At 34.2% G+C, this 288358-nt stretch overlaps 11 protein-coding genes, 1 long non-coding RNA gene and 1 pseudogene across 20 annotated transcripts; 9 read left to right on the top strand and 4 right to left on the bottom strand.

Annotated features, from left to right (window-relative positions):
• Positions 1 to 24619: 24619 nt before the first annotated feature.
• On the top strand, positions 24620 to 48030 carry fz2 (frizzled 2). Its single transcript, XM_085959498.1, has 2 exons — positions 24620 to 24931; positions 43647 to 48030. Exon 2 carries the CDS (start codon positions 43781 to 43783, stop codon positions 45590 to 45592), a length of 1812 nt encoding a protein of 603 aa, XP_085815624.1. The 5' UTR covers positions 24620 to 24931; positions 43647 to 43780; the 3' UTR covers positions 45593 to 48030.
• Positions 48031 to 92420: 44390 nt separating this feature from the next.
• lola (longitudinals lacking) lies at positions 92421 to 128586 on the top strand. 8 transcript variants are annotated; one of them, XM_085959489.1, is made up of 7 exons: positions 92421 to 92489; positions 93123 to 93302; positions 100462 to 100701; positions 104939 to 105485; positions 106005 to 106076; positions 125843 to 125941; positions 126093 to 126866. In XM_085959489.1, exons 2-7 carry the CDS (start codon positions 93129 to 93131, stop codon positions 126506 to 126508), a joined length of 1548 nt encoding a protein of 515 aa, XP_085815615.1. In that variant the 5' UTR covers positions 92421 to 92489; positions 93123 to 93128; the 3' UTR covers positions 126509 to 126866. The 8 variants fall into 8 exon arrangements, with proteins under 8 accessions (XP_085815615.1, XP_085815613.1, XP_085815610.1 ...); XM_085959487.1 differs by having other exon boundaries at positions 92421 to 92610; XM_085959488.1 differs by lacking the exon at positions 92421 to 92489 and adding an exon at positions 92835 to 93032.
• On the bottom strand, positions 96049 to 97714 carry LOC147063224 (uncharacterized). The gene is made up of 3 exons (XR_015072063.1): positions 97674 to 97714; positions 97211 to 97436; positions 96049 to 96907 (listed from the first exon to the last, which is right to left on the bottom strand). It is a non-coding gene; the product is annotated as an uncharacterized LOC147063224 (long non-coding RNA).
• On the top strand, positions 128391 to 134021 carry LOC147063222 (longitudinals lacking protein, isoforms A/B/D/L pseudogene; annotated as a pseudogene). The gene is made up of 2 exons (XR_015072062.1): positions 128391 to 128912; positions 130585 to 134021. The product of XR_015072062.1 is annotated as a longitudinals lacking protein, isoforms A/B/D/L pseudogene (transcript).
• Positions 134022 to 143098: 9077 nt separating this feature from the next.
• Cox11 (Cytochrome c oxidase copper chaperone COX11) lies at positions 143099 to 151006 on the top strand. Its single transcript, XM_085959495.1, has 4 exons — positions 143099 to 143441; positions 146228 to 146383; positions 148559 to 148726; positions 149993 to 151006. Exons 1-4 carry the CDS (start codon positions 143220 to 143222, stop codon positions 150122 to 150124), a joined length of 678 nt encoding a protein of 225 aa, XP_085815621.1. The 5' UTR covers positions 143099 to 143219; the 3' UTR covers positions 150125 to 151006.
• On the bottom strand, positions 150964 to 169573 carry LOC147063220 (tektin-3-like). The gene is made up of 10 exons (XM_085959493.1): positions 169498 to 169573; positions 162898 to 163037; positions 161254 to 161493; positions 159340 to 159430; positions 158668 to 158809; positions 158276 to 158373; positions 155124 to 155376; positions 153545 to 153675; positions 151688 to 151842; positions 150964 to 151387 (listed from the first exon to the last, which is right to left on the bottom strand). The coding sequence occupies exons 1-10, from the start codon at positions 169540 to 169542 to the stop codon at positions 151177 to 151179; spliced, it is 1506 nt and encodes a 501-aa protein (XP_085815619.1). The 5' UTR covers positions 169543 to 169573; the 3' UTR covers positions 150964 to 151176.
• On the top strand, positions 163484 to 182530 carry Nubp1 (NUBP iron-sulfur cluster assembly factor 1). The gene is made up of 9 exons (XM_085959494.1): positions 163484 to 163765; positions 166345 to 166425; positions 167363 to 167523; positions 172367 to 172468; positions 173063 to 173153; positions 174278 to 174349; positions 175886 to 176088; positions 176928 to 177102; positions 181742 to 182530. Exons 1-9 carry the CDS (start codon positions 163738 to 163740, stop codon positions 181765 to 181767), a joined length of 939 nt encoding a protein of 312 aa, XP_085815620.1. The 5' UTR covers positions 163484 to 163737; the 3' UTR covers positions 181768 to 182530.
• Positions 182531 to 183060: 530 nt separating this feature from the next.
• Positions 183061 to 184068, bottom strand: ppl (glycine cleavage system H protein, mitochondrial). The gene is made up of 2 exons (XM_085959496.1): positions 183892 to 184068; positions 183061 to 183800 (listed from the first exon to the last, which is right to left on the bottom strand). Exon 2 carries the CDS (start codon positions 183755 to 183757, stop codon positions 183254 to 183256), a length of 504 nt encoding a protein of 167 aa, XP_085815622.1. The 5' UTR covers positions 183758 to 183800; positions 183892 to 184068; the 3' UTR covers positions 183061 to 183253.
• Positions 184069 to 186801: 2733 nt separating this feature from the next.
• LOC147063217 (uncharacterized) lies at positions 186802 to 190675 on the top strand. Its single transcript, XM_085959483.1, has 3 exons — positions 186802 to 186947; positions 188141 to 188249; positions 189318 to 190675. Exons 2-3 carry the CDS (start codon positions 188142 to 188144, stop codon positions 189552 to 189554), a joined length of 345 nt encoding a protein of 114 aa, XP_085815609.1. The 5' UTR covers positions 186802 to 186947; position 188141; the 3' UTR covers positions 189555 to 190675.
• A 9574-nt stretch (positions 190676 to 200249) lies between these two features.
• LOC147063216 (uncharacterized) lies at positions 200250 to 215454 on the top strand. The gene is made up of 10 exons (XM_085959481.1): positions 200250 to 200330; positions 200452 to 200586; positions 201621 to 201734; positions 203109 to 203261; positions 203948 to 204151; positions 204711 to 204902; positions 205471 to 205629; positions 206821 to 206966; positions 209034 to 209094; positions 215235 to 215454. Exons 1-10 carry the CDS (start codon positions 200325 to 200327, stop codon positions 215364 to 215366), a joined length of 1302 nt encoding a protein of 433 aa, XP_085815607.1. The 5' UTR covers positions 200250 to 200324; the 3' UTR covers positions 215367 to 215454.
• Positions 215455 to 217540: 2086 nt separating this feature from the next.
• LOC147063215 (uncharacterized) lies at positions 217541 to 221160 on the top strand. The gene is made up of 3 exons (XM_085959482.1): positions 217541 to 217677; positions 220486 to 220628; positions 220856 to 221160. Exons 1-3 carry the CDS (start codon positions 217618 to 217620, stop codon positions 220956 to 220958), a joined length of 306 nt encoding a protein of 101 aa, XP_085815608.1. The 5' UTR covers positions 217541 to 217617; the 3' UTR covers positions 220959 to 221160.
• On the bottom strand, positions 220962 to 231428 carry LOC147063214 (glomulin-like). Its single transcript, XM_085960015.1, has 8 exons — positions 231290 to 231428; positions 228582 to 230382; positions 225941 to 225975; positions 225157 to 225503; positions 224577 to 224662; positions 224166 to 224286; positions 222621 to 222785; positions 220962 to 221121 (listed from the first exon to the last, which is right to left on the bottom strand). Exons 2-8 carry the CDS (start codon positions 230333 to 230335, stop codon positions 221086 to 221088), a joined length of 2544 nt encoding a protein of 847 aa, XP_085816141.1. The 5' UTR covers positions 230336 to 230382; positions 231290 to 231428; the 3' UTR covers positions 220962 to 221085.
• Positions 231429 to 235743: 4315 nt separating this feature from the next.
• Positions 235744 to 280024, top strand: LRR (capping protein regulator and myosin 1 linker 1 leucine rich repeat protein). The gene is made up of 28 exons (XM_085959556.1): positions 235744 to 235952; positions 236103 to 236206; positions 241166 to 241216; positions 241314 to 241422; positions 243235 to 243341; positions 243646 to 243779; positions 246559 to 246648; positions 247775 to 248025; positions 248555 to 248742; positions 250222 to 250299; positions 252741 to 252925; positions 255432 to 255580; positions 255929 to 256044; positions 257203 to 257274; positions 258775 to 258946; positions 259066 to 259240; positions 260174 to 260288; positions 261839 to 261984; positions 264247 to 264397; positions 268407 to 268563; positions 268686 to 268760; positions 269175 to 269289; positions 270188 to 270240; positions 270950 to 271150; positions 272336 to 272401; positions 277301 to 277360; positions 279219 to 279251; positions 279868 to 280024. The coding sequence occupies exons 1-28, from the start codon at positions 235916 to 235918 to the stop codon at positions 279879 to 279881; spliced, it is 3204 nt and encodes a 1067-aa protein (XP_085815682.1). The 5' UTR covers positions 235744 to 235915; the 3' UTR covers positions 279882 to 280024.
• Positions 280025 to 288358: the final 8334 nt, after the last annotated feature.

The following is a 288358-nucleotide window of genomic DNA, read 5'->3' as shown; positions in this document are numbered from 1 at the left end:
TGCGTTCTTGGAATAGTGAACCTAAGGGTGGCTGCAACGTAAAACAGACAGAGCAAGTCGTCATGCGCTGACTATTAGTTAGAGTAAGATGCAAGCTAGACCGGGCTTACTCAGTAAGTTTTAACAAAGGCCGAGTCGCTGAAAATCGGGCGTCATTTTAAGAAGCATATGATTCATCCAGTAGTATATCAATGTTAGGATCCAACATGAATAGTGCATACTAAACATTGTCAGTCAAACGTATTTGTTTTCATTGTGTGGATAGTGTTTGTTAGATTTTAATGTTCAATTAAACCTTGCCTAATTCAAGCCATAGTGGATAATAGTAAATAAATATTCGTTTATCTATAAAATATCTAAAAGTATGCCATTAAACCATACATTATCTTAAATATTTTACAGATTAAATAATATTTTTTATCGATTATGGGTTGGCGGGGCAAGGTTTAATGAATTAAAAAAAAACTATCCAACACCATAATAATATGTACCTATTCTTAATTCAATGAAAACCAATAAGTAATATTACTAAAAAAGTGTGCACGATTTTGTCGGATCGCCCATTGCATACCTAAAGTATTAGGTATGGTTTGGTTTAGGCAGGGTTTTATCTAACTTTAAAAACTAACAAGCACCATCTGCAAATTGTATTCTTAGTTAAATGAAAACAAATGATTATGACTGACAAAATTTAGTGTGCACTATTTATGTCGGATCTGAACAGCCTACCTCCACCCTTCGCCACTGCTGCCCAGAAAGAAGCAGAGGACCATTTCGATCACTGAAAATATCGTCGCATTTCAGAGGGATCATGATCCTCAATCTAGAAAAAGAAAAATATTATTATATCATACAAATGTATAGGTAGATACTAGTAAGAAATATCAAGTTATATAAATAAAGCTTTGATTGTTTTTCAGTGGTACCAATATCCAAATAAAAAATATACTCTAATGAATTTAGCTATTTTTTCAGAAAACGAAAAAATAATCTCTCCCAATTTATGGCAACATTTTTACGAGGCAATTTTTTGTCGACGGATTAAAGTGTCACAGGATAAACAAGACAAAACAATAAAACTCATCTATTCTGAATCATCAGGCTTAGTGTCAAGTCTGTGGATAGATTAATCCTTAGTGAATAAAACGAATTAACCGGTGTCTCATAATGTCGCATTTCCCTTTGTTAGCCTTTTCAATATAAAGTGTTGCTAATCACCTGAAACTACTGTACATTGTTCGCACAACGTCCACACTGACTCATATTGTTGAGATAAAATACACAATAGTCCAACGTTTCTCAAACTCCACTGCACGCCGACTGGAAGAACACGAGACACACAATAACTCTTATAAGTAGACCAATGAATGCAGAACTATTCCAACTCACATTTTAAATATATCAGAAGGTAGTTCTTTTAAGTATCTATTTGTATAGATAAATATATACAATATACATCATATTTTAGTAGGAATATTAATGAAAACAATTATGCATAAATGTGTATGTATAAATAATAAATAACTTAAATATGTAGGTGATTCAAAAAACACTCCTGTAAAATATTTCAAATGTGAGTTAGAATAGTTCTGCAGTCAGCAGCTGCATTCAGAAGAACAATGATTGTTCTACCCGAATAGCATTAAAATTAAACGTCAGGAATCAAGATCATATTCTCCTTCTACGATGGCAATATAGACCGAATCGACCCGTGGCCTCCTCCTCCATCCTATTCTTGACATTTGATCCTCCACCACTCTCATCCAGTTATCCCCACACTGATAGCTCCCTGATGACTCTCCATATATACCTCGGTATTCTCACGAGTCTCTTCCCTACAGAGAATCCACCAAGCATCTTCTCTGGAATGCATGGGTCCAGTGACGTCCCGTCAGGGTAGGCAGGCCATGCGTTGCTTAGGGGCGGCACATTATAAAGGGAGACAAATAAAAGAATGAATACGAGTACAAATATTTCAACTTTTGAGAGCAGTAGTGGTTTACCATTAAACAGTCGATGCAGTCGATTCGTTAGAAAGTGCCGGTAACTTAGTTTAAAAAATAATTCGCCACCCCTATGCCACGCATGACCTGCCTATCATCATCGGACGTCACTGATTCTTGTTTCAATGTTAGTAAACAACTGCAAATCGCTTTTGCCGTACTCATGGTGCCACCGTAAAATTATTACGGTTAAGTACTGTTAAGTACTGTCCTACCACAACATCTCGGCGATAACAGGAAGTCGCTGGAGTTGCGAGCAGAAGATTTCTCAGTGTTGTCATTTTTTGAGAAAATAAATTCGGCGAAATTAGGTTTTTAATTTACTAATACTATATATAATATACATTAATATCAATTACCTATTGTATTCCCAGTGATTATCTTAGAAGTCTAATTATTATTCGATAATTAGCTCATTCAGTGCTGGAGTCGTTGGCCATTAGATATAATTAAGGTGTTATTTAAATGTGGTAATTAAAAGGTTAGCAGTGATTGTGCTACAATAGAAAAATAAATTCAAATACTATCACCTCAAATAGTTAGGTGAATTAATACTGTTTTAATACGGTAATTATTGAGTTTTGAAGTAAATAAATCATTAAACCCACATTATTAACTGATAATATTGCTGCAGGTATTTATTTATTAATTAAATAATTAGGAGAACATAAATTATGACTAAATAAGTAGAATTGAAAAGTATACGTCATGTTAAATACAACTTTAACGCGTAGACAATAGGATAGGATAGGATGGGTTCTTGTTCGAGTCTTGGGGTATTATCTTTTCCCGATTTTTATCACACGATTATGTATCTATAGTCTAAGATACGATTACATCTCTCGATTAACATCTTTGTAAAAACGTGCATTGGCAAAGCGCAATGATAAAGCTTTGAAAGCGCTGGCAAATATGGTGCATTCTGTTCCTACTGAGTTCACCGAAAACCACATACCTACTTTAAGGGCCCGCTGAAGAGCCCGCCGTTCAAATATAATTTAGTATAAAAAGGACCTCGGCGTCGTAACTACGTCAATTTAAATCGATCTTTTCGCAAAAATCACTAATCATCGGAGATTTTATTTCAAGAAATATTATTATTATTACTGATAATTTCTGCCGCGCGGAGAATTATTATTATTTTATGAACACCTGCGACATGAAGCCGATCAGAAAACAGGGCTGTCAAAATAATATTAAGCATTCATATTTTTTAAATGTTAATTTCATCATGGTTTTTAATCAAACCTGTGCAAGTACGTACTGATAACTTGGGTGGATTTTGTAGCAAACATACTATTGATATATATACGGGTATATTATTATTATAACCCAATTCAAATTGAACATAGGTTGATACTCAAATACTATTATAGTATGTTTATGATTTCGAGAAAATAATACGATGGTATAATTAATCCATATCAATTATTTGAAAACATTACATTCGCACTTTGCACAAAATTACAAACACATTCGAAGTTTGCCGCACACGTACAGACCACGTGATATTTGTTTACGCAAAATCGTCGCTTTTCAAAATGGCGAATTTGATTACCAGATTTTACTGCGATGAATCAGTATGTTCCTTTTTGTCTTTTTTTATTCGTAGGTTTGTTTACTATGTACACCGAGAAATTTCCATTTATAAACTCGGAAACGATTTTTACAGAAGAGTTTTGGAATATAATGCAACCAAAACTGGAAAAAATTCTATCATGGGTGTTGACTTCCTGAATTAGCTAACCCCAGGTCCATGCCACTACGTGAACCACAGTGGATATTAAGCCATTTCCACACTGGCAACAAGTTGCTGGCAACCTCATTAAATTTTACGATACTTACCATAATTGCTTAAGAAATTTTACAATAATTATCGTAAAATCTAACGAGGTTGCCAGCAAATTAACTTGTTGCCAGTGTGGACCCGGCATTAGATGCACAAAACTTAAATAATATATATTATAAATAAAAATTTAAAACTATAAATATATATTATGATTTATGTCTTCGACAGCCCTGATGAAATAAATGTGAAATATGAGTCGGATCAGTCACAGAGCAAATTTATTAACACAAACAACTTTGACACGACCTTTTTATATTAACTAGTAGACCAGATATTATGGACCACATGTTAAAAAATCATATTTTCGATTCTCAAGGCCATTTCTGTAGAACGTCCTCTTAATGGTTTCGCTAGCGAGCAAAAGCTCATCCATATAATACTAGAATCTAGATAGATCGTAACGTGATTCGTGAAACAACAAATATATTACTGTTTTATATTTTCTGAAGACATAATTTAATAAGGAAACATATACATTTTTTCCCGCTTTTTAAGCAAAAATTGATTGTCATTGGACAGCTAATTCGCGATTATTCAACAAAACAATAAGACGTTTAGGTTCAGCTAATTTAATTTATTTTAAGCATGCCGACATCTAATTGCTATACCGAACGAGTATTTTCTGAGATGAATTTAAAAATGTCAGATGCAACAAACAGGAATAATGCTGATGTTCTATTGAGTTGATAAAATCGGAATAACTCAACATGATACTTATACCTACTCATGTGCTGAATTTTACCAACTCATTACGCTGAGAGTGAAAGGATGACGTTGGACCTGGCTCGGCCACGTGCTGCGGATGCCAGAAGAGAACCTCAAACTGGCTTGCCTGCTCTTCAAACCGACTGGATTCCGGCATCCTGGAAAGCCGGTAAATACTATAAGTATATAGAGCAGTGGCGAAGGGTGGAGGTAGGCTGTTAAGATTCGCTATAAATAGTGCACACTAAGCTATGTTAGTCATATTTATTTGTTTTTATTGAATTAAGACTACAATTTACAGATGGTGTTAGTTAGTTTTTAAAAATCAATTAAACCCTGCCTAAACGAAACCATAATAGATTTGGTCTAATTTGGGCAATACGACAAAATTGTGCACAATTTTTCACTCATAGTTATTTGTTTTCGTTGGATTAAAACTACATATTACACATATTGTTGGTTCATTTTTTTAATTCATTAAGTCCTGCGTAAATCAAACTATAATAAATAAAAAATATTATTCTATCTATAAAATGCTCAAAGTTATGTATGATTTAATTGCATAATTTTAGATATTTTATTGATAGACGTGTATTTTTTGACTATTATCTATTATGGCTTGGTTTTTCAGGGTTTAATTGATTTTTTAAAATCTAACCAACATTATCTGTAAATTGTAGTCTTATTTCAATGAAAACAAATATGTATGTCTGAAAAAGTTTAATGTGCACTATTTATGGCGGATCTTAACAGCCTACCTCCACCCTTCGCCACTGATATAGAGTGTATACTGCGGAGCTACGGGATGCTGGTTTGACCTGGAATGAAGCAAGAAAACTGGCAAGGGACAGGGATTCTTGGAGGCGCCGTGCGGTGTCCATATGCTCCGACTGAGGGGCGGATATAGCCGAAGAAAAAGAAGAAGATACGGCCATATATTTCCAATACAATAGCTTACGGCAACGCCGACTATATTCAGGACGTGGCACTGAATAGCAAATTACGGCGGTAGTGCTAGACGGAGATGTCAATATTTAGAAGGCGCACAATAGTTATTGATTATCTTCGAATGCGATGCGGTAACCTGTCCACAATAAATGAAGATTTTCGATTGCATATTTCGCTAAAATTATTACCAATTAAGTACGTCAATATGCAACAGTCGTCATTTTCTACAAACAGTTTACCATATTCCATTTTAAATATGAGCAATAACTAGCCCTACCATCGAAGTCTACTGTTTCGTGTCACGGCCTGACTATTTTGTGGGCATTGGCTCGCGGTGAATTGTGATAGTATAAATATGCGGACACGATAATTGACAGGTAATACAATTAAAATTGTCATAATATTATGTATAACCACCAAAATACAATTTTAGCACTATTTAAATAACTCGGAATAAATAAATCCGATCATAATACAATTATGTAGGTTGGTATTTGGATAGAATACCGAATGAGATATCAACATAATAACTCAACTAAACGTTAATTTAGTTTAAATCATTGAAAACAAGTTTTCCAAGTAACCATCGAATATGTTAATCAGTATAGAATGATATAAGGCTAGAGACAATGTAAAATGACATAAATTATTCAACGATATTAATATTAATTTAATAACTTTTAGCTACCTACCCATGTAGAGTTTCTATATACAAACAATGTTATAGTTACGTATTTTATGGTAAATCAGTATTTTAATTTTATAATAATATGCATAGTTTAATAAAGTGTTTACAAGGTATGTCGAAGGATAAATGGATGAATGATTCCGGAAATGAAATGAAGACATCCTTCAGCAAAATTTTTAATATATTACAGTGAGACAATATGTCAAATGACTTTATGTACAATGTACAACATTTATAGCACTTGTGGAAACAGATGTTCTATATTATCTCGTTCACAATTCGAACATCTATAAATAATAAAATACTGTAGGTAATTTTAAATAATATTGTATCTTTTTTTTCATGTCCATAAATGTTACGTCAAATAATCCGTGGAGGGAAAGCGACAATGATGTCGTGTTTGCAATTCCGGGATTAGTATTCTCCGCCATGATCATTCCGGGATTTGTGAAAACACGAAATTTGACCAGTTTTTTTGTTAACAGAAACGTATCTCGTGACATAGCTACCTATTTAAAATATATTTATATAAAATATAAGTACTTAGTTAAATCAAAAAAATAATACTTATCCACTTTTTCCCCATGCCATTCATTTTGTGGAATTTGATGCCTTGAGCGCGTAGTTATTAGTGATTGAATAATAGCCAGATCAATGGCAAGACCACTGACAGACATTGAATGATGTTATTATGAATTCGAATCCCATTCAATCCAAATGGTTTTTCTACGATTTTTTAAATTGCAGAATTTAACATTCTTAAATCTTACATAATATATTCAGAACTGAATAAAAAATCCCCTTGAATATTACATTAAACTCGTTAAGGCTTATACCTCAGTTGAGGCATGGTCTAAAAAGATCGTGGCTAGGCGATGCGCGGATTGCGGGTCGCGTGTGCAAATGACGCATGCCGAACGAAATATAATTTGTCATATAAATCCAACATGCGTCCATTGTTTATTGTTCTATTAGTAACAATAATAATGTATTCATTGACATGTTTTCTTTTTCAAGTAAATGGGTAACGTTTTTAGTAATCTTTACATGATTTAAGAATTAATACCACCGTCGCCACCACGAAACACATTGACGTGTTCCCAGCTCGACGTTCTCTCTCCGAATGCCAGCGAGTCCAAAATTTCGTCGCGCCTATAGTTGAAAATTATTTGCCGTTTCACTGATGTATCGTCTTAAGGTTTCTGGAATCGCAAATCCTTCTAGGCTTCTAGGCATATTATAATATTATTATCTACTATGTTCATGTTCCTGCTCTCCATTTCTATACTACGTATACGTATAATATGGTGGCTAGTGATTACCAATAATGAATTTAAGTGAAACCGGCCCAAGCCGTAAAAGAGTCACTATAAAATGGCCACGCGTCGTATTGGAAGCAGGCGATGGTTAAACCAAATTGAATGTTTATTTTGCTGAACGACTCCGGAGTCTCAGGGTATGCACAAGTGTTCTGTTTAATTGATAAATAAACATTTCCTTACATTTTTTGTTCATAAAATAAAGAATAGCTGTTGTAATATTCGAAGTAAAAAGATGTCAATTGAATACGACGGGTAGAATAGGTACAGTAAATTACAATCGTTGGTCAAAACCACAAAACAGATAATAATATAATAATTTCTGAGTTCCCTGGTCAAAACAGCCAATAGCATGTTTTTGACGAAGGACACAAACTAATATTACATTAATAATTCACTCTTATATTGTATTTTTGACTTTTACATATTCATCGCGTATAAAAAATATAATATTTGTAACAGGTGTGTCGCTCACAGACAGAAAACAGGGGGACCAAGATCTGAACAAAAACGAACCATAAGTGCGAGTGAGAAAGCATTCGACACGCTTATATCTCCGCAATTTGCGTTAGACTCTTCTAACGCTGTTAGAGTAAGATAAAATATCTACGGCTGAATTAAATATTTTTTGTACACGTCGCCGGTAAATATTGATTTGGATGACTACAATCATCTATAGTCTAAGCTACAGTCATTTAAAGACTGCGAACACGTTATACAATTTATTGTTTTGTGTTAAATATAAAGTTATTGCTAATTACTTTTTGTTATTTTAGTAGAACATAATATGGTTATGTTGTGTTTAAATTTGGTAGCCGTACTGAGAAGCAACATGTTGGTATAACGTTTCATAGTTAAGTTAATAATAATAAAATCGAGGTTCTACTACATTTACTATACTATTACGAGAAAAAATCCTCTGATGTTTGGATAAGTAATAAATATAATTATGTTGTGACTCGAAAGAATCATGGACATTTTGTCTTATTCATAAAATACCTATCTGTTGTGAAAAATAGTGTCTATAAAACCTGTGTTGTGTGTTTTTGCGACAGGATTTGTCTAATAATATTCTTAAAATGATCCTCAGAATTTATTATAGAAAATAATTTGTTATTTAGTCGTAAATATTTGACATTTTAACTTCTGTATTTTCAGTGAATTTCATAACACAATCAGTCCCTGCATAATAGGTATAATAAATCATTATGTGTCGTTATGATAACAAAGCTACCTAATTTGTATGTTTTGTATAAAATTACCTTATCACAAGAAACATTTCTCGGTAACTTGAAAGGCTGTTGATTGTGTGTTACTAATTTGTATAGAATAAATTCTAAAATAACAAAATACCGGTTTCCAACCGATTTAATTACGCATTTTCGAATTTAGTGTAATCAAAATTAAATTAATACTATTCAATATATACATCATAAATTAACACGAACCTGGCCAATATTATAAATATTACTAATTGTCACTTACACGAGCAGTCGCTATGCTGAGACTTGCTGAATCAACTTTATAGGTGACAATTAATCCGATCGTAATTTAATGGGTGGTGGCGCTTTTTGAAGTGGCCTGTATAATTTTGAAGGTGATTGTGGATGATGGATCTAGGGGCGGGGGCGATTTAACAGGATGCTAGACACTGACCTTTTATGATGTTGATGATGGCTCCGTGGTCTGGTTGCACCATCACTCGCGCGGTAGTGTTCGTTTGGGTTACCCAGTATGCGTCACTTGACGTTACACTGTGGATGGGTGATAATAAGGATGATGAATGATGATGATTGGTTATATGAATGATGAGAGCCGGTATCACGGCTTGGCAGGTATTCAGAAGTATCGCTTGGACGACGATCACACTATATCATGCTGACCCATTCGAGGCCCACGAACAATTTCTGAACCAGTCTGTATAATATTTGTAATAATCAATAAACTGTGACAGGTTAAAACTCACATCAGTTGTCTTGAGCTAACTCTTGAATCACTCTATTCTAACACAGACTCGTTTGTATCGTATCAGATATAGCTCGAAAGCTTTAGAAAGCCTACGTGTTCGGCGGTTTTGAAGTAACTGCAAGTTGCTCGCAAATCGCAATTAGGGTCTTCTTATGACCCGTAATTGCTCATCGTCCGGTCTTGTGACAATACTGAATTAGGGATTTGAGTAGGGGGGGACTAAGGATGAATGAGACCACAATTTGGCCCAACCAATGGGAATGTAACGATTTAGAATCACCGACTAGACGGGACAACTAGATTATGAATAACTGGGCACGTACTATACGCACGTAATAAATGTACATAGGCAAGCAAATATACCTAATACTTATAAAATTTCTACCCGTAACAAATCTAGGTTTATGCCTATCATAAATACTAAACGTATGTCAGTAGTGTACTTTCTCACTCTGTGATGCAGTGAACTGCATAGTTATTTACAACAATATTTACAAATTTGTCGAAATTCCGTAAATTGCGCAATATTTATGTCATCGAATTTTTGATTGGTACAATAATCTACTATGCAAAACTTCAATATGTCGACTGTCAACGATCAATCAGATTAATGTCAAACAGGAACTTCTTGTCCACGTGTTAAAACTGTGAACTAACGATCCCATCCAGTGTAGCTAATCCCACTTCCGTTTTCAAATGAGGAACGCCCCCAAATGTATCATTTCATTTTATGCTCCCGTGGTGTACGGGTCTATCAATATACGTAATTTGAAGCTTTGTTTACGAAAAATAATATATGTCTAAAACGATCAGGAGTGACGATAGAATTATTATTAGTAAACTTTTGGTTCATTGCGAAGAAGAAAAAGAGTTGCATATAAATGGAGAGCCGATACATTATTTAAACACGCCTATAGCACGCGTTACCGCCATGACAGAAACGACACTGAGAAGTCTTCTATATACGACTACAGCGACTTCCTGTTATCGTCGATTTCTTGTTGTCGGACAATAGATAGTAACATTCAATTAATTTTATTAACAGTATTGTGCAATATTTTGCCGCGGATTAATAACACGTCCAAGAAACATTTAGTGTGGAGGGGGGGTTGTTTTTAGGCTTTTTGTGTTGTATAATCTCCTTGTGTAGGTACTCGCGGCTTTAAGCAATCAGCGAATCTGCCGATTAAGTTGGGCTAAAATAGATGTATTCTGTCCATGATTAAAGAAACCGACTGACAACTTACTTAGATTTTGACAACATACTTAAGTACCTACCTCATTTTCCAACTCACATCTTTCACTGTATGTGTGAGTGCTCGTATCATTTGAGCTATTGACTCATGCGAAATAATTATAATATTACATTTAAGTGTTGAATTTATTTAACTATTAAGTTTAATGTTTGTAATATTTTCGACAACCCTGCTGGGAACTGCAGCACATGGCTGTCTCCTGGACAGGAATAGCACGGTCCCTCTTCCCTCTCTGTTCACTGGTGCAACTCTTTCGCTCGCTCTTCCTCCCAAATCGTAAGCATGGTGATGTGAATGCACCACACCTCTATTTTTCACGTCATTTATTGCGAGCAATGCCAAAAATGTTTTCAGCCAATTAATAATACAACTTATTAAAAGAACGATTTCCCTAATTGCATACAATTAAATTTAGATTTAAAAAACGGAACTGAATGACTGAGTGCCATGAAACATTTATATTTTGGAATTTAGACTAAATAAATAAAATAATATGTAAGTGAGAATATCTTTTACATGTGAACATTTCACTGTGTCGACATGGTTTTCTCCAGGAGCATACTATTATTTACTTTTAGTGTTTATTATGGAGAGAGTGACGAGTGAAAAGATCTGTCCGTCTTCTCACGTATGCATGTGAAACGGTTACAATATGTAAATTGTACGTAAAACATTTCACCGTGGCACATTTCGCCGTGAGCTTTTTTATCGGAAAGAGATGACCGTATACTATACGGTCTCCGATTTTATTAGATTCAATGTGAACATTAATTCAATTTTCATAGCTAATTTTGATAAAATTCACGATTTCAAGAATGAAAGCATAACCTAACTTAATAAATTATCCAGTATACCGGCTATTTTCAAAAATTGTTTTCTGCTGGCTTCCTGTGAAGTGTAAACCTTCTGTAAACCGACAAGAACCGTGTTTTATTTAGACCAGTGCTCCGCAACCTTTTCTCAGCCACGGTCTTCAGGTCTTCCCAGAATTCCGCGGCACACCACACGTAAAACAATGTATACACCAAAACATTGACCCCAGGCCAGAATATTCGGCGCCCCCCTACCTATCGCTAGGGTTAAAGACAGTGTGATACTTTAAAATAGCGTTTTTTTCAAATGATGTTCGATGTAAAATTAATCGTATTGATTCTATGTTTAGCGACTTTTTGTATTTATTAATACATCCACTTGAATTACGGTTAGTTGTCGTTTTAACAATAATTATATGTCGAGTATTGACACAATAATAATAAATTGTATCCCACAATCGTATCTGCTAAAATAGTAACGATAGTAAAGTAAAACAGCGCCGTAGGCGACTTTTTTTGCTATTAGAGCAAAGTGTTTATCTCACTTATCTACTTGACCTGCCACGCCACCCCCCTGAGTTTGGGCCCCACGATACCCACATATTCCCATGTATTTGTATTAGCAATAGAATAATTAATTAATATGATACCTGAGTTTGTTTCAATGAACGTAAAAGTTTTTAGCCTTACTTACTTAGTTTGGTAGCCTTGTCAAAAATACGAGAATATTCTTTATTAACCGAAATCCAGAAAATAGCATAAGCGCTTCTATAGAATTTTCGGCATTGGTTGCAAAAGGGTTTCGAATCCAGTCGTATTGATTGGATGAAAGTAATGATGAAATTTCTTTTAAAGCAAAGTTAAATGTTTTGGAGACGGATCCAAAATTAATTGCTTGTTTTCATTGGTGGTCTGGTAAGTCCTTTGGTACATTATTTGTAGAGATCCTTGTCTTAAATCCTTCTAATTTGTCAGATCACGTCAATATATTTTCATTCTGACCTTGCATTGTTTTATTAAGTTTATACAGGTGCTCAAATTTATTTATTACCCAGCCATGTACGCAATTTTGGCTATCAAGTAATTATTGTATAATATACAAAATCATTTGTGTTTTTTAAGCAATGCTCCGCGGCACACCTAGCATTGTCTCGCGGCACACCGGTTGCGGAGCACTGATTTAGACAATATGAATTGAATGTCAGTACCTACCTACTATACGACCCAAAGAGGTTGGACGGTCTTTAATATACGGCCATATATTTCCGATACAACATTTCTTCTTCCATGGTTTTCACTCTTCATCCAGCAGACTGCAGATGATCGATCCCTGCTGACGATGATGATGATTATTGAATATTTATCCACAAAATGGCAGTTTGCCAGTACGAAATTTTATAATATTATTAATACAATAATATTTTTATTTAACCTCTCAAGAGTGGGTGCGGAAAGTATATTTTCTTTCTGCATTCATAAAAAATGATAAATCCTTCTTGATATTATTTCTGCCCTCGGGTCCATTGTTGAGCATTTTTACCTGTCACTGGCGATAAGATCTCACGAAGAATGGTCACCACAGCGTCGTCTTGCCATAATGGATTAGTATTGTATTGTTTATCTTCACTGAAATATGACGTTTTACATTTTGAGTGGATTTAAATGCAGGTATAGCTCAACCTGTAGGTAGGTACATTCTTTTGTTAGGCGTCTGCAGGCACGACATTTTTTTAACTCACAAAAAATGCACAAAACTCTCCAAGTCGAAGCTTATTAATTTTTACAAATAGTTTATCTCTGTAATTTAGTGTTGTGGTGACTCAAATAGATATCCAACTCAATATACTTACTTAGTTTCTATTTTAATTTTATAAAATAGAATTCCACCAAAGGGTAAGTACATACCTACCTAAATTCTAAGTCAATTAATTTAATTAAAAATGAATGTACTCATACGTACCATTTGCAGTTGAAAAGAATAACTTTTAGAATTAGGTAGGTACCTAGGCTATGGGGATCATAGTGTATATTATTATATTTAGAAGTACCTATATCAGGTAGGTACCAACCACCTACATACTTGTCAGTCATACTTACGAGAATAACGTCAAACAACCCTAATGTGAACGTAGATTTAAAAAATAGGATGGTGTTAGTTTTTAAAACTCAATTAAATCCTGAAAAAAACCTAATATTATACCATTAAACATACAAAACTTGAAAAAATACTATGCTCGAAGGGATTTTAACACGTATATCCACTGGTATCGCGCCAATATGCTTTAGCCAATTAAGCTACGATCCTCCAACATAATTGCGATAATTTAAACTAGTAGGCCATACATGAAATGCTTATCAAATTGCTTTATTATTGATTATCGGTGTTTGTGTTTTAATTTAAATCAAGGATTATTAATTACCTTAATTACAAACCGACATGCGGCTCTCGCCAAAGTATTGTATGGTATGGTGATTATTGGTGGTAAATATAGATACTATAATAATATTACGTATCAATGACTCCGTTATTGTCGGTTAGGTACTGTTATAATTTTATGATAAACCACTTATTTTTATTATTATAAGTCAGTATTTCCCAACATTTTATGTTTGGCGGAACCCTTGAGACATTTTAAAATCTCGCGGAACCCCTTGACTGACAGACATTAACATCCATGCTCCATGGTGATCAATTACAAAGTGGTCGACAGTAACGTACCAGTTATGAAAATTTACCACCTACTCTAATTTCCACGTTGTTGTATTAAAATCTTTAAAATTCTGATTTACACATTTTCAAATACTTGGAAATTAGTTCCGCAGGCGAAAATTTTGAAATCTTCGCGTAATCTACCATCAAAATTTGTATTATTCGTAATCTGCAGCCCTCTAGAATGTCTTCCCCTAAGCAACGCACGATCTGCCCACCGGCACGGTATGTCATTGCCGGTAGGGTTAGTAAACAATAATTAGTAATACATAATATTACATATAAAAGTTTTTAATACTTATAACTAAATTCTTCAATATTTGTTCTATAATTGCTCACTGCTATGCTACACTATTTCTAAAATTGTCTTTCTAAGTAATTCTACTTAGATGTGATAACATCTAAACCAAAACATGCTCAACTTTCTAGATAGGCATACTTAAACGCTGGTTTGGATTAATTATTACTTTTAGTATATTATTATATTAAAGGTTTTCAAAATTTACCTACCTTTTGGTTAGATAGGTTCTACTAAATAGTCTAAATAAATGAATAGTACAGAGAATTCGCCCCTATATTATACGGTTCATTTATCATGCAGTTCAACTCATACTTGTCTTCATAGATTTAATTAATTGTATATTTATTATATAAAATAGTAAGTACCTATACTGAGACAAATTATTCTTTCAATTCTATGACACAGGTACAAACCTATGTCACAATAGATTTCCGTGGAATTAATTTTAATTTACCACGCCAGAACAAAAACATAGCTAGGTTGTTGTTCGACCGAATGGGAAATCCTATCATATATCTACAATAAAATATAACCAATGTGGAAACATTCTGGCTATTTTTTGCGATACTATGAACTATGAAATAATATAAATACCTACCTACTACCTTCGTTCAAGTAATAGCATAGCATTCACGAAACATAGCGTGCACCCCGCTTATTATAAAGAAACATTATTTACAGCACGATTTTGTCAAACTAACTTTAGGTCTTAATGCTTTTTTCATATAAGGAAATTTTCAACCAAAATAATTTGTAACTAGCTATTATAAAATATATAGAAAATAATTTAAAAATCGAACATTCTCTTTATTTGTAGTTATTATTAACTGAATAGTGACTTCATGAATCAATAAACTCAGCGTATCGTAATAGATTTTTGGGTTTCCACCGTGTGTCCTTCTTCCTTCTTCACTCGACGTTGGTAGAGGAGGCCATTGGTATATTGGAGGACGATAAAAGAGGACATTGGTAAAGGAGGCCATTAAAATCCATAGAAACCCTGAAAATATTAATAGGGATGATGGATTACGGTTAAAAACGCGTGGCTTCCGGCACGGCACTATCAGCAAAATCCAATACTCGAGCCGGTATCCCTGGTCGTAACGATTGACAGATTACTCTGAGCAACGTTTGCTCTTAGCTAATCGGATTCCTTTTGACATTCTTAGACATCCACTACATTCATATACATCCACTACAGCCCGAAATGTCGAGTGAAGAAGGAAGAAGGACATACGGTGGAAACCCAAAAATCTACCACGATAAAAGACAACCGTGAAAGCCTCGAACATTATATAAACTCAGTGTAAATCATAGATGAATTTATTATCTAGTTTAGTAGGTACGTTAATTAACCAATGGTGGTAACTAAATAAATCAGAGAAAGAAGTAATCATAGTTTTTGCTCCAATATGAATATTCTTTACGAGAAGTGGCTATTCAGGCTATTGAACATTCACTCAATCCATTGGTCCCATGTTCTGTTAGTGTTGGGTTTAGGAACGTAAAAAATACCGACACACTGACCGATTATGAGATCCCCTCGATAAAAAATACGTTAAAAAGAACAAATCCAAAATTAACTATTATTGAGGATGAATGTATAAGTAGGTACGTATCTGTTTGAGTAGTTATGTTATGGGCCAATTTGATGTTAATTGCTCTGGGCAACATTTTTATACTCAATTTGTGAGAAATACGCAAATTATTTTTAATATCTCCGTATGATGTAATAATAATAAAATTGTAAGTATGAATGTTTTGACTGTTTCTATCTAAACTGTTAAATCTTCCGATGACTCAATTGCGTTATTTGCGTAAAGGAAAATCGACCCTAGCTCTGTATAACATAGGTACCGATCAGGGAACTCAGAAATAATGGGAACTGAAATACCTAACCTAACGGGTTAAGGAGCCGATCTCGAGTAAGGAATAAACCGGGATAAACTTAAACACGTGTCAAGAATACTTCATACGTCAAATACTGACAACTTTTCTCGGTTTATGCATTGACGCTCATTTAATATTGGTGTATTATACACACTATTGCACGTGCATAATGCGTATTTCATTTTCCTAGGACACTCATACATTCAAAACCCTGTATCAAAATGTAGTGTATTGTAAGAATTATATTTATTATCTATTCTGAGGTACTAATTTTTAATATTTTTGTATTGTTCTAGATACCTTTATGGATACCTCGCAGAATTTTAGCACGCAAACAAATCTGCTTGATGAAATTCAAAGGAAATTTGTCCCAGCTGAGAAAAATGCTTTATTTAAAACAATAATTCGTATATCCGCATCGGGTATTGCTGATTTGGATTCGGCCGTGGCCTATGAAACATACAATACTAGACATAGGTACAACATTTGTATACTAACTGTTTCTAATAATAATTCGCATCGTCAGACATTTTTATTCTCTGGTGACATCATGACACTGCAAGTCCGCAGTTTCCGTTATCAGCTTCCGGCATCGTCTTACCCCGCTGCGAGAAACTTTTAATGTCACGAGTTTCGAGGGTAGCGATCCCATTTTATTAACCACCACCTACCTGCGAAAGCCATTTGGGCCACCCGTAGAAGAAGTCGTGTGGAAATCGGTCAATTAAAAGAAGGCTTTTGATTATTCGGCCATTTCTCCTTGCTCACTTGCTGTTAGAATAACGAGCTTTTAAATGGTAATATGCAGGAGCAATGCTTATCAATGTTCATTATCAAACAGAATGTATAAAGTCCTCCTATTTATTCCAGCCAAAGAAGCGGTCGTATATACAAACTCTTCTTTATATTATGACGTGTTCACACTATTAAGAATTATTTAACACTACGCTTGTTTTATTCATATAACGTACGACTTCTGGATGCGACAGGTAGCAGCGACTTGTAGTTGAGCAATAATGACTTGCGGTGACTTTTGCTTGTAGGGATTCTGTTGAAAAAAACATGTATTGGGTATTGATATATTCCACTTGCGTGAGGATTAGTTTAGGTGGACGCTATTTTATAAATTCTTAAAATAGGGTCTCCTTAGCAAACTCGGTGTACTTCTTTGAACTTCTATAGATGTATAATTGTATTTTCACTGCTTTTTTATGTTTATAATAATATTATGTTCCCTTTTTATATTTTCATTTTTAGCTTTTTTATTACTTTTTTTTATAATAATGTTTCATGTCATGTTGTGAACATCTTAAACTTATAATTTTTAATTTCTACAATATGTTTAAAAATTAATTGAAATTAAATACATTTTGACGAACAGCCGATCAACTTGTTATATGGTATTGCCATACTCTAAAAAACATAATAATATAGAGCCGTATTGCAAAGAAAAAATTACTACAGCATTGCACCATACATACTTACACAATATATTATTATTATTACAATATATAACTATATCGATTTTTGGAGATGATAATCATCCACAGCACATAATATAGGTATATTACATTACAGTATTGATATATTATATCAATACTGTGCGCCTTCTACATATTGACAATGTTGTACGTGCCTAGGTATATAGCACTTTTAGCTTCAACGGCATATTATGCAAAAATGTTAAAATTCGTTCGCTGTGAAGGTCTAGCTCTAACAGCTAGACCCTCACAGCCTAGCCTAACCTAACCTAACCTAGCTAAGCATACTGAAACCTCTCCTGTAAATTTACTACCTACCTATAATAATGGTCTTGAAGTGATATTATAGAGGTAGGTATACCTAAAATCTGTTATCTCTATGTTCGATATCCGCCAATTAGCAGTTGCAAGTTGCAATAGGGATCAAAACCGGGATAGGGAAAAATAAAACAAAATTATGATTAATTTTAAATCTATGCAAATGAATATTGCGTGAATGAATTTAATATCTCGAGATAAATCTTGTGGCAGACGATTTATTGAAACAGCACAACATGGCGTCATTTATTATAAACTTCAGATTTGGTGATTATCAAACGGCATGCGAAATATTTTATTTTACATGTCGACTACTCGGACAAGAATCGCGCCATTTTAAAAACATGATCAAAACGTTGGCACAATGGCTTTCTCCAAAAGATGAACGTCATACGTATTGCGTACCTACTTATACAGAATATTTTTTAATTAATTTGATAAGTTTTGATATATTTTAAGAATTCACACCTGGATTTCACCTTTCGGAATCACATACCTGATATACCTTGTCAAATAAACACATATTATATCTGCGTTGGTAGGTACTGTCACACTAGGATTTATGTCAGTTAAAGGTGAATGACAGACAACTCGACATAACTTCGATTCTAGGCGTAGGATAATGAATAATAGATACCTACTTCATTTACATTTACGGTCAGATCCGACCAGACAGATTTATTTCGGTACTAATTTACAGATTTGCCAAAGCACATTTGTAAAATTGATTTTTAAACATATTGAAAGGGGCTCGACATTGCAACACATTTATTCGCCCCAAAAAAAAACAAGCCTGGGGAAACAACATTACCGCTTTTACCGGCGAGCGTCTTGCTAAAAAGGCGCGAATTTCAAACAAAAATGAAACTAGCTCTGCTTTGGTCAATCAATAACGATAACAATAAAATCGATTCACACGTGTTAACGATATAATATACATTATTATAATGGTAACAGTACCTACTTACCCTAACTGTCAGCTAGAAAATAAATATACTTAGCATATTTTAAATTGCTAAGCCAAAAGGTTTTCAGTGACAATCTGTAACACATTTTAAATGTTTTTATACAAATCCCAATGTGTTATTTTATATTCCACCGCGGATGGAAAAGCGTGCAAATGCACTGACAAACAAGCATGTGTGGTCATGTTTGCGGGATTTTTACTGTTTCATCGCGTGGTCTCGTAGAGTGTTGCGTGATGAAATCCCACCAGTTTGTACGATGTGGACTGTCCAAACTACATTTAATTTGATAACAATATATTTTGCAGGTGTGGAGTTGAGATTTAAACAAATATGTATCCACGTACATTTATGTAGCGGCAAATGTTTACAAACAATGGTGTATATTAGTCAGCACGTCTATGTATAAATATTCGTCTGAATTATCGTTCTCCTCTTGCGACTCGGAACTCTTATAAAGGGTGATTATTTATTCAAATGTTTGGACGCATGCTGCTATGAAAACCTCAGCTGCTCACACAAAGTCTGTAGCACTCCGGGTCCTGGCCTTCGATACCTCAACAGATAAGAAACATGGCGGAGAATGCAAGAAACTGCACATCATGACTGAATGTTCTCATGTACAGATCCTCTCTCGAACTACAACGACTCCGTATTAGGTATATTTTGTTGAATTTATCTGATGAAGTGACATTATTATTATTGGCTCTACCATCTAAACTCGTCTCGCCCGCGACGTGTCGAATACGTCGATATGACGTCATCCTTATTCACAAAACTCACGTTATCTTGTGGACCTTCGTACACTGCTGGAATAAAACATTTTAGTTTGAAAAAACCATCTGGAGGCACATCCAACTATTTTCACCCGACGGCCGACATACAGCGCAGGTAATTTATAATCCCGAAATGTCGCACTTCGGCATTCACTTTGGCTTCCCGAGTGACTTCGCTGTCCTCGCACGGCCTTGCTATACGCACATAAGAAAGTTGCATGTTGCGCTCAGTTTTGATTTATGACTATTATACCAGTCGAGACGATTTTCAATATGCGAATAGGTATCCTATTCACCTAAATAATTTGTATTTTTTTCTTTCCTTCTGGACCCGAAAACCTCCACTCGTGGTCGCCCCTGATTTTTATACAAAACTATAAAATTACTTTAACGCGATTGGCGCAATCACTTTTAATAATAATGTTTTGAATATTCTTGCAATAAACAGGACGTCTACTAATCTTCTTATCATACATCCGTGGTTCGTTGTGGTTTTTTGCACAATCTCACTCTACTAACTAACGTAATCACCATCATTTCAATGAATACCAGGTCAAAAGCCACTAACCACAAATTCACCTATCTATTTTCCTGCAGATAAGTGAAAACATGTGGTCACATTACATTAGGTACCTACCTATATGGCTATATGTAATAAATGTTATTCACATATTATTGTTATGTACGCATACACGCTATTTTACCTGACAATCATAATGTCGCAGAAACTTTACTAATATACTTAATAATTAACAAATTATATGACATATTGTATTGACTCATTTTGTAAAATCTCATGGAACCCTACATGGCTGACCAGTGACGTCCCGTGGGGGTAGGCAGATTGAGCGTCGCTTGGGGGTGGCAGTTACTCGAAGGGCGGCAAATCGAGGAGAATCATTTGGAATATATAGAAATAGCTACCTAAACTTAGTAATTACGAAAATATCTTTCCATTAAAAAATTCAGTTCACTGGTTTACTTCCGTTGTCCTTCGACGTCCTTGGTGTTCAGAAACGACACGTGCAGATTTGTGAATAATTAGTCTGATATTTCGTTAGTAATGTATCCATACAACACATTTCTTAGATATTGGACTCATGAAAGAATGATAAAAATACTGTATAAAAAAAATAAGGCGGCATTTTGGCGCTGCCTAGGGGCGGCATTTTATCTAGGTACGTCAGTGTAGCTAACACCACATAGGTCCAGCGCATCTATTCTATACAGTATACCTACACAATACTACTTTCGGCCGCTAAAACAGCTGTATATGGTCGGAAAGCATCAAAATATTAACACTTATTGTGACAATTACAATACTTTAGTTGTAATTGTTACAATAACCGCTATGTTTTAACAGCACCTCTCTTGGCTGTGTAAAATTTTAGAACGAGATACACTTTTGACTGTTTAGACGGCTAACTTATTGTAATTGTTACAATAAGTGCTAATGCTTCCATACAAACCTACCCTAAATAGCTGCCGTAGCGGCCGATAGCAGTCGTGTGATTAGAATAGATGCGCAGGAGGGTAAAGCTAAAGTGATATAATACCTATGTATTGACAATTTTCCACTCTCCCGGTTTGGTCGGGATAGTCCCGGAATTGAACCCCTTCTCCAGGATCCCGGTCGGACCTTGCCCGGGATGCACAGTATCCCGGATTTGTACGTAATCGACCAATAAACGGGAATGATTTAATTTCCTAGAAAAAATCGACTCTCATCGTGGACGTAGGCTACGTTTAAGTCTTAAACATCCATTAAAAATATTTTGTTCTTGTATCATTTTGACCGGAATTTTCAGAAAAAAGAGTTGGCAACCCTAGTCACCGCACACAAGGCAAGTATTTATGATATATGTACATAATATATGTAGGCCATGATGGCCGCGCGGCTAAAGCGTTGGACTATAACGCCGTGGGTCCCAGATTAAAATCCTGGGTCTGGCAAGTACACATATTGTTTTTCAATTTGTGTCTGTCAGGGTATGGACCTAATAGGTTGAGCAAGTGGCTGAGATCCATTTCTGATTTCTCGTAAAAAACAAAATCTGATAATATAAACCTCTACTCTGTGGAGTCCTTTAGGATCAGACATGGTCGAAAGAAAGAAGAAAAGAAGGTATTATATTAAAATCTTGTTGGCTTAATTTCTATTGTAAATAGTATCGAATTCAACACTTTCACGTTTCAAATCGCCACCGATATGGGTTGTGTGAAAGGTAATTTGTCAGTCAATTTATGTATCACTTGGTTCTTATAGGTGTAAGGCATAAAGTCCACTAACGCGGGCTTGCGGGGCGCTCGCGCATATTCTATGTGAATCATCGAAAATACAACGTAATGAAATACGCCAGCGCACACTGGATTTGACGACGCATCGTGCCCGCCCGCCCCATGAGTCACCGTTGTGTGGCTTCTCAGCGGCACGAATTAACGAAAATACAACGTAGTCCATTCATTGAACACGGCAAACAAAATCACGCTTCTGGAAGCGTCGTCGATAGACGGGCGAGAAGGCATTATTTAATAACAGTGAACTCTTTGTTTAGTTATTGCGTGTCCGATATTTCGCTGGTAGAATGATGTCATCGTGAATATTAATTACAAGCCCCGAGAAATTTAATAATATTTGTATTGCTTTGTTATGAGAGACGCTGATAATAATAATTATTTTGTGCTCCTTGAGTCCCTTATTACATAGGTGAAGGGTAATGCGCGGGTGGGAGGGGGCCTACTTCGTAGAGAGCCCACCGAGCGCCGCTTTGGTGGGCTTTATGCCTAAGTGTATCATGATATTTTAAATTGTTTACCTATACTATGTGTTAGTAAATATCCAAAACATACAATAAAAATAGCACCACAATCTTCATATTATTAAGTTACATCGTCATGTGGTGTTATGCCTAATCTAGTCCGAGATACTTACATAATATTATTACGTGCATGAACATTGTATAAAAACAGTTTATGAACATCTATCAACATGCTTTTTCTATTTCAGACGAAAAACATTGTTCACATACAGATCTTCTTGGTCTGGACTAATCACTAGATATAAGCGGAGTGTTTTTTGGCCTTACTAAAAAGTGGCACACTTCAACCTCTGGGAAACTTTCCCCGACATACCAAAAAGCGATATGATACTCGTAGTAATTACACACGACACCCTCTATTATAGTAGTCTATACTTTTGTAATTCATAATAATTATTAACAATATGACATGTAATCTGTATATAAGCTGTCAAACAATCATTTAGTTTAGTTGCTTTATCAAATTTAGCGGCACTCTAGGACAGCGGTCTCCAACCGGTGGTCCGTGAGAGAATTTTGGTGGTTCGCAGCAATGACATTATTAATGGACAACGCACTCAATACAGTAGCTAGCAATTAAATTCACGCACAGCGACATTTGCACATGTATAGGTAGACGTCACGCAATTTCCATTATGCGATATCACGCATCGGGAATTTATAGCAATATCACCTTTATTGTAATGGCGTTAGAATAGTGTTTCTAGTGTCAATGTTCATTTGAGCGAACCCGTTCGAACCGAACCGTTCGGCAGACCCGACTAAAAGCATCGGAAATGTATAGTAATATCACCTTTATTCTAATGGCGTTAGAACAGATTATGCCATTCGGCAGACCCGAAAAAAAAGTGAGTGTCATTTTTATTCCCAGATGATTCGTCCATATTAATGTCATTGGTTCGCAGAGTAATTTGAATATATTTGCAATTTTCGTATTTATTAAAAAAACCAACAGCTTGTTTCAAAGAAGCAGCAACAAAGGTCATACTGATTACCTTACTGTTACTTGTAATTAATCTTTTATGCACCTCTATGTCGACGTCGAATTCATTTTAATTTAATAATCGTATTGATTCTTTTTTAATAAAATAAAATTTAAAATGTTTTTTTTTTGCATTTTTCGTATGAATATATGTTTATTAATTATAATTCTTTTATCATTTTTTGACATATCGAATTTTTAACAAGTGTGGAAAAAATACGTGGTAGTGGTCCGCGATGTCCAAAAGGTTGGGGACCGCTGCTCTAGGAGACTAGCGACACACCGGTTGAAAAACACTGTATTAGTGAATAAATGTATAGTACTAATAATTGTATTGTCATTATTTTTACGTACAAAATATCATTTATGTAATAATTGTAAACGAAAAGGTTTATTATCATAGACTATGGATACATCTTTATTATTCATTTTTCAATAAATTCACTTATCAAAAAAAAATGCAGTTTAGTTGGACGCTTTGATTTTTCACACAGCTATTTCTGTGAAAAGATAACCGATGTGTATAAGTACGATTTTCAAACAATGAACGCTACAATATTCAAATAAAATAAATTTACATTGGTATTTTATGAGTTTTACAAATGACTTCAAGGTAAAATATCACGAATTAATACTGAAAAATATTATTTTTTCCCATTGATCCGTTTTCTTTGCGATAGATTGTTATTTAATTTTTGTATTCTTCATTATGACAGCACTCATTGTTATTGTACCAACGTGCGTGTCCGCTTCGTAAGTTTACGTTGAATTTCGTGTAACTTCGGCAACGCTGGAAGCTCCGACTCGAGAGTGCAAAGGAAAAACGATCAGTGCTTCGCGCTCGTTCAGAGAGAGCGGTTCATTTTTGTGTTTGTTAGTGAATATCGATGTAAACAATTCATTTTTACACAACTGTGATTGTAAATTTCATGTGTAACAAGTTTTAACTTTCTATCTACTACAGACGCATTGTCAAAATGTTAAACTGTGAAAGAATTATTGTTTAAAGTGCTGTTCTTAGAAGTGTATCGCTATTTTCGTGTGTTTTAGTGTTACAATGTAGTTTATCCAAAACTGGAGATGGAATTGTCGAACGAGCAAAGTTGTCGGTACCATGTACCCGTACCGCTAACTGTCAGAGGTAAAAATGCATTTTAGTTTCGGATTCGATCCGCGGCAAGGAGTGGTAATACGTTACCGATAACAACATTTTTATCTCCCGCCTGATAAAAATGACGTTTGATTGACATGCTCGAATTCTTGCCGTGGCTACTACATTATAATCATTTTCACCAGAGGCTAGATTCTATCTCTCTCTTGTAATATTTATTTTAATATGTATAAAATGATAACAAATATTATATTATCTGAATTGCAATAGATTATATTATTGGCATTAAACTTGATAGATATTATATTACATATCCAACAAACTACCGAAAACAAAAGTTCACATTGTAGTACGGATGTACTTACCTATTTATTTATTTTATCGTAAATAAAGCATAGTCCATACTCCAGACCAAAACATATGTGTAATTATTGTAATAATAATAATATGAACAATGTTTTCCATCCCCGTCGGAAAACAGAAATACATCTGTAGCTGTATATTTTAAATGTTCGGAAACAAGTTTCAAACAGTTTGTATTTGCACCTGATTATTTCGCAAACCATGCATAATTCTTGTACACTGTACATATCTATTATTTTGTCACTAGTACTTATGCATTGATGTAGTTCGTAGGATGTAAGTAGAAAATTATTATAATATTTTCAATATGGTTACTGTGAAACTACTAATTTTCACAACCAGTATCTTATTATACTTATTTATGCGGCGTTTATCCATGAAACCAAGACATTTATTTTTTTACAATGCGACTTGAAATAATATGGAACGCATAAGGAAATCAATCATTGTGAAAAATGTATTTTTAATTAATAATTTAATGATGGTTTTTCGACATTTTCTCGAGGTGGGCTCAAAACCTGTCGGCGCCTCATTCATATACTTACTAATCTAAAACTATCACTGTTAATGGAGCTCTACAACCGGCAGCTCAATAATAATTGATGTAATAAAGTTCTCATAGAAAGATATAATATTTTAAGAAGTTCCTGCGCTTCTATTATATACACAAGACTGCTATCGGCGGCTATTGAGGGTAGTTTATCATAGTTATGTCTATTTATGTAATAAGTTAGTCGTCTAAACTGTCAAAACTGTCTGTCTGTCGCTCTAAAAGTTAACACAGCCAAGAGAAGTGCTGTTAAAACATGTCACTTATTGTAACAATTACAACTAACTTATTGTAACATTAACTTCCTCAATACATAAATGTGCTAAACTACCCTCGATAGCAGCCTTGTGGATAAAATAGATGCGTTGGAAGTCATCATTATACCTTGTAACGAGACCTTTATTAATCATAAGGCTTAAATTCGAAGGGGGACTGGGGCTTAAAGATAAATAAATTATTGTCATATACCTACTAAACACACAAACGCAATTTGTCAATATCAATCATGTCCACTTTCCTTAAACATCCTTAATGATTTTTCGAACGTGTATTTATTATTAGGCCATCGGTCATTTAAGAGTAAATTCGGCCCTGCTCGTCACTACTTAAAGTTAAATCATTATTACTATTGAATTTACTTAGCCTACTTACTTCTTTGAGAGATTTCACTTCACTCAATTCTGCGTTGTCCACATAATAATAATTTACTTTTCCGTAGGTACATACAGTTTACGGTAAGTAAGTATAGGTATACTTACCAACAAGTTACTAAAAAGTAACTTTTGGCAAGTGATTTTAATGCCTACTTGTCGACCATATTTCTGGGACACACATTGATGTCGTTAATGACAATATAAAATCCGTTATCAGACATTTTTTAGCTATTTTCTTCTGTCTTGTCGTTGCTCTTCAAACAGAGATGGAAGTGCAGCTGCGCTCAAAAATTTGCTTTCCTTCTGGATGCTTTCCTTCTGCCAGGGTTTCGCTTGCCGGAAATCTTCCCTTGAATAATAAGATGCAGAAGTTGATATCTGATCGCGATTCGTGATGCCGCATGGTGTGGCTCAAGTAACTTTATATTTCCAGCTGATACAGAGCATGCGTCATCTACTTTTCGAAAGCTTCAAATTTTCTGAGCGTTTCTGTGAGTGTTCACACCTCCACTTCTTATAGCAGTGGCGAAGGGTGGAGGTAGGCTATTAAAATCCGACGTAAATAAAATAGTTCACATTAAACTTTGTCAGTCATTCATATTTATTTTTATTGAACTAAGACTATAATTTACAGATAGTGTTGGTTAGTTTTAAAAAAATAATTAAACCATATCTAATAGTTTTTGTAGGTATGTTATGGGCGATTCGACAAAGTAGTGCACACTTTTTCATTCATACTTATTTGTTTTCATTGGATTAAGAATACATATTACACGTCATATTGTTGGTTCATTTTTTTTAAATTCATTAAACCCTGCCTAACCAAACTATAATAGATAAAAAATATTATTCTTATTTTATTTTATTCTAGATTTTTTATATATATAAGAATATTTTTGACTATCGTCTAGTATGGCTTGGTTTCGCAGGGTGTAATTTAATTTTAAAAACTAACCAACACCATCTGTAAATAAATTGTAAACTTGGTTCAATAAAACCTAATACGTATGACGCGTATGACTGACAAAGTTCACTGTAAACTACTATTTATGTCGGATCTTAACAGCCTACCTCCACCCTTCGCCACCGATAGGTAGTAGGATAGAAAATATATTAGTATAGCTATATCATCGCAATTACCCACTCTCTCTCGAGTTGTTCAAAGGTATTCTGTGTCATAATCAGGGATCACAACATTCACGATTGGTAATATTTAAGTTATATATATTATTGGCATTCTTAATTACTTAATATAATTTGAAATATTTCGCTGTGCTATCTTGTAAATAATGTAAATCAATGTCCATCATTGCTGACTCAAGTAGATCTAAGTAATCTTTTTAATCCATATTGTGAACTGTGAACTCAACGAACTGTACCTACACACATTTTGATGTACATTATATTTATATAGCTTCGTAACCGCAAAACCCTATAATTACGGGAAAATTCATTGGAGAACTTTAAAAACCCACAAAGCGATTATTTACCTACCAGAAAATTATTATTGCCACGAAGTATTCAACCAAATTTCAATAATAATTATTAAATATTTAAATATTTTCAATATTGAATAGTCATAGGTCATACCTAGGTAGGTACCTAGGTATGACCTATGACTATTCAATCTTATCTTTCACACAATATGCCCCAACGTTATGTTATGGTTATGACGAGTGTTTTGACCATGACGTTATTATGACAAAGTGACTAAACAACAAAAAATGGCATGGTCAGGAAGTCAGGATACACTGCTACTACACACCTACCGCTATATAATATAATTAAGTATTTATAGAATAATGTTTTCTCAAACATATTTCCTTAACAATAATTTAATTGAGCTCTACCCGAACCAAAACCACCACTATCTTCAACCCACCAAAACGGGGGTGCCTTCTTTTATCGAAACCTGGGGACAAAATCTTTACAACACCTATGCAATGTACCATCCACAACGACTCTAATTCCAACATCTTGAATATTCTGCAAACTTTTCAAATTGAAAAGACACAAATAATATCTATCTACCTTCAACAATACACCCTTAGCTTTTTACCATTTAGTTAGTTATTGAAACCAAAGTGAATGTTGGCTTTTTTAATTGGGTCCAATCCGGTGTAAGAGAAATCCAAAAATGACGTCTGGAGCAACGTGAAACGGAAATGTGCGTGTTGGGCATAACGCAGAAGTCCCTTATTATCTGCTTTGTATCCCTAATCAGTACCTATTATGACTGACAAATACCTACCTATGATCCCCGTAGCCTACCTATTTCCAAAAGTCACTCTTCGCCAGGCGCGCACACAAAGGGAGGGAGGAGTGTTTCCGATCTGGACCCCCACTGCAGGAACGAAAAATAGACAAATTACGTAGGGCTACGAAGTGTACCGTCTTCGTCAGGAGCTCGTGACTTGAGGATCGTGACCCGGATGACTAGCTTGTGGAATTCTGCGACATACAAAACGTGTGTCGGTGGAACTCATGAATTGGTGCAACCAAATGAGGAATCCAACGTTTGCTATAATATTCGGATGGAGCATGTTTACAGACAATATAGCGCGGACGATACAAACGGACACTAACGATCGTAATTTCCACTCGATAACCACTCGTGGATGCTACCGGTCGCAATGACTCGTATATGAGAACCCGTATTTATAACTGTCAATAGACCAACTGTCCATCTCTAGACTCAAAGTGAGTGTAGTGTGTCCACGGTTGAAGCGACGAGAAGTTATACGTAGAAGGCGGGGTGAATTTGAAAGTCAGTGCCTCCATAAAAAGAATACTAGTTGTAGAGAAAACATTGATGAGTAGGTACTATGTATTTGGTGTATTATAATATAATATTATTTAATTCGAATAACAACCGCATACGCGTGCTCGTAAATTCGTTGCATGTGGATGCCTTATTCGCCCTATTGTTTATGACCTTTCTCTCAGGGGCCACGTAAAACTTGCGATTTGGTGAATTTATGGCATACGTTCATTAACTAATTTTGTTTTAATGTCCCGGTAACGTGGCCTTTGAGTGCATTTTTAGGGAAATATCCTGATATATCACAGGCTCTTTTCGTCGGCGGTTTTATAATACTCCATAATATAGATAACTGCCTGATTATGTGTCCTAGTTGGTGTTAACGCAAAACTTACTTTTTCTGTAAAATACTTACCAATTCATTCATACAGGTCCGGTCTTAGACCGAATGAACTGATTTAACATACCGATGGACAATAAAAATATTTATTTTCTGATTTAAGAGGACGTTCTACAGAAATGGCCTTGAGAATTGAAAATATGATTTTTTAACATGTGGTCCATAATATCTGGTCTACTAGTTAATATAAAAAGGTCGTGTCAAAGTTGTTTGTGTTAATAAATTTGCTCTGTGACTGATCCGACTCATATTTCACATTTATTTCATCAGGGCTGTCGAAGACACAAATCATAATATATATTTATAATTTAAAATTTTTATTTATAATATATATTATTTAAGTTTTGTGCATCTAATGCCGGGTCCACACTGGCAACAAGTTAATTTGCTGGCAACCTCGTTAGATTTTACGATAATTATTGTAAAATTTCTTAAGCAATTATGGTAAGTATCGTAAAATTTAATGAGGTTGCCAGCAACTTGTTGCCAGTGTGGAAATGGCTTAATATCCACTGTGGTTCACGTAGTGGCATGGGCCTGGGGTTAGCTAATTCAGGAAGTCAACACCCATGATAGAATTTTTTCCAGTTTTGGTTGCATTATATTCCAAAACTCTTCTGTAAAAATCGTTTCCGAGTTTATAAATGGAAATTTCTCGGTGTACATAGTAAACAAACCTACGAATAAAAAAAGACATAAAGGAACATACTGATTCATCGCAGTAAAATCTGGTAATCAAATTCGCCATTTTGAAAAGCGACGATTTTGCGTAAACAAATATCACGTGGTCTGTACGTGTGCGGCAAACTTCGAATGTGTTTGTAATTTTGTGCAAAGTGCGAATGTAATGTTTTCAAATAATTGATATGGATTAATTATACCATCGTATTATTTTCTCGAAATCATAAACATACTATAATAGTATTTGAGTATCAACCTATGTTCAATTTGAATTGGGTTATAATAATAATATACCCGTATATATATCAATAGTATGTTTGCTACAAAATCCACCCAAGTTATCAGTACGTACTTGCACAGGTTTGATTAAAAACCATGATGAAATTAACATTTAAAAAATATGAATGCTTAATATTATTTTGACAGCCCTGTTTTCTGATCGGCTTCATCTCGCAGGTGTTCATAAAATAATAATAATTCTCCGCGCGGCAGAAATTATCAGTAATAATAATAATATTTCTTGAAATAAAATCTCCGATGATTAGTGATTTTTGCGAAAAGATCGATTTAAATTGACGTAGTTACAACGCCGAGGTCCTTTTTATACTGAATTATATTTGAACGGCGGGCTCTTCAGCGGGCCCTTAAACTTACCATTGAACGTTCGCTTTAAGAGGACGTTCTACAGAATTGGCCTTGAGAATTGAAAATATGATTTTTTAACATGTGGTCCATAATATCTGGTCTACTAGTTAATATAAAAAGGTCGTGTCAAAGTTGTTTGTGTTAATAAATTTGCTCTGTGACTGATCCGACTCATATTTCACATTTATTTCATCAGGGCTGTCGAAGACATAAATCATAATATATGTTTATAATTTTAAATTTTTATTTATAATATATATTATTTAAGTTTTGTGCATCTAATGCCGGGTCCACACTGGCAACAAGTTAATTTGCTGGCAACCTCGTTAGATTTTACGATAATTATTGTAAAATTTCTTAAGCAATTATGGTAAGTATCGTAAAATTTAATGAGGTTGCCAGCAACTTGTTGCCAGTGTGGAAATGGCTTAATATCCACTGTGGTTCACGTAGTGGCATGGACCTGGGGTTAGCTAATTCAGGAAGTTAACACCCATGATAGAATTTTTTTCCAGTTTTGGTTGCATTATATTCCAAAACTCTTCTGTAAAAATCGTTTCCGAGTTTATAAATGGAAATTTCTCGGTGTACATAGTAAACAAACCTACGAATAAAAAAAGACAAAAAGGAACATACTGATTCATCGCAGTAAAATCTGGTAATCAAATTCGCCATTTTGAAAAGCGACGATTTTGCGTAAACAAATATCACGTGGTCTGTACGTGTGCGGCAAACTTCGAATGTGTTTGTAATTTTGTGCAAAGTGCGAATGTAATGTTTTCAAATAATTGATATGGATTAATTATACCATCGTATTATTTTCTCGAAATCATAAACATACTATAATAGTATTTGAGTATCAACCTATGTTCAATTTGAATTGGGTTATAATAATAATATACCCGTATATATATCAATAGTATGTTTGCTACAAAATCCACCCAAGTTATCAGTACGTACTTGCACAGGTTTGATTAAAAACCATGATGAAATTAACATTTAAAAAATATGAATGCTTAATATTATTTTGACAGCCCTGTTTTCTGATCGGCTTTACGTCTGGCAGGTGTTCATTAAAAAAAAAATAATGCCCCGCGGCAGAAATTATCAGTAATAATAATAATATTTCTTGAAATAAAATCTCCGATGATTAGTGATTTTTGCGAAAAGATCGATTTAAATTGACGTAGTTACGACGCCGAGGTCCTTTTTATACTGAATTATATTTGAACGGCGGGCTCTTCAGCGGGCCCTTATCTTAAATGATCAGCTGATCTAACTCAGGTTTTGTAGTATAAAAAATTACCAAAGAATACGATCGATAATTGGTAATTCTTACATTGCTGTCATTTTCTGCCGTACATTTAAGAATCAAAATGACAATGAGGCACCGTTATAATTATTGTTTAGCAGGTTCTTGATGAGGCGGTGGCGAAGGGTGGAGGTAGGCTGTTAAGATCCGACATACATAGTCTCAATAAACTTTGTCAGTCATAGGTTTAATTGATATTTAAAAACTAAACAACACCATCTGTAAATTGTAGTCTTAGTTCATAAAACCAAATACGAATGACTGACAAAGTTTAATATGCACTATTTAGGGCGAATCTTAACAGCCTACCTCCACCCTTCACCACTTTGAGGCGGCTGGGACCCTTTACAGGTTGTTGAGTCACAAATATTATAATATGTAGTATGTACTCGCGTCATACAAAAAAAAACATCATTTTGGTTACGCGTATTTTTACTACCTACTTAAATATTTTTTATCGAAAAATCTGAATTTAATTAAAACGTCACTTCATCATATTATTGAGCAAAGAAGTGACTCGTATCTATGACAGTTAAGTGATTTTACCAAAGATGCGTTAAGTATGTAATATAAATTTAATCAACCACATTGATTCAATAAGCAATAATTACAAGATAAAAAGAACTTTTTATATACCTACCTACAACGTTTTTAAATTTTCTGTTGAATCATATAAATTTGACTTGACTAGCTTAAACGATCAAAAAAATTTGTACTTGATAGAAATACTGAATAATGAAAAGTCATTTAATATATTTCCATAGTAACGCACGTATATATTAATAATTTAGTTGCTAGGCCTAAGTAGCAACCAATAATGGTATCGAAATAACTTTTCATACAAAACAGGATTAACTGAAAATGAATTAAATTCTACTTAAAGATGGCTAAAAGTATTTAAAAACATGCATTGGCATCGTGTTCTGATATATTCTAAAAGTTTCAAATGTCTAGCTAGTCGGGAAGTTAGTTAAAAATCGATTGCAAGATTTGTACCGGACAAATAAGAATACGAGCTACGAAAAACGTTGAAAAAAAATACTCATATTACAACTATATTAATTAATCCTTAGGCGTAAAACCCACTTAACGCAGCAAGTGGGGCTCTCGCGCAAAATTTCACAAGTGGCGCGTAATCAAACACGCCAGCGCACACTGGATTTGACGACGCATTGTGCCCGCCTGACCCATGAGTCAGCGATACGAATTAACGAAAATACAACGTAGTCCATTCATTAAACACGGCTAGCAAAATCACGCTCCTGGCAGCGTTGTCGATAGACGGGCGAGAAGCCATTATTTAATAACAGTGAACTCTTTGTTTAGTTATTGCGTGTCCGATATTTCGCTGGTATAATAATGTCATCGTGAATATTAATTACAAGCCCCGAGAAATTTAATAATATTTTTATTGCTTTGTTATGAGAGACGCTGATAATAATAATTATTTTGTGCTCCTTGAGCCCCTTATTACATAGGTGAAGGGTAATGCGCGGGTGGGAGGGGGCCTACTTCGTAGAGAGCGCACCGAGCGCCGCGTTGGTGGGCTTTATGCCTTAGGTACGTTTCATAAAATAAACATATTGTTCAATCTCATAAATAGTCATAATACTATGTAAAAGCTTTTACCTATGCCTTATCTCCATTATGCTTAATAATAATCATAACAAGTAGGTACTTAGATACATAATGTCCATTATGTTAATTTCTATGGTTACCGGTTATTCCCGCAGTGAAGATTATAAGACTTGGTTTTTAATCTACCATTGGAATAAGTAGTTACGTCATATTTTTATAAAACATCTTGTTTTTAACATACAATATAATAATTAGAATAGCGATTTCCAAACTGGACTGGACGGTTGTGTTGCAAAGGGAGGCGCGAAAATTTCAACAAAATAATTAATTTAGCCACAGGTTTGCAGTTTGCAAATGCTATTTTATAAAACGGCAGCTAATTATAAACTACACAAAAAAAAACAGTCATATAAAAGGTTGTTTGAAACCTGTCTGAAAATATGGGGACTAATTATATACCTCACTTACTACTACGATACTATTGTGAAGCGCGCTGCCTATCTCGTGAAAAAATGAAATGAAAGGGTCAAATCATAAAGTTGAAATTTGAGTAAAACTTGTTTAGGAACGATAATTTTGTTGGTAAACTTGTCTATTTGGTTGAAATTTTTAAAAAAAATGTGAATAAATCAATGCAAATACCACTAATGCATGCACTGATTTAAAAAGACAAAGTGAAGGCATTCATAAAAAATGGAGCTTTGGAAATCAAGATTGCAAAAAAAAAAATAAGTTCGCCATGTCTCCACTTTTAAATGATTTCTACGCCAGATATATTGAAGCAAACAAAAATCTATTTACTGAGTTCTTGGTTAGTTTGATAATGCACTTTTCACATTATTTTATTAATAGTAAAAAAATCTAAAAAAGGCACTGCTTTGTTTCGGGACTATTAAATATTTTAAATATGTGCTTGAAAGATCCTGGGGGCCCGCTTCAGGATGTGGGGCATATGATAGAATCCATTTATCAATGAACAATGATGAATTTGGATTGACTACTATTGAAATTGATTGTGCTAATAAACAAGCACATTCGTCGTATGAAAAACAAATTAATTTAAAAATGAATATAATAGAAGTAGATAGTAAAACCTAGTTTATTTTTATATTTCTTTTTTCATTTTTGTATTAAGTAGTACATTGTTGTCTTTAAAAAGTGTCTATATTATTTAATGAAATAATGGGGGGAGGCGCCAAGATTAGATTTTTTGAAAAGGGAGGCGTAGTAACATACAGTTTGGAAACCACTGATATAGAACAATTCATTAAAACTGCCTTATTAGGTACACTTTTTACATTTCTTTGTATCATAATAGTACTTACGTATATTTATTTCAAATGTTTCACAATAATTATAAAAAAATGCCAGATTAGTTTAGGAATTTAAATTTGTAATGTGGATAAAAGTTGGATTTACATTTTGAGCACCAATTATCGTTAAATAGTTTTGAATATAATCTCAATTTGTATCTACTTGAATAATAATTAAGTACCTACTTATTATGCTCACAAAAAAACTATCACTATAGAATATAGACCAACTTCAAGTCTTCTACGTCACAGTGCTCCATGCACTGATTTTTTTACGTCATGTGCTCTTTGCGTGTCATAACAAATACTCTATCTCTGGCAATATTGAGAGGAATTAAAAGCTTTCTTTTATGTTTCTGCTCCTCACAATACTTTTACGTTCGAAATAATGCTCTTCGTAATAAACTCCACGCGATATCGAACTCACATTAAATTACAGGCGCGTGGAATTTAGTAGCGCGAAAGTATTTATGTGGAGAGAGGTTTTTAGTTCCAGAAATGACCGTGATAACGTAGAAGGCTCGATATTATGAAAGTCGCACTGTAAATGCATATTTTGGCAATGTTTGTATAGGTACGTAAAACACTAGTCTTCTATAAATTATACACTCCAGTTGGCTTACTTTGGTAATTTTTAATACTTTGCATCATGACTACTTTAGTTAGCGTATTAGTCAAAAATTATCATTTTTAGTTAAGTTATAGTGCAGTTTTATTCAGTTTTATTTGTTGGTTTATTTATTGCTTTAACATAGTACCTAACTCAAATAAAATTGTAAATGCGTTGTAATTGAGTTACTTCTCTAAAGTTTTTTCAAAATATTTTAAGAAATTGACTGCTTTACTATTATAATACCTAATATGAGTCGCATAGTATCAAAAGTAGATCTGTGCGTTATTCATCATTTCGAGAAAATGACGAAAAACGTTTTGTTGGGTTTTTTAGTGTTATAATAGCATGAAATATGTTTCTACATTTAGAAACTAGAAATTCAATTCAGTTCTACATTGTTTCCAAAGTATTGAACAGTTCTAATTCTGATACCAAGCCCTATTTTTCATCACAATTTTATACCACACAGATATGATTTTGATTCGAATATTATATTACTAGGTAGTCGTACTTACGTTATGGTCAGAAGAATAATTTGGCACACTTAGTTAAATTTTGATGTATTTGCGACAGTTCTACTTTTGATACCTACTATACGACGAATATGGTAATGCATCAATATTTTGATGCAATATTGTATTAATTTATAAATATTTTCAAAATATTCAGTCTGGTACTTAATATTAAAGTTGATTAGTGATAAATGTGTCTCGCGTCTTAGTATAATATAGTGTAAAATGCATATTTTGAAAATAATTACTAGGCATAATAGGTAGGTATTATAAAAAATAATGGTATCTTTGCTTTTATATTAGAATAAATATAATAAAATTGAATTATCTACAATGCTTAAGGAATGTCCAGGATTATGCTCTGAAAATACCATAAAATCTCCACGTGGGCCCTTAAATCAAAAACAATAAGAAATAATGCAAAAACAATGAGAAATTATGCAAAGACCATTTATTTTATATTTTTGCGTGTAGGACAGGACAACCCAGATCCCTGTGATATACAAAAAATTCTAAAACAATTTCAACGCTGATATCACAAAACTATACTTTTGGATTTAATACACTATACTTGACTATACCTACTGATGGTGCAACTTAATTTATTAATAATTATATTAAAATACATTGTGTGTGATTTGCACATTACGGACGTATTATTATATTTATTGGGCGTGTATTTTTGAAGGAAGTATAAATAGACAATTTTGAAATGTTTTAAAATGCCAAGTGTCAGAATTTTTAATCATTGGTAAGTATTTATTTCGAAGTGTCAGAATAAGGACGCCAGTTTTAGTGTGGAGGGTAAAATAATGTTTGAGGAAGTAATAATATTAAAAAATCGGTTGTAAAACTAAATAATCATTATTTAAATTACGCGTGTCAGTAGATAAAACATATATCCATTATTATTATGATAATTTGACCAGTAAACAATTTTATATGGGACGCATAGCAATTTAGGGTTACCATCTCGCACGTAAGGGATATTTGTCTATGCTCTCACGCCAAATTCATGAATATTCGGTACAAATAACCATTATTGTGATTATTAAAAGTAGACCAACTAAGAAGTAATCGAAGGTGCACCCAAAAGAGCGATAATTATATGAGCACATCAACAGATTACAGAAGATAACCTCAATTCCGATAACTTTAAACCCAAATTATAATAATTTAGTGGTATTTGACGGTTTATAAACATTATGGAAATTAAAAATATACCTATTAAACTATTATTATCTAATTGAAATAACATGTTTCATAAATTAATTCTAATGAAACGATTATGAATAATTTGTCTTCAATTGAAATTACGTGCAAAATAACTAATTAGCTTAAAGTTAAGTGATAGTTAATAGACTATTTCAACCTATATCTAATATACTTAAATATTTTTATAGAAAGTAATAATGAAAAATAATACCTCATTTTAAGGTTACATTTGATTAAAAATGTTATATTGTGAAATATTATTCATTCAACCAAATTTTTCATACATTTTGAATGAGATTAAAATACCTAATATGATTGATCGAACTAATAAATCGACAATCGAATGAGTTTATGTGATATTAGTATCAATTCAAATAAAATAGCTACCTACTTTCTGGTTTGCATGTCGATTATAAAACAATATTTAGATTAGTATAAATCTTTTAGATAACGAACCTTTTAATGTCGAGACAATTGAAACATACCTATTACTTATTCCATATATCAAAATTACGGATATCGATAAATTATACTAAATAATTTTATTTATAAAATAAAAGGAATGTTCATTGATCGACAATGGCTAGGCATTTTTTGCTGTGGGGAAAATATTGATATATTTTTATAAAATTTACAATAACCTGGTCACACCGTTCACCGTTGACATGACAAGCCAAGCGACCCTTCAAGTTGCCATGTATTTTGTTTTGTAAAGAACTGAAGTCTGCCTTATTCTTAATTTTTATGTCAAAAATATACCTATAATAGACACATCTGGTGTACCTACCTACCTGTCTTCTTATTTTTTTAAATGTTAAAAATATATGATAATACACACTAGGCATACAACATAATTCTATAATGGAGCATGTATTTTCAATGCCCAGTGTAGATACCTACTGAAAACAGTTTCTAATAAACATTAATAATTGATTACAAACTAATTCTGTTGTACCCAAAGCATAGAACCAACAGTTACAGCTGATGGCTAGAACGAATTTCTTAAGAAACCTGCTCAGAAGATCCACATTGAATTGTGGAGCCATTTTTTTTAGATACATTCATTATAATAGAAAGAAAAAATACTATTCTAGATTTCTAGTGCTGAGGAAGTCAACTGTCATCTGTCAAGGCACAGCATAACCATAGACGATTATGGTATTAGTCTATGATACAACTAACTCGAATATTAGTCTATGTTATAACCCTGGTTGGAATGACAGAGAATGATACTATCCTAGAAAATTTAAAAAAGCGGCCAATTAAATTATTTCTGCCCAAATTTTTATCTATTCTGACACACAAATATTTATACTTGACATTAAACATTTTAATAATTCCCTGTGCTTATTTAAATACTTTCTCATATATTATTTGAATACTTACAATTGAGCATTTTTTACTTCCTGCTGGTTTAAAATTATTCCCAAAGATTAATAAAATACTTTTATTAAGATACTTCCTAGTTTTGAATATTTATACTTACCGAAAAATTAGAAGCCTATTTATTGGTCTGAGTTGCCGACCTTTGAACGTATCCGTAACAGATTTTATTATTTCCCATACTATTCCACATAAATTGTCAATAAGATGGTACTTTTATAACTATTTGGGTACCTGCGTGAAGATAAACATTCCTTTTGGGCAATAGTAATTTACGACGGTAAAAAGACGTGTTATTTAATAAAAATAACAGCTGGTTTTCTGCTATGATTTTTGCTACAACTCATTTTGAAAGACAGAGACAGCGTCAAGCATTTTTATTTGGGTAGTCAAGTTATAAATCACTTTAGCGTCGTCTTTAGCTAGTCTTGATTTATTGCCCTGACATTTTAAATGTGCTAGCATAAAATTTAAGACGAATCTGTACCCTTACAATAATAAAGGTACAATTTCATGTTGTTTCATTATTAAAAAATAGGGTGAAAATTATTGTCAGGTAATCAGACTATTACATACTTACCAAAAACAATATATTATGTAATACGTTTTTTCCTAATTTGGTAGGTAGATTATTTTGTTTTCTTACGCAACTGTTTGCATAACTAATTTCTTTCTCGCAGTTACCGGAATGATTTGATGTTTGGGCCGAATTATATGAAATCGCTCTTTCTAAATGATTTAATCTCCTGGTGAGGACAAGCTTGTTAATTCGACAATCATTAATTTTGTCCTGGATTTGTTAATTATTCTAAGGCTCATTTTTTTCAGCGCTTGTTTTTTCAATCTGCCCTGTGATTGGAGATTTTATTGCCGTCAATCAACCTTCATTCCCAGCCATCTAGGGTGATATACCTACTTTACGTTTACATAGATATTGAAAAGTACCGGGGAGACAATGCACCCTTGTCGAACTCCCTTTAAACGTTAAAGGGATCTGAAATTTTATCATCAAATCTACTTATAACTGAACTTTCCTCATACATACAGCGACTTATTAGGTAGGTACATAATAATCGACACTTTTTCCTTATCAACCTAGGTATATATTTATCCAATTTGTTCACGCGTATATAGATAGGTATCTTTTCTTTTGAAGACATAATTAGAATTTAAAGCCAATTAATTCCTGAATAGCACAGCAACCGTGAAGTTGAAAAATACTAGGTACCTACACATATAATCGTGGGGGGGATGTTTATATATATAAAAAAAAAAAAAACAATGACATGCATAATAATATTATGTAGTACTTACCTACATTTATGTTCTTCTGAAATAAAATGGTTACTAATTACATTTAATTCAATATGCCTATTTAAAACATATTATTATGTAAGACGATATTCTTTTATTTATTTATAATATGCATATTACGTTTATATTTTTAAAACATGTCGATAACTTTGCCTATAGAAATATTATGTGCCACTAATTTTCAGAAAATATTTTTAATGTCAAAATCACATGCACTTGATATATTATGACAAGCTGAAAATCGTTTCAGCTATTTTGATAAAAAAAAAACTGAAGAAGGCTCCATTTTATATTATAATTGCAACATATTTGGTTTTTATCCACCCCATCAGGTTTCGAATCCGCTGTCATATGGTGCTCTAGCGCGACGCGTTAACCTCGATTCGCACATTTATGTGTAAACACTTTAGAATCTAAAATACAAAAGGTTCTATACCAATTTCTATAAGTAAAATTATCACTTAAACTTTCTGTAAATCCCCGTGAAACAGTATGTTTGTATTATCGAAATCCTTTGTCGAAAATAATATGTTGCTAAAAGGTTTGGGAAAATCCTACACCTGGTGACCTGAGTTTTATTTTTTGTTAAAAGTTGTAATGAATCAATTGTAATCATAGTGATACTACCCAGCTATTTTCGCTTACTATAAGGTAATCTGTAATTCAGTAAAATTAGTTTAATTACCCTATTAGATCATCGGTTCCCGATATTCTTCGTATCACTACCCAATTTTATAATAGGATGAAATGTCTTTTTCTCTTTTTAAGGCAGTAGTGATGTCATTCAATAAATAATATGAATTCAAAGTGCCATTTGATAAAAAATTGCATTCAAAGTCAACATGAAATTAAACTGAATTTTATAGAATAATATTTCCTAATAATGTATTTTAGAAGACATGATAAATCAATAAAACTCTAACTCAAGCTGACATCTCATTTTAGCCAGAAGTGTTCCACGTTCCAAAATTGATTTTTTTTCTTTACCCAGAATATAACTGACAATCTAAAACTAATATAGGTAATGTAAATCGACATTTTTAATATTTCGATACATAACAGCTGTGCAAGTAATCTGTGGAATTATTTCACAGTTAACAAGAGTGAAACTTCAGTGAAACGGCAAATAATTTTCAACTATAGGTGCGACGAAATTTTGGACTCGCTGGCAATCGTAGAGCGAAAGTCGAGCTGTGAGCACGTCAATTTTTTTCGTGTTGGCGACGGGGGTATTAATTCTTAAATCGTGTAAAGATGACTAAAAAACGTTACCCATTTACTTGAAAAAGAAAACATGTCAAAGAATATATTATTATTGTTACTAATAGAACAATAAACAGAACATTAAATGGACGCATGTTGAATTTTTATGACAAATTATGTTTTGTTCTGCACCCGTCGTTTGCACAATCTCCGCGTCGCGTAGTCACGATCGTTTTAGACCGTGCCCCATCTGAAGTATATATAGCCTTAACGTTTTATTATGATGGTTGTTTTATTTCGAAACTAAGTTTTTTAAATCAAAAAAATACACTAAGAAATTAATTGTTGAGATAAATATTGAATTGTCCCAGGGGGAGGTGCTAAAAAATATTTTTAAAAAGTGGGAAGTCAACAAAGTACTTCGTACATTAAAATTGATCGTCAACTATTGCCCTTACAGGGTGGTGGATTGATGAATTAATTAGCATCACGGTGTTATGTTATTATAAAATAAAACATTGCATTATATTTTTATAAATCAATTGAAATTTTTAAGAATAATTTTAATAATTAAAGGTTTGTCTTTAACGTGTTCCAGTTAACATTCAAATACCTACTTACGAAATACAATAATATTTTAATAACGAATTCGTAAAAGTTGATTTTTATAAGGTACCTACTTAATTTAACAAGGTATGCAATTTACATCATTTTAATATCAGGTATTTACCAGCTCTTGCTAGATAATATTTCGTGTTTCCGTGAAAATTATATGATTTTATGCATTCTGACAAAAATGTATCTCAATGATGGATGCCAGAAAGTCAGAATTCATTAGCCCCAATATAAATAAACTGTTTTCACTGCCAAATGTGCTGTTTTTTTAGAAAACGTGTTTTCAGCTGCATGTTTAAATGAATAATAAAAAACACAACTATTTTTAGATTATTACTTACCTACCACAAAATATACGCATATATTATGTTAATTGATTTTTTATGTGCAGGGTTTATTGGGAAATCTTTTATTTGAAGGGGGTACATTTACCCCCTTAATCTTCTAAATCACATTTGAAATATTTTACCGAGGTGTTTTTTGAAACAACCTACGTAAGTTATTTATTACTTATACTTATATAAAGAATTTAATTTTATACAAATAAACAGTTATACTAAATTATGATGTGTACATTTATTTATAAGTAATAAATATCCTAAATAAAAAATCAAATGTGAGTTAGAGTAGTTCTGCATTCAGCATTGCCATTATGGCAGTAGCGGGCTTAGCTTATTTGCAAGGATTTTTTTATGCTTTTGGTACTTAATATTTTATACTACATTTTTGAGAAGTTTTAAGATTTAAAAAAATACAATTTATTATTCGTATGACAGGTTTGAACTGTTTCGAGGCCCCCTTTATATTTTTTGTGGAATAAATTGTGTCATCTACGTTAAGGAAACTCGCCGATGGTCAATGGCCATATTTAATTACGTATCTACTTGCGTCGTATATCGTAGGACGTAGATCCTTTATCCGCAAATTACGTGGACCGTTATCATTTATGGGACTACAACCCTTGGTGGGTCTTGGACTTCTGCAAACTTTTTTTATCTGGTCGATCCAACGTCAATGCTTTCCAGTTGTTTTGGCTGAGCATTCTTAAATCACCCTTGGCGCAGTCTAGCCATCTCAATTTCGACCGTCCAGGTCTTCCCTTGCCCTCAGGGGTTATGTATATAACTATACCTTGCACATTTTCATTTACCACGTGATCCTTTCGCCCCCATAAAGCGTGTACAGCTCTTCATTATACCTTGACCTCCAAATAAAAAACATCCCCAAAGATTCTTTTCAGAACTATACTTTCAAAAATATCTTTCTGTTATCATATTTGCCCAGCGTGCCAGGAGAGTTGTTTTGGTTTTCTTTGAAAGTGCCATGTCTTTCAAATAATAAATCGAAAATAGCACCTGATGGCGAGGTTGATCTGGAGATTTATTTCGTCGCTTGTATTTGTGTTTGTAAAAGAGGACCCTAGATTAAAAAAAATTGCCCCACAGTTTCAAAAGCATAGCAGCCAACGATAATGCTGCTATTCTCATTTAATGATGCACTGTGAAGAACTAACATATATTTTGTTTTTACATGTAGGTACATGTACTTCTCTTTATATTCACTTTTTAGGAGGCAATTTATTTTAAGATTGATTGGTAACAAGGAATTCTAATTGTTTTTCTCTCTCTTTTCAGATGTTAAACGGGAAGCGCCGTCAATAATCTCGAGCGCCGGGGAGTGAGCTGGAAACCGAAAGGAACCTGACCGACTGAGGGTACTGCCGCAGCTGGAATGATTTAAAGTGCGGTGCGTCCACCTCGCGAACAAAATGAATTTCATGAGAACAGTGATGATAGTGATGGCGGGGTTCGCGGGCCGAACATTCAGTGACGGCGGGGGAGGCGGACCCGGAAACGGAAACGCTCTGGGCTCCGGCGCGATCGGGGGCTCCTCGACCGGCTCCCGCTGCGTCGAGATCACCATCCCGATGTGTCGAGGCATCGGATACAACCTCACCTCCCTGCCCAACGACTTCAACCACGAAACGCAGGACGAGGCCGGCCTCGAAGTGCACCAGTACTGGCCGCTGGTCGAAATCAAGTGCTCACCAGATCTCAAGTTCTTCCTGTGTTCGATCTACACCCCCATATGCATAGAGGACTACGCCAAGCCCCTGCCCGCGTGCCGCAGCGTCTGCGAGCGAGCCCGCGCCGGCTGCGCGCCTCTCATGCAAAAGTACGGCTTCCAGTGGCCCGAGCGAATGTCTTGCGACCGGCTGCCCGTCTACGGAGACAAGGACAACCTGTGCATGGAGGAGAGCGGTCGCGCCGAGTCCGGCGCCGCCGAGCGTCCGGCCGCGAAGCCGACGAGGCGACCTCACCAGTCGCACCAGCCGACGGCCGTGAAACCGCTTTGCAGAGGAAAAATTTCAAAAAACTGCCGCGAGCCTCCAGGGGAAAGGGCCGCCGGCGGGGAGTGCGGCTGCAAGTGCCGGCCCCCGCTGGTGCCCCTGGCGGGCAACCGATCGGGCGCCCGAATCGCGGGAGTCGCCGACTGTGCGTTCCCGTGCAGAGGAGCGTTCTTCAGCCCCGAAGAACGGGAGTTCGCCGCCGTGTGGGTGGCGCTGTGGAGCGGCCTCTGCGCCGCGTCGACGCTGATGACCCTGACCACCTTCCTCATAGACACGCAGAGGTTTAAGTACCCCGAGCGGCCTATCGTATTCCTCTCAGCCTGCTATTTCGCCGTGTCCGTCGGCTACCTCACGCGGATCTTCCTCGGGCACGAGGAGGTCGCGTGCGACGGTCCGGCCGTGCGGGACGCCGCGTCCGGCCCGGCCGCCTGCACGCTCGTCTTCCTTCTGGTGTACTTCTTCGGCATGGCCTCCTCCGTGTGGTGGGTGGTCCTGTCGTTTACGTGGTTCCTTGCGGCGGGCCTCAAGTGGGGCAACGAGGCGATCGCGGGCTACTCGCACTACTTTCACCTGGCGGCGTGGCTGGTACCGGCGGCGCAGAGCGTCGCCGCGCTCCTCAGCTCGGCGGTGGACGGCGACCCCGTCGCCGGCGTTTGCTACGCTGGCAACCTGAACCCCGAGAACCTCAAGCGCTTCGTGATCGCGCCCCTGCTGGTATACTTAGCGGCGGGGACGAGCTTCCTGCTGGCCGGCTTCGTGTCGCTGTTCCGGATCCGTTCGGTGATCAAGCGGCAGGGCGGCGCAGGCGCCGGTTCCAAAGCCGACAAGCTAGAGAAGCTGATGATCCGTATCGGCATCTTCAGCGTGCTGTACACTGTGCCGGCGGCGTCGGTCCTGGGTTGCCACCTGTACGAGGCGGCCATGCACGGTGCGTGGCTGCGCCGCCTGGCCTGCTCCTGCCCGTCCGCCGCCGGCTCCCCCGCGCCGCCCGCCTCGCGCCCTCTCTACGCCCTGCTCATGCTCAAATACTTCATGGCGCTGGCTGTGGGCATCACGTCGGGCGTATGGATCTGGTCCGGAAAGACGCTCGAATCATGGCGGCGCTTCTGGCGAAGGAGCCCGTCGGGAGCGGCCCCCGGAGCGGCCGGGGCCGCGCTCATCAAGCCTCGCGGCCAGAAGCCGCTCGGGCCTATCGCCCCTCGCCCGCCGCCCCCACGCTCGCACGTGTGACGGCCCGCCGATTCCGCTCTTTCCAGGACGGACGCCAATCAAAGCTCTCTAGTCTGCACTTAGGTATATGCGTTTCGCGGCCGGGTGATCCGGGGTCTCTCCAGAAGGAAGAGTTAGCCTTTTAAGTATACCGATGTCAGTAGCGAACGGGACTATATGTGATCGTATGATAAAGATTAGTGTCGGTGTCGAAATTGCCGTAATTTATATGAGTGTTCTAATTAAATTCTCGTGCATCCAAAATACGTAATTTGTTTTATAAGTACGTTTAGCCCTAAGTAATAATTATATTGTAGCATATTGACGTCGATGACCGTCGAGCGTTTGTACATTTGCCATATTAAATTTATCAAATGCCGGGCGAGCGACGCGGCCTCCGAGCCAGAACTGATTCTTTTATTTTGACGAAGCCCGCTTTTCTTCAAATAATTATTTTGAAAGCTGTAAATATCGAGAAGCTTGCTACCGATAATACTTCCGCAGTCGTATCACCATCACCATCGCCCCGCTAGCCGTACAATTTCATATACATATTTTTTAAATGCTGAAGTCCTCTTCACCCGAAGTAGGAAGGAAAATCTTATCCGATCAGAAGCGGGCTTAGCAGACAGGCATTCATTATTTTTACACCGGGTCCAGAGGAGGAATGGTATAAATAAAGACAAAGTATAATAAGATCAGTCATTTATTATTTTCTAATTAATGGTAGCCGCGGAAAGGGGCAACGGTCCGTTGCTCCAGCGTTCACTCGCTCTTTGTACATAAAATCAAATAATTGTAAATTATATTTATAAACACCAAACGATTTATCTCCTGTAAAACCCCATATCTCATAGTTTGGTTAATGTTTTTTGTAATGTTAAACATTTCTCGATAGATATAAAATTATATACTTATACGAAATCATAATGTATTAAAAATACAGACGATGATATCTAAAATGCACTTATTGCTTAGTATTATGAAATCATTTTTTTTTATTTCCATGGGATAATAAAACCCAGAAAGGTACATTAAAAATATGTCTTAAATATCTCAGCTTAACTATTTACGTATATGTTGAAAATCATTTTTTAAACGTAATGACTAAATGACTAGTGTAAAATTCTCATTACAAGAGTTTCGGTATATAATATTATATAATATGGTGTAAAATCATTTTTATTCAAAGTAGATTAAAATATGTCAGTCAAAATTTTAATACTCTAATAAAATCTCGATTGTTTGTCTTAAATATTTGCAAGTAATTGCAGATAGGTAGGCAGGGTGTACAAAATAACAATAATAATTAAATGTATACATAATATTGTGATTATCGATAAGAACTGTAAAATAAACTCATTTTATGTGTTTTGTTCACTGCCAACATTTTTGTTTTTCAATCAAACACCAAACCCATTCCAAAAAATCCCTACATGACACCCATATGAATTCATTCAATTAAACTGAACATATACAGTTTCATTCATTTACGTTCATGATCAATGACCAATACACATTATCGTTACAACATATTGAAAGATTCTATCGCTTTCATTAAATTTTATATCATTACAGAGTAACGGTTTCCAAAAACCAAATAAGAGCGCTAGCTTTGTCAAAAAATATGAACAACTACTTAAAAAGATGCATACTTTTCGTTGAGTATCTGATTGTAATCAATCAAAGGATAAAACATCCTGGCAACATTTTTGCTGTATTTGTAACATTTAACACCTGTCAGCCACTGGCTAGGACATATGAGATCTTTAGTCAATCTATGATAAATGCAAAACATATCTTTCATTCGAAGACTTTGAACCTTAATACCTCTCGATAAAACTGCGATGGTATATTTTATAATACCCAAACATCAAATACTATCATCATTTCAATAATATGGATTTACACAAATGAAAGAGTTTACGAGTCTCGCTACAACTGTATGTACCTACATACATATTTGGATATATCATAAAATGACCACAGACTTAAATTTCACATAAAGTTAATTATGACTCCCATGGCATCTTTTTAATTTTAATTTAATTAATTAATTGAACTTGCCTTTTGTAATGTAATTCCCATTACAAGGCTTTGAAATAATATCAGCAAGAAAATTAGGGTACATAATTTGGAAACACCTCAGAAACATACCTATTCGAAAAAATATCAACTTGAACATACATTCATCAGATTCTTGCCAATGTTTACTGTAAGATTTATTTTTAATGCTTTCGCAAAACAAAGATGATAATGTAAATCTACATAAACATGGAGTCTCTTTTAGATCCTTCAACATTGGAGAGAAGTCATCTTGGTAAGTATTCAAAAAGTAAAACAAAAGAACTTCAATAAATCTAATAGCAGTACTTAAACACTACGAACATATTCATATGAATATGAATATAATTGATGTAAAAAGATAATAAAATACCATGGGTTCATAAAATAACATTACTTACATAAATAAAAAAAAAATATGAGAAATCCAGTAATATAATTAATCAATGACATTTTTATACACTAACCATCTTGAAAATCATTAATTACATAGATAAAAATGTAATGAATACAAGATAATTCAATAAACCATGCCATCTCTGGGTGTGTGTTTTAAATATTTAACAAAATTAGCCATTGAACCAATGGATTATCCTAACTGCATTTTCTACCTTCAGAATCAAAATTCAGACAGCCTTACAGATTACACAAAATTTCATAATTTTACAAATTTATTATACAATAAAATTAATAAATTATCATCCTTTTATGTACTAATAAAATGATAATTATTGTTACTTTGTTAGTAGCCCAAAGTATTTTAAGCCACAGTTAATATATTGTTATGGATTCAATACCACGCATGAGTTACCAGGGTGAATCACGTACATCATGACAATAAGCGTCAAAACGATGATGTCTGACCACCTATACACATAACCTATTTCTATAGGTTAGGTTATTCCTAGTTTACAGTAGATTATGATTACAGTAGATGTTTTGTCTCAAAATAACTACATGGGATAAAAACTGTACTTATGTCAAATTAATAACGGCTCGATAACTGCGTATTACATTGTAATAACGTCCCGTATATGAGGTTACTATTTGCAAATACGGTTCATTCTAATATTGAAAGAGTTTTTAGACAGTAATCTCAAACCCGGCTTTATTACATACAAAATACAATCATTTAGTTTCAAAGACGGCGTTTCACGTTAGGGTCATCTGACTAACATTTTAATGGTATATCATTGGTTGCACACTTCCATAGGTGGTTAATTCAAATTTTTAAGTTGCAAAAACGTCTTAATCCAACTTTCGCTTTCAAACTTGAGACGAACATTAAATATAAATATTTTTTTTATAAATATTGAATTGAATAAATTTCCATTCGTTTTATATTTTAAATGTACTACACTGCAAATTAACTAAGAAATCAAACAAATTAGTCTGTGAAACAGTTTATTGCTTTTTGCCGCAAATTATGTTTTTGGGAATGAGCCTTATTTACAAATAGTAGCCTCATATCAATGCAAAGGTCTCATTAAATGATGTGTTGGGCTATTTAACATGTAACAAATAATTTAATCATTTTAATTTAGAAGCTGGAGTGTTTTAAACATGTAGGGCCATCTCAATTTTGTACCTTCTAAATCCTTTCTATTATTCATAATATAATAATTATGTATAGTTTTACATACTTAAATTTCTAAAACACGTTCACATTGCACTACTTCCCAGCCTATTTGCAACAGATTTCATTTTTTTATTTTAAGTAAACAAAATAATTACAATATTTGAAAATTATATCACATTTTATTAACATACAAGCAATTTAAGTAGATGGCAATACCTAAATGATAAATTTAAGTTTTCATCATGGAAAGATTCAAAACGTTATTCACAAAATAAATATTTCTAATTATAAACCTACATACAAGTCATATTACACATAATGGGTACAATCATCAGTGTCCTACCAAATTGCGAATAAGTATTGAAAATATCTCGTGGAAATTTGACCTGGATAAGTTATTCATTGCCAAATTTCTAATATAAAAACATCAGATTAATTATTATTCAATTTCAATACGAAACTATAGGCTTCATGAGCCATGAATTTCATGGCTGAGGACATCTTAGCGGCAATCTGCGGAACTAAAAATCCCACTGCTCTTTCACAAAGGTACATAATATATACAGCACTATAAAATTGCAGCCATGATACTTTGGTTGTAGAATAGCTAAATACATAAATTTAAAAACAATTATATTGCAATTCAATTAATATTTGCTATAATTTTAAAGGCTCTGACAGACATGCAAGCCAAGATTCGCAGGCAGAGTCGAATCAAGACAGTTATCAAAAAAATACAAATTGTTTTGTATGCATACTTCATAATATGTATTCTATTGTCTATCTATGACAATTCCAACTTTAAAACACCATACTATTGTTTATGACAATTTCAATGTTACTTTGATGCGGACAGCGCAGCAGTTCTAGTCTTCAGGCAGATGCAATAAAACGGTAAGTTGAAGTATTAGAAACCTACAGGTAAAGTAATCCTTCATTTGCGTTAATGCAATAGAAAAATAATGTATAGATTTAGCCTCATTTTGGAAAAAAAAATGTTATCAAAGATGTTGAAGAAAATCCTTGTTCAATGAAAATGGAGAAATTTATATATCGTCACCCTGCAGGTGAACAAACCTATTCCACACAAATGACCAAACAACTCTTAAAATAGCAAATTTTATGTTGGTAAAATGGCAAATGAACATGGTTTTATCAAACTTGCTGAACGATTTAATATAAGTACAAAAATGTATGTCTATGTAGCAAGACTTAAAATTTTCAATTGCCTATATTTCTGAAATATTCAGATATGTATTAGGTCTGTTCACTTCTGATGCGCCGGCTAGACAGTATTAACTTTTACAGTGCTTTTCGGTTTGCGCGCGTTTCCGTTTTCCTGTCCATACGCACAGATTTCCCGATACAAACCAGTTTGTGCAGGTAAGCTTGTCGTAAAGCATGAGCGTCTAGGTAGCTTGCGCTGACAATGATATTATGATAATGAATTTGATAATAAAACCAATGACTAAATTGGCTGGAAGTCATAAAACTTAAATCTTTCAAAATGTAGGTGGGCGCATGCTAGATGCTGAAGAAACGAAAGGGAATAAGACCAAAAAAATATAAACTTGGAATACTTTGCCCACAAAAGAGATAACAACATCTCCATTTTGTTATTCAAGGAAGGATTTCCAGTAAGTATGGCTCTAACATAAGAAGAACATCCTAGGTCTAGAATTTCAGACTAGTTGAAACTCAACAATCCAACCCCTGTTTAGAGCAGGGAAAAGATAGCCAAAATGTCCGATAACATATTATATTGACAAAAATTTTAGATTCACTTTAATAATTATATGCTTATTCTCAATAGAAAAAGATTTAGTTCAACGTTTATGTTGATATCATAAAAATATATAAGTATAAAAGTCCTATTTCTATTGAAAATTGTCTATGGCAGTTTAAATTAACATGTAATAAACTAGGTACATCTTCTGACCAATTATGTTTATATTTGCTTCATAATATTATTATTACCTATATCTATGGCTACCATATAGATAAAATTCCATTGTGTATACAGCACTTCTAGCGGTTTTCGCACAGAAAATACTTCTAAAACGTTCGCTAGCACTAGATTTGGATGAGGCCATCAAAATTAATAGATACAATTTAAAGCCTCATTGAGTTTTTAAGGAAGCGCGACCGATAAACAATATGATTGCTTATTAAAATGACATGAGCTACGGCCTCATCTCGATGAATTTATCTAATTAGTTGAAAAACATCCAAAATACTAACGACTTAATTCAGTAAACTGGCAGTTTTTTTAAACCTGCAAGAAGTATTATTTAATATGAGAATTACCCTTAGTTCATTTGTACTAGAATATTACATTATTTGTCATTTATTTACTGACAATATTAAAACTATTTTGGCATCCGATTTTAATTACATAAGATCTTATATTATTAGAGATCACATAATATTACTCTATTATTAAAGACAATTCCTACAGATAGATCATTTTGGAAGTCTCTTATGAGCGATTGTTTATTGCTAACGTGAATGTTCATTCTTCGACCTCTTGGCATTATATTCATACGACTAAAATATATTCCACGGTGGCACAAAAGTTACATCATTTCGGTTTTGAACACCTTGATTCATTATGAAAACTAGTAAAGCAAGTAGGTACGTATATTTTTAGGCTACACAAAATGTTGATTTTACAACATCGTGCATTAATTCGTATATTATTAATATATTACAAATGGTATGTTTACCAATTACGTACATGGGATTCACGGACACATGGAACAGACCAAAATAGGAAACCATTAAACCATCACAACACAAAATGGACTTTTTTTTATGGACGTTTATACAATTAATTTTTGATTTATTAGAGTAGATGGAAAGATGCAAGAGTTAGCCGGCTTGCATATCAGAACTCGTCTCGCCTAAAAACGTGTCGAATACGTCGATGTGACGTCATCGTTATTTAACGAAACAACAAATCACATGTTGCCAAATGGAGCTCCGCAGATTGATCGAATGCAACTGTCTCGTCTGAAAAAAACATCTGGCTGTTGCAATCGACATGTTGCATCCTTCTCGGGCTCCGAGTCGGAGGGTCGAAGTCCCTATGAATTGATCATTCCTATACCGGCTCGCTGATCACCGCATTAAAATATCAATACGTTTCGAAGGCTACGCGTGACTGTCGCTAGATAGATGTGCGAGGTTGTGTCATGCAATACTGGCCGGCTGGTCTCGGAAGTTTTAATTTATGGCTGTCAGGCACACGAGGCGAGTTGTGATGTGGGAGCCGGCTTACAGCCATCTGTGTGTGAAAAACTGTCACCATATGTCATATTTTTTTTTTTGACCATGTCCGATCCTAATAAGATCATATGGGCCTCCACAGGGTGGGGGTTTGTATTAACAGATTTGTTTTTATGAGAAATGGATGTTAGCCACTTGTCCAACCTATTAGGTCCATACTCTGACTCGATACAAACCTGGGACCCACGACGCTATAGGCCGGCGCGGGTGTAGAAATAGTTAAAATTAAATTAATAAAAAAACTTGTGAATCCAAAGCGTGCTTTACACGCTCAGACATTTTATTACAGTACATATACATAGACTGAGGATGCATGGAGTGGCTACCTAATCATTAATTATACCCATATTTTAATAAAGGTCAAAATATGTGTAAATTGTCTCTACAAAGTCAGGAAATTTAATTATGATGATTTATTTGGGAGAGGAAATGATGAATGAATAAAAATTTAAGAATTGCACATTCCTTCTTTGTCAAAGCGTTTAAAATATGTACCTTAACGTTGCAGATACAGCAAAGTATTGATTTATATTACAAGAGTAAGATAATTCGTGCACTTATCCGAAGTGTGGGAAATAAATATTTTATTCAACCGTAAGTATGTAGTTATTATCATTCATTTACTACTAACTGCTAGTGACATCTAGTGGTAGGCAGCTTACTTAGAGCAGCACATTGTAAAGGGACATTAAATTAAATGCGAATAATACAACATTTAAGAATAGATTCTATAAAGATGACGGCATGATGGCCAAGCGACTTACGCGTCCGCTTATAATATCGGGCAAATACACATATTGTTTTTCAATTTGTGTTTGAAGTCAGAGTATGGACTTAATAGGTTGATCAAGTGGCTAACATCCATTTCTCGTAAAAACAAAAATCTTCTAATACAAACCTCCACTCTGTGGAAGCCCATGTGATCTTTTTAGGATCGGACATGGTCACATAATAATAAATAAAAATATTTCTCCTGCAACACTAACATTCTTTTAATATGTCTGGATTTGTACCTATATCTGTATTTTTAAGAATTCATTTGCATGTATCCGTTTAAGATAGTCATGCATACATTTATTTGAATAATATGGTTGCAATGAATAAGACCGTTTACGACTTTACTCTGATTGCAAATTTTCAATCGTTCCAATTTAGCTTCGTTCCATGGGGTACCGTTTTTTTATTAAATTTAACACCCTAATAAAAGTAGTAAGCATATGTAACTAACTTTTAATATTTGGGAATATTATCATTAGACAGAAACACTCTTTCGCTCAAAAAGGGACCATAAACAAAATGAACATAAACGAAATCATAAATGTCTTAAATCAGTGGTGTAGTGGCTAAATAAGAAAAATAATCTCGAAATGTTGATTAACTTTAATATTCCAAATATTTTTAGAATCACAGAGAAGAATTTTCTGCTATTCGATCAAGATCAGTCAAGAAAAAGAAAGAATAATGACCCATTAAACATTTAAGGGTCAAATTCAAATAACTTCAGAAAGCACCCATGAGAGATGTAAATGATCAAGTAGATAAAGCGATCGACAGAAAAAAATGGCTATAAATTAGCCGATTATGACCCTACCGTATGGAAACAAACTGATGCATCATTACCCTCAATTTTCATGTAACATGTGAATAAATAAATAAATATTCATAGGTTATTTACATATACATTATGTATAAATTGACACTTATTGCATGAAAAAAATATTTTGGATCCACAAGTAGTTGTACTCTGCACTATACGCATTGCCCCCACTACACCACTGCCCATCATGTACTGGCAGTGGCGAAGGGTGGAGGTAGGCTGCCTAAACCAAACCATAATAGATAATAGTCAATTTTAAGTTCTTAATTTTGTAGTTCAATGAAGACAAATAAGTATGACTGACAAAGTTTAGTGTGCACTATTTATGTCAGATCTTAACAGCCTTCCTCCACTATTCGCCACTGTGTACGGTACTGTTGGGTCGTACATAAGAATGTCCTGGGAACGTTTTGAGCTCAGCACTCCATTCCTATTTAGAGTAGCGACAGACATGACAAAAATGACCAAATTCATCGCCGACACCTGATAACGGATATTGCATAAAAAGAATTAGAAAATTAATAAACACCTATGGACGACTCCTATAACCAAATAACCAAAGATTATTATGATACTACACAAGAATTGCTTAAATATTGGATGAGGAAGCGCCATCATGTGATAAAATCATTTCCACTTCAGAGAGAACGAGTTCAGTGAAGTTTTGTTACCTAGCACCACGTTTGAAATAGAAAATCGGTGTCACGGTTAAGCACTCGAGGACTTATGACGACACTATGGCACTGTTAAGCTAAATACTTTACATTAAGGCCAAAATACAAAACTATGGACTCTAACAAATTAATATTGCTATTTTAACACTACCCTAATTTATTTTAATATCACTACATTTCGAATACTAGAAAAACTTAAATGAAACAGTCCGGATGACTTTTTTAATTCACGAAATTCTTGTATCAATTTTAATATCCCTCGATCAATATTACCAATAGAGACTAAGAAAAACACAAGAAAGGACTAGATAACAGCTTCACCAGTTCAGCAGATGTCACCATTTTGTTAAAAGACAATCATTATTATCAATTTTTTGATCATAATGTCAAATTTTCTACTGAGCTTGACTTCTAAAAGTATCAAAAATATTAACAATAGTGTTTCTAAGTAATGTTACTGTATTCCTGACCTATTCTAATCCGTGAGCCTGTACAGTAAGTTGGTAGTAATAATTATATATTGTTCCAGATATGCCAGGCCACTCTTGTGGTTCATGGATTGTACCACATTAAAACCAGGCAGGCGAAGGTATCGATCCAAAACTTGTATGAATGTCTCTACATAATATATAGTGACGTGACATCAAGCTCAGTGGTATTTGTTTCGTTTATAGTAAGTTGTCAATTAATAGTGATTCAGTCACTTTTACACTATCTTGAAGAAAAAATGTATCTTCCAAGCATGATTAAAACAAACCGATATGTACTAATCACATTTACCTTCTAAATGGCGCTTTTTAATGTTTATTTTTTCCATTATTTTTTTGTTTGTTGGTTAAGCGTGTCTTCATATTTCATTAATATCATCGATATCCCTAAAACTATTATTAAGTTCTAAAATATTTTTGGCATAAGAGGATTTTTGGCTAAATTCGAAAACAGATTGTCTATTGAAAAAGTTACATGATTTATTGATTTTATACAATAAAAATAAGATTAAAAAAACTACCAATTATAAAATTAGCCAATATGTATCAGTTTGTTTTACTCATGATTGAAAGATAAACACTTTCTTAATGACCGTGAACAAACAAAAGAAGTCCACTTAAAAAAAATATCTAAAATATCTTCAAATTTAAAAAAAAAATTAGATTCTCACTCTATACAAGCTGATTATTTAACTACTCACAGCTATTATTAAATTTATCATAATAATATTCGTCATTCATGGAAAAGAAGAGTACCTAAATGCGGCTTCCAAAAACCGATAAATCCACCTATGTTCAAAGTTGAATAAAAAATGTACACATATTCTAAACATAATTTCACACCATATATTATTGTAATGAACACAATATGTATATTATGTAACTTCCAAAACTCATCAAAATCGAAAAAAATATTGGAAAACTAAATTTTTTTTCCGATCATGTCTGATCCTAATAAGATCCATGTCCAGAAATTTGTACGTATGCAGTTCACCGTGAAATTTTGTATCGGAAATATATTATGGCCATATAATAAAGACCGTCCCACCTCTTTGGGTCGTGTGGTACTGACATAAAATTCATGTCTAAATAAAACACGCTTCTTGTCGGCTTACACTTTACAAGAAGTCAGCAGCAAACAAATTTTGAAAGTAGCCGATATACTGGATTATTTTTATTAGGTTAGGTTTTCATTCTTGAATTCATGAATTTTGCCAAAATCAATTATGAAAATTGTATTTATTCATATTGAATCTGATAACATTGAAGACTGTATAGTATATGGTCATCTCTTTCCGATAAGAAAGCTCACGGCGAACTGTGCCACGGTAAAATGTTTTACATACAATTTATATGTAACCAATAAATTAGCCTCTACAGAGTGAAGGTTTGTATTAGCAGATTTAGTTTATACGAGAAATGGATGTCAGCCACTTGCTCATATTACAAACAAATACCAATATATTATTATAACACATCTAATTTTATTTGTTTGTATTTATTGCAATCAAAGGTTGATTGGCAAATTAAAATTGGCATATTATTTAAAACCAAACGCTTAACATTGAAAGACAACAACACTGTGTACAGCAAATTAATATTGAATTATGGGCATATCGGTATTTGGAAATAGTCGCCTCAAATGATAATTAAATATATCGACAGGACAACCAGCAATTGCCGGCTATTCTGCTAAATGTTTAACACATAATAATAAATGTTATTCACATGTGTAAAGTAATAATTATTTGAAGATTCAATATTTTGTGACGGATTAGGAAAGTATACTATTTTAGACTGGCAACATTACATGACTAAAATCAATATTTGTTATTATTTATCAGCAACAAAGAACTTGACTTGGATGGTATGGAATACTTTGTTTAACTTCTCTCAACACCGTTTATACATTATTCAATGACACAACGTTTAATCATTGTACATATTTTTTTGATGGCGATACCAAGACAGTACATGTCATATTCCAGTTTCACTAAAAGGTAGACATGTATTGCCTGTCGGTATCTCAACTTATCGGGATGCAGTCTTGATTGCTGTGGCTGATGATAGTCGGGTCTGCGTGCTCGTGTATCGATACGGGTATTGGGTTGTGGTACACCGAATACAGATGCCGCTGTTGGGCATCTTGGTTGGGAGCATGGTCTTGAATGTGCACACTGTGATGTCCTAAGCCTGGTTGCTGCACCATCTGTTGATATAAAATTGATAGAATCCATTAACCAATTAAAAACCGGGAGGCATTAACATGGCGGACCACGAATTTTCATGAAAAATGAAACTATAAACATAATATCGCTTTAAAACTATATCATACAGACTTGTATTTTGGCTAAATAATTCACAATGATTCCAAGAGAAGGCAGTGTGTGTACAATATATTAAATTATTTAAAACAATCGACCGGGGCTAGTATAATAAGTGTAAAGTACATCATGATACACTCTCTTTTCTATAGCCGGAATTGTGCATACGAAATTGTATAGCATGTGTGGCATAAATCCACTTAAAATTAAGAGTATAAAGATTAAATATCATAGATATATCCAAAAATAACACAAGAACCTTCACCCTCCTGTTTCTTAATATAGGATGTCATAATTGGGTTGAAGAGAAGCCTCCAAGAAGCGTTTACTACAAAGGTACTTCAAATAAAAGATAATAAAATTCGTATCTGTTCCCCACAAGGCTACTTTATTGTTGGCCCAAAAACAAAATACATTATAAAATAACCGTGAATATCTCAACCAGTTTAATTTGTACGAAGGTTGTTGAAAAAGTATCTGACCTTTATTTTCCTTGTCTGCAGAAAATAAGTAGTTTACTCAGCGCCTGTCGGATTTTCATTTAAAATGAAATGACGGAACAACTGAGCACTGTTATTTTAGAAGATTCAGCAGACTTTCAGCGACGATTTCGTCGGCATCACACAAATTAAGTGTGGTACAACCAGTTCAAAAAGTGCCGAACGTCGGTGGAAAGCGACTCACGTTACAGTAGGCCCTCAACAAGACGGAATGACTAGGTCATTGACCATGTGGAGATGTCACACTACAAGACTAAAACATTACCAAAGGGTAACTACTATGTACCCGGAGGTCAAAAATTTTCCCGGCATAAAATTGGATAACTTTTGAACAGACGTCATATGTGACTTGATGCTTGATGACTGAATGCTATAAAGATATGAATGCTAATTTGCAATATGCACTCTTATTGCGATCTGCAATATAGGTAGAGTTTAGAGATATTTATGCCTGTTAAATTTATTTGAACATAGTTTAAGCCTTATATTTATGGGCAATGACAACGAGTCTCTTTTATTTTTAAGATTCTAATATGTCAATACTAAAGAACATTTTTTTATTTAGAGAATTCCTGTCAATCACAAACATAAATGGCGTCCTTACCTGATGAGAATTGTGGTGATCCTGTAATGGATGCGACTGCAGAGGAGGCTCTCCCCCGCCCGTAATGTCTCCCTCGTATTTACATCTTTTGAAACGGCCGTACAGAGATGAGTACGGCAAATTATAATGTATGGCAGCTTGGTTAATTGACATCTGTCCTATTCTGAAAATTTTATTCAACCTTATTTTAATATCTCTTGGAAAAAGAAGTAATTCTAACTATGTGGATGCAAGGAAGTGTCAACAACTATTTCATTAGGCGTTTGTTTCATGAATTATTGTTCTTAGCAAAAGGGAAATAATAATAAATATGTTTAAGTGACTATTTTTCAGGATAGCAAAAATAAGATTCTATGTGAATTACTGTTTCTGTATGAAATTTTCTAATTCAGAGGGATGATTTGGTTGGTCTGTTTTCTCTTCTATGCATTATGGTTAATTTGACAACTCAATTAAAATTTATTACACATTGAATTATTGCGACTCTGATTAAGTGGATTTTAACCACCTGCATAGAAACACAGGATAAAACCTCATTGAATAAGGTTTACGGGATATCTAAAGTTGAAACTGCCCCTTAATTCAGCAGTGGTCTTCATGAGTGGTTCATTCGTAAACCGTAATCAGTTTGTATGCAAAAATGAGTGGGGAGTCATAAAAGATTACTTTATTTTTAAGACAATAATTGCCTGTCATCGTTTTGGCATACTTGATTTTGGAAAACGATACTTAATGTGATATATATACAGTAGACTTCCTATTATCCGTGTGCAGGTTATCCGGTTCGCGGACTATCTGTGCATGATATCGTGTATACAACAATAGCTCTTTTTAAAATTCAAAGAATTCGAACAAGAAAATTCAAACTGATATTAAAGAATCATTAAAAGATTCCTGCAAACAAACCAAAATCACAGATTTTCTTAATAAATAATAGTAAGTGTTAAACATATTAAAATAATTGTCTGCTTTAGGAATGTATAATAATGTAGTATTTTAAAAAGAATTGTCCGTGTTTTTCCTTTATCCTTGCAGCCTCTCCCCACCATTAGCCAGGATAATCAGGAGTCTACTGTGTATTTATTATGACGCCAGTCTAAATATATCAAATAATAAAATTTTTGATAGTGAGCAATGTTATGATTGGTAAATTACGATTAATTGATTAACTACTGTTTTCAGAATAACCTCAGTCTACGAAGACGTGAGTTGAACTAACATAGTAAGTACAGTTCCCTATAACATAAAAGGTTTGGTCATCCATATAAAATGTAGTAGTATAATAGGAATGTTGAACAAAATGACAAAAATACCTAACAGCTTCTAAAGCCTCTCCCATGGCGTCCTCCGACCAAGGTGTTGGATTTGATCGTGACAGCTCAATGCCCTCTCGCTTACATCTGCCGTACAATGTCCCTGTTGATTAAATAAAAATAAATTAATATCTTTTTGTTAGATACCTACAGAATTAATAATTACACTCGGTGCAGGCCAGCATGATTGACCGTTTTTGGTTGCATTATTAAAATTTTAAATATTAAAAACTTTAGTCTGAAATATGAAAAGAATACACGTCATACTAAGCCGGTTCGCACATCTAAACTCATCTTGTCTGCAACATGTTGAATACGTCGATGTGACGTTATCTTATAGACCTTTGCACACTGCTGGATTGAAACATTTTAGTTTGAAAAAAAGAAGCTGGTGTCGCTAACAACAAATTTCACGCAACTCAGCCTATAGGTCGCTCGCCATCTGTGTTGCGATTACGCATGCGCACACACTACGAGTCGACCATTTCTATTCAGACGTCAACCTCGTCAATTGCCGTATCTCATACATATCCATGTCCAAAATGGCAGATGGCCGCAAGAACATTTACTACATTCAGAAATATCTATGTAGGTATATATGACTAAACTGATGTGCCTAATTGATGGATGAACCCAATATTTTCTCCTTCTTCTTAAATTTTTGCAGTACCAAAACATAATAATCGCTGTGTCGGTGTCTGGTGGCATTTTTGGCGCTTGGCGACTTTCACGTTTCGTGAGGTTACGAGCGTTGCTATTGCTAGGCGCCTATGTGCATGGTCGAATATGTAACATGCATGTGACATTCCTACAAGATTTGATTTATGATTGTACCGCAGACGAGACGAGTTTAGATATGTGTGCTGGCTTAGTCTTTCACACCAGAAAATTATGTACTGCTTTGTAAAAGCTTAGTGAGTAAATCCATTAAAAACTGATGTGAGACAGTAGGAAAACAATAGTAACCTGAGAATATTAACTCATTTAGTGCTGACAACGCGACTGGCACGTTTGCATTAGTTTGTTCGTGTTAATTTATTTGTATATTATTATAATATATTTTAATATTAAGTGACCGTGTTTCTTTAAAATAACTTAAATTATGGAAATTTTTACCTAATGGTTGCATTTTGACCGCTTAAAAATACTATATAATGTAAAAAAATAGAAAAATATATTTTAATTCTGAGCGTCTAGTGCAAGCACTTTGGGCGAGCACTAGCGAAATGATCTATGGTCTCGAACATTTGTATACGAATACGTTCGCTCGCCCACAATCCAAACGCACGGCACGCAGCTTCATTTAGCAATGCAATGGGTGGCGTCTAGATCTATCTATAGTCTAAGAATAAAACACAATGCAGTGGAATTTCAAAATTCAACAGTTTCAATATTATTTGGAATATGTTGACGATTTGCAATAAAAATGTTTAGCAAAATATGTTGTATTTGAGACTCGATAGCCTACGGGCAATGACATTATTAATGGACAACGCACTCAATACAGTAGCTAGCAAGTAAATTCGCACATGTATAGGTAGACGTCACGCAATTTCCGTTATGCCATATCACGCATCGGGAATTTATAGCAATATCACCTTTATTGTAATGGCGTTAGAACGGATTATGCCATTCGGCAGACCCGACAAAAAAAGTGAGTGTCATTTTTTTTTCCAGATGCTTCGTCCATATTGTTATGGGTTGGAATTATTAAAAGATATTATTATTGTATTTAATGTTGTCCTTTTATTTCCGATTTATAACACAAAATCACATAACATATTTTTACTGGTATACTAATATAAGGTTGAATATTACTAGGTACAATGTGTGTTTCTTGTTAGAAGTCCGGCTGAAGAGTGTTTTATATACAGGAATACTACTAGAAAGGAACAATAAAAATGATGCAACAAACTTAAGAAATGAAACAAGATTTAACATGTAAAAATAATAATGAACTCATTGTTTCAGCCAGTCGAATCCACTGGCTGACTCACTAACAGTTACAATTCGAATGGCACATAACATCTCCCTTCAAAAGAATAAACTTATGGTACACAATTTATACCATGAGTTTGGTTAAAAGAAATTATAATCATATGAGGGGTGTAGTTTCAAAAACAACTTATTCCACTTTTACAAATTGTTGGCAAACAACAAAAAACTGTTTACGGTGTTGATTTTACATATTTTTTGTTATTTCTGTTGAAAATTGTAGTTTACACTTTGAAATGGATATCTCAATGCTAAAAACTATGAAAATGTTATTAAAAGTAGGTTTTTTCTAATATTATATTTGGAGTAAGTTACTTTTGTTTCTGAAACTTGGAATAAGTAATATTTGAAACTAACACATTTGGAATAAATTGCGTTTGTAAAAACCACTAAAAAAACTGTCATGTTAAATGTTGCAGGAAAAGTCGTGAATATTCGTACCCATTCAAAATAATTATTCTGGGTTACTAATTTTAAAATATTTGAAATTAGGTAAATAAAATTGGTCATTCAAATTATTTCATTGTTTTGTGACACTTAGGCATAGGGATATCCTATTAAAATGGTTTTCATACAAAATAATATTTTTGAAGTTATACTTCTTTTGGCGCGTTTAGTAGAGGGTACAATAATTGAGAGCTGCGCGCGCACACCGTTACGAAAGTGCGACATAATCACGTGATCGGGGTACTATCACCATAGCGACAAGATAATTTTAAACCAGCGGTACTCCAATAAGGGGCCCTTTTTCTCGAGTGTGTAATTTAATAAGATAATTAAAATAGTAATATTGAATAATATTAATAATTACAGAATAACGCAATAAAATAATTTTAAACCAGCGGCACTTCAATAAGTGGCCCGTTTTTTCGAGTGTTTAATTTAACAAGATAATTAAAACCTTAATAATAAATATATATATAAAATATATATAGAAAGTAATATGAATAAGAAATTTAATGTCCAAGAGATAATTGTACTCTAAACTTAGGGGATTAAAATGAAGATTTAATTTATAAAGTGTACCATGTGTTTATTATTACTTACTTTACTTCAAACTTTCGAAATATTCAATTTCAACTTCCTACCAATAAGACAAACAGACAATTTGGATAGTTCGATGAACCAAAGAAAAACTTTTATTTATTTTATGAACCTGATTCTAAATCACCACGTTTTGTTTTGTTACGCAAAATAAGTATAACTTCTAATGCACACGCGCGTAATAAGTACACGCACCGATTTTGTATTATTATAACGAAAACAACAAACGTTAGTTAGAAATTAGTAATCAAACAATAAAATACCTTATATTTTTATTAAGTATACTAATATAAAGAAAGTGTAATTTTACAATGAAAATTAGGTAAGTAAATAATACCTAATTGATAATAATATTATATAAAAAAATATATGAGTAGTGATATAAACCTAACCCGTGATACTCAAATTACGAAATAACATAAAATTGCTAAGACACTAATGAATACGTGTATTAAATAAGGCTCTAAGTACCACAAAGTAGTATTGCCTGTAGTTACAAAATACCGAGTCATTGCAGTAAAATTTCATGAAGCAGACCTTTTGAAAAATGTAGTTTTACAGTGTGAAGCAATCACGGCAGCTTCTATAATTTTAGGTATTAAGAACTCGCAAGTGTCAACACACCATCGTCAGCTATTTTATATTGAATGCCGTTGACCACTGCAGTGGTACTTACACCATTATAAATAAAACACGCCAACGGACTTACAACGTCGACAGGTTTAATTATTTTGCTGTATTTTTTTGACTTGCTTGAGGCACTTAGACTATAGTTGAAGTTATTGGCGTTGGTATGTAGAACATTTTTCTATAAAAATGACAGTTTTATTTTTTTGGCACTTAGCGCCTTAATTAATACACGTATTCACTTGTCACCGAAGCAAGCTTCTGTTGACTTTTATTTAAACAACAAACAATATTACTTATCCTCATTTGAGAATAAATTTTACGGCCCTCGGACGGGAAATAATTAAAATATCAATAAATTAACACGACATGCAATTAATGTTGATGCATAGGAATTCGTGAAGACGCCCGAAATATTTTCAAACATACGATTGTTAAAAATCGCATTACGAAAGTCTTAGTAGTTAGTACCATTAATAATATTATCTATTTATGATGAACGGATTCTTTAAATAAAAATATTGTGACTTCCTTCGCTGTGCATATACATATAGTAAAAATGCCAATTATTACAGAATAAGGAATTATCACAACAAAACAAAGTATAAGTGGTTAATCAAATTTAAATAGTTATAGATAGACTAAAAATACTTATCCTATATACTTAGTAAACTGCAAGCATTAATAATTTAGTGCCACGGTACCAATGATAGTTTTTTCGCTTGAAAATAATACTTAAATAATTATAATAATATCTATGTACTTCCAAAAATAACACGAAAACTTGGCCAAATCAGCATTAAAATTCTCCAAAGTGGATAATTTTGTTCTGTACCTACCCGTGTTATATAAAAACTTTTCATCAAACCCCAAAATATTCCATACAATTCAACAATAATTCGTTCACTTTCTGGAAATTATGTGTTTTCTCTCACTTATTCAATTAGAGTACATTGACAGTAACATAAGGAACTTACTGTCGAATTTTGACGATATTTCTTTTTCATTTTTCCGTGTGACGTATTCGTTTTCTGGCATTTTCGGGTATTACAGGTGAAGCTTGCACATCCATGATGATATTAAACAACTAATAATTATATTAATTGGCTTGTAACACTGTTTTTTCATCTAAAATTTGGTGAGCAAATTTGTACGGTGTTTACTGTTTAACTGGAAGACGCCATTGCAAATGCAGTCTTCCTATTGGTCAATTTTGGAATAAGTGAAAATGGTTTGCGACACTCCTGGAATAAGTTTCTTTTGTAACCAATAGCGATTTAGAAAGTGATTTTTCTACTAGATTGAATGCTATTAGGTCGTTATATACAAAAAATACTTGTTCAAAAACTTCTCCTTTAGATTTTGGCATTCATAACTCATTTTCGTCAAGTAGTGGAGTAAGTTGTTTTTGAAACTACACGCCTCATATTAGTACTTTGGTTTTCGAAAATAGATTTTGTTGTGAACAATAGATTGTGATGTGTGACAAATAGATTTAGAACGCCTGAAGTCATATTACATATATATATATATATATATATAGATATATATTTTTTACATTTAGAAAAACAATAAAATTCTTAATATTAGTACATAATATAATAATGGAAATAATAACATAATCCTTTGAATGAGATTATTGTGAGGGATCTAAATTAGGTTGCTTAATTCTATTTGTGTGAACCTTAACTAACTTATTCTGAACTTTAATTGTAACATTTAACGGACTGTTAACCTTGACAATTTCGTAAGGTCCTTGGAAATTAGGAGATAATTTTTTTGATTTATTTATTTTAGAGGCGTTATTGGTTAAATATATTTTATCGCCGATTTTAACTGTTCTTGAAGTCTGTTTAAGGTTCTGTCGAGAGATTTTATTTTTCTGACAAGATTCACATTGTTTAATGTAATCTTTGATGTCTTTTTTCATATTCGTCCATTTGTATTTTAGACGTACGCGATTTAAGGTTCTGTGATATCCGGAATTTTCGTTTATGGGAAACTCATGATATTCTTTAAGTATTTGTGGAATTTCATTGTGATTAGGGCTAGTTATCGTACTTATTTCTGAAGCTATTTCCTTGGACATTGATTTATCATTTGAAATACAGTGCGCAATTGATTGTTTTTGATTTAGAAGGGATTCGTCGATTTCATTCAAGTTGACATTGAAATGTTCATTTTGTTTCTCGATGAAGTCATTGTATGAATACAAAGGATTACACGCTGAAGAATTATTTATGAGAACAGTACTTTGATTGTCAATTTGAGACAAAGCGTTAGTATTAGAGTTTGTAAAAACAAAGAAACTTTCGTGTTCGTTAAATGGTTCCAGAGTTATTTGATTTGATAAGATATTGACTGACTTAATACTGTTGTTGACGATTGTGGCATATACTTTATTTCCTGGAAGTACTTTTGCAAGAGTACGTGATAAGTATATGTCTGGAAGTATTTGGATATTCCGTATTACACCTTCGTTAATTTCAGGATTTCATACAACTAATTCTATAAGGGTTTTAGATCTAGGCCTTAAAGTATAAATAGGATTGATTTTATTGAATATAGGAATAATTTCATCATATATACATAATGTATTTGTTTCGTAGTCAATCTTTGCATTATTATTGACGAAAAAGTCATGACCTAGTAATCCGTCGAAAGGAATATTAGTGACATGGTTTGAAATTACGTGGATAGTATAATGAAGTTGCTTACATTTTAAAGGAAATGTTAAATTAACTGTTCCGATAGTTTTTACTGGATTCGGAGAGTTATCGATACCTTTGAGAGTGACAAGTTCAGTTTCATTAACTAGTTCGTTTCCATCTAGGGAACTTATTTTTACTAATGAAATGTCGGCGCCTGTATCAATCAACAGTTTTAGATTTTTTTTCTCTGTATATGGAAATTCGACATACGCTGTATTTGGTTCTAATGAAAATATTCTGCCTGAATGCTTTGCACGTACCGGGAGGAGGCAGGTCTCCTGGAGTGCTGAGAGTTGATAATTTTGTAAATTTTGCGAATTTTGAGAATTTTGTGGAGATTGATGGAAAGAAACATTTGGATTTGTTTGATTAGTTTGAAGCTGAGAAGGATTTGAAATACTTTGAAAACGGTTATTGTACTGTCGTTTTCTGCACTCTTCGATTACGTGTCCTGATTTTTTGCAATATCTGCATACTTTATTTACTGAAGTTTTGAACTGATTTATGTTTTGATTATTGTAATTGAAATGATGTGACTGATTATGATAATTATTTTTAGAGTTTATGTGCATTCCTTTGAAATCTTTTAAAATCTTATCCTCGTCTATAGCCACGTTTGCTGCTTCTGTTAATGTTGTTGGTTTAGACAATCGAACTACCATAGACATTTGAGGATGGATTCCTAGCATGAAGGTATTAGGAGCGCTATCCTCGATTTGTTTAATGCGACCTTTTAACTCATCGTCATCCTGATGTATAAGTCTAATTGCGTTGATGAGGTTATTTCTGCAATTTTATACACGCTGAATAAATTTGATAATAGGTTCTTTATAATTCTGTTTGCAATTTCTGAGTTCTAATTCTAATTGAGATGTATGTTTATTTTCACCGTAAGTAGTGTTTAGGAAAGATTTGAAATTTTCATAAGATTCAAATTTATAATTTGAAATTGTATATTTGGCGTTACCTACTACGCAGTGAATCATGAATTTTAACAGGACAGGTTTTAATTCATTCGGACATATCTCAATAGCCGTATCACAGTCATTGAGAAATGGATAAAGATTTTTCTTTTCTCCATCGAAGGTTGAAATAAATTTCATCAGGGTATCTAAACTTAGTGACGACATAGTATTATTGTAGTGATTGATAATTTTCATATAAATTAATGAATAATTAATTTACCGTTCTGTTGTGGAGAATAAATACCTACACTTTACACTGTCACTGTTACAGACACTAAGCACTTGACTCTCGGAGATTATGTCTTGAAGATATTGGAGATTTGAAGACTTGGAGACTTGGAGACTTGGAGACTTGAAGATCTGATGGACGCTTGAAGAATATGAAGCTGTATCTTGAAGAATATGAAGCTGTAACTTGAGAATATGAAGCTAGAGCTTGAAGAATTTGAAGTTGGAGCTTGTAGAATTGGAGATTATTCGTCGAATTCAGGAATTTGAAGATATTTGAAGACTCTTAGAGACAGGAGTTTGTTGGACTTCTCTTGTAGATTTGAAGATATAGAAGATTCTTGATTTAATGATTTTGAAGATTTTGGAGAATATACAACTTTATATTATTAATTAGATTTTTAATTTCCGTTCGTTTTTCACAACGATGTACTTTAAAAAAAACAATTAGTTTATACTTAAGTAATATTATTATGTGTTTTATTTTTAGGATTCTTGCTATTTTTAAAGAATTTGAATTCACCGTTAATTTATTTCACGTTGTTTAGCTTTATCCACACTTCCTGACACCAATTTTATGTTATGGGTTCGAATTATTAAAAGATATTATTATTGTATTTAATGTTGTCCTTTTATTTCCGATTTATAACACAAAATCACATAACATATTTTTACTGGTATACTAATATAAGGTTGAATATTACTAGGTACAAGGTGTGTTTCTTATTAGAAGTCCGGCTGAAGAGTGTTTTATATACAGGAATACTACTAGAAAAGAACAATAAAGATGATGCAAGAAACTTAAAAAATGAAACAAGATTTAATATGTAAAAATAATAATGAACTCATTGTTTCAGCCAGTCCAATCTACTGGCTGACTCACTAACAGTTACAATTCGAATGGCACATAACAATATTAATGTCATTGCCTACGGGGATTTCTCCCGGTGCCCTACGAGTCAATCAGTGGGAGACAGTTAATCAAATAGCATAAGTATGTTTACCGACTAGCATAACTTAACGGAACCCGGATTCAAGTCCAATCTTCTGACATATCTTCATATTATATAAAAGATCCATAGACCAATGTTTTTTCTTCTACATCTCAGGATGTAGACTGTGTGGTGGTTACATATAAATTGTAAGGTGAGTTAGGGTAAGTGCGTCTACGGGGTAAGAGCGTCTATAGTCAATAACTTTTTAGTGTTTTAAATATAAATTGTGACATCTGTGAGTATCTATTACACATGTAAATACACACACACCATCCAAAGATGGCAGTATAATAGCATTGTTTAAGGTCAGTATGACATTTCAAATATTGTCAGTTATTTGAAGTCGACGGCTGAGATCGACATGTTTTTTTAATCGATCTGTATCTCGACAATCTTTCGTCCTAAACAAGTGATTTTTGGTAAGTACCTTTATCTTAAATGATATTTTGTTGTCTAAATTTAATATTTGCAATTATTGCCAATGATTATATTTGAATACGTGTATTAATTAAGGCGCTAAGTACCAAAAAGTAGTTTTGCTTGTGGCTACAAAATACTGATTTGTCAAATAAAATTGTATGAAGCAGACATTTTGAAAAATGTAGTTTCACAGTATGAAGCAATCTCGGCAGCTTCTATAATTTTAAAACTTAAATTTATTTTCAATTTCCACAGTACATAACTTTGAAATTGACATTTCCGGTCACGGTGTAAGTACCACGCAAAGAATCTTATTTTAGGGTCTAAGTACCAGCTCAGGGACGCTAGTGGGATCTAAGTACACACTGATGACATTTTCAATAGAGATGGGTACAATATTATAAATTAAAAAAATAAGGTTTTTCGATACTTTTGTTTTATCAATTCAATTATGTATTTACCTAGTCCTAACACAATCATTCTGCGTTTTATTTCAGCGATGTGCATATGACCCTAGAGACTATAGATCAGTGGTTTCCACGTTTCCGCGATGAATGTGCTTGTTTAGTGGTCAATCCAAATTTATCATGTTCATTGACAAATGGATTCTATCATGGGCCCCACATCCTGAAGCGGGCCCCGAGATCAAGATCTTTCAACCACAATTTTTACAATTAGTAGAATAATGTTAAAAGTGGATTATCAAACTATTCTAGAATAGATTTTTGTTTGTTTCAATATATATCTGGCATAGAAATAATTTAAATGTGGATACATGGCGAACTTTTTTTTTGTAATTTTGATTTCCAAAGCTCCAAATTTTTATGAATGCCTTCACTTTGTCTTTTAAAATCAGTGAATGCATTTGTAGTCCTTGCATTGATTTATTCACCTGCTTATTTTAATTTCAACCAAATACAACAAAATCGTATTTATCGTAATCGTATTATCGTTCCTAAGCAAACTTGCGTCAAATTTCAACATTATGATTTGATCTTTTATTCAGACTTCATTTTTTCACGTGATAGCCAGCGCGCTACACAATAGTGTAGAAGTGACGTATTATAAAGTTTGTCAATCAGGTTTGCAAACAACCTTTTATAGGACTGTTTTTTTTGTATGGTTTATAACTAGCGACCGTTTTATAAACTATGCATTTGCAAACTTCATACTTGTGGCTACATTATTTTTTTCTTAAATTTTAAATAAATTCAACATCTACATATTCAAATAAATATTTGTCACGTCACTTTCACTGTATGACAATATGGATTCTGGTTTTAAGTGAATTGTGTTAAACTTTTCGCGCCTCCCTTAGCAACACCCCGCGCCTCCCAGTTTGGAAATCGCTGCTATAGAGTATCATAAATCAAGTACGTACAACTTTACTCAAATGTCCGCCTTTCTCCTTAAGTGGTATAAGGCATAAAGCCCACCAAAAAAGCGTTCGGTGCGCTCACTACTGAGTAGGCCCCCTCCCACCCGCGCATTACCCTTCACCTATGTTATAAGGGGCTCAAGGAGCACAAAATAATTATTATTATCAGCGTCTCTCATAATAAAGCGATAAAAATATTATTAAAATTCTCGGGGCATGCAATTAATATCGGACACGCAATAACTAAACAAAGAGTTCATTGTTCTTAAATAATGGCTTCTCGCCCGTCTTATCGACGACGCTTCGAGGGGCGTGATTTTGCTTGCCGTGTTCAATGAATGGACTACGTTGTATTTTCGTTAAATCGTATCGCTGAGAAGCCAAAAAACGATGACTCATGGGGCAGGCGGGCACAAGGCGTCGTCAAATCCAGTGTGCGCTGGCGTATTTGATTACGTTGTATTTTCGATTATTTACACGCCACTTGTGAAATTTTGCGCGAGAGCCCCACTCGCTCCGTTAAGTGGGTTTTACGCCTAAGAGATAACATTATTATTATTATAATATAGTGCAGGATCCCATAGACTTTTCGTAAACATAAAATGCGGAAAGCATTCTGACAATTGGGATAGGGTTACAAAGATATATAATGTAATGTTATTCACGTACCTACCTATATGTGCAACCTGAACCTACACTGTTTCTGGATTGACCATTATACCTACTAAAACTAATGCCATATGCATATATATGGTAAAGAAACCAATCTGGGTGATTCTATACAAAAATATTACTAAATAAAATAGTTTAAGCCAAGGAGAATCCTAAGAATCGATGATTTTGAACACATTGCACTACCCGCTATTTTTATTTTTTCAAATGGGACGAACCGTTCTACCACCATGCCGATGGCATGGTACAATTATTGCATTTGCAATCAATCTCTGATTCGGTCTTGGTTTTATTGAAGAATTCAGAACAATTTTTGGTGGGTTATAGGAAAAAAAAATTAAAACCACAATAAAAAAAAAAATACTTGGAATATCGCCTGGCAACATCGATATTATATATCTTTTTGACCCCCAGAACCTATCCCAATTGTCAGAACGCGTTCCGCATATTATGTATACGAAACGTCTATGGAATCCTGGACTAATAGTAAAAATAAGACAAACACGGCTTTGTCTAAGTCTGCATTAAATAGGCCGGCCATAATAAAATACTTGTTATGTTATGTCGTTATGTATGCAGTGATTCCCATTATCCTTTACCTGTAAACAATACCCAGCCTGTGTCCATATTATAAACATCTACTGGTGATAAAACTGATAAATTATCAATAATTATTTTGAACTTTGTTTTGTATTAAGTAGGTACATATGTGAGTCAGTCAATATCATACTTTGAAATGTTTTAATTTAAATAGTAGTACACATTTTTTTATTTGATACCATACAACTTAGCAATCATGAAATAATTAATATAAAATATGTTCTTAATTATTTATAGGATGTGTATTTCCCATTTAATTCAATAAGGCATTATTAATTATTATTATTATATTCTATATATGTGTTTTATATATATATAACTAGCTGAAGTAGCCGGCTTCGCACAGGGTCGCTTCGTGGTTCTAGTTATCTTAGATATTTAAAAAATAATAAGAGGTAATTTTTTTTATATTAAAATATCTGTCTAATACAATATGGCAATATGAAAATAATTCTAATAGGAGTAAAGGTCAAACAAAAGAACACTAAATTAAAATCAAATCCAAAATATGAAAACGTTATTAATGTTAATAATATGTAGTAAAAAAAAAAATCAAAATTGGATGGAACAAACAAACAACAAACTTTGTATTTTATTTAATACTAATTTAGAAACCTTCGCAGGTGTGCCCACAGCAACTGACAAAAGTTTCATTGCAATCGGGTGAATGGTATAGGAACACATACGAATAGAAGAAGATGATGATTTTCTAATTCAGAAACCTTTGCGGGCGTGAGAACAACACTTGATCGTAATTTCATTGCAATGGATGAATGGTATAGGAACGCATACGAATAGAAGAAGAAGAAGATGGTTGTACTAATTCAGAAACCATACGAATAAAAGAAGGTATAATGAAGAAGAAGAAGAAGAAGAAGAAGAAGAATAACAGACAGACAGACAGACATTAATTTGTATATATAAGATATAGCCTATACTCTTCGCGCAAGTGCAAGCAATAAGTTGACAAAGTTTTATCGCATTCGGATGAACGGTATGGCAGCGCATAATATACGAACAAACAAACAAACACATATTGATTTTTATACATTAGATATACTTAATATTCTGAATTTCAAACCAAGAAGAAAAATGTTTTAAAAAAAAAAGTTGCTTAATATCGATATTATAACATTATAACGATACGCATTGAACATCACTAGCGCTTTCTTGACAAATTAGCAGATTGTGTAAAACAATTATAAAAATGTACTTACCTCATAATTTCGAGGTTTTATGGCTGGAATCGCTTTACTATTAATTGTGGAGTACTCCTGGCCACTAGTTTTTAGTTTTTTTTTTACATTTTAGACACTTCCATCATCTTTTTGGCGACGTTTTTTAACAGAAGTCGTGAGTGTCAACACACCGTTTTCAGCCATTTCATATGGAATGCCGTTGAACGCTGCAGTGGTACTTACACCCTTACATATAAAACTCGCCAATGGACTTACATCGTCGCCAGATTTAAATATTTTATTGTATTTTTTTGACTTGCTTAAGGCACTTAGATCATAGTTAATAGTATTGGCGTTGGTATGTAGAACTGTTTTCTATAAAAATGTCAGTTTTGAAAATGTTGGTACTTAGCGCCTTAATTAATACACGTATTCATTTTATTAGACTAGACACACTTCCCCCGCCAAAAAATATCATTGGGGTAAGAGCGTCCGACGCTCTTCCCCCATGCACTGTTATATTTTTGTATGGATAAGTTTTAGCTAGTGATGTGCCATGCAATCATAAAATATTAATTTTTGTAACTAATGTGTAGCATTTTTTCACAACTTCTAATTTGAGGCGTAGAGTTACTAAACCCGCTCCAGAGACTTTTTTGAGTTTTAAGTAAATCACGAAAAACTTTGGGGATATTATGATAATTTAAGTGTAATTTTAAATGTTATATTTCTTCCGTTACATACGGTATAAGTATAATAAAATGTCAAATCCAATGTATAAGCCGTATTTATTTAAATAAATGCATTTTAATTATCCCAAGAGCGGTCTTTGTCAGTCGCTACCTGACCTGAATTTTTAAAAAAGAGCGCTGTTTGGTGCACAGTGGTACATTGTCGACAGGAGATGATAGTTCAGTAGAGGTCCGTATTTATTTTAATTACGTATGTAATATATTTTAGAATTTACTTTATCTAGAAAATATTTTGTAGCCATCCTTACCTACTGGCAGCTGTATAATTTTCGCATTGCACCTACATATTTAGCTGTTGTATTGGTACGTAATATTTTTTAAAAATAGTGGTAGGTATGTACTTGTCTTGGAAATAAAATGCTTTGTGTTGATATAAAGCATTATTATTTATTTAGAATAACAATAACACATTTAATAATATCAATAGCATAAATGAAAAAACCCAGCGGAATTAAGTACCTGCCTTTAAATAATTAATCACCCCATTACATGTCACTCAAATTTCATGATTGTGGGAAACCTACCTTACCTACCAACCTATTTATTAAATGTAAAAATAAAAAGATAATATTTTTAAGCAATAATATTTATAATCTACTTAGGTATATTAGTTATTTTATAGTATTAAATTCATAAAACCATATCCGACAAATAAAAGTCTACTTTTTATATACAAATAGGTAATAGTGGGATTTTTTAAATTTATTGTAAAAACGTATTATAAATATAACGGAATTTCTACAAGATAGCACAGCATTGTTAACTATGTATCGTTATTACAGCTAAGCTAATCTACAAGTACGATATATTAATAAACATAGGTAATTGAATTAAAATTCATTGTCATTCATATTAACGAATGATACAATTTCAAAACTATTTATTAATAACTATTAGCCCAGAGCGGGTTTTGTAACTCTACGCCTCATTTTATTTAGTACTTATTATTTATTTCAAATTCTAGCCTATACCTACGTACAATACTATAAGTAATAATGTACATAACCGATTTCAGTGGGTATATACCTACAATTTTTTTATTTTGTGGGGCGGAGATATTTTTTATCACATTGATTTCCTCGACATGTAATAAATGAATTTAATTTCGCATATAGTCACTATATTTTATTATGACAAATTCACTTTTATCAATATTTTAGTTAAATTGGAGAATAATTTGTTTCAGATTCCAAATTCCCAGGAAATTATGTTCGGAAGACAAAAGGGGGTGCTTCTTATACAAAGGACGAACTCTTTGAAGCAGTTAAAGAAGTAAAAAGTGGTCGTCTAAATGGTTACCAAGCTTCCAAACAATATAAAATACCGAGGATGACCATTATGTCTCACATAATTGGGAGGCGAGGTGCAAAGTCAAAAACTATGGGACGAACATCAGCTCTATCACATGAAATTGAAGGAAAAATTGCAGAGAATTTACACGTTATGGAGAAATATGGATTTGCTTTAACGAAAAAAGAAGTTATTGAACTAGTTTCGCAATATGTTGTAAAAAAATAATTTGAAAACACCATTCAAAAATGGAATTCCCGAAAAAAACCTCAAGCCGTCGAATATGCAAGGAAGAAAATTTGTGATCCCTTTATTATCAACGAATACTATGATCTACTTGAAGGTATACTTACAAACCTGTGCCTTCAAAATAGACCAGAAAATATATATAATATTGATGAAACTACTTTTTCAAAAGACCCAAGTAGAACCAAAGTTCTGGGTGAAATTGGATTTCCTTCCACAAGGACGATCAGTTCTGCAGGAAAAGAGAATACGACAGTATTATTAGGACGCAATGCGAAAGGGGATAAAATTTCACCCCTGATCGTATTTAAGGGGAAGTATGTATGGGATGAATGGACTGATAAAACCCAAACCCAAGATTTTTCAAAACTATTTTTATCGATTATGGTAAATTTTATATGTGTTCCAATTACAATTAATGAATAAGTAACTGTTAACGATTTTACGTTGTATGTAACTTATTCAAATCTTTGACATGTGATTTTTCAAAACTCTTTTTATCGATTTTGGTAAATTTTATAAGAAGTGTTTTCATATTACAATTAAAGAATAATCAACTTATAAGGATTTTATGTTGTACCTACACATACAACTTTCCGGCAAATAAAATATCAAAAAAATATTTGTTCTTTTTATTTTACCACAGTCACATCCCTAGTACTAAGTATGCCGCACTTACCCAACTTTTTTGATTTCATTAAATATATTCTATTTCTTAATGAAATTTACATGCATGAACTATCAAAATATTGTACTTCAAACATTCGATAATACTTATGTTGTCATATTTCGTTTATTGACAATATTTTGAGAGATAATGCAACTAGACACTCTTACCCCAACTGGGGGGGTAAGAGCGTCTATTCGCCTTGTTACATTAAAACGTTTGAATTATGATTAACCATTAAATATTTTAATGTAATGATTACAGTGATTGAAAAAGGGATAAATTGTTTAGAAGTCAACAAAAATTTCAAAGAGATATTACAATCCGTTAAGAATCACCATCCACTTAAAGTTCATCTAATCGATTTTTATGCCGCACTTACCCTAACTCACCTTACATAAAACATTTCACCGTGGCACAGTTCGCTGTGAGCTTTCTATCGGAAAGAGATGACCGTACCTATAGTATACGGTTTCAAATTTTATTAGATTCAATATGAACATTGATTCAATTTTCATAGCTGATTTAGGAAAAATTCATGAATTCAAGAATGAAAACCTAACGTAACCTAACAAATAATCCAGATATCGGCTATTTTCAAAATTCGTTTGCCGCTGGCTTCCTGTAAAGTGTCAACCGATAAGAACCGTGTTTTATTAAGACATGAATTTTAATCAATACTTAAGTAATCAATATTTAAGTCAATACTATACGACCCAAAGAGGTTGGACGGTCTTTAATATACGGCCATATATTTCCGACACAACATTTCACGGTGAAGTGTGACGGCGAACTGCATATGTACGGAAACGTAAACGAGACTGTGTACCATAGTTGATACAATGGAACATAAAATTGTTCACCTGTTGGAATACCAAATTCGGTAGAAGCCCGCTGCACAGAAGAATGTCCCGAGCGAATGGAATGGAGAGCTCTCTCCAGGTCACCGGGCCGCCATGCCGTGGGAGCAGCATTGAACGGAGCTGCCAGTCGTATTCCCTCCCTCCGAGCTATCTTGTACAATGTGCTACTCGGTATACCTGAAAACATCAATTTACTATTATGAATATCAAGAACACAAAGTCTTTTTGCGCCACAAAGACCAATCTTCTGAGGTGCCTTGACTTGAAGTGATTTTGAAGTAGCATACCTACTTCACAATGGCCGAGCGATAGCATATAATGTCGTGGGTCCTTGGTTCGTATCATGGGTATGGCAAAAATTCACATGTTATTTTTCAATGTGTATTTGGACCTAGAGTATGATTCTAATAGGTGAAAAAATGTCTTAACATCTATTTCTCGTAAAAACAAATCCGTTAATACAACCTTTACTTTGTGGAGACCCATATAATAATATGATCTTCTTAAGATCGGAGATGGTTAAAAAAAATTATTGACTTTACATTACACAGATTTTTATTTCCTGGTTGGTATCATTTTCACGCGTAACCAGTGGTGTAGTACAACTGGAGCATGCCATGCCATTCGTCCTTAGAGTTCTCATAAATATTATTTTAGGCACGCACAATAATTTTGAATCATATAGAAAATTATGTCATAAATTCCTAATAAACTGGATTACGAATGAATTGTGAGAAAATATATAACCAACTTTACTTAACACAGTGAAATTCGATATTTAGCTATATATCACTTCAATTTTTTGTTTATTAATCCATTCGCTGCGGAACTTCTAATTAATATTTAATTACCACATTTAAATAACATGATAATAATATCTAATGGCCACCTGATGGGCAACGCACCAGTTGCGTTGGACGCAGCAAATGGGTTAATTAACATTGTTATTGCTGTTACGAAATTGTTGCCTCCTATGTGTTGAAATATCGAAAAAAGTCTTTTCGAAAAGGTGTGGGGGGGGTATTTATTTGGATTTTTTGAAATAGCGACCCGCCATTATTTCAATTAACACATTTAGTATACCTCAGCACAAATCTTTCTACTGTTGTACTGTGTACTTCCAAGAGAGGTACTGTGATAACATAGCACTTATTGTAACAACTACAACTAACTTATTGTAATTGTTACAATACGTGCCAATACTTCGATATAAACCTACCCTAGATAGCTGTCGTAGCAGCCGAAAGCAGTCTTGTGTATAGAATAGATGCGCTGAAGGAAAACTGACTGCACAAGACGAGTTTGGTGGCTTGAATCCAACTTATAGAATCCACTTTATAGCGCCTGGAAATGCCAATATGACCAATTGTCAGATATGTCTTCTCACCGTATGCTTTGCTAGCTTTATTTGCTGAGATGGTGCCAGTCCTCAAAGCCTGCAGAGCGCTGTGCAGATTACCCTCGCTCCACGACTTTGAAGGCCCTTCTTTTTTTGGGGTGTCAATTCCTAATCTGTGAGCCCTTTGCCATAAAGTTGTTGATGGGATGCCATAAGTCGATGATGCCTGAAAATAGATAAATCCACTTTGAGTTTCCATTACAATTAGGTAGAATTACACTGCCTTAAATTAATCACTTTGTGAAATGAATTTTTATTTAAACTTTGTGTGTGTGTGAAGAGAAGAAATATTATTAAGATAGTAATTGTAAATAACAAAAAGACATGTATAGTAACTAAATTTAATAAAATTGAAGAAAAATTTATTTGACACCATACAGGAAAGTAGAATTAATGATAAATGCACGAGTTTCATTTCACTAAAGTGGTGATTTTAGTTATGTGATCATTGCACCTGAATTCTACATACAATACAAATACAGATATATATATATATATATATATATATATACAAATATAGCAAAGTGATCATCGCATTGGTCGATTTTGCTTATGCGATGATAGCCAATGCTGATTATAGTCAGGCCATGGCACAGAATTGCAAAATACGATGGTTGTGTTAGTTAGATAATCTGTTCGCAATAAATGAAGATTTTTGATTGCATATTTCGTTAAAGTTCGCTCAAATGAACATTGACACTAGAAACACTGTTCTAAAACCATTACAATAAAGGTGATATTGCTATAAATTCCCGATGCTTTTTGTCGGGTCTGCCGAATGGCACAATTCATATTTTAATACCAATATCGTTCGCTCAAATGAACATTGACACTAGAAACAGTGTTCTAACGCCATTACAATAAAGGTGATATTGCTATAAATTCCCGATGCGTGATATCGCATAATGGAAAATGCAAAATTCTGTCACGTGATGTCTACCTATACATGTGTGAATGTCGTTATGCACGAATTTACTTGCTAGCTACTGTACTGAGTGTGTTGTCCATTAATAATGTTGATACCAGATGGAAATCTCCCACAGGAGACTACCTCAAAGGGCGGACCGAACCATCATATTTCCCAAAATACCACAGCCTACGTCCACTCTTCGCGGTGATCGCAACCCTCGGCCGAGCGGAACCCGTCTCCTTGAAATTCAAATTCGTCAGAATCCCGCCAAAACAGACGCGGCCTACCGATAGCGCCGCCACCGGTCAATTTGTCGGTAAAACAGGGAGGTTCGCGACCGAGAGCGGGATGACGCCGAATCTGACGGTTGAACACGCGCGAAAAGCTCCTTCTTCGATTGGCCGCCGGACAGCGAGCATCATCTCTGCTCGCCTCGGACGCGAAGCCAAGATACATATCCCGCCAAAAGGACCGCGTCGGCAGACTTCTTAAGCATCTCCAGGAAATAAAGGACCACATCGGCAGCACGCCAAGCCGCAAGCCCCGATCCTATCTCCCATCGGACAGCGAGCATCGCCTCCGATGCCAAGCATCAGCAGCTAGGACGCAAAGAAGCCACGTTTGCAGCCCGCCAATTACCGACCGACCGCCATGACAATAACATGTAACGACTTACAATAAACCAGCCTTGACCAAATACCCCGTGCGTTTCTGTCCCCCACCCCCGCTTTGACCTTGAAGTTATCACGGCCTGCCATCTCCGCTTCAGAGCGCGCAGAAGGCCGGTGATAATGTCATTGGCAACAATCATCATTTTCTACAAACAGTTTATCAAATAACATTCCAATAACTAGCACTATGTTACAAAGTTTACAGTTTCAGAGCCTTGCAATCAAAAAAGTATAGATGTGGGCCCATGGTGATTTTCAAATGTTCTACTGTGCCCCTCCTAAGGGGAAAAGATTGCGACCTCTGACTTACAGTAATTCTATTTACACCGTTTTAGTTAATAAATATTTCATACAATCTATTATTAATTAGCTCCATTTATTTTTGAGTTTCTCTAGAATCTAGATGACCAATTACTAGAGATATACAAAACTGTGAAAAAAATGTGTCACCTGATAATAACCACAATCTCTACTTGGAATATCACAGAATACATAAGATTCTTACTTTAGTGAGACTCATGTTATGATTTCTTAAAGCATCGAGAGCATTCTCCATATCTTGCTGGGACCATGTCTTGGGGCCACTGGCGAGGCCGTGCATCAGTCCTCTCGAAGAGTGGAGCATGCCATCACTGGACAAGTCATTTGAGTCATCATTCAATTGCATATCTGCATCAAAACAAAAAATATTTATATATTATATTGACTTCACATGCTGACATTGCAATAGTAAATACGGCTTGCCATCGGATACATGCAGACCATTGACGTCTCGTCCACATCTAGAGTTGGCTACAGTATCCAGAACGATTACAGTTATGACTCGCTAATGAGTACCCAGCTTTAGAGTCCATCTAGTATTTTTTTTAATATAAGGATTATAAAAATTATGTTTTTTCAAAAATATATTTTTATTCTATAGCAAGAGGGACTGCAATTTTTTAAGTAGTTATTCTTTATTTAGAGACCACAGAAAAAATTATATTCGGCAATTTGGCACATTGAAGGATGGCGGCTATAAGCTATGAACTAGGATTACTGTCGTTACAGAATTAAATTAGGATTAATCAAAATAACTTTGTCTCAAAACCATAATAAGTTACTGTTTTAATATTTCAGTTATATTATGTACATATGATTTGTGTGATTTTTCATCTACGTATTCTAATTAATAATGATGGTGCCTATTTGCCATTCGCAGTCTGTCATGTTACAGGTAGTTACATTAAATTAATTGTATTATAATACGGTACAAGTTGACCATTATTCATGTTTAAATGATCAATATGTCTAATTAATAATATAAAACACAATCCATTCATAACAAAATGGGGTTTCAGAGTTTATATTGAATTCTGCTCATTTAGTAGGTAACACAAGGAATTGACTGTGAAGAGTCAATTTCAAAATTGTGTTGAATAATGCTAGCAGCTTTTGATAGATAAGGGTGATAATAATGTGCAGTTTGCTACAAAATAATCTGCTATTTAGTCATTTTGTCAGCTTCACTTTCATATATTTTATTTAGGCTCTGTCTTCTAGAGAAGGTTTTCTACAACATCTCTGTCAAATACTGATGCAATGTAATTCATTACGATGGAAGCGAATAGGTACTAATCTTCCACATTAGGTATTAGAATTAGATATTTGATAGTTTACCTTCATTACTGCCGTCATGTTCTCCGGGTATCAATCCCAGCAATTCGGATGTGATCATCATGGAAGGATGCGAATCGATTGATGTGATGGAGTTCCTCCCCTGCTGACTCATGTGGGTGTCCATATCGAGGGTAATCTTTTGATCTCTGGATCGCAGCGTTTCGAATTTTACTTTGATGTCCGCCGTGGAGTCGTTCCCGCACGCGGCGTCCTGGTGCGCCAGCGACGAATCATTGGGGTCCATTGATATGGACGAAACTTGAACGGGTGTGGCGGCCGGAGCCATAGGAACGGGTAATGCGTAGTCCGTCTCTATACAACTCACGTTCACGCTGCTGTTGTCAATATTCTGGTTACAATATAACAATAATTATACTCAATATTATTCTCTAAAAATAAGTTCTTATTTATTCTGTATTAATAAAATTAAAGCAGTTATTAAAATAATAATTAAATTATTTTTTATTCTAGACTGAATATTATGCACAAAATTTGAAATGTAAAGTTCTTTTTATTGATTCATTCACTCAAATGGCGGCAGGCTGTAAACGACAAGTCTGAGATATTTTTTTCAACCATCCATAATTTAGAAAAGCCTCTGAAACATACCCATTGCAAGAATTCTAAAAAAAATGTACCGGAAGGGATTTGAACTCACATCATTACTTTTCGAGTGATGGATCTAATTAATCTAACTATTGAGCAACCAATCCAACCGTCATTCTTGCAAATAATTGCTAATAACTTCACTATCTAAGCATCCAAGCCTTATAGAGCCTAAACATGTGCATGGATTTACTGGCACTAATATTGAGTAAATTCAACTATCTCGATAATAACTGTTTACATGTAAAAGTGCTGACTGTCTCGCCAATTTCATTCAAGAAGTGTAAGCGAGACATGTTGTTGTCATTTTATGGTGCTATTTGACTGGTTTAAATGTCAAAATACTTGCGTGGTGTAGTTCGTATTTTATATAGTGCAGTGATACCGGATGAAGGTCTCCCACAAGAGACCACCTCAAAGGACGGACCGAACATCAACTTTCCCATAACACCACAGCCTACGTCCACTCTTCGCGGTTCTCGCAACCCTCGGCCGAGCAGAGCCGCCTCCTCAAAAATTCGAATTCATCCACGCTCCCGCCAAAACGCAGACGTGGCCTGTCGAAAACGGCCGAGCATCAGCGAGCGCGAGGACACCGGCAATCTGACAGTTGGACGCGCGCGAAATTCTCTCTCTTGCCCCTGACGCCGAACGAACAGCATCGACTGCCAAAATCACTCTCACACCTGACGCCGAACAGCAAGCATCGCCTTGGACGCGAAGCAAAAAGCATCTCCAGCCCAGCCAGCATTTCCCGCCAAAAAGACTGCATCGCCAAGCCGCATGCACTGACTCTCGCCTCGTATGCCAAGCATCAGCAGCCCAGCCGCGACACCACGTTTGCAGCCCGCCAAATCGCCAATTACCAACCGACCGCCAACGACAATACCCTGTATCAACAACTTAAAATATACCAGCCTCAACACCATACACCATGCGTTTTCTGTTCCCCACCCCCGCTTCTTTGGCCATGAGATTATCACGGTCTGCCATCTATGCCTAAGCGCTAAGAAGGCCGGTGATAGCAGTAATCGCACAAATTCCAACTGTCGCGTGAAAATTCAGAAACTTCTGAACTTTTTTGATCCATACATGCAATCTTGTAACTTGTACGATAATAAGTGTTTATATGTGCATTTTCTTGTTATGACCGCAATAATACGTATTGTCAGCAGTAAATCCATGCACGTACGTGTAAACAGGGCATTAGATCCTAAGGTATATTATAAAAAAGTCTAGGTCTAAAGTCTAGTCTAAAAAAGGTTTTTTTAAATTATGTAATATAATTTAACAGTGGGAAAGACTAAATAAAGGCTTAACGGTTATTTAACATTTTTCTATCGAACATGTCCGATCCTAATAAAATCATATGGGTCTCCACAGAGTAGAGGTTTGTATTAACAGATTTTGTTTTTACGAGAAATGGATTTCAGCCACTTGTTCAACCTATTAGGTCCATACTCTGACTCATACACAAATTGAAAAACAATATGTTTACTTGGCAGACCCAGGATTCGAACCTGGGACCCACGACCTTATAGGCCGACGCTTAAGCTGCGCACACTGTTTTACATAACATTTACCTCGACTTAAATGAAAATAATTCAAATACATACGAGAATTTGATATAACATAAATATTAATACAATCCATTCCAATCCACATAATTGATTTATTGTTACATAAGTACTTAAGTAATGAAATTACAATGTTAGAACGTAGACAATGACATCTGCAATTGTAATTAATTATTAGTATAAAAATAGCTTGCACCACACTTTGGAGAATTAAGAAATTTGCATTTTTGTATAGCACTAATTGCGAAATTCTCATAATTAAATGATATCTTTACTAGGTAGTCAAGGTAGACGTTTAATGTTAAATAATAGTTTAATATTATTTCTTCTCCACAGGTATGCACTAAAATATCACCTAGTAAAGACTCTTCTCCACAGGTTAAGTATAAGACATTATTATTTCAATATGCATATTATGAGTTGCTTACTTGTAAATGATGTAATATCGGTTGATGAGGGGATTGAGCCAAGGCGAGCGTGTGCATTGCATCTGTGTTTTCTAGTTCCCTCTCCGGACTGCCGGTAGTGCATCCCGCTGCATCCTCGCCGGGGGATTGGGGTGGGGAGTCTGGGTGGCCCGTCATTACCTCAAACTCTTACTTCAACTGGAATGCATACAGTCATATTATAATACAAGTCGAAGACCACAAGCAAATATATTCCAAGTCCATTTTTTGTATAAAATGAACTGTTAATGCCATCTTTTGGAGAATTTCTTAACATATTTTTCTGTGTAACAACATAATTCGGAAAAATAAATCTGTGTCCTATAAAAACGTGTTTCTAATAAAGGTGGTCAGGGAAAGATCATTCCATGTGCATGAATACTGGGTAATAGATATGTATTGTATTTTTGTCAATTGAGTAACATTTTCAAATAAATGGTTGTGTTTATTAATCATATTTTTATGTTAAATAATTATAAAACCCGTTTAAAAATCATAGTGAAAGATTAATATTGTAACAATTATTCAGAGTTTAACCGATTTACTCAAAATGGTACAGATTTGACATAGAATGAATGATATTTGCTTGTGGTCTTCGTGTTTAGTTTTACAGTCTGACATCCATATTTTAGCCAATATATCAGAGTGTAAATGAAAAGAAGTGCATGAGGGATTGTTAGTTCCTTAGTAAAAATAAATGTTAGGTTATTCAGCTGTTGAATTAAAAATCTAGCAAGGGGCATTGCGTTGTATAGTATTTTTGAATACACTGAATTGATTGAATGTCCCAATGCATTATGGCTATACTCTTTTTTAATCTCATTTGGTTGGTCGGTTGGTTTATAAATTCATTACAAAGTTTTATGCTTTTCATATATTTTTTACTTTTATGGTGTTAGTCATTAATTAAATAATATTAAAATTGTAACTCTTTTTCTACTCCATTTTTTATTTTTAACAATAATAAGGCCATCTGATATTTTCAATAGTTGATTGTTATAGGCACATTTTCAAAATTTAATTTAATTTAACTGAAGATGGATGACACCAATATTTTATTTTTATTTATTAGGCAATGTGAAAAAAACATTTTTTATATCTAGATGATAATAAACATAAATAATGCTTGTAAAATGTGAATAATAATCATTAAAAAGCATGCACAGAAAGGGGAGGGTTCTGGTCCAGAATCACTATCTAAATCACTTTATTTTATGAATATCAAAATAACATCATAATCAAAATAAAATTAATTTATAAACCCCTCCATATAAAAATCAATAATAAATTGATTATTCTATTATGGATATTTTTTTCGAAATGGAACCCCTTCAGTATAATTTTGTGTGTAATAAAAAATACTAATAATAAAAATGTCAAGAAAAACTAATATGTTAATTATTACACAGCATATTTCAAATGAACTCAGTTGGTATCCAATTAGAAATTACCCCCCATTGAGGTACTGCACTCCAAAGCTTACAAAACCTGAGTTTATTATAATATAATTATATTTTTTACGTACCTACTACCTAATTCATCATTTTTATAAATTAAGTAGGCACCTACCTACTGTATGTAGGTAAGAAGTATCTTTGCTGTCATTGAATGCATATTTTAATTAATTACACATGTTATTATTAACTATCCATCTATTAATAATTATCCCACTCATAACAATACTAAAATTAAAATAATCAATACGCTAGGTAGGTACCTAGGTACCTACAGTGAAAAGGTTAAATCATGATAATTATTTTCACTGTATTCCATGTAGTTATTAAATAATTTAAAGATAAGCAATAAATAATTATTATACCTATACAATATCACCAAATTAATTGCTGGATTATTATGATTTAATATTATGACTTCCAGATATACCTACTAAATAATATAATGAGGAATTATTTATGGTTGAATTATTTATTATTGTATTTTATTAATATCCAATCTACCTTAAAAAGCTCGATATAAAAGTCCAGTGCAGCTGCATTTCCTAACCGCAACTCAAGTAAAAAAAATAGTGGTAGGCATACGCCTGCGTATAATTACGATTATTTTTCCTTTCAAAAAATCTAATTTCAGTAAGAAACATCGTATAAAAAGGCACTTTTATCATAGAGTTGTAAATAGTGAAATAATAAAATATCACATCATTATACTATTATAGATAATATTTATCACATCGGAATCTAGTTAGATTCTTATTCTAGTTAGGTTTTTAGTACAAATGATTAGGTTGGCACTGCGATAAGTTGTAATGTTGACATTTGGGTAAATAGTTGCAAAATAGTACGTAGTGTTTTGTTATTTCCGGCACTAGTGCTACGCATGTAAAGATTCACTTTCACTATGCTGCCGCGACAGATAGAGAGCGTATGAGGACGAGGGGAGGGGGGAGGGTGTGAAGTGTGAAGTAGGCGGAGGTAGTGCCGGCGACCTACGAACGGCAGAACTAGAGGACGTCGATAAACAAGCGGAAAATGGAATAAACGGACGATAAGCGCGTCAAACACACTCACCTACGGGCACATTACACATGTGCTGCTCGCATTAACATCTCGCCGTCGGGTCCGCGCCCTCGCCCGCACTCGCGCCGCCAGTGAAAGCGTTCCTGTAAGGGCGGTGACCTTCGGGGGAGGATGAGATGTCGCAAGTGAAAGTGAATTTTAGCACACACCCAGACAAAGACTGCGTCGATGCGGGGCGCATGATTCGACGGGAAGGGTGGCGCGTGATTTTTCGTTTTTTTATCGTACAGGGAAGCTTTCAAAGCTCAGACTAAACGCAATATAACTCATCGTTTTAACATCGTTAGATGGGTGCCTACACTGCCTACGATACACATCGGACCCAACGCAGGAATCGGTTTTCGCTTTCACAATTCATCGAAATAGCCTAAAGTTGTAAAACATTTTTTTCTTATTCTGGTGCCGTCTTCTATCGAAGATTGGCGACCAATAATAATTGGCAGTGAGTATATTACAATATTTGGATACTTTTTGATTTGGTTTCAATATACCAGGCACAAAAATCAAGAAGATAAATATACCTACCAACAAATGGAGGAGATGTCATTAGATACCTAGAGACCGACAAGTTTAACGTGAGGCTCTGCTACATAGCGCGCACTATGCAGCGGAGCCTTATGTTAAAATTGTCGGTCTCTACCTATATTATTTGAAATATAGAACATTATAAATCAATGCATCAAAACGCCACAAAATCGTAGACCTCCTTGAATAGTATGTTCACCTAATCCTTATCAGAATAATAATAGTAAATGCGTAACTTTTTCTCAGTTCCGCTAAGTACCTATATTATAGACCTATAGAGTATGGCTATGCCCTTAAGTGTGTAGTCAATTGAGTCTTTAGTGCCCTTACATTTCCTTGAATTATTATGAGCTTGAGTAAATCGTATTTCTCATTTTGCCGCCTTTCTGTTCTTTATTGCAGGGTAGTTCTCTAGACGTATTGGCTCTAATTGGTAGGTAATGTGATTAGCCTAAGAAATCCTCATCGTACGTCGGTACATCCATATTACAAAGTGTAATACATACTAAAATGCTTGGGAGCTTCCTTACCAAATTCGTAGATATTTTTATTTAAAAAAAATCCTAGGAAAGCACATGAGCATTCTTGAATTTCTTTGAATTTTTATTTCTGGGTAATTTAATTGCCTACTACTTAGGTACGATATTTCTAAAATAAATGCCCAACTATGTGCATATTAATTTCCTAATTAAACATTCACTCGAATGGGAAAGTAAGATAGTAGTGTTCTCTTACTAATTATTGTTCTAAAATAATTACTGGGTATAATGTGAAATATTCACTAAGTATAATATAAGTACCTAACCACCTATTAGAATTTCTAACGGGTAAAATTTCGATAGATAGTTTGGGTATTTGATGAGTTTGTCCATTTTATTCAAATTAAGGATTTCTGTAAATTGGAGGTTTATTATTTTATTCAATTAAATTTGTGTACAAATTTTAATTAAAAATGCATCACATAATAATATTATCATGTCCGCCTCTGACCACTTAAATATAAGAATCCCCTTGCCTATGGAAATTAAGTTTAATTAAGTAGTTTCTAACTATGCATTTTAATAGTAGAATAATTAAGTTTTAATTATTATTCATTTACAATAGTAATATTCCGACCAGAATATAGCTGTGATTCAAATTGCAGAACGACACTGGTTTCTACGATTGATTTTTATTGCTAAGCCGACGGGCGCGTGTTACAGCCTTCTTACGTTTTACGAATCATCTGCACATTTTATTTATCTTGGCTTTGCGTATTATATAAGTACATACTATTTTATGTATACAGATATTTTATTCCTACGTTGCTTTCCTACTTAAAGTTGAAAGAACTACCTTCAAGGTAAGCGCACATCGTTTGCGCATTTTCCAATGCAAACGCTCGCAAACGCCCACATTAAAATATTTCCGCGTATTCAAATAATAATAATAATATCATTGTTTTGTTTGTTTTCATGGAAATTATTACATTAATTATAATATCCGTCGGTTAAATTTAGGATCTCTCGATTATTTATTAGGTACTATTTCGTTCGTGTTTTAGCACCAAAAAATCTTGTGAGTGAGAAAGCGAAATCCTAATACAAAATATAATAAATACCTACTACACTCCTAACTCATGTTATTGATGAGAGAAAAAATACATAGTAAACTTGCATAATAAAAAGGAAAGAATACAAAAATTTTATGTTTTATATTGAATAAAGCTCTTGCTCTAGCTCAGCGATACTCAACCTGCGGCCCTTTAAGCTTTTATGTGCGGCCCGAAACACATTTATTATCAGGAATTTCGTATATCTTGAGAGATTCGTTTTGGCTTTGATGCACAGATAGTGACACCCGAAGAGGATTGTCATTATGGTCCACATCAGATCTGAGGGGGGGGGGGGGGTCAGAAAAATGTGACATCTCAAACACACAAAAATATAAAAGGATCTGAAAACACAATATAAGGGGTCGGGGATTTAAGGATAATATAAAAAAAGCAATATTTCTGTTTTTTGACGTTTAGGGGGTCGTCAAAAATGTGACATAATATAGACAGTGTAGTAAAAGGTTATGTGATGATGTGGGGGGGGGGGGTGGGTTAAAAATAAATCGTGTGACGCCATAATATGTGGCAAGCCCCTTATGTCCTACACTTGCATGCCATTAAAGCTTAAAGACAGTTACTCCATTTGACCATGTGAGCTTGGCATAATATACTTTTACATTATAATACATACAACTATATAATGGAAAAATATCAAGCGCTTCTGTTTGTAAAACCTTTCAGGGATCCAGGGACACTTTTGGTTGTGAATGTTTTGGCGAGAAAGAAGACTGTCCCGTTATTTGATAAATCTAAATGACATACGTACCTATACAACATTGTTATTATGCTAAAGATTAAAGATAAGATTTAAAAAATATTATTAAAATCAACTAGGTACATAAAGAAAAAGTTTATATAAATTGAACATGGCCCCCACAAAGGGGGCTGACAGAGCTCTAGCCAGGGGGCCCGGACTTAGGGGGGGGGAGCGTGGCAAGTCGACCTGTTAAGTGAGAAAAACATACACCACAAATTTACTCTAATAATAAAAAAAAGTCATTTTCCTTAATAATTATTAACATTAAAAAATATGCGGCTGTGCAATGTAATTGATGTGATACTTATGGTGATTGATATAATTAAATGATAATTCACAATAAGAATTTTATTTTTTAATTATTTTAAGTGTTTCCTGACTAAGACTTACAAAATGGCCTTTATCCAATATGGCGAAGGGTTCCATGTTACTTGGGCACCACAAAAGAAGGTCTCGATCAATGAATGCTTCATAATGCCGACAACTCAATAAATCGCTAAAAAATACACGGAATCAGTGACGTCCGGTGGGGGTAGGGAGATTGAGCGTCGCTTGGGGGCGGCAGTTACCCGAAGGGTGGCAAATCGAGGAGAATCATTAGGTATACCTATAAGTGTATAAATAGCTGCCTAAACTTAGTAATAACGGAAATATCTTTCCACTAAAAAAAATCAGCTCAGTGGTTGGAAACAAAGTGTATTAATTACTATAACAGGTTTAACAGGACTATAATAATTGTTTGTCGGGTTCGCAATGTCTAGTTTACTTCCGTTGTCCTTGGATGTCGCGTCATGCGCCATGCGTAGATTTGCGAATTAGATTTGAATTATAGGTAGGTACATAGTGTTACCAAATATCATAATGCCTAAATCCCCCATCAACAATCCTCCAATCGACAGAGTTGAGAATATAATGATAATATTATTGTAACTGTAAATGAGTCAAGGCTAAACGATGATGCACAGCGAAACAAACAAAAAGTACGTTACCGTTATCTGTTTCTAGGCAAACGAGGGATCGAGGGTAGGTACGGCCAGTCGGCTACCTACCCCCGTTGAGCCCTTATGTCGCCTCTAAATACGATTCGCTACCTTTTTCGCACCACAGCGCGCCTTTACAAATGTTATTAACAATTAATTGTTTTTCGTCAAGCGAAATATACTTACTTAATGTCCCTGAATCGGTGTTTTTAATAAGTGGAAAAGTGTAAATCAACACCCTCCGCAAACCCATACCTATCAATAGGTACTTACCTAATTAAAAATTTATCCAAATATTTTTGCCGGTCACTCGCGAGTTTTGGAAGTTGTTACAATATGTATTTTAAAATGTACCTACCTACCTATCTGAAACCGTGGACTCGCAATATTTGTCTATTGAAGCAGAGACGGCATTTAAATTAGATTTAGTGGTATAAGTCTTGTTAGTAATGTATCCATACAACATAATTTATTAGATATTGGTGTCATGAAAGGATGATAAAAAATACGGTATAAAAAATGGGGCAGCCTTTTGGCGTTGCCATGGGGCGGCATTTTGTCTTGGGACGTCACTGCACGGAATACCCTTACGCCTGGGGTTCCGTGGAAACCACTTGGAGAACACTACTGTAGTAAATCACACTGTAGGATTAGCGATAGGTAGGGGGGCCCGCCATAGATCCTGGCCTGGGGGCCCGCTTCAGGATGTGGGGGCCATGAAATTGAATCATATTGAAAGTCTAAATTGGATCTTCCCCCCCCATCGCTGATTTATCTTAAATTTTATCTTTAGATTTATCTAAAAATATTCTATTCACGTTACAATAAGTTATATAAGTTTGTAATTCAGGATGTTATATTTTAATAGGTTATTATAGGAAAAATAATTATTTCAACTTCAATATGTTACCATTTAAAAAATATATTCATATGATTGGGGAGAGGGGTGCAATAGGGGTCAAGACCAAAACATAATATTCTTTTAAAACACGCGTAAATATTTTATCTATTTGTTTTGCTTCGTATAAACTATTTGGTTTAAGTACATATATTATTATCATTTTTAATCTATAAGTTTTGTTCCATATTGATCACCATGGTTTACATATTGTACCTACTTATATAGTTTCATCTGCGCAATGTCATTTTCAATTATTAATATGATATTGTCGACATTATAATTTAAAAACAGTGATGGATTATGAATTAGGGTCCTTCCACATATGACGTCAACTCTAGGAGGCGTCTGATATTACCTATAATGTGATGATTTGTGAAGAAGGGGGGAAAGGGGTGGTCACAGAAAATGTGAGGTCACAAAGTAAAGCAAAAATTTAAGGGGATTTAAGGATAAATTAAAAAAACTTTTTTTTTTCTGTTTTCTGTCAAAAATTTGACTTGGTTCAAATAGACTATATGACGATCGGGCACATATATGCTAAGAGCGTTTTAGTGTCTATGATCAAATCTATGCCATTCAGACATATTATACCTACATACATATTGTATGACAGCTATGACATACTATTTACACTCTGTGACACCCTATGACACAGGACGCCAACATAAGAAACGGGTTTTTCGACATTATGATCGATCGTCATAGAGTGTATTTGAAGCAAATATTTATAGACAGGGGGCAAAAGGTTGTGTGACTAAATGTGACGATACCGATTATTGTCGCTATATTGACGTAATGGGCATAGCACCCCCATCTATAGTGATGACATAATTTTATTTACGATGGGTTTTTGATTGTTATACATTTACAATGCTGACACACTATGCAAACAAATCTATTTTGTGGACATATTAAAATTATAAGTCTTCAATCTTTTTGGTAATAGTGTATACCTATGTATAGATTTGACATTATCGCCGTTTGTGTTAATATTGTTGTAAGTAATAATACAAATTTATACTTATTTCGATTTTATTAATTTATTCACTGTTGAATCAAAATTATATTCATCCAAATAGAAATTAAAAATATTATTTTAATTTATTGAGTAAGTAATTTATACTTACTACCATAATTTTAGCACTGGCAATAAATTTAATTTGTCGTTGGCAGCACAGTCCTGCGCAGTAAGCTTTTGTTGAGTTATTGCGCCGCTTCTTGGTAATTTGGTGACGGGCTTGGCCCATTTCCTTCATGTACATGTACACGAATAGCGATAGTTTTGTGTTTTTGTTAGGTGAGGTGGTTCAAATACAAATGTTTTGTTTATGTTTTTTCAATATTTCATCCCCGTGTACGTTCCCGATGTAATAATATTGACGCAACTGACCAGTTAATGTAACATTTAAGTGACAAACGTAAGTGATGACATGGTTTTTCCGAAATTATTGTTAACTTGTTATTTTATCGTTATTGTTGTGGGCGTATCGCGAAAGCTTAATTGTTTTTCTTCTTGTCTTATTATTTGCAGCTTTTATGACGAATCTCTGACAAAGAGTTTTCAAGTAGTTGTTTTGATTTTCCTCAGTGCATTGTTGGGGTGAACTTTTATTGGAATTTTCGTCGCCATTTTATTATTGTCGTGTTGGAAAAGCGGCCATTTTCTCGGGTGCCGCGTTGCCTTTCAGCTTTCTGAAAATTTAAAATAATTAATCATTTTGCCAAATGTACTAAATTTCTAATGTTCCGATCGATCATCATTAGTATAATGGTGTAATTTGAAAGTTGCGATTGCACGTAAGCAGAAAGCACTTTCCTATTTCCCGTTATGCGATAAGAAGTAGGTGGACAAATTCAGTTGTGTAGAAAGCTTAGATGAGTCAAGACGGAGCTTTTGTGTTTATTTTCTTGTTTTTCTCGTATATTTCAGATTAAAATGGACGATGACCAACAGTTCTGTTTGCGATGGAACAATCATCAATCCACTCTCATATCAGTATTTGACACACTCTTGGAGAAAGGAATCCATGTGGACTGCACATTAGCGGCCGAAGGGCAAACGCTGAAGGCTCATAAAGTTGTTCTCTCAGCCTGCAGTCCCTATTTCGAGGTATTTACTTTTCGATAACTATTCATTTCACATGTTTTTTTTTTGACAACTTTGACAACACAACAAAAATCACCACCAAAAAAATAACCTACTTTTGTGATTAACTTTTACATTGTATGTAGGTGGACTTTTATTTGACTACATGTGTATTGGTAATATGTTTTGAGAATGCTTTCTATTTTGTTTTACTATCAAACTGCAGGATTCTTGTAAATTAAACAAAATTACAGGAAATAATTAATTGGTTCTATACATTTATCCTGGATACAGCGGCAAACACATTTTGAAAATAGCCGATATACTGGATTATTTTTAGTTTGTGTTAGGTTAAGTTAGATTAGGTTAGGTTATCCTAACAAATAATCCAGTATATCAGCTATTTTCAAATAATTTGTTTACCTACATGCCTGTCATAATAATATACTTACCTACATATAAATCATAGCTGTCATACTGTGGATTGTGGTAAAATCAATAGGTACTACCTACTTTGATAATTTTATTATTTTCCCCATTGCTAATGAACATTACATCTCTTTATTTGTCAAATGAAAGAAGGTCAATCTACAGATGATTTTGATTTGGTTTGCATTACTTGCTTTTCAACAAGAGCAGCTGACTGCCAGATATCATTTTCCTGGTCAGAATAGAATCATTCAGGCACTTCCATACACTGTGGGTCCCTGTCATTAATAGCACCTGTACACGTGCATGGATTTATTTGCACCGATAGTGTGTATTTTAAACTATCACGATAATAACTGTTAACATGTAAAAGTGCTGACTTTGTCATTGTATGGTGCTAATTGGTAAACGTCAAAATGCTCTGTGCTGTGTAGTTCGTATTTTTTGCTCAGGCGCATATATTACACAAATTCTAACTGGTTACATGTAAATTGTACGTAAAACATTTCACTGTAGCATAGTTTGCCGTGAGCTTTCTTATCGGAAAGAGATGACCGTATGCTATACGGTCTCCAATTTTATTAGATTCAATATGAACAATTAATTCAATTTTCATGGCTGATTTTGGCAAAATTAATGAATTCAAGAATGAAAACCTAACCTAACAAATAATCCAGTATATCAGCTATTTTCAATATTTGTTTGCTGTTGGCTTCCTGTAAAGTGTAAACCGACAAGAACCGTGTGTTATGTCAGCAGGTAATATACGACTCATAGAGGTTAGACGACCTTATATTTCCGATACAACATTTCACGATGAAGTGTGATACGGCGAACTGCGTATGTACTAGGTTCCGGACACTGTTCTAACTATCTGGTGAAAATTCAGAAGCCACTCAACTTTTTTGATATTGCAACTTACACAATAATACGTGTTTACATGTGCATTTTTCTTGTTATGGTTGCGATAATACATAACGTCAGCAGTAAGTCCATGCACCTGTGAACGGGCTATATGACTAACCTGGACATTGACAGAAATATGGACAACTGAACTTGCGCAGATATTGCGCAAAAGCCATACATTTGAAATAATTAAATTTACAATTACCAGCGAAAACGAACATGTTTCATCAAGTAATTCAGATATTTTTACTATTACAACAAAATAAAATAACAATAATTCATACATTATATTTAGAATAACGTAATTTTGAAAATCCAAAATCATATATAATATTGGAAAAATTCTAAGGCTGATTTTCCAGTGACGCTGAACGTTGGCGCTGTCGATGATCGCGTAGCTGCTCGGTACTGATTGTCAGCCCAGACTCATTTTTGTCTCGTGCCGATCGCCGCAAAGTCTATAAATCACGACTCATTTTGACTGTACTCATTGTGACGCATTTTCAGCGTGACACTGTAACTCTCACTGGCAGTGAAGGCGCTTCAGTGCCGCGTATGGTCGTGCATGATCGGCGCCGAAGCTTCTCAGCCCTGAGCAATCGGTTTTATTAGAAAATGCTAGATTGTGATTTCGCCGATCAGCGCCGACGTTCAGCGTCACTGGAAAATCAGCCTAAGGGAAAAATAGTTGACTGAAACTCACTATTTTCATTTTCTGGGGAGTGCTCTCGCCTTTAACGCTTTCGCTGCTGAATAGATAATGAGATTTTAATTGCCCCCTTTAAAATGCACGTTAATTACATCGATCGGCCGCCTGGTCATTACGCACCGTGTGCGTCTTCCACGTCCAAAGTATTAAGCTATTGATCTATCTGTCATTCATGCAAATTATTTTTCATTTGTTTCAACTTTATGAGACTGCAAGAACCTCGATAATAAAAAATTTGCTAGTGCTCAGCATGTCCATTACAATTAAGTTAGGAATGTCATTTACTACAATTCATCCCAAAGCCGATTCCTGATGGCGGAATTTGTAGTCCCTTGTGTCGGTAGTGTGCCATTGACATAATTAGTAAAATGACAATACCTTCTTCACATTCATTATTCATAAATGTGTACATACTATCATGGGATGGGGTTCCTGTCAAAAGTTGGTAAGTCTCTAAATCATGTTATGGAGTAATTTCAATTTGAAGTTTGACATGCCTTTATGTGCATGTTCAATAACCTCTTGAGACCCGAGATAGAACCAGTCATGAGAAAAAATATTTGTGCATTTTTCTGTTCAATAAATATTATTAAGATCACAAAAAAAAATTAAAAATATTTTTTTTACTATATATTAACTAAAATCCACTACGTGCACGTGAGTGCATCTCAGGTCACAATAGAGTACAATATTGGATACAGTACAAACAATGAAATGAAAGAAAAACAATGTGATATCCATATAATGATACAATTTTATTAGAAAAATAATACAATAATCATAATAATATAATGGTGATTGGATAATTATATTTATTTAGATTAAAAATATAGTACAATAACGGTCAAAACCCTAAAATACTACACATTAATTAGCGCGCACTTCAGGGAATAGGTTTAGGGACAACCATTCTTTGCTTTAGAAGTAGATCTGTGTTTACTCGGTGTGTTATGGAAGCTAATGGTGAAGAGTTTCTTGGATGACCTTGTATCGATGATGATAATGATGGCTAAATGACTTTCATACCAAATCGTAGGATTTGCAAGTCTGATTTTCCATGACTATGAAGTATTCCAATCACAGTGAATATTTTCTTGCCTATAAGTTTGCATGTACAATGAGCAAACAATTTCATGTCCATGTCCAACAAGTCCATGTCCACAGTGGTCAAAGATCCTCACAGTTTACATGCTTGATGTCCTGTGAAAGCAAACACACCACTGTGAAGATTAATGCGGCTCATTGACTTGTAATCAGTATTTTACAATAGCTGACTGAGTGATGCATATCGTTCTTCGTCTTCTTTGAATCATAACACGTATTGGCCTGAAATAACGAATCGGTGAGATTGAAGCTGGTAAAAAAGTCATATGTGTAGACGTACAAGGGCAGTTGTTGGGAAGACAAAGTAACATCACAGCGCTAGCATTGAGATTGTATCGTATCTTCATCAGATAGGTAGGATTCACTTCCCCACAAGGAGAATAATTTATAGAGCAATTGGAGTCCAGCACCCAATAAACCATATATGGCCATGAACTGAACTCTTCAGCTCAGCATCATTCGTCTTATTAGGCTCAGCGTACTGAAACAATAGAAAATACAATACTATGAATTAATCGATACATTTATTCCTATTTATTAAGTATTCAACACCAGGAATATAAATACTAATGGCCAATAGTATTAATCACTAGGCATATTAAGTATATTAATTATTCTGTCCATGGAATCCTCAATATGGAGATCACAAAGCCCTTTCAAGCTGTATCAATTTAATTGGTACCTACTTAATTGATTTTTTGGCAGTGCATGCACTTGCCTAATAAAATGATAAGTTTGATATTTATGACTAAATGATAAATTAATATAATATGAGCATTGATACCTTATGGTTTCATAAGCCAGGATAGGATCCTGGATTGTGATTTTAGAGGATGTATCTCAGCCTCTAGCAGTGGGTAAAGTTCACTGCTTCTCCAGGATAAAGTCATCATCTGGCCCCAGGAGATGAATGTGAACATCATTACTATCGTCAGGGTTATATCCTCCACCAACTTCGACATCATTATCATTCAAAATATCACCAATATGCTGGCTATTCAAGGATTCGTCTAAATGTAAACAAAAAACATAACCTCAATAAATCAGATATACTAATGTCAAAATATATCACTCTAGACCTGGGTTACACATGTGTGTACCGAATTTTGAAACTATGATTATAATATTTTACTAAAGTGTAAAAATAATTTAAAGTATACGGAATATTACTATGATTCATTGTGAAAGTAAATACATCATTGGTTTTTAATAGAAATAAATATTAATATTTAATTATAAGCACTTACTTGTCAGAGTTGACTTTTTAGCCGCCATTTTCGTCTTGTGCAAATATCCATAACTTCAAAGTCAAAATAACAATTTATTTTAAAACTACATAGGCTAGTGTTTTGCTCTAGTGGTAGAAAAATATACTATCTATACCACTGTAGTCAAATGTGGTTCAAGTATCCATTCAAATCATTGCTAAAAAATATTTAAATAACGTCCACATATGTGTACCTCAGGACGCAAGAGGATAAATCGGGATGACCTTGACCTTTTTTTCTAGCATACATTTGTTGCATATATTTGTTAACTCTAAATACCTAAATTATTGATTTACCAACTTTTGGCAGCAACCCCGCAGTATGTACATGCAAATTATTAATTCCATGGGGCTTTTTGGGTTGAGGTTGTTTGCGTTGATAATTGATACTTAATTCATTCAGATTCCACTGAAACTCATAAAAGGCATTTAATTGAAGTGTTGATAAAATAATAATTTTATTTGATTTCTGCCAACAAAGTGTATGTACAACAAAGTGTGGGTGTCTTTTTGTTTCGATTTCACCAGTATGGATTATTAAACTACCTGACTCATTATGTGTTGTGTGTCCATGAAATCAGATACATAACGCCAAAACCCACTTGCATAAGCGACAGCTTGCATTGTTTTGAAACATCGCTCAATATTGTGAATCACATTTTTTTTTATAGGTTCTTAATATTATTGTCTTAGCCATAAACTGATATCCCCATATTGCCAATAGGGGCAGTAGCACAACAAATTTTACTGTATTATTATACATGATTTGTGCCCTGGCAATATAATTATTTAGTTTACTTAAAATTAACCTACAACTATTTTAAAATTATGGAAACCTTGTCAATCGTTTTCACCATGTTTTTGTTTCTGAATATCATGCGCCAATCATAAGTGTATGATCTCATATTGTTCCGAGTACAGAGCTATAATGACTTATTATATTTTACTCTTCACCCATTGAAATAATGTTAAGTGTCACCCTGTAAAAACAAACAATAGAATTGAATATGTTCTAATTTTAAAATGGATAATTTTCACATGTATGGATTTACTGTTGACAGTATGTATTATTGCGGCCCCCAAAAAATTTAATCAAAAAAATCACTTACCGCCACTGCATGTATTACAACTTACTTTTTAATTTAGAAGAAATCTTTATTTAGCTATGTATTTTTTTCGACTTATACGAGGTATAAATGAGAACTCTGCCATTCTGGGCAGTGTTGACCTGTGTGTCCCTGATAACTATCTTAGAAATAGAGAACATCAGTTGTTTATTCTCCCAAGGTGCAGAACCAACCTGCCACTGGTAATGCCAATTGGGAGGGCGATAACTATGTTCAACGAAATTGCTTCGGGTGTTGATATATTCCACCTACGTGAGATGAGTATAGGTGGACGTTATTTTATAAATTTTTAAAATAGGGTCTGCTTAACTCATCCGGTGTATTTCCATGTACCTATATAATTAATATTTTTGTATGTACATATTTGTTTAATAACATACTATCTATCTCTTTTTTATGTCATGTTGTGAACGTCTTAAACTTATAATTTGTAATGTCCACAATATGTAAAAATAAATAAATTGAATTGAATTACTATAGTTAGAATGATTGTTGGATGAAAAAAATATGGAAACAGATTGTTGTAGAGTTTTTTATCATTAGAACATATCGTCGCTGTTCTGGCAGAACACACTAACTGGTGAATACTAGTTGAAATCTTCTAGTTCTAGTGGAAATCATGTTATATTTTAAAATACCAAACAAACACATTGGAGAGAGTTTGTATTTCCAAGATTTCATTGGAAAAAATAAGACTATTCCACAACCAACATAACATGGCGTCTTAAGCTTCGATTTTTTAGCGCTGTATGTGCAATAGGGAGAGCAGCGCATCTATTCTATACACAAGACTGCTTTCGGCCGCTATCTAGGGTAGGAAAGTATCCAAGTGTTAGCATTTATTGTAACAATTACAATAAGTTGGTTGTAATTGTTACAATAAGTGCTATGTTTTAACAGCACCTCTCTTGGCTGTGACAAATTTTACAGTGAGATAGATAGTTTTGACAGTTCAGACGGCTAACTTATTGTAATTGTTACAATAAGTGTTAATATTTCGATAGTTTCCTACCCTAGTTAGCTGCCGTAAAGGCCGAAAGCAGTCTTGGGTATAGAATGGATGTGCAGGGTTTGAAAAGTATAAATATATACCAGAAAACGCCGGGAATTTTCAACGCAGATCCTCACTAATACTCCCGCAGCCATGATATAATGGCACGACTATAACGATCTAAGACTTTCAATGTAAAAAAAAAATAACATTGTTCTCGGAGGTGTTTTGGAATTGTTTGCATGAAAAATGAGTGGGGAGGTATTTATTTATTTTATTGAAAGAAAATTCATCTTCAAGTTATTGTTTTCACTTTTATCAATGAATCATACTTAAAATGATCGCAGGTATAGATATACCATCATAAATCGTCTGGTGTTCGAATTTTGAACTAAGCTCAACACAGTAAAAAGTATTGAATGATATGTCAAATGTTAGCATGTGGCACCCTCACTTAGCGGACAATTTATATTGGTGGATCTATAGAGAATAGTATTATACACCGTATCATGAAGATTAAAAATGTTAAACAAGTACACGCACACGCCGAGAAGAAGATATACATTTTTCGTTCACTAGCTCAAGTCGAAAAGTTAAAGGAGAAATTAAAATAATAATTAATGTTTGCTAACATCAAATATTATTTTCAGTCGGTCCTGAGCCAACAATATGACAAGCACCCCATCATAATACTCAAGGATGTGAAGTTCGCCGAGCTGAGAGCCATGATGGACTACATGTACCGAGGAGAGGTGAACATCTCCCAGGACCAGCTGGGTGCTCTGCTCAAGGCCGCAGAGTCACTACAGATCAAGGGGCTCTCCGACAGCAAGCCCCCGCCCGCCCCCTCCAACCCGCCTCACCCTCGCCCTGTTACTCCACCCCCTAAGGTAACTTTTTATCTTATGTTGCACATGGATGTTAAAATTTGTTTTTATTTATTTTCGACCTGACATGGTTTTATGTCATTAAGATTAAGAAGCGTCAATTAGTTGAAAACTCACTAAATTTTATCATGCCATTGACATGTTGACAGTTGGTCCTTTTAAAAAATCACTGAATTAACTATAATAGATTTTTGTAATTGGCCCTTTCTTGGGAAAAGAATTAGTAGTATAGTGGAACTTTCGATTTCTCGTGTCCGGAATTAATGTTTCCTGTCATTTGCGTGCAGTTACTGCAGTAGAGTAAACCGAGCTTTCTCTGTGATAGTTGGCACTTTATCTTAAAAGCGTAGGAAGGAAGTTACAATATTTCTATTTAAAGAATCCATCCAAGAAATAAATAATCTTATTAACCCTTTGATTAGTGAGTTAAATATTTAGAATTTACATCTCGGGAGTGAGTTAATTTTGAAGATTTTCTTTTATTAAGTATTTTATTTTGGGTTAATTTACAAGTTTTTAGAATATTTTTTTATTATGTACCTACTATTACTATTTTTATTTCACAATACATTATAGCAGTGCTTCCCAACCAGTGCAGCAACAGCACAGTATAGTAAAAGCAAGGTCAGTTGTTCTCAACATTTTATAAAAATATATATTTTTATAAAACTATATTACTACTTGGATAGTAAATTATAGTCAAATAAATTCAGTGGCTCTCAACATTTCATAAAAAGTTTTTTTTCTAAAAAATTTTACCTTAGACTTTCCTCGAATGATTATTATTGCACCTTTTATAATTATTTTGATTGCATAATAAATTCAATTTTTTATAATTCTAAATTTGGTTGGATAGTAAAATATTGTAAAATAAATTCAGTGGTTCTCAAGATTTTATAAAAAGATATTTTTTTCTAAATGCACCTCTTATATTTTGTTCCAGCGATTGTTATTCTACTATAATTTATTATTTCGATTATATAGTACACTATAGCAAACCAGCGGTTCCCATTTTTTTTTGTACTTATAAGAAATTTCTTTTTTTTCAAATGATTAGATATTATTATACTGTTCTTAGTTTGATTGGATAGTAATATAATGAAATAAATTTAGCGGTTCTCAACATTTTATAACAAGAAATCTTTTTCTCAGTTTACCTCACAATTTTTTTCAAGCATTATTATTTTGCCCTGCTAAGTAAAAAGACAGTGTTTGCGGTAATATACTATGACTATATTTCGATTACATAATAAAAATCAATTTCAGTGGTTCTAAACATTTTATAAAAAGATTTTTTTCAAAGTTTATCTTGCACTTATTCCGATGGTAATTATTATATTATATAGTAGTTATTTCGAATGCGTTATAAACTATATAGTAAATCAATCAGCGGTTCTCAACAATTTATATAAAAAGATTTTTTTTTCTAAATTTATCCCGCACTTTTCCCAATGGTAATTAGGTCTCATAAAAATTATTTTTATTGTGTAATAAACTATAGTAAATCAATTGCAGTACATTTTATAAAAATATTTTTTTATCTAAATTTATCTCACACTTGCTACTCTTGTTTTTCTTACATAGTAAAATATAGTAAAACATATTTTCTGACTCTCATCACCAAAAAGAATATTTTTATATTGCAATATATTGCAAAAGAAAGTAGGTATAGATAAAGTCTTATTATATAAACTTACCTAGGTAGATACTTGAAATATATCAGTCTGTTCAACAGTTTCTGTCTTGCACGAGTACACTATTTATCATTGTTATGCATTTATTGTTTACACTTTATCATAATTTTATTAGAGGTTTTTGAAATGACAGGAACAACTTTTTCATAATTGAAATTTAGCAGGGCAAAATAACAATCAATGAAAAAAAATGTGAGATACACTAAGAAGAAGATTTCTTGTTATAACATGTTGAGAGCCGCTAAATTCATTTCATTATATCCAATCAAAATTAGAACAGAATAATAATAAACATTTGAAAAAAAATTAAATAAAGTACAACAAATGGAATCCGCTGGTTTGCTATAGTCTACTATATAATCGAAATAATTATAGTAGAATATCAATCGCTGGAACAAAATATATGAGGTGAATTTAGAAAAAAAAATCTTTTTATAAAATCTTGAGAACCACTGAATTTATTTTACAATATTTTACTCTCCAACCAAAATAAGAATAGTAAGTATAATAATAATAATTGTAGAAAATTAAATTTATTATACAATCAAAATAATGATAAAGTGTAATAATAATCATTCGAAAAAAGTCTGAGGTAAAATTATTTAGAAAAAAAACATTTTATGAAATGTTGAGAATCACTCAATTTATTTGACCATAATTTACTATGCAAGTACATAGTAATATAGTTTTATAAAAATATATATTTTATAAAAATTTATATTTTTATAAAATGTTGAGAACAACTGACCTTGCTTTTACTATACTTTGCTCTCGCGACACTGGTTGGGAAACACCGCTATAATATATTGTGTAATAAAAATAGTAAAAAATAGATATAAAATGGCAAAATCACAAAATAAATAATATCGAATAATTATTATCGCGATCCAATTTCAATGCATGCAATCCGACCTCAAGCAAAAAACTAAATAATATCCAAATATTTTGCTAAGGGTTGTGCAGAGGGTGAGGTTTACCTAAAATCGGCATAATATTTGAATCTCTCTTGAGTGATTGAAACGATACCTAATGACCCGAAAGCAATCAAGCTGTCAACAAGTGTGAAAAAAATTGAAATGTGGGACACATGTATGGCCCTTATTCTTGTCGCGCCGCCGCGTTTGGTTATCTAAATGTAAACAAAATAGAGCTGTATTGGAAACTTTTGAAAATAATATTTTTTATAATAATTTGTAGACATATTATATGTATAAATGAATTTCTACATATTTGGGATCCAAACAGAACTGAAAACTGAAATTGCTATGCATAAAAAAATATTTTCGTAATAATTTATAAAATTTTGAACACATAGTTGTTTCCAATTTGGGCCTGGAATCTTCGACAGAACATCTGTTACCGATGGTAGAATTAAAATTTTTTTTCAAAAGAGAATAAAAGGGGATGTAGGAATTTTACGGAATTAGATTTTGTTCATAATAGTTGCGTTTATTTACGTATTTTTTTCTCACTAGAAACAAATATTTATTTTATAATAACATCTAAAAATTGATGATAAATGTATTTGTGTTGTCTGTAAATAATTATTACATCGAAATTATTCTATTATTATCTATTATTATTGAAAATTTCGAATGATACGGTGTCGCCGCACATACGCGGCGATACTCTATTTGGATCACTACGGTGTCGCCGCATACGTGCGGCGATACTAATCAAAGGGTTAATGGTACAAACTACAAACATAATTACATTACAAAGATAACAGATATTATCAATATAATTTTTTATCATAAATATTTTACTAAAATTATCTCGTCATAAATTATACTAATGGTTTTATAAATGCGTTTAAAAATTAATATATGTAAAAAATCTTAACACCACTGCACAGTTATGTACCGAAATATGACTATATTCTAAAACATTAGAGCGAGAGGTTTAAAAGAATACTATTTTATGTAATAAAAATACTTTATGCAGTCATCAAATGTTTAAAATAAATTTAAAGGATAATAAGGCTTCTAAATTATATAAATAGATTATCTACAACGTTTAAGGTATGTCCAGGATCATGCTTTGAAAATAAAACAAAAGCTCCATTTTGACCTACACTGAGCATGTCCCCCCTTAATAATAAATAGAAATCAAAATAATTTATAAAAAACCGAAAATAGTGGGATTTTCATAAAAAATCGAAATAGAAGTAAACATTTTTTTCATTGTTTTTTTTCTCAGCATCAAAAATAATATAATTAACATGATTTTCATCATTAGAGTTTCGATATGTTTTAATATTGTTATTAAATTAACACTTTTTGTGTGAAAACTTTATCGGAAAAAGTCTAACAAATTCACTATCAAGCATTAGTACCTTCAAAAACGTAAAATCGGGGTTTCACTGTACATATTTCTATATAAAAATACTCAATTATTTTTTTAACTTTATTAGCGCATACGATGTCTTCTGTACGATAAACTATTGTATGTTTTATTACTGGGAAAATATTCAGGTAATGTCGGTATTCTACAACATTTACAACAGTATATTTGTAAATACTCATTGCCTTCACTCATTTTAACAGGTTCGAAGTGTCAGAGCCAGTCCTGGAGGTGACATAGACGAAGGAAGCAGAGAAGGATCCATCAGCCCTTCCAGACGCAAAAGGAAAAAGAGAAGAACGTCCCTATCCCCTCTACCCCCTCACCCACTCACTCATGCTGTAACCCTCCCTGTCCCTGCCCCACTGCCTCCAGCGCCACTCAACCATGCCGCCGTCACCCTCCCCCTCACATTGCCCCGTTCCAATCACTCCCCTCAGCCCGTCCTCAACAATTCAGCCCAGGTGACGTTGGCACCGCCACCTCCCGCTGGTGTTCCCGTCCCCCTCCCTATACCCGTAGCAGACACCATCAGCGAAGAGAATGACACGATGGCCAAAATCAAAAGGATTCAGTTTGGCAACGAGCCTGTTGCGAAAGCCAAGCTCGATATTGATGTAGACATTCCCGCAGTTGTGCGACCCAAGGCCGAGTACTCTGACGATGGCATGGAGGAGTCGGTGGAAGACCTCACGCTGGACGAGGAGGCAGACAGCGACGGCGACGGTGACGGAGAACTCGAACACTCTGGTACGACTCCCTCGCCCCTCACTCCTCACTTTTAAAACATTCGCCATGAAGTCGATGACTCGTAGAATATCCATACAATAAATAACCTGCGAGTCTTTCTGTTCTTTATTAGACTTGACCTTTTTTGACCATGTCACTTCTGAGCCGGTTTTATATTACTACCTATATGCAACCTGAATATGTTTTTATTTGTCACAACGAACTCAGTAGGGATGTGGGTAGATTTTTGAGCTCCTTGTATTATGTGGAAGTGGCAAAGGCCATCTGTTGGACGAATTGAAAACTATTTTTAGAAATGAAAATAATACAATTTTCGATATTGAATGTTCAAATTGTATTAGTTTCATTTACAGAACCAATAATTTCATAGTGTTTAAAGGTGTCACTCGTATCTCACATTATTATGTTATTACTTACAGACAGGATAATAAATTATTGCTCAGCATTGAGTCTTGTCTTCACCACTGCGCCACTATTTACAATTCGGTTCACGTGTCATTAATAAATTGTACATTGTAGGATACCCCTGGCCATTGGACAGATCTCAAGACGAATCGATCACAGGACAGGACGGCCACCGGGACTCTCAAGGTGAGCTATGCTCCCGCCTCTTATTCTCTCCGCTAACTCATCTTCTTAACCCTTCTGTCGCTGTACCTGCGATATATTAATTGACCCTTCTACTTCCATCATCGGTCCCCTGTTGCCGAATTAGTTCTCTTCATAATTATATTTCTGTAGTTGGATTATACTCTTTACATGATTTCGCCCTCTCGCTGGATCATATATTTACCTTTTCATGTTATCCTTTCATTTACTGATAATTTCGATGAAACATTCACTTATTTTGTCAGAGTCGCTTCGATTGCGGAAGTATTTTATTCAAATGATATTTTCATAAGAACTTTATTAGTTTTATCTCTGACGCGCTTGATGAAAACAATTTTTTCGCGTTTCCAAAGTGGTTCCAAGTGAAGTGAAGTGACAAGGTAAAATAATATTGGTAAAAAGTGACTTGTAGCCAAAAAAATTGGTGAGGTTTTATGGTAAGACGGTAAGTCGAAATATTCATATTTTCTTTTCACATCTTATGCATTCGTATCGATGCATATTTATATATAATTTTGAAAATATTTAAGCGTTTGAATTTATTTATTTGTTCTCTTCCTGTTGTGTTCACGATATGATTGTACAAGTCAGCTGTTCTAAACAAGATATTACCATGCTGAAAATCGTATATTGGTATGGTTCATGGTACGGCGACTTTCAAAATATTTTTTTTAATCAATGAAAAAATATCTTGAACCGTTTGCTTTCTACAATCATTTGCGGGACACTTTGTGAGTATCATTTGCTGAATTTATTAATATCCGTAATACAAATATATATCTGCCATGGTGAGTATTAAATTTCATTAACCCGAATGTAAGGTGATATCTCTTTACCAATGTCATATTTGGAAATATTTGTATCTGTCTGGGAAATTGTTTTACAGGAGAATAAAATCAAAGTTTTAAATGTCTGACATGAAATTGTAAATCACAATTTAGCGCCCATTATGCCAAAATCAAAATAATTCTTTTAATTCTTAAAGTCTTTTTAAATAGCGTATTATAGAGACATTTTCTCTGTTCAGTTGAAGAATATACCTACATAATTAGGTATGTATGTATGTACCACTAGAATATAATATCTTGGACAAAACCTAAATTCTAACCATTTGCCATTGCATGGTACTGAATTGGAAAACAGCATATTTAGGGAATGCAAATATCATAATATAATGGTTAAAATAATAAAGAGGAACTGCATCATTCATAATGGAATGGTGTTTGTTCAAGCCGTGTGCTGATTTTTGCAAAAGGGCCCCATGTTTGGAATGAATGGATACAATATGTGTATCCAATTTTTGAAATGTGACTTTTTAATGTTCAATTCTCGGTAAAAAAAAGGTACTATTCAATTATAATGAATCACGGTCGAATATTTAGTAGAGCGCCTGGTTCCGAAACCGATGGTGCGGTTTCTCATTCTGTGCCCGGCAAGAAAAGTGTATATTACCTGAATATACGTGTATTAATTAAGGCGCTTAGTACCAAAAAAATAAAAACTGACATTTTTATAGAAAAATGTTTTACGTACCAACGCCAATAATGTCAACTATGGTCTAAGTGCCTCAAGCAAGTCACAAAATACAACAAAATATTTAAATCTAGCAACGTAAGTCCGTTGACGTGTTTTATTAATTATAATGGTGTAAGTACCACTGCAGTGGTCAACGGCATTGAATATAAAATGGCTGACAACGGTGTGTTGACATTCCGTCTCGAGTTCTTAATTCCTAAAATTATGGAAGCTGCCGAGATTGCTTCACACTGTGAAACCACATTTTTCAAAATGTCTACTTCATGCAATTTTACTGCAATGACTCAGTATTTTGTAACCATAGGCAATACTACTTTTTGGTACTTGGCGCCTTCGTTAATACACGTATTCACTTTATGTCCACGTCCTCCACACTTTGGGATAAAAGACATGAAGCAGCAAATTGCTTGCTCGACTCTAATTGGATCCATTTAGAATTAGTATTACCTGCGTCGATTTGCAGCGCCGTCTGTTTTAGCCCTTTTTTTTTTTTTTTTTTTTTAGAATTATTAATAACCATGTCCTTGCTTATTCGTACAAGGTGGTTGTTAGTAATTTTGAACAATCACAAACACCCAGGCTTTGAGAAAAACACATAAATGTTTTTGTCATGACCGGGAATCGAACCCAGGAACTCTCGGGTGGAAGGCGAGAGCCTTACCAACTTCACCACGAGAGCCGTGAGTGAATATGGTGATGAACTTTTTTTTATAAATGTCATGCTGTGAGTAGGTGTTGATCCAAATTTTCTTTTTGACTTGTCGAGCATATCTTGACTTTAAGCACATTGTAAATCATTACCTTGTAATTGAGACAATAAGGCAATACCGTTAACTTGGCAATATTTGACAAAAACATCACCTTACATTCTGGTTACTACTGGAATCCAATTTGCTAGTTTAGTCTGCCATGTTGTAATGTGACTTCAATAGATCAGTATGAACAGTAAATGTTCACATTTGAGTAGAGTAGCCTCACCGAACCTTGCCATTTAGAATATATTTTTTTTAATTAAAACCTGAGTAAACCAATCAAATGCTTGGAATTTACCAATACAATTATATGGCGTACGTGAGTAAACCAATTAAGTGCCTGGCTTTTACTAATACAATTATATGGTTGCGTATTCACAGAAATCCTTGTCACTGTGTACAATGGCAAGGTTAGGTGACGGGCTCTCTACTGTAGGGTGGTTTTGTTCAATGCAGATTGACAAAAGTTTTATAATATAATTATCATTTGTTATATAGTACAAAATATTTTTGTTGCATTAAAGCATCAGTTTGTGGGAACCATGTAGTAATTTATTTCGATAGTCGAAAATGTATAAAGAATTTCTTGTGAAATTTCGATAATCATAATTGAGGAACTGGGGATTATAAGAATCATGGTGCATAGGTAACAAAGTTAAATATGCAATAGTAAATCTTTTACGTTCTGTAATCAAATTTTAGGTAATCTATTATTACTTTTACAAGAGCAACTTACACAAACTAGTGCTTCAAGCTGTTCAGGTTCATGGCCGATTGCGTAACTGTCATCCGGACAATCCATCTCAGGGGCGGTCTAAGGCCGTGTGCCTGCTGGGGCTCCTTCATAATTTTTATGAAGGGCTTTAGATCCATTACATCCAACAATGTGACCGGCCATCTGAATCTGCGCACCTTCAATTTATTAACTGTTCGGCTTAGAATCGTTTAAAACGTTTGTACGGTTACACCACTTCGCCACCTTTGGTGGTTTTCTTCGACTGGTTCAAGTATTCTGAAAATTTTCCAACTCACAACAAAATTTAAATATTGATTTTTCTTGATATGCTTATTTGGTGGGCCACGAATTTCTATAAAAAATAAAACCTTAGAAACAACATTATAAGTATATCATAAAGACTTCTATATCGGTTAAGAATGTCACTATGATTACAAGAGATGGCAGTGTATTGTGTACATTATATTAATTTATTTATAACAATTGACCGGGGTAGTGTAGTGAGTGAAGTACAGCGTGTATATACATGCTCATTTTCCATTGCCGGCCTTGCATGCACAGATTTGAAGAGCGTGTTTTTGGCATAAATCCAGTTAATGAGGTGTAAATGTTTGTAAATTTTCATAAAAGCGGGGTTCCCTTTCTCTGAAAACTGCTCCTACCTACATGTTTACTTGTGTCACTTCTACTTATTTAATCCTCAGCTCCTCAATGAATTTATTGTACCTGTTATTCTAAAAAAAAATTATAATTGCCAATCTTTAGATTTATTATATTGAATAGATATAATGTAGCATATCGCTTAGTATTCACCACTGGTGGGAATACAAGATTCAACAAGATTCATTACCAAATTTTATTTTTAGCTTCATAGAGATATTGAGGTGATTAAGTTGCAAAAATGAAACGTGTTCGTAAGGAAGTAAGGACATCATGCAATTTGTGTATACCAGAAAAGGTTGTTGCATTAATTACAGTATAGGGCAGTAAGTGTATTTGAGAAAAGATTTGTATGCGTTTGTAAAGGAATCCATTTGTTGGATGTATGAGAACAAAAATCAAGCAAGTGAAAGTGACATGGAGAACACTGAGATAGAAAACTTTTTCATTTGGAAAGTATCTATTCAAAACGGATAATTATTCTTTGAAAATACGTGGACACTTTTGTTCAAAACTGATAATTATTCATTGAAAATACGTGGACATTTAGTTGGCATTGTATATGATTTGTTTTGCATCACAGCCTTAGACTATAGATACCTCTAGACGCCACCTATTGCATTGCTAAATGAAGCTGCGTGCCGTGTATTTGGTTTGTGGGTGAGCTATAACGTATTCGTATACGAATGTTTGGGACCAAAGACCATATCGCTAGTGCTCGCACTAGACGCTCAGAATTAAAATATAATTTTCTATTTTTTTTTACGTTATATGGTATTTTTAACCGGCCAAAATGCAACCATTAGGTAAAGATATCCATAATTTAAGTTATTTAAAAAAAAAACACTAGGTCACTTGATATTAAAATATATAATAAACAAATAAATTATCATGAACATGTTTTAACTTACCTATGAAACATTATACCATCTTCTTGCTTGTCAGTACGGCTACCACATTCTAATACAGCACACACAACCATCTTTTCTACTTAATTAACTAAAAATATTTAACACAAAAAATAGCAATTTAGATTTTTAGAATGCCAGAAGTGTATATTATAGTATTTTGTAACCTAAACAAGCCGCCTGTCGGTTTTTATTTTATTTACAGTCGCGCCCGATAATTTTATCTATATAGTTAAACAATTCAACCATAATAGAAATCAGCAATCACCATAAAGTATTGTAATACTAATGGTGCTGTAGTCTCTCTCTTTATTAGCCCAAAATCCTAGGACGGTGTCAAAACGTCATGTTTCATTTCCAGTTAAATGCGTTTAAAGTATCGGGCTTTATCTGTATATTAATATAGATTTTAAAAAATGATTACAGTAGAACCTTGATTATCCGGACTGATTAGTGATGACAATAGTCCGGTTAACGATACACCTGGATATGACAATTTTCTTACTTAATATGTTTTTCTTATAATCATACTAAACTGATTATCACATAAACATCCGGATAATCGGGGTCCAGATAATGGGAGGTTCTACTGTTTACAGCTTCTTTTAATTAAGTTGAATAATATTTGATCAATAATATGTTTGAGCAAACACTACATTTCATATTACATACTTCAATTGCAGAATGAAATACCAATGAGTAATTACAATGACCTTCGTCTTCCAAGGATTAAAAAGGGTATGCCATATTTAGTTACAGATTTGTGAAAACTTTTATTTAAAAACAAAGTATTGTAGTCGGCGATTGGCCAATGCGCCATAACTATACAGAAATAAATCTCATATTTGATAGCTTACAATATTTTACAACCTTGTAAAAGGATTTTTTTTTTGACTTTTTGCCAATGTATTTGTCTACTTAATAATATGAAAATATTCTTATATACACAATTATTGTCAATTGCTCGACTTTTGTTCTCACTATATCTGTGAAGGACTGGTTTCCAAATATTGACATGGGTTATAATGGATGCGGTATGGTCTGTAAGAATTTTAGTTATACTTTGCAGGATAAAGATATAATATGTTGGTGGATATGGGTACTATTGTTTGCATTAAGATGTCAAATACAAAATTTCACCCCAGGAAGTATCCAGGAGGTAAGTGTGAAGGACTTCTCACCGCTTTGAAGAAGAAGAAATAGCTGCCACCTGATTATAGGAGAGTACAAGAAGTTTATTTTATTAGGGAATTTTGGTTGCATACAGAGTGGATTGAAGTAGTAAAAAAAGAATTTTCGTGCCCCCCCAACTTCTTATAATCCATTCCCCAAGGTTCTCGGGAAGAATATTTCCCCTCGAATATAGTGTAAATCAGTAGTGTGGAACCATTTTATGTTGGAAGATCGCAGTAAGTTAGCTATATCTATTAACTCTTTTACTCCCAGCTGATTTAGCCTAGCATATGCGAAAACTCCCAAGCGTTTTTTGACAACAAATCGTCGATTTAGTTTTTTTTAAATAACTAATTCTACACATGTTTTAAAAATTTGAAACTTTTTTTGTGTGTTCTCAATGGTGTATAAAGCAATAATAAGTAATAATATTGATAGTTTACATCAATAAAACAAAAGAAAAAAATGTATCAATATTTATTTAGAAATGAACGGATAAAACTATGTTTGAACAACAAAACAAGTGTGACAACATTTTTTTATTTATAATTGATATATCAAATTTTATAATATAATCTATCCTTATGTAGTAACGGAAAAAAAAATAAACATTATTATTTCTCTATGAAATAGAATTTTTATAAAGTAATCAAAAAAAATCATATAGTGTCAATGTATTCAAGAATATTATTCAATTCACGAAATCGCAAGAGAATTCGATACAGTATCGACGACTAACTGATATGGAATGAAGTAATTTCAAAAAATAAGTCTCAAAGCACTAAATCATTTAAAATAATATTTATATTCATGTATTTGTTCACCATCTTACCAAAAATACAGTGGCATCCATTGTTAGTTCAAAAATTACAAAATTCATTTTGTAATGTGATATATGAATCATAAAACAACTAAAAGAAATATCAGAATTTAAAATGTGTCAAATAATGTTTTATTATTTTTATGACCCTCTGGTCTCAAGTTCGACAGCAGAGCAATTATGACTTGTGAGTTATTAGGGTATGGCATAATTATAAACAATGCCAACACTAAAATAAATGTTACTCACCACCCAACACACAGTGAATATAATGCTTCGTCTACATGAGACGAAATATGACGGGAAAAAATTTGGAATAAATCGTAAATTTGGTTCCAAACTTTCGGCCGATGGATCGGCCCAGATGGAGTTTTCGCATAGGTATGGTGGGCCGAAATATCGGCCCCATGGGAGTAAAAGGGTTAAGGTTGCATTCAAAACAAAATGTATATTTGTAAAAATCTAACTACTTTCTATGTACTTATATGTATATGTGAATTCGACCAATTAAGCTGAATCTAATTGCTTACAAAACTCCAGGTTGCCTCTGGGGCAATATATAAAATTTATTAGTCCTTTTGACAATGCGCCAATTTTATATATTTTTTTAATTAACTACCAAATGGTATCCGTTAATTTTGGGTCTGTCTAAATCCCCACCATAACATTTAACTTTTCGTTTGGGTATATTTGCATGCTTAGCAACAGTGTACACCTGGGGTAGTCAACCTGGTCCCTACCGCCCACTAGTGGGCGTTCAAGCTTTCATGATGGGGGGTAGGGGTTTTAAAAACATTTTATTTATGTTTTCGTTTGTTCCTCACAACAATTGAGCCAGATATGCAGTATTTAGTTTCGAAGCATCGGTGTCAGGGATCTCATTAATAATATTTAATTAATTAAATGTAATTTCATCAGACTTAATGCTTCTATGTATGCAAAGTATAAATAAAAAGATAGATTTAACCACAGTAAGTTATTTTATAAAGATTTATTCTGCCAAACTTGGCGAAAATCAGACAAAAATTAGTGTTTGGTAAGTAATTTTTATTATTTGCTGTAACTCTACTTTATAAATTAGTTAAAAGTAAAGTTACTTCCCTTCTTTATAAATCACCATTACTGTGGAACCGGTGGGCGATTAGAAAATTTTACTACTAACAGATACAAAAGTGGGCGGTAGGTATAAAAAGGTTGACTACCTCTGGGGTATACCTTCAATGTTGGCGGCATCTATCTATTCATAATTGCTTTGCTACTTCACTCCCCCGCGTATGCAACTTAAATATAATAATCGAGAACATGCTATGAACTATGAATTTATCAACATATACCTAAATACGCCTCTTATAATATATACATTATCACCACTGTTTAGGTTCACACCACCGGAATAAGTATTTTCTATTAGGGTTTTACTTTACTATTTTCAACAGGGTGGAAGTTTCATGAGAGATGATCAGTTGATCTCCCAATCCGCAGGTGACATGATAAAACACAATTATCAATTGTCTTTATTTAGTTCATGGAGCAGCCAAAGATGTATTTTTTGAAGATTTTTCCATATAAGTCTTCTGTAATTGTTGGATGATGAAAATAGGTGCATTCAAATCTTACTGAAGTAAATCTAATGTGTGGTTTAGCAATATTCTTTTCCACTCAATAATAATAATTTTAGTCGTAGTTTTTATAAACTTATCAGGTTTTTATATCTAGTGGTACATTTTCAATTATTTATTCTTCTATTAAAGAAATTGTATCCATAGGGTGCATGTTTCCCGATTACCAAGAGGCTCAATCCCTAATATGGTACATGACATCCGAATGATCTCTTCCCATGACAAACTAGATTCAAATGGTGCAATTGGTAGTGCGCTCGGCTGCTTATGCTAACCGAATGGTCAGTAGTTCGAGGTGTGACAGTTTTTCGTTATTCATCAGCCCGATTCAGTCTCAGTGGTTCTAAACTTATATTTTGTGGCAAACCGGTACTTCGTCTTCAACGTCAGGTGTGACAGGATTGATGGTTTGTCTGCAACATTCTCTGCTGTCACCAATAATTGACTGCGTAAATTTATTGTTCAACGTACAATACATCAGTGGTGAGGGGTGGAGGTCTATAGACATTTTTTCAAGTGTGATATGACTGAACGTCTATAGACGTCCTGTACTGTACGACGTAATACGACAAGAACTGTATAGAAGTCGTATTTTGGATTAAAACACTTTGTTCCCTGTCTACTTGAGCCACGCGCCGAACATATTTACATTAGATAGTGTATCTTAAGACTTACTCATTTCTATATATCTAAATCGAAAATTTTACTATGTGTCATCACTACCATGTATGAACTACATGTAGGAGCTTACATGTAGGAGCTAACATGTGTCCGCGAATGTGTTAAGATTCGACATAAATACAGTAGGCGCTTGGTAATCCGGCACCCATATTTTTTCACCCATGTCGGATTATTGGATTTCTATAGGAAATACGTATTTATCTGTTAAGGTCCGGCACCGAACTGCCGAGCGAATGGCTCTCCGCTCTGTAATCCGACAATTTAAGTGCTATAGTCCAGCAAAAGTAGAAACATTATTCTATGGCGCATGTTTTGGTTTTTGTGAGGCTTTCATGCGGAGGGGGGTATTGATTCACCACAATTGCAAAGCTTCTTTTTAAGTAAGACTCCTCGACACATGATTGGGTTGGAGTTCTTCCAATAAATGTTGAATCAGCAGATGTAGAATAGTTTTTGATATCTGAAAAATAACAATCCAATTAAAAGCGTGCTGATTTCAATCAGCTGCAAACCAGTTTTTGAGACTAATGCACCGCCATTAAAAATTACTATATAAATGGCAAATATTTGCTGCGTGGCCAACTTCCCTCTTGAGTCGTCCAATGCATAATGCGCTGGCTTCTCAACTAGGTGTTACCAGTTTGATTGTCCGAAAGTTCACGATTCATTTTATGATTTTCTCTATGTTTGGTATTTCTGTGATTGTTTCACTACTACCCCTACACTTGTCATTGGGTCTGTTATAGTATTGAAATATAAAAGTAATGGAATAAAGATACAGTACTCTACCAGTAATCCGCCACCCCAAAAACCAGACAAGTGTCCAATTAGTGAAAGCGACGGATTATAGTGCATACATACAAAATATGGTAAAAATTAAAACAGGTAGGTATTTCGTAATAACAGTTTTTTTTGAGAAATTTGTACTAGCAAATGACAGTTTTCTTTATAATCAAAATCAGATATTTACTAAATTATACATGCTTATTAACTGAATATTGAACAGTAAATCACTTTGACACAACCAGTTGCTTAGTGAGGCAGATATTCTTGAATGGCTTACGATTTCTGGCTTTCCCTATGACCAAAAGCTTTAATTTGTGTGTCCCGGTTGCATTGGAGCATGGCATAATGGTAATGCGGTCCTTGGGCATTTTCCTCCCTAGTACATTACTTTCTTTGCGATGAATGTATGTTTTACGAAAAAGTTTCCAAAATAAACCTGTCTGAGTTGTATACTTGTACGCGGCGGACTACTGAATTTGATAATCGAATACTGCCGAATTATAGAGCTTGATTTTGTGCTTTCAACTAGTAAAAATAACACCGGATTATAGTAGTCGGATAATTGAGCGGCGGATTACTGAGAGAGTGTACTGTATATAAATTTGCTTATTCAAAAACTAATAGCACACAGGAATGCTAATTGCAAATTCCTAACAATTGTGTGTTGGCTGGTAGAATAGCAGGTTCCATCAAGGCAATGGAATTATTGCTTTGGAATCACACAACAATGAGGTGATGAATCTTATTGAACTCCATTGTTTTAAAGCTTTAGAGCCTCATAGTGATAGCATTCTGCTACTGATTCACAGTCTTCTAAATTCAGTTTCGTGTAATGGTATGGTATTCACTGATAAAATTTTGCGATAATGCTACGAAATCGGAAAGCAACATGTCTTAATGAATGTTGGCATCGAAAATAGGTAAATTTTCATAATAATCAATATAAAACTGAATGTTTTTTGATAATGTAATTCCGCGTACATACTTTGCACAGCCGTCTTGTGAGAAATGCTCAGTATGAGGCTACTTCGTTTAACTTTCATATGGTTGCTGTTTGGCGTAAAACAACTAAGTTATTGTACATAACTATGTGCATATTGCCTTTATATTTATGACATGCCATTTCACCACATGGCATCCATTTTTTGTTTTTTTTATTACTAGGATCTCATGAGTGTTGATGCCTATTATCGATCAAACATAATGTTGCGGACAATGATCGCCTTGTATGTGCTCGGCAGCAAAGTATGCTACATTGAGCATGACCAAAAGCCAACAACGGATAGGTCACATCACGGCCTTGCGAGATTATTGTGCAAAGTGAATATCTGGCCTGATTTAATCGAGAAAAAAAATCCCAAACGTACAGTATGCGAATAAAAGTGAAAAGTATTGACACATGACACAAGTACAAAAAACCTCACTCGAGATTCTGCATACCATTTTTGTAATGAGCTGTATAAATAAAATATATACCAAATAATGCAAATTTTATTCCTATTACTTCAAAGGAGCAAATTGTTTATGAATTTTTAATTTAATGTCTGCCATAAAAAAATATCGAAAGCCAATATTATTTTCTATAACTTTCAAATTTTGACATTGGATTGTCATAAAAAATTTAATATTTGTGAGCAAGATATAATGTAAACCTTGCATCACTCGCATGGAATATTGTACACTGGTGCTAAAATTCAGTTCTATAAATGCCAAAAAGATACTTGGCTTTTTGTATTTTCCATTTACGCAGTACAAATCAAATGTGTTATATATACTAACATGTTGCAATGGTAAAAGCCATACCACAGTCTGAAATTGTTACTTTTAGGTGGACATGTGACACCAATTGCGCTTCCGCGGCTTCCCTGTTCAGTTAGAGACAACATTATCCCCTCCCCCCAGCAGTTTGGGTGTGCCAATTGCAGGAAGGTGTACCAATACAAGTCGTCCCTGAAGAGACATGAGCGTTTAGAGTGCGGAAAGGCCCCCAAATTTAAATGTTTTCATTGTGAATACAGAACATTCCACAAAAATAGCCTAGTGTTACATATTGAATGCAGACATACCAAATGAGAAGTGTTATTTTATATACGGTAATCTGGGTTTGTTCCCACGTGAAAATCTCAAACTGGTCTGAATCAGTTTGGCATTTTTGGTAACATTGATTACTAAAGTTAGTTTAGTAGTTCAGTTACTAAGTCAGAAAATTACTTTCACAAACAAAATTTTGTATTGGGATCGAGCGAATGACCAATATCAATTCTCGTATATTCATTAAGATTAGTGAAAGTGAAGATTTTTAATCATTGATGTTTATTGATACTTGACTCGAATCGGGACTGCTGGGCCAAACTGTGACTAAATCTTTGAAATCCGAAATAGAAGTGGAACGTGAACTGGTGTTCATTTGTTTTTGTGAATATAACTAACTACCTTCCTGTTCTGGCAATGTCTTTTCTGACGTTTCTATTGAAATTGATAGCGTACATGAGTAGCAATCGATGGCACACAACCTCATTTGGTTGTAGGTGCTTATAAAATCTGATGCATAAATTATTTACATGGAATTGGTCGAAAAATAAAGAACATTTAAACTATAATAATTACATTAACTCAGCGCAATAATTCAGGCATGGATTTTGGTCGATCACATAAAAATCGAGGTGGGAATTAATCGAGAATTGACTTTGAATGCCATCTAGTAGCCATTGTTAATATCTTCCTGTCTTGCAAACGATGTGATTCTAAAAAAATTGTAAGATTGTCAAATCATGGATTGCGTAAGTCCATAACCATATATTTGTATACGAAACCATAATGTTTTTTGTCCTCCTGTAAAGTAGTATTTTTGGAGCTACACAATTTTCTAGTTTCAACAACGAATGTTCAAGTTGATGGATGACAATGGGAGTGTGGTAGATCACTTTCAGTTTTGATACCGAATAGAAGTTTGAAATGCATGCGATAATTGATAATAAAAACACCAGTAGTGTAAAAGATATGCTTGATTCAGTTTTTGGTTCACTCATAAAATTAGTTATTTTGTAGAATATTCAATAACGCCTGCGATATAGTGATGACAGAGCTTATTTCTCTTTAAAGCTGTAGGGTTGTGGGTTCGATTCCCACATACATCAAATTCACATATTGCTCTTTTAATGTATCCTCTGTTCTTTGCGGGTGGGTCTGTATGATTTACTTTACTCTTTAGAGCAGTGTTTCCCAAAGTGTGGTACGCGTAGCCCCTGGGGTACGGGAAGAGTTTGGTGGGGGTACGCGCTGCACCGGACTTTGGTTGCGCCTGGTGCAACAAACATTAATACATCCATACTAGAAGGTTTATCGCATGGGGAAGAAGAGCAATTAATTGTTGGAATTAACTTCAGACGGATTCTTGAAAAATAAATAACGAGTGTACTTTAACATCATTCTGGTTGCAAATTCAACATGTGTATCCAGTTTTAACAGAGAAAGTCCTGAAATACATCTTGCCTTTTCCAACTTCATATCTATGTGAAGTTGCTTTTTCAGCATTAATACTTTGGACGCGGAAGACGCACACGGTGCGTAATGACCAGGCGGCCGATCGATGTAATTAACGTGCATTTTAAAGGGGGCAATTAAAATCTCATTATCTATTCAGCAGCGAAAGCGTTAAGGAACAGGCTTTTGGATGTGGAACCGCATCTCAGATTTAAATTAATTTAAATATTAACAACCAGGGAACCAAACTATGATGATCTGTCTCAACATGAACAATTTCATCCTTATCATTGATTATAATGAATGTTCTTTATAATATAACTTCTATTTATATTTTATAAATGAATTTTATTTTTCGTTTATTATTATTTTTATTTACTAAAAAAGGAAAAATAAATATAGAAAAATTATTGAGGGGTACTTGGTATTACGAAAATTATAGAGGTGTACACAGATGTCGAAAGATTGGGAAACACTGCTTTAGAGTGACAATAATGTAATACTTTATGCAGAAGGTATGAAGATTTTTTTCTCCAACTACAATAGAATTAATGTGGCACTATAACAGAATCATTCAAAATGCTATAACCCATTCGTAGGTTGCCGTGTTTCTATTTAGTATTATTTGTTTGCTACACTGTTTAGTTTGTGTTAGATGCTGAAAGATGTTATAATTATTTAAGAACAATAATATATTTATACTTGATGTACATAGACTTGATCAATAAAGATTTTTTTTTAATTAATTGTATTTTTTCATTCAAAGTTGAATGTTTGAACCCTATGATTCAACTTAAATTAGTGATCAGATAGTAAAAAAGAAAGGAAAAATAGAAGGCATCCTGTTGTGTGAGTATCCATTAGATTTAGTCAGTCAAGATACAGTAGTGATTTTTTAACTCTTGCATAACTATTTTAGGTAGTATTTTTGATAAGACGTCATCCATATAATGGCGTCACATCTTAGGGGGAGGGGTCTAACAATATGTGACAATTTGAGAAAGTAGGGTTGACAATATGTGGCATAAACATGAGAACTACTGAAATTGATCAATTTCAACAAATTTCTTTTATATGAATGGGGGAGTTTCAAAAATGTAACAATTTAAACAGGAGGTAAAATATTTTTTGACTAAATGTGACAACGGGGTAAAATACCCAATAACCTATGATGTCATTTATGGACGACTCTTAATTATATTTTAAGTCTGGGCACACTAGAAGTTAAGCTCAGCCTAGCTAGACCAATATACATCTGCCTGTCTGCAAACATACGATCCAATTGTTTGTAAACCTTAGCCGCTATGTGCACGAACATTTTATTTGAAATTTAATGCATGTCAACACCTGCAAATGTTACTATCAAATTTAATGTATTTTCAACGGACTCCATAATACAAATTTGTGTACTTTAATCAAAATATCATTCCATGTATCATTATTTCTGATGAAACAGCAAACAAATTCCCGCAAACATGGCTACACTTACTCATAAATTGTCAGTGCATTTTCACTTCTGCACCGGAATACAATAAAATATGGACATTTTAAACAATTTCTATAATATGAACAATGTTTATTTTGGGGCAGATATATATTGGTCTGAAGTAGGCTTTAGCAATTATATCAAATAAAATAAACTACATAAAAAATTGCATTACAGTAGAAAGACGTCATACGGGTAAAACTCATTGCTGGATTGTTTTTATCATTTACATTTCTTTTTCAATACACTGTTTGATTTTTCCGATATGCCCATTAGCTTCCCATACACGTACAGTTTGAGTAGCAGGTTGAACATAGCACAGACAATAACTGTACATTAGTGGGGATACCACAGATCAGTTTAACTACCCCATTTAAATCTGTCGAACTGTCAACAGATGTGCCCATATACGTACAGTTATTGTCTGTGGCAGAGCAAGTGTCAAAAACTATGGAGGTTAAGTTCGCGGAGATGATACACATTATAATTGTTTTTATTAGAAAAAAATTGACATAAAATACACCAATGACGTTGGTAAAATAAATAATGATTTCGCTAGTGGATTGTGTATTTTATCGATTCACCGAAACAATATTATACACATTCGTGTAAATATAAAATATGAACTATAATCTTTTCTTTTGAATGAATTATTCCCTTTAATAGACAGTATTAATTATCTATTTCGTCATATTTTTAGAATACGGTAATATTTATATAGGTATTGATTGTATATACAATAAATTTAAACATGCCACCAAATTATATTTACATCAATCATCAGTATAATAATTAATTACTATGATATTATTAAAATATATACTTAAATTTTATTTAGATTTACCGACATTGTCATTCACAATTAGGTATACTAATTTATGCTGTGAACGTCTTAAATTAATAGTTTGTAATATTCACTACATACAATAAATAAAATTTGAATACTGAGTTATTAGTCTATATTTTCACAATAACTTAATATTTATAATCGAATACATCAAAATAGTCCTCTTCTCCAGTACTGATACACATTCTTCATAATATTTTCTTAAAGTTAACCAGTGTACTATTTGCACTTGGTTACGCTTGAAGCACAATAAAGTATCTATCCGATCGCCTCCATATTACAATTTATTAAGCTGCTGAGGATTTAAGATGTACAAGTCAAAATAATAAAATAAGTTGTGAATCAATATTCAAAAATTCAACTTTAATTTTTTCATTATATGAAGAGTTATAAGCATTTTATTTCCGACATTGGATTATACTCCATGGACTGTTGTGTATCTAATGTTGTTGCATATTATTTGTATAGCGATGTACCTACTTTAACTTTAAACATCAATAAAAAAGAGAAATATCATTATTTTTTTTTGGAATAATAATACTGGATCATTTAAAATTAAGTTACCTATTTATAGTTTTCATGTAAAACTTACAATCTTGTATTTATTTGATCCTCACTCTTTGATTATTGTCTCTGGCATACCATGATATGCTTTCAATGCGGAACATAAATCCTTATGAATTACATTTCTATATTATAATCATTTTAATTTAGGAGTTCAATGCCGCTGGTTTGTTTTAGTTATTTAAAAAAGTATTTGGTTAGAACCCAACTATCGAGCAGAGAATATTGAATAGTGCACTAGATTAATATTTATGTACCTTCTACCAATGGTGTGATTTGTATAATGGAAAATTTAGATCAGCTATTTCAGTTCGAATAATTACAAATTTTCACGCAATATTACGATTATTTACGAGAATCGATTTATTTATTGCTTATTGAAATGAAAACTTGGATACATTCTTTGAGTGCAGAATAAGAAATTACGGTTTGAGAAGGACACCCTTCATGCAGAGCTACTTTCTACTGTGGACGCAAAACATACTAAACCAATATTCATAAGGTAAACAGAAGAGACTCTGAGAAAGTTTTTTTTTTTACTGAATAAAATCGGATATTGAGTCTACTGCCTGGCAAAAAGGGCCGAGCCACATAAAATACAGCATTGTCCAAACAACACGGTAGCGTGTCTCAACTGATATGCGAGTTTCTTATTTCAACTAAGGAGAAACATTCATTCATATCGGTGATGTAATACCTTTTGAATTACATGATGCCCTATTTTGGCTGTAGACTCAATCGGACTGCTTTATGCGTTGATAAATCAAGTGAGATATCTAAAAGATAAAAAATATCGTATGTCATTTTCTTGTAAAATATTCGATTTTACGGAAAACAAAAGGAAAAATTTGCAAGCTAATCAACACACTTTTGGAATGACATTACTTGATTGTCATATGCATAATTCTGTCAGATTGTTCTTGAAATGGTTTGTTATATCAGTTTTTTTTAAATAAATTATTGAAATGTTTCCAGTGTCACATCGAAGTTATCAGTAAAATAAAATATATTATTATTATGTATTACAATATCCTAGATATATTCAACATCAATGTATCCTACTACGGGATTTTCTATAATTAATAAGTAATGTAGAGTATAATAATACATAGTATCTCTTCCCTTATTAGATAATATGAATCCTATACCTATAATCTTTTTATTTATTGGTATTTTTACACACAAATAACGCTTAACCTGTCTTTGAAATATCAATCTAACAAGAATTTAGTAAATGTGTAGTTGTGATGTTTCCATGATGTATTATGTAAAATGTTATTTTTTTGTAATATATTCCGATAAAATTTAACTTCGGGGTCGTCCATATATGGCACACATCCTAAAATAAAGATGGGATCAGATATAATAATGTACTGATTTGTAACAAATGGGATGGTGGGGGTCATAAAAGTCCCATGGGTCGCTTAGTCACTAAACCCGCTCTGGAGGTATTTTTTGAGTTTCGTGCAAATCGTGAAAAACTGTTTTATGCATTTACGATGATGTTGATGGTGACATTTGTATAGCGATTTAAAGTATGCTAAAAAATCATGGTTTGAATCGCAATGTCTGATTGGTCGGCTGGCTATGTACAGCGGATTTAGTAACCTGTTATTTATCCTAGAGTGGATTTGGTGACTCAAGGTCAATATTCATTTAGATTTTTTGATGAAACGGCAGAATTTAAAACTCGCACCTCGATAGGCTGGTGAACCTATCAATATAGCGCATACGTACATTCAAAACTAAATTTATTGAAAAATCGCCCAGAGCGGGTTTGGCGACTAAGCGATTCAGATGACCAACAAAATATAAACTCATTTTTTCGAATAATCTGACAGCATACTGAAATCGATCATTTTATACTACTAAGGGTAAAAGATTTATATTGATGGTGGATGGGTGGTTCAAAAAAAATACTGAAAATCATATTGTGACATCACTTATGGATGTCCCTTTATAGGCAAATTTAATCATTGTTTATCACTGTTCGATCTCATTAGGAGTTTGGAGCTGCCACAGTTTTGCGAATACTGACTATTGTCTAGTTCAGTGCTTCCCAAACTTTTTCATAGCATGGCCCCCTAAATTTAAAAAAATTCCTGCTGAAAAAATTACCGATAGAAAAGCAAATCTGCATACAGGAGGTCCTCATTATCTGAGTCCCCGCAGTTACGAATTTGCAGGGAAATGCAAAAAAGCAATAGCTTACAGTCGTCAGCGGTCACTTTCAATCCCACACTCCTATGCTATTTTTGTCTTGTTCACTTTTCTTTTCTAAATGAGTCACAATTAAACCCATTTACTAAGTAATTTTGGTCCCGCTTGAAGAGGGTATTTTTTCGGTCCCAATTACCCTCAGATAACGAGGACCCCCTGTACTGATATCTTACAAAAACTATTAAATGTGCACAATTTGTAATATCAGTAGATTCATAGAACTGAATTGGAAAGAACTTGCTCTGTTTAATCCAAAATATTGATTGACTTTTAATATTGTCTTCCGTGCATTCAATTCTTCTTTTGATGGTATTATTTTCTGTCAATATAAATATTTTAATAAAGAGTTTGCATAATACGTTCTTATCTGAAAATATACGTAGATCATTGTAAAAATATTCATAAGTAAATACTTGAAATTCTACTGAAACATTTCGTGGCACCTTGTAGAAGCCCTGCTAGAGGTCCACGTTCCATGAGTTTGAGAAGCACTGTAGAGTGAGTAGTTTATATATAAAAATAATTAATGTGATCAGGAATAATTGAGGGGCTGAAGATTAAATGAGTACAAGTAACTTAATTATAAAATGAGTTAGGAGCAGTTAGCAGTTTACTCATTATCACATACCTAATTATGAATCAAATCCGTAACTGGTTGTATGAAAAGGTATAAGCATTTTATTACATTCATTCCATAGACTCATGTATAAAATGTTGTTATTGATTCGTATCAACATAATATGTAATTTAAATGTTTTGGACCTGACGTGTTCACCCTCAAACATAAAAAATATCAATATTTTCCCTGAAATATTAATAATGGGTCGTTATAAAACAAGATTTCATTTTTCGAATGTTTAAAACAGTTATCTAAAAATTACAGTCACATAATATTTAAGTTTGATGTCGATATAGTGAACTCAGTCACCGGTGCTCTTGTATTCGTTTAATCCTCAGCTCCTCGATAGATTTAGATCGGTATGGCTCCACAATAGGCTGTTCAAATTTAAAAATTCGGCATTTTTTGTTTACACATTTGGAAATTTTCGTCAAAATTTATATTTGTATTTATATGTATCGATAAGTAAGCTATCAATCGATATTGCTCATATGATCATACAATCGACCAAAAATGACCCAAAACTAAATGCATTAGATTAACGAAAACAATTTCATATACAATAAACGATTAAATCTGTTTTTGGTTAGATAGGCCATATTGCTAGAATACCCGTGATATAGCATCAATTAGTTATGAACTAAACCACAATTAATAATGATTTAATCATTCTCCTCTATTATGATTCCTCTTCGTATATAGGGAATTACTCGCGAACTACTGACTCCCATGAACAGTCGGTCACCAGTTATGAATTATGATACACAATAAATTATTCATAGCTTGCCGTATTATTAAAGCTGCATTGGAATGAATGAATTATTTTCACAATATCTTATGCGGGGTGTTCCCTTTCAGAAAGCAGAGTTACACGTTCCAGCACTAAGCAAACAAAGGCGAAGGATGACTATGGAGTGATGGATTTGGATTCAAAGACTTCACTTGGACCCGAATTCGGTAATTTATTAATAAAATTAATAATTCTAATATTGCTATCATAATTGACATCATCTTCCCGATGGACCGTTCGACTGAAAGTATAGTAACACTAATTGTACAAATTTAGTTTTCAAAAGAATGTGATCGTTTATTGTTTTTATTGTTTTAGACATGAAGTCCACCGATTCTGCCGCGAAAGTGAACCCTGATGAATTGAAAATGAAAAAGAAAGATCCTGAAGAGGCGAAGCAACCCGTCGATGTCGACACCAAATTGGAAAAGATTGACGATGACGATGTCATCAAGAAAGAAAACGTCTCCGATTTACTCACCGACCCGCTGAGGAGGAACTTCAAGCTGCCGTGCGCGGAATACGCCACATCCCAGGGCTACAAGTGCCCACACTGCAACCGTACTTACAATGCCAGGAAGAATCTGGTGCGCCACATCAACTTGGAGTGCGGGCGCGAGCCCCAGTACAAGTGCCCCCACTGCTCCCACGGAAACCATCGCAGGAACGAGCTCAAGAAGCACATCGAGAAGAAGCATGCCGGCAAGCCGTCCCTATCTGACTTGGATAACTGACCGCCTTTATATTGTTAAATTTTAGAAGCCTCTACGGTGCCTTATATTCTCATAATATTATAGTTTTACTTTTTATACTCATCTTTGATCCATCTTTGATGATGGCATTTTATATGGAAAATTTTGTTCTTAAGGTTGAAAGGATAAATTATATTTACATATTTCCCTTTCAAAGATTTAATGTTCCCCAATCGGCGTTATATATTATTACTATATTTGATGTTAAAAATTATAACAAAAGAGTTTTAGACTGACCGCAACGTTGTCTTCCGTTTGAATACTGTTGGTCGATGGAGATGTTCATATTTTTTTACAAGTTTAAAGATTCCGATGATTTCAATATATCTTTTAAACTGGATGACTATTGTTTCATTTCATTCCCGTCCTCTACTTCCCATCATCGAAATGGTAAGGACGTTTAATATTATCGAATTGATGAATTAGATTTTCGTCTATGATTATTATTTTCAAGTAGATAAATATTTTCAGGTGACGCCGCGATTTCCGCCGTCCCGACACCCAAAGGGAGATAATAATTCAGTGGAAACAGTCTAGGAAACGACTGACGAAGATCCGACCCTATAGAGAAAAGTAATTCATGGCATTCGCAATTGTGTATTTTGAGTTGCTATTTTTAACAAAGTTTATTATCGTTTAACACGCATGGCGCATGGAGTATTCCGTATGATTTATATTATTTATTTATCCGTCGATCCGTGTAGTGAAATTTTATTTCGGTAGAGGGCGTGGCCGCAGCGGCCCGCCCCGTGTTATGTATTTATTTATTTATTTATTTTATTTTTGCATTCATGTATGTCTGTCGTAAATAAATTTCCTGAAAATACGTTCCGTTCGTGTCTTGGCTTTTTATTTTTTTATTTCGCCTCGCCGACCGCCGATGAGCTGCCCGAAGCTGACCATTGATAGGATTTGGTTTTTGCAGGCGCAGCCGACGCCCCCCCTGCCGCCGATGTCCAGATGACCCGCCGGGCGCGCCTGCTCCTCCGAGAGGCCATCCTGCAGAACAACAACGTGGTGGCTAAGGAGGAAGACGCCAAGGACCCCCACAAGGCGGAGGCCGACTCGGACACGGAATTCGACGACACGGACGACATCCTGCTGCCCGACGAATCGGAGGTATTCGGGCCTGCTCCCGTCAAGGAGGAGGAGGATGACGGCAAGTACCCGCGCTCGGAGGCGGGCGAAGGAGACGGGGAGGGGGAGGGCGAAGGGCAGCCGCGCCACTTTGAGTGCCGCCACTGTGGCAAGCGCTACCGCTGGAAGTCGACGCTGCGGCGCCACGAGAGTGTGGAGTGCGGGGGCAAGCCGCCCGCGCACGCGTGCCCCTACTGCCCATACCGTGCCAAGCAGCGCGGCAACCTGGGCGTGCACGTCCGCAAGCATCACAACAACGAGTGGACACTCTTCGCCGACACCAAACTCCGGAAGACCAAGAAGGCGCGCCACTCCATGTGAGGCGGCCGCGCCCCCTCACCATTTGCCAAAGTTTTTTCGAACCAAAACTGTACATGTTTTTTTTCTTTTATAATTTATTTTCAGAGAAATTTATTCTAAATATATATATGTTACGTTATATTATTTAATTGAAATTTTGAAAGCGCGACATTCCCCTAATGGACGTACGTATCCATTCCGCTCTAGTGATATTATCTCCGCAGTTTCGGCGTCGGACGCCTGCAATTCAACTTCATGAGGTGACGTAGACAATAATTTAAGACTGACGGGAACGCTGCCCCATTCGCCTCGGGCGACGTCCGCCGCGGAGCTCGCTCCGATTCCGAGCCGAGGCATTCTCAGACGTGCCGTCGGCGACGCTCTAGACTAAGATTATTCCAAATAGATTTACGTTTGATATATTTATGTAGCGTTTAGGTTCGGATCCTCCAGGAGGTCTCCGATTCCATTGTAGAGTGGACGAAATGTACACGTTTGTTTAAATTTTATATTCATATTTGTACTAAATTGTTGATTTAATGTGATGTTTTCAAATTATTATAAATTATTTATACGGGGTCTCTGGTTGACTGTTATTTGAAATAAAAGTTTTAAAATCACCCACTTTTTGTTATTAGTTTTCATTTTTTGTGCTTTATAAATGACTAATTTTCAGATCCGTACCCTTTCCTCTCCCTATTCTGATGATTTGCCTTTACAGCTCCGCATGACAGCTTGGACATCGGGACTCGGATCAGACTAAATGGTAAAATGGTTTCCATTGGACTTTGAAGTCTCCTTCCCTCGGCTTCTTTTACTAACCTGTCGGATGTTTCAGGTGGGGAGGGTGTAATATTGACGTGGATCAATCGCAAGGACGAACGGGTAAGACCGGCGAAAGGGAACCCGTGGCCCCCGTGACGAGGAAGAGGGCACCCCCGGCACTTTAGTGTGTACCCGATGTTTTTCTTTGCGCTTTGAACATTATTTTTTATAAGTACAGTACGATCACGGCCTAAGTCTTTGTTTTGTATTCTAACAGTTTTGTTTGTATGGTGTCACAGTAATAAATGTTTTATTTTTAATATTATTTTGTTTTTATTTATTGACATGATTTTATACTCGTTGGCACTTTTCAAGTAGACCCTCACAGTCTCGCCGACCGTACGCGAGTATTTCTTTTAACATTTCTTCTGTAGCCACGCTATTAACCGTTTTACTGCATGCCTCCCGCCTCTTCATAATCCATACCCGCTTATGTATGTACATGTACTATTCTTCACTGTATCACTAATTCAGAATGTATGTTCCGCTATATCATATTATGTCCTTTTACACATTTCAACACTTATCTGATTCACTCGCTCACTTTAAATAACATTATTTATCACCGACTTGACATTTGTGTATATATGTGTATAGACTCGCAACAGTCACCGTCTACCGGTGATCTCTGAAATAAATTTCATCCAGACGTAGGCTCGTAGTATCCCTTAGTTCAATGGCGGCAATTCAAAGTTCTGTTTAAAATTCAAGACAGATATTTTCCAGGTCTGAACTGAGTTTTTCAGTTCAAAAAATACCTGAAAGATTTATTGAACTGTCAGTAGATCCGAGATCCCAATATTTGAGCTGCTTCCATTGATATGGGACTCACTGCACGCCTATACTCACGTAGACGGGGTGAAAGTGTACCGCCTGGTTAGTTACATCATTGTAATTTTTCGTTACTCATTTACTTTTTGTGGATTGCTATAGGGATGCAACACACAGCTTTCATTAACTTTTCGACCACCACAGTTGACTACATACGGTGCTAAACACTGGCATTTCGTTCACACCCATGTTGTTATATGGTGACCTTGATGAATCATCATCCAATTCCTTTTTCAAATATATCTATTTATAGCTAGAAGAATTTGCTATGTCCACTGTAAAATTTAAGAAAAAAGTAATCAAACATTGGTTAAAGGTTGACATTTTTTATTGTTTATTGAGAAATAAATTAGACTTTTTTACATTTGGAGATTTACTCGAGTGTGTTTGTTAAATAATGTACATACATTTGCAATCTTTCTTCAAATTTACCAGTCTAAGTTGTCCGCTGAGTTAGGACACTGCTGTAAAAACAAAACAATGATTCGGTTCGTGGATTCTATGCGTACGAATACGCGCTCATCGGCTGCCAGGTATTTAGTACGGCTCCCTGTCCTCACGCACACCATCAACCAACCGAATCATTGTTTTGTTTTTACTGTACATGCAAACATCAGGCTGTCGTTCAGTATTTTTCATATTGTAATTCACATCGGTAAATTTAAATTTGTATATCTATATATAGCATTTATTGCTACATTGACATTTAATAAGAAAGCAAACTGATAATGAAATAAACCTACCATTCATGTTAATGGTAATAGCAGGAATATTGCAGATACGTGAATGAGTAAGGAAGTGTAACAATGGTGTAATAAGTCAGGGTGGCACAGTTTGATCAAGTTTTACAGCTCTTATAACATATTTCTCATTTCACCGGTGTCGGGTGCGGCCGTCGATCCCTTGCGGAGAGGGTGAGAGGCGGATTTGTGGAAAGAGGTGTGATGGTTGTGATGTGCTTGCAGCGGAAGACATGAGCTTCACGCGCATTGGCGGGCTGTCGTGGGAGCAGTGGTCGGCGCGGCTGGCGGTGCCGGTGATGCGCGGGGCGGGGGGAGTGGGGGGGCCGGGCGCGGGAGACGGCTTCGCCTGCCCCGACTGCGGGCGCGTCTACAAGCTCAAGTCGTCCCTGCGCAACCACCAGAAGTGGGAGTGCGGCAAGGAGCCCCAGTTTCAGTGCCCGCACTGCGTCTACCGCGCCAAGCAGAAGATGCACATCGCCCGACACATGGAGCGCATGCACCGGGAGAAGGTCTACCTCAAGGGGGACGCGCCCCTCTGCCCGGACAACCTCGATGCCTGCACGTAGCTACGTAGCTCTGACACGCCATTTAAGTCCATTTAAAAATTCGAAAATGTGATATCTTTTGAAACATTTCACTTAGTTTGTGAGACTTGAGTTTACAGATCACCTCATCGATTTTTAAGGCGGAGTATAATCGGTATCGGTGATATCTAGTGGCGGAATTCCAAAAAATACAAGTAGATAATGATTGAAAAATTATCTCCGGTGCTACACAATATCTAGAAGAAATAAGGTAATTTACAAAACTACTCTTTCTGAAAGTAGCGCTAAGTAACTGATTGGGTATTAATAACTATTTCAGACAATTTTAATTAGAATCACTATTTAAAGTAGAAATTACATTTCTTTTTTATCATCACGATAGTGGGCAGCTCAATAAAATTAAACAAAGATTTTAAGTATAAACATTTTAGGTTCATAGATAAATCAATGTTTAAAAAAAATAAATACATTTAATGTAATGATAGTTAAAAAAAAAAAATTCACCCTAAACAACAGTAAAGCTTCTTATTGTTTTATGATAAATTATTTGTTAAAATAATTGGTTTGATAAATTTCATTTAATTGCATGTTTCATAATTCTGTCACCAAATGTCACTCAAACCGATTATACACCTCTTTAAGACCAGGTGTTGAATGATATTGAAATGTTATTTGAAAAATTTATATAATTGCACATTATCAATGTATAGCTCCAGGACAGCCGTAGTCATTTTTAAGTCTTATTTGAAGATCTTCAGGACCCATGCCAGATTTCAATTTAGATAACTTGACCGACCAGATAGTTTTTGTCTAAGGAGCAACTCTTTAAGTTTTACCACATGCGGACACAAGTGTCAAAAAGTGTGCAAATGGTCATTTCAGGAGTTGTTCGGACATGGGGACATGGAGGTCGCAGCTTGTACTGTTCATTCTCGGGAGTCATTTTTGTATCTGTTCGTCCCCATATGAAATCTCAGTGTCCAAACTGTCCATGTGACAGTTCTCGTGTTTGCGTGGCCTAAAACATTTTTTTTTTTTTAATACGAGATTGAAAACTGATTTTTGATTTTGTTTTTTGTATTGCGATGTCACATAGTCGTTTTTTTGAATGGAGGAGGCCACTATTTTTACAGCGCCGATGATGATTTGAGATGCATTTATTTTCTTAAGTTGAATATATCTACATTTTTATAATGCTTATATTTTTAGTCTCGGGACAATATTTCACTATCTATGACATATTTATTGCGATGTAGTTTATTTTAGTTCAGTTCCCGATGCGATCGTTTTCAACTAGTGTGCGGTGCGCTATCCCTTTTACACTGTACTATCCCATAAAATGGTCACGAGAATAGCCGACGAGTTCGGCCTGGGTAATTTCTAAGTGCCTTAAAAAAATGAAACGGTTTGCTAATGTTGATACTCGTCAATCGAATAGTTCTCTTTTAGTTTAAATGTGCCTTAAAATGTTTGCACATCAGTTCGCTGACGTCAACACTTGTCCTTTAACCATGTCTTTATTTTTAAAAAGATCAAAGTTTCTACGTAGCGTAATTAAATATTGGAACGCGTCGTATTATACTGTAAAGATTTATAAACTACAGTGATAGAGTTGTAACATTACAGCTGTGAGATGATATTCCTATACCACAGTGCCTTTCCATAGAATACAGTTTTATAATAATATATGTACATGTAAGTATTTTAGCTTATATTCAGTAATATTAAGGTTTTAATGCTCAGGGTGTGTATATTGTCGGTAGGGTCACATTTGATTTAAGTGTGATTTCTATTATACCAGCTATTGAAGACGCTTCAGTCATTTAACTAGAGTTTTCATGTTTATACTTTTTTATATTTAAGTATTTGAAACATCTCTTTCGCGCTTTCTGCTGATGCGAAACGTTTCTACATTGTTTTCGACAGATGAGAACCGCTTCGGTCGGCGAAGCGCGATAGTAAAAGCTCAAAAAAAAGCACAATTTTTTTTACAAACGTGTTGACACCCAAAGAGGAGAGTTGCGGGGAAGCGGAGGATTGGATGGTAATAGGCGAGGCGGGAAATATAAGTCAGTCCGAGTCAGTTTCATTGATCTTATATATTTATTGTATCCTCATGGATTCTGATTTTGCCATATTGCATGTTCCATTATTTCATGGTAAATACTCAAGTTATTTTTAATGTTTTATCTCATATGTACTAGGAATACGTTATACTTAACTCTATTGTATGTTATACATATTAATATTATTGCATTTATTGACACTTGTCAGTGAGATAGCCGAGACATTCCGCTGCGCACGGGGCTGCGGTCATTCGGACCGTCGCCCCGCTCGTACTGTGCTGGCGTTTAATTAAACTCTCGCTTTAAAATTCGTATTTGTTGCTTTGCATTTATTTTTTAGTTTTTATGTATATTTTTTTTTACTTATCTTAAAATAAAATTAGGGATCCAAGGGTAGGAGGTATATTTTTGCATAATATATTAGATATATTTTTTGGAATCAATTTTTTTTTGCAACAACAGGGTTTGTAAATGTCTCAGATCAAATCCCGCTTTATATACATAATGTATTGTGATTTAACTTTTGTACTTTTGTATGTTTATTTTAAGAAGACAGAAATCATTGGAAGAGGTTATAGGCCGTTATCTTGTTGTCAGTCATTTCCTAGTGTGATCTTTTACAAATCATAGTTAAGCGTTTACATTATCATTACCAGACACCACTATTTGTTATAATGGATTTGAAAAGTGACTAATCTATAAGGTGTACATTTTTTATGGAATTGTTTTCCAGCATTTTTTACTCAACTCAACTTATGTGTATTACTATTGTGGGAATACGAGGTGTATTGTTCACCTCGCATATTTTTTTTTGCAAGGTACAGAGCCTGTATGATCAATTTAGAATATAAGTTGATTATCTTGAGAGTGTACGAAGACCGATGCGGATTATTATAGGTAGTAATGTTAGACGTTCTAGAAAATTTCATAATTCTTTTTAAACTTCAAATCATGTAATAATTTTACCTTTCAATATATTTTTTTCTTTTTATTTTTTTATACCGCATTGGCTCTTTGACATTTGATTTAATAAATCTGACATTTTTTATTTTTTCTTTTATTTATGTTTTCCTTTTTTTCATCCTATTATTTAAATTCACTTTAGAAATCATTTATTCTTGAGATGTGTCTGTTTCAAAACTCAATTTACATTTTTTTTTTAAAACACGTTATAATGTTGTCATGTTATTTCAGGTCTAAGGGATATATCTATCAATTTATTTTGTTCCTAAAACCATTTTTTTTCTCATGGCCATAGAAAATGAGCATGTATACATCCTGTATTTTTTTACACTCTACCTAGCCCAGACAATTGTTTTAAATAATTTAATATATTGTACGCACTGCCATCTCTTGGAATCGTGATGAAATACTTAATCAAAATATGAATCTTTATGATTTAAATGTTTATAAATTTTTTCATAGATATTCAAAATAATTTTTCGTGTTCTTTAAAAAAAGATAATTAGTCAGAACTGGATGCCTCGATTACACTGAATTAAATTCTGCATATTTATTTTGAAGTCCAAAACTATTTTGGCTTTTCACTGTTGTCTTAGAGCGGAATGCACAATCTAAGATTTCGTTCCTAAGGATAAGTCGCCGAAAATCATGACTTAACTATAGACAATCCTGAGTATAGAGTTAAGGAATCCTTAACCATAGACTACTTTTGTTATGAACACGCCCCCTTCTGTATTACCATTTACCACTGACAGCTGCTGTCAAAATAAATTCGCATGTCTATAACACAGTCCATACACTCAAATTCATTTGACAATGTATCTCAATATGGATATTGATAGTGTTAATTCGTTTGGCATGTACTTGCAGAATATTATTTTATTTTTATACGCCAGCCCGCAGAAATACAAAATACCAGATGAAGAATGACACTTGATGCTAGTGTTACCATGTTAAAAAAAAATCTTGTGGTGCCTGTGGAATCACGTATAATGACTTATAACGGAAACATAAGAGTATTATAATTAAATATTAATATGTATTTATAGTTATTGCATTTATAAAATGCAGTTGTCATATTTTTGTCATCGTTTAACGATTATAAAATAATTTACCTAATTCACCTAACGAGAATTTTTAAATATGGTGTTATTTTCAATAAAAATGATCTTAACTAAGGACAGTGTTTCTGCATAGTGTTTTCTGCTAAGGAAATTTTAGTTATGACAAATGTTTCTGCATTCCGCTCTTATTAACATTGAACCGATGATGTAAACAATATTATCTATGCTCTTTAAAGTGACAGATATGCAGATATAGCAATTATTATCCTATAAATTCAAAAGCAATATTTCGTTATTAAATAACTTATTACTTTGATTTAGTATAAAGACAGTAGCTGTCTGTTGACAGAATTGAAAACATTGTGAACAGCTGTTATCCTAGTATGTACTAGGAAATATCTGCAAAAAATAATCTGGGTCAATAACTCAATGCCCCTGAGCCTTATGTTAGAACTTGCGAGTCGTGTGGTCGAAAACTGTGCGGTATGACAAGTTGGTATCGCCCGTTTCATACCGTATACCATAATACCTATTTTTGAAGCCACTCGCGAGTGACCAGTTGGCAACATCGCCAAAATCGATGTCTATGGTACGAGATGAAACGTCAAAAATGAAATGTCAAACGAAATCATTATTTTTGTTGGTTATGTTTGTGTATAATTCCTATAATATTCGATTGATTTAGTATAATATGATTTAGATATATGTACGTAGAATATAACCTTACATAAATGCGAAACCATATAATATTATTACACTGTAAAACAAGATTTAACAAAATAAACATTTATTTTTATGTAGGTATTTATTCATTACAAACCATTATAAAACATTAACATAATTAATTGAACTCAATATAACAGAGTATTAAGTAACATTGTGAATAATATAATAATTTGGCATCTTTATTGTTCATAAATTGGTAATTGCCGTATTCTTTCCGTGAGCGAACTCAGTCATTTTGACGTTTTGTTTTCAAGGTCACTGTCACATACGAAACGAAATATCAAAATAAACATGGAAATAGGTACATGAATTCACGTCCTTCGTCGTGCAAAAGTAGCAAAAGAAAGGAGAGGTTATTTCCGTCTCAACATTATACCTACCTACGACTTTTTAATTCTCCATGGATATAATATTATAAACGTCATAATGTGTCAAAATATAACATACATCTTCTAATCCACCCATACAACCATATTCATTTTTTCGCATTGTAAACTCTTCACGCTTGTAGATAGTAACATTAAACTTACGATAATATACCTATATGGCGTGAGAATTTGTAAAATTTATCTCACAAGCTCTTTGTTTAACCGGAAATTACGTATAAATAGTGCATCACTGAGTGAAAAAGCATTTTGACATAAGTTAGCATAATTATTTGATCTGTTTCGCGGATGATTATATGATCCTAAAAGTGCAGCAAAAGTAACTATTTATGGAATTGACATATTTTACAATAATTGGGTGAACGATACAAATATATAGGAATGCTTTGGCGAAATATAAAATAATAATGTGTAGGTGATTATTCTCGCGAGCCCAATAATAAAATACTATCTTTTCGCAGCCTAGCCTTTCACTTTTATTTGACAGTTCAAAACTAAATTATGTTATCAGTGCGCATGCTCACAGACTCAAGTCGTATGGGCGACTATGGTCACGAGTGCCCTTTGGTATGGGCAATAATGTCGACACGGATTATGACTAATTCAGGTAGTGATAAGTTTCGATAACCTACGTCACGTTTGCGAATAACTACGATGTTTCACACGACTCGCAAGTTCTAACATAAGGCCCCAGAGCCCCAGACCGGAGATTGTATTCGAATCCCAGTCAGTCCAAGGTTTTTTGTATGATTATATTACAACAGTTATGTTTTGAGGGTTTTCAAGTTATGTACCTATTCAGTATTGTTTTGTTTGGTAGATGAGAAAAGACGAAAAACTGCTATTACTAAAAACTATAATTTTACAAACTGGACACATTGTTGATAAAATTTCATTACTTCAAACTGTATCAATACACCGAACATAAGCTGCAGTTTCAACTTTGATTTAAAACAATCCGGCATTTCCTCACCTTTTAGGCTACACCGAGCGGAAACAGAAATACTTACGGGACACTACATCTTTCAACACATGAATTGGTAAAGAAAACTTGCTCTTCCCTCCAAATCCCTCTAAAACCAAAGAAAATCAGTTTGATAACAGTACGATTGGCTTTCTGCAAAAATGTAAATTGCATCCTTAATTGAACTGGACTGCATTTTCTTTGTGGTTCTTATTCCTAAAAAAAATTGGATGTTCTGTATGCCAGTATTTAAAATTTTATATGGTTCTAAAAAATTTAGAGAATTACTCCGTATGGCAGGTTGGCCGCCGCTGGTTTAGGCCATGTCATCTTCTGCATGCTGTACAGAGTAGTTATGTCCTTTCATTATATGGAGTGACAATTTCCATTTACTTTTCGGTAATTTGTGGGGAAGCGGATATTATGACTAAATTCTGTTACTGATACTGCTCAGTGTTATTTTCGCTTTTACCATTTAGGTACTTATAAACTTAATGTATTTGCTTTGAACTGTAATTATGATAATTCTTCTTTATCAGCAATTTTATTCATGGAGTCTATATAAACAGGCTGGCAATGTCTAGTACCGGCCATCCCAGGGAGGAGCAATGTTCTAATAATTGGAAGCAGGTAAAATATTAATGTAACTACAAAAACCATCATTACTCTGGTTCAAGTGTAAGTTTAATTTATTGAGTTAAAGAAAATTATATCTAGCAACATCTCTGTTCGAAATTCAACTGAAAACTAATTATCGAAATTTAAGTAGAAAGTCCTGAAAGTCATTCAACATTTTTTTGCCAATAATGAAATTCATCAATCAACACTTGGTCAATATCACAATTACATGTATAGTTTATCATTGTAGCAATAGTAAAATTCTAATATGAACTGGCCTGCGAACTCAGTAGGGTGGGGGACGCATCTTTATGATAGAAGTACATTATCATGGATGGTTTGTGGTTTTCTTTTGAAAGAATGGTAATTAATAGTAAATACTACTAAGCTATGGTGTGCCTTGACTAATCGGCTGGCTGAATAACAATAGTTACTTTTATTTTTTTAGCTGTCAATTCATGGAACTGCATTGTATTTGATTTAATAAAACATAATTTTTTTTTTGTAGTACTTATTCCACTTTAAATAAATTTGGACCGGTTTCGTCTCCTTCAGTTGAAAATGTCCCTTTGAGGCTTTGAGGTCCAAATTTAGTTATTAAAGTGGAATAAGTACCACAAAAAAATTTGCGTTTTATTAAATCAAACAAATAACAATAATTAGTGTCACATCAGTTTGAAAATCAATAATCTATGCAAAGCACCTGTCCCAATCTGGAATTGCTCATTAGCAAGAGGCAAAACATCGGAAGTATTGACAGCTTTAAATAGGTACCTGGGGATAAACATGACAGGAGATGACACTTGGCAAAAAGAGCTTGTTATCTGAATGGGAGTGGCTGGAGCGACAATCAACTCGCTGCAGAATGTCTGCTAAGTACTCAGTTAAAAACAAATAGCGTCTGTTCAATACTTGCATTCTGGTGGAGCTGTTTTCCTATTGCGAGTCATGGCACTTTACGAAGGCTAAGAGCAGCTGTATACTGAGCTTCGAAAACGTATGACTAAGAAAGCGAGCCATGCAGCCTCTTGTAATGTCGAAAGTAAAGAAGCAATATTGGCCTAGCTCGTCCACATGCTACGGATGCTTTAAGAGAGTTTTAACCCAGCCTGCCTATTCAAGCCAACTAGATTCGGCATCCCAGAAGTTCCCTAAATACCAACAGGAGGGTGTATATAGCGGAGCTATGGGATACTGGTGTGACCTGAGAATAAGCAAGAAGACTGGCGAGCGATAGAGACTCTTGGAGACGTCACATGGTGTCCATGTGCTTCAACCGGGGAGCGGACATGGATTAAGAAGAAGTGCTACATCTCTCTGAATTCTTGAAAAAATACTTGTCATAGTTCCCTATATCATCAACATACCTTCAAATTGCACAATATTTATTTGTACGTTTGCTACTACATGTCATTTGTAAAAAGGCACTACAGATGTTGGGCTTCGTCTTGCGTACTTCCCGAGTCTTTTCGGATGTTATGGTATTAAAAATCCTTTATAACTCCTTAGTTAGAAGCCGGCTTGAGAATGGGTTGAATGTTTAGGCCCTGCATCATTTAAAATACGACTTTATGGTGGAGAGCAAGTTCAGAAGAAATTTTTGAGACTCCTTTGCTTGAGGTTGTATGGATACTATTTGTGGCTTTATCCAACTGGCTTCCTCTTAGGTATGCTTTTACACACTAGTTTAAACACTAGACAATATTTATATTAGGCCATGTATTTTTTCTGAGTTATATGTGGTGTAAGTGAGAATTCTGGCATTCTTGGAAGTATTGCCCTGTGTGTCCATGATAACTACCTTAGAAATCGGGAGCATCAGTTGTTTGTTCTCCCAACGTACAGAACTAACCTGCCATTGATAATGCCAATTGGGAGGGGAATAACTGTTCGACCAAATCGCTTCGGATGTTGACATTTTCCACCTACATGAGGATGAGTATTTATTGGTGGGCATTGTTTTATAAATTCTTAAAATAGGGTCTACTTAGCTCATTCGGTGTACTTCCTTGTATTTTTTTTTTTTACTCTTTCTACTGTTTAATAACTTAATTATCTATTTCTTTTTTTTTAAATGTTATGTGAACGCCTTAAATTAATAGTTTGTAAAGTTCACTAAGTATACGTAAAAATAAATTAAAATTTAATTTATAGAAAGGGATTCACTCGGGAGTAAATGTAGAAATTATTGTATACCTTTTTGTACTGTTTCAGTTTGCTGTGCTATAAAAGAAGAATCATCCTGTGGAGATGTCATCAAACAGATTGGATTGAATTCACAATGATTTCTTTCATGTCATCTGTTGATAGATTTGTATTATTGGTGTAATTTTGATTATTGAAAATATTCTTGTCTATTCCGTTCCATAAAAATCTTTTCTATGAAATTGTACTATTTATAATTTATATTAAATCTTCATCCTCGCTTTTGGAAAGGACGACAGCACAAAAGGTCAGTTAATGTTGTATCAAAGCAAAAAAATACAACAGGAAAAACTTTATACTAAACGGTCAACCTGTAGAATGAAAACAGAATGCATAGTAAGAAGGAGGGATACTATGATGGAAAGAGTACATACAGTAGGTTAAATTCATTGACAAATCAACACAGTAAAATTAATATTATTGGCTGAGGATACATTGAAAATTGACTTTAAATTTAAAATCTAATTGAGGGATTTGTAGTTTTGGAATCTGTTTTAGTGAACTGACTCACCTTTTAGCATATTCAGGTCCTCTGTGTATATAATTTATCTAACATGCGAATTCTCTATTGCTATTGCTGGAAGATGCCGAATGGCAAAAACCTTGCCCACTTAAACTGATTCCTATAAAATGGTACAAATCTCTCATTCGTTAGAATTTACATAATAAAATATATTAGGATTCTGTGTGTCATGTTATAATACCTCTGTACCATTATAATCAATAGTTTTTATGCAAAACAATGTTAGTTTTTCATTCACATTTTTTTTCTATATTCATCTATCAAGGCATTGGCGTATATTGTCTTAAAAAATAAAAACCTACAGCGCATCTGACTGTCTCTTGTTTCATTTAATATATTTTTTATTTAACTTACTCTTAAATTATTATTTCTGCTTCACCGAAAGGATTGAAATTTACCGATAATATCTCTATTTGTTTGTTGTAGTGATGTACCCTAAGATGATGGTGATCACACGCACCAATGTGCCCGTCAGCTTCGAGAAGACCCGACAGCCTACAGTATACGGTTCTAAGTTCACCAAACCGAAGTTCGATGTGCGTCGTCCCTTCGAATGCCCCAATTGCCACCGCTGTTTCACCTCCATCGTGTTCTTACATAATCATATGAGTAAATACTGCGGTAAGAAAAAGAGGCAGAGCATAACGCAGCCAAACAGACCGTTCCTCTGTAAAAATTGTTCGGCAAATTTCTCTCATCAGAAATTTCTCAATAGACACATTAGAGAGAGCTGCTCTAAAACGCTACCAAAGAGAAAATAATAACGGCTCAATCCAAGCTAGCCGGTGATATCTTATGTTACCCTTAACCTGAACATTGATTTGGTCAGTTTTAAAGAATCAGTCTTATCAAAGTTATTAGAAAATTGTAATAATTATGTCAACTCTACAAATTGTGATTTGTTTTGTGCAAGGGATCAAATTTGATATTATTTATCAAATTGAGACGTTAAATATATATTATTCTGAGAAAAAATGTGAGTTTGCCAAAAGAGGAGAGAAAAAGATGCCCCAGCATGAATTTTGAAATTTTTTCAATGTCGATTTTGGAGATGACCATATGCATCAAAATTGTTGAAAGCCCAGTCAGTTTTGATCACCATCGAGTTAACTGCGCAAAAGAGATAAATAACTTTGTTGGCTGCTCACTGATTTACACCAATGGACGGTCCCGATTACCTTATACGAAACATTTAATCATTCCTAACAAAATCTATAAACTCGTAAAACCTGCAAGAAATGATTTAAAATCATATCCTATATAATATCAATAGTTTACCTACATAAATACTTGAAGTAGTCCAATTTGTCTGACATCTTACATTGAATGTCATGAGATATTTTGTTTTGGAATTATTTGCCGATAGGTACTGCGCAAACATAATATCATTATAGTTGCAGTAATTCTGAAATATTCCAATGGCTCTAAAAATATTCTTTCAATAGCAGTTCAAAGCAATTTTATTTTAAAATTTTTAATTATTTAATTAAATTTTTTCCAAAAGTTAATTTTTTACTCAGCCTAAAATACCTACTTTTCTTTTAAGTTAATGTTCCCAGTATATTAATAATAATATTATTATCCTCTTCGTAAACTGACCAAGTCAATTAATATGATTTAAATAGTATTAGGTCAAGCTAGTCATTATGTTATATTAATTCACAAAATGCACTTAAGAAAACACAATATGGATAATTGTTTTTCTGCTTTGATATATTAAATTGTTTATGTATAACTTTTTATTTATTTATACCTTTTTTGATATTTTACACCTCAAACTATATCGTGCAAGAGATTTTAAATGTACTTAATGTGACATATTATTATTGTAACTTACTGAGTCACAAAAATAATTAATTGACAGAATTATAGTAGCATTTTATAAAAAAGATCTACATGCGTAGAAAACGTTTCCTATTTTTTATAAAAATATAATATACCTATACAGAGAAAAGAAAGATGTAAATTACAATTTTTTTAGTTCAAAATCTATTTTTAAATTTTGATGCCCGCGTAGAGGGAATATAGTTGCCACTTGAGAAAATAGGATCAAGTATCAATGATAAGTGGACAATCATTAAAATTTGGCAGCACCGATTTTTTCAAAAACAAAATATACCATGGTAAAGCGTCTAGGTACACTACAGAAAAGACAAAGTTAGGTAAATGTTTTAAAGTCATTTTAAAATGCATAATTCTGTATCTAACATGGTTATCTAAAATATTTTTGGATAAGTTTGGAATCACTAGGACTAGATTTTATACTTTTCCGTTCAGGCCATTTTTACTAAAATAAAATACTGATAAATAATGAATTTTAAAATAGTGTGTGTGGACTTTTTTTATTGAAAAGTAAAATAATTTAGCATTAATTTTTATGAACTCTAATAAAACTTATTAACAATAGAGAAAGTCTGGAAAATTAAGACTTAATCTGAAATACTGGCAGCCCAGTGTTGCCAAAAAAAACAAGCCGACTATGAAAAATAGGGAACATGCGGCCCGCGGCGAAATATTTCTCCTAATAAAAACGAGCCGACTATGAAAAATTGGGAAAATTTTCATTTTCAACAGATGACAACGCGTACTATATTTTATCCCCAAATACTATAATTTTGGAGGCTCTGTACTATAATTCCACTTTCAAAATATGGCAACACTGTGGCAGCCCCAGTTGTGTAACAACTGTCAAAAATTTGACATTTTGTGGTTGTGCTGTATTAACGGTATATAAACGCATTTTACTTAATTACAAACATGGGTTTCACCATATTATTGACATAAACACATATTGAATATGTTTGCATTGCGTGGACACGCCTACAAATTTCTAGGTTCCTGTTGTAACGCGCGATTTATCCATTCAACGAAATATGCATTCAACAAATCAAAACCTAACCAATTCGAACTGGATAAGAGAAAAGATATTTTTTCGACATTGAATTATGTGGCTGCTCTAGGAGTCTTGACAGTCGGCTTGAGCTATGCTGCTGTCCCTCTTTATCGGATGTTTTGTCAGGTAATTTTAGATAAGAGTCTTATAACACCTAGAGTTAATTTGCACATCAAGTATTGGAACGTTATAACAATTATTTCATAGTCCACATTGTATAAAAACATTAGCTAAACTCCTGCGTAACACCTACCTAATGTTGATGGGACCATCCATTGCCGACTCAAGTAGAAAGCCGATACATTCACAACGACTGGTCCTACTTTTTCCGCCCCTCCCGTTGTTGTCTATGTATGAACTGACATTGTTCTATAGAGTGCTCATACTGACGCGTCTGTCGTTTTCACACAGGGAATGGTTTGATTTGAATAGATAATTTACATGATAAATAATACACTAGCATTAACACACCTACAAATGTAATGCATAGATCAATGCGACATATTTTTTGGAAATCGATATTACCACCAGTTTTTGTGTGAAGGACTAGTCTGACTTTGACAGCTGATGAATAACAGGAATGTATATTATTTATTAATAACACTCAATATATTTGATTTGAGATTATTTTATAATTCAATTTGAAACGAGAAAGGGCGAATCAATATGTCAAGCAATCTGGGATCTGATTTTGACAGCTGAAAAGTGGACCACTCGTTGCTTGTGCAAAAAGTTATGCTCAGGCTTTATTAATCTAAAGATGGCGGTGGACCATCCCGTTTTTTGAAATTTTATTGGATATTGTGTGAGAAAGAGACAGACTGGTATCCAATATAATATGTTCTTTTCGTATGGAATGCGTAGCATTCTTGTTATACTAATCTTGAATGAATATCAGTGATATTAGTTTCCATAATGGAAAAGTGGCAAAACGATCGCCGCTAAAGCTGGGGGGGGGTTACAGATTTAAACCATGGTTTATATTGTAATGGGGTGACATCTCATCATGAAGCTCATATAATATTATAATGGTCTTGTATTGTCTGTACAATGAAAATTATGTTCAATTGTTTGTACGAGATTCTAAATCAGCCAAAGCTGGATGATCAATGAATTTTTATTTACTCCATCCTCACCCATATTTTTCTCGAGCTGTAATTTGTACACGACCACCTTCCATAGCACTACAAACATGTCTGAATGAAAATATTTAAGAGACACACTTCCTTGTCCTGAGACAAAGTCACATGGTACTGTTACGACTATAGATCTCGGTGTTTAAACAAAGAATTTAGAAGAAAAAAATCTTGACCTACAGGCGTATGCATATAACAGCAAACTGCATTCAAGCTATTTACTGCAAATTTGCATGCATAAACCTAAATGTATCTGACGAATAGTGACGTCACGTCGCCGACGTAATACGCGTCATGCCATGGGTAATGTTACCCAATTTTAAATTTAAATTTCCCGAAAATTAATTTAAAATTTTGAAATTGTGAATCGGTGTAAAAATTTGCAAACGGTACCATATAAATTTAATAATTATAAATAAATAATTATCATGAACTTTAAATAATTTATTTGTTATAAAATCATATTTATTTTATACTTCATAATGCACGAAATGATCAAAGTATACCCAGTAAATATTTCCATAATATGGCAATACAGCTTCACTATTTTTATTCACTATACAGACCCACGATCTCGATCATTTTTACAAGCTTAGCATCATTTTCATTTTCATTTTTTAGCATCATCATGAATCCTATTGTGGCACAACGACGACGGGCAGTTAACTTCACGCAAGATGAAAAGGAACTATTAGTTAGCTGTGCCGATAGGGAAACATTGATAATAAATTCGCGGATAACAAATGCGTTCAGCAACGCGCAAAAACGTGCCGCCTGGGCTAGGATAACAGTCGAATTCAATAGGCGAAGGCAAGGAATAACAAATGTCCATATCTCTGATGTATCTTTTTTGCAGTCGCAAGCGTCTCCTCCTTTCTGTTTCACACACATTTTCGCAATAATTTATAAAACCTACGAAGGTTTCAAGCCTCCTACTAAACGCTTGTTGTGATGAAGTCATTGTGTATTAAAGTGACACTGACAGCTCGCGCAGATCGCCGCCATTTTAAGTTTGGTGCGCATTCCTGTGCGCATCTCGTGACGTATGCATTTTTTATAGTTTCCTTAATCGGCCGATAAACGGCTTACTACGTTGAACGCGGTTCAAATGTATATGAATACGGCAGTTACTCTGCTGTCATTTGTCTTTAGTATCATTAAGTGTCCTCTGTTCTCGTGTACTGAAACTGTGCCATAACGGAGGCGTCAAGAGTTGAAAGTGATGAATCTATGTAGGGATCGGAATTATTCCGTCCTCCATACTACGCAGCAAACATTTCAAATGCCTCAAATCTGGCCAGCGAACATTTGACCTGCCCCTTTTACAGATTGCTGGACCAGCAAATATTATCATCTCAGCTCCTTTTGATCTAATGCTGGATGAAGACCTCTCCTGTCTTCACTATTTTCAGTCCTTAGTATTATCTCAGCAATCCGGCAGGCTCTTGGTCGCCGTGTAGGCCTTTTAATATCTCTTAGGTACCAATAGATGTTGAGATGTGTTCAGCGATAATCTGTTATTTGAACGATGTGGCTTGCTCATCTCCACTTCAAGGTTTTTACAGTTTTATTATTTCCAGTATTTTTGTTTGTTCTCATTACCGCGTTAAGTCCAACATGAATATCTCCATACCGTATTGTGCTACTCTCTGTTTTTGGACCTCATTTGAATTTAGGGCTCATGTTTCTCACCAAAATGTTTGTACTGGTCACACACATTTTAGGACACATTGGTTAAACACTTGCAGTAAATATAGTTTATTAAATATTTTGCAGAGCTTCAGCTATGGTGGAACAACAGCCGTGTCGGAAGACTCAGAAAAAGTACAGAATATGAAAGCGAATAAAAATAGAATTTTAAAAATAAGATTTAATGCAGATATTGGCGCTTCAATGAGATGGAATTTTAGACCACAGCAAACTGAAATTCAGGTGAGAATTGATTCTGTATTTTTTAATCAAGAGTAGAGTGAATCTGGCTGATGTATAATGAAATAATGCTGCGGTCTGCCTTCAACCACTGACAGTTTGATTGACAGATGAGTGCGCTGTCAATTGCACCATTGAGCTCATGGCAAATGTGAAAATTTTTGCGTACACAACTACCTGATCTAAGTAGATAATGATAGACAAGTCTGATTGGTTTGATTTTAAGTCGGCCAGCCTGACGCGTAAATCGCTTGTACCTCATGGAAGTTTCAACTGTAACAAAATATCACCGGTTAACATTTAAATTCAGTATTTATCATGTATTCAAAGCATCAGAGACGAGTAATAATACATATTTACCTAATGAAAACTATGTAGCTAATGAGTAAGTTTGTGAGTATGCGGAGACACCTAGGGGAATTGAAGATTCACAGTGAAGGTTTACAGGGATGATGAGATTTCCATGCGCCGTCGCCCTACATTAACGACAACGATGTTGAAGAATATGAAAATGGAGAGAAAAACAAATAGTTTCATTTCTGTCATGTGAGCTCATCACACACACTCAATCTTAACTATAGATTGTACATTTATTATTGAAGATAAATTTCTGGATAAGTTTTCTATCATAAGGCAACCATCATGCCTACGGCATTGGCTTCTCACACCGGGGACTTACATAAATATGTGTTTTCTGAAGCTTAGTTGTTTTTGTGATGTGTTTCACTACTGTAATTGGGGTCCTTGTGAACTATTGTAATGTTAATTAAAAATAATTACGAGATAAAAAGAACTTTTTATATACCACATTTTTAAATTTTCTGTTGAATCATATAAACTTGACAATTCTATGTATTAATAATTTAGGACAAATAAGGCAATTATTGTCAACAAATCATTTTTTTGCTATTTTGCAACAAACAAACAAATATAGAATACTGAATGTCATTTTGATTTCCATAGTAACGCACGTATATATTAATAATTTAGTTGCTAGGACCACCCCCTTAGCAACCAATAATAGTGGATTGGATTACGGATTTCTTCCGAAATCATTTTTCATACAAAACAGAATTAACTGAAAATTAATTCAATTCTACTTAAAGATGGCTAAAAGTATTAAAAGAATGCATTGGCATCGTGTTCTGATATATTCTAAAAGTTTCAAATGTCTAGCTAGTTGGGAAGTAAGTTAAAAATCGATTGCAAGATTTTTACTGTATAAACAACCACCAGACAAACAAGAATATGACCTAATAAAAACATTGTAAAATACAATATAGTTATTATCTCTCCAATCAACTCTAAATCTTCAAAATGCTTTATTTAATGGCATTTAAATATTGTAATTGTACTTGTTTTTTTAAATTTATTGCATTATACCCTGTTTACATGTGCATGGATTTACTGTTGACAGTAAGTATTATCGCGGCCATAACAAGAAAATGTATTGGTAAACATGTATTATCCTGCAGTTGCAAGCTTGCATGCATGAATCAAAATAATTTGGAAGCTTCTGAATTTTCATGCGACAGCAGGGATTTTTTCGATCTGCACCTGCGCAGTAGAACAATAGTGGCAAACCTGCTGGCAAAAAAACGAACTATACTCATTTTGAGATTAACCGATTTTCATTACCTGTCTAATAGTACTATAAAATGACAATATCTCGTCTCGTTTACTCTTGAATAATGAGATTGGAGAGACAGTCAGCACTTTTACACGTGTAAACAGTTATTGTGATGATAGTTTAAAATACGCACTATTGCTGCCAGTAAATCCATGCATGTGTACACTATTAAGTTACAATTTTCTGTCTCTCAATATGTTATAACTCACATATATATATCGCACCGTGAGTGTAAAACCAAGGCATCTGCAAGACATATTTTGGATATATTAGGGTTTGAAGTCTTCCTTTTGTTAGGAAAAATAGTTCTAAAAAAAAAACCACATTGTTTGGTTTATATCTACATTATATTGCATGTTCTTTTAGTTACATCACTTTTACATTATCAAGTTCACGACTTTTGCAGTTGTTTTGCATTTAATCTCGAAATTGAAAAATTTGCAGATGCCTTGGTTTTACACTCACGGTGCGATAGATATGATAATATATATACAATATTATTGTTTTGAATATTTTTACTCATCCTTCTAACATTTATGTTATTAAAGTTGGTCCCGGGTGAAACAGCCTTGGCTTTTTACACCGCTCGCAACCCGACAGATACTCCTGTCACGGGAATAAGCACCTACAATGTGATTCCATTTGAGGCCGGAGAGTACTTCAACAAAATACAATGCTTTTGCTTTGAAGAGCAGCAATTGAATCCCCACGAACAGGTACTAGTCATTATTATAATATTTATTTATACATTTTATTAATTATCTTCAGAGGTATGCGATAATTTTGCTATTGTAATTTATTTTTATGACGGTCTGTCATTGAAATATGGAACAGGAACACTGATGATAACACTGACTAATTTGGCAGCAGCTATCCAATCGGAAGAAAATACACTGCATTATTTGGAACACTAGGTTTACAGTGTTGATCATTCAGTATAGATCATAATAAGACACATGATCTTGTTCGACAGTGATGAATCGAGAATTGAAATAGTTCAGTGCCGCAGCTAATAAACTGTGCGCTTTCATATACAAGCATGATGGAAAGGCAATTTCTAATGATAACTTTTAAGATATTAAACCACTTCTTACTCAGGAGCTCCTGAGTTCCAAAATGGAGAAGAAAATTTAAATTTTCTATGTTTAGCATCTAAATTGATGATGGACTTTCAGTTTGTGATGTATTTTATGGGACAAAAATTCAATTTTATATAATTACCGTTTGATTGATTGATTTCCAGTTTAGACATGTATTTTAATGTGTTGAATACTAATTTGAAGTTAAACCTGACATTTTGCAATTTAAAGCCTATGAAATACCAAGATGATCAAAATCATATTTCTTTTACACTTATTATATCAAGGTAAAAAAAAAATTTAAGTACACATTTTCTAACAAAGTTCGATTAAAGGATTTTACAAAAAAAATCGTTTCAACATGTTTAGTTAATTGTCAATAGCAGCCTTGCCTAATACAAATAAAACTACACGTAACACACAATTTTTACAGTAATTGACTATCCAAGTTTTACAAGTAATTTTTAAGAGTCTCTTGTCTATTTTACCGATTGGAGTTTGATAGATGTACTATCACATTTCGGATGAGAGTTTTACTAATTAAGCTACCGACCTGAGTACTGTCAATATTTCTTAAAGAATACATATAAAATTTCGTCAATATGGCAACCATGTTTTGTAAGTTAAAACCAAGATAAACACATTACCAATTTCGACATCATAGATGACGTCATAACCTTTTCAAATTTTAGTTATGACATAGGTCCAAGGGTTTTTCGAATGGCTTGTTTTTGATAATATATAAAATTACATATATTCAATGAAGAATGTTTCATTCTTTAATCTTTCTGTATTTCGAATAAAAAATAATTTAATTAACTACAGCAAATACAAACAATCCACTTGTTATTTACTTTGATAAAAAAAATATGACTACCTACATATTTGTTTCATTATTTCCAGGTTGATATGCCGGTATTCTTCTACATTGATCCAGAATTCTCATTGGATCCAAAAATGGAATTCATTGATGAAATAACTTTATCGTACACCTTTTTTGAAGCCAAAGGTTTTAAAATGCCGACGAATCGCTAATAGAAATTTTCTTAGTGTAAAATGCTACATTGTGTTACTAGCTTTTTTTGTTATATTATGCTTACAATAATTTTACATGCAGTTATAAGATGTTATTTATCTAATGATGATATATACCTAATCATTAGTTTAAATCATTATTTTCTTAATTAAAGGAAATAATAATTATAATATTTCTTTCATTTGATCTGTATAAAAAATAGTTAAGTTCAAGGTTTCTTTCAATATATTATTATGTAATAGAAAAAAAAGAATAAATCAGTGATATACATAGGCAAATGACACTCATAAGCAAACTCAATATGCCGTGTCATATATTTTTAGTCTCAAATTTAATATAAATTCATCACCTAGGTACTACATTTCATTATTTTTAAAACTATCTTAACAGATACATGTTACGATTTTTTTTATACTTTCTAATATACGTATTCACCGTTCGTTAGCACTTCATCCGAAAAAATTGTGAACTTGACAGAATGTACTCTCAAAGATTAAATTTCACATTCCTTCCTTAGTTGCCACCCCCAAGCAATGCATGACAAACCTACTCATATGAGACGTCACCACGGCTAACCTTATTTCTCCCAGATCTTGAATCCATAAGAACTTCTCCATATTATTTCCTTGAAAAGATTTTTAAAGCCAGTTAGCTGCTAAGTGATATTATGTACTGGTGTCTAAAATTATTTTTATAGCGTCATTGAAAGCATTGGTGATCACAAACCAATGCAACAATGCAATTTATCATTGTCATGAATATTGATGAAGTTTCTCATAATCTTATAACAAAATGAAGACCAAGGCATTATATTTCAATAAATAGAAAACATTTGTTTAGTAATTGACTTGTATTTTTGACATAATGGCTAAGACTACAAAGTAAAATAACAAGATATCCGGTAAATACTTAGCACAATTCACAAAATAAATTAACCGTAATAAAACATTGTAAATCGAAATCCTTACAAAAACAATAATATTATCTAGAAAAGAATAAGTCAGAATTCATAACATATTTTTACGCCATCGTATGACAGAGTATGTTGCTCTCAGTACTTTATCGATGCGGTGACGGGATATCCTCTCCGCAAACCGCCGCACTGGTCTCTGTCAATGAAGAGTGTGGTCACTTTATTTCTCAAGTCAGCTTCCAAACCGGCTCGAACTCCCAGCAAAGCCTGGTGCGTGCTCTCCGCTTGCGACAACTTATCACGCAGAACCGATATATTGTCCTGCAGTTCACAGACTTCTTGAACCAGCCTGAAATAAATTGCATTGCCGGTTAACAAACTATGACTGTATTACAATCTAATATTCTAATAGCTTGTATGAATCATACCATACCATAGGATTTTACTTACAAATAATAAACTGTTATTTCTAATATACCTGTTAATGTAAATACTATATCACTGCAATGAATTGTAATATTGTATAAATAAGTAGCAAAACAATAGAGCAGTGGAGTTCTGTGTTGAGTTTCAGTATGTGCTATGATTATTATTAGTTGACTATTAATCTTAATATCGACTAAAATTTACATAGATTAAAATACTGAACCTGTTGTGGGCATCGTCTCGACATTTATCAAGGTGTGGCCGAGTAGTTCTCGCCTGCAACCTCGTGTGGGCTACTTTCATCGGAGCGCACTTGTCTTGGATCGCCTTATTCAAGAGCTCCATCGTTTTCTCCACATCGAATATTTCTTGTTGCACCTTGATCAGAATTAAACAAAACCTTTACTACGGTACAACCGTGTAGACCAATAAATATTATTAGAAATTGAATCTGCTCTAGTTATTTTCGAGCGGCAGCCGCACCTACTGGTAACATGAAAGTTATCATCTGCGCATGTATGCCCATTATTTATTACTATAACAATATTTTGCAGTAAACATAACTATGTAGTACTAGAATAGTGCTGTAGCAAATCTATTCCAACTACGTTTTCTAATTTTTTGTTATTTTTCTACACGAGGTAACATTCTGTACAAGACAAGTGATCCATTTTGCCTAATAATGACAGTTTGCGGGATTATCTAATTAAAGTGAACGGCAGAAACATTAGAGGGGTTAATAAACCATATTTTTGACATTTCATAACCTCGAGATACTAAACACTTGGAATACATCATATGGGTTGTATAAAAGCAAAAACGCCACTCTCCTTCATAGTTATATTGTGAGTAATCAAATAAAACCGATGCTGGGGTAATTATACGAATAAGACTCGCGTCATGTGAGTTTTAAGTGAAATGTTATAGATGTTAGATGGTGCAGAATCAAATATTTTTAAAATTAATATAATCCATACAATGAATGACTAAATTTAATAATTCGGTAATGGACAGTGGTGAGTTTGCATCTCAACATTTGTAAGTAATATAGGGTGGCCGGCGGCTCTCGTGGTGCAGTGCGTAAGGCGCTGGCCTTCCACCCGAGAGTTCTGGGTTCGATCCCTGTGAGGACACAATATTTATGTGTCTTTCTCAAAGCCTGGCTGTTTGTGATTGTTCAAAAATTACTAACAACCACCTTGTACAATAAAGCAAGGACATGGTTGTTAATAATTCTAAAAAAAAAATATAGGGTGGCCATTTTACGGTGGCCGTGCGGCTTAAGTGTTGGACTATAAAGCCGTGGGTCCCAGGTTCGAATCCTGGGTCTGGCAAGTACACATATTGTTTTTCAATTTGTGTTTGTCAGGGTATGGACCTAATAGGTTGAGCAAGTGGCTGACATCCATTTCTCGTAAAAAACAAAATCTGTCAATACAAACTTCCACTCTGTGGAGGTCCATATGATCCAGGATCGGATATGGTCGGGAAAAAAAAAAATTTAATGGTTTTCTGGGGATATTGCATTTCGTCTGTTAAGTTGTACACATACACAAGAATATGGAGAATATTTTGTACATTCATGTCATTTTCGAATTTTTGTAGACAGTGGCGTTTTTTATTTTATACGACTCATATTATAGTTGTCACAATTTTTCATAATTTTGCAGTCAAGCGTTGAGTTAAAATAGATCTGCTGGTATATCGCACCCTCGCAACTACACCGCCACAAGTCCAAATTTATGTGTTTTGAGTTAATTACTACGTTTCATTGTCTATCGTTCATAGTATATGTACCAAAAATTTCATATCTCTAAGTCAATAAATTCAAGTCAAAACTTCATTCAATATCTAAACATATTTCAAAAACACAGTACAAAAATGCGAAAGGTAAAAACTTCAAAGCTGATTTTTTCTGTTTGACGTTTTTTGGATTGTGGCAGGTTAGTTGCGAAGGTGCAATATATTACCAGTTTCCTTGTCATACATGACGTTATAAGAGAGTAGTAACCGTCACATTTTAGTGGTAAACAAGTCAGCAAATGTGGTAGAAAAATAAATTGATTGAAGTTCGAGTTACCTTATGCAAGTGTAGTTGTAGTTTATTTTTCATCTCTAATGTCTGAGAAGTTTTCCTAGAGAGGGCGTTGTTTGTCCCGCTCCAATGGTCCCAAATGTTGGTTGCGCACACATTTATGAGATTTTCAGCATCTATTGAAAACATGCAATATATGGTTGAATAAAATACAGTCAACGACAAACCACCTCTAAACAAGGAATAAGCAAAGGTAGGTAGTAAAACAATCGAATTTTGATGTTTCCTAATCTTAAAATTTGGATTAGATAATATTATATGGGGCGCCATTTCTAAATCCAATAACACTAGGTACATACAAATTTATTTTTAAAAACATAAATGCCGATACCTATGTGCAATGTTATTTTACTTATTTTTATTGCGATGAGGTTTTATTTTTAAGATTTTTAAAATTCAATAAATACAATATTGAAAAAAGAAACTAAAAAAACCGATTATGTTTGATACACAAATACATGCCTCATATAGGTATCTATTAAAAAAAATGCTCTAATAATAATCCAATCACCACTCATACAACACGTTGACATCGTCATTGGGTGAAATTTCGATTTTGAGTTTTTTTTAGAATTGATCTAACAGGTGCTATAATTTTCCTTATTGCGCCGGCTAGACGGCAGCAACTTGCCTGTGCAGTGCACTTTTACAGTGCTTTTTGGTTTGCGCGAGCTTCAATTTTCCCGTCCATACACACGGGCTTCCCGATACAAACCGGTTTGCTCAGGTAAGCTTGTCGTAAAGCATGGGCATAAAATTCTTCAAGACTGTCAAAAAACACAAAAATCTGTTTATATAAACATTGTTGAGGCCGGTGGCCATTATCTGTCAGTAATTCCCAGAAGCTACGGGTTTTTGAGCACAGAATCTTAGAAAGTTCGCTATGATGGACTGGCCACTTAATACGTATGGATGAACAAGCACCGAGAGAGCACCTCATGGCAAATGTTCCAGAAGGTATATGAAGTGTGGGAAGACTACAATTGAGATGGCTTCTAGGCCTACAAAGAGACTTTCGAGCGCTAATAGTGATAGACGGGAATACCAGAGAGGAGGACTATGCAGAGTAAAAAAGCCTGCATGATGTGGCTAATGTCCTCCCTTAACTGTTGTACCAGAGAAAAGGGATTGATTTTGTGATGACCACCATTTGCATTTATCATAAAGTGTATTTTTTTTTAAATTTGTCTTATTCTCATAATTATTTGGAAACACCTCAAAAATATACTGAGTATTTGAAAAACATTTTGTGCTGAGTTGGATTCGAATCCATCAGATATCGGCCAATGTGCTTTTACTAATGTTTCTGAAGTATTTGCGAATTATGTATGTTCAATAAAGTATGTTACATTCACTATTCATTACAAATAACTTGTTAGGCAAATACCTAACCAATCCAAAAATCCATATAAAACATAATCAATTACAAAAAAGATAGCATGTTTTTCAGAAGCTTTTTTGAATCCTCGCGGAACCTGGTTGGAAATCAGTAGTTTATAGAGATAGATGACTTGGGTTAGTTTTTTGTGCATATCTGCTGTGAGTAAATTGATAGAATCAATACCTGAGCGCATCTGAGCAGACCGCGCCCGTTCTGTCTGCGATCGCCGAACGGTGGCGGCGCTGGCCTCCGCCCAAGACGGCGGCACGCTCACTGTGGGATCGTAGCGCTCTACGCCTGCGTAGTACTGAATGCCCCGTGAACTGTTGTTCAGCTGATGACAGAGTGTGTCAATGCCCATTGCGCCTTCCTTGTTGCGGACATCCGTCTCCAGTTCATGTTGAGCTCCACGCATGTCCCTTAGTTGTGCATTTATCTGAAATTTCTTATGCTCATTAGACGGGCCTTGTAGTCCAATGTATAAGGCAGTGGTTTTTCATACCAGGGGTTCTGGGTTCGATTCTGGATAAGTTCACGACAAATATATGAGAATATATATAATTTGAAAATATCTCATACATATGCACACTATAAAAAATCATTTTATAGAAAAAAATACGACACCAGATGGGACTGTATCTGCTGGATTCGCGCCAGTATGCTTTTCCAATTAAGCTACGGGCATCTTATTAAATTATGACGATTTAAACTAGTAGTTGTTACATGAAATGCTTATCGAATTGCGTTATGATGTTGGCCATCGGTTTTAGTGTATTAAATTACGGTAGGTATCAATTAATTCCGTAATTACTAACCGACGTCGCGGATTATTCCATTATTTAGTTTTTATAACGTACTTAGACTAGGTAATAATTGAATAAACTATTTTTTTTCTACAAAATGATTTTTTCTAGTGTGTACCTATATGCATGAGATGTTTTCAAATTATGTATATTCAATATATAGAATGTTACATTCTCAAATCTTGTGTCTTATTCGTTGAATAAAAAAATAGTTTATTAAATATATGAGATTTTCTAAGAAATGAAAATATAAATAATATTAAATTCTACAGGTTTTTTTAAAAAAGGTTATGTCGATAGCTATTTCAGTTGTAACACCATTATCAAGACTATTCAGATAGGCCGTTTGCCTTTGCTTAAATACTATACGTATAGATAGAGACAGAATACATTTTCTTATTCGTTCCAACAATATTATGACTATAACATCAATTGATATCCATTAAAAACCCATTAACGGCCCACGTGCTCGTTGTAGGTCAAAATTGAGTTTTTATTGTATTTTCAAACCATGATCCTGGACACTCCTTAAACGTTGTAGATAATCTATTTATATAATTTTGAAGCCTTATTATCCTTTATAGTTATTTTAAACATTTGATGACTGCATAAAGTATTTTTGTTACATAAAATAGTATTCTTTTAAACCTCTCGCTCTAATGTTTTAGAATATAGTCATATTTCATATATAAAATATTCACGATAAAAATGCATGACAATGGGGACATTCTTTGTCCATAGCACCAATCAGCACTTTCGGATGAGCGGAATATTCAATATCTGGCTCGTACTCGAATGCGAGACGAAGGAACGAAGCGGATGTAAATGTTCGATGTACTTATTGGCGTTGTCGGTCATTTGCTCTGCGCGTGTTAACTACAAACCGGCGCGCTTGGCTCCGTTCCAATTGTCGTTGTTGATTTCTTTCAGCTCGTGCCTCTTGTGATTGAGATGCACGCAATTGCGACATGCTTACACGCACGTTTTTGTTGTCTTGTTGGATTTGTTCGTCTGTTCTTTCTGCTCTACTATTTTGCATGTTTGTTGCTTTATTCGTTCGACGGCCCAAATGGCCCCCCTTGCGTCTTGCTGGCATTGTGCACTGTAATACACGCACATAAAAATAGATAAATTAAAATAAATCGTACAAAATTTTGCACGCACTGCGTTGTGATATGCCAAATGAAATGTCAAAATGACGCGACGCTTCTCTTGAATTCTTCTCGGACGTAGCGCCATCTGTCATTCAACAACATAAATAATTTCGTTTTGTTTGAAATACGAACGACGGTTAAATTTGTTCATACAAAACTAATAAAATCGCGATTAAAAATGGGAGGGTAGGGGTAGGAGGGTGAAAATTTGGGGTTATAAGTATTTTTTTATGTTAAATAATAAAAAAATACAAAAAAAAATTGTCAAAAAAATAAAAGAAAATTTTTCTGGATAGAGATACCCTAATCACTTAGCGGTATGAAATATACTTGTTGAGCTATTCACATACCTAACAAATATACATAAAAAAATTCATAAAAATCTGTCGAGCCATTTCGGTGGAGTTCGACCACAAACATCGTGACACGAGATTTTTATATATATAGAGATTATCTACAACGTTTAAGGAGTGTCCAGGATCATGGTTTGAAAATACAATAAAAACTCAATTTTGACCTTCGACGAGCATGTCCACCCTTAATGCCAGCGCTCCATTGGCACGCAAGTCAGACGATTTACAGTCTTCGGACTTTTTTTTCGGGTGGAGCACCCCAGATCTGCAGACTTTTTAATCCGCAGACCAGGCTCGCTGGATTTCAAACATGTTTGATATTTTTGCCAGACTTCGTCAGTTGATCACTATGCGAATTCGATTTGTCATTAATACGCAATCATTCGGACCGGAAAAAATCTGTAATTGTTTTAAACATTTTCATTGATTAATTTGTTAATTTACACATTATAAAATGAGAGATTTACAATTAATTTTTTTATTTGTATTTATGAAATTCATAAAATAAATCGTAAAACTTGTGTTGTTTTCACTGCTATATTATTTTATGCAAGTCTACATATAAATAACACAAAATTATAGGATTATCGGAAGACATTACGAGAATCATAACTTTTCACTTTTGACAGCTCGACTTTTTTATTCGTTCGTTGATCAGTAGCAGAGCATAGACAAATCGGACGATTTATTGTCCTCGGACTTTTGGCTCGCCAATGGAGCGCTGGCATAAGGGTTTTCAAAGTATTGCACAGTCATAATATTGTTGGAACGAATAAGAAAATGTATTCTGTCTCTATCTATACGTATAGTATTTGAGCAAAGGCAAACGGCCTATCTGAATAGTGTTGATAATGGTGTTACAACCAAAATAGCTATCGACAAAACCTTTTTTAATAAACCTGTAGAATTTAATATTATATTTTCATTTCTTGTAAAATGGAATTCTACCAAGTAAATGCTAACTCAATTAATATAATGGGATTTTCTATTCATTGGATTTCGTAAAGAATGTATCGTATAGGTACCTGGTCAAGCATATTTTTAAATTTCTGTTGGCAGTTGCGAAGCTCTTCAACCTCTTTAAGCAGCGACTGTTCCACTTGATCATGGACAAGCTCGATTCCTAAAAATAATAAAAATATATATGGCAATATAATAAAATAATTATTTTCATCATCTTTTTGCCATTGCTTTGCTAATTTTCACATTGCTTAACTGGTGTATTCGTGGTAGAACTCCATTATCATCATAAGGTGTTAATTCAAGATTCTGCAAGACCACTGCATGGTTAGCATGGAAAGAGATACATGATGTAGCACTAAACTGATAGAAGTGACACGACCTTCCGTTTGTCCTATGCCATGAGGCTGGAACATGATTCAATGAAATACCTAAGTAATAAGTTAAAAAAAATTACCATATCTCTTCTCACGGTGATAGAGACATTCTTGGACGACATGCAGTGGTCCTTCACATCCTTGCAGAGCTCGTTCTACCTGTCTCCGAGTGCTGGTCAACTGATCCATCTCTGTTACCAACCGCTCTGTTTCCGTACTTAACTGAACAACAATAATTTCACATTCATTTAAAGTCAGGTGTATTAATTTGTGTCTTTGTACGTTCATGCCTTCATAGTTGTGTTTTTATTAGGCAATGTTTATGATAAATTTATTTATTTATTTAAAAAGACACGTTGAGTACATAACAAATTATTAATTCAGGACGTTCACAACATGACATTTAGAATAAATGACAATAATGTCATTTTATATCACTCTACTAGAAATCATGATCAACATTTCATAAATGACTCATAACTAATTGTACATATTGTAGATACGTGACAATCGTTTTCATCACAGCTTTCCAGGTTTGAAGCATTGAGTCAATAGCATCAGAATAGGTGCGGTGTACATAGTGATACATAAAAACTACACCAATATTAATGAATCAAGTTAGATTGCTCGACAAAATTGAATTGGACATCCATTTAAGTTTAAAAGGTTTTAGAGTCTCATTTACTGTCAGATAAATATTTTACTAATAAAAGCAATAATTATTATAATCTAAGAAGCCATAGACATTTTACCTCATTTCTCCAAAATGTGGTGTCTGTTATTCTCTCACCTATCCTTCTGCCTGCATCTCTCTGTCCTTGACTCGTCTTTTCGTCAGTTTCCCTACAATTTAATTTATTCAAGTATTTCTCATTTTTCCTTGTAACTACATCATTCAAAATGCAGTAATGGATGATCAAAATTTGTTATACAACATTTAATGTAAGTAAGGTTCGTCATTCTATTTACTTGGTAGAATTCTATTCTACAAAAATAATAATATAAATTATAATATTCAATTCTACAAATTGGTTTAGTAGTCGATAGCTATTTTTGTGCATAAATTGATAAAAGGTAGTCCATATACTTTTTGGTACACCTGTCTAAAACTTTCCTCTCCATATATTTAATGTTAAATAACAAATTTATCAATTTCAGTAGCTATGGAGCATTTTATTGAAAAAAAATCAGTCGATATTTTGTTGGTTTTGTAACTTCACATATTCTATAAATCTCCTAAATCTGTCACAAATCATCATGTCAGTACTTAAGAGTCTGAAGTCATATATGGACAACCCGTAATCCTGTGACAACTAAAATAGCTATTGACTAATAAATCAAGTAGAATTTAATATACTATGTAATTTATATCAACCTTTTAGTAAAATTGAAATGGTTGATAATCAAAATAAAAGGTTTTTTTCTAATAATATAATCAATATAATATTGAACATACATAATTTCGAAAAACACTTCTGAGAAAATATAATATAACCAATAGAAAAAATCTTTTTGAAAAAAGTAAGCCACCCAGCTAGAATCGAACCAGCATCTCTTGGGTTTACGCCCCGTCCGCGCATTATCCTCTATGCTACAAGGCGACTTACTAATTGCGACAAATTTTAACTGTTGGCCTTTTTAATACCTGCTCATCAGCGCTCTTCTCACTCTTAAAGTAGTAGGTACCTATTTTGATTTAATAAACAAAAACCAATTGCCAAAGTAGCTTGATTTCGAAGAGCGCTGTTAAATAGGTATTAAAAAGGCCAACAGTTAAAATTAATTAATTAATTAAAAGTAAACCCAAGAGATGCTGGTTCTTTCAAAAAGATTTTTTCTATCGGTTATAATATATTTTCTCAGAAGTGTTTTTCGAAATTATGTATATTCAATAATTAGAATGGTACATTCTTAAATCTTGTGAATTGTTCGTTGAATAAAGGAAATAGTTAATTAAAAATCAATAAATTAAATTAAATTTACATGAACCTTGTAAACTATCATATTAAGTGGTTCTTGGGTCCTGTGTTTTGCTGTTCGTCATATTTCAATTTATTTTTATTTTTTTTAAATATTGTGGTCATTACAAATTATAAGTTTAAGACGTTTGCAACATGACATGAAACATTATTATAAAGAAAAAAAGTAATAAAAACGATAAAAATGAAAATATAATAAGAGAACATAATATAAACACACAAAAGCAGTGAAAATACAATTATACATCTATAGAAGTTCAAAGAAGTACACTGAGTTTACTGAGGAGACCCTATTTGAAGAATTTATAAAATAGCGTCCACCTAAACTCACCCCACGCAAGTGGAATATATCAACACCAGAAGCAATTTGGTTGACATAGTTATCGCCCTCCCAATTCGCATTACCAGTGGCAGAACCTTAGGGGAATAAACAACTGATGATCTTCAGGTTTTCTGTATAACCTCCAGTCAGTAGGTAACCCTGGGTGTAAGAACTAATCGATTTGGAAGTAATATGCACCTTGTAAGGTGTATATTAATTTTGAATATAAATACAATTATAAATTTGTCCCCTGGTGACATAGTTGGTTGAGTGCCTGACTTTCAAGTGTCTGACAAAAATTACAGTTTTTTTTAAATCTTAGGTTTTGCAAATGGTGTGTCTTAATAAATTGTGAATATTTTTACCTAACGCATCTAACGATGTCATTTCTCATTCTCTCGGAGAAATTGCGTTTAGCATCTGACTCATTGTAGTTGGCTATGGTATTCTGACCCCATTCGTAAGGCGTATATCTGGTGTAGAGGGCGGCTCTGGCAGCGTGGGCAGGTGCTCGATCGAATCCTGTCACCAGGTTTGGAAAGCGCAGAGGCTCGATTCCACCGCAGCACGGTTCCACCATCGCATTTGTTATTGGATAAGATGGCCTGCAATAAGGGTTACTTAGTTATCATTTTCCATTATTTGTTTTGTATACAACTGTGTACCATTCAAATAAACTAAGGAGCTGAAGATTGAATGAATTATTAGTACACCAGTAACCAAGTTGAGTAACAATACTTGATAGTAAAATAATTACAATCGTAAATTCCATGTTACTGTTTTCAACATTTTGTAAATAAGGTCTTGTTTTCAACTTATGTTGTTGCAAGAAAATATATTGATATTTTTTTATGTTTATTAATGATTTTAGTATTTGAAGGGGACATCTCAGTCCAAAACATTTAAATCGCAATTAAATATTGCAATGAAAATCATAACACTATTTTTTAATTAAACACGGAGTCCATGGAGTGTAATGCAATTTAAGAATAAAATCCTTGTTATTTTGTGTAAAAAGTAGATAATATAGTAGCATCATATTATTATCTATCTAAAGGCATATTGCTTTTGCGCAAGTTATGGGGCAGATTTGTTGAACAAGGTTTTGGTGTGCGAGAACAATCATTGCCAACAGATTATTTAGGTAAATAATAGAAAAACATTTATTTGTTTTGTCTACAGTGCATCTTTTATATCAATTCTTCTACGTCACCGCGGTTGTCTCTAGAACTAAAACCAGCCCCTCGCATTTACTTTCATTGCTACTACATTCCCCGCACCCGTAGTTCAGTGTGTGTTCGATATCACATGAAGTTTTATTAACATTAAATAGCCTAAACCTTTGTGAAAGCAGATGAAGGGCATTATGAGTATCTGCTCTGACTAGTCAACACACAAAGAGCATACAACGTACCTAATAGTATCAGCGCGCAAAAACCATGTCACGCAATAGTGTCAGCGCTGTGATGTGGAAAACTTAATATAAAAGTCGTACTGAAGCCATAAAACTTAAGTGTGTAATGTCACTTGAAAAATCATATCTAGGAAATAAGAAATAGAAGAATAAATAATAACAGTTGGTCATTCAATTCAGTAATCGGCCACTATCAAGTTTTATAATATATGGTGCCCGGGTTAGTGGGATTCTACTGTACATGTTTGAATCCTGTTTCACGCATAGCCCGGTGTGTGGTACCTGTGGTACCATACTAGCATGCCGTATGCTAAAAAAATTTCACTTCCACAAAACGTACTCTCACAAATTGTAATATTCACATTCCTCTGTCACGTCAACCTAAGCAGAGAATTACTCACTTACTCCCGTGGGATGTCACCGGCTTTCATCAACTTTAGAGCTGTGACTCACTGATGGTGAATAATAAAATATTATCTTTTATAAACAGAAACCATTACCAAAAAGGGTGAAGTTATAAGACAATTATTATAACGGTCGTAATAATTATTGAATTGCTTCTAACGTATAATTATTTATATAGGCAGGTACGCACAGAGCGGTAGATTCTATTTCTTCGTAGCCCAACACCGGTCGCCAAGGATGTTTCCGTGGAACATGGTAACTCGTTCCGATCATGGGTGGAGTGGCGGGCACCGAGGATAAATCTTTCACAGGGTTCCATGGCTGCAATTGCTGAAAGTAAATGTTTAATTTCAGTTTTATAATTAACTTGTCAGCGCAATATGAAGAATTTAAGTTAGAAATACTTACTGAATACAAATTTGATGGCTGTTTATGAATCATGACGAATTTTATAATAACACAAGAATTTAGCTACAATTTTGAATAAAGAATCAGATTGTTCTGGCCAATGGCCGTTTGTCAATTGTTTGCTGAGTAAAAAATCAAAAATGTATCCCAATTAAATAATACAGAAACCTCTTCGTGAGGCGGCCAATATCCATATCGGATTGTACTCTATTATAAATAATGTTGTTTCTCAAATTTTATTTACACAAATAAAATAATTAGACCATTAAAATAAAAAGTAAGGAAGAAGAGAACGGAACGCTGGCTGTCAATTTATTATCTATGGTCAAATCTGCAAGCAGTTAGCCATAGACTAATATACTATTAGCAGTCAAAAGAAAATACGATAATAGTGTGAAAACGTCAAAATTTGTGATAATTGATTATTAATTTATATTGTGTCATTTTATAAATACATCCATATAGACGGATATATTCGTGTGTGGAGGATAAAAATATGCTGATGTCATTCTACCACGCACAAATTTTGTATCGACAATATTAAGTCGATAATTTTGTGGTTATAATTGCTGTTTTCAATTCCTCTATTTTAGTGACTTGGAATTTTATACGAACTTTTATAATGTCGGAAAATATGGAAGTACCCGAGCGTTAGTATACCTTATATAAGTTGTTAATTATGCTTACAAAAACTTAACCATTTATGTAGTTTACTACCGCAAGCAGAAACCTATCTGATGTTTTGTGAGGTTATTTCATCAAAAACAAACCAACACGCATGAGTCGGTGTACAGATGCACGATCTGCAGAACGACCGCGATACCGAGCAGAAATACATATTCATATATTCGTAAATACTCTATTGTATGATAATGAAATCAGTTTTTAACTGTATTTGTGGGTTGTAATACAACCTACTTTAAGCCAACATGTACCTACTGATAAGATTGTGTTAGATTTTTGCCCATTTTTGTTTCAAACGACCACATATAAATAGGGTTTGACAGTGAAAAAGAAGACATACTTATTACACAGCCGTCAACCATCATAGTCTAATGCGCAAAGTATGCCTTCTCATACTGGGGGTTTCGGATACGATTTCCGGTGTCTGCGTTAGTCTGGGTATTTCTGTAATGTATGTCGCACAGGAAGGTTGGAAATTTGACCATTGCCGTTTTAACTAACATTAAGTTAGCTTCACAGTAGTGATATAGAACCCCATTGGCTGTACACCGCCTCATATCAATGAGCCAACCAATGGACGTCAAAATCACTCACAAAATCATTCTTATATATCAAAAACTATGAACATTAAAATTCATGCAAAATTATCTGAAATTGTGTCCTATAGATATACTTAGATTAAAGAATAATATAGATAGAGTAAGGTCATGCATTTACACAGGAAATAGCATGCGGTCCTCACAGTTTTCTCCTCTGCCCTCCTTGCTATTCTGCTGCCTACATTATTGGAAAATGTAAATGCCAAATTCATTGTATTGGCTGATCACCGCTTAGCTATAATATATTATCAACTCAGTTACATGTTAAATGTCACATCATTCCGAGGCCATATATTGTATCCAACTAAATATAGAATAAAATATCATTTGCGGCGTACTTACACGTGGAAACTAATCCCACCTGCTTTTTTTTAAATTGTTTTTGCATACAACACAAGACAGCATTTTTTTATAGTAATCTATGGTAATGTATAGTAATCGTATAAAATAAGAACATTATATGTGTGGGGATGATGAGGTGTGTGGAGATAAAGTCGCAGTTGTTTGGAAGTTTCGAGGAGAGAGTTTATTTATCGATATAAGAATAAATAAATACAATGATAAACATGACAGAGTAGTGTTATAATCGCGGGTATGGATGTACTGATGAGATTGATGTTATCAAGATATTAATCAGACTGCGAGACTGTACGCAAGTGGAATGACGGTGGACTGTGTCGTGTGACCAGACTTGTGATGAGTAGTGAGCCGAGTGACGAGTTATGCATCATCCTCACTATTTATACAAATGCAGTCCATACTTAACAAGAAATATTGTCGCAATTTAATAACTTATAATAGACACTATTGATCTGGGTTATGATTGAGGAAATGCTGACAATCGCTTCCGCTACTTTGTTTTGTTTTGAACACAAAACATAAATATTGAAGTGTGTCACACTTGTAATGCTGAGTGGTATTATCACCGGCCTTCTGCGCGCTCTGAAGCGGAGATGGCAGGCCGTGATAACGTCAAGGTCAAAGCGGGGGTGGGGGACAGAAACGCACGGGGTATTTGGTCAAGGCTGGTTTATTTCATCGTATTGCAGGGTAGTCGTTACAGATACAGGTTATTGTCGTCGTTGGCGGTCGGTTGGTAATTGGCGGGCTGCAACGTGGTGTCGCGGGCTTGGCTGCTGGGGCTTCGCATCCGAGGCGATGCTCGCTGTCCGATGGGAGGTAGGGTCGGGGCTTGCGGCTTGGCGTGCTGCCGATGTCAGATGTGGTCTTTTTGGCGGGCTGTCCGGAATGCTGGCTTGGCTTCGCGTCCGAGGCGAGCGAAGGCGAGAAGAGATTTTGCGGTTGATGCTGTTGGTTCGGCGGTTGATGTAAGAGAGATGCTGGCTGGTCGACGTATCAGGCAAGAGAGAGCTTTCGCGCCCATCCAGATCCAACTGCCAGATTCGCGGCGTCCTGTTTTTTCCATCGGTCGGGAAGCTCCCTGTTTTACCGACGGATTGACTAGTGGCGGCGCGAGCGGCCGTTTTTGATAGACCGCGTCTGTTTTGGCGGGAATTTGACGAATTTGAATTTCAAGGAGACGGGTTCCGCTCGGCCGAGGGTTGCGATCACCGCGAAGAGTGGACGTAGGCTGTGGTATTTTGGGAAATATGATGGTTCGGTCCGCCCTTTGAGGTAGTCTCCTGTGGGAGATTTCCATCTGGTATCAGTATGATTGCTACAAATGATCATAATGCAAAAAGAAGATTTTGTTAAAAATTAAAATAGATACTGGATACTGGACATTTCCATCATTAAAAGAGGATTCGTCCGGTAAGAAAAGAATGTCTGGGAACTTTGTAAAGAAAAATTATATCTGTGCATGACGATATACTACACGTACATACAATTGCCGTAACTTTCTTTATTACACTTTTATATATTTTTAATTAGGTACTTATACAGAAAATTTATAAATGATAATAATTGTATTGCTGCTATTTTAGATTGTCCAGGAACGCAGAGCGAGGATGCAGGGAAAGCGTCTGCATGTGCAGGATGTCCAAATCAAAATATATGCTCGTCAGGTAGAAAATTAGCATGATTCGAAATTTATTGTTGTATAAACTATGAATCTCAATTTTTAGCGATTTTGAGTTATGTATGGTACTACTAGACATAATATTACGTTAACTGACAATGAGACTTCAACAATCAAAAAATTCAACATATAAAAAAACACTCCTTGTTAATAAAATTTACTTGTGTTTGGTGTCTCCCGTATAGCAGAGAAAAATGAGATATTTTCCTTTAGCCCTAAGGGGCCGATTTATAATATTATATCGCAATATCTATAAGAGAATTATCTGAACTAAATTTCTTGACGTTTCAAAACTGCACCGGCGAAGTCTCGACTTCCAAGGAAATCATTGATTATGAGCATTTATTATGCTGAAATCATTTTGCAATGGGTAGGACAATACCAATTTGCAGTTGTATTAGTACCAACTGTTTGTTACTTCATTGCTAGCAAATAATACCAATACAATACAACTGCAAATTGCTTATGCCCTACCCGTGGTGCCATTGTAAAATGATTCCATCACAACTATAATATTATACAATTAGTGCTAAAAATAATGCGTATCGATTTATTGGTGCGTATTTAAATTACGTATAAGAGCAAATAGTGACATATTTATAATTTCAATGGAATCCATGAATTATTTAGGCTATAATTCACAAATTTAAATTGTATGAAAACTAGTGGTAACGTCCAATACTTAAATACTGTTAGAATATTGTACAATTTATATAAAAATAGTTACTATTAGATAGATACTTTCTTTTGCGGCATTATAATTTTACGAGTTCATTTATCTATGCAAAAGATAAATTTATGATCCGATCTGCATACATAATTGAAAAATTAATGGGACCATTGTGCAACGTTGAAGAATTACATGTTGTAGTGGCATATGCTCCACCTGAACTATATTTGGTAATAATTGTATGTTTTTGTAGGAGAAGCCAAAGGGCCCGATCCTGGCATAGCCCAAGTTAAAGAACGCCTGGCCAATGTTAAACACAAAGTCTTGATTTTATCCGGGAAAGGCGGAGTCGGAAAAAGCACACTCACTGCACTCCTGGGGAGGGCACTGGCTGCTAGGTTTCCTGATAAAAATGTAAGTAGTTTCCTGTACGAAATTTTTTTCCAATGTGGATCTTGACTACCTAACAAAGAAGTCTCTTAACAGATTTTTTTTACAAGTAATGGATGTAAGCCGCTTGCTCAACCTATTCGGTGTGTGCACTAGGTTAACACGTACATTGAAAAACAACATGTGAATTTGCTAGACCTGGGATTCGAATTTGAGATATCGTCAATTATAACAATAATTATGCTCATATGTACAATTATAATAATTTTTATTGACAATTAAAAATTTTAATGAAAATACGCTTCAGCAAAAATGAAGACAATGTACTTCGACGCTTCCTAAATAAGTGGTTTGGCCTGAACCTATTTTGGATGATTGGCTTAATAATATTCATCACAGAAAATTCCATTAAAATTTCCAGTTTATAGAGAGCAAAATGGATACAGTTAATATCAGTGGCGAAGGGTGAGAAGTAAGCTGTTAAGATCCGACTTAAATAGTGCACACTAAATTTTGTCAGTCATACTTACTTGTTTACGTTGAACTAAGACTACAAATTTCAGATCTTGTTGGTTAGTTTTTTAAATTCAAACCCTACGTAAACTAAGCCATAATAGATAATACTCAAAAAATCCCCTCGCCACTGGTATTGACTATAATAATTATTATAAACTCAGATAAATACATATAAACTCATTTTATAAACTAATATATCCTTAGGTTTTGATATTAATCATATTTAACATCTTTTAAAGTCACTACATATTGATTGATACCATATCATATGTCGCTATATAATGTTTAGAAATACTTTTAATAATAACAACGATCTTGACCTATTTCTGCTCTCAATAGCTATAATATTTTATACGCAGTGATTTAATTAATTCAACAGGCCTATCCGTATAAAAATACATAAATACAAAGATAAGACAGGAAGAAATTATTATTTTTGCAGAATTTGAATTGACTTGAATTATCTAAATAACTTGTCAAAATTCAATTTAATTAAATCTACGGGTATCAATTAACCACAGAAAAAAAATCATTGCGTGCAAACCAGAGGTTTGATTATTTTATTACCGCTTTCAGAGATGTCCATATGCGCAAAAATCGTTTGTAGCCCACTGTCAGTTTTGACTACAGTGAATTACACTGCACAATGGTGATATAAAACATTATTGGCTGCATACCATCTCATGCTAATGGACGGGCCAGATTGCTTTAAATGAAACTCAATTCTTAAATGTCGAAAACTATATACATATAAAATCTACGCGAAATCGGCTAAAATCATAGAAATAATAATATATCAATGTAACAAATACTGGAGACCCTAGGAATTGACTTTTAACTCCGAATTGGGAATTGTACAAATCAATTTTTAGTTAAAAAAAATATGAATTCAAAATATTTAATTTAAATTTCCTTGCCTTCCCATGTGACTATATTATGTTCAGTAATAATTCAAGTTTATTTATTTTACATGAAGCCAACATTACAAATTATAAATTCAACACAATATGATCCGTTTAACTAAAACGATTTAGTTACGCAGTTATTGCCCTCCTAATTATCAAAATCATATACTATTTGTTTGCAATTTATGACTGGCAATTATGCTGCAAGGATTTGTTTTACATAAATGGCTCAGATTGTGAAAATACGCATTTTAAAATTTTCTGGCCAAGCGAGCAGCACCTCCTGTGCTTCAAGCAATACCATCACAGACTGTTCAACTACACTTTTAATATTCTTATTTATTTGAGAAAATATTGTTGCAATCAAAAAGTCAAGTAAAAGCAAATAATCGCTAATTATTTACATGATTTGGCTACGCGATGTAATAGAATTTGTTAAAAACTTCATATGGAAAACGCTGCTGGATAGAAGTAATAGTTAAGGTCTGCGGAAGTATGAAAAGGTAGTGGATAGATTTAGGGTGATGATGATAATTCACTTGACTAATTGACTGTTTTATTAGAACAAAATACTTACCCTGTTATATCTGCTTCGAACTTCGTGGGAATTCCCGAAATTCATGTCTATTCACTAAATCACTATAAAGTTGACTGACTTATATCACGTGGAGTGTTCTCCCCTAAAGTAATTCTGCTCCAAAGGCTTGTGTAAATTGTTTGCCTGGCACTGCATGGTACAGCCTCCCTCCATTTCTACAAACTACGTGGAGATATTTAGGTCAACTCCTGTGCCCTTTTTATTGAACCCCCACGTTCCTAACCTACACCCCTTAGCAAAGTTTCTTTCAATGGGTATTGATTCTTTCTCTTTTGCAGAATGACCTACATTTATAAAAATGTGTCATATTTCTATAATAGGGTGCATGTCTAAGGTGTATTATTTCATTCGGATTGTTTTTAACTTGAATGTAAAGCAGCGTTTCTTAACCTTTTTGAGTCGCAAACCAGATTATGGTAATAGTTTTGATTTCGAGACCAAAAAAAAATTCATAAAACTGCATTAAAATAATAATTAAATACATTTTATATTTAATACAAGAAGATGGTACGCCAACGATAGTCGTGCGGGCAAGGTGTCTGCCTATAATGTCGCAGTTCGAGCAAAAAAATTCTCATGTTGTTTTTCAATGTGTGTATGGACCTAATAGTAATAGGTTAAGCAAGTGGCTAACATCAATTTACCATAAACATAAATCTGTTAATACAATCTCACTCTGTGGAGGCCCATATGATCTTATTAGGGTCAAACATGGTCTACAATGGGTCTGCTCTACATGTGATAGTGACAGTTCACTAAATGGAATTGGACCCTTTGATAATTAACATTTGAAATTTTTAAATATCCATATACCTAAAATAGTGTTGTTTTTATATTATTGTAGGTACTTTTGTGTATGCATATTTTCCGTTTCTTATTTTTTTCTTCTCGTACACTTTCGGTTCACCCAACAAATTGCTGAATGGCCGATGTCTTAAGACTATTCATCGGAAATATGTTAATTGAATTTTATTATTTGTTCAGCTTTGATTCCAATTCAATCCTTCGAAAAACAGAAGTTTTTAAAATGAATTTTGTGTATTATTTGTAATGAGGTATATCGCTGAAAATATTTCGTGACCCACCCAATATGCCATGCGACATTTGGGTCGTGTCCCATAGATTAAGAACCCTTGATGTAAAGCATCTTCATCATTTGAAATGTAAAAATCCTTGCCAACCATTACCTTATTTAAGATAGTCGTCACAATATTAATTGAACTAATAACTAACAACTAATAACATGAAGCTTAAGAAGAGATTATCAAAGTTAGTGATTAAGTTAGCTGCAATTCACTTGTAACAAACATCACATTTTCCATTAAGTATAAAACATGACACACCGCGAGTAGAGAAATACAAGGTTCTAAATGTTTGTCCGTGGCGAAACAAAAGTAACAATGAGGCAGCTTAGAATACTACATCATTGTTGTGTCTGTTTTGTCAAGGATGAACATTTAGATTCTAAATCTAAATTTTATAACCTTGTAGTATTAGGCTTACGACATGTCATTATTTAGATGAACAATCCTTCTTTTTTCCGAGAAGTTTTTGCATAGTATCATAACCAGAAAACTACAGTTCCTCGGCCACATTACATTACATTTCCCAACTTGTTATTCAAGGAAAGATCAACAGTATATGTAGCAGAATATTATCATTCAGCATAGTTGCGAGATGCTGATATGACCTGAGAATAAATTAGAACAAACAGGGAGTCTTGAGGTACTTTATAGTGACCATATGCTCCACTTGAATGTGAACATGGACAACGAAGATATGAATTTCGTCTTTGGACTTACTATTATGGTTACATGTAAATTTTACATACGTACCGTGAGCTTTCTTATCGGAAAGAGATGAAAAAATTACGCGTTGTTCGTGGAGCATTGCAGACAATAATGTTCCACCAAGAATGAAAACCGAACCTAGCCTAACAGATAATCCAGTATATCAGCTATTTTCAAAATTTGTTTGCCGCGGGCTTCCTGTGAACCGGCAAGAAACATGTTTTATTTAGACATGAATTTTATCTCGGTACTATACGACTCAGAGGTTGGACAGTCTTTAATATACGACCATATATTTCCGATACAACATTTCACGGTGAAGTGTGATACGGCAAACTGCATACGTGCAAATTTCCAGACATGTACTATTATATCATGATGTTTTACCGGTGATCTACGGATCTGCAAATCTCCCTGCTTTTTTAAGTGCGTACCTCTGTTTCCATCCTTTATACTGCATATCCGCTACATTCGCGAACCAGTAGCGCTACGCGATTGTTCCTAGTAGATGCGTTCCCGCGCTTTGAGCATGTAGAGTTCGCGAACCACAAAATCTGTTCTGAATACTGTCGGTTTTCTCGCGGACACAAAGGCGAGCACACTGCATTTGTGAACCAGAAGTGCAGTGTGTATGTCGAATAATAATAATTCTAAATATAACAATAATTCGTAATGGAGTGAGCCACTAATTCAGACAACATGTTCGCTTAACGTTCAGATAAACATTGCCGAGCGACTGAGTTCGCAACGCACATCTCCATTTGAGCGGTTACAGGTTCACAGAATACTACTGGTACAGAAACATAGTGGATACGTAGCTTTACACTAAATACACTGCTATGGTATTATGTTGGTTGTAGAATATAATATATTTTAATGATGATAGAAAATTCCAACCCAAGCAAGGCAATGTGTTAAACTAAATCAACTCACATCACAACACGTCACTCGTGGTGCAATAGCCCGGGGTAAGCCCTCGCGTCCTTAAGTAGTCGTCCCCAGTCCAGTCTAATATTTGCAATCATCTTCAACTAAGTGAAATATCTATATTTTTTTAGATTGGCATACTGGATGTGGATATTTGTGGACCCAGCCAACCCCGAGTGATGGGAGCAGCTGGAGAACAAGTTCATCATTCCGGATCTGGCTGGTCTCCGGTTGTATGTAGACCAATTGTTTTTCCATAGTAACAAATTAATATTAAATATCTTTTGTGAATTAGACCTATTATATGTAAAGTTTAACAAGAATTATCAGATGTGAATTGCTTTCTCAGTCAGAATACAAGAAACAAGAGCCGTATAAATTGTTTGTAGTGTTTGCGTTTTGAATCGTGATATCAACACATCAGTGGCGAAGGGTGGAGATGGGCTGTGTAGATCCAACATAAATAGTGTACACTAAACTTTGTTAGTCATACCATATGTTTTTCCTGAACCATGAAAACAAATTGCAAATAGTTTTTAAAATTCGGTTAAACCCTGCAAAGAATAATTTTTATTTTATATCTATTATGATTTGATTTGGTTTCATTGAATTTTAAAAACTAACCAATACCATCTGCAATTTGTATTCTAATTTCAATAAAAACAAATAAGTATGACTGACAAAGTTTAGTGTATACTATTTATGTCGGATCTTCACAGCCTAGCTATACCCTTCGCCACTGTGTGATCATTACACAATATACAATAATAATATGTACCCACATAATGTTTATAGGAATCTATATTTTTGCTTATTATTTTTTTCAGTATATTGAAGATAATCTCTCGCTCATGTCAATAGGATTCCTTTTGGGTAGTGTCGATGACGCTATCATATGGAGGGGGCCAAAGAAAAATGGTAAGAGATTGTTCGTTAATGACATCCCTTCCCCCATCATCACAAAATATTTATCCCCTTGTGTCTACATTACTTCACATTTTTGGACCCCCTAATATTTTAAAAAATGTTCATATTTTGATTGTTTTGTGATGTCACATTTTTTATAACCCCTTATTCTCTTCGTCACAAACCATTACATTATATCAGACCCTCTCCTTGTAGGGCGTGACGATGTGAACGATCTGTTCAGCATTTCAAATTCAAAAGATGTTTGCGGGTGACTTGGCCACTGTGCCATGGCATACTTGTTATGAATAAATGATATTTTTAACCGATTTATATAACACATTTTATATTCTAAAGGCAAATAATTATAAAATAAAAAGAGCTTTTTATATACCACGTTTTTAGATTTTCTGTTGAATCATATAAACTTGACAATTCTATGTATTAATAAATACTTTTTTTTGTACTTGATAGAAATACTGAATAAATATAGAATACTGAAATGTCATTTTGACATTTCATATTGATTTCCATAGTAACGCACGTATATATTAATAATTTAGTTGCTAGGACCCCCTTAGCAATTGATAATAGTGTTTTACTTCACATGAATTTTTGCCGAAATAACTTTCCATACAAACCAGAATTAACTGAAAATGAATTCAATTCTGCTTGTATATATGGAAACTTTGCTGGTTGCAATAACTTTTTATTATTATATTTTAAATTTCTGTAATCAATATGTAACTGTTTGTTTTCCTTAATAAATAAAAAAAAATAAAAAAATAAAATTAAAGATGGCTAAAAGTAGTAAAAGAATGCATTGTCGTCGTGTTCTGATATATTCTAAAAATTTCAAATGTCTAGCTAGTCGGGAAGTTAGTTAAAAATCTTCAATCGTCCAATACAAATCTTGGACAAACAAGACAAAATTTGTACTGGACAAACAAGAATACGAGCTAATAAAAATGTGGTAAAATAGAGTGAATTTATTATTTTTGCTTTTTTGACCATTTTGCTCATATTACTATGATTAATACAACCTAAACTAAAATATTGAATTTAATTAAAATAAATAACATGTAAATTAAAATTCAATCAATGTTTTCTTTAATAATGACTTGATGTTTTTTTAGGAATGATTAAACAGTTCTTAACTGAAGTCGACTGGGGACAGCTTGATTATCTTCTGATAGATACCCCTCCAGGTAATAATTTGCAAATGTTATAATATTTACGATTTCTATGACCACCCGTCAATATATCTGTAACAAAATGAAAAGAATTAATAAGATTGTAAAACGTTCACGCAAAGAATGTGAAATTATTCAACTATATTGGAACATCGATTATCCGAACTAATTGGGTATGAAGATAGTCCAGGTAATTGGAAAAATAAAAAAAAAACGGTGTGTACTTATGTACGTGCATTAGAAGTTATACTTCTTTGGCGTAGCAAAACAAAAACAAAACTTGTGATAAACTAGATTCTTTGACTAGCTCTTAATTCATCATCATCTTGATTATTACACACTATTACACACCCAAATTACACACTCAAGAAAAAGGACCGCTTATTGGAACGCCGTTGGTTTATTTCTATTTTTTGTTGTTTTGTTGGTTGTTTTTATTTTTAAAGTACCAACTGTCACTCTGACGTTTAATAGTTTGTTAACGTATGGAATTGCAAATGACCGACAATAATAAATTCGCTGCCTAGGCAACGGAACTATTCTAAACTATAATATTATACTGTATAATCGTCACGATTGCATTATCATACTGTGGCATAAGGTAGTGCGTTCGGCTGATAACCGAACAATCGGCGGTTCGTATCCAATCGAGTGTTTTTTTTTGTGTGAAAAAATAAATTATGTGTTACATGTCACACGCCAAAAATACACTCTGATCTGATTTTTCATTAATGTCACGATTTTTTGAAATATGATGAATAAATGTTGAATTTAATACGTTTCATTGAAGCTTTACATGTTATGCGTAAGTAAAAATATTAAAAAAATATATTTTTTTTAACTAAAAAATAAACTTACAATTTAGAATAATACTATATAAAATGTCCATTCTTTGGAGCCAGGTTTTCGTTATTACATTGTATTTTATGAATATTTTTATCATTAGAAATAAATTAGTTTTAAATATTTATAATTTTGACATTATTATTATGTTGTATATAACATGAAATCGTTTTTATTTATATGGATTCAAGCTACAGTATTGTAACCGCATCAAAGCTTGACTTCATATAAATATTTTTTTTATAAAAATATACATAAGAATATGTTCAAACTATGAAATTTTCAAAAATTGTCTTGTCACCTTATAACAAACTTATCAGAGTACATTGTAGGCTTAAAAATATTCATAAAATACAATGTAAGTACTAATAACTACTGTCTTGCAAAGAATGCACATTTTATATAGTTTTTTTTTTATTTGTACCTTTAACTTTTTTGTTTAACTAAAAAAAATACAAAAGAAACTCTAACCCCACCTGTTTTTATGACCACGTACCACCACTGTTCACAATATAAATATCTGTACTAATCTTTTCCATCTCGTCTCCAATTACTGAATACCTAAAGGCACCTCTCTTCATTTTCCTAGGTTCATCAACATAGCAAATGTAGTGACCCTTCATTGTTACTTAATGTCCTGCATCGATGAACACATTCTCATCCCAACTTGCTTGTATTTCATTTCCTCAATTTGTATTGTGATTGCAGGTACCTCTGACGAGCACCTGTCGTTGGTGACATATCTTGGAAGCGGAGAAGGATCAGGTTTAGCCGGAGCCGTGTTGGTGACTACTCCGCAAGAACTTTCTCTGCTCGACGTTAGAAAAGAAATAAGCTTTTGCAAGAAAGTCGGAGTGCCCATTATAGGTCTCATTGAAAACATGACTTCGTTCATCTGTCCTAAATGCAAGGTAGCCTGATTGATTTTGATATTATTATGCATGTGGCAATAAAAGGCTAAGAATCAAGAAATGTGGAGACGACAAAAAGAAACCTTCATTCAGCAGTGGATCAAGAATAGCTCACGTGATGATAATACATTAGTTCACAATTTATGAAAATCACACGAATATGCAAATTAATTTAAGAAAATTTATTTACACCATCGCATAATGACACAGACTCAGTCATCATCATCAGCCTGGATCCATCCACTGTTGGATGAAGGCCCCTTCAAGCTGATTCCACTCCTCTCGGATCCGTGTCTTGCATTATTGGCAGATCTTTTTAATTAACATACAATGGTAAAAATACGATTAATATAAAATAAGAATAAATGCACGCGCCACAGGTAAAGTATTCCTAACATAACAGTAATTATTTATTATCGAAATGGCGACACGCTCTCTGTCTTCATTAATATTATTTACAATTCTCTCCATTGATTAATCTATAAGGTTTGCGATTCCCGCATTGTAATTGAAATATTATAGTCAGAATACAATGGTCACAGTATCCATTTATTCAATTAAACCACTACTAAAGCAATTAATAAATGATTTCAAGTTTATATTGACTGAATTTATAATTATTCAGTTTATATTGAACAGTTTTCATAATTTTGCCATTGTCCGTCAATTAAAATATATTTGAGAAAGTTACTTCCATCTTTAAAAATCGGATTTTTAAAAATGGACTTACAGTAAATATTGACATAACTATTGACAGTTAGATTAACTTAACGACGACATCTATGCACCTTACCCAGAGAATACAAAATATATACGGTATGAAATATTGTTTTTCGTAGACCGAAAGTGAAATATTCCCCATGGAGGGTGGTGACCGGGAAGGCACCGGAGTGCGTTTACTCGGCCGCCTTCCGCTCGACCCTCGCCTGGCTCGATGCTGTGATGATGGAAAGGATCCTCTGGTGGAGGCCAGCGATTCACCTGCCATCGCAGCTCTCAATTTAATCATAGACAGTGAGTATTAACCCTTTGATTAGTGAGTTAAATATTTAGTATATACATCTCGGGAGTGAGTTAATTTTGAAGATTTTATTTAGTAATTTTTTTTGGGTTAATTTATAAGTTTTTAGAATATTTTTCTATTATGTATGTACCTACTATTACTATTTTTATTACACAATACATTATAGCAGTGCTTCCCAACCAGTGTAGCAACAGCACAGTGTAGTAAAAGCAAGGTCAGTTGTTCTCAACATTTTATAAAAATATATTTTTATAAAATATATATTTTTATAAAATATATATTTTTATAAAACTATATTACTACTTGGATAGTAAATTATAGTCAAATAAATTTAGTGGTTCTCAACATTTCATAAAAAGTTTTTTTTATAAATAATTTTACCTCAGACTTTCCTCGAATGATTATTATTACACTTTTTATAATTATTTTGATTGCATAATAAATTTAATTTTTTATAATTCTAATTTTGGTTGGATAGTAAAATATTGTAAAATAAATTCAGTGGTTCTCAAGATTTTATAAAAAGATATTTTTTCTAAATTCACCTCTTATATATTGTTCCAGCGATTGTTATTCTACTATAATTTATTATTTCGATTATATTGTACACTATAGGAAACCAGCGGTTCCCGTTTTTTTTGTACTTATAAGAAATTTCTTTTTTTTTTCAAATGATTAGATATTATTATACTGTTATTAGTTTGATTGGATAGTAATATAATGAAATAAATTTAGCGGTTCTCAACATTTATAACAAGAAATCTTTTTCTCAGTTTATCTCACAATTTTTTTCAAGCATTATTATTTTGCCCTGCTAAGTAAAAAGACAGTGTTTGCGGTAATATACTATGAATATATTTCGATTACATAATAAAATCAATTTCAGTGGTCAAACATTTTATAAAAAGATTTTTTTCATAGTTTATCTCGCACTTTTTCCGATGGTAATTATTATATTATATAGTAATTATTTCGAATGCGATAAAAACTATATAGTAAATCAATCAGCGGTTCTCAACAATTTATAAAAAGATTTTTTTTCTAAATTTATCTCGCACTTTTCCCAATGGTAATTAGGTCTTAATATAATATTTAAAATATTTTTATTGTATAATAAACTATAGTAAATCAATTGCAGTAGTTGTGATCTAAATCTATCTCACACTTGCTACTCTTGTTTTTCTTACATAGTAAAATATAGTAAAACATATTTACTGACTCAACATCAAAAAGAATATTTTTATATTGCAATATATTGCAAAAGAAAGGAGGTATAGATAAAGTCTTATTATATAAACTTGCCTAGGTAGGTACTTGAAATATAATTGAAAAATATATCAGTCTGTTCAACAGTTTCTGTGTTGCACGAGACGAGTACAATATTTATCATTTTTCTTTATCATAATCTTATTAGAGGAAATGACAGGAACAACTTTTTTATAATTGAAATTTAGCAGGGCAAAATAACAATCAATGAAAAAAAATGTGAGATACACTGAGAAAAAGATTTCTTGTTATAACATGTTGAGAACCGCTAAATTCATTTCATTATATCCAATCAAAATTAGAACAGTATAATAATAATCATTTGAAAAAAATGAAATTTCTTATAAGTACAAAAATGGGAACCGCTGGTTTACTATAGTCTACGATATAATCAAAATAAATATAGTGGAATATCAATCGCTGGAACAAAATATATGAGGTGAATTTAGAAAAAAATATCTTTTTATAAAATCTTGAGAACCACTGAATTTATTTTACTATTTAACCAAAATAAGAATAGTAAGTATAATAATAATTGTAGAAAATTAAATTTATTATACAATCAAAATAATTATAATAGGTGTAATAATAATCATTCGAAAAAAGTCTGAGGTAAAATTATTTAGAAAAAAACATTTTATGAAATGTTGAGAATCACTGAATTTATTTGACTAAAATTTACTATCCAAGTAGTAATATAGTTTTATAAAAATATATTTTTATAAAATGTTGAGAATAACTGACCTTGCTTTTACTATACTTTGCTCTCACGACACTGGTTCGGAAACACCGCTATAATATATTGTGTAATAAAAATAGATATAAAATGGCAAAATCACAAAATAAATAATATCGAAAAATTATTATCGCGATCCAATTTCAATGCATGCAATCCGACTTCAAGCAAAAAACTAAATAATATCCAAATATTTTGCTAAGGGTTGTGCAGAGGGTGAGGTTTACCTAAAATCGGCATAATATTTGAATCTCTCTTGAGTGATTGAAACAACGATACCTAATGACCCGAAAGCAATCAAGCTGTCAACAAGTGTGAAACAAATTGAAATGTGGGACACAATGTATGGCCCTTATTCTTGTCGCCCCGCGTTCGGTTATCTAAATGTAAACAAAATAGAGCTGTATTGGAAACTTTTGAAAATAATATTTTTTATATTAATTTGTAGACATATTATATGTATAAATGAATTTCTACCCATTTGGGATCCAAACAGAACTGAAAACTGAAATTGCTATGCATAAAAAAAATATTTTCGTAATAATTTATAAAATTTTGAACACATAGTTGTTTCCAATTTGGGCCTGGAATCTTCGACAGAACATATTATGTTTCTGATGATAGAATTCAAAATGTTTTTCAAAAGATAATAAAAGGGAATGTAGGAATTTTACGGAATTAGATTTTGTTCGTAATATTTGCGTTTATTTACGTATTTTTTTCTCGAAACTAGAAACAAATATTTATTTTATAATAACATCTAAAAATTGGTGATAAATGTATTTGTGTTGTTTGTAAATAATAATTACATCGAAATTATTAACTTAGCATAGAAAATTTCGAATGAAATGGTGTCGCCGCATATATGCGGCGATACTCTATACGGATCACTACAGTGTCGCCGCACACGTGCGGCGATACTAATCAAAGGGTTAATACTTTAATATCTCTATTCGCTTTGAATATAAATGTTGATTAGAATAATATAGAAGTCACGTGTTAATTAAATTATTTGTTATTTACAAAAGATTTAAGAATGTGACATTCTTTATTGAATGTGCAAAAGTTGTTTGCCATTAGATGTCGCAAATTTTTTGGTATTTTTAACCCCCCTTCCCCCATTGTCACATTTCATCATTAAATATTTTACCCCACTGTCTAAAATTACATGACAAATTTTTGAAGTTACTCCCCCATATTTACTAAAAAAATATTATATTATGTTATGTAATATTATCTCACAAATTAAGTTTCTATTTTATTATGGCACATTTTCTATATCCCCTACGTCATATTGCATCAGACCCCCTCCCCACATTAGGAAGTGACATACGTGGAAAACACATTATTGACAGAACGAAAAATATCGCAGATGTGTGTTTATTAAAAAATTGCTCACCTGTAATATTGCAAATTGTCGTTAACACCTTTTGGCTTGGCCAATATGATCAGTGATTCTCATGAACAGTATAGATTCATTCCTACTCTATTAATTTATTGGTAAGTTTGTTATATTGGCGTGCAAATTAATTTTGGACAAATGGGTTTATTAACGCTTTCGCTGCTGAATAGATAATGAGATTTTAATTGCCCCCTTTAAAATGCACGTTAATTACATCGATCGGCCGCCAGGTCATTACGCACCGTGTGCGTCTTCCGCGTCCAAAGTATTAATATAACTTGTGTATCTAATACATTGCGTATTTGTATATATCACAATTTCAAAGATTATCTTTGGCGTATCCATATAGTCATGAGAAATAATGACTATAACAATATGTAATGAATGTACACAAAATTTGAGACTAAAAATAATAGGGGGTTGCATTTTGACTGTGTTAAAAGTGGGCACTTTGGTTAAATGATGTCATTTACCCTTCTGAACCTTAAAATGTGTCAGCCATAAGGGTTCCTGTCATTTTACAAAATGCTTCAAATGTTCTAACACTAAAGGTTGAAATCACTGGCCTAAATTAACGCAATTGAGCATTTCGGCGAGGTTATTCTAACATGTTATCACTAACATCCAAAGAGAGCTACATACATGTGATAAATATATCACATTTATTTTATCGCTTTACATATTCAGGCAGTTAATAATTACAATAAGGTAACTGTTTGAACTGTCAAAAAATGCTATCTACACTAAATTACACAATATACCCAAGGGGCACTAAACGACCAGGACACCCTAAAACCCGTTGGATAGACAAACTCATAAAGTTCGGTGGATGTATGGGGCAGCGAAGAACTAGCTAGGAGAGGCCTCTATCCAGCAGTGGATCGACCCCAGCTGATTATGATGATGCCTTTTAACTTTTTGCTCAATGTCGAATAATGTTAGCATGTTTCTTTTCTAATTGATCTGTCAAAGGTTCGATTACCCTGGAGCCAAAGCACGCTGTGACACTCTATGATACACACGCGGCATAAAAAGCACTAGGTTTGCTCATAGCACATTGCCTTTTAGTTAGACCCTCTGTACCATGTTAGCATCGGTCGGCCACTTGCAGTGTGATCTGCCACTTAGAGTCAAATAAGCCCAAGCAATGAAGCCACTTTCAGATTGTGCCTAATTTTTCATGAATATCTTCCATTTTGATAATTAAATTTTTATTTGTTTTCAGAATTCGTCGAAGAATGCCATGCATAATATTTTTAATGTTACGTGCAAGATAAGCATTTATAATAAACGTTGAATGAAGGATAGTATTGTTTACATCGTCACAAATAAATAACGTCAAATTGTAAATGTTTACTACGATTTATTATTTGGATAGAGCACCAATAGCTTACACATTATCAAAAAGGAAATAATTTCTGGGACACAAAATATTGACATGACATTGTAATAATTGTAACAACTTTGAACTTTACACTTCACAATCATGTTTAGAAGAATATTTTAGATTGCTCTTAGATAATGATGCAACATTTTAACTGTTCTGTGAATTTAAACATCACACATGAAGTTACGTACAAAATCACATTTACAGTTTTATGAACAGAGAATATGTGTGAATCTATTTCTAAAAAATCGATAAGTCGACAAATCTAAAAAAAAAAATCATACTTATTCTATATAATTTCACATAATATGTAATGATCTAAAACTTCCAAAATTTATCATAATGCGTATGAAAAATAAATGTTTAATAACATAAAGTGCTAAGTTAAAAAAAAAACCATTAAACCGATGTTAGTGTCGATGATGTCTAATAAAAATGGGCAAATTGTTTTAATTTGAAAGTACAATACGAAGGACAAAGGCAACTAATGTTAAAACCATACAAACACAATATGTCGTTTACTACAAATATTAAATTGTATACTTGTCAGTTTTTGGAAATAGATACGTCAATTGTTTGTGTTTATTGTTTAAATCCATACGAAACCTTGAATAAAATGAAGTTGCGTATGTTTGCTTTTTCCTTATGATAATATTTATAATAATATTAAATGTATTATTATTATTTTGTACCAATTTATAAAAATAAAATTTGATATTTTGAAAATATGTTTTTTTATTTACTCCGTAAATTGCGATCAATATTTTTACGACTATATTATCTTTTTCAACAAAGAAATTAAAAGATTATTAATTATTGCTACATGAATATCGTTACAAAGCTCGAAATAAGATCAAAAAACATTTTTATTATCTCAATAATGACAGTTAGGTTTCATATCGGGCGAAAATAAATTATAAAACTGCTGGTCAGGGTGACTTATGAAACCACATGGTACTCACTTGACGTCAATGTCGGAATATCAAAAGTTTAACATTTTATTAAATCTAAATTGACTGATATCTCAGTCAGGAGCTTTCGTAATCACTTTGGCAATGAAATTAATAAGATGTTATACTAAAAAATGTATTATAAAAGTAGTCAATCGAAAAACAAATTTTTTAAAAATTACTTTCATTAGTGACAACACATTTCAATGATGAAAACATGTGCTTGGTATATTATCACATAAAGAAATAATAACAAGATAATTAAATATAAATTTAAACATTGAGTTTATTAACATTATAATTACAAGTTCATAACAATTAAAAGAAATTAATATTACTAACAGATTTAAATAATAAATGATAAACTTAACAAGTAATAAAGAAGCCGTTTATAGGTACATTAGTGGGTATCTTTTTTGAGGAACTCGTCATACTGAGATTCGTCCATGAGGGAATCCAGCTCGGTCGGCTTTGTCAATTTCAATTTGAAGAGCCAGCCCTTATCGTAACAAGATTTATTAATTAGACCCGGAGTAGCTTCTACGTCTTTATTTTTTTCTAAAACAATACCACTTACTGGCGAATACAGTTCACTAGCCGCCTTAACGCTCTCCAGCGCACCGCACTCATCACTGGCCTCCAAAACTGTTTTAGGATCCGGAAGCTGGGCGTATACCACATCTCCTAGAGCTTCCTGCGCGTAGTTTGAAATTCCCACCGTTCCCATTTCTCCATCCATTAATACCCACTCGTGTTTTTCGGTAAATTTTCTAGCTGCCATGGTTATCCTGGATATATGTATACCCCTCGTGCTCGCCGCCTCGGGAAGAAAACGGTTTCGTATATGGTGACTAGATAGCTGCATTGTGCATCTGGCTAGCAGGAAACCTTTCAGCAGTGTCATCTTGGCTAAGACGCAACTTGAAAGTCTCGATGCAAAGTAAATTCTGTAAATGCAAATAAAACAAACATAAACAGATGCCCTGTTATATCACCGGCGAATTGAAGATCGTTTAATAAATGATGCAGGAAACTTACCCTTGCGATATGTCGAAAATTAAATTACTAAGCTACGTAACGTGTTTCATTCAGTTGTTCAATAAGCACTATGTATACAATTGAAGAACGTATCACTGAACGAAAAGGTTATCTGAGGTTATCATTTTTGCTAAGACAGAGAAGTTACTATGACACTCTGACATCTGAGGACCAAAGACAAACTGTCATAGACTAATATTTATTTCCATAGAAGAGAGAAATTGAGTGATAATAATGGGGTGGGAATTAAAAGCACATTACAATAATAAAAATTCACAAAAAAAAAATTGTAAAAAAACATTTGGAAAGTAGTTTTCTCATATATTAAATGATTTCACAAATAAATAGATGAAATCACATAAAATAGTTTGTTTCACAAAACAAAATCATACATCACTCATTGTAAATATAAGTTCACTCAATTTTGATAACTACACACATTGGTAAAATTGTTTTCACCGATAAATAATATATCGCACAAAGAAAAGGTAGAAATTCACAAATGTCAAACTAATAATTGTAGCGGCAATACAATGTATTAGAAGGCAATTGCAAAAATGATGCTTAGGTGTCAATATAAGTAATGTTTAACGTAGTAATTTAAATAGGTATATATATTCGTGCTGTTATCGTTCATATTATATTATTTGATGTAAATCGACAACCAAAAACCTAGGTAAGTATATATTTTTCGGTTCATCGATATAAGTTTTGGTAAATGTGCCGCAGATGCCGTCATGAGATTTTATAACTTTCTTTTTAGACCAAACCAAACCTAACCTACCAAGGCCTGAACAAAAACGATGCATAAGTGCGAATGAGAAAGTATTCGACACCCTTATAATCTCTGCAACATGCGCTAGCTAGAGTAAGATAAAAGGTTTACAGATGTTTGAGATGATTTGCTGTGGTGTCGCCGCCAAATACCTATTAGTTTGTTGCATAGCTAAGCGTCGATAACCTGCGAGCGCGTGTTGCTAAAATTGATATTTTTGTGTTAAACATAAAGTCAGTGGTAAATATTTTTGGTTAATTAAGTAGAAAAGATGGTTCTGTGTGTTGTATTAAAATGTGGTAACCGTACTGATAAGCAAGAAGATGGTATTACGTTTCATAAGTAAGTTGGTCATGTTCGTGATAATTTATTTGTATATTATTAGGTACCTAGGTATATATTTTAATATCAGTGACCTAGTGTTTCTTTAAAATAACTTAAATTATGTATATATTTACTTAATCGTTGCATTTTGACCGCTTAAAAATACTGTATAACGTACAAAAATAGAAAATTATATTTTAATTCTGAGCGTCTAGTGCGAGCACTAGCGAAATGGTCTATGGTCTCAAACATTTGTGTACGAATGCGTTCGCTCGCCCACAAACCAAACGCAAGGTACGCAGCTTCATTTAGCAATGCAATGGGTGGCGTCTAGATGTATCTATAGTCTGAGTAACCTACCCCAACTTTATATTAACTACCTAAAGCCGCGTTGACACGGTCCAAATATGATCCAAGTACATTTGGATCGAGTGCCATCCAAGTGACAGCTTCATACCTACTAATTATTCCTATCCAAGCTAACTTGGATGAGTAGGACGCACTCCAAGTAGCTTGAATAGGAATGATTAGTATGAAGATGTCTCATACGAGTGCACTTGGATGGCACTCGGTCCAAGTGTACTTGGATCGTACATGGACCGTGTCAACGCGGCTTTATATAATCAGTTTGTGATAATGATGCATCAAAATGTATGAAAATTTTAAAATTTAAATTAACAATTATTGGATCGAAAAACCTATGGGCCAACAGAAAAAGGTATTATTTATTATAATTGTCTACATGGAATAAACTGAATAAATACATAAGTACTTATGTTTTGCCAAAATATTTTTTAAAATCATTAAACCTATTTTTCTTAGTGTTTGTATTCATTTACGATTAATTAGTGACAATAGTTTTTGTTTTAGAGCGTGTTCAGAAAAAAATTCTTCGTCATCTCTATTTTAAAGTTAATAATTATTTTCCTTTTGACACCTTCTCAAACGAGTCTTTTCCGACTAACTTTCTTCAAGGCATGCTCGCCTTTCATTCTCTTGAAGCTCGTAGGTCACTTCTGCTCTTAAAGCATTTTTTCCCTGCTCTGACGTGGTATCATTTTCAATCCCGATATTCTAGAAAATTTAAATTTTTACGCACCCGTCAATTACATGCGTGGTCGCAGCCATGACCTATTTTGGGTGAAAGCTGTTTCCTCATGTCAGGCTAACCAGGCACCAATAGCGAGGGCTGTGCGGTTGTTCAATGCACTCTCTAGAGATGTAGGTAGATATTTTTGGCGATCCATTATATATTCTATTTTTTAAATTCTATTTTATGGTTTAATTTGTACTTTTTGAATCATTGTTGTTTTTTTTAATTTTATTTCTTTTGTATAAAACTATTTTTGCTTTCTTTTTTCCTCCACTTTGTTTTTTTCTGGTTTTCCGAACTGATGACTTGTAATTTTTATTCTAAATGTCATGTTGTGAACGTCCTGAATTAACAATTTGTTATGTAGGTACTCAACGTGTCTTTTTCAAATAAATAAATAAATAGTATATTGATACGTGAAGACTACTTTTTCCATAGTGCAAATCGATCATTTGACAGTTGTAGTTGATTTGTGAATATCATCCATTTCCGATGTGATGAACATCTTTTTAAATGTTGTCAGCGCTTTGTGAAGGAATTATATTCCCCATAATAAAGTTGCTACATATGACAATTTTAGAAAATATAATATTCTAAATAATAATTCATGAACTAGCTGCTAGATAATTTTGTAAAAAAAACTATGACGTTATTATATCCCTAGATATAAAATTATATGTTTGGTTTTTTAGTTACGATTTTCGATAATAGACAATTTAGAGCAAATTAACAAACGTCATATGAATGTCAAATCAACTTTGTTTCTCAAGAATTTAATACTGTTAATCAACCGTTTTAGTGGCGTGATTTGAATATTGTTATAATAAAATAGACCATTTTTGTCGTAACAAATCTTCCCGTGCTGTAAGCCTTTTGTTATTTCCTACACTTGATGTCAGAATCATAAATAGAAACAGAAATACTGTTATCCTTTGATGATCTCTAAAAAACTAGTGAATCAAATGAACGTTTACGCTATTTTGTTTGAAATAGTATGATAGATGATCTCTTAATGCGCATCACCAATTAAGAAATTATTTTACATGTGCCTTTATTATTTTTGGTCGAACTTGTAATCATTGTTGTTTTCCTTATAGTGCAACAGGTGTATTTCAGTTTTGAAATTTCTTCCAATACGATTGGTCTTATTTATGGAGCTGGTAAAATTTCCGTATAGGTTTGCACTCATTTTACACACTAAAACTTACAAAAACCAACAGACTACTATTTTTAATATTCAATGAAACATTATTGCCAGTGTGGGGAAGCGAAAAGACAATACATTTGAAATAATTTAATTATCAATTATTAACATGATACCTTGTTTACACGTACACGGATTTACTGCTGACAGTACGTATTATCGCAGCCATAACTAGAAAATGCACGCGTATACACGTATTATTGTGCAAGATTGCATGCATGGATTTAAAAAGTTCAGCAACTTCTGAATTTTCTTCACATGACAGTTGGGACTTGGGAGATATCTGCGCCTGCGCAATAGAACGATAGCGGTGAACCTGAGGACATAAAACGAACTACACCGCGCAGAGAATTTTTGACGTTTACCAATTTTCACAACCAGTTTTCGCATCATGCTTACGTTTGAAGAATTAGATTGGCGGGACAGTCAGCACTTTTATGTGTACACAGTTATTATCGCTATAATTTAATTTACACACTATTGGTGCCAGTAAATCCATGCCCATGTACATGCAGAGTACGAAACAGTCGACGCAGAGACTGGGTTTTTTTTCTAATTGCCTTACCTGCTGCGATATCACAAAACTGACAACCAGTTGCTCACACTTAATCAATCACAGATGTTTAATGGCAGTCTAGAACAGAAATCTCTCGAAGTCACAAATTTCAATTTCATAACAATAATTAACACACCAGAAGTATTCCACATAATATTTTAGTTGAGGCAGTGTTCTGGCAATGATCAATATTATATATTTCTGTTGCAGACCTATATGGCAATTTTAGTATTGAATGAAATTGAAATTTACCTAGGCACCTCTGGAAATACTCTCTAATTGGGATTCATGTTTCAGGATGCCGTACATTGTGGTAACGGGGCAGTTGAAAGCTCCTGCGTTGGGTGGAGCCGAGTGCACATTGGTTGCTGGTCTTTCTTCCCAGGAAAGGGACAAGTTTGTTGCTGTAAATATACATATATTTTTTTTTTATTAAGTAATTTTTGAGTGCGTACACTCATGGTAATCGTTAGAGGTGAGCTGGAAATACTGTCACCTGTTTGTGTACTCAAGTTTCGGATGAAACTACCCATACTAAGTATTTGTGGCCCAATAAACTTATTCCAAAAAACTTGTGATGATATCATCGCGAGTCACTGTTCTGTGCACTCGCCAGTTGGTAGACTTTCAACACTATTGACATTAAATGCGCACGAACGAAATAGCACTTGAATATAGGTATATTTTAATTTATTAGTCTATTGCGTTCGAATGTTTGAATAACAATAGATCATAAATTTTGTGTCGCAGCACAGTGGTGAGATGATGCACAGGCTTAGGCTTGTTATATACCGCTCAAAACATGCTTAAAATTAAAAAAAATCACTGTTATTCATTTTTGTTAACAATAATATTGTAACCTAACAGAAAAACAACCCATAAATTTAAAATTTTATAATAAATGGGACTTTTCGACAAGCGGAGCTCAGCGTATTTTTAGCGATTATATTGAAGCCGGTGCACAGTCTGAGTTCCCTGAGCCGATACGTATTTTAAAATACTAATAATATGGAGTTGGTTTTAGTTGCAGTTGGGTATGAAACTTTTGTTGCATACGCACGCCAAACGATCTATATAGTATTCCAAATATTAGTTAGTATTTCGGAACAAGTTTATATACTAAGTATTTTTTTATACTGGTAGTGGGTATACTTAGTCTTCAAAATTGACCATCTCTAGTAATCGTCCCTATTAATTTCGATAGCCCTCTCTACTAACTTAACTAACGCACAAATCACATTGGCAGATTCTCAGGCCAACGTCAGCCACAATCGCCTTCAATCGTCACTTTTGAGTCATTCAACGGCTGTGTATTGCACAAGCAAAATTTTCATAAGGGTGCCTCCAAACTGTCCCCACCTCGGGCCTCAAAAACCGCCAATGTTTATAATTTTCCATTTTCACGTCCTGACTATCTCACCAATCCATCGTACTTTTTTCTCTTAATAAACATAAGTATTACTTTCTATCATAGGAAATGGAAGCAGTGACTCCAGGAAGTAGCAGGGTGTCAGGGTCGGGGTCGGTTCGCGTAGACGGAAGGGGACGAGTTCTGCAGCTACTCAATAGACTCCATCACGCGTATGGTTATCATGTTATCAGCCACTCGATGGTTATTTCTAATAACAATCAGGAGAAAATGTCGTGGACCCTCTTCCGGAAGTCATCGTCTGCGTCCGGCGGTGTGACTTCTTCGAGCTCAGCTTTTTAAACAAAATTTAGACAAAATTCGTCACCGCTTTAAAAAAATATATCGTATTAGTTTTTAAGATTATTGTGCAATAAAATACGTACATTCCAGTACATCTTAAAAATAATTTACACTTACGTTATATTGGATGATAGATCTGTTTTCTAATAATCATTAATATAAAGTAATATCTATGAAATTACCGTATTGTCCTAAACATTGCATTAGAAATATTGGGTGCAGCCATTAATATTAGAAATGTACCAATGCACAGGGTTTCCATGTTGGAAAAATATTTCTCAACCTTATGAAATGCTATGACGCTCGCTCGCCATTACTATTTTCATGCTCTGTTGATTTTGACAAAATGGCGGTGGTAGTTATTTGATCTATAGCTAAATGCAACATTCCTCCTGAGTACCTGAATGAATAATACTGTGTCGACTTTAGTGTGCCTCAGTACATACATTTTTATGTTGTGTTATGTGAATCTCAACTATATTATACACATAATAAGTTGCAGTCGCTCTGTAATTATGTGTTGCGAGACTATTAAGAGGAACAACATAGTGTTTTTCCTGGAAGATAGATATAGAGTGACGTAGCTGCCCCAGTTATCTTTTTGTTATCGTCAGGGTCTGTTGTGTTTCTACACCGCGAGGTTACAACAAACTTTTAAAAATGTTAATAAGACAAAAAAGACTGAATCATTCAAAATTGAAATCGATTCGTCATTTGAAAAAGTTACAATATGATCTTCAACTGGGCAAGTGTCAATCATTCATTGATTCATCCTATAGGGAATAAAAAATATGGGAGTGGAATATGACTACATACTTAACAGAAAATGAGTAGCGTCTGTCAAAAAAGATTTTGAGACGTGTAATATTTCCTAAGAAGTGGAAAGTGACATAGATATGGTGATATTATATCGGGTGGTAATGATTCAAGAAACATATATGATAATTAAACTGTAATTGCCAGATGCTTAATCATACTAAACTGCCACTTAATACTAGGCGGCCTTTTAGTGAATGGCGACATCACTCAATTGTAATAGAATTGAAAAATGTAAGCGACGGCTGTCAAAACAGTCACGTGTATCATGGAACGAATTCAGGTATGAATAGCATTCAAGTTTTAATAAAAATTCAGTTCTTTTAAATCCTACAATATTTGAGTTATTTGTGTTGGTATGTTATCTTAGATCGTTCTGTGCATGGGTTTATAACCTGAAAAGATTGTCAACATAAATAACTGAAATATTATTGATCATATCTTGCATACGATGAACGAAATAAAATCCTATTTTTATTTGAATTCTGTGTCTTGATTTGGTTGAGTGATTCAACAGAATGATGCCAAATGCGTTTCTCAGGTCTGTCACTGTTTAGTGGTCGTGCGGCATATTTTGGTAAAGTTAATTTAACAATGACATCTCTGCACCTGGCACTGACATTTTTTCTTTGACCAAAATACTAATTATTTTTTTAAACATTTAATTTTTCTTTTCAATCCTCATCTTATGTTTAGGATAGTATGGTACTGAATTATATTCCCATATAAATGATTTTAATTTTTATACATAATTTGTATTGAAATTAGTATTAGGTAAGTACCTATATTATTGTTTATTGTTTTGTGAATTTTTACACTCTAAAATATGATATGGTGACTGGTGGAATTATTAGTATTTTAAGACATTGTTAAACATTCTTTATAAGCTTATTTAAATATATTACATTATGAAATGACAATTATTGTTACTTATAATAATAATATGTCAGAACTTCCATGTTGATAGACTGTTTAAATTTTTTTATATAAGACAATTTTACGCCTTTTTAAATCTTGTGATTATGAAATCCATCCAACAATGTATTATATTATAATAATATTGTATTACGTATTTATGTACTAATGTATTGTGAAAAATTTACATGAATTTATACAAATTCTAATAATATTTTCTTTAAATAAAAATCACTTTTTTAAATAAAAAAAATTTCCTTCACAATTATTACCAGTTTTCCAATCACTTAAATCAATAAGTTTACTTTATGTTGAGTTTACTATTGACATTTTATTTGGATCCAGGACATTGATGCAAAGTTGTTAGAGAAAATCTTCTCTACTAGCCGATGGAGCTTAATGTGAATCTGAAGAAAAGGCTCATGGTGTACTGTTTAATTTGCTGATTCATTTGTAGCTAACTTCAGACTATTATTATATCACCCGTTTCTAGGGATATTATATAAAAAATATCGAAGTATCAATACTTGCAAGTATCAAATAATGCTTGTCCGCAAGGGATTTTTTCTGAAATTGCAAAATAAAAGTATTGTAAAGGTCAAATATTTTTGAAATGCTTATCCGTCAAATACTGCAAGCTTTTCAACACAATTTTACATTCACCAATATAGTTAATTCCATCAATTATTAGGTACAAAATTAACAAGTGTAAAGTTAAATGGTTACACCAAGACAAACAAGATGATGTTGGATGGATTGATGCCTTAGATGTAGCGCAGACTATAGTCAAGACTAGTTAGACTGTCCGGACCACAAGAACAAATGGAGATGTTCACATTGTCAAAGAGACATCTCATAAACAAAATGGTCTAGCGGTCATGCGAAATGCTCATAGACAAGTTTGACTAACTGTTGTCTACTTCTATTTGAAATGTATGCGAGCGCGCAGACTATGAAAAAACAGTCTAGTGCCTCGCCTCTTTACTGCCAGAATCATCTGAGTGTCCACAGGGAGACTTGTTTTGTGTTACTCTATTTGGTGAACCATGTTTACGGAGGAGGAATAAATAGAAAAATTTATTGATGAGGTGGAAAAACGGCCGATTCTTTACAATGGACAAAAGAACATTCAGACATCAATTTAAAAGAGAATAATTACAAGATAAAAAGAACTTTTTATATACCACGTTTTTAAATTTTCCTGTTGAATCATATAAACTTTACGATCCTATGTATTAATAATTTAGGACAAATAAGGCAATTGTCAACAAATCATTTTTTTTCTATTTTGCAACAAACAATAATATAGAATACTGAAATGTCATTTTGATTTCCATGGTAACGCACGTATATATGAATAATTTAGTTGCTAGGACCACCCCCTTAGCAACCAACAGTGGCGACCGGTGAGTTATTTTACTGGGAGTTCACCTTTTGACTGCCGTAAAAAGGCATTTGCCTTCATCAAAACTTCACCAAAAAATCAAAAAAAAACTATTGGTTTTTTTTAATTTAGTACATTTTAAAGAAATCATAAATAACTCACTATTTATTATTTGTTGTACCTCTAAAAACAGTTTTTCTTGAAAAAAATGGATTTTAAACTTTAACACAAACTGGTTGACACGAACTATTTTGTTTCGACCGAATTATTAGTACTACCGAAATATCTCGTATCTGGCAGTGACCGGGATTTATTGTTCATTTGTATGAGAAATCCATTCTTCTGTTTTTCATCGACACAAATTTTTCAATTACGCGTTTGTTGAAGTCAGGAATCTCTTGTATCATTCTTTTTTCGATACTGAGCATACATAATGCGTTCAATCTTGATTGCGCGATGGTGTTTCTACTAAAACACTTGATCCGTTTGAGTGTGAAAAAACATCTTTCGCTTTCCACTGATGTCATCGGAATAGTAAAAATTAAATTTAATAGTAAAACCGTTTCCGTAAATGTGTCAATGAGATTTTTTTCGATTAAAATGTTTTATAATGCTGAGGCGCCATCAGCATTATAAAAATTATCCAAGCTGTAAATAACAGACAATTCATTTTTGAGTATATTTTTATCTAAAAAGTCAGACGTATTACAGAGCTAGTTTGGAGAGATATCATAATTGATAAACATTGTGAATTTAGTTATCAAACTGAAAAAAACTTGAAGTTTATTTTTAAATTGTACTTCGCCTAAATTTGAGAAATGTTGTCAACATGTGCGGAAATTTAATATACGTACTGTGAAAAGAATTTAATTTTTATTATAATATTGAATAAAAATTGTCAAACAATAATTGTACGTGTGATACGGGCTGTATTGTTTTAAAACCGATGAAGCCGCATTCGGGCCGAGAGCGACTGAAACTGTCGCTCCGGAGCACGTAGAAAAAATATTTACGTATTGCTATTCCACGCGACAGACGACGCTCTTTCTCATTGCAAAGAAATCGAAATTAGATTACTGGGCGGTTTGGTACGAGCGATGTCGGATATCGCTCCCATCAACATATAATATTATTATTTAAAATAGCCGGTTAAAAACACATATTAGAATTTGTTTTTGTATATGAATTAATGGCTACGGTAATAGATCAGAACACTTTTAATTAATCAAATATAAATTAAATACCCATTTAAAAAAAGTCATTTCGCATAAATTGAGTGGGTGGGTGTGCACCGCTCCAGCGCTCTCAAGGTAGAATCGCCACTGGCAACCAATAATAGTGGTTTGGATTACGGATTTCTTCCGAAATAACTTTTCATAAAAAACAGAATTAACTGAAAATGAATTCAATTCTACTTAAAGATAGCTAAAAGTATTAAAAAAATGCATTGGCATCGTGTTCTGATATATTCTAAAAGTTTCAAATGTCTAGCTAGTCAGGAAGTTAGTTAAAAATCGATTGCAAGATTTGTACTGGATAAACAACCACCGGACAAACAAGAATACGAGCTAAGAAAAACCTGGTAACAAATGGGAAGAACTAACTGGTAATACTGGAATAGTATGATGTGGATTTATGTCTTTATAAGTGATGTAAGTCACAATCAATTTTAACAAATTATCAAAGCTAGATACACACATTAAGGGGGGACATGCTCAGCGTACGTAAAAATGGAGCTTTTATGCTATTTTCAAAGCATGATCCTGGACATTCCTTAAACGTTGTAGATAATCTATTTACATAATTTTGAAGCCTTATTATCCTTTATATTTATTTTAAACATTTGATGGCTGCATAAAGTATTTTGATTACATAAAATAGTATTCTTTTAAACCTCTCGCTCTAATGTTTTAGAATATAGTCATATTTCAGTACGTCCATGTGAAGTGGTGTTAAGATTTTTATGTTTATTAATTTTTAAAAACATTTATAAAACCTTTAGTAAAATTTATGTCGACATTATTATAGTGAAATATTTACAATAAAAAATTATATTGATAATCTCTGTGATCCCAAATTTGACAAGAATTAGGCATTTTATTATTCAAAAAATGGCCAAGATTTACACATTTATAGATACTTTTAAAGATACTGATAATAAGCTATGTGTTTGATCATTCAAATGTGATAAACATTCTATGAATAATGTTTGCGTTATAATAATTATCGACCTAAGAATAGGGTAGTATTTTTTTGAAATACACCGTTTCTATTTGCATTTCCCAGTGGCTAAGCTACAACATACGGCCGTAGCTATAAATTGACAAACGATAAATGAAGTAGGGAGTAAGATCACGGTAACGCGCGTGTTTGAACATGTACCGTTTAAAAAAAAAAAAATTCGGTTAGGTATATTTAGGTTAGGTTTAGGATATTTCGGTCAGTGTCTGGCATCCTGTGTAAACCCCCCCTAAATCCGTAATCCACCAGCATCCTCAAATTACAATCCACTGCTAAAAAGCGCCATCAGTTCATTTTCAAACTAATCAAGACTGGTTCTATGATTTTGTATTTTATAACATTTTTCCAAAGATTCCATTTTTCTGATTTTAAGGTATATATTAAAGGTAATTGTCAAAGTATATATTAAATTATGGAAATAATTTTTTTGCTATGGCATTGACATATTTTTCTTTATTCAAATTGAAAAAATATTCTAAACAATAGAAAAAACAAAAATCTCATGAAAGTGTCAAAATTATCCAACATAAGATTTTGATACTGAACACTACAAATGAAAATGGAAAATGTCTTTACAGGAATAAATAAAAGAGTTTAATTTTTAAAATAGCTTCAGAGGAATGTCTTGTAAAAATATTAAACAAGGTGATGCGGTTATCAATGAAAATAATTTAAAATTTTAATATAATGGATTTACAATGACAGATCTAAGATGAAGTACCAAGCTTTTAATTATTATATATTTTAGCATTCGACCAATATCAGAAAGCTCGGCTGGAATTTGTTCAATCCATTGCTGAACTCTCATCATGGCAAAGCAACATAAAGGGTTTGGAAAGGACAGATGTTGTCGGTAAATATACAATTAAATTTCCCATCTGCTTCCCAATGAAAATAATGGCAATTAGTATACTGTATCCATTAGTATCCATCAAACCATTAGTTTCTATACTTAAAACAAACCAAAATCCAACACAACCCACTGATCTCTGGGGTGCGGTAGGTTGTTTTAGATATTGGTTTGTTTTTATGTCTCGAATGATCATGAAAACGACACAGTAAATAAATTATTATATACGAAAATAATTCGTATAACAATAGTGAAACTACCGCTTCTTTCACGTTATACGGTTTTGACTGTACGGCAAAAAATCAAACGGCAACATTCTTTTAGTGGCGTGAAGAAGAGCACGGCTCTTTTCACATTACATGGCGACGGTTAAAAACCGAAACGGCGCCGTATAGCAGCCGTCTATTGCCACTGCATACATGGCGGCCAGACTGTCACCGATGACTTAGTGGTGTACGTGACCTAATGCACGCTTTCATATTAGACGGCTTTAAATCGTACAAACAACACAACACTCAACCACAAACTGAGCTAGTGATGGAATAAAACCATGCATAAACCGTATAGTGGGAAAAGAGCTTGAACTTGTTGCCGATTCGGATTTTTACCGTTTGGTTTTTTACGTACGGTCGTCAAAACCGTATAATGTGAATGGAGGGTTAGGGGCCGTCCGTTTTGAGCAAAATTGCAGATGTTGATGTAGATGACAAAAACTGCTGCAATTCTGCCACGTCAGCGACACATGCATTGGTATAGACCAGGTGTCAGCATACATTTAATTATCATAATATTCAACCTAATCGTACATTGGGTCCATCTTTGATTTACTATAATACGCGATAGCCATTTGGCTAGATTCACATAAATATTTCGATGCATACATACACAATTTCTGACAGTTCGTAAAGCATTAGGGACCATTCACTCTCATTCATATTTAAAAAAAAAAAACATGGTCCGGTAACGATCTCCATTGACCGTAACGTGAGCTCTGGTCTCATTTTTAATGAAGTAAGGTCCAACGATGCCGCCAGCATGTAAACTGCACCAAACTGTGCATTTTTGTTTATATAATAGTCTGTAGGGTCTTTTCTGGATGGGTCTGCACTTCATATGTGACAATTTTGCATATTATTAACAAACCCGTTAAGCCAAAAATGAGCTTCATCACTGAATGCAATTTTGTAGTAAAACAACGTTTAAGTTGCACGAATCGACGACTGATTTTCAAAGTAAATTTGGATAATTCGGTAGTGTTGTTCAAGTGTGACTATATTCATGATGGTTTGCCAAACTACACTGAACATAAATGTCAAAAAATGAGCGCGTAGTATCACAGCTCGGTTTCAAAAAAATATACCATTTAGCTAATATTCATCGATTAACTACACTGTCTTTGTTTAGAATCAAAATTTCTTTAAAATTCTACAATTTAGAAATTGATTATTCTATTGATAAAATAATGTTTTAAAAGCATTACAATATGTTCCCTGATGCTTTGTGATTTCTTTAATAGGAAATGTAATGTAGTTTAATAAGTTTTTTCATCCATACCTGGATATTTTTTAAAACTAATCATAATGTTATGTTGTTAGAGTTATTGGTACCGTTGATTGATGACAAGGATGCAAGTATTCGCCGCATTGTTGCGGTAGTGGCCAGCCGTCTTTCGGAGCGATCAGAACAATTAGCCATCCAGATTGCGTCTTCTCCTCTTCTGCCATCAATCATTGAACAATTTGACACATGCAATGTGAGTTTCCAATCCAACATCGATGTGAATATTATGAATATAATAGATGAAACTATATTATGTTAAAATAATACTAACAATGCTTCCGATCCTCTTTTTGCACGGGGGATACGTTCCAAAGACTGCCGTGCAAAACAAAAACATGTAAAAAAGGATAAGGTGCCCATACAAAAATGGTAGATAGGTTCCATTACTTAACTTCAACTCAAAATATGAAATTCTTGAACTCAAAAATAAATCGAATTTATTTATTATTTATACATTAAAATATGTATACATAAAAATACATAGTTTTCGATTTAAATTAAATTTAGCATAGAGAAATATATTCATTCAGTCTGGTTACTTGACAATAAACGTGCCCGTTTACTGCTGTTTTTCTCTGGCGAAAAATCACTCTCATCGCTGGAAATATTTAATGACGCTGACGCTGAAGAACGCGTCGCGTCTCGGGTATCGAACCCGAAATGACTGACTAGTGTCACCATGTATGTATGTATGTATATCTGGGTGGCATCGGATGACAACATATGGATGCACCAATGGCGTGCAATTTTTTGATAACTATGTACATACATACATATTTTTATTCTTTTTAGATTTTTTAAACCGTGTTAAAGCAAAAAAATTAGTGTAAATGGTATTTTTTAAAGTCATTTGGTCAAATAAAACCACGAAGGCATCAATTTGATTTTAGATCTATTTAGATCTAAATGAGTCAAATTCTCACGCTAAAGACATGTATAAACAGCATATTATTTCAAAATTTATTAGGATAGAACAAACTTTAAATTTTCATTGTCATTCATTTTATATGTATTATAGTGCCTGTACACATGCGTGGATTTACCGCCGGCAATAGTGTGTATATTAAACTATCGCAACAATAACTGCTTACACGCAAAAGTGCTGACTCTCTCGCCAATCTCATTCCTCAAGCGTAAGCGAGATACGTTTTTGTCATTGTATAGTGTTATGTAACAGGTTTTGAAAATTGGTAAATGTCAAATTTTTCTGTGCCATTTAGTTCGTATTTTTATCCGGCAGGTTCGCTACTGTCGTTTTACTGCACATGCACATAATATGTCATGCAAGTTGTAACTTTTTTGATCCATGCATGCAGTCTTGCAACTTGCACGCTAATACATGTTTACATTTGCATTTTATTGTTATGGTCGCGATAATACATACTGCCACCAGTAAATCCATGCACATGCAAACGGGCTATTATACCCCGTTTACACGTGCATGGATTTACTGTTGACAATAAGAAAACGTATTGATACACATGTATTAACCTGCAGTTGGCAACATAGACTAATATACTATATACTAGTTGGCAAGATTACATGGATGAATCAAAAAAGTTTGGAAGCTTCTGAATTTTCATGGAACAGTAGGGATTTTTTCGATCTGCGCCTGCGCAGTAGAACGATAGTGGCGAATCTGCCAGCAAAAAAACCAACTATGAACAAATTTTCAGGTTAACCGATTTTCACTACCTGTGAAATAGTACGAAACAGTACCATAAAATGACAACATCTCATCTCGCCCACTCTTAAAGAATGAATTGGAGAGACAATCAGTACTTTTATGTATAAACAGTTATTGTCATGATAGTTTAATAATTACAAGATAAAAAGAACTTTTTATATACAATGTTTTTATATTTTCTGTTGAATCATATAAACGATTAAAAAAATTTGTACTTCATAAAAATAATACTGAAATGTCATTTTGACATGTCATATTGATTTCCATAGTAACGCACGTATATATTAATAATTTAGTTGCTAGGACCCCAGACCCCTAGCAACCAATAATGGTGTCGAAATATCTTTTCACACAAAACAGAATTAACTGAAAATGAATTCAATTCTACTTAAAGATGGCTAAAAGTATTAAAAAAATTGCATTGGCATCATGTTCCGAAATATTCTAAAAGTTTCAAATGTCTATCTAGTCGGGAAGTTAGTTAAAAATCGATTGCAAGATTTGTACCAGACAAAGAACCACCGGACAAATAAGAATACGAGCTAAGAAAACGTTGTAAAATACGCACTATTGCTCGCAGTAAATCCACGCACGTGTACAGGCGCTATTAGTTTTTAAAGTAAGATTAAATTGTTTTATCTACGTTAAAATATTTGTCAGGAATATAAAAATATAACACATGGTGGTAATTTCATATATTTCTCTCTGGTTTCAGGACTTCTTCAAAAAAACTATTTTGCAATTGATTCGAGGTATATCCAGGTAAATGCAAACGCTATAACATTATATAATTTAAATTTACAAATAACCATGATGATGTTATTCTAATGCCATCTAGAAATCAGATGCTGCTATCAGAGCAAAACAAATGAATTTTAAGAATATGCTATATTTTCGTTACCATGGTTACAAATAAAATGAGAAATTGCTGCCCGCATTGCTGGCGCCGCCCAGTATGACCAGTGGACTCTGGGCTATTTTGTGCAAGTTGTTGTATTATTTGCGAAACTGACATCCACTCCGCCACGCTCTGTGCTCAACACAATCTGTTAACTAGGTGCGTAGGTATTCCTAGTTTACTGTAGGTTAAATAACACATTGATATATAATTATAGGGTCAAGCTCATGTCGCTTTGCATTGCATTGGGCTATTTCAAATCAGTATCAAAATCAGGCATTACTAATTTCACTATTCTAATATAAATCATAAAATAATATAATGGTTATATTAATTTTAGGCATAATGAAGTATTAGCATTACATGTTGTAAAAGCAGGAGGACTCAACAAATTGAATAGTGGGCTTGAACATTTTGATATGCAGGTATGTAACTGACAAATTTTCTGACATTTAATCTTTTTATATGCCAACAAACATAAAATATTCTACGGTGTTATAGTACCTAATTAAAAAAAACTATAGGAATAATTCTTTTTAAATTCAGATAAAAGAAAATTCAGCTTGCGCGTTCGGATTTATCGGAAGACATAGTGAAGATTTGGCCGAAGTGGTAGTAGGGAGCGGCGCTTTACCAAAGTTTCTGATGTGTCTGAGGCAGCCCGATATAAATCTTAAACAGGTTACAAAATTAATTACTCATAACAGTAATCAATGTATCGTCACTGTTCTGGCAGAAGACACTAATTCGCAAAAATGACATATTGAGTTAGTTATACCAAAATATTCCTTATTTCAAACTTTACCGTCTGGAAACCTTCTTAATAAATAAACAGTCTTTATTATAAAGTCATCCTTTTTATAATTACTTAATAAACTCAAATGATAGACCATTTCAAACATTTTAACAACTTCAAAGTCAAATTACTCAAAACTAGTATTCTCCAGTTAGTGTGTTCTGCCAGAACAGAGACGGTATGTGATTTAGAAGCCCAGGAATATTAATTCGAATTATTTGATAACACCATGCTCAATAACAATTGAGCACTAGTTTACAGTCAATGGTGCAGGAGGAAGACAATGGTGTTAAAATTTTAAATGGATATGAATTGAACAGATGTTATTAGGTCTGACTTTTTAGAATTTTAGATACAGACCTACGAACTTATCTGAAGAATGGGATGGGGAAGCCACTGTCGAAGACTACCCAATCAAGACTCGTAACTGGACAATTTGAATGAGATTTTCAAAATGGCGTCCTATGGTAATTCATAGCTCCATTTTTGGCCATTCTACAGATAAGTTTGTTGGTCTGTAGTTATTATTTTTCAGTAGGTTTCTGTTTTATCGTTCCAGTTGACAAATAATTTAATACTGCCATCTCATAATGTAAATCTAAACTATACAAATGGCAAAATGTCAATTGCAGACCTGCAAACTAATCTGTAGAATGGCCAAAAATGGAACTACGAACTACCATAGGACGCCATTTTGAAAATTTCTTTCGAATGTCAGATTTTGTCCAGTTACGAGTCTTGATTGGATAGTTTTCGACAGTGGCTCCCCCATCCCATTCTTCAGATAAGTTTGTAAGTCTGTACATATTCGTTCTACAGATGTCGCTACGAATACAGTGGGTCCGATAGCCTCTCTATTTATCAGTCCAAACTGTTTGATTTTATTTTAATAGTCAGGGATAGTTTTTTGTGTGTTTAGATTATCATTGGTGTCTTTGAAGATTTGGCCCAATTTCAAGCTGAGGCCATCGTGGATGCAGAAGTGTTGCCCTACCTTGTGTCAGCTGCAGAAACAGGCGAAGCAAAGGTCAAGGTAAGTTAGTATTTATGCAAGATTGGATTCATTGCAGTGGAGACTTGTTGGGAGCTATGAGGTACTTTTTTGCATAGTCTAATGAATAGGACAAAATATGAATATTTTTAAAGATATATGTCTAAGGCTGAGTAATTGGGTCTGTAGTATAGTGGTAAGAGACCTTGCCCGGCAACCGAAAAACTTATATTCAATTCACTCACTCCAAGATTAGTTCTAGAATTTTTCTTATAGGTAGGTGTGTATAGTAAAATCGTGCGTGCAGGCTCATTCCATAGCCCTTACTAGCAGACTAGCGACAATTTATTGTTATGACGCATAACATTATTATATGGAATAATAAGAAAATAGCTTACTAGCAATTTTTAACTTTAAATTTGTAACTCTTTAAAACGTTCCATTAGATTGATATTATTTTGACAGCCCTGTATTCCTACGGCCGGCATCAGGTTACGTCGCATACATGTTATGTTTGAAGATAATAATACTAATAATAATAATGATTATTCATTCGACTGAGAATTGTCATTAATAATTATTGCGTTTCTTAAAATAAATCCCCGATGGTTAGAGGTTTTTGAGGTTAGACTGAATTAAAATGACGTCCTTTCAACGCTGAGGTTAATTTCTGACTGAACTATGAATGACCTTGTCCTGTTCAGCTCAGTCTTAACTCTAAACTGATTTGAGATAATTCTGTAAAAATATGTCTGTGTTCATTTTGTAGGTCAGATATTTCAAAGTATGTACCTATCAAGCAAAGAAATTCAGTAATAATAATCCCAACAAATGCACAGCCCCTTTTCAAAGCAGGTACCTGGAAAAGGTCTGGTTGTCTATTTCTGTACCTACAAGCCAGGTATATAGGGTGTGAAGGCTGTCTTTGTGTCATTTTTCAGTGATAGAATTTTGAATTATGTATTGTGTATTATTATTACCTAATTTAATTTTCGGAGGCTACCCCAGCCCCTAGAAGATTCATTCGGTTTTGGTCTCTCGGGGCGTCGGCCGCGCCGCCGGCATCCCCGCCAATTTAGATTTGTTTATTTTTTTAAATATTTTTGTCAAATATTTTCTACGCTGTAACTTTACTGTAAATGAATTCCGAACAATAAAACGCCCTGTTTTCGCCTGTAATTCGGCGTTGTCAATTAATAAGCTTGTCCCCGAAAGAAGAAGCCAGCAGACGATCACCGTGACCTTACATCATCAGGGGGGGTCCAGCACTACTCCTACGCCCCCCCTCCTTTCGGAGGTGACAGTATGCATTATTCATTAAATTCCCTGGTGACATTTACACTAGAAGAACCGACTATAGAAATATTATATACCTATTCGTAAGTAAATTAAAAGTAATTAAAGTCGAATTTCCAGAAATCGGCTCTCGGAGCATTGGAAGTAATATGTGGCCATTCAGAACGATTGGCGAAAGCAGCTGTCGAAGCAGGTGCTCTTCGTGTTGCATTACTTACCTCGTTTCCTGCCTCAGCTCGACTTTTACGAAACGTTGTAAAGCAATCACTCGAGGTTAGTATGGTCATCCATATGTGATCCCCTACTAACTGCTAACTACACCACATTTTTGAAACACCTCTCACTCAACAAAATATGATTTATTATCTGAAAAAATATTTTTGTAATTGGGTTTCTAAATTGGCACATGACCCAACGATCATCTGGCGGGCTCATTGCAGAAGCTATTCTCTACAGAAAATGAAGCGGAGTGAATAGTTGAATGAATGCGAATACAGCTTTACGTATATCGAAAAGTGTTCAGTTTAGCTGATATTGATCATTGCTCAGTGTAAAAAGAAGTGATGGTTTACTGTGTAAGTTGTGACCAGAAATGTTAGATCTGATATTGGATTTTGTCAGAAAAGCCAGAAGCCATAACATTTTTAAACATAGCCCGTCATCCCTATGAATATTGTCATAGGTAGTTCCAGTTTAAGTCGATTTGTCTTTTACCAAGTGCTAAAAATACCTCTTGTTCCTGCCCAGTATGTTACTCTCTAAATCAAATTTGTAGCCTGTATCGATAGAGTGTGAAAAAAATTACGGGAGTCTTCAACAAAACAATTTTTAAGGATGACCTCTGAATTGTTCCCGAAATGTCAAGGAGAGTGTAGAACATTTATTTTGATGAAAGTCAAAAAACCGAAAAAAAAAACAATAAATATAATCTGATTTGTTCACATAATAATGATCCACAGTTGGCCCAGTTGGCGGTAGATGCTGGCGCTTGCGGCATGCTGACGCAGTTTCTAAACGGAACGATAGAAGAGCACGAGACCGCTCCTCAAGCCTTCTTCTATCCTCAGGTGCATTCGTCGACGGCAATAGCCCCAGCGGCAGCAGCCCACGGCTATATAGCCGCGCAATCCGATCAACTGGCATTGGCAGTCATCGCATCCAAGGTATGTACACAATTATAGCATCTGTAACACAATTCGGAAGCGCCATAAAACTGAATAAAACCGGTTATCGAATGGCTACGAAGGGGACAAAATGTAATAGACACAACAATGTCCTTCAACAATGTTATTGTACAAATTTTAAATGCTATGACAGAAATAAGCAATGACGTTCATTGCTGATAACTGGATTTCTCGAGTTTTTAAAACACTCTTTCTTTTAAAGTTGGTAAGAATCCCTGTTATCTAAGATATTCACCATTTAGCGAAATTTCTAAACACATTTAATACCAAAAAATTTTCAATAGATGCCCTAATAGTGTAAAAAACAATATTACTAAGTACCTGTTCTAATACGAGAATTTCTCATGTTTGGGCAACAATGGGTTAAAGGTTAAACCTTTTATTACTCTATTACTAATTAAGTTTCAAGTCGTAGCTTCTGCTAAAACTGCTTGCGAAATACAGTTGGGAATCACTGGATAAGTGGATAAGCCAACTTATGTAAGTAAGTAATAGTATGCATAGAGCTCTTATTTTAATAATATTTAAATGATTTTAGGCGGTACCTCCCTTGGTAAACGTATTATCTGACGCCGTGGAAAGAAAAAATACAAACCAATTTGAGATGCAAGAGGCCGATCTGTGGGGCCAGGTTGGGGCGTGTGCTTGGGCTTTGGGGCACATCGCCCGTCACTCGCCGCATCACAGTGAGGCGGTTGCAGCAGCCGGAGCCTTTCCCATTCTTCTGCAGGTGCTCTAAACATATTTCTTCATTTACGGCACAGAGATGTCAACTTACCCTAATGCAGGGTTGGCGAACCTTTTTATGTACGCGTGCCAAAATTTCCCAAATATTATTTTTTGACTGTCTGACGTGCTGAGCAGTTTTTCATGGAAAAAAATGATGATGTTCTAGATACGACTCACAGAAAATAGCACCCATAACTTTATCACTTTTTTCAATTACGCCATACATTTCGGTCCACCAATTTTGAAACTGTCTGCCAGAATTACCAGCTTCACCAAGTTTTTGTTTCATTTGTCATCTTTTGTGGATGGAAATGAAATTGTTTATTAATGTATTTATTAGTTTGGTTCTTTACGTACAAAATATTGATACCAGAATTGTTCCAATCAGATGAGGCATTCTCCCGCTGCAGTGGTCTCAAGTATTGTAAATCGATCAAAATTAGAGGTATGCGTGTCATGCAAAATCATCTTGCATGCCATAGGTTCGCCATTACTGCTCTAATGGATACTTATCGATTTTCGATACAAAAAAATAATAAAATGACGTCTACAGATATTTTGAATTATAGCTTTACGAGAGTACAAATTGCAGCGATGAGATGAAAAAGCGTATTTTGTGTGCGCTGCAACAGGCCATCAAATGCTGTCTGCACCGACCTGCTCTGGAACCCTTACTGCACTCGGCTTCCTCACCAATACTGGAATGTGTCCTGGCGCAGTATGCTAAAGTAAATAATATGTGTTATGTATTTCCAGTGTTCAGTGCAATACAATATTATATCTAACTCTCATTTAACAGAGAATTTCGTTCCTGTTGTTTGTAAATCAATATTCTGAATATTGAAACCTGTCTGATTCGCTGTTATCTCGCATTTTTTTTTGCATAATTATTGTTGTATTAAAAAAAGCTAATCAATTTTTTATTCTGTTTGAATTTGTAGAATTATTTCCGATATAGCGAAATTCTGTATATCAAACATCCGCAAAGCGAGAGTTAAGTGTAATTTATTTTTTAATAATTAACACTATCAATTATTGTGGTGGAAATTGATTATAAATTAAAAGTGTGTCCGGTGCTAATTTTACTATTGCCTTCAATGCATACGATCTACTCAGCGACATTTTTTCTCACAATAAGCAGCTTAACCGTTGTCTAGAACAATTTGGCACCGCCATCTGAATGCCATCTAACTAGACAACGGCCATCTAAGTGCCACTAGAGACTAATGAAATGTGAGAATAAATAAACAAACGTTATGGTTTGGAACGGCGAGTAGACAAGCAAGGTCTAATACAGAGTAAAATAAATTAAATTGCCATGTACAATCAACCTATCTCTATTATCTCTAATTACCTAAGTTACAATTATGGACCCAATAATTTCATGGTATTTAAAAGTATTGCTAATTTCTCACGCGATAATTTCATTACTTTTGGATGCTTTACTGGATGGATTACTTTAATTTGAGCTATCTATGGCCGAAATCTTTACGGTGATAGGCGGCGGCTTGGAGAACTACATCCCCTCCTCTCGTTTTTTAGTACTTACAATACTTCGAAATCAAAAACCATAGACAAGATACAACATGAGCGCCGCCGCCAGGTCTGACGTTAAAGATTTCGCAGTCTAGGAAGTAATTTCTCTCAAATTAAAATTATTTTTACTAATTAAGGTAAACAATAAATACTTGATAAGGTTTGAGTCTTCACCACTGGTATACACAATGTACAGACTGACAATGAACTCATTTCATATTTGTATATCAAACTATTGCAGAGGTTTGAAGATGTGACAAGAGATGAAGACAAGATTAACGGTATTCATTGACATTTCATTGCATCTATTCCCAATAATGGTTAGGACTTACTGCAATTTTATTGGCTTTCATTTCTTAATATATTTCTGTCTTGGAACGAAGATATTGCCCCAGGACCCAACAGCCAGACGACTGTTTGTGACAACGGGCGCACTGCAAAAAATACAAGAGATACCTACACCGCCAGGGTCTCACCTGCAATACATCATTTCAGCAATAAATTTTTGCTTTCCTGAAGATATTGTCAGGTAAATAAATAATTAATTTTATTCATAGACCTGCTAATAATGCTTTATACGGTGATCTGATGTTTTATATACTTACAATGAATTATTTAGAATAGTTAGATGAACAATCACAAAAAAATCACAAACCATAGTCTGTGATTCCTACTTTACAGGCGCCCCTCGACTTTCGTATGTTCTACTTTCATACAATTCACTATTTCATACGTTTCTTAAAATTTAGATTTTTGTTGATAATGCAAAAACTGCGCGTCCATGCAGTCGTAATTTTTAAAAACATAGCATGTTATAGAACTCTTTATCAAAAAAAGAAATAAAAAGGTGATATTCAACTATCTCTTGACAAGTTTATAAAGAAAATATGAGAATGATTGCTAATACGCCTCGTTAACTTTATTATACCCATTGATAAATAAAATTTTAAAGTACATTTTTCGATGTTTTTTATTACATTACTTTACTTTTGTACATTCAACATTCGTACTCATTTTCAGAAACCAATTACATACGAAAGTCGAGGGCCGCCTGTATAACGAAACATTAAAACACGGAGTCAACTTGTTTATCATCATCATCATCAGCCTGAATCTATCCACTGCTGGATGAAGTCCTCTTCAAGCTGCTTCCACTTCTCTCGGTCCTGTGCATTGTGTTGCCACATACTTCCGCAGAACTTTATCATTTCATCGATCTAGCGGCCTCTAGGTCTACCTTGCGGATGTTTTGTACTTCTTGGATACCACTGGATGACTAGATTTGTCCAACGATTGTCTCTTCTTCGAGCTATGTGTCCAGCCCATCTCCATTTAAGGCTTTTAACACGTTGATCGCCATGGGGGTCACCGGTGACCGGCATTGGATTACGTTAAGAGGGCCATGGGGGTCACCGGTGACTGGCAAAGAAGACCTGCCTTAGAGTTGTTCTACAGAGCCGGCGGGCACGCGCGCACTTCTATTTTTCGATACACGGTGACCGGCATGGCCCTTCTGTATATTACTGCCACTTGGCCTGAAAATATGTATTTCCAGTTTATGTGTATCCAGGTATTATACTACCCAATTTGAAAACTTTTATTCCGTATTTGTGCCTTTTCTGTTTTATTATACTATCTAAATCTAAATATAATTCGACCGCGAAATGGCACCATGCCCTCGTCAAACACATATGGACAGGTGACCACGTTGTGCTACTCTAAGTTTCTGGATCTCTCTTTTACTTAGGGTCCATGTTTCACACGCATATGTGATCACGGGAAGCACACACTGGTTGAACACTTTGAGCTTTAGGCATAGTGGAAGGTCACTTTTGAAGATATTATTCAGGCGGCCAAAAGCACTCCAGCCTAGCTTTACTATGCGAACAACTTGTTTATACAGAATATAAACGTTTCTATGGATTAATTCAATCAACATTAAGTACATTGTAGAATTGCCATCAAATGTTGTAATACAAATAATTCATATACCTCTATCTACAGTGCGAAATCTTTACAGTGATAGGCGGCAGCTTGGAGAACTACATCCCCTCCTCTCGCGCTTCAGTACTTTCAATACTTCGAAATCGAAAACCTTAGACAAGATACAACACGAGCGCTGCCGCCAGGTCTCACGTTAAAGATTTCGCAGTCTAGTTATAGGGTTAACCTCTCTGGTTGGATCAATGGCATAGAACCAAAACTCAATGCTTACGGGACGCACAAATTTGTGTTTTTGCTAATCACTTTTCAAATGCAAATAACACGTTAATTACAAAATCAATTAAAAGTGCCCGTAGCCATTGTACGCTAAGGACCAACAGGCAATTTTCACAAAATGTCTCTCCACACCTTCACAATGTGGAGGTTCAATCATGGAGCGGAAATGGCGATTTTCTTAAATACATAAATAGATTTTGTGCAATGGATCTTAATTATTAAAAACTCTCTCAAAGGACTACGGAAGACGTCATCAGCGGTGTTGCCATTCATGAAACGTTTTTTTCACATGTCACTTTATTTGGTCACATTCCATTTATCCTAATTGTCTTCCAAGTTCATTAGGCAGATCCATAATATTATTGGTCTTTTTAAGGTACTATTCTCCCGGACATCCAGACTATTTGCTGCAGCAAGTTGAGAATTATACTCCTCAGGTATTTCATTTTCAAACATTAATTTTATGTGATGTTAAAAGATTTTTATAAATTGCATCGAGTTTATATAATTTATAACTTATTTCTCTATCAGCTTTCATTTCAACTATTTTAAATGTTGATTCGAAAATGCAATACTCCTGTATTGTGTGTATTTTGATAAGATAGATTTATTTGTTTTCCTTAATGCCATGCATGACATTTTTTGAGAATATACAACTAATTGCATTAGATGCGTGACATTTTTGGTAACTTATCCATTCAAAATATTGATTTCTACAAAAATACCAGATAGGACATATTGTTAGAATGCTTGTAATATAATATTTAATATTCTCTTCATCATTATAAAAATATTATTTATGTACATATTCAATTAAGAGAGAAAGTAATAAAGGCCTTACCACGATGGCCGCGCGGATTAAGCGACAGCCTATAAAGTCATGGGTCTCAGGTTCGAATCCTGGGTCTGGCAAGTACACATATTATTTTTCAATTTGTGTATGAGTCAGAGTATGGACCTAATAGGTTGAGCAAGTGGCTGATATCCATTTCTCGTAAAAACAAAATCTGTTAATACAAACCTCTACTCTGTGGAGGCCCATATGATCTTTTTAGTATCGGACGGGTCAAATAAAAAAATACCAGCATAATCCGATTAAAGTATTTTACAGACGACAAATTTTAATTACAGTAGTGTGGTATTAACAGAGTATGATGCCGCATTGCGTGGTTTAAGAACCTCTGTGATTGGCACGAGTACAACTCTACCAAAGTATTCTAAATATCAGACGATAAAGCAGAAGAGATTACTCTGATTTAGGCGACCTTCGATAGGGGATGACACGAGAAGAAGTGGTAGTGAAACAATCACAGAAACATCAGAAATCTACATAGCTGTATTACTACTGCTAACACAATACCCTTGTAGCAGTTTGTTTTAGGATTTATAATAATAATGATATCTGGGAATAAATATACCGCCAATACGTTTGGGAAAGAGTGGTGGCGTTACGTTAATTCTCTAAACCAGAGGCTTCCTTCATCGACATTTTGCAGTCTAATGCACTGATACATACAACATCGATTTGTAGATAATGCAGGAAATTCCACAACATTGTGTTAAACATACATAATTTGAAAACATTTCATGCATATACCCACTAGAAAACGCAATTTGATAAGCATTTCATGTCTTCTTCTTCTTCTTTGGCCATATCCGCCCCTTAGCTGGAGCATATGGACACCACGCGGCACCTCCAAGAATCCCTGTCGCTCGCCAGTCTTCTTGCTTCGTTCCAGGTCAAACCAGCATCCCGTAGCTCCGCCGTATACACTCTGTAGATTGTATTTAGCGGCCTTCCAGGTCGCCGGAATCCGGTCGGCTTGAAGAACAGGCAAGCCAGGTTAAAGTTGTCTTCTGGCATCCGCAGCACGTGGCCGAGCCAGGTCCAACGTCGCCTCTTCACTTTCAGCGTGATGAGAGGCTGCTTGGTACGTTCTCTTATCTCCTCGTTGCTCCTAAAGTCATACCACCGCACACCCAGTATTCGTCGCAAACATTTGTTTTCGAAGCTCAGTATACGGTTGCTCTGAGCCTTCGTAAGGTGCCATGATTCGCTACCGTAAAGCAGCACTGTCAGAACGCAAGCGTCAAATAGGCGGCATTTGGTTTTGACCGAGTACAATCGTGAGTCCCAGACATTTCGCATCGAGTTGAATGTTGCTCCAGCCTTTCCCATTCGGATAGCGAGCTCTTTCTGCAAAATGCCATCTCCCGCGATGTGTACCCCCAGGTACTTGAAGCTGTCGACGCTCTCGATGTTTTGTCCGTCGCTAATCAGAGGGAAATCTGGATCAGGACATGTGCTATTGCACAAGACGTTTGTTTTCTTCGCGTTGATTTTCAAACCAACGCGAGAGGAGTTGTTATGCAACCTGTCGATTGTCTCTTGAATGCCCTCGATTGAGTTGTTGAATAGGACAGCATCATCGGCGTATTCCAGGTAGCATAGCTTCACCGTGGGGGTAACAGGTATGCCTCAGTCGGGTGGTATTGACTTCCGTAGTATGAAGTCAAAGAGAATGATAAAGAGAAACGGTGCAAGGACACAACCCTGTCTGACTCCGGTCGTGACCCCGAACCATTCCGTGACAGTGTCTCCAATTCTGACACACCATTCGCTATTCTCGTGCAGGCTTTTGATTATTCAATTCAATTTATTTATTTTTACATATTGTGGACATTACAAATTATAAGTTTAAGACGTTCACAACATGACATAAAAAAAGAGATAGATAGTATGTTATTAAACAGTAGAAATATGTACATACAAAAATATTAATTATATAGGAACATGGAAATACACCGGATGAGTTAAGCAGACCATATTTTAAAAATTTATAAAATAACGTCCACCTATACTCATCCTCACGTAGGTGGAATATATCAACACCCGAAGCAATTTCGTTGAACATAGTTATCGCCCTCCCAATTGGCATTACCAGTGGCAGGTTGGTTCTGCACCTTGGGAGAATAAACAACTGATGTTCTCTATTTCTAAGATAGTTATCAGGGACACACAGATCAACACTGCCCATAATGGCAGAGTTCTCATTTATACCTCGTATAAGTCGAAAAAAATACGTAGCTAAATAAAGATTTCTTCTAAATTGCAAACTGCAGTATGTAAAGCATGCCTAAGAGAAAGTCAGTTGGATAAAGCCACGGATAGTATCCGTACAACCTCAAATAAAGGAGTCTCAACAATTTCTTCTGTACCCTCTCCACCATAAGGCCATACTTCAACTGATGAGGTGCCCAAACAATAGACCCACTCTTAAGTCTGCTTCGAACTAAAGAATTAAATAAAAGTTTTAATACCGTAACATCCGAAAAGACCCGGGAAGTACGCATGACGAAGCCCAACATTTTAAGCGCCTTGTTACAAATGGTAACTATATGGCTAATAAATGTCAGCCTACTCTCAAACGTAATGCCAAGATCCCTTACAGATGATATTCGTGACAAAACTCTGCCATGCATCGAGTATTGGAAAAACAACACTTTTGATGCTCTGGTAAACGATAAAAGATTGCATTTATCAATATTGAATTCTAGTTTGTTACGCCTGCCCCAATCTAATATATTATCTATATCAAGTTGGAGCTGACGACAATCGTCCAAGGTGACAACTTCCAAAAAGAGTTTCAAGTCATCAGCGAACAACAAAAACATAGCATTTTTTATTACCAATGCTATGTCATTTATAAAAATCGTGAACAGCAACGGCCCTAAGTTTGAGCCCTGAGGGACACCAGAAAATGTGTAAAAGCTTCAAAAATTGATCAGACAATCCAATAAGTTGGAGTTTTTCTATCAGGACATCATGATCGACTTTGTCAAATGCTTTTGAGAAGTTATTGTAAGAACAGTCAACCTGGTGGCCTCTATCCAGGGCCGATGACACATAATTGGTAAATACCATCAAGTTAGTTTCCGTTGATCGGCCTGCTCTAAATCCATGCTGTTCATTTATTATAAATGACTCAATTTTTGGAGAAATCATGTTGTGCATGATCATCTCAAGAACTTTTGCTGGTGCAGAGAGAACAGCTACCGGCCTGTAATTTTCCACTGATGACTCTGATGGCAATGATCTTGGGAGGGATCCCGTATGCTCCCAGTAACATCCAGAGGGAGGGGCGGTGCGGACTGTCGAAAGCCTTCTCATAATCCACAAAGCAGCAGGCCATCGGACTGTTCAGCTCATGGCTCTGCTGGAGAAGACATCGAAGGTTGTGGATTTGGTCTGCACACGCTCGACCAGGTAGAAACCCGGCTTGGTTTTTCCTGAGGACGTGCATTATTGGGTCCCTTATTCTCATCAAAATGATGTTTGCCAAAATCTTTCCCGAAACACTGAGTAGCGTAATGCCTCGGTAATTGTCGCAGCTTAGAGGGTCACCTTTTTTAAGAAGTGTGATGATTTCACCGTTCACCCAGTCCCTTGGGCAGCGCTCTTCTTCCCACACCTTTGTCATCAGATGAAACATAGGGTGCAGGATTACGCTCAAGCTGTACTTGAGGAATTCAGGATGAATCCCGTCTCCCCCCGGTGCCTTTCCGTTCTTGAGCCTTTTCACAACCGATTTTATCTCAGTGTGCGTGGGCGGGCAATCGGAAATGCCGGTCGCTCGGGGAATGTCCAGAAGTAAAGCTTCCGCAGATATGTCAAAGGGATCCAAAGGGGGTGGGCGGTTCAGCACTCCGCAGACATGATTTTTCCAAATCTTCTTGACGCATTCTGCGTCAGACTCTATTGCTCCATTGGGACCACGAATGGCTCCGGGAGTCGGTGGTCCCCTGCCACAGACTTCACGGGTGATTCGGAAGAGTTTCCTTGTGTCATTTCTGCTTGCTGCGTCCTCTGCCGCTTCATAAAAATGCGCTTGTCCAACCGCACGGATCGTTTGACTACCCTGTCTTGGGTCTGGTAGTCAGTCCGGCGGTCCTCGGTTCGGTCGGGGTCTGTCTCCTCGTCTCTCAGGGCTTTCAGCCCACGTTTCGTTAGACATCCACTTTGGCTGGTCACTCCTTCTGGTACCAAGGACGGTACGAGCCGATGACACAATCGCACTCTTTATGAGGCTCCAGTCCGCCTCAATGAGGTCGGATTCAGATTTGTGCCGCTCGTAGATACGATCTACACTATCTCGTACAGCAGTTTCGAAGTCGATCTGAATTCTTCGGCGTCGGAGCTTCTCAACGTCAATTCATGTAAGAACTACTAATTAAATTCGTCCCAATTATTAATAATTAGAAAGGCACGAAGCCAGCAGTTACAGGTTCAAGACCTATCGGGTGTCGTATTTTTTTCTAACAAAGATATTTTCTAGTGGGCACAGGGGTCCTCGTTATCCGAGGGTAATTGAGACCGAAAAAATACCTCTTAAAGCGAATCCGCTTAAAACGGGGACCAAAATTACTTAGTAAATTGTTTTTATTGGGACACATTAACAAAAGAAAGATACATGTTAATACCGACAGAACTGTCTGCCTTCAGCAAATGGCCCCTCTAGGGTACGAAAAGACCGGATCATCGCCCTCCAGTATATTAGTCAGCTGGTCTTGAATAAGTAAGTAACCCTCCTCCTAGCTACCATTCAAATATAATGAAAATATTTACTAAGTAATCATAATAATATTAAATAAGTAGTATTAATTATATTAATATTAGAATCGGTCAACCTTAAAGGGTTAGAGACGTGGCGTGATATATACAGGTCGATCCGTATTGGATGAGAGACCTCGTACGATGTGTCGGACAGTCTGTCGGCTCTCCAAGGACAGGAAGCAAACAGGAGAAATAAAATCAAAAAAAAAGTAGTAGGAGAAATTCATTTCGAGTGAGATGACGTCTAAGGGCGTGAGCAAATGTTTAAGTTGCAATTAAAGATAATGTTATAAGATAAAGCTATTATATTTAATTTAAGTTATTGTAATATGTGACTGTAAGAGACTTAATGAATAATATAACAGTTAACTTACGCTGAGTTATTTATTGTGAACCCTTCCCTACTCCCGGCCGAGTTAAGAAATAACAAAAAAAAAAGTATTAAAACTGTGGTGAAATGTACGAGGTAGCAATGTGAGCAAGACAGAAATAGTGTAGGAGTGCGGGATTGAAAGTGACAGTTGACGACTGTGAGCTATTGCGCTTGTGTTTTTATAGTTTTTTTCAGGGCTTGAAATGGACCGGAACGCACCGGAGCGCCGTTCCGGTTCATAAGATCCCCAAAATTTTCGCTCCGTCTCGTGGAAAAATAATTTGACCGTCTGCGCTAGACCGGAAATATAACAAAAGAATCTTACACCCTTTTTATAAAATACGTGTAAAATTAGATAAGTATGTTAATATTTTCGTAAAATTATCGAGCGCTGGTTTTTTTGCATCTTCCTGCAACTGTGGGAACTCATGAGGAGCCCTGTATATTTTCAAATTATGTTCAATATATAGAATATTACATTACCAAATCTTGTGAATTATTTGTTGAATAAAAGAAATAGTTTATTACATTATGTTAAGAAAATAATTACACAATTATGACGTACTTTCCATTCATATTTATTTTTTCAGATTCCTGAATTGTTTTTGGAAGAGATGATGAGTGCGTGTGCCAGTGCAATGACTATCGTGAATAGAGTCAGCACCTCGAACAAAACAACAAAGAATGATAGAAGAAAGCGTCCATCATCAGTCAAAAAATGAAAATTAGTCTGAATTTTTTTTATTTATGTTGTCATTGATTCTGCAATGTTTTACCTATTTGAGCATATTTTGAGTTATATCTATTGGGCATTTATGACATAAATTAGGGCCATACACAGTTGATTAGGGGACGTGTCTGTGTCAATTTTGGGCGTTTTATGTTTTGTAAGCCGAGCTTTTCAGGAATATTTGTATAAAATTTCAATCACTTTTCACTGCTTTTTTTCGAGTTAAATTTCCCAGGGATATAAACAAGCCACAGTATATGAGGGAACGATGAATCATGTCATTCGATTATGCTCATCAGATCATATAGCCACCTCGCCAGGTTAGAATCCTCCATGTATCTTAATAGGTCGTGCCAGCATCCCATAGCTCTGTCGTATAAAACATGTGGATCAGTGGCCTTCCATGGCACCTGAATGCAGTCAGTTGAAGAAAAGGCAGGCCAGTTGTAGTCCATAGCATGTGACTGAATCAGGTCCAACGCTGTATCTTCATTTTCAATGCGATGAGAGGCTGCGTCGTTGTTTTCTTATCTCCTCATTACTCTTAAAGTCATACCGCTCCATATCCACTGCAAGTATTTGTTTTCAAGGTATAGTAGATGGTTACTGTGAGGCTTCGTAAAGTGCCATAACTCTTTACCGTAAAGCAGCACCGTCAAAATATAATCGTTGAACTGTCGGCGTTTGGTTTTATTATCAAAATTTTATAGTCGACAGAATAATTCATACTTACATATTTTGGCATTCGTCTATCTTCTAAAACTGATAAATCCCATTTTGGTCGAAAATTTGATTTTTATTGAATATACTTGTATTATCTGTTATTGAATACCTTCCTCTGTATAAGATTTTTGCGCTTATAACTTTACTTGTGTAGTGCTAAATGAAATAGTGTCGGATCATTGTTTTTAAAAATCCTATAGCCTTGTCCACCCACTCATTTTTTTTAAAGCAAATTATTCAATGTTGGTATCAACAGAGAGAGGTACTTAATATTTCATAACAGCAATGACAATAATTATCGACAATGACTAAAAAATATGAACCAACAAGATGCTAAAGGTTGAATTTCACTGTATGTATGTATATTCACATGCAGTATATTTTCACCTCGAAATTAGACTGACTAATTACTTCTGCCGCATTTTTTTTCTATTTTACTTTGTATGAATATAATATCATCAACATTCTAGATTTCAATTCGTTTTGATTCTCTTCGAAGTTAAAAACACCAATGATATAATTTTGTATAAGTAGGTATTCAGATTATTCAAAATAATTGCGTGCAACATTACACGTGCGTGCATTTACAGTTACAGTACAGTGCAATACCGCATGCATGGATGAAAAAGTTTAGCGGCTTCTGAGTTTTCACACTACTTGCGCAACATGTGAGCATACGCGGTAGAATGATTGTGGCGATCCTGGTGGCAAACTATGCGAACCACACCGTGCAGCACACAAAACATCCACGCAACAACAAAACGTCTCGCTAAAAAAATGAGATTGGCACAACAATCAGTATAGTTTTTGATTTAGTTTAATCTTCTTGTTATTGCTGGCAGTAAATGTACAGTAGTCTACAGGTGCTATTATATTGATAAATAAAAAAACGTGCGGTCTTTTTCCACTATACTACTTCCCATAACATGTCTAATGAATCAAAAATCTTGTAATTTGTGTCCAAACATTAGAAAAATTTACAAACCTCATAAATAAATACCAGGAATTGTTGAAATTTGGTGTAGTTTTCTCTTTTTATTCAATTTTAAATTTTAAAATTCTTAATAAATATTTTTATGAGGTTTACAAGATAATCTGATGTTTGGCTTGTCCCTTGAATACAACGGTTTTAACACCGCAAAATCAATGATGATATTGTATACTATTCTTTTTAAATTAAAGGCACGTTCAACTAGATAATAATATATTTATGTAAATAACCATAAAAATTTGTTCTATTTGTGTGGTAAAGTTAAGGTCGTTGCGTTATAACCAAAACTGATTGATCATTAAAAATTACAATATGAAGTATGTCTGTAAACCACATCCTTGAAAAGATTCAAATAAAGTCAATAATATGTTGTTTTTGTGTTTGTTTCGAGCCTAGATAGTATTTTTTAATGTCGGTTAATATCATTCATCTTGAACATGGAAGGAGGTGATTATTTCTGAATAAATAGTAACTAACCTAATTTAGTTGGTATATTAGCAAACTGTCCGGAACAACGGCAAGATGTAAGATGCATTACATAATTCTTACCAAGTTGGAATATCCAACGTCGGTTACACTGAGGGTTAAGGTAAGGATAACTATTTTAAATAATATTATCATAATTGAGAATAAAACAAGCGCAAGTGACAAATTAAATAATTTAAAAAATACTTATATGCAGTATTCCCATTTTTTTTATGCGTGAAACAGGATTTATGACAAGTTATAAGCATTTTAGTCCTAACATGGGATTATATTCCTTGGACTCCTGTGTGTACAATTTTATTATTTTCATAGAAACGTATATAAAAACATAATAGTATTGATATTTTTTCTTGAAATATTCATAATGAGAAGATCTCATTTAGAAAATATTAAAATTAGTAGAATAATAGAATTGACAATTGAATACGTGTATTAATTAAGGCTCTAAGTACCAAAAAGTAGTATTGCCTGTAGTTACAAAATACCGAATCATTGCAGTAAAATTTCATGAAGCAGACCTTTTGAAAAATGTGGTTTTACAGTGTGAAGCAATCACGGCAGCTTCTATAATTTTAGGTCTTAAGAACTCGCAAGTGTCAACACACCATCGTCAGCCATTTTATATTAAATGAGGTTGACGACTGTAGTGCTATTTACACCATTATAAATAAAACAGGCCAACGGACTTACAACGTCGACAGGTTTAAATATTTTGCTGTATTTTTTTGACTTGCTTGAGGCACTTAGACCATAGTTGAAGTTATTGGCGTTAGTATGTAGAACATTTTTCTATAAAAATGAGTTTTATTGTTTTTGGTACTTAGAGCCTTAATTAATACACGTATTCAATTGGCTTTAAAATTGATTTACTGAACATGATTACCGGTGCACTTGTATTTTTTCAATCCTTAGTTTGTCAGTTATTTGACTTCTTATTAATCATGCTGCTGTGTGGATACTGTTTGTTGCTTTATCCAACTGATTTTCTCTTGGACTTGCTTTTGTACTAAATAAATTTTTAAATGGTGTGTAGTGTAAATGATCTTCAGAATCATTCTTGCAAGTGTTCATCTGCATGATAACTATCTAGGAAATCAGGATCATCAATTGTTTGGCACAGGTGATGCCGATCGGAGTAAAATAAATAGTATATATTTAACATAATACAGATATGTATTATTCCATTGAATTGACACGTTTAAGATGTAGTGATGGCGGAGGATGCTCCGCATTACATGGACGGCCAGGCGTAGAAATGTGTCTGTACTGGAAGGGCTTGACGTCAAACAATGTCTCTCTGCCAACTGCAAGAGGCGCATTCTCCAATTCTTCAGCCATGTGTTAAGAAGTGATCCGAACAGACTGGAGAGAAGAGTGATCTCTTACGTCATCGAAGGGAAGAGGTTCCAGATGGAGCGACACCATCAAGAAAGTGACTGAATCAATAATAACTGAAGTAATAAGTTCAGCGTACGATTGCTCTAGATGAAAAAAGATTATTGGAAATGAGACAAAGGATATGAAGAAGACATCATTTCATTGAGTGTTCCACAGCAGAGTAATGTTAAGCTGTCTGTCTCTGAAGGCAGAGACGAGGGTTCAAACAGCTGACAATCATTCCTCGTAAAAAACCCTGTTAACCGGTTCTATGCCTTTAGTGAGTTTTCTCACTCTATGATGTTGTGATCGACAGGCCGCACATACAAATTTTGTGAGTTATTTCGTCTGACTTTAAACTCAAATTACTGTCGATTGATTTGCGTAATCTAAAAAATTAAACACACATTGACGTCTGTGTGAATAATTATGAAATACTAAGCCGCAAATTATCAGTGTTACAGTGATTTTAGTAAAAGCTTCGCTCTACATTCAACATGTCGTTAAAATTTTCCAGTCTGTCGGAGATACTGCCATAATAATATTGTGAGGCATAGAAAAGGATAATAATATGACATCCACTATTTGAAGGCCCATAACGACTGCTTAATCTGCAAACCAGCTAACTGCACTTTTGACCAAAAATGACAATTTGATGGCATTTTGTTATAAAGCATGTTTTCTATGCTCACACAAAATTTCAAACTCCTAAACCTATAAATAAATGCGTTATCGTTTTTCACACAAAACTGCCAATTGCAGATGCCAAATTTCCAATATCGTAAATGGAACAATTCCGCTCTTTGTATTAATTTTCTTTACACAAAAAAGGGAAGCTAAACAGTGTATTAATTCATAGTGCATCTTATTTGTAAAAAAAAAAAATTCCAAGTGTATTTTTGGAATTGTTAAATTCCACATGATAGTTAAATTATTTCTAACTATCTAACTAACAATTGTTGAGTTAGCTGGTTTGCAGATTAAGCAGTCGATATCCTTCATTGAAAGAAAAAAATGGCATGTAATCTCATTGCAGGTAGGGGTGTGATATCGAATGATCTCTGTCTACGAAAAATTTTATTAGATCCATCCCACCAAAATAAAATTGCAGGGTGCAAAACAACGTATTGTATTAATACCTGATATTGGCATTATAACAAAAAAATATATTTTATTGAAAGTAAAGTATCGGTCAAAGAGTATCAATATATTATTATACTTCTAAGTATCGACACATTTTTAACATCCTTAATAAATAAAGTCATTTATATTTTAAGTTACTGTATGTATTGTAAGAAATTGCAATCACAGAACACCATCGAAGATACCTTGTTGGCTTTTGGTATGGTGCCATAAAAAGGGATAGAATTTAAAAAAGGTAATCTCTTTGTAATATGTAACAACGTTACTTCTTTTCCATTGTACTTTTCTATATCATGTGAACATCTTAAACTAATTATTTGTAATGTTTGCTTATGTTAATAAATGAATTTGAATTGGGTAAAAGAGATTAATGGTGATGTTACTCTTGTAGGGACTGCGCGTAAAGGAAACCGAAAGATTATCAGAAATATTGTCACGGAAAAAGATACACTTTACGAATGTCGACACCAGTTATCTGGAGGCGGACATCAGCGGAGTCGATATGCTCAATTTATTGACAGGATGTGAATTCGGGTGAGGTTCATAACCATATCTAAACAAATGCTTAATTAATTATCAACAAATAAAATGACAGTTTTGTAAACATCCCGAATTATCCGGTGTGATTTATTGCGTTAAGAAAGATAAGAAGACCGCAACGAAGTTAACTACGTACTTTTAATTACGCACTATCCATGTTTACGTTTTTTTAATTAGATCAAATTATAGTTATGTTTTGTTGATACGAGTGATGTTTTCAGTTATAAGGTCGTCACTCAAGCGATGGCGATGGAGCTTTCGTCACTGGGAGGAAGATCTTTCCAAATTGAAAAAGTCACGTGGACACTCGAACGGGCAGATTAAAAATTATTATATAAAGACATAGGTATATTATTGATATAAATCGGATACAACTATTAGATAATACTGCAATTTATTTTAAATGGATACATATTTAGTGTATAGTTTTGTCCATTTTCTTCATGTTTGATCATCTGTTTTGATTTAAACCCAGCATGTTGCAAACCTGCAAAAAAAAGAAAAATAAATCTTCCAAGTGACAGTTTATTGTATTTTCAATTGTTTTTAATATGCCTTATTAACAGGATAAAGGTTCTGCCAAAGATATTCCATAAAGAAGATAGAGCCTTCCTCGGTTTCCTTAAATAACTGAAGCAAATGTCAGTCCATCAAACTTTCCAGTTGCTATGCAACAAACAAACCATGTTATTTTGGCATTTGAAATATTCTATGAAGGTAAGTGGCAGCAGCGAACTCATATTTTCATCAGAAGGCAAAACTTTCGGCACTTTTTTTTAAATACATAAAATAGGTACCTACTCTCTCAGTAATCCGCCACCACAAAAACCAGACAAGTATCCAATTAGTGAAAAGGGCGGATTATAATTAATAGTGCATACATACAAAATATTGTAAAAATTAAGACAGATATTTCGTAAAAATAGTTTGAGAAATTTGTACTAACTCGCAACCTACAATTTTTTTATGATCAAAATCGATTATGTAGGTATTAAATTATACATATTATTAATTAATGGTAACGTGTCAGTCCTAGCCAGGGCATCTTCTGATTTGACTATATGAGCTGCGGTCGGTTGACAATTATTACCTTCATCCTCAGAATCCAAGCCTCTTGATATATTAAGAGCTCGTCTTCAGTCGGAAGTAGCGCATACTCCTCAGAACTTTCTGCTATCCATTCTTCTAAAACATTTTGCGTTAGCTCTGAGTTTTCAGTCGCCCTCTGAAGTCAATTCTTCTAATGGAACTAAGTCTTCCGGTTCCCAGTTTTCATCATCTTGATTCATGGAGGGCCACAGCTTTTTCCACAATTAAATTATTGCTCATCCCAGTAGGTTGTTTCATGCCTCCGCTACGTTAAATACAACAGCGGACAGTTGATATAGGCACCCGGCGGACTACTGAATTGTACATACGAATACCGGCGAATTATAGAGCTTGATTTTGAGATTTTAACTAGTAAAAAAACGGCGAATTATAGTAGTTGTCGGATAAGCGAGCGGCGGATTACTGTATTTCATTTACAATAGGTGTAAAAGTTCAAAGATGCCATAAGATATAAATAATTAGAAATAATTCAATACAGGTACTAGAATTTTCAAACTTCATTAGGGCTTGCAGAACTTTGAAAGTCATGGGCTTTTTATGTCTGAATGTAGCCTTGTTGGACAACTTGCGAAGTGGCTAACTTAATCAGTAGACCATTGGTTCTTTTTTCTTCCAATTTCATTCATCCAGGGTCTATATAGAAGAGGGTTTTTTTTAACATATTTGGGTTGTCTATATTTAAAAAAAAATATATATATATAATATGACTTATATATTCGAAGATTCTGGGGTGAGATTCACGATGAGAGGGCTGAGAGGGGTTTTGTAGTTCCCAAGATGGCTATTTTGATAGGTCAGCCAAAATATAATGTTGTATTGTAGTATGTATACATAATATGACAAACAAAACTGTTTTGAAGCTATAATATTACATACCGTTGTGCATAGAGCCGAAAGATTATCAGGTATTGTCCTCAAAGCAACCGCCTGTTGCAAATGTGTAGCAGTGTATTCGTGAGTATTTTTTCCTCCACCTATCCAATGTAATTCACTGGCTTGGTAGATACTTGCTACAACTGCTCTTCGTGCATACCAATCTGTCTAAAATGAGGAATAAAAATAAATTCCCATTCACTGATATTCTGGAATAATTTTTAATTGACAATAGACACAATTTAAAAATCCAATTCTCTATGATTAAAGATATGTTAAGGGTCCATCATGATTCTCAACTCATCTTTTGTTGATTCGTGGAACCCTTGAAACATTTTGTAAAATCTTGGAGAATGATAATGAGCGAAATTATGAAATATACGTCTAAATCTATATATACATATATCTTTCTGACCTTGTCCGATCGTAATAAGATCATATGGACCTCCACAGAATAGATGTTTGTATTAACAGATTTTGTTTTTACGAGAAATAGATGTCAGCCACTTGCTCAATCTATTAGTTCCATACTCTGACTCATACACAAATTGAAAAACAATATGTGTACTTGCCAGACCCAGGATTTGAACCTGGGACCCACGACGTTATAGGCAGACGCTTACACCACGCGGCCATAGTGGGGTATGTATATTAAATATTTTTTTTATTCACTTTAGTGTTGATTAATTATAATATTTTAGTTATCCCCCCCATCTCGTGTGTTCTGAGAATTTTAGAACATCGTCAGTTGGAAGTTAGCCATGTGATCAGTGTATCAATGTAAGATGGGTGTGAAGGACTGTTTAATCGCTTTTTTTGCATTTTCACGCCCAATTTATTGGCTAGAATATATGTATTTAAGTTCTCCATTTGTTTCTCATGATACAACTAACAATGACAATGTAACACGATATTGACTAGAACTGTTTGAAGATGTCCCAGAGCACCGAGCCATCGAACATGGATATTACGAGGTAGATGGGACCGACTGAATTTGCTCGTTATAAGCATTACTCGATATATAATATTTTTCGCGCCACGTTCTATTTAAGCATATAACATAAAAAATCTGAAAACCACCATAAAAATCCCCAAAACAAGCATGGCATTCATAAACTACAAAATAAGTTGTTTATTGTAATGAACGCTGGTAGGTACTGACTGACTTCACAAATCTTGGAATTTTTACATGCAATTTCAACCATATGCGTGGATACTTTTTCAATGTTGTCGGCGAAAACACCAATTAGGTACTAAGACACTTAACTAGTGTCATAACCGTAATCCGATCCCGGCGGCATCCTGCCCGGTCGGATTTTATTGCTTAGGGTCGAAAATGTTTTTAAACGATTGACACATTAACAGTTTTTGATGATATTTTTGCTTGGTATACCCGATAAGTAACTCGTTATAAAAGTGAATAAATGTATGGAGAAAATCATAAACTAAAATGTCAACGAATGTTTCTTCATTACATCTGAGATTTCGTTATTTTCGTGATCATAATAACCGAGTTCGACTACATTATTGAGGATTACAAAAGCTTACATCCACACTACGGTCTCCGGCGAAGTAACAGATGTCATCGGCAAGTGTGAGAATTGCTTTTATTTGTTCAACCGCCATCCCTCCACCCATAACTGTACCGAGAGCTTCACCCCAACTATTCCTAAAACAAAAATATTCCATTAAAAATGACAGTCACAAAGATAGGAAACCAAATTTAATGCTGTCTACCAATCACAGGATGACCTGTAATACACCGCCGATGCTAACATGTGAACATAAGAAATTATGAACTCATTATGATTTAGTATACTAAATTTAAACTAAACATGCTTTTTATCATTACTTTTTTACTGGGACAACGACTGTACATAATGATGTTATTTTCGAATGCAAGCATGGAATTTTTAGTAATATTTTTTGAGATTTTAATTATAATTATATGATACTTACTTATAAATTTCGAGCATTGCTAATCTCAATGCGATGGTATCTTCAATGAATTTTACAGGGTTATGTGGTTTGTCTTTCATTACCATCTAGAAACAAATTTAGAAATTTAAATAAGAAGGTTATGACGATAGCTATTTGGCTTTACACCATTATCAAGTAAACTGATGAAAAATAGTAACGACAATGACATAAAAACTAAACTATGTTTTATCAACCAAGTCTTGACTTCTTGAAAAATAGATTTATGTAAATAATTCAATAATAGGTTTAATAACTGAGTTATCACATTTACATATGAGATCTAGATCGCTACATGTCCCATAACAGCTGTGTTAAGCTAACACACACTCTTTATTCAACTCTTCACTTTAATCACCTCCAGAAGAGGTTATCTGAACAGACTCTAGAACAGAGGTTTGTTTATCATTTGCTAACCTAATTGGATCCTTTCAGTGGATCCAAATACACATTTATGTAAATCTACCGAATGTGAGATTTGAACCCAAGACCCATGGCTTCTTCCACTCATCCGTTGCAGACACTATTGCAACTGGAAAAAAATAAATAGGAAATAAGTTACTTTTTCCATTTGATCAGCTAATTGACTGTTGCAAGTGGTGGTGAAGTAATGCACAAGATGGGATGGCCCGTGCGGTAAAAGAGAGTGAATGGTGGAGGCGTATCCGGCCGCTTGAGCACCTCTCCCGAGAGCCTCTTTAGTCCAGCCCTCCTCTCCAACAAACTCAAGTGACGCTCGTAATATTGCATTCTTAATATCGTCTACGTAAGCTTTCTCCTCGTTTGCATCAGCGTCGGTTTGGCTGCTTTTGGATTCTTCATTTTGCTGCTGATTATTTGTGGATGACCATCTGTTTCGTGCGACGGTGACTGAAGTCCAACGGTATCCTTGGGTAACAGCTTTATTCGCTTAAAAACAGAAAGTCAATACTACATTAATTTGATATAATATTCAATAATTGACATAATGACGATGATACTAATGGCGTTGCCCGATCCCCAGAAGCCCTCAAATAGGCATTTGTTTCAGTAAAGTCAGCTGCTGCATCTCCGAATAAACAAGAGTAAAACAAAATACATGCCACTTCTCCACAGCACATCAACAAATGATAATAACAGTCTTATTGTTGGCAGTGATGCATTTATTTGTTTATTTCGGGTCCCTTGTCACAAGCAACAAAATAATTCGCCACATCAACCTCGCCAGCAAGTGCCATTTTGGTCGCCGGAGACTACTGAAAAACCTTATACCCTCAAAGAAAACCAAAACAATTCTTTATAAAACTCTCCTATGCCCAATATTAGCGTATGGATCAGAATACTGGACACTATTAAAATATGAATACTTTTGAGAGGAGAGTTTTGAGAAGGATCTTTGGGGCTGTTCAAGAAGATGGCATATGGAAGTTGAGGTATAACAGGGAGCTGTTTAAACTCTATGGGGGCAAAGAGATCGTGTGGCATATGAAAATGCAGACTGCACTGGATCGGGTTACCAGCAAGGTGGGCTATGTACGCATCCCCTGGGGCCTAGACATGGGCAGCCGAAACTGAGATGACTGGATTGCACCATAGGAGATTTAAGAAGTTTTTAGAAGTAAGTCAAAGCAAGTTTTTGAAGGAGGTCAAGACCAGCATTACAAATTTAGCATTTCTCTTGCCAAATATAGCATTTTTCGATAGGCAATCTAGCTTGCAACGCGTATGGCTTGTGGTGTTTTTACTAGCATTTTTTGATCCCCCCCAATAGCTTTAAGTATGCTGAAAATACACTAGATATATTTATTCAAGGTAGGTCAGTAGGTACCTATTTTAGTAACATGAGAAATAAAACAACATAATTTACATGTTGAAACAATAGAAGCATTCATGGACTTATAATGAAATGATATCAAGATATCATATAATTTAATGAGTGTTTAGGTATGTGACATCAGTTTGACGATTATCAGAGTGAAGAAAAGGTATTGACTTTGTTCTTGGTAGAAATAGTAAATTTACTTGCAATTTTATTTCCAGAAAATCTAGCATTTTTTCCTACCCAATAGCTTTTCGTACCCCGTCTGGCATGTTTTTGTCATTGACAGTTGGCAACACTGGTCAAGACCCGCTAAGGGTTGTAGTGGAAAAAAATAATTATGGAAACCTTGTATGTACACCACCCTTGAGGTGTGCAAATGCAATTTCTTTCTGTGCGCAGGGTTCATTATCTCTACATATCACCATCGCCATATTGGCTTTTTTCAGTCAGTTTTAATTTCACTCTGTCTTGTCACATCGCCATTTGAACCATCAAACCTTATTCTCAACGTGGTATACTAGGAAAGTTTGAAATGTTTGTTAAATGGATGGCGAATATCATTCTTAAAATGACTTCAACCAACATTTCAGTCACATCCGATAGTAGTTAATGTTTGACAACCATTTGTATTTGCGGAAGCCATGAAAAAGCTATGTTTGTAGTGTTATAAAACATTTTTATTTGAAGAGGTTAACAATCGCTCAGATCATAGCGAAGTTGGATGAAGTTTACAGGGACTTGCACCAGTGTTGAAGGTTTTATTTTTGGATAAATTAGTTTAAAGCAGGCATTGAATATATCTATGATTGTTGCAATCGAAGATTTTGGGGTTCCCAAAGGATCATTATTATCAATTATTTGAAAGACAACTTGAAAGAAAACTTCTCTTCTCTACGCTCGGTAAAGAAAGTTGTCTTCTGGTTTGGATTGGTTTCTCATCCACCATATTTCTTGGAATTGGCTCAGTGAGATTTCGTCCAGTTTATTCAGTTAATTTGAGTCTCTTAAAAACTATTTTTCAGGCAGTAAAATGAATTTTGAAAATTGTAAATGGGGACTATGATGAAGATTATTATGGTTTTGTTCCATAAACATAAGTTTCACTTGATTTTGAACTATCTTTTTAAGCTACCCTCATTATACAAAATATTAAATTTAATGATTCCATATTATATAATCAGATTATTCATGAGATAAGATTATGACTGTTTATACACAACTTATAGACTACAACTGGGACAAATTGGGTGTACACGAAGGGAGAGTTGAATGTAATAAGAAGAACTTTGTAATGTAATATCGTAATATTTATTAATAAAAATGAGTGGTTTAAAAGTAAAAATACAAAATTTTAATAAGCACTGTTAAATGTAAAAAAAAATATTTGCGAAAAAAAATATCAATACTTCACACTGACAAAGTCAATACCACCTGACCGAGGCATAGCTGTCACCCCCACGGTGAAACTGTGCAACCTGAAATACGTCCTATTTGACACCTTCACTGGTTATGTTCAAAAGAAAACTGACAAGCTGCATTAACAATTCGTCTCATGTTGGCCTCAAAATCAACACGGTGAAAACCAACATTATGCACATGTCCCTTTCCAGATATATTTATGTAAGATCGTGGGTATCGACGGCTTTAAGTAACCCTGGGTGCACATCACTTTGCAAAAGAACTCGCTATCCGAATGAAAATAGCTGGAGCAACATTCAACTTCATCCAGAATGTCTGGGTTTTACAGCTGTACTCAATTAAAATCAAATGGTGATAACTTATGACGCCTTACAAAGACTCAAAGCAACCGTATACTGAACTTTGAAAACAGATGCTTATGACGGTACACTATGTGCAGTGGTATGACTTTAAGAGTAACGAGAAGATAAGAAAGCGGGCCATGCAGTCTCTCGTTACATCTAATGTGAAGATGTGAAGTTCAACCTGGTCCAGCCGTATGCTATGGATGCCTTAAAAGAATCCGGCTTGCCTCTTCGTCGTCAACTGATTTCGAGCGTCCCGGAAGGTCGATGAATACCATAACACCCACAGGGCACGAGAACGATGACAGAAGAAGACTGGCAAGCGACATGAATTGTTGAACACTCCGTGTGATGTCCATATTTTCTGCCTAAGGAGCGGACATGAATAAAGAAGAAAGAAAGAGAAAGATCAGAATGAATTACACTTTCCGAAGATTGACACATTCCTGTAAACGACAGAGCAAACTATCAATGAGATGGAGGGCATTCAAAGCTGAGTTGATGACTTCCTTCTTATTCTCATTAGGAATATTGTCTAATGGAGATCCAGCGACGGTCAAAGAAATTTTTAAAGGTTCTTCTTCATCTTCTACTCTTTTATTGGCGATGTCCATCAGACTGACTTCGTAGTGCGCACGAGACATGTCCAACGCTTCTCTCAGCGGAATCAAATAACTTTTTTGAATATTATTAAACAGCTTCCAAATGCCGGTAGTGTCTTCATTGTCTTTTAATACTAAGAATCTTAAGAAATTTAATGATGATATTAAGTGATCAGCAGATTCTACCAGATCGGTCTCGGTTCCGTTTTTCAAGTGGCAGATGATAGAAACCACTCCATGCAGTCTGTGATCGGTGAACCACAAGATTCTTTGACCTCCCGCCGCCAGGGCTTCGGTCAATGCTTCTTTATATATGGTGATAATATAACCGATTATCCCTGCGTGCTCTAATGTCGGCAGTAAATTAACAATCACTAAATATCTACCCTCGTCGTTAAATTTCAATATGTATTCTTTGAGGATGACCACCGCTTCTTTGCGGAGAATTTCAGACGGGCAGTAAACGGCAGTGGCGGACAGAGCACGCGCCAATGCGGGATGCGCCGGCGACGACAGAAGAGATGCGGGGAAGGCGTCAGGGTACAGTTGAATAATCGAACGAGCCAACCGGGCGCCTTTCACTTTTATCAAGTTGGCCTCTTGCACGAGTAAGAGCGAAGCTAACGCCAACACCTCCCGACAGATAAATTCCGGACAGTACACTTGAGGTATCATCGGTGATGGAAGTTTCTCGGCCAACAGTAGATAGAATAACACTCCCAAGCTGACAGGGGAGAGTTTTTCGTCAAGTAAAAATATATCATCCGGAGCATCTTCATAAACCCCATTTTTCCCATAAACACTTTTAGTATTTGGATTACATTTTGTTTCAATATATTGCAAGAATCTAAATACATTCGGTTCCAGTCTGCAGATATCTCTGAATATAGCTTCAGCGTGAATACGACAATGACCCGTAGCTTTCCCGCCGCTTTCCATGTCTAATAATGCCAAGGGTTTTCCTAGTAAGTCTACGAGAAAACAGAGCAACACGTCTTTGGCGGGCGATTTTATATTTTGATTTTTACATAGCTCGTCCACGAAATGATCGTAAAACGTAGATAGTTCAGTGTATATTTTCAAAATACGTCTGACATTTGCATCACAATCCATGACAAGTTTTTCTTCTTTACTCAAATCGTAGTTATCGGGTAAAGGAAGGTTTTCGATGTACGAATGAAGAGTGTTAAGAACCCACTCCAACGATCGTCCTCTTTTTTTCGAAAGCCTCTTTAAAACATTCTGCATCGGCAGAAGGGTAGCTATGAATTGGGCATCGTTTTTAGCGGTCTCGGCTTGCTCGATGAGTTCGAGTAGCACCTCTTCCGGATTGGCTTTGTCGGCGACGACTAAAAGTAGCCGTTCGCAACATCGCTGCAACGCCGGCCATGTTATGATGGTGTCATCTTTCAGTCTGCCGATCAGGTGAGGTATGAGATCCCAGCAGTTGTCTTTCAACGAGGCGGCGTACCTGTTGTCGTTCGGCAACTCGAGGGCCTCTTTGAACTTTCCCGCGTCCAAACAGACGCGTACCGCATCTAACAATTCCGTGGACAACGATGAAGGCGCTTCCATGTTTAAGCTGAGACTTATTAACCCAATCGGAATGTTTTATGTTCTTTCTGGAAGATATACAAAAATACCACGAATGAATACACTAAAGCTAACGTAAAAACGGCACTTCCTTTTGAGACTGATGTGGCAAAAAATAGGTGCTTTTTACTGGTTCTCCGTCATCGTAATCTGTCAGTCGCCATTTTGGATTTTAGCTATTTTTTTGTCATCGAATTATAGTACGCGGTCCAAGCCATTATAGTATTTCGGAAAAAATTATAGGTCGTGTAGAAAATGAAAGTTTTTTGTTTGTCACATAAACAAAACAGAGAATTCGAGAAATTCCGATGCCCTGCTTTATTATAACACCTCTTACGACCGAAAAATGCTAACATCAGCCGCCGTCATTAACTGTCACGTTAGTTTTTTAGAGTAGGTATACAACGCAAAACCACGTCCATAGACTAATATCGCACACTGAGATCTTATATTATTTATATTATACACCTAGATTATACTTACTATGTCCCTCGCTTCACGTTATTACGATTTGCTGTGATTGAAGTACGAACATTTTACGGAACTTTAAACATCGCAACATATGAAAACCTAACCAAACCGGCGAATTCAATTAATAAGATTTTTCAAAATTGTGGTATTTAATAGTACGCGGACGAAAATGTAACTTTTCGAATAGTACGCGAACCAAAATGTACTATAATTATAGTTCAGTTGGCAACACTGCGCTCACTGACAGATGACAGCGAGCGGTGGCGGAGAACCAGTAAAAAGACCCAAAAGATATTCTAAAATACGGAAAAATCTGGGAGATAAGTTTGGTACGCCGAACTTTTCTCGTGGAATGTTTGCTAGGATTGAATTTAATAATGAGTACCCGATTTGTCCGATTAATTCTAAAGCCCAATCATTTTAATGCGTCTCTAAATTTATGTAAAATGTCTAAAACATACTTACATATTTTAAAAGTCGTATTGAAAATTGCAGCCATAATGATAGATCTTGCGATGTATTCCCTTATTAATTAGTTTCGATATCCACTATAATCTTTTCCTTCAAATTAATATTACGCAGATCGGTGTCGGCCGCAGCTCAGCTGTCAAAATATTGTGTTGAAACTGAAATGACAATTAATAATATCGACGGTGTTTTGGCCAATTGATGTAACCCTCAAAATTGAAATTGTTCAGGAGAGGTAAAACTGTTTTTATCGGAAATATTCTATTATGAGGTATATAAAAAAAATATATAATTAATACGATTTTAATTATTGAAGTATTTATTATTTACTAAAACATATGTATTTTAAACCAGTTTTACAAAAAAAATGTTTCAAATTAGAAAATGAGGGTTACATCAATTGGATGGTTCAGTTATTGTCAATATCTCATTTTGATAGGAGATATCTTATGGGTTACATCATTTGACTTTATTTATCATAAACATAACATTTTGTAAAATATATTTTTAAATTACAAATAAGACAAATTTATAATAATTATTAACATATTTTTTAAATTGTTGAAAAGGAAGACAAATTCAAAAGAAATATAATTATGATATCTTAATAAAACAATAAGTCATATAGGTAGGTAGGTACGAGGGTGGGTCAATAAGTCCTTAGAAAAGCCGACAAGTGGCGCGACTAGTACTGTAAGCGGTTTGTTTTCATGCAGCGGCACTACCGATTCAGTATGCTGCGAAGTTTCAATCAGATTGGTCGGGTTGTTGTGTGTTTTTCGTACATTTAAAAAAAAAATTTGCTTGTGGAAAATGGAAAAATGGAAAATGGAGAAAATTGAGTTTAGAGCTGTTATTAAACATTTTAATATAAAAGGATTAACAGCAAAGGAAATAAAAAATGAGTTGGATTTAGTTCACGGCATATCTGCTCCTTCATTTGCAACTATTTATAACTGGTTAAATGAATTTAAACGTGGTCGTACATCAACAAAGGATGAACCACGCTCAGGACGTCCTGTAGAGGTGACTACACCAGAAATGATCAATAAAATCCACGATATGGTGTTAAGTGACCGAAGATTAAAGTTGAGTGTGATAATTGAGGTTACAGGGATCTCAAAAGGTAGCGTCATTTCTATTTTACATGACAAATTGGGCATGAAAAATATTTCTGCAAGATGGGTGCCGCGTTTGCTCACAGTCGACAATAAACGCAATAGGGTGGTGGCCTCTAAAGCCCTGTTGTCGCTCATGCAACGCAATCCGGATGAATTTTTTCGTCGCTTTGTGACTGTAGATGAAACATGGATACACCACTATACTCCCGAGACGAAAGAACAGTCAAAGCAGTGGATTGCGAAGACAAACCATGTCCAAAGAAGGCGAAAACCGTAAAATCAGCTGGTAAGGTTATGGCTACTGTATTTTGGGATGCACGTGAAATTATTTTCGTTGACTATTTGGAGAAAGGAAAAACAATAACAGGGTATTATTATGCATCTTTATTGGACTAGCTAAAAAACGAAATTGAAGAAAAATGGCCTCATTTAAACAGGAAAAAAATCCTCTTTCATCAGGACAATGCCCGTGTTCACACATGTTTACGATCAATGGCTAAAATTGAAGAATTGAAGTTCGAATTGGTCGACCACCCACCGTATTCGCCAGATTTAGCCCCCAGTGACTTTTTCCTTTTCCCAAACTTAAAAAAATGGCTAAGTGGACAACGTTTTTTTTCAAATGAAGAAGTCATCGATCGGACAAATGCTTATTTTGAGGACCTTCCGAAAACTTATTTTTCTGACGGTTTAAAAAAAATTGAGAAACGTCTAACCAAGTGTATTGAGCTCCAAGGAGATTATGTTGAGAAATAAAAAAAAAATACAAAAATAAAAACTGTTTTAATGCTTTTTTCTAAGGAATTATTGACCCACCCTCGTACCTTATCATTAAAAAGTAATGCTGTGTTTTACTAAAAGTTTTAAACAAGGATTATGTTAAAAAAAATAATGTATTATAGTTAAGTATCCATAGAATATAACATTATAAATTATTAGGTGGCTCATCTTCTTCGTCTGTTTCATTCAGTGTATCACCAACTGCACTGTGATGCCCCATTGTCAAATATTCTTCATGGTATCTGGATGGAATTATTTTATTTTGTAAAGTTTAGACAGATCTTTAAATTTGGCGGTTGAAATAGAAATTGGTGTTTCGTATAAGCATCACAATACGGTTGGCTCAGATATTCGTCGGGAAGACCTTCCTCTAGCAAATGTAAAGGTACTTTTCTCCGCATTAGGGTTCAATGAATAAGAAAAAAGCATGTGGTCAGAGTTTTTGGAGAACCAGGCCTTTTTAATAATTTTTAAACATTATTTTTTGATCTGCTTTATTTAATTTGGGAAGAATTGCACTCTGGAGACTTTTATAGTCTTTAAAGTCTCCATGGGTCATTGTAATTACGTTGTATGGTTTGGGGTTGATTCTAGAATTACTTATTAGAGTTGGCCATTCAGATGAGGCCCAAATAACTTTAATCTTTAAATTATTTTCAATTGTCTGTCCAGGTTCAAGGTATGTTATGCTGATATTTACAATATATTTTGCTGTTCTTAAAAACCGAATGATACAGGCCAAAATTTGGTGATTTTTATTCTGCCCGGAGCATGAATCACAGTACAGCGACACCATGCTCACTGAACCCCTTTCATCCACTATATTCAAATAAGTAGTTATTTAAAATTGTACAAATTTCATTGGTTCCCCTATGTCCATCCTGTTCTCCCCATAAAAAAACAATAACCATTTCTGGTCACACTTTCATAGAAAGTTTCATTAAAGACTGTGTATTTTCGTAAATAATAAAGTAGTATGTTTAAGACTTTTTGGAGATCAAAACACATAAAAAATGGATTTTTCTAGGCTAAATCTTGTTCCTTTCAGTGTATAGATTTGGAAAACTCGGCTTCAGATTTGTGCCTTTTGTAGAAATCAATTTTGTAGTTTTTCTACATTTGTCATATTCTCTTCAGCAATATTCTTTAGTTTTTCACACGTAATTACATTTGTCTTTAGATGGTGGATACCTAAATTGTACTTTATACGAAATACATCTTTGAACATTCTCTCAGAACATGTTATAAAATTGCGTATCTTACATTCGTCTTTGTATAACCTGTAAACAAATGATGTATTCTTCAATTCTGCATTTAAATATTTTCGTGTTGTGCTTGCTCTACAATAGTGCGAAGGAACTGCTGGTAATTTTTGTATAAACATTTCAATGTCTTGCAAAACCTCTAAAGATGTTTTGTTTTTTGGAGTGTGTTTTTCACGACTATATCGTTTGGCTGCATGAAGTCCAGTTTTGTTTTTAATTGTGTAGAAAACCTTATTTTGGGATATATTAAGGCTATACTTTAGCTGGGGCACTTTCTAAAACGGTTGTGACGACGCGACGCGAAGATTGTGCAAACGACGCGTGCAGTTCAAAACATTATTTATCATAAAAATTCAACATGCGTCCATTTAATGTTGTGTGTTGTTCTATTAGTAATAATAATAATATATTCCTTGACATGTTTTCTTTTTCAAGTAAATGGGTAACGATTTTTAGTAATCTTAACACGATTTAAAAATTAATTCCCCCGACGCCATCACATTGACGTTTTCACAGCTCGACTATCGCTCTCTGATTGGCAGCGAGTCCAAAATTTCGTCGCACCTATAGTTGAAAATTATTTTCTTTTTCACTGAAGTATGCTCTTAAGAGTATTTAATAAAAAATCCTGGCAAACTTTTCGGGTAGCGTTATTAACAGGAACAAAATATTCTCTTTTTATACACCTTATACGTTTAATACAACTCCGATAACTTGACAAACCTCACATGGCGAACAAACTTTCTGAATGAGCGAACAGGGCAAATGGTGTAACCAACATAGAATAGTGGCTTACATCAATTGTCTTATGAGAAAAAGTCTTTGCAGCGGGTTACACTATTCAGTCACATCAAGTAGCCGGGTCATAATTTTTATACCTAAAACCAATGTGAAATGATGTTTCCCTTCCAAAAAGTGGTAAATATTTTTTTTTAATTTACAACATTTGGCCGGGACCTGCTCTGTCGTCTTTAAAATGAGATCCAATCATTAACTCATTTTCGTATAATTTGAGGGTTACACCAATTGGCCAAAACACCGTCGATATTATCTATGGTCACCAATTTGTTGTTGTCCAAAATGTGATTTTTTTTCACTTTAATTAATATTGTACCTACTGACTTTGAAATGTATTTATTAACTTACAATTTTAAGTTTTCTTTTGTTATTTCAGCATAATAAATTTATTGTGATTTTTGTATAATTTATGATTGAGTATAACTCAATGCAGATTTTTTAAATATAAATATTATGTTAAGCTGTAACATTTTAATATTGTCAAAATACTGTCAAAATGCAGGTCTGTATCTGTATGACTAGTTTGGTATTGGGAGGGTGCTCTGAATCAGTATTCGGTATTGTGTTTATATTATAATATAGTAAAATGAACACGACACAATTGTGTAATTGCAATAAATAGAAGTAAGTTTTTATATTCCGCTTTAATTTAGAGAAAGATGTCCACTAAATCACAGCTCAATAATGACTGGAACGGTAGGTCCGACACTTAAATTTTTTATGCAATTATTTTTTGTTTATTTAATATATTATTCGATATACAGTTTTTTTCGCAGCGTTTGTGTTTTGCGAATCTTAATAAAATCGGTGCTTATTATAATTGAATCGTGTATTTGAATATTTCAGATAGCCTCACGAACTTATTGGGGAAGAATGTCAAAATATTTTTTAAGACCCTGGTGCGTCTGGAAACCCGGGGGGACAAAACGAAAACGGAAAACAGAGTTCTGGTAATATTTTTACATATTTTATAATGTTCAAAACAATAATTCTGTCGTATATAATCGGCAAAATAGGTAGTGTTATGTACATTTTTGTTACCTAATACTCAGATATCCAGGATCCAAAAACACCACAATATTATGCTAAATATTCTAATTGTTATATTAAACAATTTAATACAATTACATTGAGAATAGCTTAAAAAGGAGGTCAATAAAATCATGACATAATGAATGACGAATAAATTAAAATCGTGCTTGATATTGCATACATATAGTAATTATTTACTTGGTCAATGCGATTATCTAATAAATAAATATGTTAATAAGGCTACATCGATGGGTGAATGCAGTGGTCGGCATGCAGAAAGTTTTTTGGTGGCACGGCTAAGACTCTGACAAGAGTGAGAGATAGGGATTGCATACCGGTATTCCAGTATTTTTCAATATCTAAATACCAGTTTTAAAAATTAAAAATACCGGAATTTTTGGTACCTATTAAGAAAGCATACACGTTTACGTTATTGAAAATGAATTATAAGTTTGCTGCTAAAATGCAAATATATTGACTGAATCCAACAGAAATAATAATAAAACAAAATCCATCAGATATATTTATATAATTGTCGCGATTATTGTTGAATAATTATTGATGACTGTACAAGCATTGAATTTCAGAAGCTTTTCTTGCAGCCACACTTATTTGCACTTGATAAACTAGCCTTTTTGATGGCTTTATGTTAAATTATCAAAATATTCAAATTATTTGTAAAAATCGGAGCGTTGGAACGGACCCTTTTTTTAAGTTGCTCCGCTCCGGGCCCTAATACTTGCTCCGGCTCCGCTCCTGGGTCTGCTCTGCTCCGGGTAAAAAGTTTTAATAAGTATTATTAGTTGATAAAAATAAGTTGTTTTATAATAATCGTCATTTTCATTATTAATTCAATTGAATTGCTGTTTCAACAAAATTGTTGACAGCAAATCGTCTCTCCTTATTTGCCTCTTCAGTCAAAAAAGTGAGGTTATTTATCACTCGGCAGTGTTGCCTTAGTTCAAATTATTCCAGTGTTGCAAAGTGTCAAAATATACTATTTTCATTGTATTTTAGTACGAAAATTTAATAATAAAAAAAAAACATAACATAACAAACAAAGCAGCAGAGGAACGGCACGGAGCAACGGAGCAATGGAGCACTACAAATTTTCGGTGCTCTGGCTCCGGGTAAAATCCCATAGCTCCGTGCTCCTGCTCCGAGCTCCGCTCCAACGCTCTGGTAAAAATCACCAGTTCTAGAATATTATGATCAATACATGTTTTTAAATGTCAACATAATAAATGTAGGTAGGTAGGTTTTTGCTATAAAATAATGTTTTAAAGAGATGTTAATAGCTATATTTGCTGATTTTTGCATCGCTATATTACCCAATATTTTTGTCTATTTCTCATTTAGCGCCAATCCAAAATCATTCTTTGTCTGATATACAATGATGTTTGAACGGTTCGAATATTTTAACAGTGTGAGTTTTTGATGTTTCAACTCAATAGATTAAATCGCTACTGTGTGCGTAGTAGTGAATGCTTGTTGGCATTTCTGAGTCGTTATTATATTGGTGTCAAGCAGTGGCAAAGGGTGGAAGTAGGCTGTTAAGATCCGCCATATATAGTGCACACCAAACTTTGTCAGTCATAAATAATTGTTTTCATTGAAATAAGACTACAATTTACAGATGGTATCGGTTAGTTTTTAAAATTCAATTAAACCCTGCGAAAACCAAGCGATAATAGATAATAGTCAAAAAATACTCGTCTATCTATAGAATATCTAAAATTATGCAATTAAATCATACATAACTGGATATTATAAAGATAGAATAATATTTTTTAACTATTATAGTTTGGTTAGGCAGGGCTTAATGAATTTAAAAAGATGAACCAACAATATGTGTAATATGTATTCTTAATCCAACGAAAACCAATAAGTATGAATGAAAAAGTGTGCACAATTTTGTTGTATCCCCGAAAATATACCAAAACCATTATGGTTTGGTTTAGGCAGGGCTTAATTGATTTTTAAAAACTAACCAATACCCCCTGTAAATTTTATTGTAGTCTTTAGTTCAATAAAAACAAATACGTATGACTAACAAAGTTTAATGTGCACTATTTATGGCGGAATTTAACAGCCTACCTCGACCCTTCGTTACTGGTGTCACTTCAATTTTCCGAATTATCCGAACATAAAATCAAAGAATTTCGCGGTGAGAAGAAGGTTTCGTTTCGTTTGTGCAAGTAAAATGGTTCCACGACTTAAATTAATTGGGAAACGGAACTAGAGTCAGTAATTGAAGTACCTATTTTATTAAAAGGTTTCGTGGATTCAATATTTAATTTCATATTATTCAAATCAAGTGATTATTTTTCATTCAAAATAAAAAAATATTATTAAACGCACACTCTAAAAGAAAATACAATTCAGGAAATGAGTTTTCTTATCTATGATTTAGATTTCGTTTAACTTAGTATTTTATATTTGTAAAAAATAGTTTCCAAACATTCTATGGTGGCTTATCTTACACACCTATATGTATATTGTGTTACAATACACACCAAGATATAGTGCCATTCATGCAATAAGTACAGTCAATTACTATAGGAAGCATACAGCTCACCACATAATATAATCGCGTTCAGAAAACTGTGAATCATAACATGACATCACCTTTTCGGAAATAAGTATTCGCAATTATCCAATCATTGCGACCGCATACTAAAAGATATGTATTAACAGAGTAAGATAGGGGTTTAAGTAGGTGTGTAGGTGTGGGTCATACGGAGGAATAAAATAAATTGAGTGGTCATTGAATGCAATCACAGCAATACGGCAGTTTATCTATGAAATGATTTTTAAATTATTTTGTATTCTTTTATACGCTTATTATAAAATGAAATTTTGCGATAGTGAAATTGAAAAATTATTCTACAAATTTTATTTATAGAATAAATTTTTTTTTTTTTTTAATTGCCAAGATAACGGTGATATGAGGCATCCACTCATTTCCAAATACTGATAAGTCCACAATTCAATATTGTGGAATATTGATTGATTTTAACGTTAGTTTCTTTTCCATCGTAATTTATTTTTAAATTGTATCGCTATTCTAATTTTGGTAATTGTGCCGCAGAGGTGGACACGAGCTTTTATATTTTTTTTTTACGAAAACAGTTTATTCCATGTAATTCCATCGACTTTTCGATCCAATAATCGTTAATTGAAAATTTTCATACATTTTGATACACCATTATCACAAACTAAGATTATATGAGGCAATATTAGGTTGGGGTAGGTTAGATTAGGTTAGGTTTGGTTTGGTCTAAAAAGAAAGTTGTAAAACCTCATGTCCACCTCTGCGGCACATTTACCCTAATTTTTATTAGCCGATGAACCTTTAATAGCATTAAATATAAGCACAATAAAATAGGACATCGTAATAGATTTTTGGGTTTTCACCGCATATTCTTCCTTCTTGTTTCTTTGACGTTTCAGGCTCGTTACAGAGGCCATTCTCACATTGTCACAGAGGTAATTAACTCTTGAGAATGGACTCTGCAAAGTAAAACAAACCCACTGACATAAATCCTTCATCTCAATATATTTGTGAGTGGATATGTGGATATTTTTTCTTAGATTCTGTACAAAATATGCGGACTTATCAGTTACATATGAGACTGATACAACATTTGACCGATTCCTGAAGTTGTTTAGCCATTAAAAGATATATTCTATATGCCTTAGCAGCATGGCCCCCACAATGGGGGGGCTGACAGGGCTCTGGCCTGGGGGCCCGGGCTTAGGAGGGGCCCGGCATAATGGGTCGACCAGATAAGTGAGATAAACGCAAATTAAAAATTTTCTCCAATAGTAAAAAAGTCGCCTGTTACGCGCAGTATTTTTCTTCAAAAATATTAACATTTTAAAATAAGTGGTTATGCGATACAATTTTTGATTGTTGTATGTCAATACCACAGAACAGGTAATAAAGAGTTCCCTGGTCAATACTCGACAGCTCCATAATTCAAGTAGATGTTTTCAAAAATACAAAAATCGCCAAATAATTTACCTCAAACACCATTTAAAAAATGCTTGTATAGTGTCATATTTTTGTTAGCCTTAGTGATAGGTAGGGGGGCCCGTTTCAGGTTCTGGGGCCCATGCTTAGCAGCATCGAAACGTAGCGGTCTGTCTGTCGTTTTGTAATACTGTAACACTATGGTGTACTGGTATTTGCAATTTGTTATTGTTCATCTAAATATTATAAATAATGGTGATTCATTATATAAACAATTTCTTTTAGACTAATACCCCGTTTACACATGTATATGTATATGGAATAAAATTATTACCACGTCTAAACTCATCTCGACTGCGACACGTCGAATATGTTGATGTTATTTTGTTGGCATTCACAAAACACATGTAACTAAATCTACTGCCGCATACCGCATGATTGCAACCTTTTAGTTGCTGGAAAAATTCAGCTGGAGTCATATGCAACTATTTTCACCCTACATGCAGCGCAGATATAATCCTGAAATGTCACACTTCGTCGTGCATTTTGGCTTGCCGTGTAACGCTACTGTCCTCGCACGGGTTTGCCTATATGCACATAAGAAAGTTGCATGTTGCGCTCAGTTTTGATTTATGACTATTATCCCAGTCAAGACGATTTTCAATGTGCGACTGGGCTAAAACTCCATGTTTTTGTGATACTGTATTCGGGTTCTAGACGGCGATATAGTCATGCTTTCTCTTCTGATAACATTTTGCATAATGAAGTTTCAGCCATTTTTGTCAGGTGCGTTTACTGTAGCATATTGTGTACCTGTGCAAGATCAGTGTCAATCGAATTGAGGTTACATTGATTTTTTGTCTTCATAATCAAATCAAAATATGTTTGCATTTTGTTTCAGGTATTTTCCTCTAGTCGCCTATTTGTCCTCACCGTTAAAGTTCCAGCTCGGGTAAGAAAGATAATTTATTTTCTGTTTTTATTACTTGCAATATTATTTTCGAGTTGCCGTAACTAAATAAATAAATACTTTTTGTTTGTGTTAACAGGTAGAAGCACATTATCACTATTTGGAAATAGAGGCGTTGGAAAGTCGTCAACCGAACCACTTGTGCTTTGTTTTTGATGTTGATACTAAACCTCTTTCACTACTAATCGGTAATTAATTTTAACGTGATATTGCACAATTTATACTAACCAAATTTGACCATCAGATCGAACAGTGTTTAAGGGAATCCTTCTTCAATGCAGATATTGTCTTTCACCCACATGCGGTGAATTTTGCTTGCATGGATGCTGTTAAAAAGAAACATTAATCAGTGGCGTGCGGCATATAGATTAGATGTGGATAGATCCGAAGCCGGGGGATTTAATAATTTATTTATAAAGTTTATTATTACTTCATTGGACGACTAGTTATGTCCAGAAATTTTCTGCATACGTGCAGTTTGCCGTATCACACTTCACCGTGAAATGTATCGGAAATATTATGGTCGTATATTAAAGACCGTCCAACCTCTTTGGGTCGTATAGTACTGACATAAAATTTATGTCTTAAATAAAACACGGTTCTTGTCGGTTTACAAGAAGCCAGCGGCAAACAAATTTTGAAAATAGTCAATATACTGGATTATTTGTTAGGTTAGGTTTTCATTCTTGAATTCGTGAATTTTACCAAAATCAGCTATGAAAATAGAGATGACCGTATAGCATATTGTCATTTCTTTCCGATAAGAAAGCTCACGGCTAACTGTGCTACGGTGAAATGTAATACGTACAATTTACATGTAACCACGGCTAATGTGGTAGTAGTTATTGAATCCGAAACTAGTAATGTATTAATTCATTTAGTGCTAACACAGCGACTGGCGCGTTTGCAGCAGTTGGCCATTAGATATAATTAATGTGTTATTTAAATGTGGTGATTAAAATGTAATTAAAACGTCAGCAGTGATTGTGTTAAAGGAACAACACTCTTTTAACTTTCTTTTGCCTTGCGTATTCCCCGGATCTTTTCAGAGATTATATTATCATTAAAACTTCTTTCTTTCATTTCATTAAAACTTCTTCTTTCTTTCTTTCTTCAAAGAACGTTTGAGAGTGAGTCGATTTTTTGGGTCTAATATCAGTAAGTGTACGATTATTAAAACTTCTTTATAAATCCTTAGTTAGAAGAACGTTTGAGAGTGAGTCAATTGTTTGGGCCTAATATCAGTAAGTGTACGGTCTTATTGTAAAAATGGTTCAAAAGATTTTTTAGGACTCCTTCATTTGATGCTGTACGGAAACTATCCGTGACTTTATCCAACTTACTTTCTCTTAGGTATGCTTACATACTTGTAATACAGTCTCTTGAAAAGATTTTTGTTTGTCGACAATTTTTTTTTCCAACTTAGACATGGTGTAATATAGAACGTTCTCACTGATGTTGACCTGTGTCTCTGATAATTATTTTGCAAACTGCAGAGATCTTCAAGGTGCAGAATCGGGAAGACAATAACTGTGTTCAATCAAATCGGATATTGATATATTCCGACATTGCAATATAATGTAATCATTCCATTGGCCGCAAACAAACATTCGTGATTTCATTTTCCCAAATCGACTGCTTAATTTGCAAACTAGCCAACTGCACTTTTGACCAAAAATGCATTCGTTCGCTTACTTTCTTCACACAAAACAGCCAACTACAGGTGCTAAATTTCCAATATCGTAAATGGAACAACTCTGCTCTTTATATAAATTTTCTTTATATATAGAAGGGAAGCTAAACTAGTGTATTAATTCATAGTGCAGCTTATTTGTAAAAAAAAAATGAATTGTTAAATTCCGCTCAATAGTTAAATTATTATGTTTTTTCTCTCCTAAACAATTTTGGAGTTAGCCAGTTTGCAGATTAAGCAGTCAATATGTAATAAATTTTCTTGTCTGTGGTATTCATTTTAATAGTATACGTTAACATATTTTCAGGGGATGAATCAGAAGGAGGTGCTCGCGTGGTGGGGGCAGTTTGTGCATTGGCTGGGGCCCTTGCCAGGCTTTGTCCCGGTGCTGCTTTTACACATATTATTCCAAAGGTATATACACAAAAAAGTCTTGTTTTTAAGGCCCCTTGCACATTCATTGTGACCCCAACTAAATCTGAAGTCAGATAATCAGTTGCATGTAGTCTAGGTGTGCGAAATGTATGGTTTTAGTTGGTTTATTGGTGGGTTCTCAATACAAAAAGTGAGATTAATGAATATAATCTACTTTTCAATCAACTTCGGGCTTAACACTATAATATGTATTTCTGGCAACTGAATTTGATGTCTATAGCCTCACATAATATGATAAGATAACAAATATGAAAAAATGATTTCCAACTATTTGCATGTATAGGTATCGGTGCCAGGTGCCCTTGAGGCAGCAGAGAGGGGGGTGGGTGCGGGGGCCACCGGTGCTGGAGGAGGCCCTTGCGGAGGATTCTCCGCACAATATGCCGCCGCCTGTGACCTTTTACAAGTGCCATTTAGGTAATCAATCTTCATCATTTCTTTACAGTGTCCTAATATATTATGAAAGTTAAGCTGAAAAATGGTTCATTTTTTCATTTGTATATATTTGTATATATGTATATATATTTTCAAGAACCACATAATGTTTCAAACCTAAAAAAACATTTTTTCAATTAACTATCATTCAGATCAGAGGTCTGCAACCGCCGGCCCACTCTTGCATATCTTACAACTTATATATGACTGACATAAGATACGGCCCATATGTTGAATTGTTTCAATAATAAATTAATTTTGAATTTGGAAACACAGAAATTGGCGAACATGCATTTTCGGCCATGAGTTTTAATAAGAAGACATTTTCTTCTCGACTGACTTATGATCATCTACATCAGGGGGGGGCAAACTGCGGCCCGCCGGGTATTTTTTTGCGGCCCGCCATCATTAATTGTACTTCTGATTACGAATAACTTTTTTATATATTTTTTAAAAAATATTGACGATAGATTAAAATTTGAAGAATTTGTTGTTTCATAAATGTATTATCTCAGTACGTCTTCCTTGCGTCTTGTCTCACACTATGTAACCACTATTTTCGACGTTGAACATCGTGACACATTTAAATGCTTTTAACTCCACTTTGCAAGGAAAAAAATATATGCCCATGATATGGTAAAAAGTTTGAATGGATTTCAATTAAAACTCAAGTTATTCTTTCGACAAATATCGAATAACAACGTGGACCACTTTCCAACTTTGAAGTTGCGAATATACCAGAATATAAATTTGAAGAATATGGTAAAATTAATAAAGCTCTGAGATTTTTCACAAAGATTTGGTGGCTTCCGAAAAATTGAGACAAGTTTAGCAGTAGTACGCGATCCATTTTCAATAGATATTGATAGTGTACCGACAGAGCTACAACTTGAGATGCCCATTTACAAGCAGTTTTGAGAATATCAACTACAAAATTAACACCTGAATTTAAAAAAATGTTAAATGGTCAACAGTTTCATTCTTCTCATTAATTTTTTTGTAATGTTTATTTTTCGTGATAATAAATAGTGTATGTATATCTAAAAATGGTATTTTACGTGCGGCCCGCCGCTCATTTTGAATTCTTGAATTTGGCCCTCCATCCAAAAAGTTTGCCCCCCTCTGATCTACATGCTTCAAATCGAATTTGCTCCTCAAGTTTTAGAGTTAATATAGATAATTTGGTTAAGGGAAAAAGCTACATTGAACAGGAAGATTATTTTCATTTTTACTCTAATATTTGATATTCGGTTTCGTCTTTTGTTTCATATTTTGTTAAATGTTAAAGTATTCTGGGTTGATTGTGGCCCATAAGTCTTCAGAGGCTGCCGATTCCTGATTTAGATGAACAATCAAGTAAAATAGCAAATAACAATTTGTATGTAACCAAAGCAAGACATCAAAACAGGCCGCCACTTTCATATTTATTTACAAACAGCAGTGGCGAAGGGTGACTTTTGGAAACAGGTAGGCTGTGGAGAAACCACACTTGTTAGATGTATTTACGGGAAATAAGAAGATAATCCGACATATCTACTGATGAATAAGTAGGTACACAAAAACCAATGTAATTTCACAAGCTCACTGGTGGTATAAAATTAAGTAATTAATTTGAATTATGTATTTTCTTAAACATAAACGCAAGATACGCTCAAAATATATTGAAAATATCCGTTGTTGTGAATCTGTTCCATAACAATTTATAATTTAACCCATAAACTAGACATTTTAAAATACTTCTATATTTAAAACACAGACTTAGATACAATATCAGATTTCAACTTCATAATTGGCTGAATAAATTGTCGTAGTCTATGAATAAACTAACTGACAAATAAAAATCACGAGATAAATTATTTACTATTTTTAACAACAATCAATATTTATATGTGATTGAATCCCTAGAAATTATTTTTTTAAATTACCTTATAAATTATTTTGAATAAATGTGCACTTACGTAATATGTAAGCGTAAGCGCTCCTTAAATAGCTTACTAATTTATATGGGCCGCCGCAGACGTCTTGAAATTATGAGAAACAAACTTCATATAAAAAAAGTTTTCGATTCACGCGAACGTAATCCATACAATATGTAAAGCGAAACGAGTTGTCGCTTATTTTTTTAAACCTTCGAGACATGCCATAAATGGTGCTTATTGAAATAGTGGAAAAGATCGTAAAATTATTATGACAATTATACGATAGATGTCGTTGGGCATATTGAATATTATTATTATATTATTTAATATATCAATATAAAATTAAAAAATATTTTTCTTAAGAAGGTAGGCTTTAAATAATCGCCCAGTATGGAACCTTCGCCACTGACAAACAGTGCTAGCAACATCATTCATTTTCATTCCGACCATATCCGATCCTAATAGGATCATATGGGCCTACACAGAGTAGAGGTTTGTATTAACAGATTTTGTTTTTTACGAGAAATGGATGTCAGCCACTTGCTCAACCTCATAGGTCCATACCCTGACTCACACACACATTGAAAAACAATATGTGTACTTGCCAGACCCAGGATTCGAACCTGAGACCCATGGCGTGATAGTCCAACGCTTAAGCCACATACATACAAAGCGAATATTTTCACTTTTCCAAGATACTCCAACCATACGTACACAAATTGTTCTAGAATCACTATCAAATAATGGTCCAGACTTTTTGATTCCGGTTTTTGTTCCATAAGCGCATAAATTAATTAATTTAACTATGACTACTGTTACACACGTTTAATTTTGGTTTACAGGGAAGACGTTGCATGGGACATCGACACGATGTATCACACTCACAATCAAAGATTATTGATGCTCAGAGACTTTGAACATTTGGACCCAAAGTAAGTAAACGAGTCCTTCCAACTTTTGTCCAGAGAAACTGGTCTACTTAGAAGACTTTAAATACCAGTTTGATAGTGTCATTGTTATCTGGTTTAAGATGTTTTTGAATGCCAGATCCGCGATTCTATGCTGCAGTGGAACCCCGATCTACCGTTCTCGCATAAATCGTTGCCCCGCACGGATCGTTCATTTTTGAAAGTTCCGCCAAACACCCATTAGAACAATGTTAAATAATCCCGCATTAACTGTTCCCCAATTTATCATTTTCCTCGATCTACCGTCTAAATATTAATTACATTACTCATAAAGTTTTATGTAAATTTGTTAAATTTGCCCATGTCAAGTGCCAGCGATGTGGTGCGAAAAAAATTGGAAACATGCAGGCCATATCCGTCGGCACTGCCATAGGTTTCATAATTTTAGGGCGCTCAATTTTCAACTGTTACAAAAAATATGTACATAACTTGTTAGTAATGATGTCAGAATAATATTGAATTTTTTTATTCATAACTGAGTGATCCCACAAAGGAGAAAGATCAATAATTAGTGTATCTACCCACCGCAAATGATCAAAAAAATTCTATGATCAATAAACATATTATATTACCATACTGTCTTTTACGAGGATTGGTTGTCTGACTCATTGGGTTCTTTCACTGGATCGAACACACATTAAAAACAACATGCATTTTTTTGCCCAGCTGCGATATTCAGCTCGTAACCCATGGCTTCACAGACAGCCACTCTACCAACTAGGCAGATAGCATGTCTTTCGATCATTTCAAAATAATCACTAAATTCGCTGGTGCGAAATCATGAAAAGCTTCCGTTAAATAATTTTTGTTTCTAAATAAATAGTATTTAATACCGTGGATAAAAATTGGCATTTTATATTTTCTTCCCCATAGTTTTGCATTTTGAATGGTGGGCCTCGCATTTTCTATGAGGCCCTGGTGACATGTTTTATTTTAACTTCTTTCAATATTAGGACTTTCAGCTCGATACACGTCATATTTCAATTAATTTTAAGAGAGTAATTTTTTTTCTTAAAATATAGAAAATATGGAAAGGAAGCGTTTGCTACAAACATCTGCCATGTTATTGAACGATTGAATTGTTTTCCAGAGAGATAAGCGCATTGGTGTGTGCACTGCAGTACAACCGGTGGTTCCGCGGAGTGTGGGGTGCGGGGGAAGGCGGGGGGGGCGTGGCGCTAGCAGTGTTGGCGGGGGCGCTGCGCAGGGGCACCCTGGGGGAGTTGCACTGGCCGAAGGGGGCGCTCCGCCACGACGCCGCCGCCCGACTCGCCCCCGCCATTGCAGCTGCCGCTTCCCTCCACACCCTCGATCTCAATGACAATCCTATCGAGGATAAAGGTTAGTATTTTCATTCAGAATTGCTAATGAGAATTTTAATACAAATGGTTTATATAACTCCCTCCACTATAGTAGTTTGAATCTGTTTTTTAAGGGTTGTCCATAAATTTAATGAGAACACAATTTTTGGAACAATTTTATGAGAACACACAACATCTCGTCAAACGTCACAAAATCTTAACCCCCAGTCATCATATCCTCTATCTTTTAAAACCCGCCCCCACTACCTATCTAACCGTCCTTTACCAAATCATCACATTATATCACCTCTACCCGTTTAGAGCATTATGTCAACGGTGAAGGGTGGATGTAGGCTGTGGGGATCCAACATAAATAGTGCACATTAAACTTTGTCACTTACACCTATTTATTTTCATTCAACTAAGAGTACAAATTGTAGATGGAGTTGGTTTTAAAATTCAATTAAACCACGCCGAAACCAATTGCAGAATACACTGTAATAGTGCCCAAAAAGAAATAAAAATCAACTATAAAAATTTCATATCATGTGTTATGTTTATCGTTATAGGTGCTATAAGTATAGTAAACGCTCTGGCGAGCAACGAAGCTGGACTGAGACACCTGTGCCTGTCGCATTGCAGCATTACGGGGAAGGGGGCCAACAGCCTGGGTGTCATGCTCTGCGACAATGCCAACAACCTCGAGACCCTTACACATCTTGACCTCTCCAATAATAATCTTAAGGATGACATCCACGTAAGTTTTCATATTATATTTTACTCTTTCGTGGAGACTCATTAACTGGTGTCCTGTTTGCACCTCGGCTAGACCTTACAATGTAATATCATCATTGATTTACCATATAGGATAGGCATTTAACTAAATTCTGATCGCTCGGAAAGCATTAATTGGTTGGCGTATTATGTAGTATTATATGGTATTCAGCCAATGAGGTATCGACTGACTAGTATGATGCGTTCTTCAGTCAATGAGGTTATGATTCAGGTTTGTCCAAATTGAAGGTGGGCAATGTACGATTTTCGGCTGCACGGGTGTCTCTATGAGCGCTGCGATATAATCAAACATCATTGAACATTATACTCAGTGGTGATTTATGACAGGAAACAGGAAATGCCCATGTCTCTGAGTTTCATGTACTTATAAAAACTTTTTTCATTTTTAACGTAATTTATTTCTCGTAAATAGAATCTGTTAAAAAATCTCTTTTATATACCAGGCAAATCCACATTGAATTGTAAAGTAAATTAAAAAAAAAAATTAAGTCTTGCTCTCAGTTTTTTCAGACTAACATATTATCATGGTTGGCAGTGACGAAGACTCCGTACTAGGCAATTATTTCAAGCCTACCTTTTTAAAACAAATAAATTTAAATACGCCAGACATTTTAAAGGTATAAAAATATAAACAGAGCCATCGGTATTATGATATAAGCATTATATCGCACCGTGAGTGTAAAACCAAGGCATCTGCAAATTTTTCAATTTCGAGATTAAATGCAAAACAACTGCAAAAGTCGTGAACATGATAATGTAAAAGTGAAGTAACTGAAAGAACATGCAATATAATGTAGATATAAACCAAATATTATGTTTTTTTTTTAGAAACTTTATTTGTCCTAACAAAACGAAGACTTCAAACCCTAATATATCCAAAATATGTCTTTTGCACGTGCCTTGGTTTTACACTGACGGTGCGATATGTAGGATTCACATACACAGATAATATACTTTATCGAAGTGTATCGAATCTTCTAATAACACTTGCCAATAAAGTCTTGAGATAATCCAAAGTTTTTTTTAACGTAGTTTGATGCTATTTGTCCTTAAAATTTCAGAACTGTATACATACTTCATTATATGAAACGATTTGTGAACGTTTTACATAATGATCTGATGTGTGCATTTTGATTGCTTATCAAGTAAAAAAAGACAAAACATGTATTTGTAAGCCAGAAGCCTAGCTGCATCCTGGTTTCAAAATCATTTAGCACCATAGTATTCAAGGACAATTTGACGCCGCCGTTTGGATATTTTTATAAACTGGACATTTGCTAACTTGGCACTGGTACTTCTTTGGGAGATTTAGTCCTCATACATGAGCTTGAAAAAAGTCCATGACAAAATATACAGTAAGAAATTTAAGAATGACATGCACACATGAGTTTCTTGATCTACTATAACCTTTATTGATGAATGTCAATTATTTTTGTTACAGGATTTATGCAGTTTTCTGGCTCAACCAAATGTGGTCACACACCTAAACTTATCGAACACCGAAATTACTTTAGAAAATGTGAGTAATGCGAAATGAACAAGATTTTTAATATTATTTTCCATGTGGAGTGGCGAAGACTCCTTACTTGGCGATTGTTTAAAGCCTACCTTCTTAATAAAAATACTTTTTAATTGCCTTACTTACATAATACGTCTTTAACCCTTTCCCGGCGACCGTATTCCAGTAGGATACAGCTAGTACGTAACACATGGGCGACCGTATAGCAGTCAGATACGCAAACCTTGACCTGTGGATAACGCAAGAAATATTTTTCATGCGGCATTGAGAATTTTATTAAAAAATAGCCCGATCCATCCGCCTACTTCCACCTATATAACTTTGTCAAAAATATGTTGTTTTAATTTCATAAACATCGATCTTTCGAACCCTCTCGATCTATTGAGATTCGCCGGTACGATTGCATCAGTTCAAATCTACGCGGTATTTTTTAGCGCCTGCGCACTAGGTATACAAAATATTTTCATTCGAGTTTGAGTGTGCGCCGAGTGATTTATCGTGTCAAGTTGAATATTCACCGCGATCTTTACAACACCATGTTTGCGGGAATAAAATAAAACCAAACAACCGAACCTGTGTCATCAAAATATTTATAAATATGTACTTGAACTTGTGTTCTGGATTATGTCATTTATTTTTATTACTCATGGTCATGTCGTCATGTGTCACCCCAATTGTTTGAAAGTCATAAATCGAGCTCATTATTGAAAGTCGTAAATATGTCGTAAAGATACGTCCACACGGAATGAAAAAATATAATATATTATTATATTTTAGTTAGGACGATTGCGAGTTTTACCAATAAATTACTAACTACTATGAAGGAATATATAAAACGTATAAATAAACGTAAGTATAAAAAAAAACACACGGGTATACAACATAATATAAAATGTAAATCATGGAATATTGACTTTTCAACTATATTACATATTATCTTTGTATGCAATTTAATGTTTATGAAATTTTAAAACCTCACGCAATAAATGTTTTTATAGCACTTTTACAAGCACGCAGCAGATTTTACAAAATAAATATTGTTTTTTTTATAAAACATAAAACGACAATCACTAACATAACACAATGCTCAATAAAACTGAAAAGTTTAATCTAGTAAAAATCCAAATTACACTAAAAAAAGAACATAAGAAATTATTACAATATTTCAACCACTGTGGACTCAACTTTACGCGACCCATAAAACTTGTAATAATATGCGACACAATAAAAGCTATTATTTTCAATATTTTTAACGGCATTTTTAAGTGTTTCTAACATGACTAAAATAAAATTAGTGTCAGTGATTTATTTCTTTTCATAGGCGCACAATCTCAATGACGCGTTTTTACGTCACAAACATGGCTGCGTATTTTTTCGGTACAAGGGACTATGGACGATTTTATTCAAGCATTCACAGCTAAATTCAACAATCGATTCTATTTTTTAGTGTGGCACTTCGAACCTTATGTATCTAGGCATGATAACAGTAATACCAGCTATTTTTAATTGCCGTATTTATCATAATATAGCGAAGCATAGCATTTAGAAAAATGGTACCGCAGAGAGAGCCCCTTTCATATTGAAACTGACGCGGCGGCCGGGTTAATAACTTCATCATTTTATATTCCACAAACAAATATAATTTTCCAGCGAAATCTGTCTGTAGGTATGTATTATAAATTGATTGTCGACTTGGTCAACAAGACGGCACGTAGCAATTCCACTAACACAATCTGACAAAGGATTCAACTAACTTGATATATTTCACACATACAAATGATTACACACGTATTGTAAAAAACACACGCACACAATGTAAAAACCTTAGGCCATAGGTATAAAAGCCTCACATGTTTACAATATACGTTCAATCATTTTTTCGCGCTGGACTTGATGTGAACCACTCCCTTCGACAAAGCTCTGAACTACTGAGGCATTACTTTTTTATATATAATATTTTATGTTCAGTAAAATACGATGAACAAATTTCAAATTCAAGTCCTGTATATATGGCTATCCTAGGCCACCTACTTACCTTCAACAGGCACCCTTTGCCACTGGTCAATAGTGGAATCAAAATAATTATCAATCCTAACTTTGTCTTTTATTAGCTTGCTAAAATCTAAAACACGCATAGTGTAGTAGTGGTAGAATGTCCATCTCTAAAACTGTGGGTCACTGGTTTGAATTCCGCTTCTGAATCAAATTCTCATGCTATGTTTTCAATGTGAGTTTACATCTAAATCAAAGACCCAATGGACTGATAAAATGACTCAAGATAACCTCCACTCTGTGAAGGCCCTTATGCCCTGATTTTGAGTGAAAATGGTTTTTCCCTGAAAGTGTATGGTACTATATGGTACTATGGTAATGTGTATATATGAGATAATTAGAAATATTAACTATGGCGCTGTGTTCTAAATTATGTTATTCCACTACAGATATTTGGGGCTCTACTGCGAGGATGCGGGGCTCGCTTAAGATGGCTGTCATTGGCGGGAAACCCTTGGAGCTCCAGACGGAGTACGCGTGACCCTCCACCCTCTCTGCGACAGTTTTTCACCGCCTGCCTTGCCCTGGATCACTTGGACTTCTCCAATTGCAGACTGCCGCAGGACGCACTCAAGTAAGGGACCCCCTGACTGGCTTTCATATATTATAATATCATGTTAGCAATATAGGTAGCAGATGGGCTTCAATTAACTTGTTACTAGCATATCAAGCGTTTAAGTGTACTTGAAGAATGCATTTCTTTAAAGTGTTACAAAAAAGCCTTAATATTGACAATCAAACTGATAACTGGTGATAAAAAATGATGTTAAGGGGGGACATGCTCGTCGAAGGTTAAAATTCAGTTTTTATTGTATTTTCAAACCATGATCCTGGACACTCCTTAAACGTTGTAGATAATCTATTTATATAATTTTGAAGCCTTATTATCCTTTATAGTTATTTTAAACATTTGATGACTGCATAAAGTATTTTTGTTACATAAAATAGTATTCTTTTAAACCTCTCGCTCTAATGTTTTAGAATATAGTCATATTTCGGTACATAGCTGTGCAGTGGTGTTAAGATTTTTTACGTTTATTAATTTTTAAACGCATTTATGAAACCATTAGTATAATTTATTACGAGATATTTTTTGTAAAATATTCACGATAAAAAATTATATTGATAATCTCTGTGATCCCAAATTTGACAAGAATTAGGCATTTTATTATTCAAAACATCGGCAAGATTAACACATTTGAAGATAATTCTAAAGATACTTATTATAAGCTATGTCTTTGATCATTCAAGTGTGATAAACATCTTATGAATAATGATTGCTTTATAATAATTATTGACCTAAGTATAAGGTAGTGTTTTTTTGAAATACGCCATTTCTTTTGTCATTCCCCAGTGGTTAAGCTACAACATACGGCCGTAGCCATAAATTGACAAACTATAATTGAAGTAGGGAGTAAAATTATATTGACGCGCGTGTTTGAACATGTACCGTTTAAAAAAAAATAAAAAAAAAATCGGTTAGGTACATGTTCAAACACGCGCGTTAACATAATTTTACTCCCTACTTTAATTATAGTTTGTCAATTTATGGCTACGGCCGTATGTTGTAGCTTAACTACTAGGGAATGACAAAAGAAATGGCGTATTTCGAAAAAACACTACCTTATTCTTAGGTCAATAATTATTATAAAGCAATCATTATTCATAAGATGTTTATCACACTTGAATGGTCAAAGACATAGCTTATAATAAGTATCTTTAAAATCATCTTCAAATGTGTTAATCTTGCCGATTTTTTGAATAATAAAATGCCTAATTCTTGTCAAATTTGGGATCACAGAGATTATCAATATAATTTTTTATCGTGAATATTTTACAAAAATTATCTCGTAATAAATTATACTAATGGTTTCATAAATGCGTTTAAAAATTAATAAACATAAAAAATCTTAACACCACTGCACAGTTATGTACCGAAATATGACTATATTCTAAAACATTAGAGCGAGAGGTTTAAAAGAATACTATTTTATGTAACAAAAATACTTTATGCAGTCATCAAATGTTTAAAATAACTATAAAGGATAATATGGCTTCAAAATTATATAAATAGATTATCTACAATGTTTAAGGAGTGTCCAGGATCATGGTTTGAAAATACAATAAAAACTCAATTTTGACCTTCGACGAGCATGTCCCCCCTTAATAAATTATTTTTATTGTGCGTTAAAAATGACGTGAAGTAGCGAATATACGCAGGTGAGAGTAGGTAAGGCTAATGTAAATATTGTTTATGGTTGCAGTTGTCAACTGTATTTACATTGCACCTCTTGTATCAATGTATCTTGTTGCGTGTCTTTCTCACTCTGGTTTCACGCCAAAACTATCAAACCCCACGGCAGTGGCGAGGGGTGGAGGTAGGCTGTTATGATTCGACATAAATAATGCACACTAAATATTATCAGTCATAGTTATTTGTTTTCGTTGAACTAAGAATTCAATTTGCAGATGATGTTGGTTAGGTGTTTAAAATTCAAGCCCTGCCTAAACCAAACCATAATCGTTCTCTATATTCTTCTATATATAAAATATCTTAAATTATGTAGGTGTAATGGTATAATTTTAGATATTTTATAGATAAAAGATTTGATTTGACTATTATAATATTCTGGCTTGAATTGGGCAGGATTTAATTGAATTTTCAAAACTAACAAACATTATCTACACATTATTGTCTTAGCTCAAAAAAAAACTGATCTGTTTGACTGACATAGTTTAGTGTGCACTTTTTATATCGGATCTTCACAGCCTACATCCACTCTTCACCACTGACTCACGATAATATTGTACGTTTATTTATAATACTCATACAATATAGAAAATAATTTTACCTCTTTTTTATTTAAATAAATCAAATACTTGTATATTTTTAAGATTCCATGATGTCAAAATTTATTTTGTCATAATCTAACTGACAACCATAAACAATCATTGAAAATAAAATAAACAAAGATGTAAACACTAAGTAAATGATAATAAAACGTTTACAATGTAAACTTGGTCATACACATTATCTTAAAATAGAAGACATGCTAAAATTGTTACATATAATCTTACAGGAGTGTATTGCTGGGCTTGGCTTGCAACGAAACTGCGACGGGTCTAAGACTATCGCTGCGTGGCGCGTTGGCAACTGGGGGCCCACTCGTCTTAGAAGCGTGCCTACCGGGAGTGCGCTGTCTCACGCATCTTGACCTTTCTGACAACTGTGAGTTGATAGTTAATTTCTCCATAATGAAATGTTTAAATTAAGACAATGGCTGTTCCAAGTATCTGAAAAGCAAGGCCATCCAAAAGTAATTATTTGTAAGTTTGAACATATGTTGAATGGATTTATAATTTTTTTTGGACCAGACATAGTAATTTTATTTGTTTTCGATTTAATCTTGATTTACACTTTGCTGTCTCCACTCTTCTCGGTCGTTCGTTGCCATGTACGTCCCGTTATACTAACTTCTTGACATCCCTTTAGGTCTTTTAATATCTCTTAGGTACTAGTGGATGATGAGATTTGTCAAAATTTATTGTGAACAAAAATATATCACTATTGGCTTAGGCATGGAGGGGGAATTGGCGGGTGTAATGGCTGCGGCGGGTCGCAGCCGGTCTCTCCGCGGGCTGGTCATCGCCAGACTTCAGGGAAGAAGACAGCTCGCAGCCCCTCTAGTACAGGTATGTAACATAATATATTTTACTCTAATAAAATGTAAGTAGGTACATACCTTGAAAAAATCATCGACTAAATCATAGTTCAAAAACATATCTTTCGCTTTCCAATTAAGTATTTTTAACCTATAAAGCTACCAAGCTAAGTATCCTTGTGAATAATTCCGAATAACTACACTATCTTATGTGTTTCTAATTCCGTCAAGAGACAGCTATCATCTTTGTAATTTAAATCACATTATTAACTTGATTTGTAGATAGGTCAGGAGTAAGTGTAAATTTGGATTACTCTTTAAGTACCAATTGAGAGGGCAATAGATGGTATCACCTAAATTGCTTCATAATAATATATCAAAGTAGTGAGAGTGAATCGTGTTGTTGGTTGTTTAATATATTATATATTTTTTAAAATATGATTTCTTCAACTCTCTTGGTGGACTACTGTTCTACTGCTCTCTGTTTACATTGTCTACTGTGTTTTTATAAACTGTTTCCACACTGTCTAACGTCTATTTTGTGATTCCGTGATATAAATTAATATAATTACAAGATAAAAAGAACTTTTTATATACAACTTTTTTAAATTTTCTGTTGAATTATTATGCTCAATATGCTCAATCTTGTACTTGATATGAAGTAAATAAAAAACAAACAAACAAACAAACAAACAAATATGGAATACTGAAAGGTCATTTTGACATTTCATTTTGATTTCCATAGTAACGCACGTATATATTAATAATTTTGTTGCTAGAACCACCCCCTTAGCAACCAATAATAGTCTTTTACTTTTTATGGATTTTTCTGAAATAACTTTCCATACTAAACAGAATTAACTGAAAATGAATTAAATTCTGCTTAAAGATGGCTAAAAGTATTAAAAGAATGCATTGGCATCGTGTTCTGACATATTCTAAAAGTTTCAAATGTCTAGCTAGTCGGGAAGTTACTTAAAAATCGATTGCAAGATTTGTACTGGACAAACAAGAATATGAGCTAATAAAAACGTTGTAATAAATGAATTAAATTGCATTGCATGGATTGTTTTACTCACAATTTCTGCAATGGAACATATTTCTATTGCAATTCATCAAAGAATTGTACCTACAGGGTGACAGGTTAATAATTACAAAATAAGTAAAATGGTATTTTTTTACTTTTCAGGCACTCGTTGAGGTTTTGCAAGATCCGGATTCGGTATTAACATCTTTAGACATCAGTGACTGCAAACTAAAGGTAAAGACAACCTCAATATTTTAAAAACCTTTTTATCCATTCCACATACCTAGTACATGCTCTCGAATATTAATTTATGTCCCAATATTTCTTTATTTAAACATACATACAGTACTCTCTCAGTAATCCGCCACCCCAAAAACCAGACAAGTGTCCAATTAGTGAAAGCGGCGGATTATAGTGCATACATACAAAATATGGTAAAAGTGAAAACAGGTTTTTCGTAAAAAAAAATTTTTGAGAAATTTATACTAGAAAATTACGGTTTTATTTATAATCAAAAGCAAGTATTTACTAAATTATACAAATTTATAAACTAGGTTAATTAAGGCTATACCTCAGTTAAGGCACGGTCTAAAAAGATCGTGGCTAGGCGATGCGCGGATTGCGGGTCGCGGGTGCAAATGACGCATGCCGAACGAAATATAATTTATCATATAAATCCAACATGCGTCCATTTAATGTTCTGTTTATTGTTCTATTAGTAACAATAATAATATATTCATTGACATGTTTTCTTTTTAAAGTAAATGGGTAACTTTTTAGTCATCTTTACACGATTTAAGAATTAATACCCCCGTCGCCATCACGAAACAAATTGACGTGTTCCCAGCTCAACGTTCTCTCTCCGAGTGCTAGCGAGTCCAAAATTTCGCCACGCCTATAGTTGAAAATTATTTGCTGTTTCACTGATGTATCGTTTTAACTAAATATTAAACAGTAAATAACTTGACACAACCAGTTGTTCAGTGATGCAGATATTCTTGAATGGCTTAGGATTCCTAGCTTTCCCTATGACCAAAAGCTTCAGTTTGTATGTCCCTGTTGCATTGGAGCACGGCATAATTGTGATGCGGTCTTTGGGCACTTTCCTCCCTGGTACATCACTTTCTTCGCGATGATCGTACGTTTTACGAAGGAGAAGTTTCCAAAATAAACCTGTCTCATCTGCGTTGTATACTTGTACGCGACGGACTACTGAATTTGACAATCGAATACCGGTGAATTATAGAGCTTGATTTTGTGCTTTTAACTAGTAAAAATAACAGCGGATTAGAGTAGTTGTCGGATAATCGAGCGGCGGATTACTGAGAGTGTACTGTATATAATTTTACATTTTTTAAATTTTGAAGCCTGAAGTAATATTATTTCGAAGTCATATGCTAACACGACATAACATTATCTCAAACGATCTAGTTTAACCTAGTTTTTAAATATTATGCATGAATTTTAGCAGCTGTTTCCAAGTGACTATGAAACAGCAGAATAATATTGAGCTTTTAAATAGAATGCAGAAAAAGAGGCAAACCAAAAATTCTACTTGCTCGAAGGGGCTACCAATGACTGCCATAATATGGCTAATACCAATTCTAATTTGAAAGCGGCCACCATAGATAGGGACAAGTGAAGTGAGCTGTAAGAGGATGCCAGGTTGTTGTGCTCATGGTGACAATGATACTTGTTTACAGTAGCAATTGTATGATTTGTTTTTGCCAACAGAGTACCCTACTCCCACTGCTGGGCGGTTTGGGTGCAGCTAGAGCCCTATCTAAACTGGACGTTGCGGGCAACGGAGTCGGGGACGCGGGTGCGCGACTTCTGGCCAGAGCGCTTCGGCTTAATACTTCACTGCGCCATCTTAGCCTTGATAGAAATCATCTCACACATAAAGGTAAAGTTGTGGTCAAATATTTCACTAAAAAAATCATTTACTGATCATTCAATTTTAAACTTGAAATGATATTCGCTGGTAGAGTCAATAATATTATAATTGAACCGTGCATTTTGTAGGTATCGGAGAAATAGCACAGGCCTTGCAGTATAACAGGATATTGCAGAAGATCAGCTTCCCCGCTGCGGATGTGCTGGCTGGAGGAAAGACTGCCTTGGAACGGATTGAACCTATATGGAAACAGCTGGAGGACCGTCTGCATAGAAATGCATCGTCAGATATCCTTTCGCCAAAGTAATTAGTCAATTTATTCTTTCTCTATATGTATTTTATAGAAGCCATTTGTCAGCGTTTCAACTACATATTTTAACCTTTCTATCTGAGGTTAGGCATTTACATATTGAAAAAAGCTTTCTTCAATAGAGATGTAGTCTAAATTTATGAAATTGAAGTAAAAAAAGGACTTCTGGGGCCCGATTTCCTAACTATCGTCTCGTGTGGCACCAGACGACATGACGTAATTGTGACGTCAGCCAATACACGCTCGAGCGGGCGGCATGTATTGGCTGACGTCACAATTACGTCATGTCGTCTGGTGCCACACGAGACGATAGTTAGGAAATCGGGCCCCTGGTCTATTGATTAAGTCAGCTACAAGTGACTTTGAGCTACAGATTCATTTGACGAGAACTTCACACTTCTACTATGACATTCCACTACAATTTCAGATTCACCCAATTAATTACATACAAAATAAGCTTTAAATATGTAAATTAATACGATTGGATAGTGTATAATTAAATTCGTTGACCAGTATTTCTAAAATGAATAATCATGTATAAAAAAACACCAAGGTTATTTAACATAACAAGAGACTTCAAACCAGAACACGAACCACCATTTGGTTTTTGGGTGCCAATAATATCGTAATAAGAAAATAATAATCTTATTACCAATACAACCATACGTTCGATCCATAGACACATTCCCATGAACCTGTTGTCGATGGATTACTTTTTGCAATTATTACAGTATAGACATTTAATAGAATAACATCTAATATTAAATGTTTACATTTACGGGCACATGATTATTTAATGAATAACTACATATTTTCCCTGAAATTTTGTGGACACTGATCGCCAATTTTTAATTGTGTTAAAATAATATACTACGTCAATTATAATAACAATATAATAATACTTATCTGATTGAATAAATTTTCAGTGATGCATTATTAGAAGATGAAGGGCCTCGTTGCATCCTTCCTCCGTCTCCACTTCCCAGACTCTTGGACGCAGCAACAGATTTGATTCACTCGGGAATTATTCACCATCTTCAGGTTAGTCTTAGAAATTACTTCAACCACAATTTGTTACACTCAGAGGACACTATTATAATAATACTACCAACCTAAGTTTATATTAGCTCACAACTATAACTCCATAAATAATGTATTTTGGTATATATTATCTTCTTAACCCTTTAACTCCCATTCAGCCAATATTTCGGCCCACCATACCTATGCAAAAACTCCATCTGGGCCGATCCATCGGCCGAAAGTTTGGAACCAAATTTACGATTTATTCCAAATTTTTTCCCGTCATATTTCGTCTGTTGTAGACAAAGCACTTTATTCACTCTGTGTTGGGTGTGACTAATATCTATTTTAGTGTCACACTTGTTTATAATTGTGTCATACCCTAATAACTCACAAGTCATAATTGCTCTTGCTGTCTGAACTCGAGACCAAAGAGGGTCATAAAAATAATAAAACATTATTTTTATGACACATTTTTAGTTCTGATATTTCGTTTAGTTATTTTATGATTCATACATCACATTACAAAATGAATTTTGTAATTATTATGAACTGACCGAACAAACAATGGATGCCCACTGTTCTTTTGGTAGATGGTGAAAAAATACATGAATAAATATTATTCCGCCCACGGTGGCTGCGCGGCTTGAGCGTTGGACTATCACGCCGTGGGTCTCAGGTTCGAATCCTGGGTCTGACAAGTACACATATTGTTTTTCAATTTGTGTGTGAGTGAGGGTATGGACCTAATAGGTTGAGCAAATGGCTGACATCCATTTCTCGTAAAAAACAAAATCTGTTAATACAAACTTCTACTCTGTGGATACTTCTATGATCCTATTAGGATCGGACATGGTCAAAAAAAAAATATATATATATTATTATAAATGATTTAGTGCTTTGAAACATATTTTTTGAAATTACTTCATTCCCATATCAGTTAGTCCTCGATACTGTATCGAATTCTCTTGCGATTTTGTGAATTTAATAATATTCTTGAATACCTTGACACTATACGATTTTTTTTGATTACTTTATAAAAATTCAATTTCATAGAGAAATAATAATATGTTTATTTTTTTTTCTGTTACTAGATAAGAATAGATTATATTATAAAATTTCATATATCAATTATAAATAAAAAAATGTTGTCACACTTGTTTTGTTGTTCAAACATAGTTTTATCCGTTCATTTCTAAATAAATATTGATACATTATTTTTTTCTTTTGTTCTATTGATGTAAGCTATCAATATTATTACTTATTATTGCTTTATACACCATTGAGAACACACAAAAAAGTTTCAAATTTTTAAAACATCTGTAGAATTATTTATTTAAAAAAAACTAAATCGATGATTTTTTGGCAAAAAACGCTTGGGAGTTTTCACATATGCTAGGCTAAATCAGCTGGGAGTAAAAGGGTTAATCCTGATGATGAGAAATTTGTAATATTCTTTCAGGCCTATTTATATTTACTATAGGTAATACAATAAAAGAAAAAGTTTACTTAACATAATATTCATTTGGCAATCTTACATATGACATGATATTATTTTTTTAACGTGATAGGTCTGTGCGGATGCAGCCGTTCAAGATTCAGGAGTAAGCGCCATAGCAGCGAGCAGTCAGTCAGCAGTTCGAAGAAACGCCCCGCCCAGAGCTGCCGTCCACAGAACCCTCGCCAGAGCACTCCATCCGCTTGCAGCACATCTTGCGTTAGTATTATATTTTTAACCATTTTCAAGTGAAGGATATGGATGTCTTCCAGTGGCGAAGAGTGGAGGTAGGTTGTGGAGATCTGACATACGAGGGTGGGTCAATAATTCCTTAGAAAAAAGCATTAAAACAGTTTTTATTTTTGTATTTTTTTTTTATTTATCAACATAATCTCCTTGGAGCTCAATACACTTGGTTAGACGTTTCTCAATTTTTTTTAAACCGTCAGAAAAATAAGTTTTCGGAAGGTCCTCAAAATAAGCATTTGTCCGATCGATGACTTCTTCATTTGAAAAAAAACGTTGTCCACTTAGCCATTTTTTTAAGTTTGGGAAAAGGAAAAAGTCACTGGGGGCTAAATCTGGCGAATACGGTGGGTGGTCGACCAATTCGAACTTCAATTCTTCAATTTCGTAAACATGTGTGAACACGGGCATTGTCCTGATGAAAGAGGATTTTTTTCCTGTTTAAATGAGGCCGTTTTTCTTCAATTTTGTTTTTTAGCTGGTCCAATAAAGATGCATAATAATCCCCTGTTATTGTTTTTCCTTTTTCCAAATAGTCAACGAAAATAATTCCACGTGCATCCCAAAATACAGTAGCTATAACCTTACCAGCTGATTTTACGGTTTTCGCCTTCTTTGGACATGGTTCGCCTTTCGCAATCCACTGCTTTGACTGTTCTTTCGTCTCGGGAGTATAGTGGTGTATCCATGTTTCATCTACAGTCACAAAGCGACGAAAAAATTCATCCGGATTGCGTTGCATGAGCGACAACAGGGCTTTAGAGGCCACCACCCTATTGCGTTTATTGTCGACTGTGAGCAAACGCGGCACCCATCTTGCAGAAATTTTTTTCATGCCCAATTTGTCATGTAAAATAGAAATGACGCTACCTTTTGAGATCCCTGTAACCTCAATTATCTCACTCAACTTTAATCTTCGGTCACTTAACACCATATCGTGGATTTTATTGATCATTTCTGGTGTAGTCACCTCTACAGGACGTCCTGAGCGTGGTTCATCCTTTGTTGATGTACGACCACGTTTAAATTCATTTAACCAGTTATAAATAGTTGCAAGTGAAGGAGCAGATATGCCGTGAACTAAATCCAACTCATTTTTTATTTCCTTTGCTGTTAACCCTTTTATATTAAAATGTTTAATAACAGCTCTAAACTCAATTTTCTCCATTTTCCATTTTTCCATTTTCCACAAGCAAATTTTTTTTTTAAATGTACGAGAAACACACAACAACCCGACCAATCTGATTGAAACTTCGCAGCATACTGAATCGGTAGTGCCGCTGCATGAAAACAAACCGCTTACAGTACTATTCGCGCCACCTGTCGGCTTTTCTAAGGACTTATTGACCCACCCTCGTAAATAGTGCATACTAAACTTTGTCTTTTCTTTTTTCTTTCGACCGTGTCCGATCCTAATAGGATCATATGGGTCTCCACAGAGTAGAGGTTTGTATTGACAGATTTTGTTTTTTATGAGAAATGGATGTCAGCCACTTGCTCAACCTATTAGGTCCATACCCTGACTCACACACAAATTGAAAAACAATATATGTACTTGCCAGGCCCAGGATTCGAACCTGGGACTCACGGCGTTATAGTCCAACGCTTAAGCCGCGCGGCCACCGTGGGTGTTTTGTCAGTCGTGTATATACATTTTCAGGAGCCAATTACATGTGAAAGTCGAGAACTGCCCGTATATACATTTGCAGCAAGGCTTACACTTGTGCTCTGTGATTTATTTGTCAGGACTACATTGAGATAATAGCATTTGTTTTCATTAAACTAAGACTACAATGTGTAGATTTATATGTTAGTTTTTAAAATTCAATTCAACCCTGCCTAATTTAAGCCATAGTAGATAATAATCAAAAAATATTCATTTATCTATAAAATATCTAAAATTATGCCATTACACCATACATCATTTTAAATATTTTAGAGATAGAAGAATATTTTTTATTGATGATGGTTTGGCTTAGGCAGGGCTTAATGAATTTAAAAAAAACTAACTAACCCTCTATAATATTTTTAATTCAACGAAAACAAATAAGTGTGATTGATAAAGCTTAGTGTGTATGTACTATTTATGTTGAATCTTAACAGCCTACCTCCACCCTTGCAATGCGCTAGGGAGATTTCCCAATCATGAAATATGTCTTTTTCCAGTGCATCATTCTTGCATTTTTCTCTGCAATACAACAACCAAATAATATGATATTGTTTGAATGAATTCAGTGATGCAGCCAATGCTGTGGTGAGGAGTGTGTACGAGGATGGAGAATGCGCAGGTTTAATGGATAACGGCCAAGACGGAATCGAGCCACCGAGGAGAGCTCGCAACACCCATCATCCACCGCCACCTCTACCCGCACACGCACACACTACGGTTAGTCACCATACACGATTTGTTTTTTCTGTCTATAAAATATTGTCCGAAATAATGTCAACCAGATTTAGTTATAATAATAATTGTTATGTATTGAATAAGCATACATTATTGTTGTCAGATAATTTTATGGCCCAATGTTTAGAACAGCGGTTCTTAACCTATGTGTGTAGGTAATAGTTTCTTTGTATTTAGATTTCACTAAAACTTTTTGTAGTGGCTCTCTACATACCGTATTTATGTAAGAATATCTAGCACCACTGTCAGATAGTGCTTTTGTATTGTGAAATATTAATCGCCCACAAGAGGAAATGTTGAAATACAAAGTGTTTTATACATTTTATAGTTTTAATAAAACCACTGAGCGGTTTTAGGATCACAGGGGCCTATCTACAATGACACGGATTTGAGATAAACGCAAATAAAGATTTTGCTAGTATGAAATTTATTAAATATAGAACACTTTACTTAACTATATCTTGTAAACTGATATATGTACGACATAGAGCTTTGTGTCACCAATAAATATGATTACGGCATTATCGAAATCGGGGTTAACTCAAAACATGCATTTTTGTAGTTGGTTCCCTGTAATTCTAAACCACCGTGAGTGTTTGTGTATATTCAGGTTGATATTTTTTTTAATTTTTAAAAAAAAATGCTAACATTTGTAAATGAAATTTGAATGAACTATTGCCATTCGATACATTATAATATATGAATCCGGCTTTAACTATAATAAAAACCAAATTGCCAAGCAGGCTTCAGCACACAGACTAAAGTGAAACCTATATAATACAAAGCACTAGAGACCGAAAAGTTTAACATGAGGCTTGGCGGCAGCTCTCATGTTGTATCTTATCTATGGTTTTCGATTTCGAAGTATTGTGAGTATTGCCAGGATTGGAAGATATTATTCTCCACTTTCTTAAATAGGTATATATTTTCGCGAATTATAACTTAGGATAAATTTTATATGGCAATATTAAAATTTTAAGTGTGTTTTGTAGCTGTCATCGCGACAACTCTTTCGATAACGTTGTCGAAGAGCCAAATGAGGTTATTTTCTCATTTTGCTTCTTCACAGTAGGAGATAAGATGACTTATAAACTTCCTGCTGTCAATTTTGAAAACTTTTGCTATTATTAACACGTCTAAATGACTGATACCACGAAGAAATGGCAAATGCGTTCAAGGTGAGGGGAACGAATACTGAAACGCGAGAGGAGGGGATGTAGTCCTCCAAGCCGCCGCCCATCACCGTAAACTTTTCACGTTTTTTAAGTGTTACCAATATGTGTACTGGACTGTATTATTTTATTAACTTTCACAGCTTAAAAAAGTCTTGAAACCCTGGGTTCGAAATTGGATTATTACACTTATGTTGTGATTATATTATGCTGCGCACGTCGCGTACTATCACATGATGTCACAGTAAGGTGCCACTAAGGGAAAAATGTGTGTAAAGTCATTTTTCTTGGTGTTTAAAATGTTATCAGACTGATGCTCCAATCCTGTGGCACATTTTGAATCTTTGAACGAACATTGTCAGTTAGCAAAATCTGCCGAAACCACTAGAACAGCAATGAAGTTACCTCACATTGTACCACACTGCATCGACACCTGCATGACTCAATAAACGTTTTTTATCATTTTCTACGCGCGTACAAATTTTCGACTCATGTCAAAATCGCTTGTTTTTTGTTTTTAGCGGTTGGCACTATGTATTTTCAATAAGAATGTTGTCTATTACATATCTATGGTCTACAGGTTGGGTTCTGTTGAAAATATTATCTATGGATGTAATATCGCAAGTAATTTTAACGTACGCACATATAGAAACTGTTAAAATTAATTGAAATTAGGATGAATAATGAGTAATAATTCAAAATACTAATAAAGACTTGGCACTCTCCATCATAGACAAAATTTGTCACCGTGACAGTACGCGACGTGCATCTCAATATAATCACAACTTTATTAGCTGTATTTCCTGTTAAATTGATTATCCACCTGCTTTTTTTTTTTTTTTGATGTTTCAAGATATTACAGCACTTATGAACCTTTTAACCTTGTAAGCAATCATTGTTCAGAAACAAATCAGTTTATTTTATGTCATATATTGAGACCTGCTTCACCAGACTGGGCATTAAATTTTACTGGAAGTGACGTACGTAGCCCACCATTCCATTGAATACAGCGGTTACTTACGAATAATAGGAAAGAAAATTAAGTAGATAACCATTTTTGCTTGTAAACAGAGCATATTATGGACACAGAGTCAGTGAAGGTTATAATATAATAAGAATACCTAAAATGGTATACTGTAAAAATTTATTAACACAATTTACTCAATAGAATATGTAACTGCCCTTATTTTAAATACAAGTAGCTCATCTCGTATGATAATAATGTGAAATTTTATTTGTCTTTATGCATTTTGGACAGTTGGATTATTTGAACCTGGTAAGTTGCTCTGATTTCATTGGTTTATGTGTTATCTTACCCTTCTTATCTTTCTCCCTCTCTCACATACATATCGACTGGAAAGGCAAAAGGAGTTAATCCACACTAATCAAATTTTACAGGAGGCACAAAAAACGTTTTGATAATGATTTTGGGCCTAAGTCTAAATATAAAATTGAAGACACAAACTTGAAGTGCATGATGATTAATAATTTGGTGGTTTTTTTCCCAATCAATAATTAAATAATGAAGTTATTGAAGAAAAACTAATAAAAATGAGGGTTAAGTCATTTAACCTGATAAAAATTAGGTAGGTATCAACATATCTGGAGTTATACACGTACATTTTACTTGCGATTTATGTTATTACTATAATATAGTAACATAAAGCAGTGCATAATAATGATATAAGTCTATTACAATGATATTAATCTTGAAAGTGTTTTTGACACATCACATAACCTATAAATCGCATGGCGGTGTTTTAAGTGAATTAGCCAATATTGTATTACTTTTCTCAGATATTATGAATAATAGATCGATAATCGACAATTAAAATACAATATAAGTTGTAACAGGCCGTTTCATACCGATATAGATAGAATTTACAATAGCTCTTCTCATGTGTGATATAAAAACTTCAAGATGTTTCAAGACTAACCGTTCTTGCCGGGATTATTTGTTGCGTCCATATTAACACCACACATTTCAAGAATCATTTTGCTTCGTTCTGTTGCCATTTTTCTTTCCACAGTCGATATGTTTTCTCTCACCTTATCCCTTTTAATATGTTCTTTCTCTATCTCGCTCTCTCCTGCACAGTTTTGCATATGATTTCTTTCTCCCTTTCCATTACAGAGAGAAAGATTTATAAATCAATAGAAATATATTATAATGTAATGTTGGAACATTGGTACCTATATCTAATTTTGAATCTCTGTATTTGACCCTAATACCTCGTTTACGTGTGCATGGATTTACTGCTGATAGTATGTACTATCGTGGCCATAACAAGAAAATGTACGTGTAAACATGTATTATCCTGAAGTTGCAAGATTGCATGCATGAATCAGAAAAGTTTGGAAGCTTCTGAATTTTCATGCGACAGTTAAGAATTTTGCGATCTGCGCCTGCCTGCACAGTAGAACGATAATGGCAAACCTGCCGGCAAAAACCGAACTACGAACGAATTTTGAGGTTAACCGATTTACCTGTCAAATAGTAGGTACCATAAAATGACAACATCGCGTCTCGCTCACTCTTGAAAAATGAGATTGGAGAGATAGTCAGGACTTTTACGTGTATACAGTTATTGTCACAATAAAATACACCCTATTGCTGCCAGTAAATCCATACACATGTACAGGCGCTATTAGATTGTATTTTGTATTTCTCACCTGTTTTATTAACTTTTCATCATTAAAGTCGACCTAAAAAATGCAACATGCTTTGGCATAACAGTAACTACATATACTTAACTGATAATACGAGGTGTAAATAGGCCATTATGTTTACTGTATGTTACATTGATAATGTGTTCCAGGCGACACCGTTAGGAGGACGTCGCGTGTCAGAGGCGGGCTCAGGCCTGGTGGGTGAGCGGCCACAGTCTGCCGCCGGGGCTCCTCCGGGCAGACACTCTCCCGATAGCCTCGCCGACCTACCTTCCAACCACACCCAACTACATCATCTTGTTAAAGGTAAGCTTTTGTTGCTTTCACTATAATGTACAGTTACAATACAATACAATAGGTGTTCTATAAATATGGCAATTAGACATTGCTGAGAATTCGTTAACCCTTAATTTGTTCGATGCTTTTAGGACGACCTCGGCGTGCCAAAACACGAGCTCCAAGTAGACCGGTTCCTGATCCTCATCTCCATCGTACTGCTGATGGTAAGAAAAATCGTGCATTGCATTTATTGTTCAGATTAATATTTCCTCCAAATAATCCCATAATTTTAAAATACCGTTTGTAGGTGAAGTGATGAAATAAATATTTTACCATCTAGTTAAAGGTCTTGACGAAGTCTTCGAAAAAGTGTGTGACTGAAAAAATCAGAAAGATTCATTGACAAATAAGCGAATAGCAAAAAAATGGCAGGATTCTGTTTTTTGTTCTATCGAAGATGTTCATTTCTACAACATAACATCTGTTCCTTCTACAGTCCAGACATTATGTTAATATCTATACAGGCATTCCTCTACTTTCGTACACATTTTCAAGAATGAAATATATACGAATGTCGAGGACCGCCTGTATATGTTATTGCATTCTCTCATATCATGACCTCTATAATTGTTGTTCAGGTGTTGAAGTATTCTGGAAAGGCCGTTCGTCTCCCTCTTCCCCTCGCTCTGCCAGATCGTCCCCTACATCACCCACGTCACCCGCCTCGCTCACTCTTCACAATGATGATACCATGTAAGTTGTCGTTTCATTCTAACGCTTTCATTAAATAAATTATCTAAAACACCGAAATGCCAATGTTCTTGTACTATATCTTGAGGGAGTCAAATAAATTTTTTGTTTTACAATACTGTTGTCTATGGTGAAAGTTTTTAGTGTGGTTGAATTTTTAGCCTATACCAAGGGGGATATTGAAAAATGGTGTCGTAAACAAGATGATAGCCTGTTTTTTAAACTGTACTTGTGATTGTAAATCTAAATAATGAAAGTTTATTGTATTAGGCTTTTTAAGATTAATACAAGACGTTTTTATCTCAGTGCAGATCTGGTAAATAATCTCATAGCATAAAAGTGTGCTCTTTACTACAAATTAATTTGCAGCAAATTTAATCAATAACCTTAGTAACCATTCTTCAGCTTCACTTTCATATGTTTAGGCCCTGTCTCTATATAGCCTTACCATTATATCATGGCTGCGAACTAGAGGTGGGAAAACTGGCAAAGGGAACTGGAATGAAATGGCAACTGGAAAGTCTACCAACACCAACTAGCGAGTCGTGATGATCTCATCGCATGTGGTCGAGCAAGTTTCTTTGGAACAAGTTTATTGGGCCACACGTATTGATTATGGGTAGTTTCATGCCGAGCCTTGAGTACACAAACTGGTGACAGTATTTCCAACTCACCTCTACCGCGAACGTCTTGGCGGTTATTTACGGGGTTACGGGTCTCTCCTCGCTTCAGATATATGTATCCTTCATCTTCATTGTCCATAATGTCTTCCTAGGTGGAGGACTTTCCACACGGAAACCATGTAGCACCTATGTCACTTATCAATCTTGAATTATGTACATCAAATAATAATTTTTGAATGACAATTTGGATGAATATTGCTTGTTTTATAATTTCACAGGTACAGTTTGACTTCTGGAGAGAGCACACCTGTAGCAATGGACGAACGCTCCGGTAATAAATTCATTTAACTTCATGAATGTTATATTCTTAAATTTTGTGAATTATTAAAATAATAGTTTAGTATAAAGATTTGTATCAAAACATACACAAATAGATTTTATACATCTTAGTACCAGGATTTATACAACGTTCATTTGTTCACGGACAGATGTATTCAGGCCTTAATATGAATAATTTTAACAAATAAAAATAGGTAACAGAAGGACAGATTTTTCTGGTATTGCGGCCATGACGAAGTCACTTTGCAATGGTGTCAATGTCATGTGAAAGTAACGATACCAAAACCTAAATGAGTCATCTACACTGCCATAAGAATCTGACACCATTACACATACTTACATAAAAAATTTTGATATAATACGGGGCTTTAATCTAGTAATGTAAGTAGTATTAAAATAAAGAGGAGTTAGGCATAAGACGTTAGTAATGAATAAAAAATGCATTTAAGTCTTTATACATTAAAATTGTATCATTATATTAACGTTTTAATCACTAGCATACTTGTAGTCTTGATAAAGAAGGAAATCACAGCAAAACACATCAACTTTACATAGGCTCTTTTCCATTCAGTACCTAATGTAACTAATGAATTTATGAAATGTTTGAAAGATTTCAATGAGTAATGACCAGTATCACTAAAATCAGTCACTATTGAACAGTACATACATCAATTGTAAGTTGAAATGTTTGTTAATTTTAGAAACTGACACAGGCCGAGCCCGCTCTGCAGAAAGCCCTTCGAGTGGCAATACTGCGACGGCCACCGCCACAGCTAACTCGACTGCCACTGCGACCCCTGCCACCCTCTCCTCCTCCACTCCTGTCCCTTCTAACGCCCCCGCACCTGCAGCTGTCACTCCCACCCCTTCGCCTGCACCCACCTCGGCCACAACACCACACAGTAACTATATTTTGTAAAACAAAAATCTGTTAAGAAACCTTATCGTGAGGCAGCCTAGTTCCACATAATTTAGATTGTAGAGCCAATTAAAAAAATATATGGAATTGGAATGTCTTAATAGAATATTTGTTATTAAAATCTTCAAATAGGGAGTTCGGCGCAGGTTGTGAAAGATTTCTTCAAGAAGTCTGTAAAACAATTCAATAACACAAATCAAAAGAGACAACTCGCGAGCCTAATACTACAAGGTTCTAAGTGTTCATCCTTGAGAAAACAAACCCAACAATGAAGTAATATTCTAAGCTGCATCATTGTTACTTTTGTTTCGCCAAGGACAAACACTTAGAACCTTGTAGTTCTCCACTCGCAAACTGTAATATTATTTTCTATAACAAAGGTGTAATTGAAATAATATAGTATAGAAATTCGAACTTTTCTCACATGTCACCATTTTTATGTGATGACCATAGGTTTGCTATCCCTGCAGGTCTGTTTTAACCTCCAAAATCATTATACAGTCAAACTTGGTTATTACGAGGAAGATGTGACCGACTGAATTTGCTCGTTATAAGCATTACTCGTTATATCGTTATATAATATTTTTTGCGCCACTTTCTATTTAAGCATAGAACATAAATAATCTGAAAACCATCGTAAAAATCCCCAAAACAAGCATGGCATTCATAAACTACAAAAGAAGTTGTTTATTGTAATGAAGTGCTGAGCCGCCGGCGCTGGTAGGTACCTACTGACTTCACAAAGCTTGGATTTTTTACATACAATTTCATTTTGATTTTTTTCAATTTTCATCCGAGATCTCTCTAATTCCGTGATCGTAATAACCAAGTTCGACTGTATATAGTGATAAAAATACTATCATGCATTCCAAGAGTTAATTATCGCGGGTTATGAGGCATAAAAGATAACGGTGGCCCTGCAGCTGCGTTAATCAGATAGTGCGATTGAGGTGTGACGATTTAGAAACACTAGCGCCACCGCCATGATCCAAGTTATAGTTATCGATTCATAACCATTCTATCTATCGTGAGGTAACACATTCAGGTAATCTCGGACCCTGAAATGTAATTAAACGTTGTTATGCAGTGACATAGTTAGAATTGATCTGCTTCTCTTTGCCAACACTGTTTCACATGTGCATTATTATAATTGTTTTGTATTTTTTAGATGACGAAGAGCCACCTCCAGTACCGAACCATCGGGCTCCCACTGATAATTCGCCCTGCACAACAGGTACCTACATTTTTAATTCATATTAAATTCTATATTCCACGGAGGTGTTAATTGTTTATATGAACTTTTTATATAAATATTCATGCATTTCTTATAGTCATGCATGAAGTTAGTTGTGCGACAACTGAGTCATTTCGACTAAGGGCCTGTGCGTGCTCGTGAAATAATTGAGTGCAAAAACAAAGGATCATGGCCCCCACAAGAGGGGGCTGACAGGGCTCTAGCCTGGGGCCCGGCGTGACAGATCGACCTTATAAGTGAGATAAACACACATTACAAATTTTCCCTAATGGGAAAAAAGTCGCCTGTGGAACCATTTTATTTGTAGAGTCTTAAGGGGGGACATGCTCGTCGAAGGTCAAAATTGAGTTTTTATTGTAATTTCAAACCATGATCCTGGACACTCCTTAAACGTTGTAGATAATCTATTTATATAATTTTGAAGCCTTATTATCCTTTATAGTTATTTTAAACATTTGATGACTGCATAAAGTATTTTTGTTACATAAAATAGTATTCTTTTAAACCTCTCGCTCTAATGTTTTAGAATATAGTCATATTTCGGTACATAACTGTGCAGTGGTGTTAAGATTTTTTACATTTATTAATTTTTAAACGCATTTATAAAACCATTAGCATAATTTATTACGAGATAATTTTTGTAAAATATTCACGATAAAAAATTATATTGATAATCTCTGTGATCCCGAATTTGACAAGAATTAGGCATTTTATTATTCAAAAAATCGGCAAAATTAACACATTTCAAGATAATTCTAAAGATATTTATTATAAGCTATGTCTTTGACTATTCAAGTGTGATAAACATCTTATGAATAATGATTGCTTTATAATAATTATTTACCTAAGAATAAGGTAGTGTTTTTTTGAAATACGCCATTTCTTTTGTCATTCCCCAGTGGTTAAGCTACAACATACGGCCGTAGCCATAAATTGACAAACTATAATTGAAGTAGGGAGTAAAATGATATTGACGCGCGTGTTTGAACATGTACCGTTTAAAAAAAAAATAAAAAAAAATTCGGTTAGGTACATGTTCAAACACGCGCGTTAACATAATTTTACTCCCTACTTTAATTATAGTTTGTCATTTTATGGCTACGGCCGTATGTTGTAGCTTAACCACTAGGGAATGACAAAAGAAATGGCGTATTTCAAAAAAACACTACCTTATTCTTAGGTCAATAATTATTATAAAGCAATCATTATTCATAAGATTTTTATCACACTTGAATGGTCAAAGACATAGCTTATAATAAGTATCTTTAGAATCATCTTGAAATGTGTTAATCTTGCCGATTTTTTGAATAATAAAATGCCTAATTCTTGTCAAATTTGGGATCACAGAGATTATCAAAATAATTTTTTATCGTGAATATTTTACAAAAATTATCTCGTAATAAATTATACTAATGGTTTTATAAATGCGTTTAAAAATTAATAAACGTAAAAAATCTTAACACCACTGCACAGTTCTGTACCGAAATATGACTATATTCTAAAACATTAGAGCGAGAGGTTTAAAAGAATACTATTTTATGTAACAAAAATACTTCATATAGTCATCAAATATTTAAAATAACTATAAAGGATAATAAGGCTTCAAAATTATATAAATAGATTATCTACAACGTTTAAGGAGTGTCCAGGATCATGGTTTGAAAATACAATAAAAACTCAATTTTGACCTTCGACGAGCATGTCCCCCCTTAACATTTTAAAATGTCTAGTTGTGCGGTGCAATTTTTGATTACCGTGTGTCGATATTCGACAACTCTATAATTCAAGTGGATTTATTCAATAATGCAAAAAATCGCTAAAAATACACTTAATAAATACCCTTAATTTCACCTAAAACAACATCTAGAAAACGATTCTGTAAAGCGTCACACTGCCTTTAACCCTAGCGGTGTGTAGATGGCCCGCCAAAAATCCTAGTCTGGGGGCCCGCTTCAAAATGTGGGGGCCATGCAAAGGATAGTGTGGTAAATGTGGACATGGTGAAAATATTCGCCCTCTAGTGGCAACATGATGGCTCTCAGATTCGTTCACTCACTATTATTATCAAATAACATCTAAAAGGTCACAATTTATTTTTCATTGTGTTTTGGATCCAATGGTTTCAGCGAACCTCCATTCCGTAGAGCACTGGCGAAGGGTGGAGGTAACTATCAAGATTTAACATAAATAGTGCACACTAAACTCTGTCAGTCATACGAATAAAGTATGACTGACAAAGTTTAGTGTGCACTATTTATGTCGGATCTCCACAGCATACCTCTATTATTATGGTTTGGTCTAGCTAGAGTCTAGACAGAGTGTAATTCTATTTTAAAAACTAACCAATACCATCTGAAATTTGTATTTTTAGTTCAATGAAAACAAATAAGTATGACTAACAATATATCGCACCCCCAGTAAGATACTGTCGTAAGTCTGAAATCGGCGTATTCGAGTTATGGATGTGGTTGGATTCGTATTTTTTTTTGCTATTTTAATAAAATATTGTCATATCTCAAACTCAAATATTGTCAGAGAGAAAGCATTTAATACAGTACATTACTTTCCGAAAACTGTTAAATCGATAATAAAATAGTGTTGTAACTAAGTTACGACAGTATTTTACAAGAAGCTTTCTAAAAAACTAAAACAATATTTTTCAAAAAAATACTGTTGTAACTCTGTTACTACAGTAAGATCTTGAGATACATCGTAATTTTCTCACTAGTTGCATGGATATTATTGTTCCAAAGTATTCAAACAAAAAAACTGGAAGCAGCAGAGGCAACAATGTTTGTTATCAACTTCAATTAAATGGAAGTAAAATACAAGAAGTATGCAAAAAATACTTTATCAACACATTTGGGGTGAGTGAAAGGTACTGCTCCACTGTGTGGAAAACAAGGGATCTTCTTTTCGGAACGCCAATTCCAGAACAAAGAGGTCACCATGGCAATCACAAAAAAATTGAAGATGATTTAAAAAATGATATAAGAACTCACATTAAGTCTTTCCAGTGATCGAGTAACATTATTTGCGTGCACAGACATCTAGATTGTATTTAGATGGTAAATTAACAATTGCTGAAATGTATCGGTTATACAAAAAACAACAAGCTGACAGCAATATGCCATTTGGAAAAGAACACTATTATACACATCCATATTTAATGACGAATTTAATATTGGCTTCTTTAAGCCTAAAAAAGATTTGTGGGTTGAATGCGACCCATACAATAATTGTTCACCAGAAGAAAAAGAACAACTTCAAGAAAAGTATGAGACACATCAACCTGGAAAAAAAGAGGCAAGGGATGAAAAGACCAAAGACGTAGCAGAGTCCCGAACTAATGGCCAAAACAGCGTCATTAATGTAGCTGTATATGATTTGCAGGCTGTTTTACCGCTTCCTTGCGGAAATGTGTCAACTTTCTATTATAAACGAAAGTCGGCAATGTACAATCTTACAGTCTATAATATCACTGAAAATATTGCAAACTGATACATGTGGGATGAGAGTCAAGCTGCATGAAGATCCAACGAAATTGGTAGCTGTGTACTCGATTACATTGCATGTGAAAAATATCATCACATTGAGCATTTTATTTTTTACAGAGACAATTGTGCCGGGTAGAATAAAAATAAATACATTGCTGCAATGTATTTATATGCCATCAGGAATTCACAAAAAAATAAAACGATCTCTCATAAGTTTTTGGTCATCGAGCATACCCAAAATGAAGGCGATATTGTCCATTCTACAATTGAGCAGCAGAAGACTAGGGCTCTAAAAAGTGGACCAATATTTGTGCCCGGCCAAATAATTACCATTGTACAAACAAGTTATAAAACAGGACAACCATACATTGTTAAACCCATGACAACAAATAATTTTCACAACAAGAAAAAACGAGCAGATGAAATCGGTAAAAATTACAACACGGATGAAAATAAAGAAAAAATTTTGTGGCAGAAGATTAAAGTTATAAAAGTAGACAGAGACTATCCATACATTATTTTTATAAAACAAGTTATCATGAAGAATGTAGTAAATTGAATGTTCGTCAATGGAAAATAGGTAAACCGTTACCGATGGATGGTCTCGATTCATCCAAAGCATATCAAGAGCGGCCAAAAATAACGACAATTAAAAAGAAGGATTTGTTTTCTCTCTGAAATGCTAAACATCGTGAATTTTATCGTGATTTTGTTGCTTCTCTTCCAAGTGATGTTTAAAAATTTAAAATCGTATCTAGAAATTTTATTTGCCCATTAAATAAAATAATTAAGTATTTTTTTGTTGTTTTGAACTAATAATTGTATTTTTCTTGTTTTTTTTCAATAAATCTTTAAAGATTGTACCATAACTTAATATTTTGAAAACCTTCCTTTACAGTGCCCAACAAATTAGTTGAAATTATTAGAGTGATGGTAGGGATATCTACATAGAAAATATTGAGTTGATTCAAATTTTACCATGAAATTTTCAAATATCCTAATAAAATACTGTCGTAACTCAGAAATATTCAAATATCTTTATTTGTATATGTTTTAGAGAAAAATGATGAATACAGTTGAAAATAGATCATGTTTTTCCATAAAAATGAGGAATAATTTTTCAATTCAGACCTTTCCTGTATTTACAAAGAATATTTGAAACTTCAAATGGCTCCCCTGCAAAATGCCATTTTCTGGATTACTACAGTATTTTACTGGGGGTGCGATATATACTATATATACTAGCACTATATATGTCAGGTCTCCGCAGTCTACTCCACCCTTCGCCACTGCTGTAGAGGACCATGTGCTCCACCTTGAAACGGAAAAAGATTATCAATTATTTAATGTTCAAAAATTTGTATTTTTTTTAACTTCACAGAAGGCGTTGAAAGCTGTGTAGGGGGGAGCATTGTAGGGATATCACCAGCTGCACTTACTGGTATGTATCTATTCATATGCTGGCAGGTTGTTCACTATAACATCGCTCTAGGATTGGTTTGTCGAATAGACCAAATGTCAAATGTTCAGGAGACAAAAAACAAATTTCATTATCCTATATTAAAATACATGGAGGTATTCAAATTTTTGTTTTTACAGCTTATGAATGGTGTATTTATTACAATGTAATTTAAAGAAAAGGATGGTTCTGGTCCTTTGAGATACAAAAAATCATTCTGCATTAAGAGGTCGATTTCGACAAAAACAGATATTCGACAAACCAATCCTATAGCGACGATAAGTTACCATTTATTACACCAAAACCAGGTGATTTAATAATCATCGGTAACATTATTTGGTGTCTTACATTTTGAATTTTTATTGTCGTCATATTGAATTCATCATTACGGAATATACTGTATTATTCATTATGTCTCAAATCATTGCTTTGGTGGTAAATAGAGTTATTCCATTGAAATATTTCAAAAATGGTTTTATTCAGTTTTAAAAACACGGTTTGTGCTATAAACTCACATACACATTGACAATAAAATAACCCTAAGCGATGGTGCCCACAGACGCGTCGGGCGCGCGAAGTCGGTGAATGCAGTGTTTATTCATAACCATAATCACACGTCTCTTCCCGCGCATTACCCTTCACCTATGTTATAAGCGGCCCAAGCAGCACAAAATAAATATTATTACAGCGCCTCTCATAACAAAGCAATAAAAATATTATATTATTTCGGGGCTTGTAATTAAAATTTACGACGACATTCTTCAACCAGCGATAAACTGAACACGCAATAAAATAAAACAATGACTTCTCTGTAATTAAATAATTGCTTTCCGCCCGTCGATCGACAATGCCTCGCGCAGCGTGTTTCTGCTCGCTGTGGTCAATGAATGGACTCCATTGTATTTTCTTTCATTCGTATCGCCGAGAAGCGGTGATTCGCGAAAAAACGATGATTCATGCGGCGCGCGCGTATAATGCGTCGCCATATCCAGTGGGCGCTGGCGTATTTGATTACGTTGTATTTTCAATGATTTATGCGCCACTTGTAGAAATTTTGCGCGAGTGCGGCGCCTGACGCGTTCTGTGGGCACCATTGCTAATACATAATAATTTTCAAAAACTTAAACTGAATGTTTGTAACTTCCTAGCCATGATAGAAGGAGAGAATAAATTGTTTTAATCCGTCTTCTTTCCTTTGTGCAACAGTGGCATAGTCCTTTAGAATATATTAGAACACGATGCCAATGCATTTTTTTAATACTTTTAGCCATCTTTAAGTAGAATTGAATTCATTTTCTGTTAATTCTGTTTTGTATGAAAAGTTATTTCGGAAGAAATCCGTATTACGAAGTCCGAAATCCACTATTATTGGTTGTTAGGGGGTCTGGGGTCCTAGCAACTAAATTATTAATATATAAGTGCGTTACTATGGAAATCAATATGAATGTCAAAATGACATTTCAGTATTATTTCTATCAAGTACAAATTTTTTTGATCGTTTAAGCTAGTCAAGTCAAGTTTATAATATGATTCAACAGAAAATTTAAAAACGTTGTATATAAAAAGTTCTTTTTATTTTGTAATTATTTATTATTTATTTCGCAAACAACTCTTAAAATAACAATATGTATAGTGGTGAAGAGAACTCAGTGATATTTTGATATAAAAATTGCTAAAGGATCTAATATGCAAAAATGTAGGAAAATTTTCAGATTTGGAATAGATCTATTCATCCCCAAGGCGATGAAATGATGTCTAGTCAAAAACTAATAGTTAACTATTGTTTTCCTTTCTCTCTTAGCTTTGGGTACAGTATGTAATATTTTTTTTTTCATTTCAGGGTCTATGCGAAAAGAGGCTCCACTTGCAGTTGGTAAGTCATGATTAATCTCATTCACTCCATATATTATATTTTAAACCTTAATGGGTTAATGTAATAATAATGAATAATCTAATTAAAAACACATGACATGTTAATTAAAATGTATTTCATGTTATACCTTAACAAAATCTCGTTTTTTGCTTCAACTGAATATTTGCATTTTTTCGAATAACGCAGTTTACCTTTTGGGTCTCAACTTTTCATGTAAAGATGCATGTTGAGTATAATAAATGATAACGAGCTGGACATGTCACTCGATGGATAATAATTGATGGAAACATACATTCATCAAATGAAACATAACAAAACAATGACAACGATACGTCACCTGCGAACTGTTGAATGCGACTAAATATTTCGTGCAAGGTTATATTTGAGTAAATCTGGTTTGGTGGTCATTTGGACCGTTATTTTAATCTCAATCTCGCTTTGTTTAACGTGAGCTTACATAGCAGCTTACTGTGATAGCACATAACGTGATGATAATGTATTCAAAGCTTTAGTCCCCGTGAGGGATTCCGATGATTTCATGACTATTGCATGGTTTTAAAGAAATAACGTGATTATTTTATAATTTTACTAACAATATGTTTTGTTTTCTTCCCAGAAGAACCAACATAAGAATATCACTTTGGTAGTCCGCTAATTGTTTAAGGACTACTCTCCGAACTAGGATACACATACACTCTTCACTAATCCTAATCCTTATTATACATATATATATGTAAGGGGTTCTTTTAAAAGGATTAATAATGACGCGAGGCAGATAATCAAGCTCTTCTAATTTTAAATAACATATTTTGCGGATAATCGCCTACATCTAAATGATATAGTCTACCTGCTAAGCTATACAATTATTCACTCTGTGATATTAACATAACAGCTATATAAACATGATTTGTCACTGCGTAAATGATTGATTGAATGAAATTTGGCCGCCATATTGGAAAAATGGTATCCGATTTTTTCGTGAAGAAAATAAGGAAGACAATTTTCTGATAAATCAATGGTCCCTATGTAACAGATACCTCTAGTCACACTACCTGTGAAATGTGTGGAATTTTTGAATGACAGAAATCATAGTAGTCCTCCGTCAATAACTGTGAAATACATAACACGTGTTGCAGAACAGAACAGTTGCAATGGTAAGAATGCAACGTGTATGCATGCAATGGATGCAAGTAGAGAGCGGCTTTGCATTGTTGATGTTCTGTGCTGAAGTATCGAAATAGCTATTGACTAAATAAATAATTTGTGAAATTTAATAATATTATATTAATACCGATCCTCGACAATGACGCTCAAATCGACCGTGTCAATAACTATGTCTATCTCGACAACAAATGTCAATTGACGGTGGTATGTATGACAAGATTGCCCACAGAACCAAACTGCCAAGTAGCGCATTCGGGCGTCTGAATAGTAGCGTCAAAAGTGACCTCCCATTGTGTCTTGAGAATAAGGTTTTCAACCAATGTGTGCTACCAGTGCTCACGTATCCATGTGATTTAAGAGAAATCCAAAAACTATAAGTACCACAATGTGGCATGGAGAGGTGCTTGTTGGGCATAGCATAGAAAGACCACAAAGAAACCAATGGATAAGTAGGCGGATAAGAGTACGCGATGTGATAGAGGTCGCTAAGTAAATTAAATGACAATGACCTGGATGTGTCACTCAGTGCGTGGACAGTCGCTGGACAAATGCTGTCATTCAGCGATTCAGTGACTAAACGACGATAAGGATGCTCTAAAACCCTTTGGATTCATAAATTTCTAAAGATGTACGTGGCAGCGAAGAACTAGGGACCGAAAAGAGTGGAAGGAGCTAAGGCTCTAGCTGATGATGATGATGATGATGATGATATTATATGACATCCCCAAGGTGAAATAAAAAAAAAATACCATGGGTGCAGGTTCAAATCCCACGTTGATTCATCCACAACGTGTATTTAATTCAGAAAGACTTGATGGGTTAGACAAATTAACGGCTAGGAATCATTCCTTATGTTGAACTTATGTACATCTTTCCACTTGTCTGACTGTACCGTGTCTCTGCAAATTATCCTCGACTTCAATCGTGAAACTAACGTAATAAATCATCACACATGACTCAGTCGCTTCATACAATCGTGCTTGACTTGTGCCAAGCAGCCAACCTTATTTTATATTAGGTATCATAGTATATTAATATCACAGAGTGCATGATGTTGATAAATTAATACGAAGCCAAGCAAATGGACTAAAATTCTTGAGGTAATATTATAATTTAATCTAACTTTAACTATAAATTATATTTGCTATATTATTTAACTATAGTGTATACATTTTGCAGTTTATGTGCAATGTTTCGGGTAAGGTTTTTAACATTGTGTAAATAATAATGTAATATTATCAGTTACCGCATACTGTTTTAAGATTTTTTTTACATTGTTGACTGATTTTATACACTTTTTAGATGTCTTTTTACTTGCATTAATATTTTATGCGGGCGTGCCCCCTCTCAGCGAGTCGAGTGCAACTGTTCTGGGTCTAGGACAATTCCGGACGCCGGGACAACTGGGCGTTGAACATCTTCACGCCGCCCAGACGAATGAATGCGTGAATAAATATATATGTTACGACTTGAACATGCAAATATAATATAAAATATTTACATATTATAATAAAGCAAGGTTTATTGCGAAGAAAGTGGTTGTGTGATACAATATAATATAGAACAAACCTACAGTAAATTGACCAAATGATCAACAAGAAGCGAAGCGGAGTGAAGGGCGGAGGTAGGCTATCAAGATACAACATAAATAGTGCACACTTGTCAGTCATATGTATTTGTTTTCATTGAACTAAGACTACAAATTGCAGATAGTGTTACAGTTAAACCTCGTTAATACGAATTCCACGGGACCGAAAATCGAAAAACAATTCGAATTACGAATTATGAAATGTATGGGGGGAAAATATTAAAATTTAAAAAAGAAAAATTTTTTTGATTTTCATCAATATTGTTTACGATTATAGATGTGCCTACCAAATTTACGGTGCCGTGTGTGTTAATGGGTCATAAAATGTCAGGATTATTATTATTACTTTCATAAAATAAGTCATTTTTGATGTTTTAAGAAAAGTCTATCACAATTTTCAATGACTGGCTCATGAAATAGTGTACTTTATTACGATTTATTGAATATTTTTATATGCCAGGGACTCTGAAATCATTTCGAATTACGAAATTCGAATTAAAGGTATGGTTTTATATAAAAATACTGTTCAAGGGACTTTTTTTTCGCGAAAATTTCGAATTATCATTGTTCTTACTAACGAGGTTTTACTGTAGTTAGTTTTTAAAATTCAATTAAACCCTGCGTAAATCAAGCCTTAATTGATAATAGTCAAAAAATATTTGTCTATAAAATATCTAAAATCATGCCATTAAATCATACATAATTTTAGATATTTTTTATTTATTATGGTTTGGTTAGGTAGGACTTAAAATCCAACCAACTGTAATATTGTGTTCTTAGTTCAACGAAAACAAATAAGTATGACTGAAAAAGTGTGCACTACTTTTATGGGATCGCCCATAATGGTTTGGCTTAATTAAATTTAAAAAACTAATCAGCAACATCTGCACATTTGTACTCTTAGTTTAATGAAAACAAATAAGTGCGATTGACAAGGTTCAAATGCACTATTTATGTCGGATCTTAACAGTCTGACTCCACCCCTCGCAACTGGTTGATAGAGATTGCCCAATATTATTGATCATTTTGTTGTTATTTTATTGAAGTTCTGTAATATGTTGTGAAGTTTAATAAACTTTTTTTTATTGAACGAATAAGACACAAGATTTGAGAATGTAACATTCTATATATTGAATATACATAATTTGAAAACATCTCATGCATAATATACACACCAGAAAAAATCATTTTGTAGAAAAAAATATGACACCCGACGGGACTTGAACCTGTATTTGCTGGATTCGCAACAGTGTGCTTTTCCAATTATACAATGGCTTCTTAGTTAATTACGACGATTTTGATGACGATAGCAGTTGTTACATAAAATGGAGTTGCTACAAAATGATTTTTTCTAGTGTATATATGCATGAGATTTTTTAATCAAAAGTTTGTTAAAATATTGACTTACGTGTAAATATTACACAATATCACTGTCTTTCAGTGCAATATTGGAATGTAAAAGCTCACCATCAACAAGAGTCTTTACACTCATAAATCAAGCGCTTACTTTCCAAAGCGGCTTAAACGACTTTGTGCAATTTTGAGATAAATTGAAATAACATAATATGTATATCTTTTACTACCGTGTTTTAGCCGATTTTAAAACTAAGCTAGATTTTTAATATTGAATATTGACGTATTTAGCTAAGTTTTGAAATTAAAACTCAAACCATACTATGGTAGACAAATGTATTTATCAAAATATATATCCAACTCAAAATACTTGAAAAACCGTTTTAGCTGCTTTTGAATGTAAGCACTTCAAATCTCACTTTATTATGCGTAAATACTTTATATTAGACTTGCCTGTTTTTGTGCGATGTCCAGATGTTCGTAGTCCAGTTGTCCCGGCATCCAATCGTCCGATTCCTAAAGTTCTGTTTGCATTTCCATTTGAACCGAATTGTCTTTTTGCCAAATTTAGAAGTAGCCGAAATGTGATTGGGAGACGGGGGCCCCCCGTGCTTAGTGTAAATACTTGTAGATCCAGTCAATTAGGTACTATTTACTATAACTATTAACATAATGATAATGTGATAATTATTTTCTTTCTAGTTTACGAACTAACGAATATTAAAGATAAGTGTTCTTTCATTCTGCCAATATTTTAAGAGAATTAAATAGTGTGAAGATTTTTTTATTAAATTTATTGTATATTTATTGTGATTGTCAAAAATTTGGCATGTTTTTTTTTACGGAAGACATTTTTTTTATTGTGATTTAGAAATCAATAAAATAACAGCATAGAAAGCAACATTGATCCTATATAAGATGTCCAGATATATATTATATTATTGGTGAAATGAAAATTTTGTATTAAATAACTTCCTATGTAATTGCGTTACGAATAATATAAAAGTTTGATGGAAATTTTATGGAATTCGTGGACATGGGATATTAAACTTTGTATGTTACATTGACTAAATTATCCACGGTGGCCTCGCGGCTTAAGCGTTGGACTATCACGCCGTGGGTCTCAGGTTCGAATCCTGGGTCTGGCAAGTACACATATTGTTTTTCAATTTGTGTGTGAGTCAGGGTATGGACCTAATAGGTTGAGCAAGTGGCTGATATCCATTTCTCGTAAAAAACAAAATCTGTTAATACAAACCTCTACCCTGTGGAGGCCCATATGATCCTATTAGGATCGGACATGGTCGGAAAAAATTTTTTTTTTATTATTTTTATTTCAATGAATAATATAAAAGATTTAATAACGTAGCATTCTTTATTGAACATACATAATTTGAAACATCTCAAAAGTGCATTAGAATATCTTGCACCAAATGGGATCCATTACAATCTGGACCCTCTACTTTATGAAATAAGCTATTGAAACTATTATTAATCACATCGAAAATCGTTAGTATTGGCGACCATTTTTAGCAATTATGAGTCAAGGTGACAACCTAATTATCATACAAGTTGCAAGATTGCATGCATGGATCAAAAAGTTCAGAAGTTTCCGAATTTTCACGCAACAGTTCGAATTAGTATTTTGAAGTTTACAATTTTTCACAACCAGTCAAATAGCACCATAAAATGACAAGAACGCGGCTCGCTTACGTTTCTTGAATGAGATTGGCGAGAGAGTCATCACTTTTACGTATTCATTCAATGAACATTACACAAAATTTGAGAATATAGCATTATTTGTTGAACCTTTACAGGTTATGATTTGAAGTTACAGTATTTTGGTAAAAATAATAGGTAGGTACGTGAATTACAATAGTTGATTTATGTTATCGTTTAGAATACTCGCCTCTGGTGTGGGTCGCAGGTCTGAATCCTAATTGTTTTCATTCATTTTGATGGTTAGGATCCATGGGTTGATCAAATGGCTAACAACCAATCATAAAAAGTCTGCTATGATACTATGAATTTCTAAGTTGATTTTTTTTTAAATGTACTTTAGGTTCCTATAACATTGAAAAGACTGTTTATTCAACCATTAAAGTATGATTGATTTATACATTCCATTATAATATATTTTTATAAATTATCATAATATGACTGATAAAAACATTGTCATATATATTATTGGTTGTTTTTGAATACTAGAACTTATTTGGATTATAGAAAACATGAAAAAAATTGCGCGGCGTCTTATAGATAAAACTTCAGGCAAGTTATACGGAATCATTGTTGCTTTCTACTGTATTAAATAATATATCATGAAAATTCAATTGATTTAGTAACCAAACAGCAGATTGTGCTGTTGACTGTATGGTGGAATTTTTAAATATACCGTAGTATCACTTACAATGCCCATAATACATTTTTTTAAATGTGCGTGTTTGGCGAATACACGTGACAGAAGTGAATTTTTTTGTTTCGCTCACCATTCTGACAAGTATTTTATTAGTACCGATCATAGTAAATTGCATGTCTTTTAAGTATTTTAATGCAATTGGAATGTATAACATCACTAATTAAAATTTCAAACAAATATAAAAACAATTTTATATTGCCATCTGTTCATACTAACACAAATTAATAATTTATCGGTTCACGTCTACAATAATAGTTTATTGATGAAGGAAAATTATGTAGATTTAAATTATCACCCGATGTCCAGAATAGCCCAATCGGCAGCGTGCCCGCTTGCTAATCGAAATGTCTATGGATCGATCCTGCAAGCTGCCTTTGATTTTTATTTTATTTTATTTTTGAATAAATCTTGACAGTTTTTCGTCAGAATTCAATCTCCCGGGAATTTTCAGGCACTGCGAGGAAAAAGGTTTCACTTCAATGATTATTGTAAAAAAAGTCTGTCTTTATAATAGTAGTTTTATTGACACCTATATATGGATAACCTCTCAAGCACTCATTCTAATGGTTAATAATTAACAATATTATGTATTGTAATCTCTGCTAATACACATTTCATGGAAATCGTATTTACATTAATTTCGGATCTTGCCAAATTTATATTATATGTTATTTTAGATGGTACTATGCATGATGAAAAAATACATTGTACAGAATTAAAGACATTTTTATACAATCCTCTGTGTGTACGCTCAATATTTTATTATTATTTAGTAGTTATGAAAATTAAAATCTAAATTATTATGTTATTGCTCTGTTTTATGAAATTGAAATATCAAACTTGGGATGTAAAGGAATATTATTTATATTTTAGATAGAGCATTGTTTTGTTTTTTTTTTAATACAAGCCCGTATGATCAACTATGAATAATATGTTTATAATAGTTTCAAGAATGTATAATAATATGTTGAACAACATAAAATTCCAGTGTAAAACTTAAATGTATGGCAACACAATATAAAATTGGAAAAAACATTTTTCTTAAAATAAAACACAATATTATATTATATGTACTAACTTATTTCATATAATTTAATAATAGTCAGGACCAGTTTTGTCTGCTTCAACATGACAATCTTGAATGAATTAATAATATATAATATAACATTGTGTTTTATTTTAATTAATACAATGTCTTTCATCAAGAATTGACAGTTAATGCAATTAAAGTGACGTTTTCTTTCTTTTGTTTGCATGCATCTACTGATGGGTCAGTTTCAATGCTAGCGGGTTACCAGGTTTATTTATTATACATTGAAGCACAATATACATTTTATCGAACAATGTTTTTTTTCAGATTTACTATTTTTTAAATACTTATGCAACTGCTGTTGCAATGGTGGTTCATTCACAATTCTCAAGTGAACATGGATCTATATTTTTGGTTATTTAAATATAACAGATTTACTAGCAATTTATTGTCCATAGATTTTCTTTGCAGCTGGAACTTTTATAAGTATGTGAAAGTCAAGCTGAGGTCCATCAATGACATTTATAGGCTGTGATAAAAACGACTTTCACTAGCCTAACAAAAAGTTTAGACTGTAATTAAAGTGATTCATATGAACATCAAACTCATTCAATTCAAACTTTCGATGACAATGATTCCAAACGTTTTTAGTGCGGTTGAATTGATAGCCATGGAAAAATTAATATTCCATATGTTGCCGCATTGAAAAATGGTAGCCATGAACAAGGAGACGGACTCGTTTTGTTATGTATAAATGTTACATACTGTTATTTACGATTTTTTTTAAATCTAAATAGCTTTCATAAGTATGTTTCATTGGATAAAAAATTGCTTTTACGCATTATGCAACACTAAAGTCCTTTTTTATCTCAGTGCAGCCCTAGAAAATATATCTCGGCATAAAAGTGTGATGTGTCATACAAATGAATCTGCGATGTAAAATGATTGACTGATTTACCTGTAAATACATTAAAAAAAAAAAAAACAACATCAAATCCCAAATAACAGTATGTAAATAAGTCACTAAAGCAAAACATCAGTATCAGGCCTCCATAATATGTCTTTATTTACAAACAACGCATTCAATGCTATCGATGCAGAGAATATAAAATTCTGTATCATAACTGACAATTCCACGAAACATTCTAGAATCGTCACTAAGTGTTTTGATACAAATATTACTGACTATGTAATAATTGTTTTGCGTATGTTGCCTGATATACAAATGCATAATGCTGTCCAATTACAAGCAATTAATAATCTACCGTTTCTCTAACAAGAAAGGTGTGAAAGGAAATGAGAGATAAGTCAAAAATCACTACTTTTCAGAAGAGCCAAAAGGAGATTGAGTTTTGGGCATTAATGCAATTATGTGAATTTTATTAATACGTCTTATCTCTTTTCTCCCCTACGAATAACATAATATGCATTATGGTTATTTGTCATGTACCTATAGCTCATATTTTAGCTTTTTAGGCAAATTATAATTTCCTTACCGGTAACCGCTTGTCACTGAATCTGACCTAATTTTATTTCAAGAAAACGGTGATTGT

The sequence above is a fragment of the Rhyacophila brunnea genome, unplaced genomic scaffold (genome assembly GCF_057557595.1).
Source record: "Rhyacophila brunnea isolate RB1 unplaced genomic scaffold, BYU_Rbru_1.0 scaffold_9, whole genome shotgun sequence".
NCBI lineage: Eukaryota > Metazoa > Arthropoda > Insecta > Trichoptera > Rhyacophilidae > Rhyacophila > Rhyacophila brunnea.
Note: the sequence above shows the minus strand (reverse complement) of the source record. Positions and strands in the feature narration are given on the sequence as shown.

Coding starts and splice junctions, on each gene's coding strand:
- fz2 (XM_085959498.1), top strand. CDS start 43,781: ATGAATTTCATGAGAACAGTGATGATAGTGATGGCGGGGTTCGCGGGC.
- lola (XM_085959484.1), top strand. CDS start 93,129: ATGGACGATGACCAACAGTTCTGTTTGCGATGGAACAATCATCAATCC. Junction 93,303..100,461: donor CCTGCAGTCCCTATTTCGAG/GTATTTACTTTT, acceptor TATTATTTTCAG/TCGGTCCTGAGCCAACAATA. Junction 106,077..127,451: donor CGGCCACCGGGACTCTCAAG/GTGAGCTATGCT, acceptor TGGTTTTTGCAG/GCGCAGCCGACGCCCCCCCT.
- Cox11 (XM_085959495.1), top strand. CDS start 143,220: ATGTTTGCATTGCGTGGACACGCCTACAAATTTCTAGGTTCCTGTTGT. Junction 146,384..148,558: donor CACAGCAAACTGAAATTCAG/GTGAGAATTGAT, acceptor ATGTTATTAAAG/TTGGTCCCGGGTGAAACAGC. Junction 148,727..149,992: donor AATTGAATCCCCACGAACAG/GTACTAGTCATT, acceptor CATTATTTCCAG/GTTGATATGCCGGTATTCTT.
- Nubp1 (XM_085959494.1), top strand. CDS start 163,738: ATGTCGGAAAATATGGAAGTACCCGAGC. Junction 174,350..175,885: donor TCTGATAGATACCCCTCCAG/GTAATAATTTGC, acceptor TTGTGATTGCAG/GTACCTCTGACGAGCACCTG. Junction 177,103..181,741: donor TCTCAATTTAATCATAGACA/GTGAGTATTAAC, acceptor ATTTGTTTTCAG/AATTCGTCGAAGAATGCCAT.
- LOC147063220 (XM_085959493.1), bottom strand. CDS start 169,542: ATGAATTTCGGGAATTCCCACGAAGTTCGAAGCAGATATAACAGG. Junction 159,431..161,253: donor GACATCGTTAGATGCGTTAG/GTAAAAATATTC, acceptor ATTAAATTGTAG/GGAAACTGACGAAAAGACGA. Junction 151,843..153,544: donor TACAACTACACTTGCATAAG/GTAACTCGAACT, acceptor ATTCTGATCAAG/GTGCAACAAGAAATATTCGA.
- ppl (XM_085959496.1), bottom strand. CDS start 183,757: ATGACACTGCTGAAAGGTTTCCTGCTAGCCAGATGCACAATGCAGCTA.
- LOC147063217 (XM_085959483.1), top strand. CDS start 188,142: ATGCCGTACATTGTGGTAACGGGGCAGTTGAAAGCTCCTGCGTTGGGT. Junction 188,250..189,317: donor AAAGGGACAAGTTTGTTGCT/GTAAATATACAT, acceptor TTTCTATCATAG/GAAATGGAAGCAGTGACTCC.
- LOC147063216 (XM_085959481.1), top strand. Junction 200,587..201,620: donor CCGATATAAATCTTAAACAG/GTTACAAAATTA, acceptor TTGTGTGTTTAG/ATTATCATTGGTGTCTTTGA. Junction 201,735..203,108: donor CAGGCGAAGCAAAGGTCAAG/GTAAGTTAGTAT, acceptor TCGAATTTCCAG/AAATCGGCTCTCGGAGCATT.
- LOC147063215 (XM_085959482.1), top strand. CDS start 217,618: ATGCATTACATAATTCTTACCAAGTTGGAATATCCAACGTCGGTTACA. Junction 217,678..220,485: donor CGGTTACACTGAGGGTTAAG/GTAAGGATAACT, acceptor TTACTCTTGTAG/GGACTGCGCGTAAAGGAAAC. Junction 220,629..220,855: donor TTGACAGGATGTGAATTCGG/GTGAGGTTCATA, acceptor TGATGTTTTCAG/TTATAAGGTCGTCACTCAAG.
- LOC147063214 (XM_085960015.1), bottom strand. CDS start 230,335: ATGGAAGCGCCTTCATCGTTGTCCACGGAATTGTTAGATGCGGTACGC. Junction 224,287..224,576: donor GCAATGCTCGAAATTTATAA/GTAAGTATCATA, acceptor TTTTTGTTTTAG/GAATAGTTGGGGTGAAGCTC. Junction 222,786..224,165: donor CCGGAGACCGTAGTGTGGAT/GTAAGCTTTTGT, acceptor TCCTCATTTTAG/ACAGATTGGTATGCACGAAG.
- LRR (XM_085959556.1), top strand. CDS start 235,916: ATGTCCACTAAATCACAGCTCAATAATGACTGGAACG. Junction 236,207..241,165: donor AAACGGAAAACAGAGTTCTG/GTAATATTTTTA, acceptor ATTTTGTTTCAG/GTATTTTCCTCTAGTCGCCT. Junction 255,581..255,928: donor TCTTGACCTTTCTGACAACT/GTGAGTTGATAG, acceptor CTATTGGCTTAG/GCATGGAGGGGGAATTGGCG.